Here is a 288358-nt window from a genome sequence, read left to right on the forward strand (position 1 = left end):
AAGACTAAAGCAAATTAGTGCATTCCCTGCAGAAAAGTTCTTCATTTTCATGAAGTGATGTATCAGAGGGTAATACTATATAGTACATTGATATGTATATGCCATGTTCCTGGAAGATAACTATACCATTATATTAACATGATACTCCAAGGTCAAAGATACATGCCAATACATTGCATCTCATGATGTTCAGGTCATATTTCACTACAAAACAATTAAGCCTATTTTAGGACTTTTTTTTTTTTTTTTTGCATTCTAAAAATGATTTCCATGTTATGCCCATTTCCATATTTTCTAACCAGATTCTTATAGTTTCACCTCTACAATACAATGACTTTCTATTTATAAACTAAACAAATGACAAAAAATAGTACAAAAATACATAATGATAAGAATAGGGGAAGGGGGAAAACGTAGTTAATTGTCCTGTTTTCTTTTTTTTGTATGTTGGGTTGAAATATGAGGTTATATGACATCTGACAGGTTGGTAGATTCACAGAGTAATACTGTTTACAAGTGTGTCCGCATGCTGTAAATGTTTCAGAATTACCAAATCATCACAAATCTATCTCAAAAATAAGACATTTCAGTTTATTTATATTAATATATATAGCACATTGCTTTATGGCTGTTGTCTTTTTTATATACTGTATGTGTGTGATCAGACCTACATTTATACACATTGTAGACATAAAGCAGAGCAGGTTATGTCTCTCTGTAACAAATATTATACACACATTCACACACAGGAGAATCGGGCACAGATGGTATAGCAGCAATAACCATTATTAATTACGTTCAAACACTCAAAGCTTATATTGTGTATAGACTGTGGTACAGAGATCGGGTTCTGTTGTGTTCTGTTCTACCAGGATACATGTCGGATAGATACGGTTCTATGCACAAATTTTCTGAACAAAGCGACAGGACTCTGGAGTACTCTTTACATAGAAGAGAATGGAAACACTGAAGTACTGTCGGTACATTCATATTGTATGCATTTTGTGTATTTTTGATCTATATATTTCCACGGTTCTATATTCTTACTGTGATAATTACGTTAACTGTACAGACACAGAGGTAGTTGATATATGTTACTGTTGAGAGAGAGAGAAAAATGCTACGTTTATAGCACAGGATTTCACACAGAACATTTTACAGCGGCAACAGAGTTGAAGGAAAGCCAGTCATCATAGACGAGGAAGCAGGACAACATATTGAACAGTCGACACAGAAAAGACCTTAAAGTCAACATGAACTCAAAATCAACCCTATTCACTTTCATAACACATTACTATTACTGTACATGCAGTTCATTTTAAAGAAAATAATATTTCATCAAAATAGAATGACTCCATCTCTGAAACGACTTATCTTTTTCCGCTTATGTCACCTAGGCAATGTGGGCTACTGGATAATGCTAACCAATAGTCCAATGGCTATTTAAGCAAATAGCCACAACGTTCAGGTTGGGCTCCATTTTGGTTTGGAACATGCACTTTTTACCCTTCAATCAAACTGCATAAAATGAGTGCCGTCCTACATATTTGTTCCACTAAAAATACATCAAATTGGGTTGCAATTGACATTTCATGTTGACTTTAAGAAAGATCAGTAGTTTGGGAATGCTGTTAGCAAGTGATTGATATCCTAGTCTGGAGGGTGAAAGGGTGCTTAATGATCTTAGTAATTTACATTACTGCAGATATAAACCAAACAAATAATCTGAGAAATCACTTTAAGTGTGGTCAGACTCAGCTCAATGCTCTTGAAAATCATAATTCAGTCAAAAATGCTACATATAAGGTGGAAAGAAGTATTTGGGTAAATGACCACCATTAAAAAAGTAAGTGATTTTTTCACCTTCAGCCTCCCCAGCAAACAAAAATATGTTCTGAGAACATTTAGCCCAAAATTCCCATTAAGTTTCTGAATGTTTTCAGAACATTCAGTATTGGTTCTTGGTGAACATTAGAGAAAACAATAGGGGATTTTATTCATTAGTATTATGGGAACATTACTGTTGAATGTTCCCTAAACCATCTGAAAATAGGGAAGCAGTAATGTTTTAAAAATGTTCTAAAATGTTCCAATTTTTTTTCCGTTGAACGATGTATAAATAGAAATTTTCTGCAAACATTATGGGAACATTATTGAAGGCCATTTAACTATGAACAAACATTCTATTAACGTTACTGGAAGAACGTTGCTCATAACTTTGAGAGAACCTTAGAATGGAAGCCAAAGTTCTGAGAACATTCCCTGTTAGCTGGGCCTGACATTGATGCAAACTCACAGTCCTCAACGTCATCGGCTGACAGCTACATCATCTGAGCTGAGCTGTATGATTCTGAAGAAATCAGGCGAAAACACTGAACATTCTTGGATCAGCACAGTCGCAGCAAATTAAATTTTGCAAAGCATAATACAAAATGCATCTCAATATAAAAAATAAATACGTCATTCTCCCAACCCTGTGAGATGATAAAGAAAAACTTAACACAGACAGAATGGGCACTTCCCTTTTTCTGTAGCTTGCCGGGTGCTCTCAAAGCCTCTTTACTCAAATTCCACAAAGTCGAGACTGTGAATTTGTCTACGACGGCCACCCAGCCTGGTTCTATAGGTTGAATTAACAAAGATACACAAAGGAACATTCTTTAAGCATTCTTTAAAACAAAATGGACTACAATAACATTAGTATTCTTTACAAAATGAATAAGATAGATAAAATAAATTCTTCTTTCAGCATCAACACAGAAAAGCTTATATTTACCTGCTTGCATTTGTATGTGTGTGTGTGTGTGTGTGTGTGTGTGTGTGTGTGAGAGAGAGAGAGGGAAGAAGGAATAAAAAAAGAAACAAATGAGGTGAAAAGAATAAAGAGACGAAAAATGAGTGTGATCTGGGGTGTGGGAGAGAGAAGACGTGTGTTTGGTGAGCACCAATGGAATATAGCCAGATTTCTATACTATTGGCATTCCTCTCACTGGCTAGCCAGTGGGAAAAGCTTTCAATTCCCAAAGGAAGGAACCAAACAAAAAGCAAATCAAACAAACACAAAAAGACTCATTGATACAGTCTGTGAAGCCACATTATGGACTTATAGAGGCCAGGAATAAATTAGGATAGACGAGCAGATCCTTATTATTCCCAATTCAGACCACACAGACACCCGTCCATCCGTCTAATCGACCCATCCAACCTTTTAACGCAAGCAGAGGGTCAGAGGACACCTCGGGATGTTCTCAGGATGAGATACTCTGTTTGTGTAGCGAGACACTTGAGTTCTCTCAACATTGAAGGTCTGTCAACATCCATCCCATCAAAAACTCTCCACTTAAGACTTTAAGTAGTTTGGTAGAAAAAAAGACTCCTTCCTTATTCTGTTTTCCCTTTGAAAGTTCTGAGCACACTCATCATCCTTAGTGTTACACTAGCTGTGTGTCCGTGCCTTTGCGGATCCATTGAAGCTGAAGAAAATCCCAGAATTGGTTTTGAATAAAGCTCAATGAGAACTACACGGTTCACCTCTTGAGAATCAAATATTCCAGCGATATAGCGACTGACCCACTGGACTTTAACTAAATGTCCGTCATACAGTGTCAAATAGTTAAAGGAGATCTGAAGTTTGGTTTATAGTGGCAAAAAGCTTCCTAAACTCAACAATAGGATCTGATGATATTCCATACACACAGTACAGAAGTGGATATACAGTGCAACCAGAATGACTATGCATCTAATACTGCTGAAATAGTGTGTGGGACATAGCCAGATGGGCCAGGGGGTGGGTCTGTGGTTTATTCCCAAGCGCAAGTCCTCTTTCTGGGTGAGACCCAAATTTCAGAGTCCATGACAAAAGAATAAGCAAACCTTTGACCTCCTCAAAGCTGTGCAAAGTTTGATCTGTGGATTATATGGGTGGTTTGATTTCACTATTCACTTTGGGTTTCACATCTGAAAGAGAATGAGAAGAGGAAAGTGATTACTTGCATGTTAAAAATAGCAAGCAATACTTTACTTGAAGCTTTTCATAAACAATTGTGATCAGTTTTGATGCATTTAAATACAGTACACTACTATTTATAAGTTTGGGGCTGGTAAGATCTTTAAATGTTTTTGAAAGAAGACTCTTATGCTCATCAAGACTATTGAAAACAGGTGTGCTGCTTAATATTTCTGCGGAAACTTCTGGATGCTTTGATGAATATAAAAGTGCAAAAGAACAGCATTTATTTGAAACAGAAATATTTAGTAAAAATGTCACTTTTGATCAAATTAATACATTCTTGAGGGAAAAAAGTATTAATTTATTTCAAAAAGGGAAAAAAAATCTCACTGACCCTAAATTGTTACGCGACAGTGAACCCATTCAAGGTTATAGTGTTAAAAAGCATTATAACAAATAACAATTCACAATATAAAACCGGAAATTTGTTCTAATCCATTTTTAATGCATTATTATAATTTTAATTCCCAATAAATGGTTTGACATTCTCATTCTAGAAGACATTTTACTATTAAAATAAAAAAAATATATAAAAATATTTTTTGTAGATTTTCCTAGAAGAGAATGACAGGATTATTTTTCCAGGATTATTTAAATCACTATATAGATAAAAAATAATAGCATTTATCTGAAATATAAAGCTTTTGCAACATTATAAATGTCTATACTCTTACTTGATCAATTTAATGCATTCCTGCTGAATAAATGTAAAAATCTTACAGACTCAAAACTTTTGAACAGTAGTACAATGTTAAAAAAGCTTTCTATTTCAGATAAATACAGTTCTTTTGAACTTTCTATTTATCAAAAATCCCCCAATTTTTTTTTTACACACAACTGTTTTCAACATTGATTATAATCATAAATGTTTTTATGCAAAAACCTCAACAAATCCTCATATTAGAATGATTTCTGAAGGATCATGTGACACTGAAGACTGGAGTAATGATGCTCAAAATTCCGCTTTGACATCACAGGAATAAATTACATTTTAAAATATTAGGGATGTAACGGTACATGTATTTGCCCCGTAACGGTTTAGTGCATACAGTCAAATGATGAATAGTCAGTCTCCAGAGATCCACATACCAATATACATATATAGTTTTGATTAATTTTTGTGACGCTCCACAAACTTGACGGAAAGGAAACAGAGACAGTAGAAAAATGAAAGTAATAAACTGTCGTGTGCAAAAAAAAATTACAGCGTAGACTAATCAAACCAATAAGTTTAAAAACAGCTGGTCTGGTCACGCAGCACTGGTCAATCCATCAATTAGAGTAACTAATTTAAGTTAATATTATGAACAAATTCCACTTAATATTTGAACAAATTCCACATCTGGAAAATGTGGACTCACCCCCCAGATGGAACAAACTGTAATTTGCACTACTGTCTGCTCAAAATAAATGAAAAGAAACCTAGCATTGGGGATTTGTTATTTTTTCCTGTTTTGCAGAACTCATATCGAACCGTGTCCCCAAAACCGAGGTACGTAACAAACAGTGAACCGTACAACTTCTGTTTACCATTATACTCCTATATCACTCTCTCTTATCTACGGGTCATGGATGGAGAAACACTTCCTTTTGCAATAAAATCCTAAATGGAGGCCATGCCATTGCGTGTAAGGGTCTATTTTTAGCAGATCGAGTTGCATTTGAATAAGTTGTTTGGCTCTGTATATATGTGTGTGTGTGTGTGTGTGTTTACCGGCAGCTGTGCTCGTTGAGTGTCTTCCCCCTCTTTGTACAGCTCACCTCCCTCAAACTGCACCTGCATTCACAAGAGGGAGGCTGTGATGTCATCCTTCGGGCAGGGCATGGCGGACACACCTCTCTGGCAGGTGGCGGAGGGGCGGAGCTAGGCGGCAGGGTAGGAGGGGGAGGAGGAGGGGGTGTAGTTGGCACAAGAGTCCTGCTGGCATGAAAGGGAAGAAAATAAGCTGTTGGTGGTGGTGAGATATAAAGACCTTCATATGACAAAAATGAGCATTTTGTCATAATTTATTCATTTCCATGTCTTTTCAAACAAAAAATGAATCATGGATCAGAATGATATGGAAGCTTGTTTCCACCAGAGAATAAAACATTTTAAAATATCATTGTGACTTTTTATCTCACAATTATGAGTTTACATCTCGCAATTCCGTACCATAATAGAGAGATATAAAAGCGTAATTGTGAGATATAAAGTCAGAATTGTGAGATATAGTTAGAATCAAGTGATATAAAGTGAGAATTGTGTTATATAAAGTCAGAATTGAGAGATATAAAGTCAGAATTGTGTGATATAAAGTCAGCATTGTGTGATATAAAGTCAGAACTGAGTGATATAAAGTGAGAATTGTGTGATATAAAGTCAGAATTGAGAGATATAAAGTCAGAATTGTGTGATATAAAGTCAGAATTGTGTGATATAAAGTCAGAATTGAGAGATATAAAGTCAGAATTGAGATATAAAGTCAGAATTGAGAGATATAAAGTCAGAGTTGCGAGATACAAAGTCAGAATTGTGAGATATAAAGTCAGAATTGAGTGATATAAAGTCAGAATTGAGAGATATAAAGTCAGAATTGAGATATAAAGTCAGAATTGAGTGATATAAAGTCAGAATTGAGAGATATAAAGTCAGAATTGAGATATAAAGTCAGAATTGAGTGATATAAAGTCAGAGTTGCGAGATACAAAGTCAGAATTGTGTGATATAAAGTCAGAATTGAGAGATATAAAGTCAGAATTGAGAGATATAAAGTCAGAATTGAGTGATATAAAGTCAGAGTTGCGAGATACAAAGTCAGAATTGTGAGATATAAAGTCAGAATTGAGTGATATAAAGTCAGAGTTGCGAGATATAAAGTCAGAATTGTGAGATATAAAGTCAGAATTGAGAGATAAAGTCAGAGTTGCGAGATATAAAGTCAGAATTGTGAGATATAAAGTCAGAATTGAGAGATATAAAGTCAGAGTTGCGAGATATAAAGTCAGAATTGTGAGATATAAAATCAGAATTGTGTGATATAAAGTCAGAATTGTGTGATATAAAGTCAGAATTGTGAGATATAAAGTCAGAATTTTGTGATATAAAGTCAGAATTGGGAGATATAGTCAGAATTGGGAGATATAAAGTCAGAATTGAGAGATATAAAGTCAGAGTTGCGAGATATAAAGTCAGAATTGTGAGATATAAAGTCAGAATTGAGAGATATAAAGTCAGAGTTGCGAGATATAAAGTCAGAATTGTGAGATATAAAATCAGAATTGTGAGATATAAAGTCAGAATTGAGTGATATAAAGTCAGAATTGTGTGATATAAAGTCAGAATTGTGTGATATAAAGTCAGAATTGTGTGATATAAAGTCAGAATTTTGTGATATAAAGTCAGAATTGGGAGATATAGTCAGAATTGGGAGATATAAAGTCAGAATTGAGAGATATAAAGTCAGAATTGTGAGATATAAAGTCAGAATTGAGAGATATAAAGTCAGAATTGTGAGATATAAAGTCAGAATTGAGTGATATAAAGTCAGAATTGTGTGATATAAAGTCAGAAATGGGAGATATAAAGTCAGAGTTGGGAGATATAAAGTCAGAATTGTGAGATATAAAGTCAGAATTGAGAGATATAAAGTCAGAATTGTGAGATATAAAGTCAGAATTGAGAGATATAAAGTCAGAATTGTGTGATATAAAGTCAGAATTGAGAGATATAAAGTCAGAATTGAGAGATATAAAGTCAGAATTGTGAGATATAAAGTCAGAATTGAGAGATATAAAGTCAGAATTGAGAGATATAAAGTCAGAATTGAGAGATATAAAGTCAGAATTGTGAGATATAAAGTCAGAATTGAGAGATATAAAGTCAGAATTGAGAGATATAAAGTCAGAATTGTGAGATATAAAGTCAGAATTGAGAGATATAAAGTCAGAATTGCGAGATATAAAGTCAGAATTCAGAGATATAAAGTCAGAATTGTGAGATATAAAGTCAGAATTGTGTGATATAAAGTCAGAATTGAGAGATATAAAGTCAGAATTGCGAGATATAAAGTCAGAATTGAGAGATATAAAGTCAGAATTGAGAGATATAAAGTCAGAATTGTGTGATATAAAGTCAGAATTGTGAGATATAAAGTCAGAATTGAGAGATATAAACTCAGAATTGTGTGATATAAAGTCAGAATTGTGAGATATAAAGTCAGAATTGTGAGATATAAAGTCAGAATTGTGTGATATAAAGTCAGAATTGAGAGATATAAAGTCAGAATTGAGAGATATAAAGTCAGAATTGTGTGATATAAAGTCAGAATTGAGAAATATAAAGTCTTAATTGTGTGATATAAAGTCAGAATTGTGAGATATAAAGTCAGAATTGAGAGATATAAAGTCAGAATTGAGAAATATAAAGTCAGAATTGTGTGATATAAAGTCAGAATTGTGAGATATAAAGTCAGAATTGAGAGATATAAACTCAGAATTGTGTGATATAAAGTCAGAATTGTGAGATATAAAGTCAGAATTGTGAGATATAAAGTCAGAATTGTGTGATATAAAGTCAGAATTGAGAGATATAAAGTCAGAATTGAGAGATATAAAGTCAGAATTGTGTGATATAAAGTCAGAATTGAGAAATATAAACTCAGAATTGTGTGATATAAAGTCAGAATTGTGAGATATAAAGTCAGAATTGTGAGATATAAAGTCAGAATTGTGTGATATAAAGTCAGAATTGAGAAATATAAAGTCTGAATTGTGTGATATAAAGTCAGAATTGTGAGATATAAAGTCAGAATTGAGAGATATAAACTCAGAATTGTGTGATATAAAGTCAGAATTGTGAGATATAAAGTCAGAATTGAGAGATATAAAGTCAGAATTGAGAGATATAAAGTCAGAATTGTGAGATATAAAGTCAGAATTGAGAGATATAAAGTCAGAATTGAGAGATATAAAGTCAGAATTGTGTGATATAAAGTCAGAATTGAGAAATATAAAGTCAGAATTGTGTGATATAAAGTCAGAATTGTGAGATATAAAGTCAGAATTGAGAGATATAAAGTCAGAATTGTGTGATATAAAGTCAGAATTGTGAGATATAAAGTCAGAATTGTGAGATATAAAGTCAGAATTGTGAGATATAAAGTCAGAATTGTGAGATATAAAGTCAGAATTGAGATATATAAAGTCAGAATTGAGAGATATAAAGTCAGAATTGTGTGATATAAAGTCAGAATTGAGAAATATAAAGTCAGAATTGTGTGATATAAAGTCAGAATTGTGAGATATAAAGTCAGAATTGAGAGATATAAACTCAGAATTGTGTGATATAAAGTCAGAATTGTGAGATATAAAGTCAGAATTGTGAGATATAAAGTCAGAATTGTGTGATATAAAGTCAGAATTGAGAGATATAAAGTCAGAATTGAGAGATATAAAGTCAGAATTGTGAGATATAAAGTCAGAATTGAGAGATATAAAGTCAGAATTGAGAGATATAAAGTCAGAATTGTGAGATATAAAGTCAGAATTGAGAGATATAAAGTCAGAATTGAGAGATATAAAGTCAGAATTGAGAGATATAAAGTCAGAATTGAGAGATATAAAGTCAGAATTGTGAGATATAAAGTCAGAATTGAGAGATATAAAGTCAGAATTGTGAGATATAAAGTCAGAATTGAGAGATATAAAGTCAGAATTGAGAGATATAAAGTCAGAATTGTGAGATATAAAGTCAGAATTGTGAGATATAAAGTCAGAATTGAGAGATATAAAGTCAGAATTGTGAGATATAAAGTCAGAATTGAGAGATATAAAGTCAGAATTGAGAGATATAAAGTCAGAATTGTGTGATATAAAGTCAGAATTGAGAAATATAAACTCAGAATTGTGAGATATAAAGTCAGAATTGTGAGATATAAAGTCAGAATTGTGAGATATAAACTCAGAATTGTGTGATATAAAGTTAGAATTGAGAAATATAAAGTCAGAATTGTGTGATATAAAGTCAGAATTGTGAGATATAAAGTCAGAATTGAGAGATATAAACTCAGAATTGTGTGATATAAAGTCAGAATTGTGAGATATAAAGTCAGAATTGTGAGATATAAAGTCAGAATTGTGAGATATAAAGTCAGAATTGTGTGATATAAAGTCAGAATTGAGAGATATAAAGTCAGAATTGAGAGATATAAAGTCAGAATTGTGTGATATAAAGTCAGAATTGAGAGATATAAAGTCAGAATTGAGAGATATAAAGTCAGAATTGAGAGATATAAAGTCAGAATTGTGAGATATAAAGTCAGAATTGAGAGATATAAAGTCAGAATTGTGAGATATAAAGTTAGAATTGAGAGATATAAAGTCAGAATTGAGAGATATAAAGTCAGAATTGAGAGATATAAAGTCAGAATTGTGAGATATAAAGTCAGAATTGAGAGATATAAAGTCAGAATTGTGAGATATAAAGTCAGAATTGTGAGATATGAAGTCAGAATTGAGAGATATAAAGTCAGAATTGTGAGATATAAAGTCAGAATTGTGAGATATAAAGTCAGAATTGTGAGATATAAAGTCAGAATTGTGAGATATAAAGTCAGAATTGTGAGATATAAAGTCAGAATTGAGAGATATAAAGTCAGAATTGTGAGATATAAAGTCAGAATTGTGAGATATAAAGTCAGAATTGTGAGATATGAAGTCAGAATTGTGAGATATGAAGTCAGAATTGAGAGATATAAAGTCAGAATTGTGAGATATAAAGTCAGAATTGTGAGATATAAAGTCAGAATTGTGAGATATAAAGTCAGAATTGAGAGATATAAAGTCAGAATTGTGAGATATAAAGTCAGAATTGCGAGATATAAAGTCAGAATTGCGAGATATAAACTAAATTTTGACTTTTTTTCACAATTCTGACTTTTTAGTTGAAGAAAACTGTAAAGAGCACAGGGGTCCTAATTATATGAGGAATTTTAAAACAGTAAGAAAAGCCTTGAAGTAATTTGAGTAAAGCAATTCTGATCATACATGTTCTGACAAATCCGGCTCCAAGAGAATTATGTAAAACTGCAACAACTGACAAAGAGCACGTCGGTCCTTGCAATCATTAACTTTGCAAAACCAGACCTAAGCCTGCATCTCCACATTAGACTTGAAATTAAATTCAGTAACAAACACAAAAAGACCCATAATGCATTCTGAGCATGCATCAGCCCTGATCTTCTTTTTGGACGGCAGCACCACAGATACACACTGGATATTGTCTGTGGCCGTCAGTTCTTTGATGTCTCATTTGTGACGTCTCTGATGGGATGGTGGCCTGATGGGCCTGTTTTTCCCTCCCCCCCCTTATAACTAAACCAAAACTGGAAAGAAGTGTATAGCTGAGAGTTAATTAAGGAAGAAAATCAATCTTTGTGTGGAAGTAGTTTGAGAGGCTGATAGAGCATGTGGAGGGGAGGCTGAGGAAAAGGGAGGGGCGTTCTGGCTGGCAAATTAGCCTGATTTCACACTTGCCACTGACTCCATCCATGGAGGAGTGGATGATGGATAGCAGGGAGGTAGAGACGGTCCAAAAGGAGCGCCCTTCACTTGCCCTCACCAAAAACCAATGACGAAGAAACAAAAGTAGAAAAGGAAGGAGAGGAACTGATGAATTCTTTCCCTTCGACCAGAATTAATTAATTGTTGTCTGAGTGGAAGTCAATGTTGCATGAGTAAATGTGCAACACAGCACGTACAAAAAAAGAGGGATTTTAAGGAAAAGATTTTGACCAGAATCTCATCCATGGGATTCATGTGCTTTGTTGATTCGAAACAGGTTTTAATATTTAATAATATTGATGGTACTAAATGAATAAATAAAGGCAAAGCAAAGATTAATTATTAAACATCTTGCTAAACTGATTCTATTAAACATATAACTATAGTAATTTCTACAATGACAAAAGAGTAGCCAAATGTGCCATGTTAGTCTTTAAAGTACCTGAAAATGCCAAGGTAAAAGAATATGGTAATCCTTTAGTAGCAAAGTGTATTCAAACAGCCTGAAAACAAGATTGTACACTGTGCATAACATTATGATGTTTTTTTAAAACTCACCAAATTTTGTTAGATAGAGGCAAATAAACTTATCTCCAGATATATTCTCTGAAAGAACCTAATAAATTTACATTTTCTGTATTTATCTTGTTTTCAGAACATTCAGATAATAAGAAGAAAATACTGATTAAGAAAATGACTTTAGTGTAACAGTACTTTTTTGTAATAAAATATTAACATACAATGGCTTTTTCGCTATGTGTTTCTTTCGTTTCGGTTTCCCCTTTTGACGCTTTTTGCCTCTTCTTGTTGTCTGTGGGGCTTGCCTAAAAAAGACAAAATATAAAATATATTAAATGTAAATATTACATATAAATAGGTATAAAAAATAATACATGACCATGACTCCATTCAGCTAAAGTTTATCGCACAGACTCTACATTCTTTAACATAAGTCAAGTATTAAACTACAATTATTTAATTCAGAGAGTTTTTAAGATGACTTTATCACGACTTAATTCTTGTGATTCTTTGGCCTCAGCCTCTCTGAGGCTCCTTAAGGGCCAGTGGCCTAATTAAGCAATAAAATGAATGTTCTGTTCCGTTTCCCAACAAAGGAGGGTTCTAGGTTTCTGACTCCCTTCCAACAGTCCAAGACGCACGCCAGCTGGACTCAAACACACACCAAAGCAACTGATCGAGTCTTTTAGAAGTCCGAGAAAAAATACACAAATGCAGTGTTTTCCTAAGGTATCTTCATTAACATAAACATATATTTATACTGTGATGAAAAAAATCGTCATTGTAAATGGACTGCATTTATATAGCGCTTTTATCCAAAGCGCTTTACATTTTTGCCTCGCATTCACCCATTCATACACCGACGGCGATGTCAGCCATGTAAGGCTCATCCAGCTCGTCGGGAGCAGCTGGGGTTAGGTGTCTTGCTCAAGGACACCTCGACACTTGGTCAGGTGGAACCGGGGATTGAACCACCAACCTTCTGGTTTGTAGACAACCTACATGAACCACTGAGCCACTGCCGCCCCTTCATTGTATTCTTATTCAAATGATCTATACCATAAATGTAAGTTTAACTAAGTAAATTTCACATTAAATTAACAGGTTGGCTGTTCGCTGGAAATTAAGGGGTGGGGAGGACTACTTGTAAAAAAACAAACAAAAAAAAAACACTACAACACAGGGAAGTGTGAACTTGAGGACCAATGCCAAGTTCACACATTACGTTCCACTTAAATAATTGTTATTTTTATTTACTGTCTGGTCTCACCACAGTTCTAATACCAGTACACTGTAAAACATTATTTCGAAAAAAATTTTACCTGGTTGCCTTAAAATTTTGAGTTCATTGAAATTGAAATTTTGAGTTAAATCAATGAACATTTTTTGAGATTCGACAACCTTTATTAAAAGATTATTAAAAGATTTTGTAAGCATATTGGGTAATTGTGTGGGTTTTATTTCTGATGACGCAGTGAAACATGCCAAATAGTGCTATTTTCATGATTTATCAAATTTTTTATGTGGTTCAGATACAAAAATATTTTGAGTTTCAATTTATTAAACAAATTTCCTTCATTGTATCAACTCATATTTTTAATTCCAATAAACTCAAAATTTGAAGGCAACCAGGTTACTTACTTTTTAAAGTTAAACCAACAAAAAACTTTTTTTTTTTTTACAGTGTAATAGTATTGGTTATAATATAATACTAGTATAATAATAGCATATATTGATGTCAGAATACACACTAAATGAGCCTTTCTTACAAAAAACTGTCAACTAAAACTGTCAAAATAGTGGTGTAAAATGATCATTAATATAGCTCACAATTAAAAGTTGTTTGAACAAACAAACAAAGAAGATTTTATGCAACTGACATGAATGATGTTTCAAATCCTGTGGATAATAATTACTTTTCTAAGCAGTCAGACTTGTGTTTTTCATAAAAGATCCTAGACAGGACAATGAAAGGGATATTTGTAAAAAAGCAGTAGCCTTTTTCTTTACCATCAGGGTCAGAGTAAACTAGTATCAGAGCAGAACAGACTGAACCAAACACGTCTGCCTTTCACACACAATTAACTCAGCAAGCAGCCATCTCCATGGAGTTAATGTGTGTGTGTGTATAGTGGGGCAAAGGGAAGAGAGGGCAAATGCTGTTCACACTGCTGGTGAACTTTACATCTCTCTCCCTCTCTCTCTCTCACACACACACACACACACACACACACACACACACACACACACACACACACACACACACACACACACACACACACACACACACACACTATATAAATATATAATTTACCTGGTTGGCTCTGCATAAAAGTTTGCTTTTAGCCTTTAGGGAAAAGACAGACAGTTAAAACGGAATAACAATGACACTTACAATTAAAAGAAAGATCACATAGCACATGCACACAGATATTTAACAGATATGTAAGTATTATTATTATTATTGCTCATATAATTTTATTTTTAATAAACCTGAAACCCATAAAAAAAGTATTTAACTGTATGTTATATCATCATGTAATTCATCCTGCACTACTGAATGAAAAAGACAGTGTCAAATATATCAACCCTGAGCACAAGTGGTGCTACAAAACTAAACACACATACGCACTTGCAGTGAGAACATCTTGTTTTGTTGTTATGGCTCTGGGTAAGTAAAAAGGCTATTTACAAAAAGTTTCGCAATTCATTAAGTCATACTATTAGTTAATAATTGTGAAGCAAAACATCTGGATAAGCTATTACATTCACTACTGATTGGTGCACTTTGACATGCTACTTGCTACATGTTCAAGTGCTATCTATTAACTGTAGCAACACAAATGTGATGATATTGAAAATCTAACCGACAACATAACACCAAATGGGCTGATTTCTCAACTCATTCTTGACTTAAATGTTGGATTTATTTGTCATGAGATAATGGTTTTAGCATGTCAGAGTGTAAACATTATCAGTAAGATATATGTTTTTTCGCATGATAACGTGAGCATTAGAAGAACGATCAAATCACAGGTAAACAGAGTTAATAATGTTGGCTGGTTGCCTGTGTGGGAGTTTAAGTAACTTAGGGTTGGTCAACAGTGGTGAGATCAGTTTGTACGGGGCAGATCAGTATTACAAAGAGAGGATAGAGAGGCGAGCGCATGTAAATGCTCTTACCGAACGCTCGGCTCCAACCCTGGCCTTAATCCGAACCCCACAACCTCTGAAAGGGCTTTTGAGGAGAACCTCACAATGAGCTGATAAAGAGCTGATGTTGACAGCTCGGCTACGTGCCAGCACAAGAGTGTTTCAGGGGTGAAGACTTTCTGTGACTGGGTTCAGGAAGTACTCCGTGGGGAGATGGGGTCATTCGCCATGTGACAAACAGGGTGGAAGTGCATTTGTGTGTGAGTGTGTGGGGAGGGGATTTGAAAGTCAGATAGGTTTCGGATTGGTGTGTGTGGGTGGGTTTACTTGGCTATTCTTTGGGGATAAAATTCCCACCCATAAATTGGCAAAATGTTACAAAACCTCCCTTTCGAGTGGTTTTCAAAGGTTAAAATGATTTATAATTATAGTAACTCTTAAAACCAATTGTGTTTAAAAACCCAAGAATGAGGTCAGGTAACTCCTTAAAATTTGTTATTTTATCACAAATATATTTATGAGCTTTAAGATTTTTGCTCCAAATACACTACCTTTAAAAGTTTTGGGTCAATGCTATTTTTTTTAAGGAATTAATACTTTTACTCAACAAGGACACAATATATTGATCAGAAGTGACTGCATTTAAAAGATTACAAAAGATTAAAAAAAAAAAAAACCTGATTTCTGATCTTTCTATTTATCAAATTATCCTGAAAAATGTATCACAGTTTCCAAAATATATTTAAATAAAATGCATTCAAATAGTCAATTTTTGATCAGATAAATGCCAAACCCAAACTTTTGAATGGTAGTGTATAGCCTTCCTACTTTCTGGAAGATTATTCAATGTGCGAATGACATTTTACATTTTAAAAACCAAATAATCTGATTTTTAATAATTATCAGAGTTTTGTTGTACATATTAAATACTTTATTATTGCAAAAATTCAAGCTACAAGCACCACAAAATGTATGACTGTGCATCAAGATAAAACGTATGTCAACCATTCAAATTCTAGTGCTCGATATGTCGATATGTGTCGAGGGCTCTTAGGGTTAAGATTAGTCTGTTATAAAATTAGCTTTATATAAAAACAACACAAATCTATGGTATGCTGGCCCTTATTTATATTGCTATGTCAGTCTGTTGGAATATGTATGTGTGAGTATGTATCTCACCTGCACTCACACTGGTTGTGTTCAATGAAAGGCAGTTGCACAATTTCATGCTTCATGTATGAGGTCTTCATGAGCTGTGGAGTTTAACAGAGCAGGAGTCAGTACACACACACACACACGCACACACACACACACACACACACACACACACACACACACACACACACACACACACACACACACACACACACACACACACACACACACACACACACACACACACACACACACACACACACACACACACACACACACACACACACACACACACTCTGTTCTGCATAGTAATGACTCCATCTTTTATCCTTAAATCTCTCTATACAGTACGTGACCAGGATCCAACCTGATCTATTACACTAGAGACTCAATCTTCCCACACTGAATATGCATGACTAACTCATGCTGTGTGTCCTCTGTGTGTGTGTCTTTCTGGCAAAGCTTCGAGGTATTAGATCTTGTGTTATTACAGGGGGTAGTGTGTGGAGTAGTCTCGCGTAGCCAGCCCTTTGGCTTATAACATCAGGTCTGGGCTCTATAGCCACTGCAATTAGCCACAGACTGCACACATCCCTATATATGGGCCAAAAGATGTAACAATATGTAAAGTGACTAATCACAGTATTGTTTTGTTTAACGTCATGTGCAGGGGTGGCCACAATAACAGACCAGCATGCTATTACAGACTATCGATACTTTCATGTTTGCCTGCATATTCAGCAGATCATTTATTATAGATTTGAGAGGACACACAAAATCACATGAGAGTCCAAAGCGTTGTGCAATCTTGGAAAATAATACTTTTGCCAACACATCTCTTTTAAATTCAATATGTGCCTCAAACAAAAAAGGCTTGATGTCTTGAAGTTTCAATGCTGTGAACTTCACGAAATAAATTTTGTCCAGCATTTATTGATCATCTGAAGTATTCATTGCTGCGGCACTGGATCTTTTAAACACAGCATTGTTTCCTGGCAGACCGATAATGATCGCTGCACACTAAGCTTCCAGAAAGCCTGTAGAAGTCAGCCAATCAGATTCAGACTTTTGCCTTCACAAAAGTGTTTCCAGTTTTGTGTGCTATATGCATCAGACGTTTAGCGAGAGGAGTGTGGGCAGACCGTAGGTGTGACGTCTGGCGCTGAGATTGTGTTGAGGTACTTTGCCCCAAATATCTATAATTACTGTTTTATATAAGTGTATGTGTGTGTCTGTAGGTGTGTGCTTAACATGAACAGTTCCATACAGCCATGTTAAGCATGTGAATGTAAGTTAGCAAATGTATGTGTGAAATGTTTCTATGAAGGGAGAAATTAAGAGAATTTTGCATAGTGTTACATTTACCCTATACCATTCAGAAGTGTGGGGTCAGTAATTTTTTTTTCAAACAAATTACTACTTTTTAAAAAAAAAAAGCAGCACAACTGTATTCAACATTGGTACAAATAAGAGATGTTTCTTGAGCAGAATATATATATATATATATATATATATATATATATATATATATATATATAAAAACATTTAAACATTTAAAAAAACTCTTACTGACCCCAAACTTGTAAACAGTAGTGTAGGAACTGATATACAGAGACCCCTCTAAAGTATTCTGACAATTCATCCACATTTAGGAATATGAATGCCAATGCCTTAAAATATCAAAATGACTGACTGACATTATTTTTTTACAGATATACATCTCAAGCACACTTAACAAGCCAAACATTTCACAAAACGAAGCTTGTTGGATAATAAATGTTAAAATTACAGATATACTGTTCAAAAATGATGATCAAATGTCTGTTGAATATGTCCACAGTTGTACCAGTGGTAGGACACCTGTGAGGTGCATGTGTGTGTGTGTACCTCCATTACAAGTGTGTGTGTTTGTGATGGCACACACTCGAGCGCCTCATCGGAGCAGCAGCCTCCGCAACGGTGCAGTGTTACACACGACGGCAGGAAGAGGTGATGCGTCTCCCATGGAAATTCCCGCCAAACTTCCACCAGCGTCTCTCTGGGATGGCATCCGCTTCTCTGATACACATCCAACCACCTCACCACTGAGAGAAAGAGAATAAAGTAAGAAAACACTTCAAACTTAATGGAACAGTCCAGGTTCGGGACAGCATCTATGACATAATGACTCTGTTTACATTAATGCAGTCTTGAAGATTATTATTTAGACAACCTGCTTCATCATTAATTGAAAATGACATTATATGTGTGCATGAATATATTACACATTATATATACACATAAATATTGATGCAAGAACCTAAATTATTGAAGCAATATCCGTTTCTATGTAGACGTGTTATGAACAGAATTCCTGTTGGTTGATGTTTCTCAGTGTAAACAATAGCGTATCCTTGATTACATGTCCAAGGCAAAAGTTGAAATACTGGATACTGTGCACAACGTTTGTAAGTGATTATCTCACACTAGTCTCATGCGTACACATATAAACTTTGTGGCTGTACATTCACTATGTATTTTAAAGGGTTATCTTAATTTGTGTTTCCGAAGATGAACGGAGGTCTTACGGGTTTGGAATGACATGAGGGTGAGGAATTAATGACAGAATTTACATTTTTGGGTGAACTAACCCTTTAACATTTATCCTGGTGAAATGCCCTCAACTTCAAATCAAAATGTATTTATAAAACACAATAAAAACAACAGTAGTTGACCACTGTGCTGTATAAAACCTTGCTAAAAAGATGTAAAAATGTATATAAATATTTTAGACCGCAATGAGGAGGAGAGTATCAAAAACACTGATAACTGATGCATCCTTATACTCTAAGAACAGTTATAAGCCTGGGTAAAAAGATAGGTTTTTAACTTTGATTTAAATTCAGATTCAGAGGAAAGTAATCTGCGGTTAACCAGAAGACTAATATCTAGTTTCCAGCAGACCGTCTTCCGTATTCAACTTATGATAAAAGCATAATGGCATGACGATGACGTCTGATGTAGTGTTAACGTTTTGAACTGTGTGAGGTATTACACTTTCTTTGATTCACTTCAGAAGGCCTCTATTAACCCCCGGAGCTGTGTGGATTACTTTTATAATGGATGGATGAACTTTTTTAGGCTTTACATTTGGGGCTGCCATTCACTGCCATTATAAAGCTTAGAAGATTTTTTTGAAATATAATCTGATATTCGTCTGGTGGGAAAAATTGGATTGATGGTGAGTAACTCATGGGGGAATTTTAATTTTTGGGTGAACTATCCCTTTAACCAGAACATTCCTCTGAACATTATGCACCAATGGGCTGGTATTTTAAAGAAATCAATACACTGATCTGAAGCACCTATAATGTAGCATTACAATATTTTTACTCTCCAAACACTGAATATTTTTACAATTGACCTTTCACTAAAATAAAGATTTGTCCCTTCTTGATGAATACAGTTCAAAAGAACAGCATTTATTCAAAGTATTTTATTTTTTAAATTGTAACGCTACAAAAAAATGATATTTCTGAACCCAAACTTCTGAGCTGTAGTGTAGTTTGCCTTTATGTAATGACACAGTAGCTAGCAAACAGGCATTTTACCATGATCATTGAGGACCAAAATGAACCATTTTATTATATTGCCTCACTAAATCAATAATTCATGCATGCACATGAAAAGAAAGCAAGGCTCAATACCTTCTCCAGATCTGTGGCTCTCTGTTGGCATCCAGTGGTCTGACTAGAGGAAAGGACACAGACGAGGCGTCAGACACAACATACAGCAGGGACAATAACAAAACCGCATATGTGGTGCTATAAAGAACTGTGAGCATACGGCGACATCAATGATTCTTTAAAGCTCTTCTAGTGTGTATTTGTGCCAGAGCAGCATAAAGATGGATGTTAGCACACATTTACACAAACATGCCCCTCATAGAGTGGGGTCCGCGCACTGGAACAAGGTCATCGCTGAGGGAGAGAGCAGACTTTGCACTATAGCGCAAACAACACACACATACATGGCTTCCCTGCACCATGCCTGACTACTTACTGTGTGGGTAGTTTTCTGAGCATGTGTGACAATCGCATTTTAGGTGATCTCACACTGATATAATCCAGTACATTCGGTTATACACTCACAGACTCACAGAGTGTTTATTTGCAACGGTGGCATCAAAGCAATAAATAAAGGTTAAATGTAATTAAAGGGGGGTGAAATGCTGTTTCATGCATACTGAGCTTTTTACACCTTTAAAGACTTGGATTCCCATCCTAAACATAGACAAAGTTTCAAAAACTAATGTTGGACGTTTGATGGAGTATTTCTGTGTTAAAAATACTCTTTCCGGTTTCTCACAAGTTTCGGCGAGTTTTTTTCGAGTATGGGTCTACTTGACGTTAAATAGATCGGAAGGTCCTTGTATGGGCTGTACGGGCTCTTCTCCCGGTAGGGTGCGCGCACGCGTGACTAGAGGGAGAGAGAGGAAATGCACGCTGTAAACAGTCTCTCAGGTGCAGATCCAGTCCTCCGTGAACACTTTTGACGCGCCGCGCTCCACTTTATTCCTATGGGTGACGTCGAGCGACTTCAACGCTTCAGCAGAGCATTCTGGGAAGGCAGCGCTGCATTTGAACCGATTTGAACGCAGAAATGACGGGAAGCTTCAAGGCATCGCTTCAGTCGCGTCGCAAAGTGGATTTCCACGGTCACTGCTGTCACAGGACTTCACCAAATCATACCAAAGAAGTGTGTTTTTGACAGAGCGGTCCCAGCGATAAAGTTCGGTCCTGCTTTGGAAGCAGCCGGTGAGTAAATCAACTTCAAATGTCTCTGCTATTGGCTACCGTCGCATGAGTAAACATCAGTAAACGATACGATCGCGTGCTTTGTCATTCAAATGCGCTAACGGTTACTCCATTGTTGTTCTGTATAACACTAGTCTGACTCTGACGTGCAAAACCGTTTTGCTTGCTACCTCTAAGGTCTAGTCACATACAATAGTCCATAAACCGAATCATGTCCTCATAAACTGCGCGTAAAGACACACAAAGGCCCCTAAATACAGTACATACCACAGAGACGGACGTCCTGCTGTTGCTGTTTCTCCTGTTCAATTTATTTCAGCCTCAGATTTGATTCTGGATCATTATCTGTATTAGCTGAGATAGCCATGGGTTTCTCCACGCTTGAGGACGTCACCGCTTTGTGCACATTCGTCATTCTTTAGCTCCGCCCACACGATACGCCTCCAGGCGCTCGGTTTTTTCCGGAAAGACTCGGTACAGCCCATATTTCTTTTATAAATTTGATAAAACTAAAGACTTTTCGGAGATATGAAGGATGCAATACTACTCTATAGGTACTCAAGATTGACATGAGATTGACTGAAACTTGAGTGACTTGAGTGTTTCACCCCACCCTTTAAACAATATTTATCAGAAGACATCACAGATCATTGCACGGTATGGGGGTTTAGTTACGTATAGGGAGGCGTCTGCAGATTCTGTGTTGTAATATGAAGGTTGAGTCAGTCAATTCCTCATCTACCTCCTGCCTTGGTGCCATTGTGAAATATAGCAGCCAGCTCAGAGCTGGCAAAAGGAACTGGCACACACACACTTTCACACACATATTAACATTCACTTTCTCTCCCTGAAATGCGCACACGCACTAAAAATCTCAATGCTGCCAGGTTTTTTGCAGCAGCAGTTGGCTGGATTTGGCTGCGTCAGCCTTCTCTTTAAAAGCCCTCGAGTTTGAGCACCAATCATCAGCTCAGCTGCCCCGCTCTCCCACAATCCCCCTCCACCTGCGGCCCATGGGTCAGTCTGGCATCTGTGAATGGACTCCAGCATTAAGAAATAAGATTTTCAAACTGAACAGCAGGTATCAGGCACTGCTATATGGCGGAACCAAAAGTCTGAGATCACATGGAAAATCTGGGATTTTTGGGGGGTTTGAAGTGAACTAAATGTTTTAAGATGTTCATGCATTAAAACGAGAGAAAAGTTATGATGTAAAATATTTATAATTTTTTTTACTATTTCTGGGTCAAGTATAACCAAATGTGTGATACTGAACAGGTGAATTCCTTTCTACCAAAAAGTATTTTGCTTCTATTGAAGCAAAAGATGCTCTTTGGAACTTCAAATCATGCAGGAGAACATGATCATCAGGTTTCGTTCAAGTCAGCTCTAGTGCTGTCAGCATGAAACGGAAGATGTGACAGTCTTTTAAAGGATACAGCTTCTTGAACAAGACAAAATGTACACTTCATGGGGAAAAAAATCAGGAAATGAGCAAAAACTGTTGTTTAAAGGTGTCATGAACTGGCTTGTATTTATTTTTTTATACTGTTTTTTTTAGGTCAACTAATGACATTTGTGTGGACATTTTTGTGAGGATAAAACATCATAATGAATATGTAATAGGCTATTTCTACACTGGTTTTGAGGCTCTCTCCAGAACGCTCAGGTTTTGATGGGTGTGCCGCACTGGAGAATTGGGAGTAAACGCCCAAGGCCAGGATTGGATAAGATTTGCATATTTAAGGAGCTTCAACTTCCTTGTCAGTTCACGGGAGGGATTGTTTTGAAAGTGGCAAATGGAATAATTATCTGACAGGGCTCTCAAAATGAAATTATCAATAAAAAAATACAATGATTTATCTCTCATCCACCTACGATTTATTTATTTATTTTATTACTTGGCCTGCCCGAACAGTGAATAGAAGCATGAACCGCACACGCATAAGTGGGTGCACGCTCTTCAAGTCCAAAGAGTAAACATTAACAACGCAGATCACGATATTATTATAGATTATTTCACTATTTAAGATTAACCTGTCTGCGACGTGCTTATACGTTTTGGTCTGGAAAACACATACCGGTAGCCCTGGTACGTTGGGATTTGTGAACTCCCTGGCCCATAACATATCCGATCTGATTTGTTCTGATCCCAAATCGCAATTAACTAACAAATAAGGAATCAATATCTGTAACAATGCAATACTATCCCATATAAAAAGACATGTTTAACTCACATTAGTGTCTTGTACCATTCCTGTCGGATCCAATATAAAAGGCACAGCATTGTGTTTTAATCTCAATATAGCCCTATTCTCATGGGATTAGTATTATCTAGGATCCTCTGGTGATTTGTAATAATTGCAGAGAATGTCTGTGATCTTAATCTCATGCAAATCGGCCATGTCTGTAATTTGTAAAATAAAAATCCCCCCCCCGCAAATTACCTACCATATTTCGCTGAACACCGAGGTCCTGTGATAATAGTAACCCCATGCAAATTGGCATCTCTCTGATTTAGCCAGGATTAGGCGGATCGTATATGTCATTTTTGCAAGGTTTTTGTTTCCTGTGCGCATTTCTATCTTTATCTTTCATGAAGAATGTAGGCAGCACGGATTACTTTCACTTTAGAATGATGCAAATTGCTTGAATGGTGTGTTTAATATCAATAATATACTTAATGAAAAACATAACAACAGAAATGTACAATGACAAGCTCGCTTAAATGGGCGCTTTTACATTTAGCTTTGAAACTAATCTTCCGCCGTATATTTGTCAGCTTCTCATTCGGGATAAATGAAATCTGACTCCTGCTGCTGGTCTGTGCTCAGTTTTTAATTGTAGCGCAAGTTCTCTGACTGAACGAAATTATTTGTATTACTATAAAACTATCAAAACGATAGTGATACATAAGACTATTTATGATTTCATACAGCTATATCTATAAGAAAAAAACATTTACAAGTCTTGACATCATATTCGGGAGATAATTCAGTAAATTCGAATATAATCACAGGCTTTGCTTATCCCGTGCGAATGTGCCACGCAAAATTCAGACATGGGGAGTAATTTCTAAATCATAGAGGTCCCTAGATAATACTATTCCCTTGCGAATAGGGCTTATGTCTGCAAATCCAGGGTCAACCTGTGTCTTGTTAACAAACGATTATCTTGCTATCTTTGGCGTGTTTATTGCTCAGTAACGCGGTCAGTTTAGTTGCACGAGTCGGTGGCCGGGGCTACATAAGAAGGAGTACACATAGAGGCGGCGTTTCACCCTTCTAATACATTCAGTAAAATAAATGCTTTTATAGACACCAGGCCCAGAAAACAAGGCTCTCAAATCAAGGGATTTGAGAGCCTCGTTTTCTGGGCCTGGTGTCTATAAAAGCATTTATTTTACTGACAAGGAAGTTATCAGCGCGGAAACTTACAGGGTAGTCTTATATTAACATGACCTTTTATCCGTCATATTTAAGGCTCAAGGGAAAGTTGATTTCTCAATTCATCACCCCTTTAAAGGTATAGTTCACTTTAAAATTAAAATTCTGTCATCCTTTACTCACCCTCAAGTTGTTTCAAACCTGTGTGAATTTCTTTTTTTTCAGCTGAACACAAGGGAAGATATTTTGAAGAATGTCAGTAATCAATCAGTTAACTGGAACCATTGGCGTCCATAGTATTTTTTTTCCTACTATGGAAGTCAGTGGTTCCAGTTACCTGTTTGGTTACTGACATTCTGCAAAATATCTTCCCATGTGCTGAAGAAAGAAATTCATACAGGTTTGAAGCAACTTGAGGGTGAGTAAAGGATGACAGAATTTTTACATTTTAAAGTGAGCTATCCCTTTAAACCATGTGGGTAAACTCGCAGACAGCTTATTACAGAAAGAAGGGTCACATTGTTCTACTCAATGTCAAAGGCTGCGAGCAGTTCATGAGTAGTTGAAACATGTCTCCCAGGTCATTTGAGTTTAATGAGAGACTCTGACCAGCCCAAAACATGAGCTTGATGCACTTGTTCTCACGACACATCTTGGTTTTCTTTGCAATTTGGGCAGTAGCATTGTCTTGTTAAAAAATTCTCCTGCAATCCAAAGCATTAAATGACTTTTGACAGTGAAGTAGCTAACCAATACCAGCAGTAAACAATGACAGCTCTTCCTCCATGCTCCACTGTGGTAGAGATGCATTTATTATTATATTTCTCAGCAGATTTTTGAAGACAACGCTCTAGAGCAGGGGTTTTCAAAACCATTCCTGGAGCCTCCCAAGCACTGCACATTTTGGATATGTCCCTTATTGGACACACCCAGCTCAGCTCATGGAGTACTAAACTAATCAGCTGATGAGTTAATACACCTGTGTTAAATAAGACACTAATAAGGGAGACATCCAAAATGTGCAGTGCTGGGGAGGCTCCAGGAATGATTTGAAAACCCCTGCTCTAGAGCATCATCATGCAACTCGTGTTTCATTGTGTTTCATCACTCCACACAACTCTACTGAACCATAGTCTTCCAAAAAACGTAATTCTGTCTTTGATGTTTTATACTTCATCAAAGAAAAGATGATGCTGCTGCAAAAGGGATGAGAAGTTATTTTGATTAAAGATTACAAGTGCACTGAAATGCAATAACAACTAATGATGCGCAGCGATAAATAATTTATAATAAATACTGCAACAGTCCATAAAAAATATGGAATTTAAAAAATTCACTTTATTTTAAGGTGTCATTGTTACAGTATAATTAGATATTTAAGTACTAAGTCATAATAATTAACTACATGTAGGCCTACCTATACTATAGGGTTAGGGTTTGGTTGAGGAGGTTCAATCTAATTATGCCTAATTTACTGTTATTACAAAGGTAAGTATATTTAACATATGTAACAAGTAAATTTGTAACAACTGTAAAATAAAATGTAACCAAAAGTAATAGACCATTTAAATTTCACGGTTACTTTAAAGCAAAGGAAGACCAAACAAATACTCTGTATATTGATCAATTTCCTCTAACATTGTTATGCTGATAATATTATTTGAAAGTGGCCTCAGACTTCTGGACTTCAGTGCACGCTCACATTGCCCACCTGGCAACTTCATCATCACTGTGCACGTGACAGGGAGACACCTAAAGGTCACGGGGTTAGAATTTTGAAAATCATGCCATACCTTATCATGCATTTGAGGTGCACTTTCGCCAAGACTGGCAGCATGCAAAGCAAATCAACATTCTGAAGGTTTACATTTCACGGCATCTTCAGCACCATCAAATTAAATATACCGAGCCAAACTGCAGTCTAAAATAAATAAACGAAGTTTCGGCTAAACACAACAGGACAAACGATGAGTGGAGCTGCATCATTATGAAGACTTATGATATGCATCCATAAAGCAGAGCTCTGGTCACACGTACACCGACCACATACCGCTACGCTTGCGAATAACGGAGATTCGCAAATTAAGTGCATTCCGCCATCCTGCTCATATGCTACAACTCGCAACGTTGATAGTGCTAACAATAGGTGCGATATACTGGCCTGATGGCTGTAATGTTGACAAAAGCTTTTCTAAGTGAAGATAAAGATAAGAAAGGAAGTGCGTCACTGTCTATCCTTCGGAGACCCAGCCAAAAATCAAATATAGCCTACATCTATAGGCCTATTAAAATGTTGTTGTTTTTTTAAATACGCAGAAGAAAAATATTTAACACTCATTACGACTATACGAGATAGAATATATTAGAGACTGTGAACTATAAATTGAGAGAAGAGGGAAAAAACTTAGTGAAGGCAATAATACAAATATAGGCTATTATAAACACATTACATTAGCCTATGTATCAATTAAACTATATAATTAAAATATTCTAGCATTATATTATATATTATCAATATCATCATCACATTGAATTAATTAGCCTATCATATAGGCCACACCCCCATGATGTGCTCTTTAACACCCTCAGCTCGCTTTAGCGTGTTTTCAGACAACAATAAACACACACACAAACAGTATATCACGAATACATTGGTGGGTTTTATCTCAGCACAAATCTTTAAAAGCAGCAGCGAATTCCTATCCATCCAAACGTCAATGACCGTCAGGTTATTTCAACATATAAAATGCCCAGAGTGTTGTGCATTAACTCAGCTCTATAAAGTGCATTTTACAAGCAATGGTGCGGAATCTGCCATAATAAAAGATACTTATCAAGTGTGTGATAAAAGAAAGACGGACCAGTAGTTAAATTTATCAATTTCAGTTTAAATGCTCATTAAAATAGTTAAAGAACACTCACTTACAGTGTCTCGTTAAAATAATAAGCACTAAATGATATGTTTTAAATAAAAATAAAAATATCAGTAGCTATAAAAAAAAACCCCATGTTCTTACCGGTGTCTTGGCACATTGCGTGGGGATTCTGGTAAGCGAGACGAACTGAAACATTCCCAGAATAACTCTCAGTTTGATCCCCATTGTTTGAGTTCACCAGGAAAAGTCCGAAGTAGTTGCGTGAATAATATAACAAGAGGTCCAACGTCCAGTCCTTACACTTGTTAATTCTCTATGAATGATTATTCCACTTTCACATCCGAATCCAACATAATCCAAAGAGTGACAATTTACTCAGTAGATTCTCAAAAAACAGGGCAATTGTCATTCCTGTCATGGTTTAACAAGAAAATAAAGGAAAAAATAAATATCTTTTTAAGTTTTAAAGCAAAAAAAAGAGAGAAAAAAAACACGGGCTCATTGAGTAGCATATAAAAGAAGGCTTTTGAGATGCTCAGATGGTCGTATTTATTATAAATAACTATGCTATAATAATCCCAGTGGGTTATATGCTATTTTACAGGAGAGTTTTCCATGCATTCCGCGCATTTCATTTACACCGGCTCCCTCGCAGCAGAATTCCCGGTGGAAGTAGAGTGCGTCCTTATGGTCCAGAGAAATATATTTCCGGTAACAAATAAATATATCCTTGTGAATCGATGTTATGAGCCTCTTGAAGGTCTCTGTGTCTCCCGTCTGGTATTTCAGACCCTTTGCTTTGTGTGGCGCATCCCGTGCTACTGTAGGTCACCAGTGAAATCATGCCCACCAAAACCTATGATGACGCTTTGCTTGTCAGACACAAGATCTTATAATTTAAATGTTCGATATACACACTATCTATACTGCCAACACGCCCAATGCGATCCACATGCGCCTATATGAAATATCAGAGAAATGCACCCTGATATGGTTAAGGTCGATTTTCTCCAGTCTCTTATTTGCCCTTCAGGACTCACACGCTCCGCAACTCTCGGTGCGCGTCACCGTCGCGCTCGTGGAACTTTTTTTTTTCCTTCTCCCCTCTTGACGCGCAGACTTTGCTCGCGCGCAAACCAGCACAGGTGTAATGCTCGCGCATCATGAGGTGGACAATTATTAACCGACTTCCCCTGTCTATTTTTGAGTGCTTGTCTCTTTCTCTCTGTCAGGGTATTTTGGGTTGTCTTTTTAAAGGAGACAAACACTTTTCCCATTTTATTTTTTATTTGTTTATAAACAGACTGATCTGACAGCATGACGGTTAAAAAAAACGGTTATTTTCGGTTCTGGGTGCGGATTGGCTAATATTTAGCTGCGATTATACAGTTAAATGAGAGAGTGTGTGGATATTACCTTAAAAAGCTTTATCGACCTCAACTAAATAGGTCTAACATACTTGATTATGTTACATTTAATAATATTTTTTAACTTATATAAAACGTGAATCAAATTTTAAGGTTACTTGACAAACCTTTTTTTCAGTGTGGAAACGGCTATGACGCGAAACACCTGTTCACCTGGCTACTATATTACTGCGCAGCATCCATAGAGACCGACTGCCAACCAGGGACTATATCTTCCTGCGGAAGGATGGAACTTAAAGGGACAGTTCACCAACAAATTAGGGACACATCCTCATGTCGTCTCAAATCGGTATAATATTAAAGTGAGCTGCTTTCACACAATACAAGTAGATGGGAACGGGCTGTCAAGCACCTCAAATAAACTGAAATCTAAATCTTCTGAATATAACAATAAGTTTGACTTCAACTAAAATATAAAAAAACTGACAGCCATATCATTATCACACATCATATCACCCATTCACTTCAATGTATTAAAAACAGCAAATTGGACATTCTACTATAAATAACTATTTTTTTAGTTCTACAAAAATAGACAATTTACATTTTGGCCAAACTATTCTCACCATTCATGTTTATGTGATGCAATTTTGTGGACAGAATCAATTTTGCACATGCTGTAAATGATTGACAATGCCCATGGCTATATTATCAACATAATTCAACCACGGAAGTCAATACTGTGACTTTATCTTAAGGTGTAAAAATAAAATAATTAAGTTGTTCAGCATTTGAACTTGAACCCACCCCACTTTGCTTGCATGTGAAGACCCTCAACATCACCCACAGGTATGTTTGGGTTATACAGAGCAAAAAAAATAAAAAATTCATGTGGGCTGCAGGAATGCGGGCTGTTCTATATCTCCTGAACTGCTTACAGCATTAGAGCTGACAACCCGCAAAGAGCCCTTTCAGAGTGTAACTATCTAAAGGCCTTCTGGAAAACCCAGAGTGGTCAGGAGAGAAGGTCCAGTCATCACATATCCAAATAAACAAACCGGGCCAAGGTCACAAGATTTCACCATTGATAAAGCTGAACCGTGGGTGATGTTGTTAGCATTTCTGTGAAGTCTCCCCAGACGGTTCCCTGAAAGAGTTTAGTTTTAAAACGTCAAAATGATAGAAGGCGCTCTTGTACAGACAGACCGGCAGAAAAAAACACTGCCGAAACTGTCCCTGACTCATTCCTGAAAGCTGGTATCTCCAAGAAAGATCAGACCTGAGCAGAGAAGAGCACCTGCATATGGGCCCTATGTGATATCAGAAAACCACATCAGACTAAAGTCCTCGGCTGTGGAGTCACAGAACAGCCCAGATCATCAACATCCGCACATGGGTTTGGGAATGTTAGGCTTCTGTCACACGCATCTACTGTAGTGGATTCTAGAATGTCATGAACGTGGCTAATTGGGAACGACGTAGTACACGCTTTTGTTTGCAAAGAGGAGTGAATAAACAATAACCAGTTACGCAAGTACGTGGAATGTTTTAGGCTGTTTATCGTACACATAGAAAAAAAGGGTTGGTCAGACTATTTACTAAATTAATACTTTTATTTATCATGGACAGATTAAATCAAAAGTCAGTAAAAACATTTATAGTGTTACAAAATATTTCAAAATAAATGTGGTTCTTTTGAACTTTCTATTCATAAAAGAAAGAATAAATGTTTCCACAAAAATATTAAGCACAACAAAACAATTTTTAACATTGAATTTATTCTATTATAGGAACAAACACGCACACACACGTTGTGTTTCCATGTTTTATGGGGACTTTCAATAGGCGTAATGGTTTTTATACTGTACAAACCGTATTTTTTCTATCCCCCTACACTGTCCCTGCCCCTAAACCTACCCATCACAGGAAATACATTCTGCATTTTTACTTTCTAAAAAAAACTCCTGTATGATTTATAAGATGTTTTTCCTCATGGGGACCAAAAAATGTCAAGGACAAGGATTTCGGATATTGCCATCTTTGTGGGGACATTTTGTCCCCATAACGTTGGGATTACCAGCCCACACGCACGCACGCACACACACACACTATCTCTCTCTCTGATGGAGTGTGTCCAAACTTGACTGGAAAGTGTGTATAATATATATATATATATATAATATATATATATATATATATATATATATATATATATATATATATATATATATATATATATATATATATATATATATATATATATATATATATATATATATAATTAAATATTAATTATAATAAATATAATTTATATTAAATTCATATTATTTTACAATGTTAAAATGTGTTTAATTTGTGTGTTTTTTTGGGGGGGGGGGTCAGCTTTGGTGAGCTTAAAATACTTTTTTCAAAAATATAAAAAATTCTTAGTGACCTCAAACTTTTGAACAATAGTGTACAAGAACAGTGTTACCGTGTTACAACGCATTAATTCAGATGAAAAACGTACATAATTGAGATCCATGTCTTCATTTTTAATTGTCACTACAAAAAAACAATGACATGAAGGCTTGCATTAGAGTGATTCCACACAAAATCAATATTTGACTTAATAATGAAGGCGCTCTGGTGATTTCAAGTGACTGTCCATTGCAGAATTTACATTAAATGTCAAACGTATCTATTCTTTAAATAAGGCAATGACATGGATATCTATCTAAGAAGACTTCATTGCTGAGCTATGCCTTGTGACAGGTTTGGATCCAGGATAAAGGACTTTAAATATAATCTTGTTGTATAGTTCTTATCTAGTAACTTGTAGGAAATGTATTTGGTATGCAGCCTAGATCCATTACGTGGGAGAAAGAAACGTCTCATTACTTGCCAAAGCGGCATTTACTTCCTGTTCAAGAAAGGATTATCTGATGTTGCATTCAGTAAGGTGGAAAAAAGCCAGCACCAGAAATAAGTCACACTGGACAGCACTGATCTGTCCATCTTTAGAACATTCTTCCATGAGAAACTCTGCCACACATACACAAACACACACCGAGCTTAACAAAGTGCACAATGTACAGTGTTTTGATGAACTACTTTATCAGGAATGCAATGTTTCCATAACACCCTTTCCAGGTGCAGTTACAATGTCGCCTAAAATGCAGGCAATACAGTAAGTATACAGGTGTTTTCAACACCTGATGAGGAGCCGTGGGTCTCCTATAATCAGCCTAATTTGCATTGCACCCTCTGTGACCTTATCTGTCGGAGTTGGGTGAAAGAACAGGCCTGAAAAAAGCCAGGTCGAAATATTACTGCATGCAATTTTTTTTTAAACCTTTTTGGAACACGCAGTGAGCGTCTGAGAACCTTATTCAAGGATCTGACACACTGTGACCCTAGTATTTGACACAAAATACAATTCACACACACCACAACCGGCACTCTCTCCATAACCCTGTGTGACGAGCTTCCTTTAGATCTGTCTTTTCCTTGCTTCACTTTTCTTCTCCGTTACTGCGGATCTTGTATCTCTCCACGAACTCGGCATGTTTCTGTCTCAAGATCTCCTGCTGCTTCTTAAAGCCATTCACTCTAGAGGAAAAAACAGAAAGTAAAAAGATCAAAGATTGTTTTGTTTTTTTCTTAAGAAAAGTGCAAAACTCTGGAATTATGCTAGGACATGGTTTCCCAAATGTGGGTTTGCGATAGAACAGCAGGGGGTTTGTGAGTTCATGAAAAGTTAGTAATTAATTATTTTAAATGCAAAATTATAAAGTAAATTACTAAGCTATATCACATAATCGTAATATAGTTTAGTGCAATTGTCAAATAAAAGACTGATTTAATGAACTACAGTCACTGTGTTCAGTGCACATGTGAGCAGCTCATGATCCAGGGTTTTCAGCGTCTCACAGCTTCTCAGTTCACAGTTGATGCAGCGAACTCCATCTCTGCATGTGCTGAGTTAATTGTACATTTGGGAACGAAAAATAATCTAGGTTTACTGTATCCACACATTTGAATAATCTCCAACATTTTGCAGACATTCAGCAGATCTTTCAGAATTGTATTAGTATTCTACCAAAATAAAAGTTTAAAGATCTGAAATGTTAAAAGCTTGAGAGTTGGAACTTTTGAAAGTAGGGATGTAACGCCACACACAGGGCTTCTGGTATGGTGCACATGTGTACCGAACGGCACGAATGCAGTCTTTAACAGTTAACGGTAGGCTTGTTTTACGCATGGAATATACTCCGATCCGAGTTCCCACACGAACATATCAAGTATTCTGTCCATTTTCTGTCAATCTGTCCACGAAAATTTAAACGATAAATGCCGTTTTGACGCTCTTTAATGTGACGTGACACAGATCACTGTATAGGCACGTTGCGCGCTGAAAGATGAAAAAAAGCTGAATTTTCAACATCATTACAGTGATAATCGTCATTTCACTGATTTGCTGCTTAAGAAACATTCATTGTTATTATTATCATTGCTGAAACAAAGGTTTGGGGCAAGTAATATATTTATACAACAATATAATAATACTTATATTCAACAAGTATGCATTAAATTGATAAAAAAAACAGTAAAGACATTTATTTTATTACAAAAGATATCTATTTTATATAAATGCTGCTTGAACTTTCTATTAGTCAAAAAATCCAGGCAAAAATGTATCACGGTTTCCAAAAATATATTAAGCATGCTAAAATAGTTTTGAACATTGATAAAAATAAGAACCATTATTAATAATTGGGCAGAAAAATCTGCATTTACTATGATTTCTGAGGGATCATGTGATATTGAAGACTGGAGTAATGATGCTGAAAATTCATTAAATAAATGCAACCTTGGTGAGTTTAAGAGACTTCTTTCAAAAACATTTAAAAATATGAATGTTTCCAAACTTGTGAGGTAAACAACAATATGAGTTTATTGTTGTTTTTATTATTTAATATGATTGGGTTCCTAAAACACCAATGTAAATAATGTGGACCGAGACACTATCACAACTAAAAAAAAACTTTAAATTCCAGCAACAAAGTCAAAATAAAACACTTTATAATTTGCTTAATTTTATCTATTTACCTGCCTGTCATATGATCAACTGCTATCAGAGAACTGTGAACATGCAAATGTGCTGTTACATTATTGAAATATTAACATAAAATAAATTTGGGTGCTTCAAGTACACATTTTAATAGTTCGGCTGACAAAAAAGTTCCTTGTGCTAAGGCGTCAGACTGTGTCAGAAGTCAGATTTATGATATTCTGGTCCTTCAATATGGCAGCACCATATAATTTAGCCTTATTCAAATTGGTACAAATTCCACCCCCAAAATTTTGTTCAAATCAGAAACATGATTTACATAAAGTACTCAAATATTCTGCCGCCACATTGCAAGTGGACAGTCCCATTGAACATAGACCACTTAAAATGTGCTTTTGCATTATTGCGGCGACAACAACCTTCATTCCTTTAACCTAATGCATGTGTCGCTTAAAGTACAAATTCATCAAGGCTGTCAAAATTAACATGAGATGAGCCTATAATCATCTTACCATGTCCCACAACATGGTTACATTTTAACAATGTCTCCCCTCAAGGTGTCAAACGCTACAGCTTTTGTTTTTCTGATGCGCCTCCTGAGGCTACATGTGTAACTTCAAAGTGCTCCCCACCTGGCTCTTTCCTTGGATTCATTGTAGATTTCACTAATGACTCTGTCCTTCTCATCCATGAAGTTATTATGGACCTCTTCCAGTTTCCTGCATGACAGACCAGCCCAGAGGTCAAAGGTGAACGGATTTACTGCCAACATATATATTTGGAGGGGTGAACAGACATCCACGAGATGCCCACATAACTTTGGGGTCACATTCAAAAGGGCACATGGGCAATAAAACATTTGATCATTTTTCAAAACATTTCAAGTGCACTTCTGCTACACGTCAAACGAGCAGTGTCTGTTTATAGAAGATACTTAATCTCAGTCGCCTGAATTCAAGGTGTAAAAACAATTCACTGATACTGGAAAGCATAACTAAACATAAGGGATTATGGGAAACCAGTGAGCACACTCTACTGGGGTTTGTCTGGCTCTGGGACAGACGAAATGCCTTTTAAAAAACAACACACCATTATCATTGAACATCATATCATTACTCATCAGAAAAACGAAACACAGACAAAAAGAAAAACATTTTGCACTGCGTTTCAGCAAACAGTTGCAAAACACTCTTATCAGCAGAGCATCATTCAGAAAAATATTAGGATGAACATGTTATATGCATGTTTACTGCAATACCATGTGTGATATGATAAGGTCTCACCTGAATCCAAAGTAATGTGCGGAGAGACTGATTATCATGGTGAGCATGCAGTAGCCCACCAAACGCATGTTCCGTTTCTTTCTCTTTTCCCTCTCCTCAGTCGTGTTCTCCTGAGGCTGGGCCTGCCTGAACTGCTCCCAATAGCGCATGCTCTCTGCAGCCTCTTCACTGAGAAACACACAGACAGAAAACAGGTATGTTAGCCATTGAACCATAATCTTTTGTGACCACATAACACACACACCCAGAAGTATCATAAAAGTCATCATGACAAGTGATCCTATTATACTTCTTAATGAATATTTTTGCTCTTATTGGCCCTCATTTATCAATCTTGCGTAGAAACTGGAGTATATGTTGGCGTTAGATTATGCTTACACTCCTCTCATCGCCTGATTTATGAAGCTGTGCGCATCTCTGCAATCCAGGTGTACGCAATACTTACCCTTGATAAATGCCGCAGCTGAAAACGATCGTCATTAGAATAACACGCCCCTATATATTCAAGTCTCCGCCTCCTCCATGCCCTCATTTTACGCCATGGACAAACAGAAGACGACAAAGAAGCGAAACCTCTCTGACGTGGAGATCGGGCGCGCTCAATCATCTCACTTGTCCACTAGTCAGGGCAGTGATTAGGACATAAGTCAATGGGCTGACTCCCTGATCATTGCCCTGACTACTGAAGTGAGATGATTGAGACACACCCATCGAGCCCATCACCAGGGAAGTGGAAAACCCCCCCGAAATTGTTTTATTTGGGAGTTTAAAGAGTGGGATTAAAGCAAAAACAAAATATGGACCCAAATTACGAGTATTGTTAATAGTGTGGAGGTTGAGAAGCGCACTCCAGCAGTTTAAATAGCTGTTTGGATGATAAATTACCATCACAATGCATTATTTTACAGCACGTTTTGAAACAATTAGCATTTAATTTCGTATCACGGCACATGTATTGGGGTGTACAATAGTGATGATGATGTGATGTGGAGTACCATTCATTCACATTAATAATTACATGACAATTTGTAAGATTCTTCTTATTATTATTATGATTATTATTCTTAATGACGCTTGTTATTTAGAAGAAGAATGTCGTTTTTATTAATTTTATTATTAATTAAAAGAAGAAGGTCATATTTTGTCAGTCTGAATTATTTTAGTCCCAGTGCGTGCGCAGCTGCTGGGCCAGGCGGGCCTGAAACGTCAGATAAAGCGCACAGGCTCGCGACTGGAGGAATACATATGCCTAAAAATCAAACGCTTTGGTAAAGTCACACAAATTAAACATTGACGTTCATGTTGCACAAAAATAAACACTGAATGTTGTTGTTGTGGTTTTTAACAGTGGGTCATATAGCATATCTTGTCAGTGCGTTTTGTGGTGTTTTTCTGCGCATTTTCCCACTAACTCGAACGTGCGTACACCACTTCCTGAGCTGGCGTAGGATTTGAGCGCACCGTACGCCAACGTCCATATTGATAAATCTCAAAGTCACCGTGGGTTTGGGTGTACGCAAGGTGTACGCTGGAAATTGGGTGTACGCACTTTTGATAAATGAGGGCCATTGTGTATTAGACATCAGAGCATGTTTTTCTATAAGGTTTCCTACACATTTTCCAACTCAAATTTTCAAATCTCTCACTAGATTTTTCAGACCATTGGTTTTTTTCATTGGTTTTCTCAAAGTGCTTAAATGATGAGAAGAAACCCAATGACTCTACTTCTCGTTCCAACCAGTTGATTCAACGGTAGCTTTGCAGCCTGTCTGTTGACATTTCTGGCTGGATGAAGGACCATCCCCTTTAACTCAACCTTGCTAAGACAAAACTGCCTGTGGTCTCAGCCAACCCAGCACTTCATCACAGCTTCTCTATACAGCTACGTTTGTCAACCATAACTCCTTCCAGGACAGCCAGGAACAGTGTGATTGATGATCAGTTAGACTTCACAGACCATATTACTACAACAGCCTGGTCCTGCAAATTTCCTTTGTACAACATAAGGAAGATCAAAGCAGGCCACACAACTCCTTGTCCAAGCTCTTGTTCCTTCCAAACTGGATTATTTTAATGCTCTCTTAAAAACAAGAGACTTGGCCTTCCAGCATGTACTATCAAGCCTTTGCAACTGATCCAGAATGCAGGAGCAAGGGTGGTCTTCAACGTGTCGAAGAAAGCCCATGTCACACCTTTCTTCATCAGTTTTCACCACTTTTTATGTTTGTCTTTCTACACAAAAAAAAAAATCACAAATTTGAGCCTCGGAAGTTTCCGAAACTTGGTTGATTTGACACGGAATGACCTTATAGGGCCTGTCCCAAATGGCACCCTAAACCCTCGCGGTCTTCCTCTGAGTCTGCACTTTCATGACGTAATGGCGCTTTGACTGCCGGGTAGAAGTCCTCTGCGTAGCTCGAAAACTTGCGGGCTCAGTTGAAGTGCGCATCAAGGGCGCATAGCAGCTGCAAAGGGGGTGCTCACGAGCACCCTTCTTTAAGCTTAAACCTGCTGTCCGTAAATTTGTTTGTGTTTAAGATTTACAAAAATTATATAATGAGAATGTACAACATGAATCCATTTTCCAAACCATGTTTTTGTCTTACCCTGAATCATTATGGTACACTTATTATAAGTGTTTATATTGGGACTATTTCAGGCCAGACTGGTAGGTACCGATGCGGAGGTGCACGGTCCTTGCGTGATCCGCCATAGACATAAACAGAAAGAAGTAGCTCCGGCTATAATGTTCTTCCGCAAGACGCATGCAGTTCTGTTTATTAACCGCTAGAGCGCAAAAAGTTACGGACTGCAGCTTTAAATGACGAATGGGACACCCTACGGTCTTGTGGACTTAACGGACACACGCACACAATGGCCATTGTAAGTCCACAAGACTGAAAGTGCACATGAAGTGTGCCATTTAGGACAGGGCCATAGTCTTCATGTTGGTATAAACTGCCTACTTTATCATAATTCTGTAAAATCTCTTTGAAGAAAATCAAGTTGGTTGATTAAAGAGCTAACAGTCTCTCAGTGGTTGCTCACCTGTTGCTGGAGCTCGAGGAGCTTCGGAAGGCCGGACCTCCGGTGTACTGGTACCTCAACCTGAGATCATAGTCCCGTCTGGAAACTTCTCTGCTCAGCACCGTGTATGCCTCATTCAGCTGCACAAACTGAGTGTGCAGGCCGGGATTGGATGGGTCACTGTCTGGGTGCAACTGAAGGGAAAAAAAGGATTTAAAGTTCCTTCCGTAATATTAGAAGTGACACTTGACTAATTACTGCATTGCTGTGTGAATACTAATAACTGATCTTGACTTTCACTGTTATTTTCCAACAAAGGCTTTCGCTTGGTGCTGCTAGCAGCGCAGAAATTACATACTTAACATGTAGTGGCAAATAAGAACTTAGAGCAATGATATTATTATTATTTAACACAACATTTAAAACATTACATTATTATAACTTGATACGCAAATTAGACAATCCAAGGAACATGGACTGCACATGCACAATCCTCCATTGAACTAATAAAAACACTGAATAAGACCATCCGATTAATGCATCATATTTAATAAAAAGAATATGGCACAAGTCTCATTTTTTTACCTTTTCACCTTTCTGCTCTCATTTGTTCTGTATGTCACATCGCTCATAAACCTTTTATCTGCCTCTGACTCAACAAAGTGCCCATATCTTTGGCTTGTACCCTCATCTCCTGTCTCTCTCTCTCTCTCTCTCTCTCTCTCTCTCTCTCTCTCTCTCTCACACACACACACACACACACACACACACACACACACACACACACACACACACACACACACACACACACACACACACACACACACACACACACACACACACACACACACACGTACAGTGGTTCCATCTTGCTGTCACTCTGCCTGTAAACAGATGTTTCTCACTCTCTTTCTCAGACACATGCATAATTGTCTTATTCTATCTGTTTGTTTCCTTTGAAACTCTCACCGAAACATATTGAATTATTTTAGTTAGTGAGACTTTGGCAAATTATACACAAAAAAGTCCTAAGGGATAAAATACAAAAATAAATGGCTAAATATTTAAGATTATGATGAACAGTCTCTGCGCCACAATTGAACTTCTCCCTCTAGGGGTGAGGAGGTGAAACAGGCATCCTTTTGCACATCCATACAAAACTGTCAGAATGCATCAGGCTACTTTTTAAACACCAAGGGTAAAATATGTATCAGAGAAGAAATTCTGAGGATCCGTCTCAATGTTAGACAAATTTAAATGCAAATTTCAAAATGCTTGGCAATTTCGAGCATATTATGCATGCATATTGCTAACTCTTCTTCCATTCTCAAAGTCTATAAATGACACAATAAATAAAATAAAATGGTTAAACTGATGTTGAGGCCCATTCACACCAAAAACGATAACTATAGAGATAAATATATGAGCGTCCACACTGGTCGATGATAATGTTTTGGTCATTGTTAAGTCTGTGGCATCCCTAGACTAAAATGCATGTTTGAGCAGTTTTAACTGAAAGTCACTTGCATTGATATATCTTAAAATATTAGCCTAGAAATCTAGACGCACCCTAGCGGCAGCAAATCTAATCTGCCCACGAGTGTCGTCTAGCAACTCTCAATACCCTTCTGAGCTGTAATCGCCAAACTCTTGCCGGGCCAATCACATCGTGTATAGAGTCGGTGGGCGGGGCCATAATGATGATGGCCGAGTTGCATTTAAATGCTACTTAAATGCCCTAATTGAACTAAGACCTAATTCCGGCTTACTCTAAGCCTAGTCTGTGAAACCAGGCCTAGGACTAAAAATGACAGCATAATCACGAGAAATACACCTTTTTGGACTTGTCGAAAAACGCATTCTTAATTTGTTCCAGTGTAGCGTCCTGTTGCACCCCGAGAAGTTCATAGTAATTGGCTGATGACCTATAAACAGAATAAAAGTTAAACAGTTAAAACAAAATTTTCTGCAGTCAAATTTCCCAATCTTATGCTCCTGATGATACTAATAATTTACAAAATAACTCATGTTACACAATATGACAGCCTGATTAGAACAATGCCAACAATGTATTTTTAAATTTTCCGACAAAAATGTGGGTGGTGGCTTGTCGCTATGGTGCTAGGATGTTTTTGGTGGTTGCCAGGATGTTGCTACGGTGATTTAATTGCTGTTAGGTACCAGATAGGCTGTTCCCACTCCCATGTTTCTATAATATTCTGGTCTATAAATATGACAACACCAGCTCTGAAGGGTCCATTTACATTTATGTTCTGGATCAGGACCAGTATTTTATAAAAATAAAATGTAAATTCAAGGACTACGAAATAATTCAAATAAATTTCAAATACATTTTTGATGATTAAGTTTCTTTAAAATTAAAGGCACAATATGTAATTTTTGGCACTAGAGGTCGCTTATTCGAAACAAAGGTGTAGCTTGTTGATGCTGTAAATGAGCGTGGAAAAATGGGAGTTGTTGTCTTCACCTGTTCAGACAACAACCAACTAGTTGCACTAGTCTCTAATAACACATGTCAACTTAACCCAAAAACAATAAAGACATAGTTACTTTTGTGCCTATTTATCTTTGAATTTACAATCTATATAATTTTTATTCTGTCTATGAAAATTATTTTGTGTCATCGCGTTTATGATCAGACATGCAGCTGTATCAGTGTCCTTATTTGCACATAGATTTAATTTGAAGAAGACCCAATTATATGTGCGCATACTAGGGCTGTCAACGAATATTCTAAATTCGAATATATATTCGAATAGTTTTTAAAAAACTAATTTTGAAGGTCAAAATTAATATTCAAATAATAATTTAAAAAAAATAAGAGGAAAAAAACGCTGCGTTAGTAGAGGCGTGGCTGTCTGCTTTGCGAATGGGCGCGCATGTGCACGATAGCGCGCCTGAGGGTTCAGGGACAGGTCACAGGAGTCACTACTAAAAGTTGACGTGTCTTGCATGGAAGATGACAGAAAGTGCAGAGCCCAACTCGACCGCAGCAGAGAAAGCGATTTTAACCCTCCAAAATCTAAAAAGCCATGTCTGGAAGTACTTTGGATTTTGGTCGGTAGGAAGTAAAATTGTTCAGCCGTGAGATAAATTTGTAACTTTATGCAAGCTATGTAAGATACAGTTAGCATACCATGCCTCATTTTATTTAACATTAAACAGAAACACTAAAGTGTAGGCTACTGTACTGACTGAAGAGATATTGCATTAATAAAAGATAAATGCACTGCGTTCACTGGTTTGATTATTTACCGTTTCATTACAAGGAAGAGTTCCACTTTAAAGTTAAACTTAAATAGACAACCTATACAAGCAGTTATGTCTCTTTCTATTAATTTGTCCAGTTATTGACGTAATGCGAGTCATTGACAAAATGAGCAACCAGATGTTCAAATATTCGTGTTTTTTTAGAGGGAATATTCGAACGTCCTTTTTGAGCAATTTTGACAGCCCTAGCGCATACACAGTGCTGGTTCATGTCACGCAACGAAATGGTATGTGTCCTGGTTAAAATAGCTTATTTCTCTGGATTTAAACATTTTTGGAAACGTTTGGGATAATGCAAGTACAAAATATATAACAACATTCTAGTGTTTTTTGGATATTTTAATCTAAAAATCATACATACTGTGCCTTTAAGTTTATTTTTCTTATCTTAATTTTCTTAAATATTATGTCATTTATCTACTCAAGTAAATGTATCCTGAGTAAATATTGTTTAAATATTTGCACCGGAAAACTTTTCTTAGTGACACATGATGCTGTTTTTAAAGCATTGTTTTGAACATTTGAGCAAAACTATTTTGGTTCTGGCAGGTGCATGTATTATTACCACCGATTAAATGAAAACATGTTTCATGCATATTTAACAGATCAGGTTTGATCGTGCGTACCTCTGCGCAGTACAGAGTGAGAATAGCCGCTGAGAACTGTTGCAGCACCACAAACAACTCTGACAGAAACGAAGCTGAGCCATCAACTGCATGATGCTCACAAATAAACTCAATACAGATGAATCTGAAGAACAGGGGAGAGAAATGTTAGCACAGATAAGAAATAAACATTTATAACTAAATCAGATCTTTATCATGGTGATAAAAAATTGTCTTTTTGAATGTTTTGTTTGGTATTTTTCCGTGGTTTCAGCATAATCGATGCATCCTTTGTTTGGTTGCAGTTTCAGCATGTTGAATGTGGCCTGTCTGAGTGAGGCTTTATAATGTTGTCTTTAAGTTTTTGCACGCTCAATGCATGTTGTGTTTGGATGAAACTTTATCAAGATGAACGCATGCTGTGATCGGACAAAACTTTATTGTGTTCAATGCATGTTGTGTTAGCTTGAAGCTTTATCATGCTGAATGCACATTTTGTTTGAGTAAGGTTTTATCATGATGAATGCACGTTTTGTTTGAGAGAAGCTTTACATGTTGAATGCGTGTTGTGTTTTGGTGTGTGACTACATACCGCTCAGCAGGATCCCATTGAAATGCAGGCGGTCAGCAGCTCTGCAGGAGATCCTGAATGGACACAAGATATTACACACACACACGTTTTATACCATATTTTAGGTCTTTCTTTGACATCTAATGTTCTTAAATTTATCTAATTGTACTCACTACACCCTAAACCCTAGAATAGATAGGTCTAGACATTATTAGTCAAGTTGTCACCACAATGTAGATATTTTTCTAGACTTCAGGACCACATACACACACACCAAATCAGTGAAATGCAATGCATGTTTTCATTGCTAAACATCAACACTTACAATCATAACCAATAGAAATATATGACCAATAAATAATAAACCGGGTAGCTGTCGAAATCTAGTGATCTGCCTAACTAGACAGCATTTGTCAGCGCAAAACCATAAGCTTATAAATGCTGTCTAGGTAGTAAGCTCTGTAGGTTTGAGTCACAGCCAATGAAAAGTAACTCTAGCTAACTAGCCGGTAACGTTAGTATGTTGTTAAAAATCTCAATGTGTATTTCTATGCCAAATAGGATACGATAACGTGTGTAATCAATTTCTAAAACCATCTGATGTGTGTTTAGTATCAATTTATCAGTTCGCGTAAGGGAAATGCACTTTCCAAGCATGCTATTAGCTTAGCTGCGATGCTAACAACAACAACAACAAAGTCATGGGAAAAGTGTAGCTTAGTAGACAAACTCTGATCAAACGTGCTTCTAAATCTCGTTAGTCATAAATCAGCGGATTAAACACAAATAATGGCGTCACCTTCATTCATGGACACGCGCAGGTCAGCTGTAATGTTCTGCGCTTTCATAACGACTAAACGGCGCTGTTACATAAAAGGACAAAGTGTTTCATATTAGACACTACAGCAGTGTGCACACTCATGTTTACCTGTTTTCAATAGATTAACGATTCTTTTACATTAATAATAAAACGATATATATATATATATAATACAGAGCCTACATACAACAAAAATTACAAGTCATAAAATTTGTTAATCTGTTCAGTAGTTGCATATTTGTGAATAGTGCAGTAACTCCAGGGATCCTGGATAAAGATTTTAATATAATAGTAAAATATATCTATAATAAAACAGTACATTATTATAAAGAACCACACACACACACACACACACACATATTTTTATTGTAGATTGTCTTATTATAGATATATTGTATTATTATATTACATTTTTATCTAAGATATATATAAATAAATTGAGAAGTAAATAAATATTTCTTATTGGCCATGCTGTTGTCACATTGATAAGAGGGTTGTAGAACTCGTACTGAATTTTGAAGACATGACAAAGTCATACTGGGTTACTAGGGAATAGCCTACTTATAAAACGATTGAAGAATCTAATGGTTAGACTGATCATCAAAAAAGAAAAAGACACTTCACATAAGCAGCATTTAGGCCATTTATTTGCTACACAGTTGATAAAAGTTACATAACTAAGCTTGAAATCTTGGTGAAAATGTAAGTAACCAATTCTGTCATCGGTGTTATGTTGAAAGGCTCTCCACCTTTAAAAAAATGAAGAAGAAATAGGAATGAGAATATCAATAATGGTGATTCCTAACATATAATATGTCCATAAATAATAGCAGGTAAATGCATTATTGACCTCAGAGAAAGAAGGGAAGTGATGATCGAGAATATAGGCAGCTTTGACACGTTGCTCTTCTTCACTGTTATATTGAAACGCTTCCAGCAGAGGAATACCATTTAACCTCGTAAACTCCTCAATCACCTGTTACAAGCAGGAGGACTTCAATTCAATTGGCTTTCAAGATTTTAAGTAAAATAAAAACATACTTAAATGTACATAAAATAAAGTTAACTAAAACAAAATAAAATTCAGCTGGTTGCCCAGATAGTTCTCATTTTCATATAGTTGAACTTGATGTATTAAAATAACTAAAACTAAACTAAAAATTAACATATTAATATATAGACTTCAGCAGCCCACTGGAGTAATATATATATATATATATATATATATATATATATATATATATATATATATATATATATATATATATATATATATATATATATATATATATATACACACACACACAATTTAAGGTACAGAATAGTTTTTAAAAAAAGTAACGGTACAGTATGTAACTTTTTGGAGTTTAAAATTAACATTTAAATTATTAGAGTCAATATATCATCAAACCTTCTGAAATGTAATTTAATTTGGTCATAAATCACTATTGTAAGCCTATTATAATTGCTTATATTGAGCATCAAGGATGATTTTCACTGGAAATTGCATTACATATGCAATAAAAGACAATGCGACAGAGCTCGTAATAAAACAAGAATCAACATTTCAGCTTTTCAGAGATGGCGAGAATTGAAGAGTTTTAAATGTTGTAAAAGTGACGCAGAGATGGTGTTTATCACTCAACAGGTCAGTAATGTATTTTACTGACAGATAAATTACAATGAACACTGTTAGAGATCTAGATATCAAAGCATCATCTATGTGAAGGGTCATATTCATCCACACAATCAAAATGCATGCAGTTTTGTTTAACCGCTAGCGGGCCAAAAGTTACACTGTGTATCTTTAATGAAAACTATAATAGTATCTCAGTGATACTAAAATGACACCGTTTAAGTGAGAAAGGGTTTAAACGATCAAATTCACCTGTGGGCTGCTGGATAGCAGCATGTACAGCACTTCCAGGCTCAGCGTGACAACATCCGGCTCGGCCATCTTGAGTGTGCCACAGAGGGCAGTGAGCAGCCCGGCTTGTGTCAAACGAACACAGTATTCTGTGCCATGATGAGCGATATTACCCAGAACTCTCAATGCCTTGTACAAACATTAATGATTGTGAGAACGTTAGATGCATTTTATAAAAATGTACATGTTTTTGAGAATATGAGCATAGTAGAACTACAGCAGCAGAGATAATATATAGAGCATAGTTAAGGTTTGTATATATGCACTGAAAGAAGTACCTTTTTCTTACCAAGACTCCATTTGTTTGATCAGGACAGTACAATATAGTAGTACCGTGAAATATTATTACTATTTAAATAAACTGATTTCTGTTGTAATTTATTTTAAAATATTATTTATTTCTGTGATGCAAAGCTACATTTCCAACATCATTACTCCAGTCTTCAGTGTCACATGATCCTTCAGAAATCATTCTAATATGATGATTTGGTGCTAAAAAACACTTTTTTATTATTATTAAAGTTAAACACAGATTCATTCATGAAAAGAAAATTAAAAGAACAGCATTATAAACTTTTTTGAACTAACTGTCTTTTTTTGTTGTAATTTAATGTGCATTTGCTGAATAAAATTAATAATTTCTTTCTTTTTTAATTTTAATTTCTTACTTACCCCAAAGTTATATATATATATATATATATTAAGCAGCAAAAGTGGTTTTCAACATTGATAAGAATAAAAAAAAAAAAGATCTCTGATCTTTGAAGGATCTTGTGACATGAAGACTAAAGTAATGGCTGCTGAAAATTCAGCTTTGCATCAGAATACATTTTATTTTAAAATTTATTACAACAGAAAAAAGCTTATTTAAATTGTAGTGATATTTCACAGTATTACTGTATTTTAAATTAATTAAATGCAGCCTTGGTGAGATTAAGAGACTTCTTTTAAAAAACTTAAATATAGTCAGTACACGCACACACACACACACACACACACACACACACACACACACACACACACACACACAAAAAGGTATACGTGTTATAGTAATGTATATATGCATGCCTGTTTCTCACCATTGAGTTAATTCCTTTTGAAAAAGACAGAAATTGGATTAATATGGGAACCATATTAAGGAGCAGCAGGCCAGAGCAGAACCCACTTGAACCAACTGAAAAAATAAATAATAGCAATAAAGCTCAAACTAAAATAATCTTGCGTTTTATTCATTTACTGATTTATTTAGTACTTATTTAGTAGTATTTAGAGTTAACTGGGATGGAAATCATTTTGAGCAAATGCATGCTCATGTCCCGCTCACCGGTGAGGTTGTTGAGCGCCCACAGGCTCTCTCTGGACAGAGCAGGATGAAGGTGAAGGTAAGCCTGACTGAAGAGACACAGCGAGGCGAGGAGACGAGTGTCCTCTGGCATTAAATCACCTCCACTGACCAGCAGGTTACCAAGGCAACGCAGAAGAGGCCAAATGAGCTGCACAGCAAAAACAAAGTCAGGGTCCAGAGAGAAGCAGTATGATTTTTATCAGGAACCACAGGATCATATTGCTGATAAAATGTGCAAGCTGAAGGTCAAATATTATTGTATGAAAGCTCAGTTACGACATTGAAGCAGGATCTATACCACAATTCCATTATGCTTCATTAGATTCGTAAAAAAACTAAGTTAGAAATCATTATAAAAGCATCGATAATTGGATTATATATCAATATAGGCACTGTTCCTGTTCAGTGAACATGGCAATTTAAAATTACTCTCATTCTAAACCACATGTGCAATATGTATGTGATGTGGGTTATTTTGCTGTGATGACTTGCCAACTCCAGTCCACCCTCAAGGTTTCCTTGAGCAACAGCGCCTCCTAGTGTTATCAAAACAGCACAGCATTGCGAGAGGGCACCTAGTGCAATCAGCATCGAGTTATCCAAATTACTGTAGGCAAACCACAACATCATGTCATTTACCAACTGATTTTTTTTACGAGTTTTTGTTACAGAACTGATGTTATCTTGCAGAACTGGCACTATATAGGTTTAGACCAACTCTTCATTACTCTTTCTTTGTTTAGTTAAAAGTCAGTATGAAAGGAGAAAAGGCCATACCTGCTGACTAAATAGTGCAAACACCACATACACTCGATCGCTGGCCCAAAACCAAACTCAGGATCTGGAGTCAATGCTGAGATCACATGAGGGACTATTTCTGAAGCCATGACCGCTCTGAGGTTTAGAAACACACAACAAACACAGAGACATTAGTGGCATGTTGAGATGGATATCCTATTATCTGTCATCAGCATCAACAATTTACAAAACAATTTTTTTAGTTTAGTGGTTGCACATACAAACCCCTGGCAAAAGTTATGGAATCACCACACTTATATTCCTAGATTCCTTGTAATTTTTTTTTACTTTAAAGCAAATAAACAAAATCACAAATGACACAAAACGTGATTACGTGATTTTCTCCAGATCACGTAGAGGAAAGAATTAGTACTTTTTCACTCACCCTCTAGTTTTTATGACAGACTGAATTCTTTGCTGCAAACCCGGAGGCTGCGTTTTAAGGACTGCAGTTCTAGGACCCTAGCAATTATTTTGTTGTTTAATTGAATAGGTTTAATTGATATATTGTCCTAACTAACCCCTAGCCCTAAACCTACCCGTTGGTAAACGTGTTAAAATATTTAATCTAATTTAAACAATTAAGTTTAAAATGGCCTTGCCTTCTATTGTTAAAAAAAGGTAGAAAAGTTTGAAACAGGACCTTACTGTTTGAGTACAGTAGGCTGGATGGAACTGTCAAAAAAAAAAAAAAACTAGAGTCCTAGAAATGCAGTCCTAAAACTGGTATTACAGGCAGATAATATTGTACTAAGGTGTGCAGGCACTCTCTTTTAACTGCTGACTAATTTGCTTTTTTAGACCTACACTGGTATTTGTTTTAGAAATGCAAATTTAAAGATGATTCAACTCTGATTCTGCTTGATCCGGAAAAAACATGCTATTAATAAAAAAGAAAATGCAAACGAATTTGAAATTTCATGGAGCCAGAATGTTAAGCTGTTGACATTTTTTTTGTCATATCTATAATCTGTGAAGTCAAAAGGGCCAGGTGAACATCCTTTGTGTGGTGATCCCATAACTTTTGCCAGGGGTTGTACTTAAAGAGTTAGTTCACCCAAAAAGGAAATTGATGTCATTAATGACTCACCCTAATGTCGTTCCACACCCGTGAGACCTCTGTTCATCATCAGAACACAGTTTAAGATATTTTATATTTAATCCGAGAGCATCTCTAAGTGTATGCACACTATACTGTCCGTGTCCAGAAAGGGAATGAAAACATCATCAAAGTAGTCCATATGTGACATCAGTTAGTTCATTAGAATCTCTTGAAGCATCGAAAAAATATTTTGGTTGAAAAATAACAAAAACTACGACTTTATTCAGCATTGTATTCTCTTCCTTGTTTGTGTTCAAACCTCAAATAAAGTTTCAAACGGTAATGAATCAGTGAATCGATCAATGTCGATCAAACATTCGGATCATCAGTGCCAAATGCCTGGACCAAAATGTATTTTCGATGCTTCAAGAGATTCTAATGAACTAACTGATGTCACATATGGACTACTTTGATGATGTTTTTATTCCCTTTCTGGACACGGACAGTATAGTGTGCCTACACTTAGATATGCCGTTGGACTAAATATTAAAGGTCCCGTTCTTCATGATTCCATCTTTCAAACTTTAGTTAGTGTGTAATGTTGCTGTTAGATCATAAATAATACCTGTAAAATTATAACGCTCAAAGCTCAATGCCAAGCGAGATATTTTATTTAACAAAAGTTCCCTTTCAAAGCCTACAGCGAACGTCCGGTTTGGACTACAGCAGAAAGTGCAGGGATGTAATGACGTCACTAGAACCGTTTGTTGACTAACCCTCCGACCACAAGAACACGCAAAATAGGGGGCGTGGTCTTGTTGCTCTCTCACGTGGAGAAAAACGCGCATTCAGCGCTTGCATCACCCCATTATGGTAAGAGGCGGGACCTTTCCGGGCAAAGTGCGCTAAGCTGCTGTCCAATCACAACACGGGAAGCGCTGGCCCAATCAGAACTCGTTACGTGTTTCTGAAGGAGGGTCTTCATAGAACAAGTAAATCATCAGGCCGTTTTTAGGACAGAGGAAACAGCGCTGTACAGATAAGTCAATTGTGTGAAAAATACTGTGTTTTTTTACACGCGAAACATGAACTCATGTTATATTGCACACTGTAAACATAATCAAAGCTTCGAAAACACGCGAAGAGTGGGACCTTTAAATATCTTAAACTGTGTTCTGAAGATGAACGGAGGTCTTACGGGTGAGGAACGACATTAGGGTGAGTCATTAATGACATCAATTTCATTTTTGGGTGAACTAACCCTTTAATAAAATCCTTATGTAACAAACTATGGTCACTTACGGAATAATTTTTTCAGTTGCGTCTCTCGCTTGTAGCAGCTGAGACAAAGTGAAGCCAACCGCCTCCACCACTGCCAGATTATACCTCTGATTCTATAACAGAGAAAAGTTGACCCGGGCACACAGACACACACACACACACACACATATACCTGGGTCATCACATGTTGCACAGTGAGATTTTTATTTGTTTATTTATTTTATTATAATTTTTTTGCATTATGTGGCAATTTAGCCACATAATTTCCAACAAGAAATTCTGTAATATGAGAAATAAATGTAAATATAATATGGGAAATAAAAATAAAGAAGTTAAATATGAATATTTTTTAATAATGAGAATCACCACTGAAAATAATATATAAATAAATCCACGGACATATTAAAATCACAATGTATGTGTTGCATTATTAGAATTGTTTTAATTTATATATATATATATATATATATATATATATATATATATATATATATATATATATATATATATATATATAAATCAATTAAAAATAATGAGAACAAAGAACCCACAAAAGCAAAGCATTTGGAAATATGAAAATATTCTGGAAAAAAAAATATGATGCAAAAAAATCTTATAAGGATGCACTATTATCAGTATATACTGAGACTTGTGAAAGTCTGGATGATTATAACCAATAACAGGCAAAAAGCGATCGATTGATATTAACCCAAATGAGCTTACGTAAATACAGTTTGCCAGCGCAGAAACTATTCCCTGAGCTAGAAGCTTCTCTCTGACTACAGCGCTGTCAGGACACAGATTTCCCAGAGTGTATAAACAGAGTTCCTAAAGGAAAAGACAAAAGAGACAAAGAGATGAGGAATGATCGACTGCATCCCTCTGACACTGACTTTAACAAAGCAGTAACTCACTGACCGTTAGCTTGGTGCTCTGGCTGGAGAGGAAGGTGAGGAGGTACGGGCCAGCAGGCAGACAGGCCTGACCTACGCTGGGATGAGAAGAGTGAGACAGCTGATGGAGACAGCGTGCTGCTTCCAGCTGACACTGGGCATTATGAGCACTGAGCTGCCCGATCAACATGTGCATGCTGTTCTCTGATCTGAAGAAAAATACAGGCACTGCATTAGTAAGTACAGTATATATGGCTGTATGTCTAAAGTTATGTTATGTACTTATGCTCACCTAAGCTGCATTTATTTGATTAAACACACAGTTAAGACAGTAACATTGTGAAATATTACATTTAACATGATGACTTCCCCTAATGTCGTTCGACACCTGTAAGATGTCCTTTCATCTTTAGTGCCTTTATGGGTCTTGAGAGAGGAAATGACATTGGTGTCAATGAAGGCCTTTCTGAGCCATCAGATTCCAACAAAAATATCTTTGTGTTCTGAAGATGAACGGAGGTCTTACGGGTGTCGAACGACATTAGGGTAAGTAATTATTGACAGTGTTTTCATTTTTGGGTGAACTCTTTATGAGTCTATGATTGGATCATTATTGCAGTGATTATTATGTTTCTAGCATGTTACACATTGTGGCCATTTTCAAGGATGACAATGTCAAGATTCATCTGGTTCAAATTGTGAAAGAATATTTGGGAGGGAGCAAGAAGAAACATTTGTGATATATTATGATATATGGAAATGTTATTTCCATCAAGAGGTGCATCAATTTAGATCCCTGATCTTGGATTGACAATGCAAGAGTCCAGCACAGTGTAAAGTCTCCTCCAGCACTTCCCAAAGATTTCAAATGAATTTAAGTTCAAATATATATATATATATATATATATATATATATATATATATATATATATATATATATATATATATATATATATACACACACACAAAATGTGTGTGTGTGTGTGTGTGTGTGTGTAGGACTGCTAAAATAGCATCAAGTAAGGCCCATGTTGATTTTGAGGTCATACTTAATGAAAGTGAGTTGAGTCTCTGGGTTTCTTAGAGCTTTTCTTAGAGATGCGAGACGAGCTGCTTTCTCCTCACCCCCAGACTGGACTCCACGTATCATCTCTCTGACCTAATGTTACACATACAACACACAAGCTATATGCTTAATATGATATATAAACAATATCGATAGTTTGTTGAGGAAGAGATGCCTTCCTCTTTCATGCATGCAATATATAGTAAAGAAATAAACAAGCATTTCTCTCAAGAGCAGGGGTTCCCAATCTCGGTCCTGAAGGGCCACTGTCCTGCAGAATTTAGCTCCAAACACACCTGAAACAGCTAATCAATGCCCAGGAGCGAGATTGGGGACCCTTGCTCTAGAGACTCGCCTGTTCTGGTGACAGAAGGGTGGAGTCAGACTCCATGGAGTCTTCCTTATCCTCCTCCTCATCCACATTCTGCAGGAGTCTCTTGCTGATGAGCTGTCTGTCTCTACGTGCCTGTCTAAGAGCTATGGATAGATGAAAATGTAAATCATGTATTATGTTGGCTACATTAAAGCATATTTATGTAAAATCAACATACAAAATCGTGTATTAAGAAATGACCCAGAAATAGTAAAGCACGACACACCTTTCTCAAACTCTCTTCTCTTGCGTTTAAACTCCTCCAAATCACTGGCAGATCCACTTGCTTTGTGATGGAGGGTTTTCAATCTCCACATCTTTTTGATTAACTTACTGTTCACGGCATCTAAATGCGAGATCGTCCTGTTAGTTTACTGTTTATAACATACGAACCTGAACTATACTCTCACCACATATTTTATCCATCAGCCTGGCTTGATGTGGATATTTTGTAATGTGAACAGTGAAACTAATATTTCAAAATAAAAGTTAAATCAGAACCGACTAATGATATCTATATAATAATAATAATAATAATAATAATAATAATAATAATGTAACAAAAATACATTGTTTTGATAATTTACAAATATTTAACAGGACGTTATATACTAATCTCACCTGTGATTTATTTTCTGTTAACCATACCATCTCAAAACACATTTAAAATACATAATAACGTTATGTATTTATTATGCCTGTGATTCTCTCACGCCATATAGCTTTTAATTTGAAATGTTCAAATCCCGTCTCATCTTTCGCGTTTCGCTTCGCTTCACACTTCTCTGTAGAAGATTCGCGTAAACGCTCTCAATTCATCTCAATGCCATTAGTAAATAAACTCAGAATACAACCAGCGGTTCATATACAGTTTCTAGGTAAGTGATTATGTAAATGTGAGCTTTCACAATGTAAATAAATTAATCTAGACATAGAAGGTTTTTAGTTGTCAACACAGCATGAAGGCCACATGTTTCTACCGCATGCGTTCATTTAATGAACCGTAAGTTACTGTTGTGTAGTAATTATACGTGGAATGATTTGCTTTTTATATATTATATTTATAATGATCATGAGATGGTGAACACTGGTTTCCAGTTGTAGCAGGGTGTCAGGATCAGGATATAGTTTGTATGCATGTTGTTGCGGAATTGAAGTAACGTTACACAATCTGTTACAGTTAATTGATTTGAAACTTGGCCTTCTGGGTCATTTGTTTTTTTAAAGCATCATTCTTGGCGGCTCCCGTGCGTTTTCTCAAATGCACGCCTCATAACTCTTAAACTATTTTTTTTCTCTCCAGGTGACACGTTTTTCAGAGGTTTACATCCACCATGTCAAAGGCAACCAAACGCAAACACGTAGTCAAAGAAGTCCTGGAGGACTGTGTCACACCCACTGAAGACCAGCATATCATGAGGGTATATTTACAGTAGTTTTTGGTATCTGTACGAATTTGAGAACTCAATATTCTGAGTATACCATAATAGTAATAATTACACTCTTCCTCCGCATCACAGGTCTTGGGAAGTAATGGCAATAACCTCCATGAAGCTGTGACTGGCAGTGGCGAGCGCTTTCTCGTCAGTATGCCTACTAAGTTCCGCAAAAACCTCTGGATCAAACGAGGTTAGTTTGTTCTGCCTTTCCTGGACATGTAACAACTCTGTTCTTAAGTACAGCAAACGTTTTCACAATCTTTCTCTTTCTAGGAGACTTTGTCATTGTTGATCCTATTAAAGAAGGAGAAAAAGTGAAAGGAGAAATAAGCTTCATACTTTACAGGGACCATATTCAGTACCTGAGGAAAACTGGTGTCTGGTAAGGCCATTGTGTTTCTACCATTTGAATTCAAAGTCCGCCTGTAGTCAATAAATTCTCATCTGTGATCACCAAAATTACACAGTGCGAACATAAACACTCCATATCTTAAAATAGCTTGAATGTAATATGCTTTATTAATTATACACGGATGAATAAATATGACTATTATTGACTATTATTAAACAGCTAATAATGTGCTACTAATGTTACACAAACCATGTTCCCGTTCGTCATCTTGAGTCAGACAGCTGCCTTCAAAAAAATCATTATCCTTAGAAACGCTTTGAACATCAGTGGAGAAAGGCATATTAGTTTGTCTGTATTCTTTAGAGAATAGTTAATGAAATGCTAAAACGGTAAAGCCCGCAGACACATTGACGTGATTGGTGTCAAGGTTTGAGACGTCAGAAACCCCAGCGATTTCAAACCGCGTTCTTTGGTTTCAAATCTCAAATCTTGGTTCACTGTTTTAAGAAGAAAACAGCTTATGAATTTGTACATGGGTTATCTTTAAGCATAAAAAACTTGATTTTCACCACAGGTGGTCTTTAATAACTAAATAATAATATTACTGTAATTTAAATATATTAGTTGCACAATGTATAGTTCTTAATTTTATAAATAGCCAAACAAAATGCAACTGGTATATGTTTGTTTATAATGTTTATATTTGCACTAGCATTAGACAACAGTACGGTAATTCCCATTATCATGTGTTCAGATCTGTTCAAGAAAACAAAGCTGAAATGTGTTTAGTAAACCTTGCTTTCACACTTCACACAGGCCAGAAGGATTCCAGGAGGATCACACATCCAGTGAGAGGAACGAGGGAACACCGAAAGAGCGAATGGAAAGAAAAACCGAGGAGGACGACAGCGACTCGGAGGATGATGACAGCGATCTTTTTGTGAACACCAATCGTGCCACTGTTCTCTACAGTGAGAGTGAAGAAGAAACGGATGAAGATGAGGAGGAAAAGGAAGAAGATAAAGGAAGAGCATAAAACAAGCAAACTGCTTACACACTACAGCATGACCAAGGCCAGTTTTCTATGATAATTAAGAACTGGGTTTAAAAAACACAATGCCTGAGACTGATTTTCAGAGCTGAATCATTTCCCTCGAATGGCTTTCAGATGGTGTTTCTGGTTTAGCGGAATGTTTTTCCAATCTAAAAGTCATTTTTGTTTCATTAAAAAGGAAACAAAATTATGTATTATAATACTTGTAAATAAGGTTTTGTAATAAACTTTGTTTTGTATGCTTGTTGTTTTGCTCTCAGTTTTGTCCATTTAAAAATACTTATTTTTTTTAACATTGAAGGAAGTTTTAAAACTATGAAGGTAAGCATGAACTTAATTCATCTTATCTATTTTTTAAAAGGCATGTTATAGATCCTAATGTAAATAAAATTAGTTTGTAAGTGTTCAAAGAGAACTGGGAGGGAAAAAAACTATTCCCTTCATTGCATTGGTAGAGTTAAGAGTTCTGGCATTATTTTTTTAATCTCATAATTTTGGAGAACATCCATTCTCACTTCTTCTTCTGTCTTTTTTGTAAGAAATACCAGGTGGGTTTGTAGCCAGATGAGGATTTATTATGGGGTTATACTGGGAATCCATCATATACTGGATGATATTCCACAGTGCTCCACCGTTTAGCTCGCTCCTCCAGAAGGATTTCACAGGATGGGGAGCCAGATCTCTGGAGAGTTTGATACCACTGGCAATAAAATGTGTCTGCAGCACAGGATGAGCACCAGGTGGACCACGTTCCATGACATAAGTCAGAGCAATCGAGACTTAAGCCCTATTGTGATCCTGCACATCTGGGAACACTGCTCACGTGGTCAATCTAATGATTGTTGTTTGTCTTCTGTAAAAATGTCATATGCTTGGAAAAAAATATTATTTAATTTAATAATAGGAAATTATTCATTTAAATATCCTTTAAAAAAGTATAATACATATTACTGCATTATACTGCAAATTTAACCTATAAAACATTAATTACTGTCGTAATAACACCTCATTTTAAATGTTTACATGTTTTTTTCTTTCTTTCTCTTTTGAGCGGTGATGAAAGCTTATTCGTGTAAATACTTTCCAGCATTTCAGTAATAGTAAAAATGTAGGCTAGATCTTTAAAATGAATCCAAATTACAGGAAACGCAACGATACGGTGCTATTGTCAAAAATGATATAAACAGTTAATTTTGAAATGATCTTTTCTTGTAAACTCATGTGGATTCGGACGGCAATTAAATCACCACACGACCTTATGTGTTCGACAAAAAACGGTAGGTAATTTGGCTGGGGATTTTTACGCGGGAGGTGGGAGAAAAACACTTGCATTCTGGACTCGGACGGCAATAAAATCACAGACTATCCCCTGTAAATGATGAAAATATTTTACGACCCCACGAGAAACAATTACTGTCCGAATAGGGCGTAGATTGGGAGAAGCAGCATGCAGGCGAACAGAAGAACAGAAACCGCCGGCGGTATGGAAATAAAGCCATATACTGAAAAGGAAAATTAAAAGTTAAACATGACATATTTGACTGTTCCATCTTAATCATTAGGCTAATACTATCAACACAGGTTTTATTACAGGAGATTATTCAGACTTGTACCAAAATCATTATTTTTAAAATTCATTTTATCAATAATTGATTTGTAAATTATCAGTTACAGTTGTAGCCTACACATTTTATTGTTCCAACAGCGAAACAAAACTAATATTTAGACTTTAGACTTACCAATTAATTCTGGTTATGTAGGCCTTATGATGAATTTCGCGTCATTCACGCAATAATAGGCTATTCATAAATAATGTAGGCCTATGCGGAAGATAAGGGAAAGGGATATTATATGGAACAAGTGTAAATAATAAAAAATAAAATAAAAAAATAAATAAGGCAAATTCCCCCTTGTATAGTGCACTGCCGTGTGATCACAGGTGTGTGCGTTTGTGAGGCCGCCCACGATAGGCTACTCATTTGAGGTAAAAGATAACAGATAAACAAACCTGGGGCTAGTTGTCACACTTTTCACTAATAGTTGTCAAATTCTATAGACACAAACCTTTATGTCTTGAGAACCTAAAATGGACAACGGCCAACATGAAATTAATTAAAAATAAAAAAGCAAATATTTTGTATATTAAAACTTTATAGTTTAGATTACAACCCCCCCCCCCTTTATTATAACAATTTCCACCCACAGTATCTGTTTTTATTGCAATTAAGAGTTTCTGACAGCTGTTTTTGTATGTCTTAGTTTAATTTACACATGCTTGATGTTGTTTTACAAGTTGCCACCATGAATTGCATGTAGGCCTATTGTTCCACAGGTGAGATGATTTCTGCATTATAAAACAATATCAGCTATATCACTGATTTTGATTAAAATCTAGAATTCAGAATTTATCAGTGTGGCGGTAATATTTTAGTTTCACCAGATCTTCTAGATATGGAATCATGGGTAAAACACTCATCTTGTCTCCAGGAGCCCTCAGTTGTCTTCAGGCTGCTTGCTGATGAATGTGTTCCATACCAAGCATATTTTGACAAACATCACCACAAAAAGAACTAATCCTTGAGTTTTGATCAAACAAGTTGAGCTGGTTGAGTGATGGCCAGTCAGGGTTTCTGGGTCTTAAAAAGCTCTTTACATGTATTTCACCCTTAAGACTTCAGAGCGGAAAGTCTTCAGTAGTGCAAATAAATGTTGCCTGCATTGCAAAAAAGAATATCTCCCTTAATATTTTTATCCTGTTTTTCAAGACATATCTCAACATTTTCTTGAGATGCAAATGTAAAATTATGTCTTGAAAAAATGTAACAAAATTAAGTTAATTTAGTTTATGCTTTAAAAAACAAAACAAATATGTGTCAATGAGTTATGAAAATGTCAACATTTTGTTCCCTTTCGATACGGTTCACTTGCATTGTGTCATTTGCTGACACTTCGGGGTGGGGGTTGGAGGGGACTCCAGTTTCTCCAAAATACTGAAGCTTGACTGAATCGCATCTGTGAAATTGCACAAAGTGGACGGGTCGTCTGCCTTCATAAGTCAGCGCTGAATGCCACTTAATCAGAATCTTTCTCTTTCAAGCATGAAGATCATGGTAAATGGACTGCATTTATATAGCGCTTTTAACAGACCCTATGGCCATCCAAAGTGCTTTACATTTTTGCCTCACATTCACCCATTCATACACTGACGGCGATGTCAGCCATGTAAGGCGCCATCCAGCTCGTCAGGAGCATCTGGGGTTAGGTGTCTTGCTCAAGGACACCTCGACACTTGGTCAGGTGGAACCGGGGATCGAACCACCAACCTTTTCGGTTTGTAGACAATCTACATGAACCACTGAGCCACTGCCGCCCCTGAGCCACTGCCGCCCCTTCATCCTTGCTTGACTCTAAAGAAGAAAAGAATACGAAGAAAGAAGCCTTCTGCTTCCCATGGATGAACCCCAGCAGTGGAGTATGGCACTGCAGTCGAGAATGGCGCTTTTCTGCTGCTGCTATCTGGTGAATAAGACAAGTTGTGGCACACACTTGCATGCAGGGCTTCTTTGCATCCCTTAGATGAGGGCTCTTCGTGGAAGAAGAGCACCGGGAGTCCCCTCGCTGTAGGAAGAGTAAAGCAGAAGGAGATTGAAGACCCACAATCTGGGTCGGTGTGAGCTCACCGAGCCCCCGGTACACATTTGCTCACTGCGTCGCTTGCCTGGGCTGCGCGCATGGTTAAGCCGTGTTCAACAAGATTGACTGTTCTCAATGTGAGGGCATGATACTCCAATGAAAGCGGCTCTGCCCCCCGTGCTCCACCTTTCTCTTCCTCTCAGAAGTCTAAGAGGAAAACAGCGCGGGTTCACGGGGGTTGAGCAGACTGGACTAAGTGAGCTCAAGCCAGACAGGATCACGAGTACTTCACTCTCCCTATCTCAAGGGAATTCCTCAGGGCTCTTCTCTAGCAAAGACCAGTGCCCTCTTCTGATGCGAGCGGTTTGGTCTATTTGGGGGGTTCTGAGTAGGAATTTGCCAAGGACACTATGCCCAATGACAGCTTCTGATGTAGAGGAGTGGTCGAACTCCATGGAGGACTCTGCCACCTGCCGCTCAAGGAGCCAGGTGATATCAAGCCTGTTCTGGACGCCAAACCTTTCTGTGTCCTTACCAAGGCTGCTAAAGAGCTTGGCTGGGAGTGGTTGGCCCCAGAAGAGCCTGCCCACAACTGCATTGACAAGTAATCCCTGCAGCTGGGCCACTCTTGTCCAGAGTCCTCAGGGCCTTTCAAAGTCCTCCGTTCAAGCTGCTACAGTTGGCTGAGCAGCAACCTTTCCGCTTTAGACTGGCCTTTTTCTAGCTTTAACATCAGTCAAATCAGTAGGTGACCTGCAGGCACTTTTGGTGAGTAAATCCTGCCTTGAGTTTGTGCCAAACGACTGCAAGGTCATCCTCAAGCCGGCTATGTACTTAAAGGGCTCTCCACTCCTTTCAGAGCTCAGGTCATCACAAACTCTGCTCTCCCCTTTTCCCATCATTGTGTAACTGGCTATGCTACTCAGAATTTGTCCTCTGTATTTAACCCATCAAAGATAGTGCACACACATTAGGAGTAGTGAGTAATGAACATATACACACACTGCCAGCCATGGACACACACAGCCAGAGAGTGTGCGTTAATTTAGCTGTGGTGCCCAGGGAGCGATTGGGAGTTAGGTACTTTGCTCAAGTCCTTTCCTGCTGGTATTGAGAATCAAACCCACAACCTTTGGGTTCCCAGTTTGACTCTCTAACCATTAGATCATGGCTGCCCATAATGCTTGCTGCTCCTCAGTTGAAAAATTCGGATAAAATGTCATTCAGCACCAACTTCAACCCCAAAACATCAGCAAATGACGCAATGCTCGTTCCTGTGATCTCAGGGAACCGAGGATACACAAGAGACCAAGATGCTTCTAAGTTATGTATTTCTTTTCCTCCAAAATATAGGCAATAACTTTATGCAAGTATCCTCTGTGTATGTGTTCACTGAATTTATCTGGCATATACATTCTATGGCCAATTGTTAAAATGTTACCTTCAGTCCCCTCAAAAATTAAACATTTGGTTGCATCCATGGTGCATCTCCTTAACAAGTTCTGTCAGTGAAGAATGTTGTTAACCTGAAAATAAGTTATTATAAAGACACATATCATTCAGCCAAAAATGTATCTTCCAATGAAATGCAGACTTCATGCAGCAATGTGGAAGAAAATATCTGCCTCTACTTCTGTTTCATCACAACTTAAATATAAACATAAAAATATTACAACAGTTCATACAAAAGACCATGCAATGCATACTATCAGCTTTCAATTGTTGGGTAAAAGTGAATACTTAAAATAAAAATAAAAAACCTGTTGAGAACTGGCTTCTGTCAACTCTACTTGTTTTGACCTCTCAGAGTTGCTTTTTTGCATTTAGAACTGGGCGTTGACGTTTCTGTCCAAAGTTGCCACATCTCAGCTGGACTACGCTTGTGCACCAGGAGGATTTTGTGATTTGCACAGGGTTCCTTACGCTCATTTTTGGGGAAGTCAAAGGTGAGGAAGGCAGGGTGGTGGATAGGATTCACTCCCAGTCTCCGAAGGCACATTCCCAGATAGACGTCATCAATGGGGAACAGATGAACCCTTTGTGACACCTCCAAAAGCCTATGGGCCAGAGAACCAGAGTAAACCACCCCCCCTCCACCCGGGTATGGTGGGTACAGCCCTTTAAAGAAGCTCTGTGGAATGTAATACTTACTTCCATTGGAGCGCAAAGGCTCTGCATTGTTTATCACGTCCCCCACAACAAACGTCTCCATTTCATTTGGATGCCTGGATCCATTTGAGAACCTTTCATTTGCATCCTCGGCCAGCAGATAGTCCAGGAGAGCGGGCGTTGCCACAAAGACATCATCATCACCTTTAAAAATGAAATGGGCATGTGGGCATCGCTTTGAGAACCAGTCCCAGAACAGCACATCCTTCAGGGTGAGGTTAAAAAACGTGTCCATAAATTCCCATTGGATGATGTCACCATATGTATCACTCTCTAATTGCAATTTCTCTTCAGTACGCAAGTCTTTGGACTTCCCCAGAAGAAAGACTCTGCGAACAAGCCTTTGCCGCCCTCCTCGGCTTTTTATCCTTCCCGAACGCCCCCAAGTTCCTCTTATCACTTCTCTGTTTACAAAATCCGCAGTCTGAGTTTTGATGGCCAGGAGCAACATTGGTGCCCGATTCTTTGCTTGTGGTCCACGGTCACAGATATCTAAAGGATTTATGATCAGCGGATAGTCTCGACAGTTCATGGTGGTCACAAAATCCTTCATCTGCGTTGGTAAAGTTAAGAAATCAGGCATCATTTTGTTAATCTCATAATCTGGAGAACATCCATTCTCACTTCTTCTTCTGTCTTTTTTGTAAGAAATACCAGGTGGGTTTGTAGCCAGATGAGGATTTATTATGGGGTTATACTGGGAATCAATCATATACTGGATGATGTTCCACAGTGCTCCACTGTTTAGCTCGCTCCTCCAGAAGGATTTCACAGGATGGGGAGCCAGATCTCTGGAGAGTTTGATACCATTAGCAATAAAATGTGTCTGCAGCACAGGATGAGCACCAGGTGGACCATGTTCCATGACATAAGTCAGAGCAATCGAGACATAGATGTAGATTGAGACCAGCAGCAAGCACGGCGAACAGAACAGGAACAACCGGCGGTATCGACACAGAAATAAAGCCATACACTGAGGAAAGGAAAATTAAAAGTTATGTACTATCAAATTGTTGTTTAATCTCAATCACTCATACTATCAACAGAGGTGTCACTAGTATCATTTACCGATTATTCAGACAAAAAATACACATGGAAACAAGCTTTTGGGGGTTTGAAGAACCAAACTTCAGTTGAGATTCTTTTCTCTTAATATGCCTGAGGGTGAGGAATAAGTCAAATTAACTTTTTAAATTTGATTAAAAAAATTCTGTACCACCCCGTCACCGCCACTGGTTGTAGAAACAATTACTTTAGTAAATATGGTAATTTGGCAGAAACTATGATTATCATGGTAAATCATTGAAAAAAATCCATTATAAATTTAAACTGTAAAAAAATTATGTATATTAAAGTGCATTAAGTAGGATATTTTTTTAAAAATAATAAACTGTAGTTATAAATGCAATTTTATTTTAATGCATCATTCTTATACGTTTATTTTATTAAGATGTATTACATTCATTTTGTTTTAAAAGTAAATTTATGTATAATAAATAAATAAAAATAAACTTTTTTAATTAAAAAACGCGAGTTTTCATGCGATTTTCTCATGTGCTGCTAAAAAAAAGCACTAAAATAGCCTACAGTAGATCGTTTTTTTTTCTCTATTTGTGATTATTTTATGGTTCCAACAACACAAACATAATAAATAACAAAATAAAGCAACAAATACTTAAACTAGCTATATTATTTAATACTACAGAACTTTAGACTTACCACGTTTTTCTGGTTATGTTTTTGATGATGAATTTACACAAAAAACTACTGTAAATAATGTAGGCTATAAGGAAGATAAAATAAATGTATATTATATGGAACAAGTGAAAACGTCTAATAACAAAACAAACTAAGAAATGAAATGAATTCCCCGTGTCTCGTGCACGCGGAGCGCGTCAAGTGATCACAGGTGTGTGCGTTTGTGAGGAAGCCGCGCCCACGATACTCATTTTCGTTTAAAACAAACAAAAAACAGATAAAAAGACCTGGGGCTAGTTGACATACTTTTATCTAATTGTAGTTGTGACCTCAAAACCTTACAGCTGATGTTGTTTGACAAGTATGGCGAGTTGCCACCATGAATTGCATGTAGGCCTATTGTTCCATAGATGAGATGATTTTTGCATAATTCAAAACAATATCAGCTATATCACTGATTTTGATTAAAATCTAGAATTCAGAATTTATCATTGTGGCGGTAATATTTTAGTTTGAGCTCACCTGATCTTCTAGATATGGAATCATGGGTAAAACACTCATCTTCTCTCCAGGAGCCCTCAGTTGTCTTCAGGCTGCTTGCTGATGAATGTGTTCCATACCAAGCAAAACAAGTTGAGCTGGTTGAGTGAGGGTCAGTCAGGGTTTCTGTGGGTCTTAAAAAGCTCTTTACATGTATTTCACCCTTACATAAATTAAGACTTAAATCAGAGCAGAAAGGCTTCAGTAGTGCCAATAAATGTTGCCTGCATTGCAAAAATAAATATATAAAAAATATTGCCAATACAAATATCTAAACATTTGAATCAAGATACATTTACTTTATATTATATCTTGAAAAATGTAACAAAATGAAGTTTAAAAAAACGCGTTTAATTTATGCTTAAAACAAGAATAAGTCAATGAGTTATGAAAACTGCCCTTTAAATTGAGCTGATTTCTCTGAGCCCATGGGCAGATAGTGGTTCTTAAGCATAAACTTGATCTTATCTTCACATAAAACAGGACTTCATATTTTATTGTTTTTTTGTATCTCCAGCAAATACATCTTGATTTAAGAATCTTTAGACATTTGCACTGGAAAACGAGACAAAAGTAGCTACACAGAAGGAACATCCCCTTAGTGTGAATCTGAATGGATTAATAATGCATATCTGTTGGAAGTGGGATTTAAAAAAAAGTTTTCAATACAACACACTGTGTTTCTCCCTTACAAGAACATGTTGACCTTTTCTCCCTTCATCTTATTCCTTATGTTTTCTTTAATTGGACTTAAAAATGTCATTCATTTAATTGAAGTCTTACATGTACCTTGAAACCCCGGTCACAGAACACTGAGTTTCTTTATGTAAAATATTATGTAACTACTTTATATGTTGAAATATAATTTATAATTTTTTTTTTTAAAGATTCACAAAGCTGCTTGAATTAAGAAATATTGTTTACCTGAAAGTGTTAAAAGGGTTGCAAACGGAGTGTCAGCATTTCATTTGTATTTCAGGTAACACTACAGTAAGGTTAAAGTCATTATAGTTAACATTAAATAACTAAATTTATCTTTGTTATTGTTATTTTAACATTTACATACTTTATTAAAATCTTGTTAGAATTAGTAAATGCACTGTGAACGAACAAGAACAGCTTTATTTTTTATTATTACACGGCTCTGTGAAATACTTGATTCTGATTGGTCAATCGCGCATTCCAGCGGTACGTTATTTCCATAGACTGTAAAAAAATTATATTTTATAATTTTATAGGTTATTTCCAGATAACACCCGCTCATACGGGTACTACGAGTTATCTTGACCGGTACTACTTCTATGCTTAACGCTGGCGCCATCTTGTGGCTTAAACAGCCGTGGCCCGTGGGTTACAATGGAAGACTTCAAGGCAGGTTTCCTTTATAACGTTTTTAATATAGATCTTTTTCTTACACAAACGCAGCGATTCGAATCAGGAGGCTCTATTAACCCATCGGAGTCGTGTGGGGCACATTATTTGACGGACAGCTGGATTTTTTATGGACTTCAAACACAACTACAACGACTGCTTGGATTAACGTTAGCCTGGACTTTTTAAAGAAGAATGTCATATACACCTACGATAACTTGAGGGTGAGTAAATCATAGGCTTGGTTTCATTTTTGGGTGAACTAACCCTTTCAGCATTCATTTTCAACATTTAGCAAGGGCAATAGGGCATATGGCAAATCTTCAGCATTTAAAGGCTTAAAGCAGTTTGGAACTGTTTTCCTTCGCGGAAGCTTTGCGTGAGAGCTAATAAAATATTTAATCTCGAGACAATATTTTGTCTCTAATAATTATTTATTTGAGACTAGTAGCCGTGTAATAAGCGGGATAATGGACACCCAGCCGGTTGTTATCGCAGAATAAACCCCGACAGAGTGATCAGGACCCCGACGCGAAGCGGAGTGTACATTATCCCTTACTTAACTAACATTAACAAAGATGAACAAATGTACTCAGGGTTGCCAACTCTCACGCATCTGGCGTGATTCTCACGCTTTCAGGCTCTGTCTCACGCTCTCACTCCGCCCAACTCAATCTCACGCCAAATTGCCAAACCTGCTTTTGATATTAAACAAAGCTATAAGCTTTAATTTTTTTAAATGTGTTTTAATGAAATTCAAACAATAAATAGCGTTTTGGCGCTAATGTGGCATAATGTTAAAGCCAGAGGCGTTGAAAAGCGGAGTTGCATGCTCTCGTCTCCCTGCGGCGCGCGCTGGTCACGTGGCCCATGAGCGCTCAATACTTCTAGCGCCGTGCCAATGCATTTAAATGGCATAAGCGGATACACAACAGTTTCACCATATAGATGTTTGCTGCAAGTTTTGGTAAACAGTACAGCATAGTGTTAGTGTTTATTGATTATTAAGTCAGCCATATTTACAGGATAGTTTTTTTATGGAGAGTGAATAACATTAATGTTATTCTTGTATTTAGCCCTCAGGTATTCCTTACTAATAGGCATAGACTGTAAAAAAATACACTAATAGGTCACACTCATACTCATTAAATGATATTTATTGAATATTTTGAGGAGATCTTTTGGTACTAAATACTATTTGTGCAACAATTATTGTCAATAAATGACCACTTAAAATATTTTTCTTCTAATATTTGTATTTCTTCTAAAATGTATATAACAATTAGTGTAGTAATTAACATTAAAATAGAGAATTCCAATTCAAAGAGGCAAATTAGAGTCATTTTGTGGCTAAAAATATTAATGTTTATTTGTAATGCCATTAGGTGCCTTATGGCTCTTTAATAAATATACATGTATCTAATCTAGTTGCTCAAAAATATATTGCAGTCTTTGCATTCTAATAAATATTTAGATATGATGATCAAACACTAGATTTCTTTAAATGTGAAATTTCAAAACTTAAATAACTTGCATCCTAATCTTTTTAATGAATAATGATACTTATATAAGCAGTCACAAGTGAATATTAAGGAATGGGACATATAATTTGACCCAAGAAATCTTTAAACTAGTGCCAAAACAAACATATTATTATGTACAGTATATATACTAGATATAAACCGATACTGAATCAAGATCAAAAGCATTACCCCCCCCCCCCCCCCCCCCTCCAAAAAAAAATCTCACTCCAACCTGAACTTAAAAGTTGGCAACCCTGTGTACTGCTCGTGGTGAGTTACACAATAACTAAGGAAAACTTATTGTAAAGTGTTACCGTATGTCTCTTCCTCAGAAATATCATCAATAACTTTGTGTATATATCGTCTGTATAGTGCATGTGTTCAATGCTTTGATCTGACTTCCAACGCTTTTGGAAATTATTTTCATTGTTCTTTTTGAGTTGAGGAATTCATAGCACTTTTATCTCTGAAGGTCGAGGAACAAATGACTCCTCATGATATGATCCAGGCCTGCAACCACCACACAGACACCGAAGAGGACGCATCAATACAGGTTTTTCTTTGGCCAATTGTCAAAATTTTACCTTCAGCCCCCTCAAATTGAACATTTGGTTGCATCCTTGGTGTTCCTCTGAAAATATGTTAATATAAAGAAAAGAACCAGACATACATCCCGATGACTTAATTTTTTAAAATGGTAGGAATTAAGATTTATTTTTTTTCCATATGAACAAGTGGTTTGATTTTATTTTATTTTTTTACAAGTACTATTTTTTGAGAAAACTTGCAAAAATTTCTAGCATATTCCAAGTCAAGAATGAACATGAAAAAAGGGGATTTATTGCTGAATGTCAAATGAAAACTACACTTTCACCGTGTGAATACGACTCAGTTGCTGCGGTTACCATGCACCCATCTATCTGAACCACTAGAACATGCAGAGGGAGGAGGGACGCCTTCACAGGCAGAGAGGAAGAACAGAGGAAACAGAGAGAGTAAGACAGGAAGAAAATCAATCCGTGAGACGAGTGGTGCTTTAAACAACAGTGTGCACACAGAATGAATCTTGAGCATGTGTTTGTATGTGTGTGTGTGTGTGTGTGTGTGTGTGTCAGTGTGTGCATTTGCACGTGTGTCTAAAGTGTAAAGTGTGTGGGTGGCGGGTTTGTCTTCTCAAATGTAGTTGTAGGTTGCTGGGCTCTGGAAGGAGGGGTTTACGCTTTATAAACCACCTAGAGTAGCACGTCTAGTAGCCGTACACGCATAGCTTCGACTTGCATACAGCACGGACTTGGAACGACCCCACCGAAAACAAAACAAAGGAAAGCCGGCAAAACATGGAGCGTTCGCAGACAAACACACCTGGTCGTATCGCTCCTCGTAGTCTTCCCAGCATGACGCAGACACGACGGGCAGTAATGGATCTGTTTTATGAGTAATGCAGATTTCAATGAAAAGTCCTGAGACACAGTGCGGCTTAAAGCTGCTGGCATAGGAATGGGAACGTGTGGGAGAGAGATGTAGGTCCGTGTAGGCTAGAATCAGGCTGGATTGGTTCCTCCGCAGGCCAATGACTTCACAAGGAAGGAAGGTTACAGTGCAATGAGCTCGTGTCACCACTAGGGGGTCCGTTTGAACCCATTAGCGCTAACCCGGTGACATAATAGAGCTCCCTTTCGACAAAGCCAACATCCTAAAAAGAGTACAAGCATACGTATATACACACACTCACAACACGCACACGTGCACGCGCTCGAAACGTTAACCTGAAGACGAACACAACGCGAACGCACGAACGGAACGTGTTCTTGCACGAAACTGCGCACACACAAAGACGCGTACGTATACACTGAGGTTCAACGACACTCTCACGCACACGGACAGAAGTGTAAACACATTCATTGGACGTACAGACCACCGTTTTGAAAACCCTGAACACCAGGGCCGATACTGCGACCCGGCGTCATGCCCTGTGAACTCCTGCGTACCTCTGTTTCCATGGAAACAATATGCGACGACCAGTTGAGAGAAAATAAAACGGAACGTAGAAACCAAAGTCGAACGCAGGCGGCGACCGGATGCGCGAACGAGCCCGCATCCGAGGTCGGTTATGTGCGCGTGTGAATCCTACTCATGTAAACAAACACCTTACACAGAAGTGATTTGATATTGCATGGTGTCTGAATAATATCACAGTTCAAATGGGGAGATCCTGAACTAACAAAAACAAACGAACAAAGAAAAAACATGTCTATAAAACCCAAGAGTCTGTTCTTAAGAAAGGCTACAAAAATTCAACTGAACCTCCCTCGTCGGCAAACAGCAAAAGGCACCACAATATTATTCTATTTCTAACTCGTGAAAAAATTGGCACGTAATTCTTCTTCATAATGCTGTAAATCAAAAAAAGGAATTACATATAAATAGTTTTCCCCCTATAAAAAAAGTCTTTGCTGCTAGCTAGTAGACAATTTTTGCTGAAATGAAAATAAATATTTCATTTGTTTAGAATATCTGTCTGTTATATAAAATAAAAAATATTTCTCATAGGTGCAGGTCTATAGCATATCATTTGTTTTTCACGCCCGTCCTTGCTCTCGTTGCTCTTTTTTAAAGGGGTGCATTGTCCGGTCTGGACCGCGACTGCGACAGTTTGTTGGCCTGCACGTTGCCACGGGAGCCAGAGCGTCCCGTGTTGCTGAAAGTCCGCATGTCGTTGGGTCGGTAGATGGTGGCCGGTTCGGTGGCGTTCATGTTCTGCATACTGAGAAACGGCGTGCTTTCGCCGTGCCCGAGGTCACCGACCTCGTCGTCCTCCCACTCGCTGTCTGAGAGGCAGCTTTGAGAGCTGTAGTTCCTGGGGCCCGGCGCCCGCTGCGCCACGTGCCCGTTGAACCGCGACCTCCTGCGCCAACGCCGCCCGCTGCCGCTCCTCTTCTGCTGCTCTCGGGAGGACATGTACTCCTGCGTGGTCTCGTAATCCTCGTCGTCCACGAAGCGGTACGGGCTGGACGGGAGGGAGCCCGTGCTGTCCGCAGCGTAATACGGCCGCCGGGACCGCCGGTAGCGGTGCAGGAGGGGCTGGTCGTCGTCGGGCGAGTAGGCGGCCATCGCGACGGCTGAGGCGGCGGGCGGCAGGGAGAGGGCGTGGCTGGCGTTGGGCGTGGTGATCTGAAAGGTAGGCACCTGCGGGGGCAGTGAGGAGTGAAAGTCCACCGGAGACAGACGCGCCGGCGTGGTCAGAGCTGACACGTACCTGCCAAGAATCAAAAATGCAGTAAAGAAACAGGCATATTGTGAAATATTATTTTAAAATGTAATTTATTCCTGTGATGTAAAGCTGAATATCAGCATAATTTCTCCACTCTTCAGTGTCACATGATCCTTCATTCTAATATGATTTGATGCTCAAGAAACATTATTATTATTATTATTAGTTATCATTATTATTATTATCAGTTCAGAGTTGGGCTGGTTCATATTTTTGAGCAAACCGTGATATATTTTTTCAGAATTCTTTGATACTTAAATGAACAGCATTTATTTTAAATAGAAATCTTTTGTGTCAAAAACGCATTACATTTACTGTCACTTTTGATCAGTTGAATGCATTCCTGTAGCCTAGAAATCTAGACGCACCCTAGCAGCAGCTAATGTCATTTGCAGCCAGTGTCGTCTAGCAACTCTCCATAGACTTGCGAGCTGGAAAAACCAAACTCTCGTCGGTCCAATTATATCCTGTATAGAGTCGGTGGGCGGGCTTAACATAATGATGGCACAGTTGCGCGCTACTTGTAAACACAGAAGCTGGCGAACGGTCTGTCGAATCGGCTTTGGCTGCGATTCTGGAAGACTTGGAGTTAAGCTTTTCTTTGAGAAAAGAACGGCACTAAAATCATTCTTAAAGGTAGTGTATGTAAGATTGTGGCCAAAGCTGGTACTGCAATCACTTTCAAATGACTGTAGAGCGGTGTCTCCCCCTCCCCCTCCCCATTCACATGAGGATGCCAGATAGGCTGCAGGACCAGCAGGAACGTTTGTAGCTGCAGCTGTGGTAACTAGAGCAGACCTGGCAACCCGGATGCCGAAACATTACTGACTTTGTGAGTGGTAGATAGGTGGAGGGCGGAGCTTCAGGCCCAAAAAAAACATGTCAACATCAACATCAGTTGAGGGCTGCAACAACAACATTTAAATGACAATATCCTGGCCGGACTACTGTTGTCAGTGATATAAGTATTTGAAATGGACATGATTTCTTAATGTTTAGTGGCATATCAGGGCCTTTTTATGAATACACTTCTTACATACAGTTCCTTTAAGAAGGGAAGATGTGTTCGGAGTTTTGCCGACCAGATACGGTAAAACTTTAATCTATCAACTAGCTCCACTTCACGTTGCTCTGGTTGGTGTAGCGCTATCCTATCGCGTGCAGAGGGAGTTTGAAAGACAACCGTTTATCCCGCCCCTCAGATTGAGCCCTGTTAATGGTGAGTTTCCAGACCAAACATCTTGATGTGGGTCTGGCTTGTCAGGCTAGCGATCCTGCTGAATAAATGTGATGGATAGTTCTTTCAAAAATGAAAATTTACTCACCCTCAAGTTGTTCTAAACCTGCATGAAGTTCTTTCTTCTGTTAAACACACAAGAAGATATTTTGAAGAATGTTGCCAAAATTCTTCAAAATATCTTTTTTGTCTTTTATAAAGAAATTAATAACAGTTTGGAACAACTTGAGGTTGAGTAAATTATGACAGAAATTTCCTTTTTGGGTGAACGATCCCTTTAAATCTTTAAAAGAAATCTTACTGACCCTCACACTTTTGAATAGTGTACATCTACCACAATTTATAGAAAGATGAATCACCTAGTTAGAAATGCAGCATCAAATAGTAACAGATTTTTTAACAAAAAATCCCTAAAACACATCTAATAAATACATGAACTAGGGATGCACCGAATATTCGGCAACCGAAATTATTCGGCCGAAAATAGCCAAAAAAAGCACTTTCGGCATTCGGCCGAATAAGTAAAAAGGCCGAATAATTTTGGCCGAACAATGACGTTTTTAATGACGCGATCAAAAAGTAACCCACGTAGAGTGAGAGCTGCGTGCTTTATGCAGCAAACATGTCAGCAGTGTGGAAGCACTGTTTAGTGCTGAAATTTAGTGCTCATGTCATCGATGAGAAGAGGAACCGACTTTCATGTGAGAAAGCAGAGAAGCTACTTTTCATAAAGAAGAACCTGCCACTTTTCCTGAAGAAGTAGGCTAAGTAGGCTTATGTCTAAGACAGTTATTTATTTGTTGTGGGTTCATCCACATTTTTTGCACTATTCAATGCACATTAGTTGTTGTAGACATACAGAGTTACATTCTTTCAGCAGTCAGTTATAGGCCTAACATAAGCTATTCAAGAAGGGGGGCTTCTAAGATGGCCAAATAAAAATATATTTTTTTATTTTACTAATTATTTATTTTAAGTTATGTTGTGCTTAGTTTGTATAATATCTGCTGGAATGTTAAAAAAAATTCAGTGTTAAATAAATATTTTGAAATTGTATTTTTGTTATTTGATTTATTTCTCTGAAAAGCAACACAAAATAGTAAAAAGCAAATTTTTACTATTTAATTATTGTAATGGTAAAAAAAAATTGCCAAATAAATGGAAAAAATGCGAAACACCGCGTTCGGTATTCGGCCTTCGGTCTTCGGCCAAGCATTTCATTATTATTCGGTTTCGGCTTCGGCCAAGAATTTCATTTCGGTGCATCCCTAACATGAACCATCCAACCAAAACAATTCATTAAAATGAATCTGACTTTAGAGAGAAAAGACTTGATCAAAAAAATAAAAAAATAAAAAACAGAATCATAGTTGGTTGCGTTGCTACAAATAAGGAACTTGACAAAGTTAGCTACAAACCGTTAAGATAGCCTACTGCCACTGAAAATGATCTGAGATCTGCTGATCTTGAGCTATGGTTCAACACCAAATATCAAATTACCGATAAAATAAAACTTGCACACTTCCTTGTGTGATTTAACCCATAGGACACTCAGCATACTTTTATTTGACTACAAATATGCTCTCTGGTATAAGTCTTATCTGGCATTATTTCCTCTTTTGCTCACCTGTCACTGTGAGGCGAGTCCCGCAGGGAGTCATAAGAGTCTCCGTACTGTAGGGGGCACTGTGTAGCATCAGGATAACCACAGTATGCTGCACGCCGGGCACGAGCCTCCATACACGCCGGGCTGCTGCATTTACTGGTGCCAACAGAGGAGGAGAGCGCCCCCGACTGGCAGTCAGAGTGTATGCTGTCTGTCCGCTCCATACTCCATGTGCGCTCCTCGTGCCTGAGTGGAAGCAAAAAGGGTACAAAATATGTGAGAGAAGTATATGTAAGGGATACAACTCTGTTTTCAACATTGATAATAATAATAAATGCTTCTTGAGGAGCAAATCAGCATATTAGAATGATTTCTGAAGGATCATGTGACACTAAAGCCTGGAGTAATGATAGTACTGAAAATTCAGCTTTGTGTCAAAGGAATAAATGTCATTATAAAATATATTACAGTTATTTTAAACTGTAATACTATTTCACAATATTACAGCTTTTACTGTGTTTTTGATCAAATAAATCCAGCCTTGGTGAGCAGAAGAGACTTCTTCCAAAGGAAAAAAAAATTATAATTTTTTTTTATTTATATATATATATATATATATATATATATATATATATATATATATATATATATATATATATAAAAAAAAAACGATTCCAAACTTGACCACAAGTTTGCATGTCTATTAATTTACATATTTTAATGAATGAATTAATAAGAAAAATAAAATATAAATGTACGTAAACGGTTTTGTTAGTTGGGCTGGTAAATCAACAAATAAATAGACAGAGACTATAGAGAATATATGTCAAGGGTTAATATATGGATATATTGACAGAGGAATGAAAGTAGGTACCGGTGACTGGAAGCGTGAGAAGCTGTAGAGGTGTGGTGAGATCGTGACGACATTCGGCTGCCCGAGAAATTGCCTGATGTCTCTGTTCCGTGTCGTACTACTCGTTCAGTTGCTGGGACATTCTTAGATATATACTGCAACAAAAAGAGTATCATGAGATGTGTTGCTCATTGTTGCTTTCACACCAAATTTGAAGAATGCTTGCATCATCAAGCACCACAGGTTGGCAGGACTGCAGTCACATGAACAGAAGCCTTTTCAAATAACCTGGATTTTAATAGCTTTAAATCAAATCAAACAAACCCAAATATATGGTCTGCGTCAAAAGCTTATAGATTAAAAGCAACATTACACAAAAGCAGTCTTCATCAGAACATTAGTTAACTTGTGTGCATCAGCACGCCTAATAAATCCTCAAAATATACAAATAAATATATCAGAGATGCAGACAAACTCACATCCACCATGGGGATTTCCTCAGGGCCAGGACCAGGGTGGTTGGGGCCGTTGGCCAGCATGCGGTTCGGATGCTCCGCACACATGTTCTGGTGCAGGTGGTTGTGCATCTTCTTCCTTTGTTTCCTGAAGAAAGATGCAATCTGATCTGTGATCTATAACACTACAGACTCTGATATTTAAAACAGGAAAAGACCAAGTTTAGATGTACTAACCGACTGATCATTGTAGTGAAACATACAAAAGCTACTCTGATTTTTAGGGATAGACAAATGACCATGACTGGATTTGTTTTACTAATTGGAAAAATATTATCATTTAGTTTGCATCCAGTACCAATTATAAAATTATTGAAAACAATATTTTGTAATATATTTAATTCAATGAATTATCTGAAAATATGCATTGCCATATGATCATATCATTTAACTTTATTTCGGTTTGAATTTTTTTTTTTTTTGTCGATGATTTATTTGATTAAATGTATACAATTACGTATTTTATAAAAAAACTATAATTTATTTATTTATAATGATCAGTATATATATATATATATATATATATATATATATATATATATATATATATATATATATATATATATATATATATATATATATATATATATATATATATATATATATATATATATACTACCGTTCAAAAGTTTGGGGTCAATACGATTTTTTAATTACTTTTAATTTAGTTTTAGTTATGCTCACTAATGCTGAATTTATTTTATCAAAAATACATTTAAAATTCTATTTTAACATTTTTAAATGTTAAAATGTTTCTAATTTTCAGCATCATTACTTCAGTGTCATGTGATCCTTCAGAAATCATTTTATTTTCTGCTCAAGAAATATTTCTTATTATCATCAATGCTGAAAAGAGTTGTGCTGCTTAATATTGTTGTGGATACTGTGACACATTATAATTGTCACTTTTGATCAATTTAATGCACCCTTTGTGAATAAAAGTAGTATTCATTTCTTTCAAGAAACAAAGAAAAAAAACTACTATACCCCAATATACACAATGACTGTGTGATTTTTGCTTCTTTTACCCAAGGGTGTGCTTTTTAATTTAATGTGTGAATGTGCACAGCTCTTTCTGGCGATCAGTAAAGTTCCCGGGGCTTACTTGGTTTTGCAGTATGCCACCACGCACACGATGCCAACCACCAGCAGTGCCACACAGATGCCCGTTATCGTCAGCACGCGTTTTTGGTACAGCTCCTCAGCCTCTGAATAAACGAGAGCCATGGACAAGCACACGCATATGCACAGACGCAGACACAGAGACAAACACACATGTACACGATGGCCATTGAACACAAAGACACACATACATACAAAACACACAACCGCTGCATCAGTGGCAGCCTTTAAACCATGTCAAACTAACCCATTCAACACTTGCTACATTTTTTACAGTAAACATTCCTATTTTTCATTTCTAAGCAGTCTCGTTTACTTAAAGGGATAGTTCACCCAAAACATTTGAATTCTGTCATCTTTTACTCACCATCATGTCATTGCAAACCTGAATTATTTTCTTTCTTCTGTGGAACAAAAAAGGAGATGTTTAAAAGAGCAAAGTCCAAGCTGTAATGCTGCCTTCGCGTGTGGCGGAGCTAGGGCGTGGCCAGGGGTGGCCGCGGCACAACCCCTGCAGTGGTATTTAAACACAGAACCGTCTCTTTAGTGAAGTTTTATTAACTCATTTCGGGAGGAGCACATACAGATAATTAAACCAATTAAACAACGGAGCCGTCAGCTAATCAAACCTAATTAACAAGGGGAGCATGTCAGATAACGTAACCTATTTAAACAAGTGGAGCACGTCAGATAATTAAACCTAATTAAACACAAGTGGAGCATGGTAAGCTCATCAATCTAATCAACGATAAGAGGTGTACATATACAACAGATTTACCTTCTCTCATTGACCATTTTTATTTTGGCATCCTTCCACCACCCCATCTCCTCACTTTAATTTAATAAACTCTCATCAGATGTCAACACAATCCATAAAACAATCCGAGCCCTCCCCTGGACAGCACGCCAAATACGCATTATCTTTACTCTGTTTAATTTGATGTAAGTGTGAACTCGTGAAATACCACAAAAAAACGTGATACTTGTTAGTACGCGCACTCCAACATCGCCTCAGCGACAGGCGCAAGTCAAACGAGTGCGGAAAAGGTGCTGAATTTGCTTCAGCAGGACAACAGTGAATACTAAATACTTCTCAACTGGTGGGTTGCAAGACTGCTTTTAGTGAGTCACATACATTGTGTGGTCAAAGAAACATAATAATAAACATACTTCTCAGTTTTTTCGATGCCATAGTTATTTTGAAAGACGTGTGTGAAAACTCGTGACACTTCTGTTATATTCCGAGAGAAGCGCGTTGTCCTGATTCAGTATCTGCAGTCAGCTGTGATGTTATCAGTCTATATGTCAGTAAAACTTAGAAAAACAAAATTTCCTGTCCTCCGTTTCCGCAGTTATACTGTGCTCACGGCGCGCGCACTCTTGAATATCACACGAAAATGTGGCGCGCTCAGCCGCTGTATATCACGTCAAATAAAGCACAAAAGAAACTACGACGAACATGCAAAATCGTATTTCTGTAATCTATTAAAGCATGAAATAATAAAACAAAATGTGTTTAAAGTTGCATCAAAACTGTGCAAAAATATTATGTCATGTAAAATAAATATAAGGTACAAGTTGATATGTATGATATGATTTTTTTAATGCACAAATAAATGTGAGCACTGTGCATTTATACTGAAAGACAGGTGCTAATTTTGCTTTAACTTGTAAAGTATACAAACAACAATGGATGATATTTAAATGCATAAAATAAAATGTTGACTTCTGGCCTTATTATATAATTTAAATACATTCATATTGTTGCATATAGGGATTCAATAGAGAATCATTTTTTTTTCACTGAGTTTAATTTTTGACAGAACTGTTGCAATTGTTTATTTTGACAACTAATAGAAAGTTAAACTTTCAGTCTTTACTTTTGGTTGCGAGGTTTAGAAATTGAACTGTTGAATAGAAATTGAATAGAACTCAGAACTGTTGAAGAGTTAATTTATTATATAAAAAATTCAATGAAGATTGAATAATTTAGGCTATGTAGTTATCTGCATGTCTCATCCATGAAAGATGCAACAATGGGGAACAAGAAGCTATTGGGTTTTTGAGAACCAGAACAGAGCTGACTGAACAAGTTCAACTTTAGCTATAATCTAAGCCCCTTGTCTGGAGGTGGGGAATAACACAAATAAATTGTCAAATTTACTCAGTATTCCATCCTCTAATTCACGATTTATACTATCTCAATTACAATTAAGTACAAATTAACTGTATTCATTTGTGTTGTATGCACTAAAACAGTCCAGTATGTAATAGTCAAACTAATTTTTATGTTGAAATAACAAAGATTTCTGTGCCACCCTGCTGGCCCCTACCCGACCACCCCTATATATAAAAAAAAAAAAACAGTCTCCTCCGCCACTGCTGCTATCATCATAATATGAGTTTTCTTAAAAATGGGACATGAACGGCCTCTCAAATCACATTACCACAGCTGTGACTGCTAATATTTATTCATTTTTTTCGATTTGTATTTGTCTTGTTAGTGCATATTTACATATTTGAAGAGTATTTTATGTTTTACACACAAAAACATAAAAAGCCTGAACAGAATTCCAGTGAATGTTTATATAGTTGTCAATGAATAGGACGCTAAATATTAATTTCGCTCTCATTAGAACTTCCCAATAAATAGGCATGAATAAACATTCTCCATGATTCTTGTTCTTTCTGAAAACAGAGCAGTTGAATGCGACAAGATCAGAATCACTTAAAAACTTCAGAAATGGGAAGTAGGACATTTCTGATATAATGAAAGTGAACGAAGACTTGGTCTGTCGAGCAAGTTTTCAGTGAATAACAACATCTGAAGCAATCATATGGCTTAGGAATGCTTGGAAAATAGTGTAGAAAACATATGAACTATTTGACTTTATGACTTTTTTTGTCATTTTTGGAGCTTGTCAGCCCCAGTTCCCATTCACTTCCATTGTGTGGAACAAAGCAGCTTGGAAATTCTGATAAACATCTCCTTTTGCATTTCATGGAAGAAAGAAAGTCATACAGTGTGACAAGGGCCTTGTAAATAATGTTTTTTTTTTTTTTGGGTAAACAATCCTTTAAATCTAAAAAAAGAGGCGAGGTGCATAAGATGTCATTCTAAAAACATTTCAGATGGCTGATATCAGGTGCTCGGCAGCATGGGAAGGGCACAGCTGTGGTGCTTTCTCTGTCTGCCAGGGTTTCACATAAAGCGCATTATGCTGAAACAGTGGGAGAACTTTTGGCTACCTTCAGGACTCAAACCATCCTGTGAAACACTGGAAACTCGAGTTTTTGGCTAGAAGTGTTTATAAAATGAAATCTCTGCCCCTCTGAAAAAAGCACATGACATGCATTATTCTATATTTAATCCTGTGACGTCTGAGCTTTTATATCTTGCATAAAGCATGCCTGTAAAATAGAGTTAAAACACACAAACAGCTTTTTCTGTAAGAGCTCTTCAGAGAGGGTTGTTCATAAAACCAGTCAAATTCAAAAATGAATGCAGATTCCTGATCTTATTGTGAATGATTTATCAGTGCACAATGTTTTACTCGGACTTATCACATTAAAAGTTACAACCCACACTCCCAAGGTGTCAAAAACTGAAGTATGGTCAAAATGAACCCTTAGGCATCCTCACAGTATCAACGATCAGGGAACTCCGTTCATTTAATTTAAGTTTGCCTTATTTGCCAGATCAAGATGCATTTAATTCTTTCCATCTGCATATTATAAATATTTATACTTTTATATTTTGTAGCAACTAACCCGAATCCTACCCGAAACCTATCAACTTCTCAACAATATAAAAGTACAGTCACAGGTATTTATTGGTAAAACACACAATTTTTTTACAAATAACTCATGTTGCGTTTCATATATCTTTATGTGAAGAACAGAGTGGATCTTAATGTTTTAATCGCTGAAAATAATCCCGCTCCATTAACACATTCAGTCATATCTCAATTCAAAGATGCACAGACTCTTTAGCATGAGGCAATCGGTCACGAGACACACGGCAGGCCAATGCTATTTCACAATCAAAGCTGATAACGCTTCTTCGGGCGGCAGTTTTTAAATGTCAGCATAGGATGTATGGAGATGGTGATCTCTTTTGAGTCTGTTCTTCAAGCAATCATTTGGCTGAACACTTGGAATATTTGTTCTTTTTTAATAAATTATATCCTGCACTCTCAGGAAAAAAAGGTACAAAAGATGTCACTGCGGTATCTTTTCAAAAGGTACACCGTTGTACCTAAAGAGTGCAAATTAGTCCCTCAAAGGTACATATTGGTTCTAGAAGTGTACATATTAGTACCTAGATGGTACATCTTTTGGAAGGGGATCATCCCAGCGACAGCTTTTGTCCCTTTTTTGTGTGTTTTATAATACACAAATGGGTAGATTTAGGGGTGAGGTTGGGTTACATGTTCAAAACTGCCTAAATAGTGTAAATAAATTTAATAAAATCATGCTGGCTGATTAAACTGAGAATCACAACCCAACATTTCATGACAAAATGTCATCGTGACGGTAACATTCCCATGTATGATGCCAAAGGTTTCTCATTGAAATCAATGGAGTTCCCTTCAGCGGCTTAATTGTGACATGGAAGACACTTGACCAGTTTGTGACGCCTTGGGAGTGAGAATGGGTTGAAAATAAATAATATCACATTGCAAATACATTTCAACCAAAAGTAAACCATTTCATGTTGACTTTAAAACTGATTGGAGAGTGAAAATCACTTTTTCATTTTTTTTTTAAACCAACTTTAACCAAATAATTGTTTTGATAAAATGAGCAGGTTTTATGAAGACCATCTATACAGATGCCTTGAACACATTTTTATATCTGGGTCTTATTTTTTAAAAGAGAATTTTCGAAACATCCTCTGGGGTGCTGAACGTGGGCAGCAACAGAGGAAGCATACAGAACATGAAGGGAGGGAACGAAAAAACGGACGGGAGGAAGGAGAGAAGAGAATTGAGGGCCAAACAGTAGAGGGATGAGTGTGTAATAAAAGAGAAACGCAGGGGGGAGAGGGGGGGGCGGTTGAGTCAGACACTGATATCGCATTGCATGCTTGTTACAGGAAACAGAGATCAGAGTACACGGGGGGGGGAGAGAGAGAGAGAGAGAGAGAGAGAGAGAGAGAGAGAGAGAGAGAGAGAGAGAGAGAGATGTACCCAGACCAACGGCTAATGTACTCTAGTGGTGCAGACAAGGAGACAGAGAAGAGATGGGCAACACTCATTTTACCCCTCACTCCAATCCCTGATTCGTAATTTGTATGCAAATGAAAATTGAAACTACGCTTTTTTAAAATCAGGTTCTTAATCAGTATATTTGTGTTGTTTTCCAGGGAAAAAAGCTTCATAAATCATAAATATAAGTTAAAAGCAAAATAAAAACAGTCAAGAACAGTATGATATTATAAAATATCAATTTTAAAATGTTATTTATTCCTGTGATGTAAAGCTGAATTTTCAGCATCATTACCTCCTGTGTCACATGATCCCTCAGAAATTAAGAATAATATGTTTATGTAAACTGTGATAGACTCCTTTTTAAAAGTTTGGGGTTGGTAATTCATTTTTTTAAAGCATTATAAAATGTGACGGTAAGGGCATGCATTTGGTTTCATGTAATCTATAAGCATAATCAAGGATTTACATGTTCTGCATGCTTGTTAAAAGATTCATCAAAGAATCTAAAGATGTTTTTTAATTTTTTTATAATGGTTTCCACAAAAAATATTATTCAGCAACGTTTTCAACATTGATAATAAGAACCATTTTAATAATTAAACACCAAATCTGCATATTATAAATGATTTCTGAAGGAAAATCAGCTTTCATATTGCCATTAAAGGAATAAATTACATTTTAAAATATATTCAAATAGAACAAAAAATATTGCAAATATTGAAAAAGAGAATTCATTAATTAACAGAAAATCTAGGTATTTTTGTTTTATTATAAGGTTATTTTTCTTAGCCCATTGGCATTCTAAAAGATTGAAATTGAGGTTTAAATAAGAAAAAATCTTTAGTCATATAAAATATCTTTATGTTTGGATATGTTAACTGGGAAACAAGTCAAAACACTGGTTAGGAAATGAGTGAAGAGTTACAAATTATTCTAGACGTCTTTTTTCTTTAACAAGTGTGTGTATTTAAGAATTTATTACAGAAATAAGCCACAGGAGGCTGTGGTAAAATCACTGTAATGCGATTATAGTGTGTTAATAAAAGACACGATTGATCGATCAAGTGCTACATTTCTTATAATAATAATAATGATAATCAAGGTTTCCAAGAAATGTTACAATATGGCATGTCACCAAAGAATTTAACTGATATAGGTTCACATAATCGGAAATATGTGTTTTATGCTATTAATATAGATGTACCTGCCTGACGTGTTTCATATTCCTAAAATGAGTGTTGCTTTGTCAGAAACTGAAAAAAGTAAATCAGAAGCTGGGAATGTTTTTGCTTGTTCAAATATAGGACAGAGAAAATAGAACGAGACGAGTTCTTATGTGAATATGCTTAAACTATGTCATGAACCTAATCTAAAGAATCAAACAAATAATAACTTCATACCCATGATTTCAATTCCAAGATGCTCTGCCAATGCAGAAAGTTGACAATGTAAAAAAAAAAAGAAAAAGAAAAAACAAGAAAACAGGTTTCAGGTAAAAATGTCCACTTGGTCAGATAGAGGCGGTTCACTACAATGCGATCAGTGGTGTTGTTTGGTTGGTTTGTTTTTGAGACACTGAAGTGAGTGACTTTACGTTCCAGTAACAGACAGACAATGCAGACACACACTGGCCAACTCCATATTCCCCATAACATGGAAACAAAATGAACAAAAACACCAGTCAACAAACAACAACACACCTTTCTGCTTCATCACATGTAAGCAAGCGTACAAATGCATGCAGACACATAGACAGCCACACTTACTGCCATATTTACTAGACCTCATTTCTGGTTTAAGGTTAAGAAAAAAACAAAAAACAAACAAACAAACAAACAAACAAAACCATTAAACAGAAAAGCACAACGTACAAAAAGACTCACAGGAAGTACAGATGAATGTAGACACAACTAATGTCATTTCTAATGATTTATATGCAAAATGACAAACAGATGGCTTTGGTTTAGTCACAATATTACATTTTTCATGTACGTTTTTCAACTTCCACTGCAAATGTTTTAACACACCTACGGCATGCATGATACTGGCAATGACAATACTCCTCTAGCAATCTACCACTGTTTGGAAAGCAGCGGTTCTACAGGTCAAAGGTTAGAGGTCATGCATCATGCCTCAGGCTCAGAAGATTCAATATTTTCTTAACAACCAAAATTTTATATGAATGTTCCAGGTTCAAAGCAAGTTAAGATTTACCAACAGCATCTGTGGAAATACAATACAATTTTTTGCAGTGATGCCATAAAAGAGCCAACTGAAGAACTTTCATCAACGGTTCCTGATAAAACTTTCTTTCTTTAGGCCCCGATATACGCATAGCAAAGTTCTTTTTCATTCTTCATTTGGGAGTAAAACAACGTTTGAAATATGCTGAGAGCAGCATTTAGATGAATATGTAAATATGTGCTGCACGCTTTCCTCTCAATAACAAAATAAAAAAAATTGAGAAAACAAACAGCATTTTTTAATAAAGCATCTTGATCATACCAACGCGGATATGTTTGCACGAGCGCTGCAATTCGACACTCTAGTAAAGTCACGTTACGTTTATTTATATAGCACTTTATACAATAGTTCGCTAAAAATCAAGCAGCTTTACCATATTAAAAACAGTATCTTAACTTAATTTTCTTCAATAGAGCAGCTCTCCAGTGTGTTCATGTTTTCACCTGTCTGACCTCAAAGGACTCAGCATAAGAAATTAACTGGAAAAGATTTCCGAGTGAAAGAAGGGTGGAGCGCACACCTACCTATACTTAATCATCACGGACCAATGGTAGTACAAGGGTGTTTACCAAATGGAGTGAACTTTTAAAAGTTTCAAACTCCCAAAATGAACTCCAAACGAAGTTTGTTTTGGCCTAATTTTGTTCAAAATGGCTTCACGTCAGTTCATTCTCTGATTTCCCTTGAAGTATATCAGGGCCTTTAGATCATTTAAAATTTTGAGAGAAACTTTTTCTATTATAAAGAACCTTTTGTAGAATGCAAAGGTTCCAATGATGTTAAAGGTTCTTAGAAGAATCAGTGACAGGAGGGCTTAGCCTTCCCCTAGTCTCACGTAGCCAGAGCTTCAGGCTGACCGCAGAAGGTCTGGACTCTGTCGCAGCTTTCATTGGTCAAGGACCGCACAAGAGGACGTTTGACTGACATGTAACTCAACCAATCACAGTTTGTTTTGTCATGTTTAGGGGCATGAATATGTAATGTTGATGTCTCTGCAATAACAGGCCGTCGTGCATCTATAAATTATTAATTCAAGAAAAGTTTATTGCAACAATGGAGCCATGAACTTCACATACTTTTGAAAATCCAGCATTTAGTTGATCCTGTAAGTCACAGTTAACACGACGGCATTTGTCATCACGGCATCCGTTTCCAGGCAGACTGTTAAAGAACGCAACACACTCGTCTCTTGGACATCCCGTAGAATTCAACCAAACAGATGATGACTTTGAAACTCCTGAAATGTTTCTAGATAAGTGTGCTATATGCATTAGACGTTCAGCCAACGGTCTGTGGGTGTGACGTCTGAGGCTGAGACTAGCCTTCACCTGGCTTTGGAGTCAAGCGTGTAATTTTCTCACTCAAACCACTGCCTGCTGCTTCTCCTGATTGCTTTTAGAGGGAAAAGCTGCCAATAACTGCTGGTCTAGGATCAGTTTTCTCCATAATGATAGCATATTGGCAAAGCAGATTTGCCAAAGGCTTCAGTGCATATCTGTTTGCGCTCTGAAGAGCGTCAAAGGTTGTATTTAGAATGTGTTTGCAATCAAGCCAATCACAGACATATCTGTTGATTTCTTGAATGCAATGGCCAATCAGAGGTAAGTTAGAATCCACTTACCCATCAAAAGCCGGAGTTTTGCACGGTTACAATTAATCTCATTATAATAAAATGTAGACATTATGTAAATAAGAGATTCGTTGTTGACAGCTTCATTGATATAACAGAACTATTGGAGCTTTTAGTGATTATAAAGAGCGCACTTTCTATCTAGGCGATATAATACAGCCTGTATTCAGAATTCAGAGTATTAAAATAAAACATTTGTTTTTCATGCTTGACCAGCGGCAATATTGCAATATTTCGGGAGGGACATCCACATAGGCTAAATGCGGGATTCTCTCTTGAAATAACCATATGGACTAGACAAAAATATGATATGTCGCGAAAGAGTCCAGACCTTCTGTGGTCAGTCTGAAATAGGTGTGCATTAAGGCTATCAGTGATTTGATTTTGGAAATCCTGGTCCAAACGCAGATTTTACTGCATGGTCACATACAGTATGCATGCTCTTCTGTTAAAATGAACAGTGGTTTGTGAGTGTAGCCACTTTAATAACAAATAATTCATAGGGAGCGTGGGATGTGTAGGTTGTTGCGATATTTAATGGAAATCTATGTATTTTTAAAGGGGAAGTGCATGTCATAGCCCTTACCTTCATAGGCAGAGGGTGAACCGATGGTCAATGGAAATAAAGAACCTTTATTGTTATGTGTAAAAACGAACAAAAGTTATTAGAGTAATGCACTTGAAAGAAGTAATTCTTCCATACCAAAATGAGTTATAGATAACACAAATATGATGTCCAATGTAATCTGTTTAGTGGATTTTACTGCTGCTGTCAGTATTTGTCTTGATTGTTCTGCTGATAAAATAATAAAAATACATCATACCAAAAAATGCAACCTATTGAATGGACTGTACATTAGCTTTAATCCAGTGTTGAAAATTTTGAACACAAAATTGGGATATATAAAATAAATATTAAAATAATAAAGCAGCATTTTCACCCCATGTGTTCAAGAGAACAGAATCGTGACTTCCTTAAAATTGGCGCAAAATATCTGTAATAAAAATGGAAGTTGCTGCAATGGGGGAAGACACACGGCTCTTTTTTCGTACATCATAAGTGACTTTCGTCTCAGAGCGTGCGGACGAAATGCAATAAACGCTGTCGTGTTATCTTGCGTTCGGATTTGTGGTGTCTGGAAACATTCCAGAATGATCAAGCCAACATTTGATACGCGGTGCAATGCCATTGGTCTGCTGGTTAGTCCTGTTATTCAATCACATCCACTGTTGAGCCAAAGTCTGCGTGTTTTTCATAAAAGTTTTATTTTATTTTATTTTGTAAATGCGTTTCCATTGCGTTTATGTGCATGTCTGTATATGCTCTCAACATCACAAACTGCCTTGTAACCAATCACGTCAACGTGTGGGTGGGCTTTAGCATATTATTAACTATTCTGCGACGCAGGGGAGTCTCAAGAGAAGCCTGGTATATTTTTATATCGATATGAAAAATCGGGTACATTTAGCAGTATAGCAGGTGAATTATGTATACCGGTATGATGTATATTACAATGTTGTGATGAACTACATGTTGTTCTCCACTGACGTTCTATGATGTTCAAAACGTTTCTAAGGAGCCTGACTGATACTGAAGACAGGCTGAGATGGCAAACGCGAACATGCTTTTGTGTAATAGCAACACATTATTAACAGTTTGATGACATAGTCAAGCCAAAGGCTAATCATATTAATTACCGTTATGTGTCCGACGTTGTAAAGAGCGATACAATTACTGTTTACTACAGTAAAGTTTACTAAGTGAATCTTTGAGTTGGTGCCAGTGGGTGGAGGCGGGGCTAATTTGCATATTCATTAAAGGGAGGGTGAAATGCTGTTTCATGCATCCTGAGCTTTTTACACTGTTAAAGACTTGGATTCCCATCCTAAACATAGACAAAGTTTCAAAAACTAATGTTGGACGTTTGATAGAGTATTTCTGTGTCAAAAATACTCCTTCTGGTTTCTCACAAGTTTCGGAGAGTTTTTTTCGAGTATGGCTCGGCTTGACGTTAATAGAGGCGGAAGGTCCTTGTATGGGCCGTACGGGCTCTTCTCCCGGTAGGGTGCGCGCGCGTGACTAGAGCGAGAGAGGAAATGCACGCCCATAAACACTTTCTCAGGTGCAGATCCAGTCGTCGTTATAGTCCGCGCCGTGCTCCACTTTATTCCTATGAGTGAAATCAAGCGACTTCAACGCTTCAGCACAGCATCCCGGGAAGGCAGCGCTGCATTTGAACCGATTTGAACGCAGAAATGACGGGAAGCTTCACAACATCGCTTCAGTCGCGTCGCAAAGTGGATCTTCACACTCCAAGAAGTGTGTTTTTGACGGAGCGGTCCAAACGATAAAGGTTCGGTCCTGCTTTGGAAGCAGCCGGTGAGTAAAACTGCTTCAAATGTCTATTCTGTTGGCTATCGTCGCGTGAGTAAACATCAGTAAACGACACGATCGCGTGCTTCGTCATTCAAATGCGCTAACGGACTCCATTGTTGTTCTATGTATAGCGTTACACTAGTCTGACGTGCAAAACCGTTTTGCTTGCTACTGCTAAAGTTTAGTCGCATACAATAGTCCATAAACCGAATCATGTCCTCATAAACTGCGAGTAAACACACACAAATGTTGACATGCCACTAAATACAGTAGATACCACAGAGACGGACGTCCTGCTGTTGCTGTTTCTCCTGTTCAATTTATTTCAGCCTCCAAATGATTGTGGATCATATCTGTATTAGCTGAGATTGATAGCCATGGGTTTCTCCACGCTTGAGGACGTCACCGCTTTGCGCGCTCGTCATTCTTTAGCTCCGCCCACACGATACGCCTCCAGGTGCTCTGATTTTTCCGGAAAGACTCAGTACAGCCCATATTTCTTTTATAAATATAATAAAACTAAAGACTTTTCAGAGATATGAAGGATGCAATACTACTCTATAGGTACTCAAGATTGACATGAGATTGACTGAAACTGAGTGTTTCACCCCCCCTTTAATCCACGTATACTAAATGAAGCAAGGGTGTAGAGTTCAAGCTATTTTAAGACAGAAATTTAAAAAAAAAAATCACAGGAAACATGTTTAAATATGTAAATATTTTGATAAGTTTTAAGATATTAAATTATAAGCACAAGTCTTGCTTACATTGACACAGTATTTTAACATTCATTGTGGTACAGTTTTCCATTTTAAGTGCATTACTGTCAATACAGTTTTTCAAATCATTTTCTGTGGATACAGATGTTGTCAAAGAGCTTAACTTGTGTAGAACCAGAACAATCATTTAAATGATAACAATGAGTGCTTGTCAAAAATGTCATGAATTTGTTTGATGGACTAATTCTCAATTGCTTCTTAAATATAATTTTACTCTATGAGAACCTACTCTATATATGTTAACATGCTTTATTGTTTCACTTGCATTATAATTATCCTATTTTCTTTATCCTTGGGGGAAAACTGTCTTTAATAATATATCAATGCATACTAAATCCATTCACATCCATGAATTTCTACTTCATAAACCAATAAAAGCTTAAAATGGGCAAAAAGAGGCAGACATGAACATGCATCATAGCCAACATGCAGCTTCAGAGCAGACAGACAGACAAACAGACAGAAGAAGAAATGGACATACTGTAGAAACCGGCCATAACGGAGGTTTGACAGCGTTCACCGGTATAGTCATTTGGACACCTGATGAAGGGAAACAAACCCGCAGAGGGAGAAGGAAGGAACGAGAGGGAGGGGGTAGAGGAGAAAGAGACATGAGGAGGAAGAGGAGAAAGAGAGAGAAAGACGAGAGCAGAGAAACATGCAGTTAGAACAACAGAGAACAACCCCTGAGAGCTGTTCCACCTGATGATGTCATCGCTGTGATGTCATTGGAAGAGTTTGAACCTGAGGAAAGAGGGCTCACGTCATTTCAAGCCATTTTTAGGATGGCTCAAAAAATTATATGTGGGTTGGGAAGCCCGATTCATTTTTGTGAACTAATTCATTCAGATGGTTCAGTTGGGTGGCAATTCCTCAAGGGGGCGCTTACCACCCTCAAAAACAAAATCCTCCACTGGGCCACAATCAAATATTAGGGAGTTATAGTTTTATTGGGAAAATATATACACACAAAAATATGCTTTAATGTTTAAATCTATGAATTTGGAAATCTTTAGAAAATATTGAAATAAGTTCATAGTTTCTAGCAAGCAGCTTTGAGTCTAAACGAATGGACAAGCTCAGACAAGATGGACATCCATTACAGTGTAATGGAAAACAATCATTGCAACAAGACAAACACTTCAACAATATTACCATAGGCCTACTATTAAAGGGGACCTATTATGGCCTTTTTATCAATGTATTAATTGCTTTTTACAGAGCCCTTAAAGGGGCTTGGTGAAGGAAAAACATATGAGAGTTATAAAAATGATAATGTAAATGTTTTGCATTCGCTCGAGAGTTCTTTATGAGTGAATGCAAAGTTTCTTGGTGTAAAAAAACCTTTTCCATAACCATGTCCCTTTAGAGTCTCCGTAGGATTTCATGCTTGAATGTTAAAAAAACATCATGACTTCACATATTCTCCATTGTTGCAGCCCCTCTCTTCCCAGTTTGTCAGTAGCGCTTAGTTTATTTCCTGTCTCTAGGAAGCCCCTCCTTTTGAAAAGCGCAATGTGGTCTGATTGGTTGTCTGGCACAGTATGCTGTGATTGGTCAATCGCTTCGAGTTGAGTTTTTGCGTACTGATACAGGGAATAACCTTGGAAAATAACTTTATGCTTTGTAACTTTACAGACCTTTTTCCATGCTCAAACAGGAACATTACACACTAAAGAAATACTTCAATGTAAAAAAATACTTTAATACTGAAGTCCTCTGGGTTCATGTTACAGTAGTCAATAACTCAGGCGCAAGATTGCTCCATCTGCATTAGCGCATCTGCGATGTGAATTATGTAAGACATGAAAGAAGCACTAGCCTCAAATACCCGGACTATAGTCATTATACAGCGTTAATAATGTGTTTATAGGTTCTGAATTCTCAATTATATGATATTCACATATATATGAATAACATTATGTGATATGCACATTCATATTTCTATTTCTCATACTTAACAGGTGTGTATGACTTAGCGGGCAAACAGAAATGTGAAGTCGGACACCTTATTCTTATTGCACGGTATTCACAGAAGTGGATCAGATGTAAGATTTGTCAAATACACAGATGTTGCATACAATTTTATGTAACAGTAATACTTCTCATTCAATACTTTATGTACTGTCTACGTTTAAAGTCCAACACACCTTCTGATGTAGCCATTTCTCCACTGTCATGTAACCTGTAACAATAACCTTAGCAACCCTGACCTGACCAACTTACATTTAAAAAAAATGACCAGTAGTTTAAATGTCATTGCAAAAAAAAAAAAAAATTGGCTCAGAAAAGTGACAATAGTTTAGGGAAAGAACATAATTTATGTACATATATCACTTGACTTGTGATCTAATGCAATAAAATTAATGCAATTTTAAGCATGCCGTAGGTGTCCAAATACTCTTTGGGGCAACTGTAGATCAAACATAATCAAACCTAATCTCAAGCTTTACCTTCTCATAAAATGCCAATCAGTTTCACTTCCGTGATAGTAAGACCTCATGTTAATGAGGAGAATGTCCTAAGACAAACAGGAGCAAAATAAGGTCCCTAAAAGCTTCATAATGGTGCCAAAAGCTTCGTCTAGTCACAAGTTTTCATTATTTATATACTGAGGCTATTTTAGAGTTCAGTTGTACAGGGGAATTCACCATTCAGCCTATCTGTAGAATTTACTGCAGAGGTCAATGGTACAGGCTGCATTTCATCTGCCTCAGGAGCTACAGTAACACACACACACACACACACACACACACACACACACACACACACACACACACGCTCACTGAGATGACACGTTAAGGTATTGTATCTGAAAAACGGCTGGGAGGTATACATATATACAGGTATATATATATATATATATATATATATATATATATATATATATATATATATATATATATATATATATATATAATAAAAAAATATATTATATATAGTAGAAATGTGGCAAACGGTAGATATTTTGCTAAACCTTTTATACTGTGGTATATATATTTGTGAAAAATGTATTAATGATAACATTCATTGTTTAAGACCTTTTTTCGTGTGGGTTAAAACGTTAAAACACTTTTTAATTAACCTTATTGTAATTCTGCCCAAATTCAGTATTCATAAATGCTAGTTTACTAATAAAAAACCCAACTTTATGTTTTTTTATGGAGTAAAGCCAGGTTGTATTATTAGACACTCTTTAAATTAAAAAAAAGATTTTAAATATTTGAGAGCTGTATAAATCATTTTAATTATATATTTATTTAAATGTATTTTGCACTTTGAGTTTATTTAGCTTTTATTGGTTATATATAAATTTTCAATGGTTTAATGTTTACATTTGATCAAACATTTGATATGTAAATATATTTAAAATATTGCACTTAATTAAATTATAGAAAATTTAAATTAGAATATATATACAGTGGGTACGGAAAGTATTCAGACCCCCTTAAATTGTTCTCTCTTGGTTATATTGCAGCCATTTGCTAAAAACATTTAAGTTCATTTTTTTCTCATTAATGTACACAGAGCACCCCATATTGACAGAAAAACACAGAATTGTTGACATTTTTTTCAGATTTATTAAAAAAGAAAAACTGAAATATCACACGATCCTAAGCATTCAGACCCTTTGCTTTGACACTCATATATTTAACTCAGGTGCTGTCCATTTCTTCTGATCATCCTTCAGATTGTTCTACACCTTCATTTGAGTCCAGCCGTGTTTGATTATACTGATTGGACTTGATTAGGAAAGCCACACACCTGTCTATATAAGACCTTACAGCTCACAGTGCATGTCAGAGCACATGAGAATCATGAGGTCAAAGGAACTGAGAGAGGTAAAGAAGAACCCAAAGATCATTGTGGCTGAGCTCCAGAGATGCAGTCGGGAGATGGGAGAAAGTTGTAGAAAGTCAGCCATCACTGCAGCCCTCCACCAGTCGAGGATTTATGGCAGAATGGCCCGACAGAAGCCTCTCCTCAGTGCACTACACATGAAAGCCAGCATGGAGTACACCTGAAGGACTCCAAGATGGTGAGAAATAAGATTCTCTGGTCTGGTGAGACCAAGATGGAACTTTTTGGCCTTATTTCTAAGCGGTATGTGTGGAGAAAACCAGGCACTGCTCGTCACCTGTCCAATACAGTCCCAACAGTGAAGCATGGTGGTGGCAGCATCATGCTGTGGGGGTGTTTTTCAGCTGCAGGGACAGGATGACTAGTTGCAATCGAGGGAAAGATGAATGTGGCCAAGTACAGGGATATCCTGGACGAAAGCCTTCTCAAGAGTGCTCAAGATCTCAAACTGGGCCGAAGGTTCACCTTCCAACAAGACAATGACCCTAAACACACAGCTAAAATAACGAAGGAGTGGCTTCACAACAACTCTGTGACTGTTCTTGAATGGCCCAGCCAGAGCCGTGACTGAAACCCAATTGAGCATCTCTGGAGACCTGAAAACGGCTGTCCACCAATGTTTATCATCCCACCTGACAGAAGTGGAGAGGATCTGCAAGGATGAATGGCAGAGGATCCCCAAATCCAGGTGTGAAAAACGTGATGCATCTTTCCCAAAAAGACTCATGGCTGTATTAGATCAAAAGGGTGCTTCTACTAAACAGACCAAAGGGTCTTAATACTTAATACCTAATCCTAAAAGGCCATGTGAAATTTCAGTTTTTCTTCTTTAATAAATCTGCAAAATATAGTGTATAGACTTTTCTGTCTATCTATCTATATATCTATCTATATCTATATCTATATATATATGTGTGATTGGTGCAATATACATATTTTTTTGTGATTGGTGCAAGAGAATATATATATATATATATATATATATATATATATATATATATATATATATATATATATATATATTTATTTATTTATTTATTTATTCTCTTGCACCAATCACATAAAAAGGAGACAATAATCAATGAGATGAAGTACGATTCATTTGTTAATTATTTAATTAACTGAATCTCCACCAAAAATAACTAATGTCATACTGTTACCAAGATATAAAATGTCTTATACCGTGGTAAAATATTTTGGTCATACCTCCCACTTGTTCTGTGAAGTAAAGCTTTAAGCGCTGTTGAAGACAAACTTTCAGGCAGTGAATCACTGTGTCAAGAAAGCCAAGAGCAACACACACTATTTCCAAATCAGTCTGCACTTCCCTGAGGGCCATTAACCCTTCAGATGCTCTGTTCTGTAAATTAAAGAGATCGACTTGACGAGTCACAGTTAAAGGATGACATCTCCCTAAAGGGCTTGAGCTTTAAACAGCTTTAATGGCTTTGTTTCTCTTCCTTTAAAAAATTGCCGCACACACCGTAAATCTGAGCTTCCCTGTCGGATATGGCTGATAAGAATGGAGCATTGTGTCCATGCTATCACAGGGGAGCAGTAACTCAGCATACTATTGATAACGCGGCAGTATACATCGACAGACCTGACAGACGACACGGCAAACCTTTTCCCCTTTCTCCAGACCCTCAGATACACTGTCATTTCTTTGGCTCTCTCTAGACCAGCAGTATTCAATAAATGTTACAAGAGTTTAGAAATTTCCTTCCCAGCAAAGGTCAAAACAGTTAAAACTTACACTGTTTCACGATCATATACATTGCAGCATTGTGTGTCATGTAGAAAGGAATAAAAAGCCTTTTAAATTCCTGAATTTGAACTAAGTTTTCAATTTAAAAAGGAAGTAAAATGGAATGAAATTCAAATAGATTCATATAACTGCTCTTAATGTACTTCTTAAAGGGTTAGTTCTGCTAAAAATTAAAATGATTACATAATTTACTCACCCTCAAGCCATGTATACTGTTTTACTTTTTTTTCTTTCCACCAAACACAATCATCTGAGTTATAATAAATAATATCCTGGCTCTTCCCAGCTTTGTAAGGGCATTGAATAGTGTCTGAGTTTTTGAAGAACCAAAAAGCGCATCCATGTAACTTGTGAACGGCCGTTGATGAAAGCCAGTGATTGTAATTTATAAAATTTTAAATATGGAAATTTGCAAAAGTAACTATTACAAAAATGCATCATTTCAGAAGGCATTCATTAACCCACTGGAGTTGTTTATGATGGATGGGTGCTTTTTGGAAATTATTCAATGCCACTACAAAGCTGGGAAGAGCCAGGAGTCATACACCTGGGATGGCTTGATGGTAAATAATGGGATTATTGTACAGATTTAAACACATCTTATCAGTACAAATGACCCATAATCATATTATCATACACACAACATCAGGGTTGCAAAGTTTCCAGAAATGTACTGGAACTATTCAGCACCTTTGCAACCCTACACAACATACAGGGTATTTCCAGAAGTTGGTTGTTGAATTTCTCGGATTTAGTGTTGCTAGTGATAAGTAAAACCATTTAAAATCTTAGTTTTCTGTATTGGAAATGAAGCTAAAATAAAATATTTTATAATAAAATCTTACAAAACTTAGATAAAAACTAGGAATGCCTTGGTAACTAACTAAAATTAGTTTAAATGTAAGCGCCAAAAGTACTAAATTGAATTAAAAACAAGTTAGCTATATAGAAATAAATAAATAAAAAACTAATAAAAGTGTCAAAGGCACTAACAAAATGACCTAAACTTAAACTTAAATAAAAAAAAGAAAGAAAGAAAAAAGATCATTCTAAATATTAATAAATAATATATAAATAATACTAAAATAACTGCTCTGCTGTCAGGAAAAAAATATTATTGTGGAATAACAGCTCTGGAAAAAATTAAGAGACCACTTAACATTGATTTCTCAATGTTACGTCGTCTCTTCATTTTTTCCAGAGCTGTATGTATAGGTCGGGGCCATTATGAACTGCTATTCATTTTTGTTGCATTAATTTTTAATAGTTTTTAATCTAGATTCAAATGTTAATTTGACAGCCAATGAGTTTCAATGAACACTGTGTGTAGTCAAATATAAGCCCATAAACTGACCAATGAAAAGCTTAGGGATTGTCAAAGTGAGATCAGATTAAATGAATGTGTGATGAATGTGTGTAACTTACTTGCAGGATAGCTGATTTATACCATGTATGAAATAACAGTCTCCACCGTTAACACAGTAGGTCTTCTCAGTTTCATTGCACTTCCTGGCGTGACTTGAGCCCGGAGACAATGTGGTGGTTACTATAGAAACATACGGACACACACATAGAAAGCCAGAGATGAGAATCATACATTAGTTAACATTGTGAAAAATGTCTCAATGTTTTGAATGAAATATGTGCAAACTTCACAGTATTACTGTGGGCTGGCGACTTCTTTCAATAAATAGCATGTGAAACAGAATGCAGAAGTATGCAATGACACTTTAACTGTCCTATGCTCCGTTGTTGTCACATTACCTTAATAAGTGGCATCTTTAATTAAACTTTCTGTTGAAATATCTTTTCATGTGGCAGTTTGATCAAACAGTGTGTCTAGAAGGATACACAAATCTTTTGCTTTAGTTTATTTCGCTTTCGGTAAGACTTTTGTTTATCTTTGGAACACAAATTGAGATCTTTTTGATTAAGACTTGATTGCTTTATATTGTGAACAGATTTAATTTAGGTTCTTTTTTATATTTAAACATTTGCAGAAGCTCAAACGTGCTGCGTAACACGAGAATGAACCTCATTGGTTCTTGATGAAGCTCAAACGTGCTGCGTAACACAAGAATGAACCTCATTGGATCTTGATGAAGCTCAAACGTGCTGCGTAACACAAGAATGAACCTCATTGGTTCCTGATGAAGCTCAAACGTGCTGCGTAACGAGAATGAACCTCATTGGTTCCTGATGAAGCTCAAACGTGCTGCGTAATACAAGAATGAACCTCATTGGTTCCTGATGAAGCTCAAATGTGCTGCGTAACACAAGAATGAACCTCATTGGTTCCTGATGAAGCTCAAATGTGCTGCGTAACACAAGAATGAACCTCATTGGTTCCTGATGAAGCTCAAACGTGCTGCGTAACACAAGAATGAACCTCATTGGTTCCTGATGAAGCTCAAACGTGCTGCGTAACACAAGAATGAACCTCATTGGTTCCTGATGAAGCTCAAACGTGCTGTGTAACGAGAATGAACCTCATTGGTTCTTGATGAAGCTCAAACGTGCTGCGTAACACAAGAATGAACCTCATTGGTTCTTGCACATCAAGTGAAAATGCATGAGCTTCCTTTTACCTCAACTGATGTCTGAGTTGATACATTTTGTATGTGAATAAAAGCCTACATTCAATCTGTTCATCATATAAAGCAATCAATTAATGAACTTTTTCCAGTGTTAAAGTGTTAGTTGCATTGCTGTCAATCGAGGGACTGAAAGCTTTCCGATTTCATCAAAAATATATTTTTTGTAATCCAAAGAGGACCGAAAGTCTAACACTGTATTTACACCGGACTTGAGCGATGCGACAAAAGACAATATAACCCATTATAATCAGTGATGATGTTGTCTACACTGGATGCGGTGCGATGCGACATAACGAATCTCGACAGTAAACAGATGCCTTGTCCTATTTATGACGTGCTGACATAAAGGACAAATGCTTTGCGACGGTCGCTTTATCGCATAGAGTGATAGCTTCTAGCTTCAATGGTTGCGGTGCTGTGTGACACATCAATGGCTGTGTCCGGTGTACACAAGGTGTTACAGGTTTGTAACGACACAAGAGTGATGACAGAATTTTCATTTTTGGGCGAACTCACCCTTTAAACGAACAGTTCACCCAATCTTTATAATTCTTACTCTGTTAATCCCCCTCATGACATCCCAAACACATTCTTTCTTCCATGGAAACTGAAGCTTTCAAGCTTAAATAAAGACACTAAAGCAAGCATCGTGAGGGAGAATAAAAAGTGACTTTTTGGGTGAACTCTTGGATTAACATCAGGGTATCACAATTATACCTTTCTGTATCTGCCTACAACACGGCTAAATATTTCTCCAACATGGCAACAGAACTGAAACTGCAGACACACACACACTGTTCCACAAAACACTGTATCATTCTGTATATAAACTAGAGTGAGACACACGCTGCCAAATACACATGGCAGATGGGAGGATGTTCTCGCAGGCATCGCTGGCTTGCAGCCACGAAGAGGTTTAGATTTTCTGCAGTGTGTCAGAGTCACGCAGAATCAAACTGCATGCTGCAAACAGCAGCACATCACATCTGGATCTCTGCAGCCAGAGACACGGGGAATCCGTGATTCAAATGGCTGCCCCGACAAAGAGCCAGACGGAGATAGTCAGAGGGAAATAGTCAAGAGTGACAGATATAAAGAGATATATATATATATATTTTGTTTTTTTGCAAAATTATTAAAACAAAATTAAATTAAAATGAAAACTACAAAATAATAGCAAATAAAAAATATTAATAAAATGTATATATAGTAACAATATACAGCTCACTTTTTTTCTTCCTTTTTTCTCCTAATTTTTTCCAGAGCTGTAGTTATACAACAATATACAGCAAAAAATATATATAAAAATAAATATTTTATATATGCAATAAATAGTTTAAGCTGAAACGCATGTCCTCATTATGTTGCATGTTATAGTTATTTTCTTTTTTTAGTACAATTTGGTGTAAGAATGTGTCAAATTACAATAAAAACTTAAAGAAATCACAGTTGATTAAGACTGAATTAACCAATTAATGCTTAGTTCATACTGCACAGTTTATACTGCATACTGCCTATTACAGTTTTTCTCGATTGCTTAAACACTATAACCAGGCTTTTGAACTAAAATTTCAAAACCATAACGCCATTTATCAAAAAGCACACCCATTTCACTAAACTATAAACACTATTCCCTATTTTGACCCATGAGTCAGATTTGTTGAACTGTCACTGCAAAACTCTACACACAAATCCCTTAATTTCTCATTGCCTAGACCATGTGGTCATTTAGAAAGCACTAGCATTCAATATAGTTCACTCAAGTCAGCATAGTTTCAGCTCAATTAGCACACAATTACCCAGGTGAAAACACTAAGAGTCAAAATTTAACACACATCAATCAGAACTTTCAAGTTACATAAAAGTGCCAGAGTCAGTTCATTTGAGCTTTGGAACAATGGATCCACAAAGAAATGAAGGAAGAGGTCCAGGAGGGCGAGGAAGAGGACGTGGGTGGTGAAGGAGGAGGAAGAGGACATGGTGAAGGAGGAGGGAGAGGAAGAGGATGTGGTGAAGGAGGAGGAGGAGGAGGAGGAGGAGGAGGAGGAGGAGGAGGAGGAGGAGGAGGAGGAGGAGGAGGAGGAGTAGTAGTAGTAGTAGTAGTAGTAGTAGTAGTAGTAGTAGTAGTAGTAGTAGTAGTCTCGGATGAAATTAGAGCTAGTTTAGTTGATCATACAAGTGCCAATCATATGCATATTCCACATTTTATCATAAGTGTGGGGACATGCACTGGTCTTGGTCTTGACTCGGTCTCGGCCTGTCTTGGTCTTGGTCTTGACTCGGTCTCAGCCCTTCAAAGTCTTGGTCTTGTCTTGGTCTCGGTTTAGGTGGTCTTGACTACAGTGTATGATCGAGAACCTTATATGCTTGTTCACCTCGTCCAGGCCATGTGTCAGTAGATGCGTGCCAGGGGTGGATCAGGCATGCAAGAGGATTTTACCCCCGCTGCCAGGCTAGGGCTATTATAGCCTGTGATGTGGATGAGATTCTCTGGCCTGACCCAGACCAAAGACGGGAGGCTGAGGCGGAATACAATATTTTATTTTATTTTTTTTATTTTTTTTTGTACTGTGTAGTATGAATGAATGAATAAAAGCCAATGTATCCATTGGTTGTGTCTTTTGTTCATCATGTGAAAAGGTTTGTGAGGAGGGGAACCACAAGTAACATAACTTACCAGTTTTGGAAATGTTGTTTTGAATTTATTGCACCAGTGTGTTAGACTATGTTGTAGTGTGTGTGATTTTGAGGGCTTGTGTGTCTTGTCTGAGGGCAAAGTTTGGTTTTTCAGCAAGAGTGAATGGTTTTGATCTTAGAGCTTCATTTTGACCTGAAAATAGGTTGTTTGGGAAACTGGGTGAGACGTTATGGATTTGTGTTTATAGTTTTGAGAATATGAGGCATAGTTTCAAGAAATGTGTTTAAGCAATCGAGAAAAACTGTAAAAGTAGTATATAGAGCACAATGAATTATGCGAACATTTTGGTAACACTTTATTTTACAGTGCCCTTGTTACCTGTTACACAGTTACTACAGTAATAAATTAGCCTGGATGCCAGCCGAACTTAGCCCCGCCCACAACATTTTTAGGTCGGGCAGTTCGGTCTGGCCTTGCTCCATAGACGAGTAATTATCCCCGAACAGAAACTGTTCAGACCAATGAAATCATCAGGGCGGGCTTTAGACGATGACGGACAGATGATCAACAGTAACGTAATCATGCACGTCATCAAAGGGGTTTGGATTATATTTGTTCAAATATACGTTGGGCCATGCTTTTCTCATACGTTCAATACGGAAGGCGGCCTAAAAGGGAAGTTAGATATTTTACTCTATAATGATAGATTTTTTTAATTATTTAAATATGGATTTTTCTTACAAAACCACTTCACTTTAAAAACTCCAGGGACCTCGTCACTGCCATTATAAAGCTTGGAAGTGTCAGGATATTAATTTAACTCTGATTGTGTATATCAGAAATAAAAAAAAGTCATATACACCAAGGCTTGATTTTAAAATGAACTAATCCTTTAACCCATGTAGTTACCTTATATTACCAGTCCTTTCTTGGGCAACTACACTGTAAGTACACATACTGTAAAATGAAAAACGTAAGCCCAAACCATAATCCTAACCTTATAGTAAGTACTAGGGATGCAACAATACAGTTAGTCCACGGTTCCATACATGCCTTGGTTTTTAACCACGGTTTTTCGGTTCGGTTTGTTTTTTTAGTATTCTATTCTTAGGGGACAGGAACAGAAAAGGCTTAAGGAGAAAATAATTTATTGCAATACTCTTTCTTTATTTTACTTAAAAGACCTGAAAACCTTTACTTAAACTTAAAACTTTACCTAAAAACCCTTGTACATATTCCCAGTGTATTGTATAATATAAAATAAATATATATAAAGATTTACAGTGGCAGCTCAGAGATGTACAGTAGCATTTAAGTATGAATTTGAATGAATAAATGTAGGCTAAAATTAAAACTACATATCCTTCAATATACAAGATTGATTAAAAGCTACTGTATTACAGGTGTTTTTTTAAATTAAAATCAATTTAGAGGTGAACTGTCCCTTTAAGGACAGCTTGTTCACTAGGTTGCGCTGCTGTCATTTGAAGACCTGCTCGCATCTCATAGACGACGCACGTAATTGTACTTTCACTTTAGACATAACCGACTGCGTTTATATGTTAACCTTGTGTGTATTTGACAGTATTAGTGCAGTAAGACTGTCCAGTAATCATGTGTGTTTGACGGACGTTTAGTGTGTGCACTCAATGCAAAACAGTGCATAGCACGCATGATGACTGGATATTTGCTCATATCAGAGCGTAGACTCACCGGCACACTCAAACAGAGCCGAATTAAACTGAGAGGAATATTTAAAATGGAGAGAAATGGAAATAATTAATTAAATGCAAAATCAAACAAACCACAATTTACCAGCGCGAATGGAACCGTGAATGCCGTACCGAATGGTTCAATATTATATTGAGTATTGTGGCATCCCTAGTAAGTACACATTTAAGTACTGAATAATATGAATTCTCTGTATGTAATTACACAGTAATAAAGGCACTTTAAAATAAAGTGTAACCAACATTTCAAGCTACATTGTTGTCACATGACCTAATTATATTGCATGTTTAATTGAAAGCTGTTCTGTTATGGGAGGAAAAACATTTTCACTAGGACTTGAGTAAAAGTGTCCTAAGTTTGGCAGTTTGATCATGGAAGAGATGTTAAACACTGCTGATGAAAATGCACATTGCATTTTGGCAGAGGTTTTTAAACTGACATCATGTGCTTTGTGCACTTTTATAAGCGGATGTTGACAGACTGTCATGACCACAACTCCTTCCCTCACGAGTCACGATCAAGACCGCAGCCTGCAATGCTCGTGTCTGTGGAGAATGGACCAACTCTGATGAAATCCATGGCAACCGACCAAAACAATGTTATTGTTACAGGAAAGTCTTTGAATAATTATGGAAATAGGAATCACACATTCCGAACACATTTGCTGATATGCTATGCTATGTAAGTATTTACGGTCACTTTTCCCTGATGACAATAAATAATTTCACACCCATAAAAATTCCTCTTCAAACAGCTCTGCATCGCCCGTTTGAGGACCTAGGCATTGTGGGATGCAGTATTGAACACAGTGTGCTCTGATGAATACTGCACATTGTGGCAAATATGAAAGGTTAGGTTCTGACCAGATAACATATTCCTAATTTGTTATAATTTTCTTGTTTAAATTTCAAAAGTACCAGTATTAAAAAAAAAAGATAATGCTGACCAAAGATTTTAAAAATGCCTTTACATTTAAGGAAAGAAACCCCATTATTTTGCTTGTGCGTTAATTCATTAGCCTAGAAATCTAGACCTACCCTAGCGGCAGCAAATCTAATCTGCCGCGAGTGTCGTCTAGCAACTCTGAATACACTTCTGAGCTGTAAAAACCAAACTCAGGCCAATCACATCGTGTATAGAGTCGGTAGGCAGGGCTTAACATAATGACGGCCGAGTTGCGTTTGCGTGCTTCTAGTAAACACAGAAACTGGCGAACGGCGGCGGTCTTTCGAATCAGCTTTGACCGCGACTCTGGAAGACTTGGAGTTCAGCTTTTCTCTGAGAAAAGAACAAAGAACGGCACTGAAGTCATTCTTAAAAAGGGAAGATGTGTTCTGAGTTTTGCTGACCGGATACGGAGAATGTTTAATCTATTAACAAGCTCCGCTTCACCTTCGTTGCTCTGGTTGGTGTAGCGCTATCCTATCGCGTGCAGAGGGAGTTTGAAAGGCAACCGTTTATCCCGCCCCTCGGATTGAGCCCTGTCTATGGTGAGTTTCCAGACCAAACATCTTGATGTGGGTCTGGCTTTTCAGGCAAAGGGGACCTAGCAAAACATGATTATTTCTGATCAGCTAGCGACATGGACATCAACCACATGGAGAATGAGAATACTTTTCACATACTGTCTACTTTCTTTGCATAAAAGTTAAATCTAAAAACGTATTAGAAAGGACTGTTAAACCGATCGTGAACTAGTGAAAACAGAGAATGTGAGCGCTGTGTGCTCTGGCGTTCTCAACGCACTCAAAATAAAGGTTTGCCGCACCGTCAAAACAACAAGCGTATCTTACCTCATTATATAAGTTTCTAGAAGTGTGAAAGCCACTATTATTGTACTATAGTCAGGGATAAGATTTTTTTTTTTGTGTAGATATCAGTATCAGTTGATATCAGATAATAATAGATATAGATATCAGTTTAGCCATTCGAGCTTTGAGCTGAACAGAATAACAACTATATCCCATGGACTTATTTCATATTGTACAACACTCTATAGATTGAAAAGCAAGAGCAAGATCTGTTTGTTTGCTCTAAACTTAAAGGACCTTAATCTCCTGATAAAGTAAATATGTTGTTGTACCTAACAGGAAACATAATCTATGTGCACTCCATGATATAGGAGAGTCCAAACTCCACATATTTATAAGACGACACTTGTTCAGTCAGTATATTATGTATAGCCACTTGTGTTTGATGTATATACTTTGGAAGACCAAATAATTTCCTTTGTCTTCTTTTAATTTATAACAAGTGAATTCCTCTCACAACACTCCAGTAAAATATCTGTACAACACTGATGCATACTGGAATCATCTTCAATGCCCAATAAAAATAAGATCACAGTATCAATCGAGAACTTTAATACATGTTTACACTGTCAGACACAATTGTGTGTGTGAAGGGCAAAAGGGAAAGGTGAGCTCACACAACCCACTTTGGAAACTTTCGGTTTCCACTTTTCAGTGACGGATCCAGCACATAGGCAGTAGCTAAAGGCTGCAAAGAATCATAAATAGGCCTATGTAGAAAACACCATGACAGAAAATCTGAAAAACCTGTGTTTGTAGTCAACATTTCAAACTGGATGATCGTGAGCACAGTGTTTTAGGCCAAACTGTCGTCTGTCAGTTATGCCTCCTGAAGCAAAATGCTGTCATGTACAAGTAAGAAAGCAGTTGCCATAGTGTTCTATGTTTACCATAATTCTGTTTAAAGAGTAGACAAAAAGCCTTACAATAACTGTTCAGTTAATAACCCTCTGTTGATCTGACTGTCCGTGGGTGGGGATACAAAAAAGCAGAAGTATAATTCTGTAGTTTTCACAAAAGCCCTGAGGCTGTCAAAAGATGTTTTTTTGCATCATCCGGCGGACTTTTGCTGAATTTCTGAATTCCTTAGTTCAGGTGACAAGGAGAAAGAGTAAGCATTGTTCATTTACATATACTACTGACATTGTAACAATTTCAAAGCAGGTTGAAAATTCGCAAAGATACACTTTAATATGAGATTCACACACAGTACCTGCTTTTATTGCACTTCCACCTGGGCACAGTGCCTGTGTGTGAATGTGTGTGTGTAAGCAAGCAGAGGGTGTTCTTGTGTATTAGTCCCACAGCCGTAGTGTTTCTTTCCTCCTGTGTACTAATTAGTAATGTCAAAGTAAGCCAACAAAATGTTCTAGTGCCAAAAAGTCACTCCAGTCACGCATCTGATCTGATGTGCACAGTTTTAACTTCACATCACAGTAAATCTGGCAACTCACAGCTTATGCAGAGAGTTAGGCAAATGCACCTGATAGGATATGATCCTACTTAACAAATTTTGAGTTGTCCTCTATCATATTTGATGTTACAACTAGTTTCATATAGTTTCTCAATGGTAAACATGTTTGTTTGGTCATTCGTGTGCACATAACTCAAAATAATGATCTCAAAATCTTTCTTCCTTGTGAGTTTGTCAGTGATAATAATGTCAAAATATAATACAGAAAAACAGAGAAAGAATCTTCTCAAGCATTTCTATTTTTAGGGGCTACTAGTCTCGCATCACCAGATTTACGACAGAAGGTCTGGACTTCTTTGCAGCTTTCATTGGTCAAGGACCGCCCAAAAGGACTTTGACTGACATGTAACTCAACCAATCACAGTTTGTTTTGTTCCACATCATGTTTAGGGGCGTGAAAGTGTAAAGTCGATAACAGACCCGGTGCATCTAATACATTTTTCATTCAATAATGTTGCGCACGTTTACTGCAACAATGGAGCTGTGAACTTCACATACTTTTGAAAATCCAGTGTTAGGTTGATCCTGTAAGAGTTTTTTGTCACAGTTGTAAACACAACAGCGTTTTTCTTCAACGAGGGAGTTTGGCATCACAGCGTTTGTTGTTGTCGCTCTTCTTTTACTTTTAATAGCGGTATGGAATATGGAGCATGAGAGATATTAGTGACAACCAACTAACTAGCTAGATGGGGGGCGGGGAGTATATTCTTTACAATTTTACTTTAAATCCGATTTATTAAACCTATAGCTTTCAAATAATTTACAACTGCATGATAGACTTTATGCTAAAGCATTCTTTAGTATTGTCTCAAGTGTCACACTTTAAACACTCAGTTTCAGTCAATCTCATGTCAATCTTGAGTACCTATAGAGTAGTATTGCATCCTTCATATCACCGAAAAGTCTTTAGTTTTATTATATTTATAAAAGAAATATGGGCTGGAGTGACTGGAGGCGTATCGTGTGGGCGGAGCTAAAGAATGACGAGCGCGCACAAAGCGGTGACGTCCTCAAGCACGAAGAAGAAAACGTTACTCTAATAAACCATGGCTATCAATCAGATTCAACTAATACAGATATGATCCAGAATCAAATCCGGAGAATGAAATAAATTGAACAGGAGAAACAGCAGCAGCAGGACGTCCGTCTCTGTGGTATGTACTGTATTTAGTGACCTGTCAACATTTGTGTGTGTTTACTCGCAGTTTATGAGGACATGATTCGGTTTATGGACTATTGTAAGTGACTAAACCTTCACCGTAGCAAGCAAAACGCTTGCTCTGCGGACGCGTTGAAGTCGCTTGACGTCACCCATAGGAATAAAGTGGAACGCGGCGCATCAGAAGTGTTGCAGGGACGAGTGGATCTGCAGCTGAGAGCAGTGTTTATGGGCGCTTTGCATTTTCTCTCTCGCTTTGTTCACACGTGCGTTTACCCTTCCGGGAGAAGAGCCCGTACGGCCCATACAAGGACCTTCCGCTCTATCGACGTCAAGCGGACCCATACTCCATACCCATACAAAAAAACTCCCCGAAACTTGTGAGAAACCGGAAAGAGTATTTTTGACACAGAAATACTCCATCAAACATCCAACTTAGTTTTTGAAACTTTGTCTATGTTTAGGATGGGAATCCAAGTCTTTAACAGTGTAAAAAGCTCAGTATGCATGAAACAGCATTTCACCCCCCCTTTAAATAACTTAATTCTTCTATTAATCGAATTTGTTCTCTTTCATATGCTACACAATTTAATAGCACATGCTCCACAGTCTTTGGTAAACCACATTAATAGCAATAGCCTGATTCATGTTTTTTAAAATAAACAATGAACGATTTAGAGCTGTGTGGCCAATACGGAGTCTAGATATTATAGTGTCTGAGTCTGAGCAAATGACTGTTCTTACTTCCCCATCAGAATGGCTATTATTTCTGGTAATAAATGGTTACTTGTTCTTTTAGCAATTCTAATTTAAAAATGAGGATCATGGCATCTGTTTGAATGTAGAATGAGTGATGTAGAATTCCTGTAGAATCAGATATTATCAGATGACGACTTTGAAGTGTTTCCAGAAAAGTGTCACATATACATCAGACATTCAACCAACGGTTAATGGGCATCATGTCTGAGGCTGAGACTAGGGCTACTGTGACGAAATAAAAAGCCAAGAAAGCACATTACGCTGCCTCTTAGAATCATGGTTAATGTAGTTTTATTACATAAGCCGGCCTGTTTATAAACCAGCAAGTTTTGTCACTATTCTTCATCAACAGCATGCAAACTAACAGTACGCAAACTATTCAGCAAATATTCAATACAATCAAAACTTCTTATTATCAGTTATGATGATCAGTTATTTTGCTTTTGCTCTGGATCCTGAGAGTGTTACACAGGCTTCACATAATAAAGAAAATGTAAACAAAATGAAAAGGAAACATTATATTTATCTCAAAAATCACAGTGATCTGATCAAACAGATCGAATCATCAGCCAATCAGGACGGGGCTACACGTTTCAAATCCTTCAAAACGAAGAGGAGGAGGCAAATAATAATACATTGCATCGATGCAATGATTGAAAAGGTAAAAAAAGAGATATTTAGGTCCGAATTGATTCTTTGCAGACAATGAATGGGTGTGCAATTTCTGGATGCAAAAGCAAACATTCATCTATATATGCATTCTACTCTTCAATTGTCTCACAAAAGCACCAAGCTACGTGCAGCGATTTCCATGATGTTGTGACGTCGAACTTGTGAATGCAGATACGATGGCTAGATTGCAATTACATTACACTGAGATTCGAGTCACAATGGGTCCTCGGCTACCTCTGTACCAGGACATACTGAGAGGATAGCGTTCCTATCACAAACACGTTTACACTTGTCTTTTCAATGTGTATTTGGACAACATCCAGATACAGGTTGTATGTTAATGCCAAGTGTAAACCAGCCCTAATACAATACATGGATGTAATTATGTGAAGTAACTGATGTGAGGTATATAGCAGACAGACAACACTTCAGTGAGACCACATTGAGTGATCTAGTACTGGACAGCCCACCACCTGAGCTCTGCCATTTCATAATGCGCTAATTAACTCCTCAACATGCACACACAAACAGCAGGAGAGAGAGAGAGAGAGAGAGAGAGAGAGAGAGAGAGAGAGAGAGAGAGAGAGAGAGAGAGAGAGAGAGAGAGAGAGAGAGAGAGAGAGAGAGAGAGAGAGAGAGAGAGAGAGAGAGAGAGAGGCATAAAGTGAGAAGGAGATACTGTATGTCTCAGAGCACAATAGCCCGTGTCTCTAAAGGTCACACATCACTCCAGCAGGAAATGGAGGGGAGCAGAACGATATCGCCTCTAACATTCAACCTTACATCTGTCTCAAGCATATGTTCTCTTCTCTGCAGTGACAGCATGTGTACTATTGTGCCGATATGTTACTAGCCTGAAACTGTTTCTTGTAAGACACACAAAGCGGTCAGTCCCCCCTTTGTGCCTCAATCAATTCAGAGGACGATGTTTGGAGATACATTGTATAATATTGAAGTTCCGATCTACCCATTCCAAGCATTGAGGAATACACTATAGGGCAAGATTTACTATACAGGGCAAACTAGCGTGAGACAGCAATCCTATAAAAACACTGATGGGAATTGAAAGTTCTTGAGGTGTAACTGACACTGAGCAAATTAAAGAACACAGACTCATCCAGTTAATTTCCATATGACCAACTCAGTCTAGAGCAGTGTAAATTAGCGTAGGGTAGCAAACAAGCAAAGTCTATGATAATCAGGTGTGGGTAATCTACTAACAACACAGGCGCAGCAAATTAAAAATGACATAACTTGGCAAATGATATGTTTAGATAACGTCTTCTTCTGACATTCTAAATAAGGGCTATTCAAATCTTACCCTGGAGGGCCAATGCGGTGCAGAGTTTAGCTCCAACCCTGATCAAACACACCCACCTGTGATTTTCTAATGATCTTGAAGAGATTGATTAGCAAGTTCAGGTGTGTTTGATTAAGGTTGGAGCTAAACTCTGCACCGCATTGGCCCTCCAGGGTAAGATTTGAATAGCCCTGTTCTAAATAAATGAACCCGAGTGGAGAAATGTTCTCCATTCTATCAGCACTGTCTGTTCTCTGTGGTGCCTCCTCCCAGCGAATATCACATCCATGCCAACCACATTGTTTTTTTTTTTTTACATTATATAATATAGCATGGATCCCATTGAACTAACTAGCACAAACCTTAGCAAAATATTGCTTGATTCATTTAAATACTCAACCTCACATAAATTTTGCTTTTGAAAGGGAAACTCCTACAAATGCATATGTAATAAGGTCAGCCTCGAAAATATCTGTGTCCACGTCTTTTCATTGCTAATTTTTCACTGCGTGTCCTGACAATAGTTTTTTAAGGTCAATCAAAGGTTTGCTCTTGCACACGCTGTTAGTAAATCTGGCCCTTAAATGTTCATATTTAAAGCAGCACTTGGTAACTTTTGCTCTCGGGGTCCCCCTACAGTTGGGAAAAAAATAATGTCCTCAACTACTGTCGTAAGCTCTGTCATCCTACAACAGGGGATGTCATCGCGCGTGCATTTGTTGACATGACAACCCTGATAGCCCTGAACTAGTAATGCGCGGGTGCGGGGCGGGTTGTAAAAATATATACAGTGGTACGGTGCGGGCCAAATAACTTCATAAAAGCGGCGCCGCGGGTTGGTGCAGCACTAATAAACCCTGAACACTGCAGGAGGAGTTCACATGCAGGTGTTCTTCTGGCGTCGCGTGTGAAATCTCTTCATCCCAGCTACATAGGATGAAGGACATGGACATGACTATATTATCCGACGAACAAAGTTGGGCTTGCACGTCCGAATTTAAGGAAGTGTGGGTGTTGGTGGAAGTGACGTATATGCCGTAAAGCAGTCGCATTTTGTAGTTCTTTTTTTTCTCGGGTTACTACCCCAAACCCGAAGTTTAAAAGTACAATTAAAAACGATACAGACCCCATCAAGCTATGGCAGACGTGTCATTCAACCTATTGTAAGTCGATGTATCATCACAAGAGTCTTGAAAATATATTATGAAGGTTGAAAAGTTACCTGGTGCTGCTTTAAATCCACTACTTTAATCTATTTGACAGATCCTCAATCACAAATGGCAATCGATTAAGACAACAACAACAACAACAACAAAAAAAAAAAAAAAATATATATATATATATATATATATATATATATATATATATATATATTATATTATATTCATTGAATTGAACATGCACAGTGAAGCATTACAACAGGAGAAATAGATTTGTACATTTTCTGAAGAGGTATAAGTGGCACTTGCCTGCTCCAACCATGAGCCATTAAGAACTGAATTCAGAATGTTTTATCAGTTCCTGAATTTGAATTGAGGCAGCAAACAGGATGCAGAATTGCAATGTAAATTTAAATGTGATAAAGTACAACTAAAATAAATTCACATTTAAATCAGTTACATTTTTTAAAAAGTCAGACAGACCAATGATTGATTGATAGATAGATAGATAGATAGATAGATAGATAGATAGATAGATAGATAGATAGATAGATAGATAGATAGATAGATAGATAGATAGATAGATAGATAGATAGATAGATAGATAGATAGATAGATAGATAGATAGATAGATAGATAGATAGATAGATAGATAGATAGATAGATAGATAGATAGATAGATAGATAGATAGATAGATAGATAGATAGTTTTCTGCAGTATTTGACTGTGTTTGTTTGTGTACCATAATAACAGCATATGTCTTTCTCCACAGGGGGGAGATGGTGAGTTTATCCAATCATGACTGAAAGACAATAATGTTGATCAGGTGCTGCACTGGCAGTGCATCTGTTCTCCACTTTAAATAGATCCAGGGAGAGGCTTTTAAAGACTGCACATATTTCCCTCTGTCCCGTAGTCCATCCTGGTGCGGCAGGATATTAGCTCCATTAGCCTTGGCTCTGAGCCGATGGATGGATGCGGACAGGCAGGGGAACATGATTCACGCCCCAGCAAGTGGGGTCGTGGGGAAGGCCGTAAGTCACACGGGGGGCCTGTACGGGGCTGCTGATCCACTCTACTCAACCAAGCGCCGATCAATGACATCGAACCACTTACAGGCACTACCCATTCAGATGGCATTCACAGACATGTCCACCACGAGAGCGATCACATGCACGCAGAAACACACACATGCACACGCCGCAGAACAGCATGCGGCGGGAGGTGGGTGGGGGGAGCAGAACGGATGGAGAGACAGGCTAATGAAGAGCGGAGTGAATGGAAGTGGAGGAATGGGGGATTTGAAGGAGACAGATTATCGGGAAGGAGAGCTACAGACGGAAAAGAGAGAGAAAACCATGGGTTAAAAAAGAGGGTTCGGACTACAAAGTATTGCTGAAAGAAAGTGCTATGCAGTGAGTATATTGTTCAGTTGCATATGCACATTTTTTGTATGCATATAAAATACACAAATTTAGATTTACATGTATTCATTTTATATATATATATATATATATATATATATATATATATATATATATATATATATATATATATATATATATATATATATATATATATATATATATGTATATATACACACTCACATATAACATATATAGATCAAGTATAACACTATGACCAACCGGTGATATGAATAACTGATTATTTCTTCATCACGGAACCTGTTAGTGGGTCGGATTTATTATATTATTTCCTTCAATTTGATGTGTTAGAAGCAGGGGAAATTGGTAAGGATTTGAGGGGTCTATCAAAAGTGGTCCAAGGAAGAAACTGTGGTGAACCGTAACAGGGTCTGGCCAGCCAAGGCTCAATGATGCACGTGGAGAGCGAAGGCTGGCCTGTGTGGTCCGATCAAACAGATGAGCTCAAATTGCTCAAGAAGTTAAAGCTGGCTCTGATAGAAAGGTGTCAGAATACACAGTGCATCAATTTGTTGCGTATGGGGCTGCATAGCAGACTGGTCAGGGTGCCCATGCTGACCCCTGTCCACCGTCGAAAGCTTCATCAGTGAGCTTCAGAACTGGACCACGGTGCGAATGGAAGAAGGTGGCCTGTCTGATGAATTGATGAATCTTCTTTTACATCACGTGGATGGCTCGATGATTGTACGTTGCTTAACTGGGGAACACATGGCACCAGGATGCACCATTAATTGTTGCGCACAGCATACTTTTTTCACAAATAATAAAAAAAAAAACCGTAGACAGAATACAGTACATACAGTGCAGTATGCAGTAAGCAGCATGCTCGTATGCTCGAGGATGACAGCCGCCTGAGCAGGGGTGGAGAAAGAGCAGTGTGCGCAGGAGTGTGTTTTATGTCTGTGTTTGCATCAGACCTTATTAAGTTAAAGGCAGCAGTACCGAGCTCTGGAAGGTGGACTCGTTTCTCAGTTATCTCAACATTAACACTGAATCCAGAATTATCAATTTAATATGACCTGTGTCCATGTGCCTTTGTGAGATGTGCTCCTTCATATAGATATGTGTAAAAAGCATGACAAGGAATATGCAATGCATTTTATTTCCTTTTTTTTTTTAGTTCAATAAAAGATTCACTGCAGAATAATGTAGTATGGCACATTTTATCCATCAAGACCAGTTAGGGGACAGTCATGGCCTGAAGGTTAGAGTCCAACTGGTAACATGAAGGTTGCAGGCTCGAACACAACAGTCCACTGCTCCAAGTGTGTGTGTCCATGGTTTGCAGTGTGTGTTCACTACTCACTGCTACTAATTTCATTTTCACTTAGATTGGATGTAGTGAATGTTAGGGTGTGATATTTTTTGTTTATCTGACTCTTAGACAGAATTTCTAGTAGGCCTATATGAACTGATATACACACAGAATTACAGTATTTCAAAATAGCTGTCTTGGCGGGTATTCCACACAAATATTATCTGTTATGTTTTATGTAAATGTTTAGTTAACTGTTAGGGAAGAGGCTTTGTAATTAATTAATCGCATTTTAATTGCATATAAATATTTGACCTGAGAACAATGAGAAGTAATTTTTCACATGTATTTTTAGTATACCATTGAATAATGACTGAATACATAAGCTTAATCAACAAAATATTGTTTATTTATTTCAGTCCAACAGACCAGCGCAATGTTTGCCATTAAGTTTAGCAAAAGCATATTTGTGATATTTGAGGCTCGATGTGCTGCGGTGATACGCTAACTCCTTGTTGTATAGCTTGCACATAACCCTGCTCTTGACGACGCTTCCATTCTTTCGTTTTTTAAAACAAAATTTCCCATCCACGGGGCCAAGCAAAGCAGTCTCATCAGCTTCTTCGTTCATGTTCACTCATGCCCTGCATCTCAATCAGCTCCCTAGTTCACTAGTCAGGGCACTGATCAGGACATAAGTCAATGGGCTGACTCCCTGATCAGTGCCCTGACTACTGAACTAGGGAGCTGATTGAGACGCACCCATGGTTTGTTGTTGTCGTGACTCCGGCGCGCGATATTTTTTTTCCCAGGATGGTAGGGGAAGGTACCGCCTTTTTCGTCTATGATTGGCTAGAAGGGCTCTCCTCTGATTGGTTATACATCTCTTGGCAGGCTGTAAGCTAGTCTTTTTTGATCGTCTTTAAAGGGGGGGTGAAACACTTAGTTTCAGTCAATCTCATGTCAATCTTGAGTACCTATAGAGTAGTATTGCATCCTTCATATCTCCGAAAAGTCTTTAGTTTTATTATATTTATAAAAGAAATATGGGCTGTACTGAGTCTTTCCGGAAAAAACCGAGCGGCTGGAGGCGTATCGTGTGGGCGGAGCTAAAGAATGACAAGCGCGCAAAGCGGTGACGTCCTCAAGCGTGGAGAAACCCATGGCTATCTCCGCTAATACAGATAATGATCCAGAATCAAATCTGAGGGAGAAATAAATTGAACAGGAGAAACGGCAACAGCAGGACGTCCGTCTCTGTGGTATGTAAGTTACTGTATTTAGTGGCCTCTCCACATTTCTGTGTCTTTACTCGCAGTGTATGAGGACATGATTCGGTTTATGGACTATTGTATGCGACTAGACCTTAGAAGTAGCAAGCAAAACGGTTTTGCACGTCAGAATACTGTAACGTTATACAGAACAACAATGGAGTAACCGTTAGCGCATTTGAATGACGAAGCACGCGATCGTGTCGTTTACTGATGTTTACTTGTCCGTAGCCAAAAGCAGAGACATTTGAAGCAGTTTAACTCACCGGCTGCTTCCAAAGCAGGACCGAACCTTTATTGCTGGGACTGCTCCCCATAGGAATCACCCATAGGAATAAAGAGAAGCGCGGCGCCACATAAGTGTTCACGGACGACTGGATCTGCATCTGAGAGACTGTTTACGGCGTGCTCTAGTCACGAGCGCGCGCACCCTACCGGGAGAAGAGCCCGTACGGCCCATACAAGGACCTTCCGTTCTATTAACGTCAAGTCGACCCATACTCGAAAAAAACTCGCCGAAACTTGTGAGCAACCGGAAGGAGTATTTTTGACACAGAAATACTCCATCAAACGTCCAACATTAGTTTTTGAAACTTTGTCTATGGTTAGGATGGGAATCCAAGTCTTTAACAGTGTAAAAAGCTCAGTATGCATGAAACAGCATTTCACCGCCCCTTTAAAACAGAAGTAAACGAAGTCAATCACATAGCCTACACACACACGTTTGTTTTTGTGACATAACCGTATTTTCTATCCCCTAACACTGCCCCTGTCCCTAACCCTACCCATCACAGGAAACATTCTGCATTTTTACTTTCTCAACAAAAAAAAAAATCATCCTATATATGATTTATAAGCATTTAGAAAGTGGGGACATGGCCAATGTCCTCATATTTCATCCTCTCCTTGTAAAACCTGTTATACCCATGTCGTACACATTTGTGTCCTCATATGTCACACAAAACATGCCCACACACACACACACACACACACACACACACACACACACACACACACACACACACACACACACACACACACACACACACACACACACACACAATTACTATGTTTAACATGCACTAAATTGTCTATTACTAGCAAGTTTATGCAATGTTAGGTTCACAATAAATAAAATCTGTCATATTTGTATCATACTGTGTCTCTTCTATGAAATTGGTCTCTTCTATAAAATTGCCAATGAAATTGTGGACTTGAAATATAAATCTGAAGACACGGATATGTGCTTTTCTTAGTATGTTGGATTGACTTTGATCGTTTCTGTTGTAAAGACGATCAAAACAGACTAGCTGACAGCCTACCATGAACGTGAGATATATAACCAATCCAAGGAGAGCCCTTCTAGCCAATCATAGACGAAAAAGGCGGAACCTTCCCCTACCATCCTGGGAAAAAAAGAATCACCTCCGGACATAGACGGTAAAAGAAATGGACCGAGCGATCCCATTGACGTCAACGGCGAAAGAATGAAGTCAACCTAGGGGCACTCACTTCCTGATGGCTGAGCGAACTGCGCATGCTCAGACTGAGCTTGACGACGTAGATGTGACGTGAGCAACCTGTCTGACAGCTGTGGGTCTTCTAGTAGATGTGGAAAGAGAAAGCTGAATCACGTTGTTTAAATATTTTCTCCCGTTGCTTTTGGCTCTCTATGGGCTTCTCCCCATTCTTCCCCCTTGACTTTATCAGACTTTATGTCTCCACGTCCCCCCGACTGTCTCATAGACAGTAAAAGATTGCCTGCGAGCTTCTCCTCAGGTCTATACGGTAATTTCTTAACTGTGCGACAGGGTCGCGTTGGTTATGACGCAATCGTTAGCCTATTTTTTACAAAAACAGCTTCTGCTGGGCGATAGTGTAAGATACAAGGTAATGGAGCCGTTTATACATTGTCGTGTTTCTTTAGAAATAAACAATGGACCGATGGAGTCTTTAAACGTCTCAGATGTAAAGTTATTCACTGTCAAAGTGACTCAAAAATGAATGGCAGTCAATGGGATGCTAACTGCAGGTGATGGCTTGGTTAGCAATGGCAGGGGTGGGACCCTAGGGGTGGAACGCTTTCCGAGCGCTAGATTACCCCCTTGCCTCCGGAGCGCTAGTTGGTGTTCCAGTATAATTGGTCCGTCGAAACTCATTCATTGAAAAACGTTCCGCGGTGCAAAAATAAGTGTGGTTAAATTGAATTATTTATTTTTTTGCGTAATTAATTAACGCGTTAAAGTCCCGGCCCTAATATATATATATATATATATATATATATATATATATATGGACTGCATTTATATATGGACTGCATTTATATAGCGCTTTTATCCAAAGCGCTTTACATTTTGCCTCACATTAACCCATTCATCCACCGACGGCGATGTCAGCCATGTAAGGCGCCATCAAGCTCGTCGGGAGCAGCTGGGGTTAGGTGTCTTGCTCATGGACACTTCGACACTTGGTCAGGTGGAACCGGGGACTGAACCACCTACCTTCTGGTTTGTAGACAACCTACATGAACCACTGAGCCACTGCCGCCCCTGCGGCTTATATATATATATATATAAGCTTAGCTATCGGTTTCATTAAATGTTAATTTAACAATTGTGGTATTATGGGGGAAAAGATTATATATATATATAAATATATTTTATATATATTTTTTTTCTATAGATATTTGGTTTTCACTTGGATTTTAAGGTATGGTTGCTATAGGTGATTTTGTTTTGAAACCTTTAGAAAACTTTAACTTGATTTTTCTTAAAACAGGTAAAGCTAAGTTTTTTTTTTGTGTCTGATTCCAACAAATCCTTTGCAAATTTGCTTATTGCAACTCATTTTACCAATACAGGTCACACATGCTACTGCTGCATGAATAGACATACAAAAATCCTGTAGCAGATCTAGGCAGGTGGAGTTGGGTGAGGTGGAGGGTTTCAGAGGAACTCTGATGGCACACTGCAGGACTAGCTTACAGCAAACAATGAACCAGACTGTTAAAATGTTGAGCAAGCAATCTCATTTCATCATGCAGGAATGATGTGATTGCAGATTGGATGTGAAGAACCTTCAGCAATGCCCTCAGAGTTTCACGACTAAACTAGATATAAATGTCTTTACTGTAACGTTAACATTCAAAATTTTCCTTACACAATATTTGTACACATTTGGAATAACATGAGGGGGAGTACACAACAGTATTTTTATCTTTAGTTGCAATGTTACTTTAAGAGCACAAACAGGGTCAATTATGGTTAGTGCTGTGTGTGTGTGTGTGTATTGTGCGTTAAGTATACTTGGCTCTTGTATCTGACAGGCTCTTGGCATTGGAGCTGAAGAATTCAGAGGCCAGAGTCCAGCTGGGTCTCACGTCACACACAAACATATACACAAAGATGTAAACACACACTCCTCCCAAATGACCCGTCTTCAAGGACGTTCTGCTTTAGCCTGCGCAGTTGTTGTCCTGTTTTAAGACACACACCTTTACTCTATTCTCTCAAATACTGCATAGATACTACCCCGGTGACCCTCCATATGGCCACTAGAGCATCTCTCCCTCTCTTTCTCTTTGTCTCTCAGGTGTCTGCGCTGTTATATATAGCTGAAATCTGTGCACTTATAGACTGAAATGCTTGCTGTTCCTGGAGTGCAGAATCTGCCAAAATGACACAGTTTATCTTCATTAAGCACAGAGTTATCTGCAGCAATCCACTGTACACACACACACACGCGGTGACAAAACATTTCCTCACTTATAAACTCTCTAATACACATGCATACAGAACATGTAAACACACTTTCTCTTTATCTCTCCCACACACATTCTGAAAGGACCTTTTTACCTTTCACAGTGACTTAACTACATAATAGATCTCAGATTATTAAATATGCCAATTATCTCTCCGAACACAGGAACACACATACACACACACACACACACACACACACACACATACACAGCGATTTAAATATGCAGACCCAGATATCCTCCCATTTTATTAATTAAACTATTTATTATTCATTGGATCATTGGGGGAAAAAACCCCAATAAAGAGCTTGCATTCATTCAGTTAATTCAGGGATTCCCACACGTTTTTGCAAGTCAAGCATCCTTATAATGTTCTTAAAGTACCTCCGAAATGTTTAGTTCATATTTCAATAATTTAACAATATATTTGCATGTTCATTCTTCTCTAATGTCGGTCACATGACATGTTTTCTTCAGATTTTTTTTTTTTAATTATTTAAATTTTAAAATTTTACGATTACATTTTTTTTTAGCATTAGCTCATTGCAAACATAAAGAGTTAGTTTATTACATTATTAATACTATTAATTTGTTAATTTCCTTCAAATGATCATGTGAATCTTTGATTCATTCAGGTAATTTGTTCATTCACTCTTTTATCTACTCAATCATATATACATGAATTAAATTAATCATATTAATTCAGAATTGATTTATTCTAGGGTTACACAATTTTGGGGGAAATATAATTGTGATTTTTTTTTTGTGAAATTGGACAATCAATAGTGATTATATATCGATATGACTATAAATTAATAATAATACAATTGTTTTATTTTGATAAAAATCTAATTTACTCTACAAGTTCTTTCACTCAACTCACTCATTCATTAAATTATTCTACAATTGCATTCATTCTCTTGGTCATCTGGCCATTCTTTGTGTCCATGAGACTCTGCTGACACATCAGATAATGGAAGTGTTTGGTGGAGAGCTGGAGGACAAAGTTGAGAGAGAGAGAAAGACCCTATATCTCAAACCACTCAACCATTACTGGCCTTAAGATGGGCTGAATGGAGCTTGCATTAGTCACACACACACACACACACACACACACACACACACACACACACACACACACACACACACACACACACACACACACACACACACACACATCAAACGCCTCCAGCTGATGTGATATACTCCAGAGACTGAAGCAGGTGGGGAGATCAGTAAGTAAAACAGCAGATGAGAGAGATGTGTTATCCACAAAAACACCAAAACTCACAAAACAGACCAGGGGCAAGTTGCATAAAATGCTTAGACTAGTCTTACAGTTTAGTCATCTAATTTTTTTCTTTAAACTGGCCATCTGAATCCAAAGAGTAAGAGTGATTAGCCCTAACTAACTGCTCAGATTAACTGGACAGACTAGTTCTGAAGACAAAGTCTTAACTTTAGCGGCTATATTTATGCAACTAGTCCCTGAACGCTGCCGCAAATCATGCGGCTGTGTGCTATCCTATGACATAATGGACGATAAAACAGGCAAAACAATCCTATAGACGTACACTGAAGGACTTGAGCCATATCATAGAAGGGTTTTGACTTGGGCCACTAAACGAGAAACTAAACAACCACCCTAGTAACCACCTAGCAACCCCCCTAGCTACCAACCACAATACCTTAGCAACCACCTTGCAGTACTCACAAACTCCAGCATCATGACAGTGTAGAGTCTGTGGTCTCTTTCACATCAGGATCAAAGATGAGTCAATTTCTGATGTTTAGGGTAGATAGCTTTTAGCCGCATATAAATTAGGGGCCTGATGCCAACGACAAGTGACATCTTCGACAGGTTTGTGGCCGAATTGAAATAAGACAGGCCGCCTCTTTGGAGAACTTTGAAAACACAATCAGATTACCTGGTCACATGACTTGAACCCTGTTCCCCCCCCTCACATTCTCCCAGACAGAGAGACTCCGAAGACTCTTCCAATACACACAGAACCACAAAAACACACACACTTTCCTTATGAAGCTTTAATTAAGACTATTCTAGACTGTATACGATATACCTTTGTGTGTATGCATGCTCCTTAGGTCATACCAACCTAATCATGATGTATAAACAATGTAAGTTCATTTTAAATGCTTGTATTCCCGTGTAAGAATGTATCTCTGCTTTAATATCTCCCAGCCATAACGTGTTTGATATCTAAATATTGCTATTTCTTTTGCCTTAATCAACGATGCACAAAATGGGATTATGAAATGTATCATTAATATGTTTAGCAAATTTGGGAGTAAAACTGTACAAAATCGACACCCTTTACGACACCTCATAAACATGCAAAGCAGGTCGTAAACCGAGACAAAGAGAATTTTTCCCGCTCAGAATTCACCCTCTGGATTGGGTAAACTAACCCAGAAGGGGTGGGGATTAATTGTCTTAAAAGACAAGTGGAAACATTTCTTTGCGCTCTTCTTCCTTTCTTCGCTTTTGCATCGCATCAAACGCCGCAGGGCAATCTGCCATCTGCTTTCCAGCCCCCGAGGGCATTCTTCAGAGAGAAGAATTCAGCACACTTCAAGAGACCCGCCGCTCCAAACCGACCTCGGAAAGAACCGCTGGACACGCAGGACATTTGAACTCGGAACACATGCACACACGCGAGAAGCCAAAACTAAAGCAAGTATTCTTATTTCTAAAATCCAAACTGCTGTTAAGAGGGTCGTGTTATTTTCCCGTTGGGACAAGTTAACTCCGTGAGATCTCTGTGTGATGAACTGAAGTGAAGCTGCCTCTCTCTGTCTCTCTCTCTCTCTCTCTCTCTCTCTAATTTTAGTCTATTCATTATTTTCGTTTATGTACCATATTCTTTCGTTTACTATCTATATTTCTACTCTCTTGATGCATATTTAGTGTGTACTTTCTGTGTGAATTGTAGTGTTATTTTTAGTCTGTGTTTATTAAACTTTCAAAAGACATTTAATGAGTTGAGTCTGTTGTTCTCCCACATACACGAAGTCAATGAAACTTACGATCTAACGTTACCTAACTGCTTATGCTACTATTCTAGTAAAGTAACTTGTACGACCATTTGAAATATTGATTTTGTCCTAATCAGTAAAGTTAATGTTTCTTATGCGCTCGTAAAGCAGTAATCCCTTATTAAGAATTGATTTGAAAGTCTATAACTAATTTGCAGGACAAACTTAGTAGGATAATTTCAAGCAATTCCTTAAAGGGTTACTTGTATTTAATTAAACATTTTTCCCTATCGGAAAATGTTAATACGTAATGAACGACTAGCAAATTATATTCATAAATTCATGAATATTGAATATTGAATCCCTTTTGAGTTAATTATTCCCAGAGACATTAAACTCACATAGTCGCATTTTTGTTACAACAGTAAAATCATGAACACTGCGGATGGAAATTGTAAAGAATTGTATTGATCTTGTTTCTATTCTGATTCCTACACTGTACATTTTTTGTGTTGGTTTAACTTACAAATGTAAGTAACCTGGTTGCCTTAAAAGTTTGAGTTTATTGAAATTTTTAATTTGAGTTGATACAATTAAGGAAATTAGTTGAATAAATAGAAACTCAAAATACTATTGAATTTGAACCACATTAAAAATTAAATAAATCATGAAAATAGCACAACTTGCCATGTTTTACTGCGTCTAGTGTTGTCAAAAATATTGATATTTCGATATGTATCGATACTGGAATATCTGAAACGATACGATTCTCAGTTTTTACAGTATCGATACCAGCTGCGCTCTCCTCTCCGACCGAAAGCGAGTTGACACACACCGGCATATTCTCACTCAGCCCGGTTAACCTCTGAGCACGGCGAACGCGTGTTCTGCTGGACTTTTTCCTCATGACAGTGTGTTAGTGTTAGTGTGTGATCGGTCTGAATTTCGCGCGGGATTGCACATGAATTAATTCTACTAATCCCCGCAGATTTCGTGCTCACATCTGAAGCGCACACACATAGCCTACCGTAATAAAGCCGCCTCTGACATGATACAAGTGCAAACATTTATTGGTCAATTACACTCAAAGAATTATCAGTGCACATCTGGAAGAGTATTAACGTAAACACAGTCGCAAACAGTTCAGGAAGAACGAGTAACAGGAACAGTGTTTAGGATCCATGCGTCCGTTAGTCTTAAAGGGGAGTCATTTGTTATTTAAACTACAAAAAGACAAACGATCACACTGCCCTTGACTGATCAACTTGTGTAACTTTAATAGTTTCGTCTGTACGCTATTTAATTTTTTACAAAGAACATTATCCAATGTTGTTTTAAATGTAATTACTATGCACTTTTTTTATTCAGTTTCTTATCTGAATGTTAGACCTACCTGAAAAAATAAAGCAGTCTATTTAATTTGCATCTTCTATTCTATTGCATTTATTTGTGCTATTGTTTGTAATCTGTTTATTTGTTCTTATTTTATTACTGTTTACTCGTCTTTTTAAATTCAATTTACCATTCGAAATCAAGCTTTCTTGTGCTGTGTGTAAGCTATTGCAACACAATTACCCCATTTTAAAAGATACATTGAGATAACAAAAATTTGTGAGAATTTTAATAGTAATTGATCAATAATTGCTCAAATCAAAACGATGCCCAACCCTAAGGAACATGCTGGCCACATGAATTTTTAGTACAAAATAACAATGAATAATAACAAGTTCTGTTGTCATATTAAACATCTTATCTTTTTTATCTTTTTTTTCTTTCTTTTTTTACTGTGGTATCGATTTAGTATCGATATATCGATATTTTAGTCTGGTATCGTATCGAAGTCATAATTTTGGTATTGTGACAACACTAACTGCGTCATCCGAATAAAACACAATATGCTTACAAAATCTTTTAATAATATTTGAATAAAGGTTGTCGATTCTCAAAAATGTTCATTGTATTAACTCAAATGTTTAATTTAAATAAACTAAAAATTTGAAGGCAACCAGGTAACTTATTTTTGAAATAATTTTTCACAGTGGTATCATAAAATTTTCGCCCTCATCGGTTTGTTTTCAAGATTATTTTAGATTAAAGACCGACCATCTGAGGGCACCTCAAGCTCCTAAGGACTTAAAACATTTTTTTTTGGGAGAGCTTATGTCTTTTAGCTATTAAATCTATTAGTATTTTGCCATTTTTAAATGATCTTAACTGTAGCAATTTGATATTTGTTCCAAATGTAAAGTGCAATACAAATAACATTTGTTTTATTATTATAATTAAAGAGTAGATCAAATTAATCTGAAATAAATCAGATAAAATCGTATCTTTCATATCTGATCAGTGCGAAAGAGATCGACAAGAACAGCTATAAGTGCAACATAAAGACAGGCCCAGTGTGCTCTCACTGCGCGTTCTATATCAGAGTACAGACATCTTACAAAGCACATCTGCTGAAACAATACAGCGCACACAGAAGAATCTGTCCCATGATGAGCAGAAGCACTGGTCTCCTGTGACTCTCCGCCGTTTGCGATGAGAGGGAACTAAGAGGGAAATAATGGAGCTCTTACTGCTTTGGACGCTGACGTAGCTGGTGGCGTTCTCTCTCCCCAGCGAGTTCTCCGCCAAACAGGTGTAGTTCCCAGAATCCTCCAGTCTCACTCTGCTGATGTGAAGCTTTGAGTTTTTCCTGCACATAAGCAGCCAAGACACAAAAAAGAGAGAAATGGCAAAACGTGAGGGTAAGGGAAGACAGGAATCTACAAAAACAGTTAGATGAGGTTGGAGAGAAAATGGCAAAAAGGAGGTAAAGAAAAAAAAAGCTAAAGCTAAAATACAAACTGAGTTCATCAAAAGCAAGTTTGTATATATATATGTGGTTACTGATTACTATTTATCCCAGAAGGGCATGATGCTGGCTCACACCATGTTGTTGGTCCTAGAACAATATTTTTTTCAGTCAGTCAGATCGGAAAGTCAGAATTTCCAACGCTCTTTTTGGAAAAATGCAATGAAAAGGCTCTTTGGAAACTGGTTTAGAAATCCCAGCAATTTTGCCAAAATGACATCACGTGCACACGCCAGCACAAAACATAAGTTAAAACTATAGTAATCAAAGTTGCAACATCCGATGAAATAAAACCTGTTTAGACAGCAAAAGTCTGCTGAGAACAGTGTGTAAAATATGGCAAGACAATGTTTCTGTTAATAATCCCACATCTTAGAATTAACATCATTTGTGTCATTATGCATAATCTTAGCATTGGACAACACAATGTCTTTGCATATTCAAAAGTTTGGGGTCACTAAGTTTTAGTTTTTTGTTTTCAAGTAAATAGTTAAATTGATAGAATATAAGACATTTATAATTTCACTCATTTTTATATAAACTCTTAAAAATCAAGTTTCCAGAAGGTTGTTTGTTTCATAGCAATGCCATTAAAGAACCATTTTTGGTTCCACAAAAGAACCTTTCATGGAACAATTCTTAAAAGATGCATTTTTATCTTAGTGTGAGGAGCTTTTTAATAATCTGAAGATTTTTTTTTTCACCAAAAAATATTTTGTGCAATGGAAAGGTGGAAAGATCTTTGTGGAACTATAGATACGAGGTATTCATAAAAGAATCCTGAAAAAAGTAAGCAGCAAAAACTGTTTTCAACACTGATAATATATATATATATATATATATATTTTTTTTTTCCTTTAGTACCAAATCAGCATATTAGAATAATTTCTGAATCAACATTTCACAACATAAAAATTCAGCTTTGACATCACAAGAATAATTTACATTTAAGTATTCACTAAAATAGAAAAGTTATTTTAAATTGTAATATTTCCCACTAATACTGTTTTACTGTATATTTTTAATTAAATAAATGCAGCCTTGGTGAGCAAAGAGACTTTTCTCAAAAACATGAAACAATTTTAGCAACCCCAAACTTCTATTGTTATGGCCTCTATCGTTCCATTAACGTCCTTGAAACCTTTCCACAGCTCAGAATTTTCCATAGGTTCTTTATATTATTAAAATGTTTAATGTAAGGTTCTTTGGGAACCAAAAATGTTTTTATATGGTATCGCTATGAAACCTTTTGGAACCATGTAGTGTACATTCATATTAATTAATTCAGCAGATGTTTAACCCAAAGTGACTTTTAATTGAGGAACATCACAACTAAGCAATAAAGTCTTTATGGTTAGAGAAACAGAAGAATGTCCCACATCTGAATTTGGCTGCAAAATTCAGGCTATGATAGGCTTAGGCCTGATTGTTTGATAGGAATTTGGTTCCAGGACCAACAAAGGATGTCGTTATAGGAATCTGTCCTGCTTGGCTTCATCACATTGTGCGTGGGGTCTCTAGCGGTGTCAATGTGATACTTGTATTGTCTCTCGGCCCTTCTCCTCAGGTCAGCATGTGGACAGCTCATTAGAGGAGTGAAGCTCTTGAAGGATCACATTCTGGAGCAGAACGCAGAGAATATGGCTGCTGCGTGTATCATCTTCTGTCCTTATTTTACCTCCATCATTATTAAACCATCCCTGTTCACGCTGTCAGCTCTTTCACTCACAGTTCATTGGCGTAAGTGTGCGTACCGATGCAAGCGCGCGTCTTCAGGACTGTGGATCTGCAGTTTCAGCACACACACATTTGCAAAATTACACAAGGGGCCAGTGAACAGGCAATCCTGTTAGAGTGATCTGCTTTCCGTGGAAACGTGCACCTCAGCACTTTCTCTCAGAGAACAGAAGAGGACCGACATGTTATGGAATGCCCTGAATTCTCCCGTATGTTTCCCGCCCTGCGGACCGGCCCCAGCACATTGAACGGCTACATACGGAGTGAAGCTGACATGGACTGAATATACAGCTACTTGTACATTATTGATTTGTGTTACAAATGGCTAAATGACATTGATGCAATGTTACGGCAACATGCACAGCTCAGCAACATTTTATTCAGTCCCTTATCCAATTTTACAAAACGCCGCTTTCCCATATGTTAAGGCATTTGCATGATTATGCAATTCTCAATGAAGACGAAGTTTATCTAGACCCCAAGCGCATATAAACTTAGTCATATGCTTTTGTATTCCAATTTCCACCTACAGACGCTTCTGAAGGAAATATTGCGTGTTTGGGCCCACACACTCCCCCCTCAGAAACAAAGCCATCCCACGGTCCCATCGCGAGAGAAAAGCATTAAGGGGAAGTTACCCACATTTAACGGAGAAGAATCTGTCAGTCATTCTGACCCAAATTTTTTAATTCTGCCATCATTTACTCATGCCAACATCATGTAATTTCAAGCCTGTATGACTTTCTATTCAACATAAACCTAATATTACATTCTTCCCCTGCACAAAATGGTGTGAGCAGATGAGTAAACTAAACTTTGGGGTCAGTCATTTTTTTCTTTTTTGCTCTCCATTACCATAGACGGTACCAATACACCCCGCTCTGTTTGTTGTACTAGGATGACTACAGCGCTCGCCAATGTCAAAACGATGGCCAATCACATCAAAGAAGGCGTGGCTTTCAGTTGACTAAAGACCAGTGCGAATTCCAACACAACGCATTCGATTATACAGTGTAATATTTAAAGGTAGGGTAGGAATGATCTAAAACACTTTTGTCCAAATTTTTATAAACTTTCTTTATATGTCAATACATAATTAAAATGTAAGTACTCTGAAAAAGAGAGTATAAAAATCAAGTGAATCTAGACTTTTTAATCTGCAACAAACACAGCTCATTATTTTCGTTTGGGACGAAACAAATGATTGGCTTGGGCGACTGTCACTCTCTCTCGCTACCATGGCAACCATCGCTTTCGCCACAGGTTCTGCCCACACATTCCCGCCATAGACCGTAAAAAATATGGATGACTCGACATCATCCGTTTCCGCTTGCCATATTTGAAGCTTTCAGGTGGCCTTGCACGGCGCGGACATCTTGGGACCGAGTCTGCGCAGTAGCGATTTCGGGACCGGAGTTGCGCAGTAGAGCGCAGGAAGTAGAGCAGGAAGTACAGTCGCGATATCAAAAGCCCGCCCACACTCTCGCAGACGCAGAACAATTAATTATGTTGGTGTGAAATAAACAGTTATGGAAATGTAGAAATTAAAGCTAAAGCTCTAATCTGCTCCCAAAAATTTCGAAAAAAGTCCGTTAGTGCCTCAGTGACAACTTCACTCAGAGAAGCCGTCGACCTCAGCTGTCAATCATGACGTCACCCCCCCGTTTTAATAGCATCAAATAACTAACTCAAACTAAACTTATTTTTAAAACGAACACCTGAAATGAAATCATCTTGATGAAAACTGCCTTCAGTGACATAAACTAACTTTGGGGGAAAATTTTTGAAGTGTAATTTTATTATTTAGTTTGCCTCGCGTCCATTAGAAAACACAGAGGGGCGGCTATACTGGGACCGGTCACCGGGGGGGCGATCGAGGCGCGAAAGCTTCAGTAAATGAGAGGGAGACTGCAGGCTTGATGCCCGCACCCCTAGGAAGAGCAAAAGCATTCAAAATGCAAGGTGCCGGGTTTTGCAGTCAGCGAAGGCAAACGATGCAAAAAAAAGGAAGACAGTAGGCCTACATGTAAAGGCAATGCACAAAAAGTCTTTGGATAAACAAAGAAATCAAACACGAGTAAATATGGGTGTGGCTTTCCAACGATGTCGAGAACTGAGGGACCTAAAGGGGCTGAAAAATAACTCATTGTTGGCTGTATTTCTGCTGGACAGGTAATCTTTCATTTTGATTATACACTTTTTCGGTTTATGTTTTCATGAAGCATGTATCAAGAGCACATGAAGCTGCCTAATATAGCATAACATTACGTAGCATAAAGTTACAATATTATACACTTAGCCATTAGTAGAGATGATAAATACTCAATATGCTTAGCTCAAGTTGATCGCTGTTGTGTTGAATTGCGCAAAATTTAACTTTAGATAACAAAATGCATGTGTAAAAGCCAGTACACCGCATCCAGGAACTTTTCTTTAGAACTAAGTTAGCTTTAGCTGCTGCTAATCAACAATGCTTTCATCATGGAAACTCTTACATGCAAAACACAGTATATGTTATGAATCTTACACGAAATTCATCTTCATCACAGTATAACTGATGTTATTGAAAAAACATGATGCTACCCGTTTTCTTTGCCTTATAAATATAACTAGCTCGTTACTAAGTCAAACAAAAATATATTTTAAACTTTACCATTCTAGCTTGATAATGAGTACTAAAAGACATCTTATTTGTTTAAATTCATACTGATAAAGTTCGATTTTTTTATTACATGTGATTCTGACATGATGTCACTACATGCACACTGCTCGTCTGAGGTAAATAATGCGTCTTCCAGCTTAGCGGTCGGTGAGGCCCGTTCATGTATTTTGGGGGCGTGGCTTTGGAAAGAGCCCAGAAGGGAGAAGGGCGAGTGAATGGAAATAATGAGCTGTCTTTAAAACAGTCCTGAGAGGTCTACAGACACTCAATTTTTATACTTTCTTTTTTAGAGTACTTAAATTTTAATTATGTATTGATATATAAAGAACGTTTAAACAAATTTGGAAAAAAACATTTTTTAACCAATTCTTACCTACCCTACCTTTAAGAAAGCATAATAAGATGTGAGCAGCTAAACATTTAATATTTTTTTACAATAGACATACCACCAGTTATATACAGTATATACAACTTGCTTTTTTAACAGAATTTCACCCTTTTAATTGAAAATGCTATCATTTATATGATCCATGTCAAACTAAATGTGAATAGACAAGAAACATTTAGCCTTTTTGGCAGATTAGACATACAAATAAGGGTGAATGTGTGCATGTTTTGAAATAAAATATCTGCAAATTATATTTTGCTTAAATGGATTACTTCACATCTAGGCTACAATTAGACCAAGACCCCCCACGGCCTTGTCAAGAAAGGATACAGTTATTAAAGAATCACAGTTTTCACAAAAATATTAAGAAACACTGTGTTTCATAACTGTTTTCATCACTGATAATAAAAGATGTTCCTTGAGCAGTAAACCAGCATATTAGAATGATTTCTGAAGGATCATGTGACACTGAAAACTGGAGTAATTATGCTGAAAAAGCTTTGCACCACAGGAATAAATTACATTTTTAAATATATTACAAAACAGTTGTTTTAAAATGCAATAATATTTTATAGAATATGTCAGTCATGTTGCTTTCTGTGACAACGCACATCTAAAGCATAATAAAACTATTCTGTCATTTATACTTTCTCATCAACTAAACTTTTTGGTCAAAACCGATTATTAATGAAATGGCACGATGAAGTCTGACAACATTTAAAGGACATTTTCTTCAAAAAACAAAAAAACGATGACTAAAACAAAAGAAAACTAAATACGAACCAAACATCATTGGCCTGAGTGGATTTAAAGGCACAGTAAGCGATTTAAAAAAAAGTTGTTGAAAGTGGATCTGAGCAAGGAGCACAACACACTTATAGCCAATCAGCAGTAGGGGGCATGTCCACACATGAAAGGGGAGGAGAGAGAGTGAGCAAGAGGGAGATTTAAAGAAAGACTATCAAAAGAGAAATGGCTGAGTAGGAAGACCAGACGTTTAGTTTTTCCCGGGACAGTCCTGTGTTTCAGCTCTACTTTTAATTTCCTGACTTTTATGAAAAAAATCATGTTTTGTCCTGTTTTTTCCTCAGAATTTCTTTATGGCTGAGTGATCATATAGTAAGTAAGTAGGGGTCTTCTGTCAAGCGAAAAGAGCCTATCAAAAGTAGCCAAGCTCATCATACAACAAAATCATCATCCAATCAGAATTCGTTATTGATTAACTTGCAGTTAGTGAAGGCGGCTGTGGGATATTAGAGAGCGCAGTGGAGATCAAGTCAGACGTGAAGATGTCAAAAAAGTGTGTGTGTACCAAGCGAAAACCTCCCGCGGTCTCTCTTGAAGCCTACACGGAATTGACTTAAACGGCAATTCATCGACTGGTCGCTAGGGACAGGCTCCAAAAGAGAGTCAAATCTGTATTTCCTAACTGTATTTTCAGAATCTGTATTTCCAGACCTGTTTCTCTCCTACCATTCATAGTGAAAACACTTGAACGAGTTGTTAGACTATAAGCTGGATCACATATAGATGGCACTTACACATCATCGAGCTTTAACTTTTTAGCAAAACTGCCTTGAATTGTCCTTCATTCAAGCAATGCACCTGCACTGCTTACAAGTCATTGTTGTCGCTATAGTTGCTTGAACGCGGAGAAAATTCCGGACAGTGTGCAACTGTCTGAGGGCAGAAACTATGCTAATGCGAACAGTCTGTCAGTGCTGTGGGTGGAAGTGTGCAGATTAAGGGGCGGTGATATTATAATAGATCTCCTTCCTACATCAGAAGGGGAGAGAAATCTGAGCGGCTCGTTTTTCCACATGCATTCAGAAAAAGGCTTACCAACACAAAGTTTTGGTAAGCCTTCGGTAAGCCACCATTTTCCACATTTTCTGGTTTGGTAGACACACCAGGGACATGATTATAGCACTTAAACAGGGATAAAGTCAGATTGTCATGATATGTCCCCTTTAAGCCTTAACGTTCTGCATAATTAAGGGCGTGGCCACTTGAGTGACAGGTGGATTGCTATTATGGTTGCGCTAGGTGGGCGTGGTTTCATCGCGCCTTTTCGCCCATTTTCAGTTATCCGGGAGTGACGCGTAGTGAGGCGCTGCCCAGATGGCAACAGCCCACTTTAGGCTTCAAAAATGCTCTTCAGAAACCTACGGGTGACGTGAAGGCATTACGCCAAAATGTATTTAAAATCTATGGTGTGTAGCTTACTTTTAGCAAGGATCATCAAAAAGAGTTTATCAAGTTATAAAGCACAGCAAGTTGCCAAAACTAACTCAGTGTGGTATTGCACTGAATGACAGAAGTCAAAATCCAAGCATTCAGTCTTAAAGGGGCAGCAGCCTAAAATACCTGTCTGTGTCATTATTGTTAATCAAGCTAAAAGTTGTGTGGTGGACTCCGTCCCATATTCCACGATGAGAAATCTGGTCACCCTATGGCTGTGAGACATTACAAAAGAGAAAAGCTCTGGAATATCACTGAAGAAAGAAGGCTTATCAAGCAAGACCGAAGCAGAAAGGCCTAGAAACTGACACAGAGGTTGAGTTGCTTATGCTCCATACATGACAAACATTGATTGTGTGCACAATTTAACCTATTCGTTTTTTACTGCATGTCATGCGCGGGCTCCGTAGATTTCAAAATATCAACAGCGTTCAACAATGCTTCTCAGAAATCGCTCACTGCACCTTTAATAACCAACTGCAATGTGTCGACAATATGCGAAAGTGCAAAAGAGAGGGAATACATTTCTGTCTGTTTCTAACCAAAAGCTATTATATGGTTTTGAGAGATTTGGATTACAGCGCAAGTTATTTGGACTTAATTAGAGTTCGGCAGCATTTTGTCACTATGCTTTTACTGTATGAAAAAAAGGGCAGTGTGAATATTCTTCATAATTTCATAAAGAAACAAAATCATACAGGTTTGGAACAACATGAGAGCGAGTAAATGATGAAAGAGTTTTCATTTTCTGTGAACTGCTCCTTTAACAAGACGTCTGCATCTCTCTCCCTTCTGAGTCTATTTACAAACTGGGACAATCTTCTGCTCGAGTTGATGGGAGATGTATTTTTAATACCTCTGATGCCAAGAATAGTTCTGCCAAAGTATGAGTAGTGTGTTTGCTTGTGCATCTGTGCGTGTTTGATGAGTCTTACTTGTTGGATTTGATTTTGACGTCTTTCCTCTTGCGGAGCTGGCTGCCATCTTTGTACCAGTTGAAGGAGGGGCTCGGGTTGCCCACCGCTTCACACTTGAGTGTCAACTTTTTACCTTCCAGGAGCCACTGAGAATCCATGGGCTTCACCTTTGGAGATGATGCTATAGACGACAAAAAAAAAAGACAGAGAGAGCGAGTGAGCGGAAAAGAAAAGCAGGTTTGCCCACAGGACAAAAAAGCACACTGCTTTCGCTTTGATTCATGCTACTTTAAATATATCTAATATCATGAAAAAAAATATATGTATGAATTTCAGTAAGCTTCCTGAGCTTTCAAGGAGCAAATTTCAAGAGGACAAGAGGAAAGAAGAGGGACAGATTAGAAGGGAGGTAGTTTTTGTCAGAAGAAGGAAGAAAGAGGGAAAGAAGAAGGCATGATGGCTAAAAATGCAGGGAAACATGTTGAGAGACAGACGCATATGGGAGGATGAAGAGAAGCAAACAGAAGAGTGGGAAGGAGGAAAGTGAGAAACGAAAGAGTGTGTGAGAGTGTGAGATTAATGGGGCTCATCTTCCTGCAGTTTACCTCGGTAAAGTAATCCATCTAGCAATGAGAAACAAGCCCAATATAGTGAACCATGAGCAGTAATAAAAATACAGTTTATTTAGTGCAGCAAAAACCGATCACAGTTTACACACACACACACTAATGCGACTACAGAGGGGTTGTTTTATTCACATACATTTTTTCTTTTTTCTCTAAAATTGTTTTCTGAAGGTTTACTTTAATTGTAATTCTGATTATTCTCAAAAGCGATTCTTATCTCATTTCTAACAATATTTTACTGTGGTGCTTTTTTATTAATTTAAACCAGCTTAAAGAAAGCTAAATAAATACTTTTATTGAGTAGAAATATATACAATTTTAATAATATAAATATTTATTATTTTTAATTTAAATTGTGTATATAGTTTAGAATATATTATTCATAATGTAACAATATATTCTATATAATATTATAATATATATAATTGTGTTTTACATATGTAAAGATGTACAATATATGTAATATATAACATTAAATATAATATATTTAGCAAATATAACATTTGCTAAATCATATATATATATATATAATTCTACTTATATATGCAACATGAGAATTATTGCTGAGAACACAAAAAGAAAGAAAGAAAATAAACAAATGGGGAAAATGCTGGATCCATTATGGCAATGCATAATTTATTATGATGCAATGAATGGTCCTAATATTAGGTTTCAATTTTTTATGTAAAATATGTTTTATTTATTTCCTTTGATTTTCAGGTGAAATAAAATATTGTAAATTGAATCCTCATGAAATAAAGGACATCGCGCACAGTTTTGGATGGAAAACAACATAGAATAGCCGACTGTTCACTGTTTTACTGAGTGGGGCTCCATCTGTGGTTTTCTCCTTCGCTCTCTTTCTTCAGAGCAATACTTCATTCTGTCACATCCAGTGAAATCACACCTTCTTGTCTCCAGATGCTTCTGACACACACGCTCACACACACACACACGCTCACACACACACACACACACACACACACACACACACACACACACACACACGCACACACACTCATACAGGCACACACACCTTTAATACACTTCTTGAAACACACATATACAATTAATGCACATGTGCAGAAGTACACACAAGCAAGCTTTGACTTTTTATCACATGCCTGGACGTTGTTATTCCACTCACGTGGACTCGGGAGTGCAAGAGGAAACCTTTACATCCAAGAGAGACTCACGTCTGATTGCTCTGTTAACAGAAACCCCATACTCCTGCTCACAGACAGCACAGTGAAAAACCTCATTCTGAGTCCATCCAATCAGCTTCACTCATCAATAACAGCCAATCTGCTGCCTCAGCAACTAATAAGACACTTTTCCCTGAATCTACCACTACTTCTGTGCATATTAGGGGTGTAAGAGTACACAGAAGTCACGGTTCAGTATGTACCTCGGTTCTGGGGTCATGGTTCGATACAAAAACAAAAAAAGCATCAAATCCCCAATGCAAATGCTTTCATTTATTTTGAACAGACAGTAGCGCAAAAATTACAGTTTGTTCTACCTAGCGACATTTAGTCCCCCCTGAGGTAGTCTGTACAAAACCGCCTCCTTTAGAGCACTGAGCACTAAAAATATAAAACTAAGGAACTGTTGAATTATCACCAGTGCGGTGACTGTATTCGTCATCTGACTGTATGCTCAAAACAGAGACGTCCATACAATAAATTACTAAATACTACAAAAAAATTGCTCTGTGGTAATACCAAAACATTCCAATAAGCCAATAAGTAGACTGCACGACATGTTTTAAAATTAAGAAATACACAATGTATTTCATCAATGCACAGTAAAAAAATACAGCTCCACGTTGTTGTAATAGCAAATGCACTCTCACCAATCTGTTCACCCATGGGGCGTTCTGGTCTGAAAACTTTGTGTTCAGGCGTATTGTCAGTGCAAATGAACAGACAACTGAAAACAACTGCATCATTGATCAATAAAAAAAAACAACAAAGTTGGGGGGGGGGGGGGGGGGGGGGGGACTGCACAACGTGGGACGCGCAGCAGCACACAAATCAGCCAAATATAAAAAAATAAAAGGATTCTTCTCTGGAGAAGCGTTCAGGCTTCCTGCCTTGTAAATACCGAATCTGCCATTGTGCAAGAACAACTGGCCTTTAAAGGGAATGGGAGATGAGACTCTGATTGGTTTATTGCACGTTACACCCAAAACACACCCATGACTCATTAGAGGGTTAGTTCACCCAAAAATGAAAATTATTTCATTAATTACTCACCCTCATGTCGTTGGACACCTGTAAGACCTTGGTTCATCTTCGGAACACAAATGAAGATATTATTGTATAATATATAGATATTAAAATTATTGTACAGCCACTGTAGTGAGAGTGAATTTTTAACGAAGTCTTTAGTGCCTTTATGGGTCTTGTGAGTGGGTCAGTGGAAATGTACTGAATGCCAATGGAGGCCTTTTTGAAGCCTTTCTCAGCCATCAGCTTTCAACAAATATATCTCCATTTGTTTTCGAAGATGAACGAAGGTCTTACAGGTGTCCAACGACATGAGGGTGTGTAATGAAATAATTAATGAAATAATTTTCATTTTTGGGTGAACTAACCCTTTAAGAGACTATGTACAACCCTTTTGGACCATAATCCCGGCACACAGATCCTTTTTTCCATCGTTAAAAGCAAAAGTGGATTCGGACACAGCCTAAGTGCAAATGCGCCCCTCAAAAAACATGTTGACTTTGTTAGACAGCCTGAGGAAAGGATATGGTTATTTTCACTTTTTTTTTATTTGGGATTTTGCTACTTTTGGCAGGAAAAGACCCCAACCTCAAACTTACCAGAGCACGCGCACTACCCATCAATCCCAGTCTCCGACAGACACTGTAAATCAGGAGTTCCTTTTGTCACTAAACTCTCAGCAACCCAGAGTGGAAGTATTGGGGACAAATATCCAATAGAAGAAAGAATAAGAGGCGTTTCATGTTCATCATAGAGTTGATTCCTGCTTGATCAGTAAATCCAAGTATAAACACAAAGGCACAATTGCACACACTGATAAGCTCACAGCGACAGCTCACATGAAAGATTGTCTTTTCCTCTCTCGGCCCTTCTACTCGCTTTGATAGTCCTGGAAGTCTTTTATTAGAAATAGTATTTCCGTCCCTCGTTCCGCTCTCTCTTCCTTCTTCCACTGAAATAAGGCCTATGAGATGAAACTGACTGTCTGTCTACTATAAGATCAGAGCAGTTTCTGCAAATATTAAGGGAAAAGAGCTGTCTCTCCCTTTCAAAACTTTTAACTTCTTATCAAGCATGTGAACAAATAATCAAGACTGGGGGATCCAGACGTTAAAGTTTTTGAAAACACACTGATTTAATAAAGGGTTTTGTTTCTTTCTTTTTTTAAGAAGTCTCATGCTCAATATTTATTCAATCAAAAACATTAATAGTATGAAATACTCACTTTGATAGTCCTAGAAATCTTTTATTAGAAATAGTATTTGACCAATAAATTCATTCCACCCAGTCTGGAAATTTTTTTATCATATTCTTGCTTTGATGCATCTCAACTTTTAATTCAGTTCTTCAAAATCAAACTTTGGCTAAATGGAACTCGAAGTCACAGCAAACCAATGCATTTTTAATACAGGAACAAAAACATATAAGCTACATTTAAAGAAATAATGGCTTTAGAAAATGCCTAGCACAAGCTAATGTAAGAGTCTCTAACATCAGAGAGACATCAGTGTGTGTGTGTGTGTGTGTGTGTGTGTGTGTGTGTGTGTGTGTGTGTGTGTGTGTGTGTGTGTGTGTGTGTGTGTGTGTGTGTAAAGCTGCACAAGGTTGCAGTTGTGCATGAATGCTTTTGCTCAAATCAGCATTTTCTGATGGAGTTTTATCACCAGCCACCCCTCTCTCCTTCAAGGTTCAAATGTACATCTGTCCAGCGGAGCACACACACACACACACACACACACACACACACACACACACACGCACACACACGTTATAATGCAGAAAACTGTGAAAATAAGCTGAATGAAGCCCAGACACTCATATGACATGGCACAGAAAAAAAATTAACACTCATTAACACTTGCTTGCAGGAGCATCTGTCATATTACACAAAGCCTTCACACTCACTTTCTATTCATCAAACATGTATCACGGTTTCCACAGAAACATTAATCAGCACAACTGTTTTCAACGTTGATGATAATCAGAAATATTTCTTGTTTCTTACAAATCATCATATTAGAATGATTTTGAAGGATCATGTGACACTGAAGACCGAAGTAATGCTGAAGGAATAAATTACACTTTAAAATAAATTCAAATAGAAAACAGTTATTTGAAATTACATAAATATTTGTCAATATTACTGTTGTTGCTCTATTTTTGCAGCCTTAGAGACAGAGAATCACAAGAATGGACAATAACCAATTCATTCTAACGGGAAAAAAAAGTTGGTGCCTTAAATTTAAGTACAATCAACTTGGATGTTTACGTCATTTCAGTTGAAATTATTGACTTAAAAGAATTGTTGAATTTTGTATACATTGTTCCAAATATAAGATGTTTTTTTTTTATATTAGAAATGCATCTGAAAAAAAACAAAGGGTTATCTTATATTCAGGGTCTAGACTTTTACATGTCAATAATACACCCGCAACAATAAGTGGCACGCCAAACGAGAAAGAAATACGTGCAGTGTCAGAGAAGATTGCTACCACTTATAAGTGCACTATAAGTTTCCGTCCACTGGAGGGTGCCTATTCTAAACAAAGGCGTAGTTTGATGACGCCACATGTGAGTGCAGTATCTTGGGACATGTGGTCTTCACCTCACAGCCGGTGGAAAATACGACTCAGGGAGAAATCATGTTCATGCAAGCGGTTATTAACGTTACTGTAATGTAAAGCAGAGCAGGACCGAGTGTTGTGGAGCTGAGCACGGCCGCTGGAGTGATTGTAAAACAAACACACGGCTCACGAGCACCGGAACTTTTATTATGACGGGACAGGACACTGTCGCCGGGCGCCTGCACTTCTGCTTTTTTACGGGCATGATTATAAGGTAAAGCAGCTCTGCTTATCATATTAGAAACATTTAGGTGTGTTTAAAAAGATGTTATGACGTTACTCTGTGCGTTCGCTCGGCGCTGCTGTGATATGTTCACACTGCTGAGAGAAAAGCGCTTCTGCAGAATAAAACCGTGGGTAACGCAGATGACGCGATTGACAGGCGACTCGCTCAAATGCTATGCTGAAACGTCCCAGTCCTTAGTTAAAAAAGCAATTTTCTCACAATTTATAAATAGTTGGAAACATTTGGGATATTGTAAGTACTCAACTGAACAAAATATATAACACTGGCCTAGTGGTTTTTGGATATTTTACTGCAAAAATACTACATAGTGCACCTATAAAAACGCTAACAGTCAAACAAAAGCTTACCGTCTAAGAGCCGCATGACTCATGCATGCCTCGCTGACAGGGACTGAACTTCCCCCCTATGAGATTTTAAAATGTGAGATGGTGCTGTATCCAGAATTCAGCTAACCAAAGATTTAACATCTACTGTTAATGACATTTTGGTAGACTAAATGGTTTTCGCTATGAGATGGACAGCCTCATTATATAATTCAGATGGGCTACATGTTATTGCTATGGTATGCCATAAAGTTAGTATTTTTTTAATCTGATTGCTCGCACATTTTACAGGTTTATTTACCATACTTTCAATACAAAAATGTAAATATGAAAAATGCAATATTACAATTATTTTCCAACAAAAGTATTTTCTTTATAAAATACTTGATCTTCAAAAAGCATTTTCTAAAAAGGTACATTTTGGGGAAAGGGGGAGGGTGAGGGGCTTTTATGTTCGGAACGTAACAATAAAAAAAGCTGAAAATTGCTTAACTTATTTTGATGAGTTAAAGTAATATAAAAACATATGTTGTCATAACTTATTGATCATTTCATTTTTTTAAAGGTCACTGGTAACCATCACACAACTGCATCTCTCTTCCAGATGACTCTCAGCTGGAAAGATATCAGAAAAGACACTTCAGATTTTTATTAAAAACAAACCCATGGAGGCGAAGCAGCAACCGTTAAACTTGTCCAGCAGTGGAGGAGAAATCTGAATCTGCAATATGAAACAAAATGTGATATAAAACACAGCACTATCCACTGGGACGCTCGATAGAAAGCCAACAGTTACAGAAAAATAAATCCTTTGTCAAAGGGAGAAATAAACTTTTAAAGAAACAAAGTCAAATACTGTTTACGGCTTAGAAATGTGGCAAAAAAGATAATTATAAAATAGTTTTGAGCCTAATCTGTTTTGAGTGGATGAGCCAAATCCGATGTTGCAATATGAAACTCAACGTGATAAGAAAAAAAAAGCCCTGCCTGCTGGGACGCACAACCCTCGCCACAATCTGAAGAAAGATCTTAATGTCTGCATGAACAATTGAGCTTTCCAGATGAGAAGAAATGTAACACACCCTGTATGAAAAACAATAAATGAGATCTCTCTTATAGCTCTACTGTTTCTCAGAGACAGCAATGAGATTCCCGATCCTCTGATTTTCTCCTCACAGCAGACATTAGACACTTCTCTCATCTAGAGGTCCAGAAGAAATCTAGAGAAGCTTTTAAAATTAGCTTTAAATTTATTTGCCAAAAGATAGCTAAGTCAGAGACCTCAATATGAGCTCAAACATGTCTTAGCGCACTCTTCCTTTTTACAGCTCTACTCTTACTTTATGACATTTTCATTGGTCAAATATTACTGAATAATGACGATGACCAGGGAAACACTGTATATAATTATTGTTTTTTTTTCTTCAATGACCATCTTACTGAACAATATCCCATAAATATCAAAGATCATCTCATTTGCACCTTTTTAACCTACGGTAGTTTAGTGAAAATGTCAAAGACAAAGTTGATCCATTTCACTGCCGTTCAAAAGTTTGGGGTCAGTAAGATTTTATACTATTAATCAAGCATTAAATTACTCAAAAGTGACCGTAAAGACATTTATAAATGTTACAAAAGAATTTGATATAAATGCTGTTTTTTAAAAACGTTCTATTCATTAAAGAATCTTTCAGAAATGTTTCTTGAGCATCAAATCATCATATAATGATTTCTGGACACTGAAGAATGGAGTAATGATGCTGAAAATATAGCTTTGCACCACAGGGATAAATTACATTTTAAAATATATTCAAACTGAAAACAGTTGTTTAAAATTGTAATATTTTGTTTTACAATATTATTGTTTTTCCTGTATTTTTGATCAAATAAATGTGGCCTTGTTGAGCACCAAAGACTCGTATCAAGACAACACTTTTAAATGGTATAGTTTAAATAAAACAGAGCTCTATTAATGCAATAAAACATCTATATAACTTTTCCCTGCATGGGAACAAATCTATCTTACTGAGCAAAACGGCAGAATGTCTGAGCGAACGCAGAGCTTGGGATAGAAAGTTTCCACAATTCTCTGGAAACAAGCGCAAATCGGCTTGCAGTTTTCAGTGCAGCTTTATGCCAGAGCTCAAATATCAAAAGCCTTTACTCTTTCTTTCACACAAACACACAGCCTCGTTCTCCACAGCTTGATGACAGTACTTGCACACTACAAAAAAGTATTTTTCTCAATCAGTAATTTCCAGTAAAAATATCGGAACATCCTTAAGACAAAATAAATGAGAAGAAAACCTGCAGAAGATTTTCAGAGAATCAATCTTGAATTAAGTTACTTATCATTTTTAAGCATAAATCTAATGAAATATATGCCTAAAATATGCAAACAACAATTTAGCTTTAAATATTAGATTACGTCGCATTTTTACTGTAAAACAAAACGGCACAACTGCTTAAAACTGATTGTTTTGCAGTGCACACAACATCTCACCCCTCTTTTTCCCCTCCTGTGGTCCATCTTTCCTTCTCCTGTCACTCTTTCTCTTTTGCTGCTCTTTCTCTCTCATCCTCCCGCAGTTACGGTAGCTGATCTCCCTCATGCTGAGACAGGATTATGAAGAGTAAGCTATGAAGACAGGACGTGTGTGTGTGTGTGTGTGTGTGTGTTTCAACACTATAACTGTGTAGGACAGTCCCACCCCTCATCACACTCAGCAGGGATACACCTACTGATGGGTGGGGAGTGTTGGGAGATTGTTGGAAAGAAGAGAAACAAGTTACGAGCTCGCAAGAGAGGGCCGAGTACAGAGAGACAAACAGAGAAAGAGCGAGAAACAAAAGAGCCAAGCTGGGGAGAAAGCGTATGATAAGTAGACAAGGGAACATGGATGAGAAGAGATAATTAGAGGCTCCATTAAGTATTTCTGTGCCTCGTGGGAGAGGAGGAGACAAAACCGGCCTGAGATGAATCTGGATCAAAGTCTAAACAAAACAACATATACAATACAACGTGAATAGAGGGGTATAGATCACCGGTTTGAGGACTAAGCTGGTAAGCATACAGGTTTGCTGGCTTGAGTCCCTTAACTGTATGCTGGTTAATAACCGTAAAGGAAAAGTTCACCCAAAAATGAACATGATTTACCCATGTTGTATGACATTCATATATCATGTGATGTTCTTGTGAACTTTCTATTCATCAAAGAATCCTGAGAAAATGTCACGGTTTCCATAAAAATATGAAGCAGCAATACTGTTTATAACACTGTTTATAATCATAAATGTTTTTCTTGAGAAGCAAATCATCATATTAGAATAATTTCTGAAGGATCGTGTGACACTGAAGACTGGAGGAATGATGCTCAAAATTCAGCTTTGACATCAAAGGAATAAATTACATTTTTATATAGTAAAATAGAAAAACGTTGTTTGACAGTATAATAATATTTAAAATTTCAATGTTTTCAAAAAACAATATTAAATGCAGCCTTGGAGGGCATATACTTTGTTCAAAAACTTCTTACAAATCTCAACATTTTGAACAGTAGTGTAACTGTAAAGTGCTCTTTAATAAATCAAAATTTACAATGGATTTATGTACATGATCTCACTTTAAAAGGACAATTTCAAACTTTAAAGACATTTTGCTGAACAATTCATGTTGTCACACTTCTTCTTTTAAACTCTCTGCTGCATTTAACCATTAGACTTCCATTACTGCATTACTGTAAAATTAATTTTCCTGTTTTTACAAACTGAGTAATTCTCAGTTTATGGAAACAAAGAAAAGGGGATTATTATTGACAGACATAGAGCTTAATTTGTATTTAACCTGAAACTTTCTTTTATTTTGGGGTTCATCTAGACTAGTTAATGACAAAAAATAACCAGATTTGACTAACTATGGGTAAGTTTACCTTGTGTTTTTCAGGTACAGACGACAGAGTTGTCAAAATGATGTCACTTTAATAATAATAATAATAATAATTTGTTACATTTATATAGCGCTCGTCTAAGGCCCTCAAAGCGCTTTCCATATAGAAGGGGGAATCTCCTCAACCACCACCAATGTGTGGTTCAACTTTGTAAAGAAACACTATACACACCTATAGACTGAACCTGTAATACACATACGCTTTCACAAAAGTTGATGTAGTTTGCATAGACGATAACAGTATCATTTTCAGACACCTGCAGTTCAACCTTAATGTTATGAAGTGACAAGAATATTTCTGTGCACAAAAAAATAAAAAAACGACTTTGATCAACAATTTCATCTCTTCCATGTCAGTCAAGTGCTTTCGGGTTTTAAATCAGACCGGCGCCTCATTATTGGCCAGCTCCTGTGTCAGCATCGCACGCAGGCATAGTACGCCGGCGTTCTGATGTAGAAATGTTTTAAACGCTCTCGGATTTGATCAAAAATATCATTTGTGTTCTGTTTAGAACGACATGAGGGTGAGTAATGAATGACAGATTTTTCATTTTTGGGTGGACAAAATCCTCACATGGTTTAAAGTTAGTTTATCTGGCAGTACGTCAGATCCTAACAGAGATGCGGTCAGGTAGGGCGGGGAGGCAGGACAGGCAGGTGAGCGGTGCTGCGTGTGTAGAGGTCACCCATGTACATCTGTTAAAAAAGTGCCCTATCCTCGGTAACCCTTAAACGACCTTGCAGAGACACATCTGTGATCTCATCTCCACTGCAGTCCTCATTACGACCCTGAGTATCTGCAACTAAGCTATCAATTTCCATTAGTGTCTCATTGCCTAGCTCTTGCTCTTTCTTCCACAAAAGATGCAAACTATTGGGGTGGGAGTAGCTGACTAGCTGTACAAGAAGGTTGACTGGTGAGTCTATATAGCTTTAGTGAGGGTTTGAGTGTGCTGACAGAATACAAATAGCATGTTGGAACCCTTTCTGAGAAGACGCATCTCTAAATTCATTCCCTTCAAAGTGGCTCACCTCTAAATTCATCCACCTTTTCAACCACCTTTTTCTTACACAATTTTGTAAATAAAATCCAAGAAATGTAATGTCAGATTATATAAAATTAAACATGTTGGAAACCAACTGTCTTTTATTTCTTAGCTATTGAAAAAGATCTTCACCGTGAGTATATCGGGACCTTGAATCCCGTTCAGTCTCTTGTGCGTTACATGTTCACGAGTGCGAGCACAAGCAATACGTTTCTGACTGCAATTCACTTAACTACCACCAGTGTCAGTTATAACAAGAGTTTCTGAATTCTATAGCCCCTTTAATATGAGCGTATTTTGTCTGTACAGGTATTTTTCACTTGTTTTTAAGCTTGGTTACCCTAAACTCAAGATACACTCTCTTAAAACAAGTCTTACAGGGTTAGTTTACCTAAAAATGAAAAAAGATCCCACACAATAATTTTTTTTGTTGGTTTAAAGGTGCCCTAAAAATTGAATTAACCTTTCCATAGTGAAATAATAAGAGTTCAGTACATGGACATCTCATACTGTGAGTCTCAAACACCATTGCCTCCTACTTCATATGTAAATCTTGTGCATGAAAAACACCACAGAAAAATAAGTGATTCTCAGCATAACGCCAACGTGATGTAATCGCTGGGGATCATTTATATGTACATGATCATTTGCATCTGTCCAAACATGTTCATTGTCAGGTGGAATTGACAGAGCCGAATCATCGGGACTGCCGGTAAACAAAGACACTTGAGGATAGCAAAAACGGATCTCATGACACACGTCATGTTCAGGCTGTGCAGAGGACGTGAGGACTTTTCATATGTCAACAGTCATGGTTGAGGTTTATTATAATCGGATACCACAATAATTTAATTCAAAATCGTTCGTTTGTTCGGCCCATTTCAAGCAAGCTTCGCTCAGCGTTTTAAACTGAAGAAAGTGGCAATTACAACTGTATTCCTGCAAGCAGTAAGTAATGATTTATCCACTTATTGACTAACGTTAGCTGTTTAAACAATTTCTGATTACATTGAAAGTTTCTTAGAGAGACCGCATTGTCTAGATGACGCAAGATGCTAGTACAGTAACAATAGGAAACACCAAGTACCATACAAAACTAAATAGTGTGTCTAATGTCAAAGGTTAATATAATTTTGTATTACAAAATACGTAGATACGTTGCTTACAGATCGTTCACGCGATCCTTCTAGCAAACGTCACCTTTTCCACCATATAAGTTAAAACTACTGTCATTTGACAAGGCTATTCATTTTGTAAAAATATAAGTTATATATTTATATTTTTGAGAAGTGAAGTAGGCCTAAGATGTTTTTGCATGCTTGTATTTCACAGTCACTGCGTAACCTACATTGTGACTAACGTTATATAAACATGCAATATTGTTATTGAAAAAAGACACTTTGAGACTGAATGACACTTTAAGCAGAACATCTCAAATGGAGATTGCTGAAATGCAGCTTACTTGCTTATTGGTGTTTTCAGATCATCCGCGCGCACGAGTTGCCAGATTGTACATGCTTAGGTAAAACACTGGATAATATATGTTATTTTCACAGAAAAGCTCTGATTGGGGCATTTAAATTACTGAAATCGGGCAACCAAACGAACGCGAGCTCTTTCTCACGTGCGGATGATCTGAAAACACCAATAAACAAGTAAGCTGCATTTTATCAATCTCCATTTGAGATGTTCTGCTTAAAGTCTGATTTAGTCGGTCTGTGTTCTCTCAGGACGGTCAGGACTCATGAGCCGTTTCGCTGAACTGCTGTGAGCTGCTGAAATAAGCCAATCAGAGCAGAGCTCAACATTAATATTCATGACTCTTCCAAATAAGGCAAAAACAGAGCATTACATCCTAGGGACAATTTATAGGGTTGTAAATTGACCTGTAAAACTGTATCTGGACAATTTTTGCCCTTAAATAAGCCATATGCCCTCTATGTAGATATCAGAGAACAATTTAACTCATTCCAGGGCACCTTTAACTTAAGAAAGTAAGTAACCTGGTTGCCTTAAAATTTTGAGTTTATTGAAATTAAAAATTTGAGTTAATACAATGAAGGAAATTGGTTTAATAAATAGAAACTCTAAATACTATTTGAATCTGAACCACATAAAAAAATTGATAAATCATGAAAGTTTCACTGCGTCATCACAAATAAAACACACAATTAACAAATATGCTTACAAAATCTTTTAGTAACATTTGAATAAAGGTTGTCGATTCTCAAAAAATTTCATTGTATTAACTAAAAAAAATGTATTTCAATGAACTAAAAAATGTAAGGCAACCAGGTAACTTTTCTATATATATATTTTTTTTACAGTGCATAAATTACCACCCTCAAGTCAGGAATATAACTTTCTTCTTTCCCCCAAACACAATCAGAATTATATTAAAACAATATCCTGGCTCTTCCAATATTTATAAAGGGTGTGATTGAAGCCCAAAAAAGTGCATCTATCCATCATAAAAGTAATCCATACAGCCCAGGGGGGGTAATAAAGGCCTTCTGAAGCAAACTCATGCATTTGTGTAAAATATACATATTTATGAATGTATAAACTCTTCCTCACTTTTCTGCCAGAACTCAACTTGTGTACGGCCGTTACTGGAAGCCAGTGATTATAGTTTATAAAGTTATAAATATGGATATTTTTCTTACAAAAATGCATCATTTTCTTTTATGATGATCCATCAATGCACTTTTTTGGGCATCAAAATCTTAAGGCACCATTCACTCCCATTATAAAGCTCGGAAGAGCCAGGGTATGTTAATATAACTCTGACTGTATGCGTCTGAAAGAAGAAAGTCATATACACCAGATGGCTTGAGGGTGAATAAATCATGGGCTAATTTTTGTCGAACTATCCCTTTAAAATCTTATGTATATGTAAGTAAATTTATTTTAAGGATATTTTTAGATATTTTAATAAAAACATGTCAGATGTAAAACATACTAAACTATTCGTGAGAAAAAATTAAATTAAGAGATTTCTTTGTAAACAAACTAACTAATGATTTAATAATAACTAAAAATAGCTAACTATATAATTTTATAATACAAATTTTTGGATGTCTTTGACACCTCATACAGTAAGTTTTGAGTTGTTAAGCCAATCTGTCAAGTATAGATCACCATTTAAAAATGAGATCTCTACGTAGGACAGGACAGAATTCATTTGATGTATTAAAACAAGCTACAGTTTTTGGTTAATTTTAAATAGATTGTTTATTTAACATACAAACGGAAGTGCCATCTTTGCACATCACCAGTACTGCTATACCTGATACACATCAAAACCATTGCAGTGAAAACCAGCAATACATTATGCATCTTTCTTCAAGAAATTCTGGGAGATTCAAGAAACACAGTGATCATCAACTGAGATCGGTGTTTCTACATCTGATATAGTGAGTTGTTAAAATTTTCACTCTTCTATAACCGGAAGACTTTCTGTCTCCTGAGATCCTCTTTCTCTCTCCCTCCTTCAATCTAGAAAGAAAAGACCCGGGCCATACTGACACTAATACATTGGATGAAGTGAAACTCACCCGAGTGTGCATGCAAGCGTGTGCGCACACACACACAAACACACACACACACACAATTGACGCACACACTCATTTTCACAGAGGAAACAGAAAAAAAAGGATGAACAGTGAGCTTGATAAGAGTAACATGAAAGCTTGTCTGAGACACGCCTGAAAGAACAGCAGTAAAGAGCTAATATCTGAGAGGTGTGTGTGTGTGTGTGTGTGTAGGGTCAAGTCTACAGCACAGCCTTTCTGTCAACTGCATTTATGAAAGTATGACAGCAGCTACAGCGAGAAAATAAAGAGAAACAGAATTTAGTATTTTCCAAAAACAATGTGTGCTTGTATGGTCTGGTTAAACATAAACCTCCAAGTTTCTATGGCATCTATTGTGAAATATTATAGAAATTTAAATCTTTTGGCCCCACTTGATATTAGGTGGCCTTAACTACTATGTACTTACATGAAAAATAAATACAATGTACTTACTGTGTTTAAATTGTATTGCAAAGCACTTTTGCTGATATTGAGGTGGGATACGGGTAGAGTTAGGGACAAGTGTGTGTTGATATGGGTCAGTTTAAGGGCAGGGTTAGGTGTAAGGGAAGTTCCAACTGTGTAATTGCAAATGTAAATATAGAAATTAATTACAGACGTAATTACATGCAGGTATTTTTAAAATGTAAGTACAATGTAAAAACCTGTATGTACACAATAAGTGCACTGTATCAAATTATTCATTAAAATGTTAGTACAGTAGATAAGGACACCTAATATAAAGTGGGTCCAATCTTTTCTATTGAAATATATTTTAAAATGTAATTTATTCCTGAGATGCAAAGTTTTTTATCAATGTTGAAAACATTAGCATTTTTTCTTTTTCTGTAAAAAGAAATAACTGACATAGAAAGAGTAAAGTTCACCAACCAAGTCTTAAAGGCATAGTTCACCCAAAAATGGAACATAAATGTGGAAAACAAAATAAATGACTTGTTTTTTGTACATACAGTGAAAGTCAATGGGGTCTGATGTTTCTCTTCTCATTAAAGGTCATACAAGTTTGGAAAAACATGAGGGTGACTAAATTATAATTATTAATATTTGTTATTTTGGGGTGAGCTGTCTCTTTAAATGTGCCTTAAAATACACAAACATGTATCTGTTTTTTAAAGACATAGCCCAGACCAGTGTTGAGGGTAACTCATTACAAGTAACTTGAGTTACGTAATCAGATTACTTTTTCAAGTAACTAGTAAAGTAATGCATTACTTAAAATTACCAACACAATATCTGAGTTACTTTTTTAAATAAATAACACAAGTTACTTTGTTTTCCCATTTATTGACTGACAGCTCTCCTGTCCCCATGTTGAGATAAATCGTAAGTGTGGAGTCGTTGTGTGTAAACATGATGGTTATTGTAGTTCTAACGTGCATTTACTAATCTCATTTGCACAAAAAACAAAACAATGAATAAAATCTGTGAAATGCAAAATCAGAATACTATGCAAACCTCCAATAATTAAATATGTTTAATAAATCAAATATTTGTATGTATTCAATCTCACTTTATTAACCAATGTCTTGCTGCTGACCTTTAATGATTGAGTTAAACCCTACGCAAAAAAGACTTTAGATTTTGTGTTTTTATTATAGAAGTAAGTGTAACCTGAGGATTATCTACTTTTGGTTTGAGAGGGTCTTTACATTTGCTCAAAAATATATATTTTTTTTGTTATATAAAAAAACAAGCCCAGCCCAGGTGAAAAAAGTAACGCAAAATTAATGTAACGCATTACTTTTCTTAAAAAGTAACTAAGTAATGCAATTAGTTACTTTTTAAGGGAGTAACGCAATATTAAAACGCATTACTTTTCAAAGTAACTTTCCCCAACACTGGCCCAGACTTATATTGTTTTATTTGTATCATTTATATTAATAAATAAAGATTTACATAATCATTTTTAATCAAGTACTAATGACTTGGCCAAACCTTACACAGCAATATAATTGGAGATGTTTTTTTGTCAGAATTAGTTCACTTCTCAAACTATGTCCCAACAGAAATGCTCCCCAAAACCTGTATATCATCATGACTGGAAAATGGTCTTAGTGGTTCATTTGCAGTCCTTTACACACACATAAGCTCGACATATGGCCATACGTGACTTGGGTGCAGTGTGTGCCAGCTCTCTGTGACACTGTGTGTGTGTGTGTGTGTGTGTGTGTAAGAGAGACAGACTGTCAGACAGAGAACAGACCAGAATGAATGTGCACAATGATACTGACAGCCAAAAGAGGGCATATCTCTCTCTCCCTCACTTTTTCCATCTGCTTGTGTCAAAGGGAATCTGTAGAATCTGTTTCTCCAAAAAACATTTTTTAATTAGATTTTAAATCTTGCAACAAAGAGTTAAACTGTAATGAAGGTTGCATTTATTCAGCTAAGCGTGCACAATTAAAACCCTTTCCACTGATCATTGCTTGGCATGCCTTTACGTTTCAGATGACATGGTTAAGATGTCCATGAATCTCAGACAGACTCTGATTCACACCAGCATAGAGCTCACTTTAAAACCAAAGGTAATGTTAAATGCATACACAATACATGTCCTAAGACAGATTGGACAGGACAGCAAAGGAAGCCCACAGAGAAATAGAAACAGACAGCATTAAGACTCGAGAAACCACAAGCTGCTATTATGTGTCAGAGAGAGAGAGAGAGAGAGAGAGAGAGAGAGAGAGAGAGAGAGAGAGAGAGAGAGAGAGAGAGAGAGAGAGAGAGAGAGAGAGAGAGAGAGAGAGAGAGAGAGAGAGAGAGACGTTGGCTTAAGTTGGCTTAAGGAAATTCTACCAAATAGAGAGACCACAATGGAAAAATAAATTATTTCCCATGCTCACAAATAATATCATAAGTGTAAAAAATAAGAAATTGGCTATTTATCACGTTTTAAATGGTCTGGTTTCATCACCCACAATATATACTAACACAAGTTACTTCGCCCCTTTTATTTATGTTGAGAGAAATCGTGAGCACGAACAGAGGAGTGTGATAAGTGTATACATGATGGATACTGTAGTTCTAGACTAAATGTGAACATGCATTTGCTTATCTCTCTGCCATTAAAACATGTTTTTTGTGGGGGGTTTTATCGCTGAAGAGTGATTTTTGTTATTTAACAAGCAAGCCCAGCCCAGTTGAGAAAAAGTAACGCAAAAGTAACATACTGTGATAGGTTGCCACCTGTGCAGTAAGTCTATTCGTATTATATTATAACAAAGTGGAAGCAATTTGGAACAACCCCAGCTCTGCCATGAAGTGGTAGGCCATGTTAAATCACAGAGCGGGGTCAGTGTATGCTAAGGTGCACAGTGCGCAGAAGTCGCCAACTTTCTGCAGAGTCAAAAACTACAGACCTCCAAACTTTGTGTGGTCTTCAGATCAGCTCAAGAACAGGGTGTAGTGAGCTCCATTGAATGGGTTTCCAGGCTGAGCAGCTGCATATCCAAGCCTTACATCACAAAGTGCAATGCAAACCGTGGGATACAGTGGTGTAAAGCACGCCGCAACTGGACTCTGGAGCAGTGGAGACGTGTTCTCTGGAGGGACAAATCACGCTTCTCTGTCTAACAATATGACAGACGAGTCTGGGTTTGGCAGTTGCCAGGAGAACAGTATACTTGCCTGACTGCAATGTGCCAAAGTTTGGTGTGGGGTTGTTTTTCAGGGGTTGGGCTTGTCCCCTTAGTTCCAGTGAAAGGAACTCTTAATTCTTGCTTAATGCTTAATTTCATGCTCCCAAATTTGTGGTAACAGTTTGGGAATGGCATTATCCTGTTCTAACATGACTGCGCACCGGCGATGAGTGTCTTGTGTGGAGGAACTTGACTGGCCTACACAGAGTCCTGACCTCAACCCGCTAGATCACCTTTGGGATGAATTAGAGTGGAGACTGCGAGCCAGCCCTTCTCGTCCAACACCAGTGCCTGACCTCACAAATGCGCTTCTAGAAGAATGGTCAAAAATTCCCATTAACACATTCCTTAACGTTGTGGAAAGCGTTCCCAGAAGAGTTGAAGCTGTTATAGCTGCAAAGGGTGGGCCAACTCCATATTAAACCCTACAGATTAAAAATTAGATGTCATTAAAGTTCATGTGCATGTAAAGACAGACGTTTCAAAACTTTTGCCAATTTAGGGTTATATATAGTTCTGTGCAAAAGTCTTACGCTGGAGACGTTGCCACGATTCTTCTGGATTTAGTCAGTCTCAGATTTTCTGTTCCTTAATGTAATCACAGAAAGACTTGATGATGTGAGATCAGACCTCCGTGTGTAGTATACTGGCTGTTGTCAGACTCCTTGTATATAAAAATCTCACTGAATTATTACAATTAATGGCAAAAGGAATGTTTGGAAATGTAAACGGATATTTCCTACTGACACTATAGCTAAAGATATTAATAACAGCTTAAAAGCATTTTGTTGTTGTTGTTGCTGAAAATAATGTATCTAAGACTTTTGCAAAATACTACACACACACACACACACACACACACACACACACACACACACACACACACACACACACACACACACACACACACACACACACACACACACACACACACACACACACACACACACACACACACACACACACACACACACCTTTGTGAAACTGCATGCAGTCTGGTCTAAATACTGAGTCATGACAGGGATGTTTTAAAAAATTTGGGCCATTATCACTTATAAGTTTAATCATCACACTCGAGTGTAACTTTAAGTTGAGAGCATTGCATTGTAGGATACAATATTCCACACAGTGCATTCTGATTGTGCTGTATACTGTGCATGTTTTGGCTAATTGAGTATGTCACACTGTGCGCAGTGTACATGATGTTGCAAACTGTAAAAACAGAATAAGTAGTATGGCAGTGTGCCAGAACATGCCCATTGACTGTAGAGTCTTGAAATGACTCTTAACCGCTGATCTTTCCGCCTACAGTGTTTGAGAGAGCCCTACACATGTGCCCTCTCACTGTCAGGTGGGAACTGAAAGCATATCAAGCCTGTACATTTATATGGTGATTTGGAAATTCACATTCATGTCAACAGAAGAAAAAAAGTACCCTATCCAACTATAGATTTTAATAAGAGAGTTATGCTTGCATAGCCTTGCCACTATGATGCTGGCATTCAGGGTGGTTGCCAGGGATGTGATATGCAGTTGCTAGGGTGTTCTGGGTGGTTGCTAGAGCGTTACTAGAGCGTTGCTAGGCGGTCCAAGTCAAAACAACCCACTAAAGTTTCTAAGTGTAAGTGTGTGTTTTTTTCCCAATTGTTTTATTATGCACAAAATAAAATAATAGGTGAAATGTTGCCATTTTTTTTTACTCATTTAATGCAGATTACAACAAAAAGCCTGTTAATGTAAGCATTTGTTTAACTACTGAACAAAACAACCAACCACAAATTGCTCTAGAATGGCTTCACTGGAACACTAATATTTTGCCATTTAAAAGGACCTAAACTAAAGTAAGATAGCTGGAAAAATAATTATTTTTGGCAACCTCTGGGACATGCAGGCACATATGAAAATAAACCACTCCACGTGAGAGCCGCAGCGCCATGGCAGGGTTTATTTTCCAGAGCTGCGCTGCCTGTCACAGTCCATCCCTCACATGGGGAATGCTGGAAAGTAGGAATATAATATTTTGAATATTAAATTGGGGCATGGTGCATCATTATATATGAGTGAATTGGTTATGCAATGCCTATGACTTTGCCAACTTATGTTGTTCCTGAAACAATATTTATGTCAAAGTACTTCAGTAACAATATCCCCAACCATTACATTAATCATTAAATCAAATACAATCAGAGAGAAATTATAGGTTGATAAGATTACTAAATCTTCTGAGACATTATTAAAGTTCCATGACATCCCTAAACATAACCCCCAAATCTGATTGGCTGATACTCCTATTCAGTTAAATGGGAAGCAATCAACTTGCACGGTTTTGACATGTCATTTAAGGGCTGTTTGGCTGAAAAAGCTGATACTAGAGCTGCATGATAAATTGATATTTATTGGAGGAAAAAATTATCATAAATAATAAACTTTCACATATTTAGCCAACAACTAGACAATCACTTACATGTTGCTATACGGTCTGCATATTCTGCATGAGCGGAGCAGTTTTGTGTACCACACACATTCAAACACGCGTAATGCTCTTGGTGCTTTCAACGTCTGCTGTCTCAATATATGAGGACATGAACACATCAACCCCAGAGCCGCTCTGAAAGTCAATTCACCAGCATTTCCCCATTTCATTTGACAAAACTATTACCACAAAGAAACCCCAGTCTTCAATCGAAAAGTCTTCACAATAAGCCGCCAAAATAAAAGTATGGTTTAACTTGAAATATGGGTAACTATTATAATAGCTTATAATAACTGCACGCTGCTATGAAGCATTAGTTCAGAATTTATCATTTATAAACCATTAATAGACATTAGTAAGTATAAAAACAGCTGTAAATGATTTGTTCTTGATTTATAAGCTATAATGTGTTTAATAAATGTATTTTCAAACTTTATTAATGATCAATTTATCATTTCAAAATTATGAAATACATTATTTACAAACAAGCTATTTAGGAGTTGTCAGTGGTTCATTAGATCATTCACGGGACTGGACACCAGTTATTTTGCCAAGAGATCTCATTTATTTCATATTTTTATCAGCCATAGGAGAGAGAGACAGTGAACCAAACAAGGTCTTCATGCCAGCTTCTCCATCCTTCTCTGATCCTCTGGACAAAGAGGTTGTGTTTTATGCACCCAGAAGAACTGAGGACTACAGAGCGATAATATAGCTGCATTTTTAGTTTCCTGTATGTATGCAGATAAAGTTGGATATAATATATAGCCAACTTTAGAGCTGTGTAATAATACAGTTTAAATCCAGAAGATGCTGCAGGTTGTGTATGTGATGTGTGATTTCATAGTAGGATGTTGCTTGATCTCAAGAGCCCTACTGGAACTGAACACACACCACCAGCCAATCAGATCGTCCGATCTCCTTTCATCAAGGGTTGCGCTCTCAAGGTCAGCTGACTTGCTCTTTCTCACTCACTCACGCTCACACTTACTCTCTCATACATATACACACTCACACACTCCATCATTCACACACTTCACACCCCTCACCAACCCCCACCCCTGCTTCTTGCCCTCCAGAAGTGAACGGATCTCTCACGTCTGCTTTAACAAGTGCTGTTATTCAGCATGAGCTATTTGTAGTAAAGCACTCTAATCAAACGCCATAACACCGACCTGCCTGACCAAACACACACACACACACACAATCATATATAAATATCATCGTCATAGTGTGTGTTTACACACAGTGCAAGACACATTCAGTCTGTTTGTTATTATTATTATGAGACTGCGATTTCCATTTATGTGTAAGACAGAAACACCTCTATCTGTGCGTATGATCAGTGTGATATCTGCAGCGCAGCTGTCACCATGGTAACCATTCTTGAAGAGAGAGAGGGGGGGGGAGAGAGGGAGAGATATAGACAGAATAATTACACCATTAAACAATTAAAGAAGCAGCTAAAACGTTCTCCAGTGGATGCTGGTTCTGCAGCTCCATCCGTCCCACAGTTAAAAGAAACAATGAGTGAAAGGGTGACCTTTGACACAAACATCGCTCCGCTGAGTGGCTTTCTGCTCACTCCGTGTCTCCTGTCACCTCTCCAGGGTGGAGGAAATAAGAGTTCACCACTCAATATCACTGGCAGCACACAATTTCACTCAAAAGCCCTTGTGGCTGCGAATTTAAACACACATGCACAGCTATACACACACCCGATTCATTACTGCTACAGAATTCATCACTGTATACTTGTACTTTCACTTTCTATTTCCAGTATCAAAATGATCAAGATGGTCAATCAAATCAAAGCCTTACTGTCCAGTTCTTGCTGTCACGACGCAGCGAGGGTTTTTGGAAAGATGCAAGTAGATGGAAGCATTAGACAACTAAAGACTTGCCAACAACATAATTTCTTACCTAAAATAACAAAAACTAGAACAATCTTTTAATTGATGGCTTCAAGGACTTGTGACAATGTATAGCAGAGTTCTTATATCAAAAGTAGAGGGGTCTCAGTGTGTTTATCCCTCTTTATCTTCATTTGTTGGTGACAAAATTAGTGACGATGTTAACAAAATGTTGTTGAATTTTATCTAAAAGAACTTTCTGAGGGTAACATGGAAATTTGGGATTTAAAAGAATTAGTTCATTTAGAATTGGCTGGTTAAAAAAAAAAAGTCTTTGTAGTAATGACTCGATTTGGTACTATATCCCCAATGCCATATTTCGAAGATTAGACGACTTCCAAAAATCCAATTTCACCCCTTTTAAATGAAAGATGTGTCTCTCTAAATTTCACCAACAAGCTTTACTTGCTTGGAAATTGTGTTATATACACAACTTTTATCCCCACAAAGAAGTTGTTTGAATAATCTGAATATTTTAATCCGAGGCAAATCGTGTTTTATGGAAAAGTGGTATGATAGATGAGGTATTGCTTTTGTTTTGGATTTATTTAAAAAATGTTGGCTCTACACTGGAGAAAGAAGGGCAAAATGTTTTTTTGACAAGTGGCAAGACGCAAAGGCCAAGTATGATAACCCACACTTGAAATTTGTCCTCTGCTTTTTAACTCATCCAAATAGTGCACACATATTTACGAGTAATGAGTAGTGATCCCACACACACTGCAAGCCGTGGACACACACCCGGAGCAGTGGGCAGCCATTCACTCTGGCGGCCGCCCGGGGAGCTTTGCTGAAGGGCACCTCAGTCATTTCCTCTCTGTATTGAGAATCAAACCCGCAACCTTGAGGTTCCTAGTCAGACTCTCTACTGTTAGGTCATGACTGCTCCAAGAGGTATACGGTCAAAGAAATTGGGGAATAAAATCTGCTTAATATTTTTTTTTTTTTGTGGAAACTGCAATACATTTTATCCTATGATTACTTTATGAATAGAAAGTTCAAGAGAACAGCATTTATTTGAAATACTAATCCGTTTGTAAAATTATAAATGTCATTACTGTCACTTTTGATCAATTTAATGTATCCTTGCTGAATAAAAGTAAAAAAAAAAACCTTACTGAAGAAAGAAAGAAAGAACGAACCCACATGAATGTAATATTTTTTTTTTTTTTACAGTAGTAAGAGTACATGTAGTAACTGTGGTGTTTTGGTGGAAACTATGGGACCTATTTTTGTAAGCTACTGTAAGCTGAGGTACAGCGTGTGCTTTACACTTGGGATCTATACTCCATAACATATGGAGTCCCAATGGAGCCCGCAGAGGAAAACCAGCTGCTAATTAAAACAAAAAAAGAAAGAAAAAGTTGACACAGCAGGTCTATCTGAGCCAAATGAGAAGAGCTTACACTAGCATCACCTCCACTACATAAGCACCTCATCACAGCACATTAACACTACCTGAGTTTAAGATTGGCAAACACACTCACCCAAACTATGTTCTGCATCTTCTGAATCACTAAGGCCTGTAACATACTCAATGCAAACATGATTACGAATGCAAACTATGCATTTTGAAATGTGTCCATGTGCAATTGAGAGCAAGTTAGCAAGTATAACTGTTTTATAGGTATTTGAATAACAACACATTTGGAGCAGGTCTGTGCAACAAAAGTAGTCCAGAAATAGCCCAATGTAATTTTCTCCACCGGGCAGCCGTATTCTCCACTGAATTTATATGTTTGGGGGGTGTTGGAGTGCCAAAATCATACATACAGGGGTGGAAATAAACAAAACAATTTTTTACCTCAGGCAACAACTTAAAAGTAGCCCAATTCCATGGGAAAACCGCGGACTTGGCAACACTCAACGGCACCGATAACTCTATCGCCCCCTTGACTAGGGAGGTCTGTTACCACAACAACAATCAGACCTCTAACTAATGGCAAAAGATCTGGTAAACAATGCAGTTTATTACAGTCAGTCAACAACCGCCCACAAGAGGAGACCAACATGCCCAGCGGCAAACCTGTTTTTAACAGTACATTATATAAATTCCAGTATATTTCAAAAATCATGTTGATAAATAGATTTCCAATGCATTATTTTCAACATGTTCTCTGTGTGAAGTGTCACTTGCACACCAAAAATATACTTTCAATGTCACTTCTGTGATGCCACGGCACTTATGTTTGCATGTGAACAGTGCAACCAGCTAAGGATATGCAAAACGATCTATTTTTAGGTCAGTGGATTGCCTGATTAACTAGTTAAATAATTGACTGTGAAAAGGGGAAGCCCTGTATAGGAGTATGGAGTCTCTGAGGAACAAAATCGGGCGTTTCTTAATTTGTGAGTGTTTTCAAACTGATGTGTGTTTATAAATCATGCAATGAAAATGATCCCCTTCACCAAACCCCACCCCTAAACCCTACCCTCACTGTGACGAGGGCAAGGCAGTTAATGCAGTGGAAAAACGTCTCTCTGTTTTTGGCCACACCCACTGATCTGGTAACTACTATTACTATCCTGCAGAGACCGAGCCTGCAACACGAGTCCTAAAAACTGAAGCCGAAGCGTCTCGATCGCCCCCCCCAGGTGACTGGAAGCAGTATCGGTCATAAAGCCCACCCTCTCCATGTATTCTCATTGGGACATAGACAAAGTAAACAATCAAATTACACTTCAAATACATTTTTTCCAAAGGTGGTTTCTGTAATTTAAGGCCAATTTTTATCATGTTGATTTTGTTCGTTCTTTAAATAAGTTTAGTTTTAGTCAGTTATTTGATTCTATAAAGTTTCAGTGATAGTCACTTAGGAACTAACGGACATTTTTCAGGAGCTTTAACTTTAATCTCTACATTTCCATAACTGTTTATTTTACAAAAAGTGTGGGCAGGAACTTGATATCGCGGCTCAACTTCGCGCTCATATTTAAACACTAGCGCCTTCACTTACATCAATGGAAGAATGTGAAGGCACGTCACATCTTTTTTTACAGTCAGTCTATGGCAGAGACCTATACTTGTATAATTAGGCTGGTTTGTGATCACCTGACCCTGATCTGTTTCATTTCTATTGGAGAATTTACAAAAGAAGGGGTAAATATATCATAGCCCTAACAAATCCAATTTATTTTATTCCAAAATGCATTTGATTTTTCCTAAATGACATTTTTGTTCATGTTTAATTTGTCTGGATTCCATTTTAATACCGTTTTGATAAAAGCATGTCTAATAAACTTTTTAACAATGTAATACATTATTTAATTTTTTTAATGATAAAGTCCCCTATGAAATGTTTTATTTTAGCAGAAATTATGTGTATTTTAATTTTCTGGATTTATGATTTAATACAAATGTATTATCAAAAACGCTGGTAATCAAATGAAGTCATAAAACATTTAAGTATTTTATTAAATAAATAAATAAATAATCTTGTAATCTAAAATGTAATCAAATACTGATAGAAATATGTAAGAAATGTTTTAATATTCCTTTAAAAAAATAAAGATTTCATTATTTTATTATTACTTTGAGAAGTGCATTCTACTGTGCAATAGTAACAGATTTTCTTCAAATCAAAGTAATATTAATAAATATTAAATAGGCTTTCTATTTTTACAGAGATGTAGTAAAGACGTTCAAGTATCTGTGTGTATCAGTCTTATCACATGAAATGGCCAGTGTTGCCAAGTCCTTGGTTTTCCTTTGGAATTGGCCTAGGTTGCTCCTTTATTTTTTATCCTATCCGTGTTTTCTGCATCACAAAAATAATAGGCCCCTAATATATGTGGTATAGGATGCGCAGTATGATGAAAACAGAACACAGGAATCATAAAGTGCTTTTTTTTACCTTACTGTAAAAAATAAAAACAAATAGAGAAATGCTTGTGGTGGAACCATCTGAAAAAATGAGGGTTTTGCAGTGTTAACTAACAAATAAAGCACAGCAAGCTCGTTAAAGCACGAGTGCTAAAAATATCAAAGCTAAAAATATATAAGAACAAATCTAGACCTCACTAATTGACTAGCTGAACATCGTGACCCATCCCTAGTTAATATGGCCGGCACAAAAAATACACGTCGCAGATGCAGCGTGTGTGAAACAGGCCCTAGTGTGATTGTCTTAGAAATGAGCTCGGCTGAGTCGACCTGCTTACCCAAGTCAATGTGTTTCTATCAGTTCATTTCAATTAGACATTCCTGACACATCTCTCAGAGCGGAGGATAGCGTGAATGAGGACTGAGCAAGAGAGAGAGAGAGAGAGAGAGAGATGGGCACAGTAAGTGATGAATAGTTGATGAGATGCTCGCAGGCAGAGCAGAAAGGGGAAAGCTATTCTCTTTTACTCTCCCTCCCTCTCTCTTTTTCTCATGTGCAGCCCCCCTCCCCCTTCAGTGCATCTGCTTTTCTCTTCCTACCACTCTCATTTGCTTACCTTCGCCCATCCCCTGTTCCACTCGGTTTTCCGCAATAGCATCTCTCCCGCGCTCCCTTTCTCTCTTTCTGTAATAACTCCCCTCCTGCTTTCCTACAGATTTGTGTTATCAGGAGCATGCTGGCTATATAAAAAACACATATATATCTATATATTACTTTTATTTTCATTTCATGTGCATTCAGGCTGAATTCATGACAGATTTATCTGATTTCAGTCTCTCTGTGTGAACACTGGGCAGATGGAGAGAAAGAAAGATTCTTCTGCACGTTCAATGGAGTCTAAAAGTCTAAGACCTTCTTGCACAGCATCATTAAAGCAAAAGAGCGATGTACAAAATACTAAGAAAATTCATATACTTCATATACTATATATTTTTTGTAAATGTGATTTTTTTAAAGATATATTATAAGTCTCAGGTGTCCCCAGAGTGTGTCTGTGAAGTTTTAGCTCAAAATATATTTTATTATACCCTGTTGTAAATTCCCATTATTGAGAGGAATGAGAAACATGCTGTTTTCGTGCATGTATCTTTAAAAAAATATATATTATTATCAGTGATGTCAGTAATGCGTTAGTTTAATCTGACTACTTTTTTCCAGTAACGAGTAATCTAACACGTTACTATTTTCAAACCAGTGATCAGATTAAAGTAATTTATCCAAGTCACAGTGAGTAACTATTTTAGTCATTTTCTTTCCTTTTTGCTTTCTTCTTGCGTCTCGGGGAGAGTATTTTTTCAGGAAATATATATTTTATTTAATTTTAAAATATCAGGAGATACATTGTTGACGTTACTGTTTAAAATGCACTTCCAATAAAGTGAGTGTTGGCAAAAAAGGTTGTAATTTGTATGTTGCTGGTGGTTGTTGTCGGCAACTGCTGAATGTAACTAATAAAGTAACTTGTAATCTTACTTATTTACTTTTAAAATCAAGTAATCTGTAAAGTAACAGTTACTTTTTAAAGGAGAATTCAGTAATCAGATTACTTTTTCAAAGTAACTTTGGCTACACTGTTTATTATGCAAACAGACAAGTGCAATACCGGTATTTACAAAATGAACTGCATTTATATAGCGGTTTTAACAGACCCAATGGCCATCCAAATTGCTTTACATTTTGCCTCACATTCACCCATTAATACACCGATGGCGATGTCAGCCATGTAAGGCCCCATCCAGCTCATCGGGAGCAGCTGGGGTTAGGTGTCTTGCTCAAGGACACCTCGACACTTGGCCAGGTGGAACTGGGGATCGAAACACCAACCTTTCGGTTTGTAGACAATCTACATGAACCACTGAGCCCCGACAAAGACCAACGAAACATAAAAGCCAGTACGATTTGTGTGTGTGGTGTGTGTAACTAAGTGTAACTGGTGTGGGAGTGGAAATATATGAATAAAGGAGCATTTAGGGAAGTACAACAGACATAATAAAAAAATACATATGTATACAAATTTTTTTGTATATGCATATTTTTAAATGCAAATGAGCTGCTGTTTCCCACCACATTATCCAGAAGAGGGCGGAGTCTGTACAGCTCATGCCTCCAAAAACTAAAACATCTGTTTGGATCTCACTTCGGGCACGCTCACATTACATTGCAGTTCTTCACCATTATAAAAGTCTGTTATATGCATAGACAGTAAAAGAAATGGACCGAGCGTTCCCATTGACGTCAACGGCGAAAGAATGAAGTCAACCTAGGGGCACTCACTTCCTGATGGCTGAGTGAACTGCGCATGCTCAGACTGAGCTTGACGACGTCGATGTGACGTGAGCCTCCTGTCTGACAGCTGTGAGTCTTCTAGTAGATGTGGAAAGCGAAAGCTGAATCACGTTGTTTAAATATTTTCTCCCGTTGCTTTTGGCTCACTATGGGCTTCTCCCCATTCTTCCCCCTTGACTTTATCAGACTATTCTCCAGGACATGTCTCCACGTCCCCCCGACTGTCTCATAGACAGTAAAAGATTGCCTGTGAGCGTCTCCTCAGGTCTATACGGTAATTTCTCAACTGTGCGACAGGGTCGCGTTGGTTATGACGCAATCGTTAGCCTATTTTTACAAAAACAGCTTCTGCGGGGCGATAGTGTAAGATACAAGGTAATGGAGCCTTTTATGCATTGTCGTGTTTCTTTATAAATAAACAATGGACAAATGGAGTCTTTAAACGTCTCAGATGTAAAGTTATTCACTGTCAAAGTGACTCAAAAATGAATGGGAGTCAATGGGATGCTAACAGCAGGTGATGGCTTGGTTAGCAATGGCAGCCCCTAGGGGTGGAACGCTTTCCGAGCGCTAGATTACCCCCTTGGTTATATGCATGTGTTTTAAACAAGCGGAAACCTCCCGCGATCTCTCTTGAAGCCAATATGGAAGTAATGTAAGCTGCAATTCATCGACTGGCCACTAGAGGCAGGCTCCAGAAGGGAGCAGAATCTCATTGAGCCCCATGTTAAAATTCCCAACATCACAGCAGAAAAAAAACATGTTTACATCCTGGTACAAATTGTGGTTTTGGCCTATACGGCTAATTTTGACCTTCATGACAACTGTGAGGGGGTGAATTTTTTTTATAACTCATTCGTTTACATTAGATAAAGCCTTACATTTCTGCATAATTAAGGGTGTGGATACTTTGAGTGACAGGTGGATAGCCATTTATCCGCCGTCCATAGTCATTGTGTCACCTAAGCTCTGCCTACATCCCGCCTTTTTACCCATTTTCTGTTATCCGGGAGTGACACGTGATGACTCGCTCGCAAGATGCCATCGCCAGGCTCGCCCCTACTTTAAGCTTTAGAACGGCTTATCGGAATCCTATGGGTGACGTCACGGACACTACATCCATATTTTTTTTACAGTCTATGGTTTTAAAGCCATATCAGTCTAAACATCTGATATATGGTTTTCTGAGCACACACACACACACACACACACCCCCCTAATAATCCCCTAACTCTTGCCAGGCCAATCACATCGTGTATAGAGTCGGTGGGCGGGGCCATAATGTTTGCGTGCTTCTAGTAAACACAGAAACTGGCGAACGGCGGTCTTTCGAATCAGCTTTGACCGTGACTTTGGAAGACTTGGAGTTAAGCTTTTCTCGGAGAAAAGATCAAAGAACGCCACTGAAGTCGTTCTTAAAAAGGGAAGATGTGTTCAGAGTTTTGCTGACCGGATACGGCGAATGTTTAATCTGTCAACGAGCTCCGCTTCACCTTCGTTGCTCTGGTTGGTGTAGCGCTATCCTATCGCGTGCAGTAGGAGTTTGAAAGACAACCGTTTATCCCGCCCCTCGGATTGAGCCCTGTCTATGGTTAGTTTCCAGACCAAACATCTTGATGTGGGTCTGGCTTGTCAGGCTAGCTGTTATATGCTCTGGCAAGGAGATAAACATGGCGGACTGTGTACAGCTCACTCAGGGTGGGGTCTATGCTAATAGGGCACATAGAAACGGCTAACAGCTTATTCTAAAACACTGCTTATGATATATGGGTACATAAAAAAGGAGTGGGTGGATTTTAATATGGCTGTTTACACATACTGCCGACACACAGGTTCAAACAACATGTAAAAGTGAATTTGGCAAAGTGCTGTATGAACTTTTTTTTGTATTGTACTAAAGCATAAAAATTCCAGATTATCGCAAAGATTTAGGAAACATGTTATCTTCTTTCTCCGAACAACAAGGCTACAGCTAGTTATTCTACTTTGAAATGTGCGTTCTGTGTCAGAATGTCTTTTTTTGTTTTGGCCTGTGTGGTCCCGCCCACTGCCAATTTACCCAATAGTATTTCGGCACCCTGAGTGGAAAACAAGCGAACTGGGTCAGAGATTGCAGATCCTACATGAAAGCCTCGGCAACAAACAAAAAAGTTATATGACCAGAGAAATATTAAAACGCGATTGATTCAACTCATTAGCTTACAGTGAAACACCGCGCCTACATGGGATACACTGCGTCGTGTAAGAAACTGTTTAAACTGGATGACCACTGCAAATCCATTTGTTCTTTCTATGAGAAGGTACATCATAAATAGAATGAGGATAAAAATAATACATTTACTGGCGGGAAGTTTCGCACTGCACTGCATCCAGTGTAGACAACATCAGTAATTATAATGGGTTATAAAGTTTGTTGTGTCACCTTTAAAGAGCCCCAATTATGGATTTTTGAAAATGAACGTTCATGTATTGTGTAACAGTTCTTTGCAGTCCTGCAAAGTTTTAAATCAGAAAGTGCAGAGTATATAAAGTTATTGTCTCTCAAAAGTAAGAGTCACCTTTGAGTCAGTTAAAAGAATTGTTTTTCAAACGAGTCACAAGCAGTTTTGTTGTGACCTCACAACGAAACATTAGCATATTGCCACACAGAGACCAGAGAAAACTTGAACACAGCAGCGGATACTGGATAGCATCATGTCGAGAAGACGCTGTGCTCTACAATGTGTTGATTGTGTTTCATATTGTGTAAGTATCTGGCTAACCGGCTAGCTCACGTTATCACCATCTTACAGAAATACTACTGTAAATCAGCTCTGGGATGTAATATTACCTAAAACTGTGTATTAATGCAGACTGTCGGTAATTCTTACTACTTTGAGGAAAGAGAAAGGATGGAGCAAGATTAGTTTTCTCACATAAGCACTGCCGTATTTTAGACACACACACACACACACACACACACACACACACACACACACACACACACACACACACACACACACACTGGTTGATAAGACATACATTTGCTAATGCTGATGTGAGGAATTACAGTTGAAGCATCTCATAGTGAACCTCAAACTGAATAGCATCACTGAGAAACTAGTGAAAAATTAGTTCTTCCAGTGTTTCATCCTCGATTCAAACTCGCTCTGGGATTTATGGAAAGTCGACATCATGGTTGTGGCCTTTACAGTGTGTACAATCGCTGAGCTTTAGGAAGCCTCCTGAACGGAGCTGAAGATCAGTTATGGTAATGGGCGTTTGTTTCCGCAATACGTGGTGTACGTGGTAGACCAATCACAACAGACTGGACCAATCAGAGCTGAGTAGGCTCGTGGAAAGGCGGGATTTAAAGAGATTTATTAATCCATCTAATCATAATGAAACAAAATTATTAAACTTTAAAATAGCATAATAAGGCCACTTTAAAAATGTTTCCTTGTAAATTGTATTATCAACACTAAAAGTAGCATTCTGTCATCAAAGCAAAAGAGTGATGTACAAAATATGGATAAAATAATTTTTCTGTCATGACAACTCCCTTTGGCATGGGAATGGTTATGATATGTTTGGTCTTTGTGAAATAGATTGGATATGCTGCTGCTTCAGAGCAGTACGAGACATGCTCCTGCCAACACATACACAACACACTGTGAGCAAGCAAGACATGCTGCTGCTGTACAATAGAGCGTACATCAATAACCTGTAGCAGAGGTGGAGCTGGGGAAGGCGGAGGGTTTCTGAAAGTGTGCTGCAACTGCGACAGCAAATGCTGACCAAGTTTTTGAAGACTGAGCAGCAAGCTCATTGGCTACTGATACAGCAGGAACCAATCAGCTGCGCCCTATAAAGAATGATGTGATTGCAAGCAGACTGAGTCAAGGACCTATCAGTCTGCACCAGCTAGAGTTTCATGACAATTTGTATTAATTTGTCTCTCAAATTCTCATGTTGATAATATAATTTGATATTTTAAGTGAGAAATATGCTAAATAAAAGCATATTTATGGACCTCACCACGTGACCCGCACACAAAGTTTAACGTCATGCAGATATAATATCATTCCTCCATCCATTACGAAAAAAAAAGAATTGCCGTCACTGATTGCGTAGCTGCAAGTTAGTGCACGTGTACCAAACTGAAGCCACTAGACTACCGAGGAGGTTTGTGAGTGTGCATCTAGGGACTGAAGATAAACTAAGTGCTGTTCAATTATTCAGTGACTGGGTAAACTTCAACTGTCCTTCTGCAGCTTAAAGGACATTCACTGTCTTTATAAGCTCCTTATGAAGCTCTATACCTTCAATACAGCTTTATACACTATATAGTCATCAGATAAAAAAGCACCAGAATCCTCTATATGGGCTGGTGTCCCCCGGTGGGGGATTTGCCTGCATTACCATAATCTGACCAGGAGGTGGGGCTGTTTCTGTCACGCTGCCTCTGATGTTCTGCATGTCTTTATGGCTTCAGGGCTTGTGTGGGAATGTTTAAGAGACTGCAGCGAGGTAAAAGCAATAATGCTGAGAGTATAAACGAGCTGCTGTTTGCGATGTAATTTTGAAACAATGCACAATCAATACGTTCATTAATTTTTCCCATTTCGTATCGAAGTGCCTTTGATACAGGCTGCGTTTTATCTGACATGAACAGGCCAAATCAACTGCTCTCGGCTTTCTGTTCTCTGTGTGTTTGAAAAAGCACATGGCGAAGTTACTGTGAAATATAAATCAGAGGCAAATGAGAGAAAAAGGAACACGGTCAGCTAAAACTCTGCACTCTAGACTGCAGCCTGCATAATTCATACAAGCTCCAGATCTCTTGCTCGCTCTTTCTCTCATCGGCACTGACACACAGAGACACACACTCTTTCTCAGCCCTGCTCCTCTCTTGCAAGCACATTCAAACTACCACAGACTGTGCCTCTCTCACGTTCTGCTGCAGAGTTCAAGGTATGGCCACTCTCATCAGTCACATTCAGTTCAGTCACATTGGACTCGATGTTCACTCAAACCCTGTCTGTCTGTCTCTGTAGTTAGAGCTGGATCGTGTTTCTGCGCGCACCGGTCTCTATGGATCAAGGCTGCTCTCATTTTATTTCTAACAAACAGCAAACAGTCTCTGACATTGATTGTTTTCCTAGATGTGTTCATTAAAACACCCCTATTATGCTATTTCAAAGGTCTTTCATTTTGTTTTGGAGTCTGCTACATTAGGTTAACATGCACCCAAGGTCAAAAAACTCTTTAATTTAGCCATAATATATTGCAGCATGATCTCTTTTCTCACAGCATCTGGAACGGTTCGATCAAGGATTCAGTCTATATAAACCCCTCGTTTCTGAGAGCTTCCTCGGCTCTGATTGGTCAGATACAGTGCAAGTCCAAAAACCAAAAGCCCTGGGTTTCAGCTACACATAGTAATATGAACAGTAACGATGGCGTTTATTTGACTGTATCTATTGGAGTTTTCTCAAAGCTTTTGAAAGCAGAAAAACTGTTTTCCCAACATGTCACAAACCAAACTCTTCCAGGTCTCAGCTACAACTAGTGTTTGAGGTCTGGTAAACTAAGTAGAAGTTGTTCTTGGGCAGCCAATGAAGACCAAATAGGCAGGTATTAAGCAAATTCGTTACAAAGCAATGTAGGTTTGAGCAGGAAGCAAGACTGGAATTACTGACGACTCATTTTGAGGCAGTTCAGAATCAGTTCTTTGGGGAGATAACTCCATTTATCATGCACTTTGATCTTTGCAGAGCTTTTACATTCACAAACAGCTATATTACACATGAAAGGTAATATCTGAAAAAGCATAATAGCAGAAACAGTCCGTCTGATTCCTAAGTGGGTAAAACTCAAAGCTCTAAAAATCATCTGACCTACCTCACATAAAGCGTTTCCCTAATACTTCCTTTATCCAAACTTTTCAGAGTAAATAAAGCAATTTTCCATTCATTCCCAAGTCAACTCATTCATAACGTCACAGTGATACGTAAAGTATGGTATTTTAGTAGGGTACCAGCTTGGGTATTATTTTCTCAGCAAATAATTAACATTTATATATACCTGTTATAATTCTAAAAATAAACATGATCTATACAAAATGTAAAAAAATTAACAGTGACAAAAGTTATTATTTAACCAAATGTTATATTTATATCTAACTGATTTGTAATATTTACTGCTATTCCCAAAACCTGTTTATATTAGGGCTGTTTCGAATGCCATTTTTTGAGCTTCGAAGCTTAGGTGGCAATCAATATCGAATATTCGAAGCTTCGGTGGGTGGGGCTAAATATATAATAATAGTGTCGGTTTGCATTTTTATCATCTTTCACGACTTCACGTTTCACTCTTCGGCATCGTAAATGTGTTGCGGCAGACCCAGTGGAGTGCAGTGTTGCATTTGGTGCAATATGATCAGGTGGCACACATTCTTTAAATATTAATAAACATTTAATAATCTTTTAAATAGAACAGTTTCCGGTACGCATTACACGGGCAGGTTTATGCTCCGAAAACGGACAGTGCACAAGTGATACAAAACACAAAGTCTGTTGAGAGCAAGAACTTTAATAAGGTATTAATAACGAACCTTTCTTTAAAACAAATGAATCCCAAAACAGAAATTAAATTAGTAACACACAGTGATTTCAATGAACTGTAATAAATAAAGAACACGGTAGCATGCTTATAAACAGTTGAATAAGAATAAATGAATTGTTTTTAAAATGACACAAAATGTAATATCTATTACAATTAGTTTTATTCTATATAAGGGATTTATTTTGTCTTATTCTGACTTTTTGTTAATTTAAATCTTTAAAATGCGCGATGCTTTTATTGAAAGCATGTTGCGGTGTTTTTTTTAATTTAGAGAATGAGTCCGCGACGAAAGTCACGTGTTAAAAAAAAACAAAACGAATATTCGAATCTCAAAACTGAAAACTGAAAATCGAATGCCACCTCACCGAACGAATATTCGAATATTCGATTATTCTAGTACAGCCCTAGTTTATATTAGAATATTTAAGCGGTTTATTCTTTCATGTTTGCATATATATATATATATAAATATATATATATAAATATATATATATAGAAATATATATATTTCTACATTTGTAATTTTGATTGTACCCAATGTTAGGAAAGTTGCTCTTTAAAAAAAGTATTTAATGAATTACTAGTTACTTTCTCTAAAAAGTATTGCATTACTCATTACTCTCTTAAGCCCATATCAACCTCAACCAGTTGAACAAGGATAGACATAAAACATCGCTTTTCATTCTTTTTTTAATAACATAAAAGTGCATAAATTATTGATCATGAACTAACCAAAAGGTTTTATTAAAAACATTTTATCATCAGATGTTAAATCCACTATTGTTTTATTTTCAGTCGTTCTATAAGTCTATATTTAATGCAATTACATCATATGTAACTGTAGTTTAATCCTGTACTCTACTTTTTGTAATTTAATTAGAGTAAATAATTACTTGGTAATGCACTACACCGAACACTGATTGTACCACACAAACTCCAATCAAGCCAATGCAGCTGTAACGGACTGCTCGAAGACGGAAGGGTTGGAGAGCCAAATACAGTATTTATTTAAGGGTTATCCAAAATCATAGTCCATAAAACAGGCAAAAGGTCATACACATGCAAGCAGCACAAACAGGCAAACGGGGTAAGCCACAGAACAGGCCAGTAATCCAAGACTAAGAGAGATGAAACCAGGGCAACGCTCAGAAACGCTTACACAAAGCAAGACTTCGCAATGAATGAAAGAGCCAAAGTTTAGGCAGAGGTAATGAGACACAGGTGTAAACAGTGAGCGCTAATGAGTCCGGGCAAAGGATTATGGGTAATGTAGTCTATGATAGAGTGACAGTCCGGAGTGGAGTGTCCTCTGGTGGTAATCAGGGGCACTCTCACTGGTGAATCGTGACAGCAGCACAATGTGCTTTTACGTAAATTATCATGTCAACAGTGTCCACGTAACACTGCTATTACATCTATATATTAATGTTTATCCACAGATATATCAAATGCATTATAATGCGCAAGCACTATCAATATACACTAAGAGATTATTGCCGGTTTCCTAAAACTCTCACAGGACTCTCTGGAAAGAGCTGGAAGAAACAGAAATTCCTTGTAATATAATTTTAGGATAACATTATTACTAATTTAATAATATGTCATTTGACTAAAAGAAAAGACGCACAAGAGAGTGAGAACACTTAAGATTCTGTCTCTGGACGATCGAATTATTCCAACAAAAATTCATTATTTGTGCATATATGTCAACTGGAGTGGAAATCACAATTAAAAAATTAAAAGGCAGGTCTAATATCTGTCAAATGGGTGCCAGGCAAAACGTTTCATTTCAACCACACCTACCCTGAAGGTCGCTTGAAAACCATAACATCTGATTTAAAAGTCAAATTACAAGCAATCTCCAGAAATAAATCCCATCTCTTCACTAAAATGCCACTATTATTTCAAAGTCACACTCTGTTCTTAAAGCACACAGAGCCGAAACTCCTTTCTAATTCATAAAATGTAAATAAAATACAATGAAAGCATCATTAAATCAAGTGCATGTCATAAGCTATAAAACATTCACCAATATGTCAGATTATAATAGGGAAGAAGTGTAAAGTCCCTGCTTATCTACATCTGAATGGGAATCCCTTTCTGTAGGGGCCTTGCCGCTGCCACCTGATCCCGCAACCAACCACATCAGCAGATTTCCAGCTTCCCATCACGTGGTTTCATGCTCCATGCCAACCAAACGCTGATATCTTGCCATCCACATTATTTTACACACAGCTTCTCATCATACTTAAACTTACAACATCTCTGAGAAGGTTAGAAGCCTGCATGAATCACGGCACATCATGCTGCATTATGAGGAATCACGTGTTTCAGAGGAACATGGGAGAGCCTGAAGATTCATGTACATTGCTTCATATTGATTGAACTCCATAGCCTAAGAGTATAGAATAATTGGTAATTTAATGCATGTCAATCTGATGGTTGTGGCAAACCGCTTTAACATTTATTTTTTTAAACTATTATGGATTTTTATGTTTCTAGTATATTATTTTAAGCCATTTCAAAAGTGACTGGTCGCCCTATCACGAGTAATATGTGTGATTACGACTAACCAGACAATACATTTAACTGACTATTGGGAAATTAAGAATATGTTAATGAATAGGTAACTATAGGTTTGGGGGTAATATATGATTAGAATACACACTATTTGGAAGTGAACACTTCCTATCTAAACCACAGATCCTCATAGAAAACAATAGTAAAATAGATTTGCATGAAACAAACACAAACCTATAATTGAATAGATCACTTCTATCTAGCATCTACTAATGAAACTCAAAAAGGTATTAGTCACTTCTAGTAGGCTAATTAGTTCTCGTTGGTTTAAGTGAATATGCAGCTTGCCACAGATGTGGTCAATGCCCCTCTCTCTCTCTCGTGTGCTTGTGTGTGTGTGTACTGGTGGTGTACACCTAAATGTTTTTAACGGTGATTAGAACAATACTGCAGAGACGCCCAAACACAAGCGACCCATCTTCCCGTTCTCCTCTAGAGCAAAACGCATGATTGTGAATGTGATGCTCTCCAAAGACGAGCCGTTATCTGTTAACAATGAGGAGCCCGTGCATCTACCACCAGTCACAGTCACAGTGAATAAACTTACCGCAGTCTTCACACAATACGCTCTCCACATCTTTCTTGAGGGTCTTCTCGGTGCTGTCCAGAGGAGCAAACGACGCTTTGAATACTAAAGGCTCCTCCGTAGGGTCCATGAAAAAGATATATCTGTGGTGCTTCTCCACCGCCACGCACGGAGCCTCGGAGCCGAATTCCCCGACGGTGACGAGCTGCTCGCGCTCCAGCCCTCCGCTGTTCACCGGCCACACGTCCAGCACCTTGACATTCACACTGTAGGGCTCCACGGAGACGTTCTCGGGCAGCGAGCTCACCTCGCCTTCGATCACCACGGCCGATCGGTAAGCCTGGTCCTGCAGCGAATCCAAACTCGGGGCGTAGCAGGCGAAGGAGACCCCGATGACGAGCATGGAGAAATGCACCGGATCAAGCCTCCTCATGCCGTCTGCTGTGGCTCAGGGGCGGCTGGCGGCGCTGCTGCAGTGCTCTCGGGGCAGAAGGTGCTGGGGGACTGAGTGCGAATGGGCTTGCGCAAGTGTCCATGCCATCTGCGTGTGCTGCTTTCCCCATGCACTTGGTGACGGGGAAACACCAGCCGCTGAGGAACCGTGATCAGCCCCGGTCACTGCTGGGCTGCTGCATTCTCCTTCAGCGCACAATTCCCAAACTCAATAAGCATGCATGCATAAATGACGCTCCTTTGCAGCAAGACGCTCCTCTCGCACACACTCCCTCTTTCTCTCTCTCACGCGCGCGCTCTCTCTCACTCTCTGTCTATCTATCTATCTATCTAGCTATCTATCTATGTATCTATCCAGCCAATGTCATCGTCGAGACGCCTCGCTCGTGCACACAAAAGCGGGGATGTGACCGACAAGGGTCCAGAAATGCGCTCCGCCGAGCAAAACGACGCGCAGCTGTTCGGCTGGGCGATGCAACAAGCGCGCGCGCCCTCCGCCTTTACGTGAGCAGCAGATCTCAGCCGTCTGCTGAAAGTTCTGGCGCAAATGCACTAATGACACGGGAGCGAGCCGGCCGGCCAGCCGTGGAAAGAAATCCCTCGAAAGCAGCCTGCCGGCGTCGCGTCGTTGCGCGGGGTAAAATGGCTGAGAATTGTGTTTATACGCCGCGCGACATCAACTAATAGAGATACGGCAGACCGCTGACGCGATGACTAACGCTGCGAAAAGCAGCTGGAAATGCAATCGATGCCTGGTGAAAAGTGCGTTCGCCGTGATTTTCTACTCAAGAACAATCCACATTCAGGTCACATTCACCATTTTGCCCCAAAAAGCGATCCGCCACGCGCCAAGAAGACAGATACACAGCAAACCACCGACCATCCTATCAGCCATATTTACCCCGGCAACAGGTCCTGCGGGTATTTGCCCTGTACCGAGGGCTCTATAATGAGAGGAGGGGACCGGTCATTGCGCCGTCGTGACAAGTCAAACTAAATGAACGGAATGATTCGCAACAGTCTGGAGGATTGTTTTGGGCACTGTTTTAACTTGAACATTAGGGTTACATCATGCGTAAATGCGTCGCGAGAGAACGACTGTGCCATAGCTGTCCTGTCCTGAGGCTGCTGTAGGGCGACATCTGCAGTCACAACGCGAGTGTGTAATGCAATAGAGAAACGCGCTGCGAACACCTGCCTCGCTCCAGACGCACGTCGATATTCTCTCAAATTCGCTTTACTGGGTCAATGACAAATAAGAATGTTCGAGATGATAAAAATGTACTTTAAATAAAACACATCCTTGTATTCATTTTGGACTTCTTTTTGGTTACACTTCATTTTAAGATGTCTTTGTTACAGTTTAATTATATATTTAAGTACTAAGTAGCTAATAATCAACTTCGTTTAATATAGGGTTAGGGTTTGGTTGAGGGTATGTTGCATGTAATTATGAATAATGTAGTACTGTTATTAGCCTACATGTAACCTATGTAACAATAACACTGTAAAATAAAGTGTTCCTTTTTTGCATATAGGGCATATACCGTTTACTCAGAGAATATAATACAAATAAATTAATAAAATAAATGAACTTTTTTAAAGGCACTTTTATTATTAATATTTGATCCAAAAATTGTAATATAGAAATAGTACAATAAGGTCAATTCATTTTGCTTTAAAATATTATTAATATTAAAAGAAACTATTATTACGTGACAATAAAACCAAATCAATGCTATTCATAAAATCAAAGTGGAATAAACGATTTTAAAATATATGCCATCGAGATGAATACAAATATAACATTTATAAAAACTCGGCACATGTGTTTTCAGCCTAGAATTTTTGTCACTGTTATTCCTTTCCTCACACAATTGTCTAAAGTAAATGAAAGATACATTTCTTCTCAGTTTGAAGATATACATTATCTTAATTTCCTCTTAGGCGTCCTCGAAGCATTTCATGAGCAACAACCTTAAAATTAATTCACTCATTCATAATAATCAAACCGGAAAAGTCACGTGTTCACAAGCCCGCTGTGGGCGCGGTGCGGTCGCTGTCCGTGGTGCTGATCCGCGAACAGATGTGCCAATAATTCCATATCATTCATTACTATTACTTAGTGCTGTCCTTTCGCCTGTGATTATGTAATCTTCCAACCAACTGTAGTTTAAACGGTCAACGGTATTATAATTAAGTATGCATACTTATATAGCCTATAATTATGTAACAATATTTGCAAAAGAATGCTTGATGGTATCGAACAGCAATAAAACACCAACATGATGATTATTATTTATTAGCCTATTCTTTCGAGTCCCTCTGTCTTTATATCTCTCACACATACACTAAACAAATGCACACGAATCACGACTCACGAGAATATGAGATATAATCTACATCTGATTATAAACAGAGAGAAAAAAAAATCCAACAACTTCAAAATGACTTAATGAAGAGGTGTACTGGTCTGTGCGTAATCTTAACGCTGATATAACTGTTACTAACACACTCCTGATCTGAAGAATCTCACGGACTGCAGAAATAGAGCCCCTGTAGTAGAGGGAGACTTCAACATGTGCTAAAATATGCCAATGGTACGGAGTCAATGGAGAAGTTGATACATCGCCTACACCGAACAAACATCCTGACACAAAATAAACTGACAGCCTGACATGAGTCTGCAACAATAGAATCTGCTACAAAAAGAAAAGTTTTATAAAAGAAGAGCCAGTTGTATTCATATATTAATGTATCCACAAATGTTTACTAAAACATCTACAAGACATTTAAAAACGCCAGGGCTAATATGTGATTGTCAGACAACCGTTTAGTTTCTTGTTCATATGGGCTACTCTAAAACTCTTCTGTGTTGTAATACTTGGCTATACGATCATAACTTCATTCATTAACCATCTTCGAATATTTATTTTTATTTGTAGGCTACGTGTTTTGTTGCTTGCCTGATCGAAGTTGACCGTGACGAAGAGGTTGTCGTCTCCACTTTCAGGAAAGCGTCTCTGGCAGCAGATCTCGCGAGAGTTCGGCGGTCGCTCAGCAGCAGTCCGTTTGCAGCAGCAGGGTTGAGGGAGACGAGAGAGAAGGTACGCGGGGAGGCTGCATCATGGCGGACAGAGACAGTGGAAGTGAGCAGGGTGGATTCGCCACAGGCCCCGGTGCCGGCCCGATGCACCCGGGCGCCGCATCGCGTCTCCAGCACGACACGGAGGAGCTCGCCTCGAAGCGGGTGGACATTCAGAACAAGCGCTTCTATCTGGACGTGAAGCAGAACGCCAAAGGCCGCTTTCTGAAAATTGCAGAGGTCGGGGCCGGCGGAAACAAGAGCCGCCTGACTCTTTCCATGTCTGTCGCCGTGGAGTTCCGCGACTACCTGGGAGACTTCATCGAGCACTATGCCCAGCTGGGCCCCAGCAACCCCGAGATTGTGCAGGACGAGCCCAGGAGGGCGCTTAAGAGCGAGTTCCTGGTGCGGGAGAATCGAAAGTACTACATGGATCTGAAGGAGAACCAGAGGGGGCGGTTTCTCCGGATCCGACAGACCGTCAATCGCGGGCCCGGACTGGGAACCTCGCAAGGCCAGACTATCGCTCTTCCGGCCCAGGGACTCATCGAGTTCCGCGACGCGCTGGCCAAACTCATCGACGACTTCGGCGTGGACGAGGACCCCGCGGAGCTGCCCGAGTGCACGTCGTTGACAGTTGACAACAAGCGCTTCTTCTTCGACGTGGGATCCAACAAGTATGGAGTCTTCATGCGGGTGAGCGAGGTGAAGCCCACCTACCGCAACTCCATCACCGTGCCCTGCAAAGTGTGGTCCAAATTCGGCGCGACCTTCGGCAAGTACGCGGACGAGATGAAGAAGATCCAGGAGCGAAGCCGAGAGCGGAGGGCGCGCGAGATGCTACCGGAGGGCCTGCACGAGGACGACGGGGACGAGGACTAATGCATAGCATAGATACATGTGCACAGATCGATTGACATGATAATCAGACGTTACTGTAATATTGGGATCGCTCTACACACACAACCCTCACAGACTCGAACAGTTGCATCTCTTCACTCATCGCCGGAAGTTACCCACTTATCCACCATTTAACAGTAAGACGCTGCTATCGTCAACATGTATGAACCGTGTCCAGGATGGTGCAGGAGTGTGTGTATATCCCGCTTTACCCACGTGTGTGACACATCCAAGCTCTTATGCACTGCGAAATCCTCTTGTTTTCCAGTACAAATATGTCGTTTTAAGAAAAACCCATTAGTGTGCACAATTTCATTCACATCGCGAAGAATGTCAACACTGGAAACAAAAGAACACCTAGTCAATGGTAAAATTACACTTTATTTAAAATAATTTGGCCTGTGTGATAGTTGACACGTGAGTGGGGTCAGTTGTAACACGATTCTTCTGAACTGACACCTGTCAATCATGTTGCCAACCGCATCTGCGTCTGTTTCATGTGTAAAACATGATGACGCAATGTTTTTTGTGTGCGCAGATTTTACAACGTACCGAGTGATGTGAAACTGCTGCTGATATTCAGCATGCACACTGGGGTTTAGACGAGAGCGCGCAAAGTGAGTGACCTGACTGTAGCTTGTTGCTTTATTAGAGCAACTGACTCCACTCGTCTTGTACAGTTTTGCTTGTCAAGTACATTCGTTTTAAGGATTCTCCGTGTATTTTACTGGAAAACAAGATTGAAAGTACTTTATTTCTCCTTTTTTTTTTTTTGCAGTGTAACTATTTCCAATGGTGCAAATTGACAAAGAGGAAGAGATATATGAATTATTAGAACTTACTTTTGACTTCCAGCACAAAAGCTATTATCCAGGAACCATCTGAACCAAAGGTTCAACATGCAAACGAACATCAGAAGTGAAGGTACAATGATAAGGGAGTGCTGTGTGTATTTCTACACGCACTCTGTCAGAAATTTCAATTGACATAAAATGGATGTCACCTCTTCTGGTTCGACTTAAAGGTGCACTCAGTCATTTTTCCACCCTTTAAAAATGTTTTACGCTGATTGCATCATGGGGGCCCCCATAATGAGATCACATGACCAGCCAAATTATCTACATAAACTTAATCTTATGTCGCTTTTCATTTACAGAGTAAATTTATCCTGCCTAATTCATGCCTAAAATAAACCCAAATATGAATGAGTGCACCTTTAAATGCATATAAGGAAATCTAGGTGTTGTTTGCTCATTTGCCTTTTAACTCTATACATGAAGCAAATGAGATTGTTTGTTTGCACGCGTCATGCAATGTGTACTTCGGTAGCCGCACAGCGAAGGCATTGCTAAAACGACCGGTTGACGTTTGTTCCTGTTAAATACGAACCGTGTTGCACCATGCCCACTGACATTTGGGCAGACGGTTTCATTGAAGTGCTAACTTAGATATACAAACTATGATTTTGTGAATCAGATGTACTTAGATCCTTATGAAATTGCCCACGTTTTCTGTGGGAATTTTTCTTTGTTTTGTTTTTTGGGATGGGGTGGGAGGGGGGGGTACTCAAAAAAGGAGTTGTCCACTAGTGTGAGTTGCGTTATACCTGCGCGGAGCATCCTCTACAACGTCAAAAAACAACTCTGGTGCCTTATATTCTCCACACGTTTACATGCTTTACGTGTCCGATCGTTTTCTTTCTGATCGCTGTTTGTCTTTCTTTGTCGTTCGGGGTCACAACGGCGTTGTTGCTGTACCACTCGTGGTGCTTCTTCGTTGACTTCGACAAGCCAATCAAAGAAAGCCGCACGGGGCTCTCGGCCCTCCACGCTGACGGGAAAAGAACAATGTCATAATCAAACAGCGCTGACGTAAACATGGACGTGCTACGTTTACGTCGTATCGTAATTACTTTTTAATGGCAACGCTCAATGCCAAAATCGATCCATGTACGGTAGTAATTCCGACACGATGTGAATGCAGCAGTAGTCACCTAAAGGCGGTGGAGGTCTGCTCCTTGTGCTCCGTATAAAAAAATGAAATTAATGAAAAAATATAACAGGTAAAAAAAATAAAAAAAGCTGCGTGTAAAAAAACAACAACAAAAAGATAGTGTAATACGGTTGTACAAATGTTTCTCGCTACAGCCCAGCGTTATGCTAATGTAGGCCTATATTAGTAGACTTACGGCCGAGGCAGTAGCCTGTATGATTTTTTTGTATGGTGCTAATATCCCCGTTCGTGGGATTTTTTTCTGCCGGTCTTACTTATCAGTTGCTGAATTCGTTTTGTTGTCAACCTCGTCACATCGCACCTTGAGATTTTACTTTTCTCACTAAAGTTACTGTGCTATCACTTCAGTATCGTGTGCAATATATTGTAGGCTGCGTGCCAATGGCGGTGTTGTGCAAAATTCAGTCCCCCTGCAGGTTCAGGTCCCCCTTTGGACCCCCAAAGCGAAACTATTGACTAAGAGTGCGTCTCAATCAGCTCCCTAGTTCATTAGTCAGGGCACTGATTAGGGAGCCGGACATTTAAAGCGCCGTCTCAATCGCAGAATCCTTCCAGCACACTGACACGTTCGCTCCCTAAAAAGTCCCACAATGCACCATAAATCCCAGGGTGCATCGATGCTCACTATGTCCCCTTAACGGAAGCTCTGAAGTGCGAAACTTAAATCTCATGAACCAACTCATAATAAAATAATCATTTCTATTTTTTAAAACATAGTGTGTCGTTATCATTGTTATGTGTGATAATTCAGGATAAACGTACATTGCAAGACAGATAATGGAACACAGACTAGCTAAAATGTATTTTGATTTACATCTGAAATGTTGCACGTATATGTAACGAGCAAAGTGTTTATCATAATGTACTTTAAATAACATCAAAAGTCATGTCAGAACGATATCAGCTCTGCTGTTCATAAATTCCAGGAGGGATGTTGTACAATGAGTCGGAAATAGTCATCGGTGTCCCAATGTGTAGTGAGCCAGCGTCCTTTACTGTCCTTACCAGTGCCCACATTTGTGTACATGATACTGATTCACAAACTAGGGAGCTAGGGAACTGATTGAGACGCACCCTAAAATACATTATAATGGGTACTCTTTTCAATGCCTGATTAGAAATCCTTCAAATCACTTGTTTTTCATTTATATGTTTAAGTAACTATATAAATAGATCAATTAATGTCTTTTACATTTTCACACATTCATATTATGTAACCGAAGCTATAAATGGTCAAGTTAAACATTTGTTTTCTTCTAATCCAATTGATTAGAATGTGAACATAACTTCCATTAACGCTAGTAATGATAATGTGATGTGTTTGAACAGGCATTACAGATAGCTACCTCTTGGGGTCCGAGGCGGATAGTTATTTTGTGAGGTGATTGAATCTTGCGTGACATCGTCATTCTGTGTGTGTGGATACTCGTCCCCTGCAATGACGACAAAAAAACAAAAAAATGTACGCATGAGGCTTGCTCTAACTGAAACATCTCTCTGCGTATTCAAAGTTGAGGGTTTATTATAGTAACCTAACCGGTCACCACAGACGGGGACCGTCTGAAAGCACCTACGCATAGGGAGGCAAATCTGCTCTCCGCTAATCAGGCGCGACCCCTTCTGTGTGACCTCAAAATATTGATGTAGTTACTTAAAAAGCTTCTCTGTGGTTTGGAGTAGTTTAGTACTCAGTTTCTACTATGTGTTTTTTTATTTTATTTTAGCCAACGTTAAATGCACAATGCTTCAGTCAGAGATATTCATAACTATTTATTTGATCAAATATCTGAAGAATGTTTTTCAGGAGAAAGACCCTTTTCCATCAAACCCTCTCAACATAAGCCAGCTCACTAGTATTGCTGAGACACGTGGTGAAAAGCCTGTTGTTGTCAGACCTATACATCACCAATACTCGGATATGTGGGGTTTTGTAAAAACAAGACCTCTGTATCTAGTAAAGCCACCAGCCTACGAGACAGTTTGGGGGTTTCCAGCCACAGACTCCCACGCTAAAGGCCCGTTTTGTGCTAAGCACATGAGGAGGAAGTCTATAGGGGATCAAGGCTGACATTATTCCTGTGGAGCGTTTGCTCTCTTGTTTACCACTGCACAATATTAAAGCATACGTAGGCACTTTGTCTCGCTCGATATGCCCTCGCATCTCTTCAAGGCTAAATCCGAAACGGCATGCTTCTCTTAAGTCTGTTTGTACACCGTTATATTTCTTTTCCTCTGAGACCGGTAAGCAAATCTTTTTTCCTATCACTGCCCGGATCCGATTACGAAAACTGTTCGATGCGTGCCACAGTACGAAATCTAAAGAAATCGAAACTGGAAGTAACATCGAAGGGTGTTTTCTAGAGCAAAAGATGTAAATCTGCAAAAACAAGCTTTTGCTCTCAGACGATGCCCTCGAGCGAATGAGCACATGCTTTAAGTCCAACGCGAAGGTGCTATTGGGTACTAAATGGATCAGTCCTGTCCAGGTGGCAGCGTTCAGCCAAGAATTTCTTGTAACGTCTGTCTAATAGTGTTCGATCTCTCCACCAGCAAAGACCAGTATTGGTTTGATGCACAACAGGCTGTGGGGACGAAAAATCAGATGGTACTCTTACTCTATTTTAGTCTATTCTCCATTTAGTGGTGCCGATTCTAATGTCACCTGACCTTAATGAGTGGAATGTGTATTTGTGAACTAACGGAGCTGCTAAGACAGCGTAAAGCCCTCACTTATCTGCATTTTCCAATATACGAAGAGCAAATCGCAACCTTTTGACTTGATCTGCGTGTTAATCTAGGGAAGTGTGTGTGTGTGTATGTGTATGCGTGCGATTATACGGTTCCCCTTCCATCTTAAACCACGGCCAGTCACGAACTTGGGTTAGTTCTCATACTTCACGGTCCTTCGGTCTCACGAGCTCAAGGCTTCGACCTGCTTAGCATGTAACTGTGAGCGTTTTGCGTATTAAGCAGACTGTCTGGGAGGGGTCCTGCATCGAGGGTCAATGCACAAGGAGGGTATTCACATATCCCACCAACCATTTCCTTTTTATTCCCTATCAAATGTGTTGTACTTAAAAATATATATATGACCTGTGATGTGTGTGTATATATGGTTTGTTACATATGATGCGCCTCTTTATTAAAAAAAATATAGCATATATATAAATATATATATATATATATAAATATGCATATGATTCCTATATATGTATTCCTATACGCACAGGAAATGTATATAGGAAAAAGCATATTGCTGTTTTTTCCTTTGTATTTTATACTTACAGAAAGCATTGAATCAAATGGATAAAATACTTGCACTTTAAATATATAAAGAAAATAAAAAATCAGCATATTATTTTTGATAGGTGACCTCACATTCAAAGATTCTATAATTACTTTCCAGGCTTTGTGACAATTGCTGTTTGGCAGAAATCTATGAAGTTCTTCTACATATTGAAGTCTATTTTGTCTGTGTTACAGAAGGTTTACTAAAGTAAATTGCATGATGACTAAGTAGTGCACCAACTGTTATTTTCTTTAGTTGGTTAAAATGTCTAATGAAAAAAATACTGTGATGATTATTCTCATGTGTGTACCCATGTTAAACTTGTCATACATTCAAAGGTATTCTGTTCTGCCTTTCCTATAACATGAATATGGTGCTTAAATTGGCTTAGAAATTCACCGTGTTCTAATCTTCATCATTGCCACAACCTTCCTCCTCCTCCTCCTCTGCATCCTCTGTTTGTTCCCTTTGCTGTTTGCGTGTTCTCACGATTTTATTCAGATTTATGTTTCTTGGTAACAAGTGTATTTTGTACAGGTACGTATGTTGTTCTTGAGTTGGAAAGCCTTTGTGTCTGAAAATGACTAATTGCAATAAATCATCCATTCCTCCCTGGCAGCGATTGGTTTTTGTGTCGTTGAATTCTAATATCCAGATCAGCTCAGTTCCAGTGGCATTTTAGAGGAATAAATTACCCCAAATTTATGCCAATTCTGTCATCGTCCATTGTTGGGACACTACTGGTTTTTAAAATATCTTTAATTGTGATCCACAGAACATAAAAAGCCCAAGAAAAATTGTTATTTTAAATTGCTTTGAAGGCACAGTATGTAAGATATTAGATGAAAATATATACTTGAACAATATTTTATTGACCTGTGTACTACTTAAATTATACCAAAAGTTTCCAAGAATGTTTCAATCCAAATCAGCTATTTTAACCAGTTTTACAGAGCGTGTCCGTGCGCCGCATGCCACTGACGTCATATCCGCGCTACCCTTGATTTTACTTCTGTTGAAACCATGAAAAAACCAAAGACGCTTTATATATTATGGTTTTATTACACAGACAAGCAACTAATTGGATACATTTATTAACAGAAAACTAATCATTGATATATAGCTCAACATGGTTATCTTATTGTTTGAATCAGTTGTTTTCTAGATTTATTGCGAGTAAGTTACCATGTTTTACCACGTCTCTGAGACAACAATATTTAGTCAGGTGGCTAACAGCAAAATCTGAGAGTTTTATCCTTTGTACATTTTAAAATAAATTGCATGTAATTTAGCATCGATCATTTAGTCATCTAGCTTTTATTAATATGATATTCTAATATCGATCTAGATTACTGCAAAGTACAACAGGTCTCTCATACAGCGACAGAGCGAATGCCCAGAGTAACGTTACAACAACTTATTCAGTATGATTGTTTTAACTGTGTAAAACAGCACTGTGTACCCCACATACACAATGAAAAGAGCATAAGCGGCGACTGCAGTAGAGCATAATAAAAGCTCAGAGGCCGGTGTTTCGTTGGTATTGCTCTCGACCTATCCTATGTAATACCGTAACGTTAATAAAACTTTAATACATTCGCTCATTCATGAACATGATTTCTGCCCGAGTTCGTTGGATTCCTTTCCATCGGCTGTGGAGGTGAAGACAATAACTGCCATGATTCATTTCATGCTCATTCATGCCTCATCAAGCTACGCCTTTGTTTTCAATAAGTGACCTCAAGTGGTGGAAATTACATATTTATGCACCCCTAATTGAACAGGAAATTCAGACAGGAAGTACATTTTTTTCTATTTCTTATTTGTATCACAACCGAGAACGTTGAAAAGATATTGCTAGTGGGGTCAATTTAGCATTAGATTGAGTTTAGCATCCACTTAAGTATCTAGCTTCCAGATGACCTTGACTTCATAGGATCTTTAAGAACTGTCCAACAAACATTAAATACCATTAAACTATCAAAGCCATTAATGTCAACATCCTTATTGGGGGTTAAAGGCTATTGCAGAGAATGTACTTGGAATATGATTTTTAAACTGACAAAATATAAAAATCCATCAGCTAAAAAAGGTTTGTCAAGTCTGGGCTACACCCTGCTATTTCTGAAATTGTGTTCTTCGAGATGATCTTCACATATAAACAAAATGTGAATTTTTTAGTCTGAAAAGCTAGTTTGGCTATGAAAACCCCCCCACTATATTTCTAACAACTCAATCCTTTTAAAAATCTATTTTGAAAGTTAAAAGTTTGAGTTGGAATAGTTTGCAAGAGAGTACTGTAAACACAATGACTGTAAAAGCAGCTAGTGTATTGAGATGTGCTCCAGAAGACTATATAATTATGCACTCAACCGTATGTATACATTTTATATGGTTAATTTGTCATTCAACATTGGAGTCTTAAAAGTTTAGTTCAACCAAAAATGAACATTCTGTCATATACTTACCCTCAAGTCATTCAACACCCTTAAGGCCTTTGTTCATCTTCGGAACAAATGAAGATATTTTTGTTGAAATCCGATGGCTCAGAAAAGCCTCCGACACCAATGTCATTTACTCTCTCAAGACCCATAAAAGGCACTAAAGACGTCGTTACAAAGTCCATCTCACTCCAATGGTTCTACAATAATTTTAGGAAGCGACATGAATAGTTTTTTTGTGTGCGAAAAAAGAAACTAAATAACGACTTAGTGACGGGACGATTTCAAAACACCGCCTCGAAGCATTTTGAATCAGCTTATCATTATGATTTGGATCACGTGTCAAACCGTCGAAATGCTGAAATCACGTGACGTTGGCGATCCGAACCGCTGATTCGATACGCTGATTCTATACACTGGTTCATAACGGTTTGTTTGAAATCGAATTATCGAAACTTTACTAAGCAGTGTTTTGCCATTACTATCTATCTATCTATCTATCTATCTATCTATCTATCTATCTATCTATCTATCTATCTATCTATCTATCTATCTATCTATCTATCTATCTATAAAACCACACTTTTGGAATTTTTAATGTAAACACAATATTTATAAGTTAGCCTACTATAAAACGCCATAGAATAGTGCTCAAGTACACAAAATACACAAATTGGGCCGCACGTATATTTCATATTTTCTGATTGGTGTGAGGACATTCAGTGTCCCCGAAAACCACTGTAAGTTAGTCCTCTTGTTAGCAACTGCCTTTTCAAGACATGCAAAAGCTTAAAATAAATCTTGAATGGGCTATCACTGATGTATTTTATGTGGTAGAATAAAATGTAAAAATATGTGTAAACCACAGAGCTTATTTGAGGCAAAACCAAAATCCCATTCAAAAACCCCAATGACTTTGAACAATGGTACTGGAGGTGCAAAAATGTGAACTCGTTTCTGAATTTTAGGACTCCTTCAGCACTCTAGTTTTACTGACATTTTGAACCTAAAAAGTAAACATGAAATCAAAATTAACCCTATTTACTTTTTTGAGTGACTTTTAGCTTGCTCTAAAACTATTTTTGGTCCCACTTTATATTAGGGGGCCTTAACTACTATGTACTTACATCAAAAAATAAATACAATGTATGTGTTCATATTGTATTGAAAAACACTTTTGCTGATATTGAGGTGGGATACGCAGTAAAATTAGGGGCAGGTGTGGTGTATAGGTAAGTGTAAGGGTAAAATTAGGGATAGGTGTTGTGGTATGGGTGAGTTTAAGTGTAAAGTTAGGGACAGGTGTTATGGTGTGGGTGAGTTTAAGTGTAAAGTTAGGGACAGGTGTTATGGTGTGGGTGAGTTTAAGGGTAAAGTTAGGGACAGGTGTTATGGTGTGGGTGAGTTTAAGGGTAAAGTTAGGGACAGGTGTTATGGTGTGGGTGAGTTTAAGTGTAAAGTTAGGGACAGGTGTTATGGTGTGGGTGAGTTTAAGGGTAAAGTTAGGGACAGGTGTTATGGTGTGGGTGAGTTTAAGGGTAAAGTTAGGGACAGGTGTTATGGTGTGGGTGAGTTTAAGTGTAAAGTTAGGGACAGGTGTTATGGTGTGGGTGAGTTTAAGGGTAAAGTTAGGGACAGGTGTTATGGTGTGGGTGAGTTTAAGTGTAAAGTTAGGGACAGGTGTTATGGTGTGGGTGAGTTTAAGTGTAAAGTTAGGGACAGGTGTTGTGGTATGGGTACGTTTAAGGCTATTTAGGGGCAGGTGTGATGTATGGGTAAGTGTAAGGGTAAAGTTAGGGGCAGGTGTGGTGGTGTGGGTAAGTTTAAGTATAATTATAAATGTAACTACAGAAATTAATTACAAATGTAATTACATGCAGGTATTTTTTTTTATGTAAGTCCAATGTAAAAACATTTATGCACACAATAAGTGCATTGTATCAAATGATTAATTTAAATGTTAGTAGTTAAGGCAACCTAATATAAAGTGGGTCCCAATTTTCCTATTCAACCAACATCACCAACCGAGATGTTTCATGTTGATTTTAAGAGTTAGGAAATTCTATTATACATTACTATCAATCCATATACTTGACTTGATAGTAATGTGTAATAGAATTTCCCAAGAAAATCTATGATTGTGGATTAGAATAAAGACATTAGGTATGAGATGAAAGATATACTAGTGCTGTTTTATAAGAAATGAGTAATGAACCACTTAGCAAATGAGCTCCTACTACCTGTGTGGCAGAAATAAGGAGTCATTAAATCAGATGAAACACACAGATTCCTTCCACGCAGGCGGAGATGGTGAAATAATCATCACAATCTTTTATTACAACAGCGTCTGAGTTCTACCCTAAACGGGAAAATCATGTTAGCACAACAGCCAAAGCGAAAAGTAGGCTATAGAGGTCCTTTTAAGAAAGCCATTACTAAGAATGTATAAAATCGCAGCTCTTACGTCATTCCAACATCCATAAAGCATAAAAGAGCCAAAAGCTCATTCTCTCACTTTCAATGTCCTCATGCTTTACAACAGGACTATAAAAATCTACTTGCAATTACTCAAAAGTTTGTACCGTTGCGTTTCAGAGTCCTATTTGACGGCTCAAGAACAACAATCTTCTTCAAAAGTGACACTTTTCCAGGATTGAGACGTTTGGGTTGGCAATAGCGATTCGGATGAAGAGGTCGGGAGGTTAGTGGTGTGTTGTTTGCAGTCCTGCTGCTCAATATTCAGTCCAGGTTTAATTTTCTGCAGGCACATAGAGACACATAGCGGCTTTGTGGTCCATTCAATGGAGAAAATGAGGGTGTCACTTCCAGTCCAAAATATTTGTCCTCTTCTTCACTGTTTTGCATACTCAGACTCAACTTTCCTCGCTTGTGCGCATACAATTACCCTGTCCCGTGTTAAGACACTGCATTTTCCAACATCCGTTATATCCATGGATCCATTATCAATCACCAGCTCCTTAATTAAAAGAGCTAAAAAAACAATGGTGTAGGTTAAAATAATCAAGGGTCAAATGTATTCATCTTCACAAGCATCTTCCCGTAGTCCACTGTATTGGCTCCAAAAGGAGAAAATAAATTTACAATTCATAAATATAACTAATAAATAATTACAAGGGGGTAGTTGTATAACACTAGACAGCCCACATGAATCTTTACATGCACCCCAGCGTGCGGCAAAGCCCTTAAACTGGCTTCTTCATGAGGCCGATACTGTGAACATCTCACAAGTACATTAAATGCTACATCTAAACCAGACCTGTCAATGAGGAAGCCATTACCACACACAGCCTCGGGATAGACACACTGTGATGTCATAAAGAATCTCGAACACTGCTAAGTGATGTCATGAATAATTTAAAGGTGAAGCGTGTCATTTCGAAATTGTAACAACTTTTCAAACAAATGGTCAGAACACTCCCTGTCTGCTATTGGTCAGACAATCTGACAATCTAGTCCCAAATTGATGCTATTGGTTTAATTATTATTGTCATGTCAGGCTGGTCAAACGTATTGGGGGAATCTGAGATTTTAACATTGGAAAAAAAGGACACACTTCACATTTAAATTCCCAAACCATCACATTGCTCCTCTGTGATGTCATAGGTCTTTTTTGTCTTCACAACATGGCTCTTAAAAGGACAGTTCACCCAAAAATGAAACTGCCTCACCTTCATTTCATTCCAAATGTGTATGACATTCTTTCTTCTGCAAAACACAAAAGAAGATATTTTGTTCAGTTTTTTTTATTTTTTTAAATGAAAATAAATAGGGTCTGATGTTGTTGAAAGAACTTCCATGTTCTTTCAAATATCTTTTTACTACAGAAGAAAGAAAAGCATACAGGTTTGGAACAATGTAAGTGTAAGTCAATGTCATAATTACATTTTCAGGTGAACTGTCCCTCTAAAGAAATCTAAATGGATCTCTCATTGTTATGTCATAGTAAAGCTCTAAATGACATCACAATGTAGCTGCATGTGACGGTGCATCTCCCATAACTCGTTTGTGATGCCACAGTTCACTTTCTCTAACATTATATGCAGTGTTGTCATTTCTTCCCACTTATACAGTCTTGGTCTCCTCATTTTTCGTATTTGGCACATAATAATGTTCATAGCATTATTAACAATGTTTATCGTTATAGTAATAATACTAATAATACATATAATGGTCATAATAAATTTACTGTACATTGAAATAATAAGGATATTATAATGCTACGTTTGTGTCTCTCTCAGTTCACGAATGTCTTGCGTATCCGAACCCACTGCAGTCGGGGTCAGACTTGAGTCTGTCGCATGAGTTCAGTGGTCAAAGAAGGCTCTTCAGCTATTGTGCTCTGGGGCGTGTTTATGACCGGCCCGTCCGTTGACCCCCTGACCTTGGCTGATTGATGGGCTGGACTGAGTTTTGCGCAGATAACCTTCTTTCCCCTCCCCGCTGAACATACTGGCTTCAATTTTATCCAAGTCGTCACTTCCCACGCGGAACTTGGCCTGCAGGAGGCTGATGTACGTCTCATAGCGACATTTCTGCAGACACAGAAAAAAATTAAGATTAAATCAGTTTTGCTAGCAAAACAAATATGCATAGCTAGGAGTAGTAATAGGAGGAGTAATAGTTCCCTGGTATATACAAAATATATGACTTAGATCAGATCAGATTATGAGACCCAATATAGTTTTTTTAAACTAAGGTGAACAAAAATGACCATGAAATAAAAAGAATAATAATAATAATATGTATATTTTTTATATATACATACAGTGAGGAAAATATGTATTTGAACACCCTGCCATTTTGCAAGTTCTCCCACTTAGAAATCATGGAGGGGTCTGAAATTGTCATCGTAGGTACATGTCCACTGTGAGAGACATAATCTAAAAATAAAAAATCCAGAAATCACAATGTATGAATTTTTTTACTATTTATTTGTATGATACAGCTGCAAATAAGTATTTGAACACCTGAGAAAATCAATGTTAATATTTGGTATAGTAGCCTTTGTTTGCAATTACAGAGGTCAAACGTTTCCTGTAGTTTTTCAACAGGTTTGCACACACTGCAGGAGGGACTTTGGCCCACTCCTCCACACAGATCTTCTCTAGATCAGTCGCGGAGAAACACAGAGTTTGAGCTCCAGAAAAACAGAGAAACCAGAACCTTGATACGCTTCTTACAGAGCCACTCCTTGGTTATCGTGGCTGTGTGCTTCGGGTCATTGTCATGTTGGAAGACTCAGCCTCGACCCATCTTCAATGCTCTAACTGAGGGAAGGAGGTTGTTCCCCAAAATCTCGCAATACATGGCCCCGGTCATCTAATACAGTGCAGTCGCCCTGTCCCATGTGCAGTAAAACACCCCCAAAGCTTGATGCTACCACCCCCATGCTTCACAGTAGGGATGGTGTTCTTGGGATGGTGCTCATCATTCTTCTTCCTCCAAACACGTTTAGTGGAATTATGGCCAACAAGTTATATTTTGGTCTCATCTGACCACATGACTTTTTTCCCATGACTCCTCTGGATCATCCAAATGGTCATTAGCAAACTTAAGACGGGCCTGGACATGTGCTGGTTTAAGCAGGGGAACCTTCCGTGCCATGCAGGATTTCAAACCATGACGCCTTAGTGTATTACTAACTGTAACCTTGGAAACAGTGGTCAGGCCATTGACCAGCTCCTCCCGTGTAGTTCTGGGCTGATTGCTCACCTTTCTTAGGATCATTGAGACCCCACGAGGTGAGATCTTGCATGGAGCCCCAGTCCGAGGGAGATTGACAGTCATGTTTAGCTTCTTCCATTTTCTAATGATTGCTCCAACAGTGGACCTTTTTTCACCAAGCTGCTTGGCAATTTCCCCTTAGCCCTTTCCAGCCTTGTGGAGGTGTACAATTTTGTCTCTAGTGTCTTTGGACAGCTCTTTGGTCTTGGCCATGTTAGTAGTTGGACTCTTACTGATTGTATGGGGTGGACAGGTGTCTTTATGCAGCTAACGACCTCAAACAGGTGCATCTAATTTAGGATAATAAATGGAGCGGAGGTGGACATTTTAAAGGGAGACTAACAGGTCTTTGAGGGTCAGAATTCTAGCTGATAGACAGGTGTTCAAATACTTATTTGCAGCTGTATCATACAAATAAATAGTTAAAAAATAATAATACATTGTGATTTCTGGATTTTTTTAGATTATGTCTCTCACAGTGGACATCAGACCACTCCATGATTTCTAAGCCGGAGAATTTACAAAATAGCAGGGTGTTCAAACACTTATTTTCCTCACTGTATATATATATATATATATATATATATATATATATATATAAATTTTAATATTTGTACAGTAATGGTAACAAGTGATGTCCATCATTACCAAATATTACTAAAATAGATTAAAGATTTTGTAAGCATATTGCGTACTTCTGCTTGGAGTCAATTGTTTTATTTGTGATAAAGCAATGAAACATACCATAATAATTTTTGGTCAGGCTGTCATAAAAACAAATTATGTACACATGCAAAAACAAGACAGAACGAACAAAATATTAATAACTGATTATGTTGTAGCCAGTGTCTACTTTTACCTGTGAGCTTTTTTGTTTTCTATACATTTTTTGCAAAGTAAAATAAAACCTGTAGCTGTAGTTTGCCTTTTTTGACAAATAATTTTAATAGATTTTCAGACAAATACTGTAACAACGTTTAGTGTTTACCACATAAAAATATAGCATAATTTCCTCATATTTTGATGGTTTAATCATACTTGTAGGGTCATTAAAAATAAATATCTTCTCTGGCCTATAGAGAAGTATATAGAAATATACTATTGTATATTTATTAATGATGATTTATTATGTTATAGTTTTTTTTTAGTTTCTAAATACCAATCATTAAATGCACAAAACTTTTCAGCATAAACCATGTTTATCCTCATTTCAACTGTTATTTCTTGTAGCATTTATTGTCAGCCTTTGAATACAACAAATATACAGGCCTATTTATTTTGCTATTATAACATACACAATTATATGGTTAGTTTAATTGTATTATTTGCAATTTTGCATTGATTTCCGCTGTTGACCATGACTATGATCAGAACAGACTATTATATGATCATAAACCACCAGTTGGGAACCACTGATAAAGATGTTTTACAGATGCTATTTTGTAACCTATAAATTTGAATCAATAAAAACATTAATTTGATAACTAAAAACAAAGGTTACAAAGTGTGCATTCTAACAAATTTGACAGCAATCTGTTCTTCTCCATTACCCCTTTGCAATAGCTAGCTAAAGCATTAGTGTAATAGCTAAAGTGCATTTGCATTAGCTCTGAGACAGATAACTTTGTATTGGTCTGACCTCATAGGTTAAATAGTGCTCTTTGATTCGATACTCTTCTGATTCTTTGCTCTTGGGCGTCAGATCTGACGGGCTTCGCTTGTGTTCCTCCAACTCCAGAGAGATCTGCTTCAGTTTGTTCTCATGGGACTTCAATTGCTCCTCCTGAAATCATAACCATTGTCATGTATATACTGTACACTACCTATTTAAAAAAAAAATAATAATAATAATAATCCATAATTTTCTGGGTACGCAAAGAAGCGCTTTACAAATAGAGAGGAAAATCTCCTCAACCACCACCAATGTGCAGCATCCACCTAGATGATGCGACGATAGCCATATTGCGCCAGAATGCCCACCACACACCAGCTTATTGGTGGAGAGGAGACAATCAGTGTGTATCTTGAATGATGAAGCCAATCAGTATATAGGGATGTTTAGGAGGCCATGATGGACAAAGGCCAATGGGCAAATTTACACCCCTACTCTTTTTATGAAGGACATCCTGGGATTTTTAATGACCACATAGAGTCAGGACCTCGTTTAATGTCTCATCCAAAGGACGGTGCTTGTTACAATAAAGTGTCCCCATCACTATACTGGGATGTAATGACCCACACAGACCAAAGGGTGAGCTCCCCCTGCTGGCCTCACTAACACCTCTTCCAGCAGCAACCCAGTTTTCCCAGGAGGTCTCCAATCCAGGTACTGACCAGGCTCAGCCCTGCTTAGCTTCAGTGGCTACAGGGTAATATGGTTGCTTTTAAATAGTACATAAAACAATAGGCCACTGCACTGATATGCATTTTATTAGTATTACACTAGTATACTATTTAAGTCTCATAAGACTTTACATAATTGATTTATTTATATATTATATTATCAAATTAAAATTATATATTTAATATATACTATTAATAACTGGTATATTTGTATTTATCAATATACACAAATACACATGACTAAAATATTATAATATTATGTGTATATAAAAAATATCAGATTTCATGACTTACATTAATGAATTCAGTAATAAAATATTTATAAATTACTGACCATAGTATACTTATTGCTATACATATATTCTAATAATACTAAAACTAATATTTTAAATATTTTCCATTATATATAAAGGTCCTTCTCAAAAAAATAGCATATTGGGATAAAGTTCATTATTTTCCATAATGCAATGATAAAAATTAAACTTTCATATATTTTAGACTCATTCAAAAAATTAGCATATCATGAAAAGGTTCTCTAAACGAGCTATTAACCTAATCATCTGAATTAACTAATTAACTCTAAACACCTGCAAAAGATTCCTGAGGCTTTTAAAAACTCCCAGCCTGGTTCATTACTCCAAACCGCAATCATGGGTAAGACTGCCGACCTGACTGCTGTCCAGAAGGCCATCATTGACACCCTCAAGCGAGAGGGTAAGACACAGAAAGAAATTTCTGAACGAATAGGCTGTTCCCAGAGTGCTGTATCAAGGCACCTCAGTGGGAGGTCTGTGGGAAGGAAAAAGTGTGGCAAAAAACGCTGCACAACGAGAAGAGGTGACCGGACCCTGAGGAAGATTGTGGAGAAGGACCGATTCCAGACCTTGGGGGACCTGCGGAAGCAGTGGACTGAGTCTGGAGTAGAAACATCCAGAGCCACCGTGCACAGGCGTGTGCAGGAAATGGGCTACAAGTGCCCATATTATATAAGATATATAAGATATTGTGAAGAGAAAGTTGAGAGACGCAAGACCCAACACTCTGGATGAGCTTACGGCCGCTATCGAAGCATCCTGGGCCTCCATAACACCTCAGCAGTGCCACAGGCTGATCGCCTCCATGCCACGCCGCATTGAAGCAGTCATTTCTGCAAAAGGATTCCCGATCAAGTATTGAGTGCATAAATGAACATAATTATTTGAAGGTTGACTTTATTTTGATAAAAACACTTTTCTTTTATTGGTCGGATGAAATATGCTAATTTTTTGAGATTTTGGGTTTTCATGAGCTGTATGCCAAAATCATCAGTATTAAAACAATAAAAGACCTGAAATATTTCAGTTGGTGTGCAATGAATCTAAAATATATGAAAGTTTAATTTTTATCATTACATTATGGAAAATAATTAACTTTATCACAATATGCTAATTTTTGAGAAGGACCTATATATATGTGTGTGTTTGTGTGTGTGTGTGTGTGTGTGTGTGTGTGTATATATAGCATTTTTAATACAATTATATTACAAATAAAACAATAATATAATATATTTATTAATACAAACATAGAAAATAGTATAATTATAAAACTATTGAATATTTTGCAAATATATTGCATTTTTGTATACTCAATTTTGTATAAAAATGTGTTGGAATCAATGAACAAAACTGCTACAGGTACATTTGTCAAATTGGAATTGAAAAGTCAATTTGATCCCAATGCATAATGGGATACAGTATTTAAGCAATATGTTAACACTAATGTTAAATATATAGTTATAAATAAATAAATAATTATTGATAATCAAATTACAAAATGATTCCACTACACAATAAAGTGAATTAGTCTGTAGGCTGTTTATAGTTGTATTTGTGCACCTGGTTGAGTCTAGTGGTGGATGAAGGCAGCAGCGGTCTGCAGAATTTCTTCATTGAGCCGATGGCGGCGGGAAAAGCAGGAGCCGAGAAAAGAGCTGCGACCAGATTAATCCTGAAAATCCATGACATCATCTCCTCTTCACTCCTACACACATGCATTTAAAGGGAAAGTCAAACAAGTAAAATTAAATAAAGAAAAAAAAAGCTATTTGACAAATACCCATCCGAGAACAATGACAGCGGACTGTTAACTAACCAACTGCAGTAAAAGCAATAACAAGAGCGGTTAAGGAAGCGTGATGCTTACGGGGCCTGCAAGAGGAAGACCCTCCAGTCTGAGGTCTTGAGTTTGAGGACGTTCTGTCTCTTGCTGTAGTCACAGGCCCTAGTAGCAAGAGCATGGTGAACCCGTACTGCGTTCTTCAAGTCCACCTCTGACAGGTCTTTATCAGGCTTATACTCATCCTGGCCATACGGAGGAGACAGAGTACAGAATGAGTGGAAGCAAAAATGAAAATAAATGAGAGAGAGAGACCATACGGAGGAGCCTTTTAATGCATTTAATGTGCAAAGGCAGTTCCAAAAGAAAGAAGCCTAATAGATAATTACACTCCATTTTGGCCAAATTGTATATTGCATGTATTCATCACGCCGAAAGCAATTCCATTATGCATTGCAGCATCTGCCATGAAAGCAAAAAAACTAAAACACATGCAAGGCGGTCGATAAAGTGAGCAAAATGTAAATGACAAAAATACATTTATTACATTCAATACTGAAAAGTACTAATAAAATCCTATATCTGCGTGTACTGTCTATTGTGCCTGCTTAATAGAGTATCACAGTGTTATCTTAACTGCATGCTAATGTCAAACTCCATTGAAATCAATTGGAAGTAGAGTTTCTTGTGAGGAGTCCAATTTGTGTAGAATTGCTGCTTCTGTTTATATTCCCTTAAAACATAACTAACAGGGTTTATATGAATACTCACCAAGACCAGCATTTTGACATTATTTTGTTTGTATTTGACTGTTTAAGCACAATCAGTCACAAAAAAAGAACTACATTTTTTACTGCGAGTCAGATTTATCTCTGGGTGTGGACACAAAATCTGCAGGAGTGAGTAAAATAATGCTCAATACGCACAATCTCACAACGAAATTCAAGCCCAGTAACACCAACAATATTCATCCAGTGCAAATGAAGTGAGTGAGGGGAGGCGGGTTTGCGTGTCAACTCGTTGTCGGAGAGATGAGAGAGCGAGCATGCGCAGCTTGTATTGTGTATCTATTCTGTGCAAAATGAGTACTGGAAGCATGTCAAATATTTGAGTATCGATATGTATCTAAAATTTTATATTTTTGAAAACACTATATTGCATTTAGTTTATTATTTCAGAAGCCTTTTTCAAAGACTACAATTGAAACATTTATAAATTCTATATAAAATAAAACCCACCAATGTGGCTAGTAGAAGAAATATAGTATGACTATGTTGCAGTGTGTAGGAGGTAGATTTAAATTACTTTCTGCAGGTAGAGAATCATTCCCTTCAGCACAGCATAAAACTTCTTCCAGCCTCTGCGTCCTCTTGGGGCTGCAGAGAGACAGAATAAAAGAGAAAATGAGTGTGAGAGAGACTGAATAAAGACACTCTTCACTAATGAGCTCTGCTGTTGTTTGCTGCAACACAAGTCGAAGAAAGAAAATCTGTAAACCAACGTCACTGCTCACAAATGAACTCCACCTCTCTGTAAGATACAACTTAAGTGTTTTAATTAAAGCAGCTGCATTATTAAACAGGAGGAAATCTTGGCGGGTCCCAAATAATGCTGATTTGTTGCCTTTCTTGACTTTAGCTCTGTTCCAAAACTAAGTGCTCTGCTTTGCTGCTCACTGCCTACATAGGCAGAGACCTACTAAGGCAACATGCAAACCATCATAAGCGACCTATTTGGAGTGTTCTTTATAGGAAACGCCTCCACGCTCTACACAAACAATGCTCAGCACAGGAGATTTGGCTTGTTTTCAATAGAATAGGTATGAAATATTGTATACATTTATAAAATATTTAACTTATAAACACACGCATATATTGTCGCTGTTGGGCGGAAACCTCATATCTCTATCACATTTTCAATATTTATTTTTCATAAATCATTACTATTGGTCTCCCTTTACATCTGTATGTGGGTTTAGCAAATATTTAACCAATGAAAAGTATTAAAAAGAGCTCGTAACCAAACCTCATAACTCATAACATTGGATCCTCAAATTACAGAAGGAGTCTCATAACTCCACCCCCCCTCTATTATGACTGAAGTGCCACACGCCATCTCTGCTTTTTTGCAATGCAAAGTGAAATAAAGAACTGGTTCTTTGAATAAGTACAGCATTTACAGAATAAGTACTTTATAATCGGTATGTTGCTAAAAGCATAGTCCTCTTACTGCCTCAGATGTCGCTGTTCAAATCACGCATTGCTGGGTAGATTACTTACAAAATTGTTATCGGTTACTGATTAGAAATGACATGACAAAAATTGTAGTTAGTAATGTATAAGGTAATATAATCTGACTACTTTTGTATTACTTTTAATTAATTTTGAACTATCACATTGATTCTAATATAATAATCATGTACCATATTGATATACAAATACAAGGAGAAAGAAAATATATTCCATTCTTTGTTATCATCAACATGATCTGTATTAAATATTACATTACATCAGGGTTTTCCCTGACAGTGGTTTGAGAGTTTAATGAAAAGCTATAAATCATAAAATATTTAAATTAAAATATATAATTTAACTAAAAACTAAATAACCCACAAAAATAAAAAATATTAGTTTGCCTGCCTGTTATGTGACCATTAACAAACATCAGAGCAAATATAATATAATATAATATAATATAATATAATATAATATAATATAATATAATATAATATAATATAATATAATATAAATAATACTAAAATAACCCTGAGATTGTCTTGTCTATTAGGAGATCTGGCAGAAACACACTTACTGCGTTTGCCGTCCATTTCTGCATGGCTTTTGCGTGTCAGAACCCCGTGTTTGTACGTCGTAGCATTGAGTAAAAGTGGAATAGCGATGAAAGGGTTACTGCCGTCCGTTACCCTGACAACACGCTTCCCCCCCGCCTCACACTGCTCCTCCACCAGCTCTGACAGACTCTTCCTCAACTCCTCTTCCTCGCTGCAGAAACAGAGAGCCATTAATGCATGTGTGCAGGTATTGAGCACATACGCACAGATTCGCCCCAGAAGTCACATGATAATGTTAGCGCTCTTGACTCCTGGGGATGATATTGGATACTCACATCGCCCACTCCAGCTTCTCGTTCTTTATTGAGTTATAGAGCACCTAAACCAGGACAGAGACATATGAGACTGTTAATACCGTACATCTGAAATACACAAATACAGTCAGCTGGGCTTATGGGACAGAGCTTATGAAAGAATATGCTCTTGAATCCAATTTAAACACAGATGCATCTTTGTTGCGTTCCTAAATGCAATTACATCATGCATATTATGCAGATACTGTGTTTAGAGTGTGCTTTAATGAAATCAGTCAGGTTTGGTGAGAAATCACACTTTATCAGTGGATATGCATGTGCTTCTTCTGAAGGTATTTCTCTTTTTCTTCCCGCTGCTTCTCCACAATCAATAAAACAATAGAAAATCCCAAAAAGTTACCTTGAGCAATTCTTTGGGAAAATCTTTGCTGTCGTTCAGGCCGTCCAGATTGCTAATGAACTGCTGGCAAGACATCTTCTTCCCAATGTTCTGCGACACAATAACAATATAGTGTTACAACAATAATAGCATGCTAATTATGAGCCAATAATGGCACATGCCGATTATTAACAAAATATAATTGACGAAAACAATTGACCCTTTGCTAAGCTTCGCCAACAACAGATTGATTTGATATTATTCTTCTAAGTTGTGAAGGAATGAACTGTGACATTGCAAAGCATTTTTGTCTGCCATTTGTCTTTAAATTAAATTGCTAAATTATGCAGTGACACAATTAAGAACTGCAGAGACTGTGAATTGAAATTGAGAAAAATGCTTGAGGGCTGTTAAACACACATCATGCATTTCTCAAGATTTATTTAAAGATTAAAAAAATACTGCTTATATCCTCTCTGGGTACCTTGTGGATCACTATTATAAATACTCTGACCAACATTTTACCATATTTTTGTATAATTCCTGTAAAATTGTTTAAACTTCAAACACAAAGATCCTCCTTAGACTTATAAGAAAAGAGGTAAAAACTTGTTGAAGAAATGAGAGACATCAATTGGCAATAGTTCACCCAAAAATGAAAATGATGTAATTAATTACTCACCCTCATGTCGGGTTAGGTAAGACTTTTCGTTCATCGTTGCAACACAAAATGAAGATATTTTTGATTAAATCTCAGAGCTTTCTGTCCATTTAAAGTCTACGCTACTACACACTTCCAACGCTTCAAAAAGTTCATAAAGAGATCGTAAAACAAATCCATATGAATTGAGCGGTTTAGTCCAAATTTTCTTAAGAGACACGGTTGCTTTATATGATGAACAGATTGAATTTAGGCTTTTATCCACATTGATCAGCGAACACAAACAGAAGCACAACTTAACCTGCTTGATGCAAAGGAAACCTCATTGATTCTTGATGAAGCTCAATTCTTGATTGGTTATTGTGTTACGCAGAATGTGCTGCGTAACACAAGAATGAACCTCATTGGTTCTTGATGAAACTCAAACGTGCTGCGTAACACAAGAATGAACCTCATTGGTTCTTGATGAAACTCAAACGTGCTGCGTAACACAAGAATGAACCTCATTGGCTCTTGATGAAGTTCAAACGTGCTGCGTAACACAAGAATGAACCTCATTGGCTCTTGATGAAGTTCAAACGTGCTGCGTAACACGAAAAGGAACCTCATTGGTTCTTGATGAAACTCAAACGTGCTGCGTAACACAAGAATGAACCTCATTGGTTCTTGATGAAACTCAAACGTGCTGCGTAACACAAGAATGAACCTCATTGGTTCTTGATGAAACTCAAACGTGCTGCGTAACACAAGAATGAACCTCATTGGTTCTTCATGAAACTCAAACGTGCTGCGTAACACGAAAATGAACCTCATTGGTTCTTGATGAAACTCAAACGTGCTGCGTAACACAAGAATAAACCTCATTGGTTCCTGATGAAACTCAAACGTGCTGCGTAACACAAGAATGAACCTCATTGGTTCTTGATGAAGTTCAAACGTGCTGCGTAACACAAGAATGAACCTCATTGGTTCTTGATAAAACTCAAACGTGCTGCGTAACACGAAAATGAACCTCATTGGTTCTTGATGAAACTCAAACGTGCTGCGTAACACAAGAATAAACCTCATTGGTTCTTGATGAAACTCAAACGTGCTGCGTAACACAAGAATGAACCTCATTGGTTCTTGATGAAACTCAAACGTGCTGCGTAACACAAGAATGAACCTCATTGGTTCTTGATGAAACTCAAACGTGCTGCGTAACACAAGAATGAACCTCATTGGCTCTTGATGAAGTTCAAACGTGCTGCGTAACACAAGAATGAACCTCATTGGTTCTTGATGAAACTCAAACGTGCTGCGTAACACAAGAATAAACCTCATTGGTTCCTGATGAAACTCAAACGTGCTGCGTAACACGAAAATGAACCTCATTGGTTCTTGATGAAACTCAAACGTGCTGCGTAACACAAGAATAAACCTCATTGGTTCCTGATGAAACTCAAACGTGCTGCGTAACACAAGAATGAACCTCATTGGTTCTTGATGAAGTTCAAACGTGCTGCATAACACAAGAATGAACCTCATTGGTTCCTGATGAAACTCAAACGTGCTGCGTAACACAAGAATGAACCTCATTGGTTCTTGATGAAGCTCAAACGTGCTGCGTAACACAAGAATGAACCTCATTGGTTCTTGATGAAGTTCAAACGTGCTGCATAACACAAGAATGAACCTCATTGGTTCCTGATGAAGCTCAAACGTGCTGCGCAACACAAGAATGAACCTCATTGGTTCTTGGTGAAGCTCAAACGTGGTGAGTAAATAATGACAGTATATAATTTTTTGGGTGAACTATCCCTTTAATATAGCATTTAGTATAGTACTTTGGCAGAATGGGGAAAAAAATTAACTATACTGAACCACAATAGTAATTTCTAGGCAAATGCAGTTCACAAAGCTGTCAGCAGATGGCAGTATCAAACCAGCTCCACACTGATGACCCACTCTAGACATCACAACCAACGCACAGTAATATCTGACTGACTCCCTCCTACCACAGAGATCTACTTTAGATGAGTAATATTCCACGAATGATGGATGAAAACATTCTGAAAACACATTAAAGCCAAAGCCATTAGAGGAGAAGACAAAAACAAAGAATAAAAGAGGAGGAGAGAGAAGCACTTACCACCTGCCGCAGAGCAAGTTAGATAAAGTGAAAGAGAGACAGAAGAAGAAATGGAGAGACAGAGAAAGACATGTTTAGGTCAAAGTCATTGAGAACTGCAATATTACTGAGAGAAACAGCAACACAAGGCTTGTTAATGAAAATGACACTATGAAGCACACATGGTTAGAAAGAGATTTTTGGTTTAGTTGCTGATAACATTATTCATTTTTGTATTTTAAAGGGCTTTATCTTCAAACATTATATTTTTTCTTCTTACAACACATACTGGATAATTCATTGAGTGTCTGATTGGTAAACTGTGGCATTCTGCAGTCAAATACAGTATCTCTGTGATGACTTCTTGCTAAGTAATTACCAGCCATATGCTTAACATCTTGTTCCTGATCACTTTGTTTGAGTGAATATAGAAATATGAGACAGAACTGAAGATGGTCTTTTTCCAGATCAATGTAATGTGTTTCTGCAATTAGATTGAAGTTCAATCGCTAGCAGATCTTCCCATTGAAGCTTCCCTCATTTTACTGCACAATCCACAATCAAACCTCTGTCCATTATTTCCTCTTCCTGTACATGCATTTATTATTAACCACACCATCTTGTGGATTAATGAGTCTAATAAACATGTTATTGTCAGACATGCTTGGACTCAACAATCTAGAAAAGAGCCCACAGGTTTGAGTGTTGCTGAATACTTACATGTCCATGCAGGTCTGTGTTAAGAAGCATAAGTGCACAGGTCAGTGTGTGAGCACCATCTATTAAAAAAAGAGGAAAAGAGTTACACTGACTTACACATTTAACTAACATTAAACGAATGCTCCATATAAAGTGCTGCGGGTTGACATCAGAACTCAGAAGTCTATTTCGCCGCTGGTTCCTTCCCCTATGGTGTTTTATAATGTTTTTTTGTTTTTGTTTTTTTTATTAAAATATAACTTGAATTGTTTGAAAACGCACATTTTGAAGCAGTTATGTTCATTTTTAAAACACCTACCGGTAAGTTTTTTAATAAGTAACTAGATAAGAACTTTTTTTAAACAAAACACAAAAAATCAAAGTATTGTCAAATTATGGTTATCACTTTACTTTATTCATAAATTGAAAAAGGTCATTCTAATCTCGAAGGAGCCAGAGGAGAATTAGACTTCCGGGTTCTGGCATCACACCTGCACTACTCTATAAGTGACTTATGAGATTTCACTTCAGATGCCGTCGTAGAAGGCAGCTTACTAGGTTTTGGAACAGTTTGTATGTGTAACTTCACTGATGTGTGTTACAATGTAGCATAAAAGTTTGCTGAAAAACATTTGAATAAATAATTGTGCACAGTCATGGTAAAATTCGAACTACCAGAAAATGCTAAATCTACAAAAACCCTCAATGCTTATGGAAGACTTGCCCTCTGAGTTGAGATCTTCCGGGTTACAGTGGCAAAAGCGTTTGGAGAAGTGCACCAGCACGCGTTCTCTCTCCTGCGTCTCTCCCATCAGAGGAAACGCCTTCAAGAAGTTTCTGCAACCAGAGTGAATGAAAGTGTAGATATACTAGTACTGCCCAATACTATACCCTGAATTTCTATTCTCTGCTGTATTTATTTGCTTAGGCTAATGTATGTTATTGTAATACAAAATGTACTAGCATTGTGTTAGAAAGTGCAATCTGTCATTCAAGAATCCAACAATAAATTTAAGTTTGCATAACTACATTAGAAGCATCGGTAACACTTTAATATAGGGAACACATTCACAATTAGCTATGACTTTTGCCTGAATAAACTCCTCATTTACTGCTTATTAATAGTTAGTAAGGTAGTTTTTGTAGTGTTTACGTTTAGGTATTGGGTAGGATTAAGGGATGTAGAATAAGGTTGTGCAGAACAAGGCTTTATATGTGCTTTTTAAATAATAATAAACAGCCAATATCCTTGTAATATGCATGATATTAAGCAACTGGTTAATAGCTAGTTAACTACCTAACCCTAAAAAAATGTTACTCAAGCATTTGGGTTCATGTAAGGGTTGCAGCATTTGGGGAATTCTTTTTTAAAACCAAAAATCATTAAACTAATATATATTAATTATTACTATTATTATTATTATTATTATTATTATTTAATTATGCAGAACATCTGTAACATTACCATACTAATAATTATGGCTGTCTTGATTTCTTCATTTTTAAATGTTAAACCATCAATCTTTTATTTTGGTGGAAAACCGCAGGAAGCCCTTAAAGCTTCTAATTTGTGTTGACAACAGCACTTCTTACAAGTTTTGGAAGCTGGTTGGTACATGTTACATTCCCAAATGCGCTTTATAAGTGACCCAAATTAGTTTCATGCAGCTCTAGTTTATATACTTGTATAGAGTATGAATTCGGGCCTGAAATAGAGATCCCACTGTCTGCGATAATTATCCTTCTATCACGACTGAAATATTTTTTAGCACATTGTGTAACTGCACTTTGTTCTTCCTATTCTTGCAGTGCAGGTATTTTAGTGATGGCCTGCCTAATTTTTTCCAGTTTCAGGAGTATTTGTGGAACCGAGACATGATAAACATATGACATGCATGAGTATTAATCTAAAATAAACTACTTCCCCTTATTGCAGCTTAACTACAGTAATAATAGGAGGAAACACTGAAGCCACTACATGTGTGCAGTGTTTTTAAAAACTTCATATAAAACATCATCATCAATTTTAAAATCGTTTCCTAATCAGGCATAACATAAAAAAAACAATCTTTTGCTATAGTTTGATTTATATTTTTGCATAGACCCGCCCCACTAAAATCTTATTGGTACAAATTCCCACTCATTTTAGCTATATATTAAACACCTAATATGTTCAGTCTGGCTACGTGTTGTGTTGCTACATTTGGCATTTTGCTTTCAGTAAGGAATGGAAAAGTATTTGCAAAAAGTGACTCACCTCAACGCTCTGTCTAATGACAACCCCGTGAAGTCAAAGAAGCTCAGGTACTCTGATGCCACCAACTGGCTGAATTCATTACTGCAGGAAAAACAGTAATAGAGGGATTGTGGGAATGATGAAGGAAAAGTGTTTCATTCCACTCTCTTTCCCATACAATCGCTCATTCATACACAAACACTCACTTCTTGCCCAGGTGTCGAGCCACGTCACAGCGTTTGAAGCCCTCCAGATAGAACAGCCGTTTGGCCAGTCGTTTGGCAGCATCTGTGTCGACGCGGCAGCCGTTAGCGAGAGTATCCGTGCTGCCCCTCTCCAGCATGTCCACGCTGCCCAACTCAGAGTCTGAGTCGCACAGCACATCTGTGAGGTTGGCATCACTGTGGAAACAAACATGGAAAAGAAAAAACATCAATGCCTAGATGGAAAATCCAGCCAAATGAATCAACAATTCATTTTGTGATTTCAGAAGTTTCAAGAACTGTGTTCCTCAAAAAAAAAAAAAGTTATTGATGGAAAAAATTAAATATGATTTTAGTTTACACTGATGAGCCAAAACATTACGATCAGTCACCGGTAAAGCTAGTATTGTGATGATCACCTAACAAGGCCACATTTAAGGTCTGGGTAGATTGAATTGCGCAAACAATCAATTTTTGTAATTAACGTGTTGGATGCAGGAGAAATGGACAGGAATAAGGTCAGCAGTGAGAATTTACCAACAGAGAGAAAAAACACAATCCAATCCAGCGACAGGGTGTTGGGCGCCCAAGGCTCATGGATGCACGAGGACAACAAAGGCTATCCCATCTGCTCTGAGCCAACAGAAGGTCTACTGTGGCACAAGTTACACAAACTTTTAATGATGGTTATGGGACGAATGTGTCACAACACAGTCTCTCCTGTGTATGTGGCTGCGTAGACACAGACCAATCAGAGTGCCCCTGATGACCCCTGTCCACTGCTGAAAGCGCCTACAAAGGGCATGCAAGCGTTAAAACAGGACCTTACTTAACAGGAGCAGTGGAAGAAGGTTGCCTAGTCCAATGTGTCCCGTTGTCTTTTACATCACAAGTGCGGCATTTTCCTGTGGAAGTGATGGCACCAGGATGCACGACTAAGGGATGACAACAAGCCAGTGGAGGGAGTATGATGCTCAGGGCAATGTTTCAATGGTGTTTCCTGGTGGAAGTGCCTCTTTTATGATAATGCACCCTGCCATATTGAACACATTGTTTAGCTGTAGTTTGAGGAGCATGATGATCTCAATCCAATTGAGCATCTTTAGGATGTGTGAATCAACATGTTTGATCCACTCCGGCTCCACCTTAAAACCTACAGGATTTGAAGGCTCTGCTGCAAACGTTTGGTGGCAGATACCACAGGACTAACTTGTAGAGTCCATGCCTCTCTGGGGCAGTACTCTTTTTGGCTCATCTGTGTATATATTAGGTCCTTAGCGGGTCCAAGATGCTTTAATTGGTTAATTGGCCAGCATACTAGCTGTTTAGACCCAAGTAACATGCCCATCTTGATTGAGCTGATGAGATAGTAGGCCAAATTGGTTTTGATCTGCTTTTTACCCATCAAATTTGTAACACTATTGTTTCCTCTAAATCCTAAAAGAGATGAACAGACCATATCTAATCCTAAAATACAAAAAACATCATACATGTGTACATTAGTTTTCAAAATTAGGCTATTGAGATAAGCACCCAATCCAAGCCCATTACAATCCTCCTGCAATTCATGCCACTGAATTAGCATTTAGCTCACACGTCGCAAAGAGCACAATCTTTTTTTCCAGCCGAGAAACAGCACATCCAATTCACCTAATTAAAATCTTGATGTGTACAATTTCTGCAATAGAGGCAAATAGCTCATTAGGATATTCTTTAAATTAAGATGTAATTTGGGATGAGGAGTTTTCGCATCAGCTGCTGTGCCCTAGAGATGACAGAACCTGAATGAGTCAGGCAGCCCATTACTGAAGTGACAGACGCCAAGCTTTTCATATGATTTATTTATGAACTTCTGTCTGGTTATGGTACAGAGCTCAATGTGCATAAGCTAATGGTCCTTATAGTGTTTCATTGTAATCATAAATAAAGTGTTGTGCAAGACTGTGCGTTTTCATTGTGTTGCTTGAATAAAAACTTTAATTTAAGGTTTTGGGTTCACCTGACCCTGATCGGATGTTTCTTAGGGGACGCTTATATAAGATGCATTTTTCTGGTTAAAAATAACTAGACTCTGCGCAGCATAATGGAACAGAAATCATCTTGAGACTAAAAAGCTGGGTTATTTATAACGTGACACTTTGACTTAAAAAACATAAAGCTTGTGGAAGGACGCTTAAAAAATAGAGATGCAACACAGGGTAAAACACTTTAATTTTTTTTTTTTTTTTTAAATAGCCAAACTTTTATTCAGAAAGGACACATTAAATGGATCAAAAGTGTCAGTAAAGGCATTTATAATGTTAAAAAAGATTTCTATTTCAAATAAAGGCTGATTTCTTTGTTGAAAACTGAATTCTAGTGAGATATAGTGAGAAAATTGAGTTCTCATGTGACACTGAAGACGCGAGTAATGATGCTAAAAAAATTTCATTTTAATGTTAAAAAAGAAAACAGATACTTTTTCCATGTTAATAATATTTCACAATATTACAGTTTTTACTGTTTTCGATCAAATAAATGCATGCTTGGTGAGCCTCAAACTTTTGAACGATGAACATGCTTCTTAAAAGCCTAATTTAATGTAAAAGACAAAGTCACTCTTGTGTACATTAAAATGATTGTGTCATCACTGAGAGCAGACATGAAGAGAAGCATGCTGCAAATACAGATGGCATATGCTTACTGGTCACAGGTTTACTCTACGCGTGTCCGCTGCCTCCTGAATAAATTATGGCTGTCATTTTCATTGTGGACGAGTCAAATATTTTTCGCATAATTTGATTAGCACAATTGCATTAGCTCCAAACTCGATAAGGAATGTTAACGTGTTGGTTGCCATGGAGACAGCAGAACCTGGTGTTCCGGGAGAGAGAAAGAGGGTGTAATTTGTGTCCCTTCCGAGCAGATGGCCCCTTCATCAGCATTACCCACAATGCCCTAGAAAAGCCCCAACAAATCTCACACAGCACAGAGCGAGCAGAGACAAGCAGGCAATTGGAATTACAAAAAAATGTAACTCTGGGTGCAAAAAAGTAACAGGCACACTATGTGATGAGCAGAAGTTTAGGGTGATAAATGATTACTGATTTCATTCGGAGACCACAAAAACATTTCGGTATGGCCCAATTAACCAGGTCTGGAATCTGCTGAATTACTAGTCATTTGAAATGGCTAATCAAAACAGATCAGAAATCAGAAAGAGCTTTATTGCCAAGTATGTTTTGGTGGCATAAGCTTCTAGTACACAGAGGCAGTATGTACAGGTGTGGTATATTCAGAAGAGTAGAGTAGAATTTTCAGGGAACAGCATAAAAAGAAGTAGGCTATTGTCAAATAAATATAAGTGGTATTGCACATATTCATTGCACAGTGGGGAGAATATTTAACTGTTCATGAGGTAGATTGCCTGGGGGAAGAAACTTTTCTTGTGTCTGCTGTAGCGCCGGCAGGATGGCAACAGTTCAAATAAGTTCAAAGATGGCTTGGATGTGAGGGATCCTTTTCACTCTGAAACTTATACGCAGAATTTGTCTGATGCATGATTTAACCCATCCAAGTTAGAGCACACACATTAGGAGTAGCAAGTAGTGAGTAGTGAACACACACTGCAAACACTGGACACAGCCATTCACTGTGGCAGTTAGGTGCCTTGCTCAAAGTATTAAGAATCGAACCTGCAACTTTTAGGTTACCATACAACTGGATGTACTCTTGGAGGGTGGGCAGGGGAGCACCAGTATCTGAGCCAAACCAGACCGTTACGGAAGTGCAGAGGACAGACTCAATGGGTGCGACAATCCAAAACTGACAATCCAAGTAAACCGTGTTTACATGACTTTATTAATAAACCGGGATATTTCCTGTCAAAAATAATGTCTATATATCTGACTCAGTTTTTCAAACGTTGCGTCAGTTGTGATGTTAAATAAAGCGTGCACCGTGTCAGCGGGAGATTTATGGCTCATATTATCCCTCATGCAGTTAAAGATGCAGCGGTTTCACTGAACCTCTTCTACTTCTGCAGCATGAGATGAGAACACATCTTTACAATTTACTGGGTCTTAAAAGAGTCTGCGTTTGTGATCTATGTCCTTATTTCATGCAAAACGCTCGCTCTGTCTGGAGCTTGCTCGCTGTAAGTTTGCGTTTTTTTCACACAGTACACTTCAATAATCCGACAGAAAGCAGGTTAATGCGTTTACATGCAGCGGGAAATCAGGGTAAGAGCCAAAAAACGACCTGTTCCGACTGGTTTATTGCTTACACCGTTGATGACCATACTCAGATAAAAGAAAACGGGTTACTGCGTTTACATGACCATGTTCATTGTCGGCTTATTAGGCATAATCGGCTTCAGAACGTGCATGTAAACGCAACCAATGATTGCAGAGTAGAACTGCATGAGCAGCCCATGTGGCAGGTTAAACTACTACAGTACACCCCCTACAAAAGTTTGGGATCATAAATGAATACTTTAATTCAGCAAGGAAACTTGCTCATTACTTAGACAGTAATCAACAGCAAATATCTGAACCACAATTTGTTAGAATAAATTAGTAATTATCAGCTATAGCAAATCATACTAGTAAATAAAAAAATAATTAGTAGTAAGTTTTAAAGAATACATTTTAATGAAGAGTCTTAAAAATATCGAATAAGAAATGGATTGGCATACACTCTTAAAAAGAATAAGGTTCTTTATTTTATAGAACCTTTAAAATACATGTAACATTTTCATTGCACAAAAAATTATTCACACTAAGAAAAGAAACGTTAATTTACTGTTGACTGAAAGGTTCTTTAAGGAACAAAAAATGGTTCTTCTACGGCATCAATGCAAAAATTTTACTAGTGTACACACGTGGCCAGGTATCTCATTAATTATTGATGACATGATTGACTGATCTGATCACATGATTGGTTGAATTTGTGTTGTTAAATGTATCCATCAGTAAAATATGAAGACATTACACAAAGGTATGAGGAAAGATCATCTGAGTTCAGTAGTCTCCTTCCCTCTTCCTGTGAGTCAAAACACTCACTGAATCATCACAAATATGACTCACACCTACTGTATGTGAGCACAGGCGTCTGCACAGAGACAGGTGTGAATTAGATCGCTTGGTTCAGCACTCCTGACATACACTTTCAGTAATCAGGTGTCAAAACAGCCGGCCGTTTGTATTTTAGTCCCGTGTACATAATGACTGAACAAACCCCATCGAAAAGCAATATCCATCTGCCATATCGGACTGCTGTGATCAATAATAATGATAGATTGCACAGATATAGAATTATTGATTTTTAAAAGAACTTAAATAGGACATTCCCAATGGTGTATAAGATTACAGGAGCCGATGAGCTATCATAGCTGACATGAAAATAGATGTTTAATAGACATTTAAGTAAATAATTGACTTCAATTTATTTAAAAAGAAATACTTGGTAATGATTGGAAAATGGTAATGATTAATTACCACTGAAAATATCAAAGTACCACAATATTTCATCCGATTTCATCAGTGTATTCTGTAAGGTTTTTCAATTCCTAGACAATACAAAGAACTTCATAAGAGATTTGGCTAGTTAAAAATAAATCACAGCCTGATGCCCTGCTAACACCAGCTCTAGACATTATAAGTGACTATCGCGGGGCTTAATGGGGCATCACTGATATACAGTGATCCTACAAGAACCCAGCAGACGTGTCTCTGTATGGACCTGTGCTGCTGCTGAGCCAGGCAGGAGATTAAACATGAGACTGCTTGTCTATGACTCACATGTCAGCGTCTCTCTCTCTACCCGCTCTGATGCTGTCGGAGAGGGTGTGTTGGACGAACAGAGCGAGGTGTGAAGGAGTTGCTGCCTCCTTGTCAGTTAGCCAAAAACACAAATTCCCCTTTGTATGTGTGTGTGCATTCTCTGACTGGAATGCATCAAACCGGCAGAAATGCATTACGCATCAGAAAGTGCAATGAAAATATTTTGGTTACAATGGGATTTAGGTTAACACTCTCTCACACTATAAGGAGCCCCAGGCTATGTATTTATCGAAAACTATTCAATGATGGAAGAGATGAAAGTTTAATATCTAACTTTGGGGGAGATCAGGGCTAGTTGTCACAAAGGGAATGCTTTTTTAATTAGTGGTTTTGTATGTTTACATCAAATATGTAGCTCAAAACTGCTTTAAATTACAATACTGTGTGTACATTATTTCCTCTAAACTAAAGGGCCAATATCATCATACATTTGTTTTTTTTTACATACCGTAAGTTGTACAAATGTATCATAAAACCACACTGGCAGGTTCTTCAGACCAATGTCAACTATCTAATGAAGGCAGTTAAACCAAAAGATCTTTGTACAACATGTCGTCCCATAAATCTCAGGTTAGGGCAGGTCATCGCATTTTTATTCTGGCAAGTTGTTACGGGTTTTCCAGGTTGAAATTTTATACAAATTATTAATTATAATATTTAGTGGCCAAAACAACACTGATGTAGGCCTATTTGTATGGTCAAATCCTTCTATTTTTTGAAATTGTTTAAACCATTGTTGTTGAAAAGTCTCTAATATAAGCTAATGGCAGGTCCCCCACAAGTGGGGCATGTTGTCACAAAAAGTCAATATGTTACATTAAATTTATCTTTTTTGAAAATGGAAAAAATACTTTTGGGGGGAGAAAAACTTACTGGAGTGAACATGTGTGACAACTAGCCCCGGTCAGAGAAAAACAAACATCAGATGTGTCCACAAAAGACCAAAGGGCGAGATGTCCCAAACCAGAAAACTGTATAAAGTCCAAACATAGTCCTTATTTACGCTATATAGATTACATAATTCAAGAAAACCCCAGGAGTTTTAACTTTTACCGTCAATAAATAAACACAATTTATCAGACCGAGAAGAATACTACAACTTCTACTTAATGACAAGAGTAGGCTACATGTATAAGTCTGTTGTAGGTCTTTTAAAGTGAATTACGCTATGTAGAAGGAACAGACGCTAGAGGTTAACTTACAGAAGTCCCAGAAGAAAGTCGAAATGCACCTCATATTCATCTTTCCACATCTTTCACTGGAGATCAGGCATCAGTCCCGCGCGGAGCGAGAAAAATCCCTTCAACTCCATTCGCCTTCAGGCGCTTTGCGCATTGAGTAATCAGGTTTTCCCTAAATGGAATATTTTTCGACGCAGCTGCTGCTAAAAGAGGCGTTCTGGCGACGTGTGTCACCGCATGCCGTTTATGTTAATCGACAAATAAAGGTTTTAACGCGACTAATTCAAAGCGAAATCTGCGCGCGCGTTTGGCTCCGGCGTAAACGGCTTCCCAGTGCGGAGTTCCTCAAAGTCGGACACAAGGGAAGGGGGCGGAGAGAGTCGCTCTGGATGGATTGGATTACTCAATGAGTCCTGCCCGAGCAACATTTCCATATTTCCGATGTTGAAGTAGCTGATCTGGACCGGAGCCCGAGAGCACAAGGCCGTTAGTCTGGACTGCCTCGCGCCAGCGCGTCTGTTACCACAGTTCTGCCTCTCTTCATCCCTCACGCTCACTGGTGGCAAACATTAATTCATCAAAACACAACAAATAGCAACATAAACGAATATAATAATATGTAAAGTCTATTGGAGCTCAACTATTCCAACCCAATCTAATACATTTCAGTTTCCTGGTAATAAATATCTAGTAAAGTATCATATAAGAAACATTACAACAACAGCCATTTCATTATTATTCAGAACAATATTATTTTTTATTTTGACTGGTTTATAATGATAAATTAATAATGACTACTAAACTTTAAGAAACTTTAAAACAGTTTTGAGGATTAAATTTTAAAACGGTTTGGCATGCTGAGAGATCCCTGTTAGTTTACTTGGAAACTAAATTATAAATGACCTCCAGAGACTAACTTCAGCACATGAAAAATATAGATTATTCCAAGCCAGACACATATTTAAGCACGGAGACTTTGAGCTCACAACAAACTAGGTCATGTGATGCAGTCCCAGCATGTGCTACAACATTTCCATTCAGCAGTGATTCTGGAGACTGGCAGAATGGATACAGATAACGTCCAACACACACAGACCATCACTTTATGACAAAATGCTCCTCCATCCGTAACCCTTTATCTTTTCAAATTTGCAGTAATCTTTTCCAGATCAGGATGTGAGGCCAAGCGCTGTGATGTATGAGACAGTATAAGTGCCTTGTTAGTGTGTGTGTGTCTGTAGTCTGCTATCTGTGGCATTGGCATGCTTCAGTAACCTGCAGTCACAACATGTTTGTCCCCTCATCAACAAACATCAGATCATTCAGCTGAATGACCATCGTAATTTGTTACAATGATCATCACAGCTGACGCCAGCCCACCATCAAAACTCTCTCTCTCTCTCTCTCTCTCTCTCTCTCTCTCTCTCTCTCTCTCTCTCTCTCTCTCTCTCTCTCTCTCTCTCTCTCTCTCTCTCTCTCTCTCTCTCTCTCTCTCTCCCTCCCTCCCTCTCCCTCTCTCTCTCTCTCTCTCTCTCTCTCTCTCTCTCTCTCTCTCTTATCAAAAGTGGTCCAAGGAAGGAACAGTGGTGAACCGGCACCCGGGCCATGGGCGGCCAAGGCTCAATGATGCATGTGTAGAGCGAAGGCTGGCTCATGTGGTCTGATCAAACAGACAAGCTACTGGAGCTGGCCAGTCAGGGTGCCCATGCTGACCCCTGTCCAGAACGGGATCAAAGAGCAATAAAAGAAGCCTGGACTGATGAATCACATTTTCTTTTACATCCCATGGATGGCCAGGTATGCATGTACATTGCTTAACTGGGGAACACATGGCACCAGGATGCACTATGGGAAGAAGGCAAGCCGGCGGAGTGTGATGCTTTGGGCAATGTTCTGCTGGGAAACCTTGGGTCCTGCCATCCATGTGGATGCTACTTTGACATCCTTTGGTATTCCCTTGTGGTTGTGGCCTCTTTCAGCAGTATAATGTGCCCTGCCACAAAGCAAAAACGGTTCAGGAATGGTTTGAGGAGCACAACAACGAGTTTGAGGGGTTGACTTGGCCTCCAAATTCCCCAGATCTCAATCCAATCGAGCATCTATGGGATATGCTAAACAAATAAGTCCGAACAAGTTCACTGTAAGGTGACCCGCGGGCGGCGTAGATAGAAATGGCTCATTCTAAGGTAATTCAAACATAAGGGTACATTGTGTAAGGTCTTTATTCTCAAATGAAAACATATTACATTACATTTTAGTCAATAGATCCTCATAATTATTACACACTACACCTTTAAGTTTTACTAATTTAGTTTTGTGCTTTTGCTATTTTTATTATTTAATAAAAAAAATAATTTAATAAAATATTTAATTTGAATACTTCAACAATCCTATTTTTAGATAGTTGTCAAGACAAAAACATCTAATTTCTATATAAGTTTTCTTAATCTAAAATTTGTTTGATTTTAGCTTTATTTCAATTACTGAAAATGATTTTAGTTTTACTTAGCAATAACAATGCAGACTATTTAGATTATATAGGATTTATTATTTCTTCCCGTCATAAGGTATTATGGCTGCCAACTTGAAAATGAACAATAAATATTCATGACATGCACATGGCTTTTTCATTTCATAGCCTAACAACATAATGGCATCTGAAACAGTTATGATTACGGTTCCTCTGACTTTGATGGGAAGAGACTGGACCTATAGCTCACTTGAATACCCCTGATCTAAACTACAATTTCATTTTAGCATTCATAATCATTTCTAGGGCACTTAAAAGCTCCAAAATGCCAAAACCACCATAAACTTATCATAAAACTCATTCATATGACTTGTGCAAGAACCTTCTAAAGTCAAAAAATCTTGGTGTAAGAAAAATACTGAAATATAAGTTATCCACTGAAAATCCGGACATCTGCTCTAGTACATTTATGGTGCCCTTGTGTCTTTTTTGAAGCTTGACAACCTCAGTGCTATTTTTTTTCTTCATAATAATTAATAGAAGTCATGATATTCTTTTAAAAAAAGAAAAACACCTTTTGTGCTGCACAGAAGAAAGTAAGTAATCTATGGAAGTCATATGGAACAACATAAGGTGATAAATAATGACATTTATATATTAGGTAGAACTATTCTTTTAAACCTTTCTTCTCCATTCTTGCAGTCACTTTAAGCTGCTGAGCAACTCACAGCAGTACTGAAGTGTCAGACAGAGACACGATGGAGCTAATAATAGATTGGGTTTAAACTCGGTAAAGACAGACTTCTCTGTGATACAGACCTGCAAGGATTTAACAGCACGGCGCAGTGCGAATGACAAAGACCCATCGTGATTTATTCCGACACATATGTGTGGACACACACACACACACACACACACACACACACACACACACACACACACACACACACACACACACACACACACACACACACACACACACACACACACACACACACACACACACACACATGTTGGTCTATGTGGTTTACAGGGACTCTCCATAGGCGTAATGGTTTTTATACTGTACAAACCGTATTTTCTATCCCCTTACACTGCCCCTGCCCCTAAACCTACCCATCACAGGAAACATTCTGCATTTTTACTTTCTCAAAAAAACATCATTTAGTATGTTTTTAAGGCCATTTGAATTATGAGGACATTTGATATGTCCTCATAAACCACATTTATAGTGTAATACCAGTGTAATACCCATGTAGTTATACAAATTTGTGTCCTCATAAACCACATAAACAGGCTCACACACACACACACACACACACACACTATAGTAATAACATTTTCTCTCTCCCCCATCATCCTTTGCTGATGTTTCCACAGCGACAAGAGATTATTCTCTCTCCGAATGAGCTTCACTCCTGCACATCTAATAGCTCAGCAGAGTCTCACAGTCAGCTCACTTTCATCTCAGCTCATCTGCACTCTGGGATTTGCTAGCAGGACCACACATGGTGCGTTATCCTGCTGGAAGTAACCATCAGAAGATGAGTACACAGGTCAAACAGGGACATGTTTAGCAACAATACACAGGTAGACTGTGGTGTTTAAACAATGCTTGAAAGTACTAAGAGGCCCAAAGTGTGCCAAGAAAATATCCTCCACACCATTAAAACAGCACCACCAGGATGGATCCATGCAATGCAGGATTAATCCATGCTGTTTACGCACAATTCTGAACCTAACATCTGAATGTCACTGATAATCGTTCCATCATGGCACCTGTTATTGGAAGGGATATATTAGGCAGCAAGTGAACATTTTGTCTTCAAAGTTGATGTGTTAGAATTTAGAAGTATGAAAAATGCGTAAGGATTTGAGTAAGTTTGACAAGGGCCAAATTGTGATGACTAGACGACTGGGTCTAATCATCTCCTAAACTGCAGCTCTTGTGGGGTGTTCCCGGATTGCAGTGGTCAGTGTCAAAAGTGGTCCAAGGAAGAAACAGTGATGAACCGACAGGGTCATGGGTGGTCAAGGCTCATTGATGCACGTGTGGAGCAAAAGGCTAGCCTATGTGGTCCGATCAAACAGACGAGCTACTGGAGCTCAGCTTGCTCAAGAATTTAATGCTGGTTCTGATAGAAAGGTGTCAGAATGCACAGTGCATTGCAGTTTTGTTGCGAATGGGGCTGCAAAGCCACAGACTGGTCAGGGTGCTCATGCTGACCTCTGTCCACCGGTGAAAGCTCCATCAGTGTGCACGTGAGCATCAGAACTGGACCACGGAGCAATAAAAAAAGGTGGCCTGGTCTGAGAAATCACGCTTTCCTTTACATCACGTGGATGGTCGGGTGCATCGCTTAGCACTATAGGAAGAAGGCAAGCCAGCGGAGGCAGTGTGATGCTTTGGGCAATGTTCTGCTGGGAAACCTTGAGTCCTGCCATCCATGTGGATGTTACTTTGACACGTACCACCTACCTAAGCATTGTTGCAGACCATGTACACCCTTTCATAGAAACAGTATTCCCTGGTGGTTGTGGCCTCTTTCAGCAGGAGAATGCGCCCTGCCACAAAGCAAAAATGGTTTGAGGAGCACAACAACGAGTTTTGGTGTTGACTTGGCCTCCAAATTCCTCAGATCTTAATCCCATCAAGCATCTGTGGGATTTGCTAAACAAAAAAGTCTAATCATTGAGGCCCCACCTTGCAACTTACAGGACTTAAAGGATCTGCTGCTAATATCTTGGTGCTAAATACCACAGCACACCTTCAGGGGTCTAGTGGAGTCTCGACGGGTCAGGGCTGTTTTGCCAGCAAAAGGGGGACCAAAACAATATTAAGAAGGTGGTCATAATGTTAAGCCTGATATATATATACCCTTTTCAGAAAGGGTATAACAGTCATAGAGTACAATAGTAGTTATCAAGGGACGTGATGGTCAATACCTGCAAGAGTAATTGAGTAAATAATATTGATTACACAAAAGCAGAATACCTATGAAAACATAAAGAGCTGTGCTTTTGGAGAAAAACAAAGGATTAACAACAGTAATCCTTCCTCTTTGTTGTATGAAAGTATGCAAGAGTGTGTGTGTGTTTGTGCAATGTTTATCTCTTCCAGTGTGTAGATGTCAGGGGGAGAGATATTTGTGTGTGTGTGTGTGTGTGTGTGTGTGTGTGTGTGTGTGTGTGTGTGTGTGTGTGTGTGTGTGTGTGTGTGTGTGTATGCAGCTCTCCTGCATCCTGTAGGGATAATAATCAGCTAGACAGCGCTCACCCTCTGCTCCTACACACACAACCAGGATGGAGCGGAACCAGACAGGAAGTTTGTTTGTGTGTGTGTGTGTGTGTGTGTGTGTGTGTGTGTGTGTGTGTGTGTGTGTGTGTGTGTGATGGGGGTGCATATGAGTGTCGGTTTGTGGGTATGTGTTTGTCAGCGAAAGATAAAGAAGGAGATTATAAGTGTCTGATAAAGAAATAATAAATGAGCTTTAGAAAAGCGTGGGGGTGGTGAAGGAGGCAAGGTCGGGGCTCGATTGTTTCTGTGCCTACTGTATGTCACCAAATGGATGAAAAAACACAAAATAAAGGATTTGTTTATGAACACTTTGGGATTCACTTGCATTCCCTCTTCAGTGCTCTCTAAGCATTATCCTAGTTTTAGGGGCAAATGGGGTTTTTCATTAAACACTAATCTAATATGAATGCAGTTTAACAAAGTTTCAAGGGTTTTAGTCAATGATGAGTTTTAATCATCTGTGTAACTACAATTTTACAATTAGAAGGACTGAACAAAATAATTTAAGAATTAAAAAACTAGCTAATCTGAATATTGAGGTGGACGTGTGCCCTTCAGTGTCTATGTTGTCTCTGGCCACGGTAGGCTCTTTTAGCCAGAACTCCAGACTGACGGCAGAAGGCAACCAGTCACAGTTCATTTTGTTCCGCATCATGTTTAGGCATGTGAACATGTAAAGTGGCTGTCTCTATGACAACAGACCTGCGTGCATCTAATAAATTATTAATTTAAGAACATTTAAGGCAAAAAGTTCAGAGTTTAAAAAATCCAGTGTTTAGTTTATCCTGGTAAGCGCTCATTGTCACAGTTGTAAACACAATGGCTTTCCTCTTCCATGAGGGGGTTGGCATCACAACGGCTGTTAAAGAAACATAAAATTTAGAAAATTCAACCAATCAGATGATGAATTTGAATTCATCCATTTTGTGTGCTTTAAGCATCAGACAACCAGCCAGCGGTCAGTGGGCATGACGTCTGAGGCTGAGACTATGGTCACAGTAGTGAGGCCTTTAAATACTAGCACACACTTAAAAGTGCAATTTTTTGCCCAATAAAATGCTCCCTCCCTTTAAATAACAATGGCAAGTAGTAAGTCAACTCAAGCTTAAGGCTATTGGCTGTTTAAAAAAGAACCCCTTCTTTATGTCTAACACCAACTTACTGTTTCAAAATATCACACATTTCATCCATGATTGATTAAGTTTGTTTGAATAGCATTTCTGCATCCTTTTTCCTTTTTGCTATCTCGATTCAAATAACGTGCACAAATCATCAAAAACGGGCTACGTTTTAAGTAACTCCCTAGCTAGCATGATGCTTGTGAGGCTCTGTGAATTTGCTAATTGACAGCATATGTTCTTTTCCTTCTGTTAGCGGTTGTAGACACTGCGTAGCACTCATTCGCTGTGATGAGTTTATCAACCACACTTAACCACTATGCAACTCCAAAGAACTGCTAATGAAGAACACATGGGGCTAGTGTAGCGTTACCAGCCTTTGGTAGACCACAGGGTAATAAAGTTAGCCGCTAATGCTAAGAGAGTAAGTTAAGAGAGCTTTAATGAATAGAGTGCAATATGGAGGTCAACTGAACACGAAAGCTACATCAAATGTAGCTTTGACCCTGTCAGTGAACGAAAAACCAACTGCATTGACACAGAAAGCGGCACTTGGATAAAGCACAGTGTGACTGAAAACTAGAGCAAGGCTCCCGTCGTGAAAGAGGAAAGCCAAAGGCGATGATGTCATTCCCTAAAAACAATGCCTCATTCAGGCTGACTGGGGGGCAGGAAGCTGCTAGTCATTTAAAACTGGGGAGGAAGAAAACGACAACATCTGCTGCTGCGTCCAGTCCAGATGGATGCAGAGAGAGAGAGGGAGAGAGAGAGAGACGGCAGCTATATTAAACAATCCTTCATTCGCTCCCAGAGGTGGAAATCTTTCCTCTTGGATACTGGCTCAGATCCTTGAAATATAAAGAAGTTTCCAGTCGGCTAGGTCTTCGTGTGATACTCCCTTCAAAACAGACATGATAGGCTCCCCTTCTAAATTGCCCAATGGAAAAATGTGCCTATGCCTAACTTTTCTGCAAAATTATATTAAAGTGCTGCTTGCATGTTTCACCACACTTTCAAAAGTCTAATCAGAAACAAATGAATCTGGTGTCAACTGTCAATACTTTATTATGTTGGTTGTTGTACGTATCGCTACAGTTTGGAAATTAAATATATGGTGAGTGGCGCCAAAAATGTATGCTCTGTTGCGTTCGAAAATAACATATGGCTTAATAATAACAAATAGTGTTAACATAAGAAAACTTGACTAAAATTGCATTTGCTGAAGTGACTAAAATGACTTTAAACTTAACTAAAATGGCTTAACCTGTTTTGGTGAGTTAAAGCAATGTAAAAACATATGTCTTAACTTATTGATCATATCATTTTTTTAGAGTGTATGCCATTTTAGCTTGCTTCTATAAATCCTGGAGATCTTTTTATCATAAACTGCATTTCATGTGACTTGTTTCCAAGATCTTTATATGCAACCAAGCAAGTTTACTACATCAGAAAAGCCAAACACATGGAACTGGTTATGTGATGCAAATGTCAAAATGTATTAGTTTGACAAATCAAGCACTAAGGGCCAGATTTTCTAAACAGGGCAAATTATGAGAGCACAATTCCTAAAAAAAAGCACAGATGGGAGTGGACAGTTCTGTGCGTGATCTACTGACGACACGCAAATTAAAGAACACAGCCGAATGATTTCCATAAAGACCAATGCAATCTACCAAATTTGCGTCTGGTTTAAGACATTTTTTAGGAGGTAAATTATGGTGCAAATACGAGTAAACTGACTAGCACAAACCTTAGTAAATCCCCTTGCACGATTCATTTATGATACTCTCCTTCCATAAATTTTGTGTCTGAAAGGAAAACTCCTACAAATGCATATGCAATGAGGCCAGCTAGTAGTCACTGTGCGAGTAAACCTCACACCTCTGATCTCAAGAGACACTCTAGCAACTGACACTAGAGGTTGCAGCCTTTAGCCTATGACTCTCATACCGGCAGACCCGGGTTCAAGTCCCGCTTGGAGCGGGCAGTTCAAACAGGAGGGGTTACACAATAAGGTCAGCCGCAAAAATTACTGTGCACACCATTTCAGCACTAAAGTGTGTCTTTAGTAAATCCTGACAGTTGTTTTTTAAAACCAAAGTCATTTTGTGTTTGAGCTGTTAGTAAATCTGTAGAGTTTTTTTTATTGAGCCCAGGTTGCTAATTTACAGCTCTGGAAAAAAATGTAAAGACTTAAGAGATCTCTTAATTTCTTATTTTTTTTTTCAGAGCAGTATATGCAGTTCTGAAGGTACATATGCCTCATCAGAGTATCAATTAGCAAACAGTCATTGACTCAATTCCAGATGAGCCATTGTCTGTGTTGGGAAAATCAGCATGAAACTTGTTGCTCACTAGTTTGAGACCAGGTTATTAGCTAGTTCTGCATGCCATCTACTGGACAGGCCAAGCAGGAGATTTAGTTGCATCCTTACCTGACAGAGTTTGGCATCGTTCCTCCACTCTCTCCATTCCCAGGCAGCTCAATGTGGAATCCATTAGGGATGCTCCGTTGTGCCGGCTGGCTCAAGACATTTTCCGACCTGCTTCCTGGTATAGTGGTCCGTAGTGGACTTGCAGAGCTGGCTTCATCCCTTGCTGTCTCTGTCCCCAGCTCTACCTCGCCCTCAAACCCTTCCTGCACGGTCTCCAGCTCCAGTTCTGGAGTTTCAGGGCCCACTAGGGCCCTCTGCTGGATGAGAGGGGTGAGCGGTGCCTCGAAGCTGACGCAGCTGTCCGTCTCGTCGGTGAGCGACAGCACGTCCAGAGAATCCAAACTGCTGTAGCAAGTCCCGCCTCTCAGAAGCTCAGACTCGACGATGCGCTCGAAAGTGGAGCTGAAACCGTCCTGGCTCTCTTTCGTCCTGTCGTACTCTTCCTCTCCGTCGTCCTCTTCCTCGTCCACAGCCGTGGTCTTGGCGACCTGCTCAACAATGCTCTCAAACGTAGAGCTGAAACTGTCCTGGTTTCGAGTCTCCTTTTCCTCCTTTTCTTCTTCGTCCTCTACCTCAGCATCCGCTTCCTCTACGGAGAGCTCAAATGTGGAGCTGAAGGCATCTAGGTTCCCCTGTGCTGAAGACTCTTCCGGCATCCCCTCTTCGTCCTCCTGCCCTTCACTGTCATCTTCGGTCCCGTTCTCAAACCTGCAGTGACAAAGGCAGTGGTTAATGTATTCACAAACCTAGAAGTAAAAATGAAATCACACAAACACACCTGGCTACAGAGGTCTGGGTTTAGGCTGTATACAAAGGCTCTTAGAATGGCTGGCATGTGCGTTGCATGTTGCTATCTTTATTCGGGCTGCCGCCACAGTTCTTCATCACGACTGCAGCGGAGGAGTCCCAGCAGAGGGGAAATTCATTCAGGACAGCTCCCCTGCCACGTTTGGTGCTGAAATATCTCCCCATCCTCATTGTAACATGCGTGTCACATCATTTGTGAAGCCTGACACTGAAAAACTGCACAGCTAAACTCTGTAATACATGTGTTTAATGTTCAAAACCTTTTGTACGAAATGACAAGCCTGGCATTGTAAAATTGGTTGTAAAAGGATGGATGTTTTGTCTTTCATGGGGTTTTAATGATATGTTTACCATTACACTCTTCATCTGTCTTTTCAAGTATATCTGTAATAAGTAAACAGTAATATTGTGAACTATTTCTGAAAATATAACTATTTCTATTTGAATATATTTAAAATGTTATTTATGCATCATTACCCTTGTCTTCAGTGTCACATGATCCTTCAGAAAAAAAAATCTAATATGCTGATTTGATGCTTAAGAACCTTTTAATTATCAATGTTGAAACCAGTTCTGCTGCTTAATATTTTTTTGTGGAAACCATGATCCATATTTTTCAGGATTCTCTGTTGAATAGAAAGTTCAAAAGAATATACTGTTTTATACTAAAATCTTTTATAAAAATGCAAGTGTTTACAGTCACTTTTGATCAATTGAATGCTTCCTTGCTGAATAAAATCTCGAATGGTAGTACATGCGTCACCTCTGTCTTTCGGAGCACGTGCCAAACTCAGCACAATTTCAGTAGGACTAAAGTGACATTAATTATTGCTTCAGTCTGACTGAAATCAAACATTTTAAAATTTAATAGTGCATGTAAAAGCACTTGTTATTGTACTAACCTCAGAGAGCACGGAGGTTTGTTCGAGTCCTTTTCTGGGGTCTGATTTGGCAGCGACTGTGTGTCTTCACCTTCACGGGTGTCCTCGTTACCATTTTCTGTTACAGAATCCAAGCAGCTGCCCTCAATCTCACCGTTTCTACCTTCCTCTTCTAATGTCACCTTCTCATCCTCCTTTGCTCTGGACTGTGCGTTTCTGTCATTCTCTGTATCTCCATCTTTTGCTTCACCTCGATGCTCCTCCTCTGTCTTTGTTCCATTACAGGGCTTCAAGTGTTTAGCATTAGAGCCGTCGGCATCCTCGACTCCCTCAGGTGCTAGGGGTGTATCTGGAGGTGGGGTGCTTGTGCGGAGGGGGTCATCCTGCCCCTCCTGACTCATGGTGGCCTCCTCAATCACAATGTCCTGGCAGCCTGGGGTCACAAGGTCAGGGTCAGGAACAAGGGAGGGGGGCAAAGTTCACACCTATTACAGAAGAAGATAAGACAGAGCAATGAGATGTCAGATAAAGATGAGCCCTGGATAATAGAGGAGTGAGAGAAAATACTGTCCATTTATAATCAACTCTCATTAGTATGGAAACAACAACTACATATATTAATACCCACAGTGTCAAAGAATTTTTATGAAATTTTCATAAAATGTTTAATGGGAGTTTCATGCAATTATCAACTTTTCAGCTGTTTCTTCTAATGATCAAAAGTTTGAAACAATTAAGATTCTTTGAATGTTTTTGAAAGAATTCTCTAATGGCTGCATTTATATGATAAAAATTAAATATAAAAAAACAAAATGTGAAAACTGCAATAATTATAATTTATTTATGTGATGTAAAGCTGAATTTGCTGCTTAAGAGTAATTTCTTATTATTAGCAATATTAAAAAAGGACGCCTGGAATGTATCAAAAGTGACAGTAAATATATTTTTTGTTACATGTTATAATGGTACATATGCTGTCAAATAAATGCTGCTCATAAACTTTTCATCAAAATAAAAAATGATAAACCATAAAAAGTAACACCATTTCAACAAAACTATTAAACAGCTTAACCTGTTTTTAACATAGATAATAACCATATATAATAACAGAACACCAAAATAATTCAGCATTATAATTTCATAATTTCACCATGTTACTGCTTTTACTGTTTTTTTTTTTTGTTTGGTTGGTTTTGATCAAATAAATGCAGCCTTGGTAAAACCAAACTTTTGATAGCACATTTCGATATCTTGACGAATCTGAGAACAATGTAGAGATCTCTGAAACTATAGAAGAAACTACCAGGGGCTTTTGGAGGAAAATCTGAGAGGCAATTGACTTAAGCAAAAGCCTAATTTTGCTCTCTATTTAATCTCAAAGCTGACAAGAAGAAACAACTGAGATTTGAAAGAGATTTCATTTGTGATTTTTCAAACGTGTCAGGTCAAACGAGACCACAGCTCTCTGCACATTACAGATGATATTAAGCCGAGCGAAGCAGTCAGGTGGCAGCATCTTAAAAGTTTAAACAGCGATTCAGACTCCATTATCTGCTGTCATCTTTGTGTTTTATCTGCCCCGCATAAGTGCAGACCATTGAGAACGCATTATCTTTAACTCAGCAAATCTAGAGTCAATGATGTTTCACATGCTAGAGGCTCACACATTACAATACAACACACAGACCTGAAGGATCAAACTTTCATCTACTGAGGGTGAATTTAAGGGTCAGCCTGAGTCTAATTTTAAAATCTGCTCTGATTTATAGCAGCTGCTCTGAGGAATCTTCCCTAAACCTGGTGGGCGGCAGCAGCGCTGGACAGGACAGATGTTTAGTGGCACAATACGGCAGCATTGGCAGGTTGACGTCAGCATTCACCAACATATTTCACTTCTGTAATGTAACATATTTCCGAGCACAACAGGATATTCATCAGACAAATGGACAAAACTTGACTTCATCCATTAGATGTTAATTGCATTGTGAAAAGAGGGCATTACGTAACAGAATATCTTCAGCCAAACATTAACCAATAGACCGAACTAGAGATGGGAAGATCGGATCATTTTACTTACTTGGATCTTTGAATCTCGTTTTGTTAATTTGAGCAGAGTTCAATTAAAATATTATTACATTTACATTTACATTTAATCATTTAGCAGACGCTTTTATCCAAAGCGACTTACAAAAAAGGGGAGAGTAATAGAAGCAACGGAACAGACAAGGCCAAAAACCTGTAAGAGCTGTAAGAAATCTCAATTAATTAGCACAATACACAATTTTTTTTTTTTTTGTTTTTTTTTTTTAAAAGACAGACATCTACAACAAAAACTCACGTCCGCACAGTGCCGAACACTGGATTTTGATAGCTAAGATAGCTACAACCCATTAGGACTAAGGCTGTTGCCCCAGCTGTTGTCGTTAATGCAGATTCAGTGGCCCAATGGGTTGGTTTTGTATTCTAGCTAAACGCGCAGCAATAGCCATCTACAACAAAAACTCACGTACGCAATATACAGAACACTGGATTCTGATAGTTATGATTACTATGTAACATACCCGCCTGAAGGCGCAAATCCGGATGAGAGACGTAGATATGATCCCGGAGTGTACGCTTTTGGTCGTTGCTGTGGTGATCAGTAAGTGCTATTCTGTATTGGTCAAGTGCAAATGGAAAAGATGTGTCTTAAGATGTTTTTTAAGAATGGCTACAGACTCGGCAGCACGAATTGAGATCGGCAGGTCATTCCACCAGGTAGGAACGGTCCAGGAAAATGTCCGTGAGAGCGATTTCATGCCTCTTTGGGATGGAACCACGAGGCGCCGCTCGTTCGCAGAACGCAAGCTTCTGGAGGGTGTGTAAGTCTGAACAAGTGAATTTAGGTATATTGGTGCCGAGACAGAGGTTGTTTTGTAGGCGATAACTAGTGCCTTGAATTTGATGCGAGCAGCCATTGGCAACCAGTGCAGTTTGATGAAGAGAGGCGTAACATGCGCTCTCTTCGGCTCATTAAAGACCACTCTCGCCGCTGCATTCTGGATCAGCTGCAAGGGTTTGATAGTGCATGCTGGAAGCCCAGCCATTATTATATTACAATTATATTACCAAAATATTGAGAGATGAAAGAAGTGCTCTGGGAAGCTGTGTGAACTATATGTACATGCCATTTTAAGCGAGGTTGTTTATTCAAAACAAAGTCATGGATTGATGATGCCTTGATTTCGCGGAATCATGGGAGTTGTTGTCTTCACTCTACAGCCGGTGGAAAAGAATCCAATGGGAATCGGGCAGAAATCATATTCATGGATGGGTGAATGTATTAAAGATTTATTAACATTACTGTAGTATGAAGAGGGTGGGGCTGAAAGCCTTTGGAGCGGAACGAGTCCGCTGGAGCGATTGCTAATGAGAGACAAGCTCGAGAGCAGTGGAGCTTTATTACGCCACAGACGAGCGCTTCCACTTCCGCTTCTTCCGGTCATAAATATGTGAGTAATGTGTAACACTGCGCTGTTTTATCATATTAGATACATTTGAGTGTGTTGAAAGTTATGCTATAATGCTATTCTGTGCATTCACTCAGCAGCTACTATGAGGCAATTCAGTAAGCTAGATCCATTGTAAACTATGGTACTCGTGGTAAATCATGAAAATGACATTTTAAACAATAAGACTTACCATGTTGAGCTATATAACAATTATTAGAATTTTGCCGATGAATGTATCCAAACAGCTGCTCACCTGTCTAATAAAACATATAAAATATTAAAGTGTCTTTGGTGTTTCCATGGTTTCAACAAAATAAAACTGGAAATCGAGGGTTAAGCGGATATGATGTAATTGATAGACGATCCACAAACATGGTCCATGTCCTGGTTAAAATTGCGTATTTCTCTAGATTTAAACATGCTTGGATGGAAACATTTGGGATAATGTAAGTACACAACAAGTCAACAAAATATATAACATTGTTGGATATTTTAAACCAAATCGTACATATTGTGCCTTTCATTTTTGTGAATATATTTACATTTATTTGTGAAACTAATAATGAAACAATAATGCTGAAACAACAGAGAATAACAAGAATTATATTTTTGTAACTTTAAGTAAACCATCTGTAATCTGGTGCTCTTTTTAGGGCAATCAGTCTACAAGTAGTTGACTACACTACTGTTCAAAAAGGTTGTGATATATATATATATATATGTATATATATGTATATATATATATATATATATATATATATATATATATATATATATATATATGAATAATATTCATAATATTCTTGCTTAATAGGATTGCAAATTTTTGTACAGTAATCTGTAGTTAATAATACACATAATTCTGCATATCAAGTCCATTAAAGGGTGACTTTTAAATTCATATTCAAAGCATTTGCTATGGGTCTCTTCATTAAACTCAGTAAACAGGACAGATGCTTAGTGACACATCATGACACATTTAATACTCATTTACCAGATGAAGCCAACTGGACAGACATGCAAACACAGGCTAGAATATAAACAGCACATGTGTACAGAAAATCCCTCTCTTTGGCAGACGAACAGTCTAACAATCAGTTAAATGTGAAGCTCAACCACTTTCTTCTGTAGCTCTGACTCAGGCGGTGCCGTTTAAAGCTTTCTAATGCCGAACATCCGATCGAAACAAACCACAGTAAAACCCTAGTTTCCATTACACTAAAGCTACCCCAAACTGCCATTACATTACTTTAGAGTCAGTGCTGTTTAACAGAATACACACCAATTCAAATTAATTGTAGCAGTTACACATTATTTTGACTGAATTAGGTCAACAGTGTAAATTTGTGTGTATAGATTTCGATATCATTTTAACCTTTACCTCATTAACTTGCCAAAAAGGTCTATGCTCCCCTAAAAGCTTGAGACATGGACATTTTAAAAATACACACTGTCTGACACCACACACAACATTTTGTGTGACATTTAGCAAAAGACACTCTCAAAAAGTTACCTTTGACCTCGGCTCCTCATTCAAACACACTTGGTTAATGTTTGACATTCTGCATGGGAGCTCGGTACCCAAAGTCCATCCCAGCTGCAGATGATCTTTTCACATCAAGACTCACATGCATGTGTCCATCACACACACGCACACACACAGAGACAGACAGGGTAAGATACCCTGTTGTCACTCAAACTATTCCTGAGAGCCTCTGCGATCTGTAACTGCCAGATTCCTACAGCAGCAGCACACGCCCACTATGACAAATCACTCACTGGGGGTTTATGAGTGTGACGTATGTGCATGTGTCAATATTTGCCTATCAGTAGAAATAAAAATAACTATATATTTTTTGCTGACTAAATTAAATGATTTGTACATACCCAACACTAAAGAAACATCATCAATTAAAATAGAAAAATAACAGATATCTGAATAAAGACTGAATCAAGTTATGTCAAAAGTAATCTAAAGGTAATCAAAAAGTAGTCATTATATTACATTAAATGTGTAATGTAATTGATTACGTAACTAACTGTAATTTGGAATTAGTAACTGACCACAATTTGTAAGTAATCCACCCAGCGCTGTATAGTTCTTACTATCTTAGGTCCTGTAAATACTATTTTGGTAAATGAATAGGATATTTATATTAATTACCCGCCTTTCTCTATTTTAAATATACACATACACACGCAAACATTTTTCTTTCTTTGCCAATTTTTATTTTTAGCAATGCATTTTTGTATTTGCTAGAGATTTTCATTCAACTTTGTTTTCTTGAAAAATGAATTTCATTAAAATATTTTTTTTAATTTATAAACCCTATTGGGTAGAAATTCTATTGGAAAACAATAGAATAAAATTATACTAATTTAACACAATTACTAAAAAAAACAACAATCACTAGTGTTTGTGCTATTTTGACGAAATATCGTAGTGCATACTTTTAAATATACATATCACTGAAAAACAAACATTTGGATGCATTAAGATTAATGAATAAAAATGTGTCTTTTCAAACGCAGAATTGACCTAAAAGGTCAATTAACCATTCTGTTAACCGACCCAAAATGTGCACCCATATTTTCCCGGGCCAGCAGGCCGGTCTTGTTGGCATTAACAATAATGGATATCCTCAAGTGGAAAAAAAAAAAATCATAAATAAAGTAAATAATGACTTTTAGGGGGTAGTGTTAAGGCTTTGGGCATCATTATATCTTTATGAGGCCCCACTGTATAATATGTGGCCTTAACTACTATGTACTTACATCAAAAAATAAGTACAATGTACTAACTGTGTTCAAATTGTATTGCAAAGCACTTTTGCTAATACTGATGTGGGATACGGGTAGAGTTAGGGTCAGGTGTGGTGGTGTGGATCAGTTTAACGGTAGGGTTAGGGGTAAGGGAAGTGCCTTATTACAATATAGTGTAATAAAACAAACGGTCATTACAAATGTAACTACAGAAATAATTACAGATGTAATTACATGCAGGTATTTTTAAAATATAAGTACAATGTAAAAATATGTATGTACACAATAAGTGGATTGTATCAAATTATTAATTACAATGTTAATACATAGTAGTTAGGGCCACCTAATATAAAGTGGGTCCCTATATGAAAACAACAGAAGTCTTCAGTGTGTCTCACAGTGTACACGTGTGTGTGTGTATGTGTGTGTGTGTGTGTGTGTGTGTGTGTGTGTGTGTGTGTGTGTGTGTGTGTGTGTGTGTGTGTGTGTGCACTTGACTGACTGACTGAGAGACTTCCAGTACTGTCAGCAGAACAGTAGGGTCTTCAGGGCGATCAATTCTGTTTAATTACTTTCACTGGATCAGTCTGTCACCTTCACTCTTTACATTACACACACACCGGCACTCATGTGGCTATACTGGCCTTTTAACAAACACACAGTCACTGATAAACTCAAAGAAGCGCCTTATCTTCAAATCAACACACAATCCTCTATTCAATCACCGCCACCCAAAAAAAACCTTCAACGCGGTTTCAGAGATCTGCCTCCACCTTTTGGCTGTCCTGTGATATTTTGAGGTGAAATGTTCTTGTTTTATGTTTGTTGGTACCTTCTGACAGCTGCGGTTTAATCTCAAATATTTACTGATTGGATTAAAATAAGGCACGATTTCCTCAGATATCGTGGGTTGGACACACAGTAGAGGCCTGATAAGACATGCCAGGAGGCAGAGGAGAACATGGAGCTGCACTCACCACTGGAAAAAAATGAAACTGCTATTTCTCCCTGTTCTGACCCTTTAAAAAAAATGACATTCATTGGTGTAATATCATGTATTTGTATTCATTTATGACATATAGTTTATATAGGTCCATTTAATACTATTTTGGTTAATTAATATGGTTATCTATATTGATTTCCTGCCTTTACCCAGCTATTTAAATGTAAATGCTTAAGAGTCTATGACTGGCTCATTATTGCAGTGATTATTATGTTTCTAGCATGTTTTATCCGTTAGCCAATAGTGTGTAGCTTGTGTGTCAAACATAAATGTGCACCTGAGTCCAGACCTTAGATTCATTGAACATCTTTGGGATGTGCTGGAGGAGACTTTACAGAGTGCTGGACTCTTGCATTGTCAATACATGATCTTGACCAAAAATGTATGCACACCTTGATGGAAATAAATGCTGTGATGCCTAGAATATGGCCATGATGTTTCTTTCTACATGGTTGTTTAAGAAATGAAAGCTACACACTGCATCAATTAGGGTTGGAAGAACTGTTGCCAAACATATAACATGCTAGAAACATAATAATCACTGCAATAATGACTCTTAAGCATCTGCCCATTTAAATACAAACAGCGACTTTTCATTTGACGGCAATCTATATACATGCACTGTAAAAAAAATAAAAAAAAGTAGTTTTTTGTTGGTTTAACTTAAAAAGGTAAGTAACCTGGTCGCCTTAAAATTTGAGTTGATACAATGAAGGAAATGTGTTTAATAAATAGAAACTCAAAATATTATTGTATCTGAACCACATAAAATATTGATAAATCATTAAACTAGCACTATTTGGCATGTCTCACTGCGTCATCAGAAATAAAACACACACAATTACCCAATATGCTTACAAAATCTTTTAATAATATTTTAATAAAGGTTGTCGAATCTCAAAAAAATTTCATTGTATTAACTCAAAATTTTAATTTCAATGAACTCAAAATTTTAAGGCAACCAGCTAACTTTTTTCTAAATATTTTTTTACAGTATATATCTGATTCTAGAAAAATGTGATTCAGTGATAAAAACGCACACACAAAAAGTCTAGTGAAACAATAAGGTTTAAATGAAACCATGCAGCCCATCCAATCTACCTGTCTAGGACTATTAACACAAAAGAGAGGCAAACACACACTTCCTCTTGTTCCTCATCTCAATGCAGTCTGGATACCGGACGTCTGCGTGACCCACTAACCCTCTTCAGACGCGAGATGACACCGCCGCACGCGCACACAAAGACTGACCATTACAAATGATCAGCACGCGGTATTTAACTCTCTCGGGAGGTGCAGTGCGCTAAATATATCGATGCTGTCTACCTTACCCACATACAGTCAGCCGGCTGCGTAATGCTCTCTTTCCATGCGTAACGGGTTATGGGACATCAAAATAGAGGCTTCAAGTGTAGACTGGACCCCCCTTTCCTGACACGTCAGGGGTCCTGTGAAGGAGACCGCCAAGTAAACGAGTATGAACAACTGAGCCGTGCGTAAATGTGATTTAAATCACCTCGTTCTGTCACTTCCACTGCTGTCAAGGTCAGACGTCCTATTGTATCATGTCACCATATCACTTATAACGTCTTCACTTAAATCATCCCAGGGATATAAATCTCATTAAACGCATCCGCTCACACGCACACACCTTTTTAACAGGTAGAGAGCGAGAACAAGTGATCGTTTAGGGCGTCTTGTGTCTCGTCTGGCACTGGGATGTCTGGCTGTCTGACGCCTATATTCCCAGTGACGAGTGCATTATGATAGTTGGTGTAACAATAGATTACTAAGCATTGCAATTGCATTGCATCGTCTGACATAAAACTGCGTGCATTTCAGATGCATCATCATTTGCAACCATACAGTGTGCATAAAGCTGCGTTTTACAAATGCCTTGGACAGACACTCTGCACCTGTTCAAAGCGCCACAACTCATGGTTTTGCCTTAAATACAGGCTGTCTAAACACATACAGTGGGTCCTTGTGTTTAAGGCATCGTGGAGTAAAACACACACACATAGCCTACACAGAGAGCCTGAATCGCAGCCATATTATCCCCAGCCTCCCAGTGCAGTAACCATGACAACAGGATGGCTGGGAGACACTGCGCTCTCTCAAAAGGCTTCGGCTGGTGCTTTCTTCCTTCCAAAATAGACCCCAGAAGCTTTTCAAGAGCACCTCGTCCTCCATATAAAACAGAAGGGGTCTCTCTCTCTTTCGCAAACACCCAGGCCATGCATATAACCTGAGAACACACTGCATTTTCATGCATACTATAGAGAAAATAACTGCCGGCACAGCAAATGCACGCAACTTAACGTGTAAGGTTTAAATGTGCATCAAAGAGCAACCGCATTGACATGAGCATAAAATGCGAGAGAGTTTGTGATGCACGCGATAACCCAATAATGAACCCTATTTGGATATATGCGAATAAATATACTCACCGACAACAAATGCAATACAAATCCGTGCTGCAAAAGAAGCAATGTTGGCAGCACGCGCAACGTCTTGTCTGCCTATATCATCCGCGCGGATCGATTTGCTGTTTTTAAGGAGGAAGCCCTGCAGAAGGCTTATCAGAACCGAGTCTGACACCTGCCGTTTCCTCTCGCCACCGCGTTGACAGCGCACAGAGACCAACAGACCGACCGGCTGCGCGTGAGAGCTCGGTTGTGTGTGAGTGAGCGCGCGAGATGCGGCGGCTGTCTCGTGCCCCCGCGACGCGCTGGACGAGCAGCAGTTCAGACTGTTGCTCACAGTCTTTCCACATCAATAATACATTACAAAGCACAATTCACGCGCACTGGGGGGTTAACAGAATATTCAGACTCATTCGTCTTATATAAGCCATCCTGTCAATTCCAAATCAATATGACATGAAAACGGGAGATATTAGCATATCATAAGGTTGGTTTTCACTTCTCTAAAATTAAGGGCACGAGCAGTTGATCTGAAGTGTTTTCACTCTCCCTTGGGAGATATTAAAATGCTTCAATTAAAATGTATTATAAATCTGGAATGTTATTATTATCGTAATGTTTGAGAAATCATTTTAAATTCTGAGAAAAACGTATAATTTTTGTTTTGCCTTAGTACCGTATATCCAGTTGAATAGCACATACCATTAAATTATTAGGTAAAAAATTTAATTTTAAAAAGCATCTGGCATTAAATCATAAAGTTCTTGTCTGTTGTACTAACACTTTTCTCAATACAATAATTAATATTAAAATATTTTAACAAAAAGTATAGTTCGTTTAAAACCCTCAATTATCCCCTAAATACCTAAATGTTTTGACATCTATATAATTCAAGGAGTTCAGGACAATTCTGAAGAAAAAGAAAAAAACTACAGCTTAAAAAGGAAAAAAAATATGTAGAAAAAAATATAAATGGTAACTAGTCATGTTCTGCCAGTACCTTTACCCTAATAGAAAACACAATACAATTTAAAATATGGGGAAAATCTGATTTTTTTTTTCATATTAATATTATACATTTCTTTGTTTAATAAAAGTTTGTTTATATAAAATGTACATTTGCATTCATGCAATTTAAAAAGTCACAGCATTAATTAATTGATTAATTTAAAGCACTAAGCAGCATTGTATGGATGGCAAAATGTGTTAATAAACCACTGGAATACCTACGTTAGCCTACCTTAATAAAGAAGAATGTTAACTATAAAATAAGGATAAAGATATAGTTCTAAAAATCCTTCTCAATATTAAAGAATAGCTGAGTTCACACCACAGATAGAACGACAGATAGATAGAACGGCACAGAAAAAGTTGGACTCACTATCAGAACGATTGTATCCAGCTGATGAACGATATAAACATTGACAGCCAATCACAATCCAGCCTGCTGTAATGAGCTCGAGCGTTAAAAGCAGCAGGAAAACGCACAGATGTGGATGCTGATATTCTAGTTATCATTCTTGGTGTGAGCGCACTTAAGAAAGACTTTTCCACAAAATATGTGAGCCATTTGTAAATTATCGCAAACATCATGATTTTGTTCTGCTGTTATTTCACAGTACTTATATCCATCATGAGAGCTAATTTGTTGAAAGGGCCGTACATTCTGAGCGCAGTGTTCTTTTTTTCTTTTTTTGGGGGGGGGGGGGGGATACTTGTAATTTATTTTCTCAATGAATGGATGTTGTTATTCAATTAGAATTTGTGAAAATTCACAACTTCTGGTCAAAATATACACTCACCTAAAGGATTATTAGGTGCATTATCCTGCTGGAAGTAGCCATCAGAGGATGGATACATGGTGGTCATAAAGGGATGGACATGGTCAGAAACAATGCTCAGGTAGGTCGTGGCATTTAAACGATACCCAACTGGCACTAAGGGGCCTAAAGTGTGCCAAGAAAACATCCCCCACACCATTACACCACCACCACCAGCCTGCACAGTGGTAACAAGGCATGACGGATTTATGTTCTCATTTGTTTACGCTAAATTCTGACTCTACCACCTGAACGTCTCAACAGAAATCGAGACTCATCAGACCAGGCAACATTTTTCCAGTCTTCAACTGTCCAATTTTGGTGAGCTTGTGCAAATTGTAGCCTCTTTTTCCTATTTGTAGTGGAGATGAGTGGTACCCGGTGGAGTCTTCTGCTGTTGTAGCCCATCCGCCTCAAGGTTGTGCGTGTTGTGGCTTCATAAATGCTTTGCTGCATACCTCAGTTGTAACAAATCGTTATTTCAGTCAAAGTTGCTCTTCTATCAGCTTGAATCAGTCGGCCCATTCTCCTCTGACCTCTAGCATCAACAAGGCATTTCACAGGACTGCCGCATACTGGATGTTTTTAGCCTTTTCACACCATTCTTTGTAAACTCTAGTAACGGTTGTGCGTGAAAATCCCAGTAAGTGAGCAGATTGTGAAATAATCAGACCGGCCCGTCTGGCACCAACAACCATGCCACGCTCAAAATTGCTTAAATAACCTTTCTTTCCCATTCTGACATTCAGTTTGGAGTTCAGAAGATTGTCTTGACCAGGACCACACCCCTAAATGCATTGAAGCAACTGCCATGTGATTGGTTGATTAGATAATTGCATTAATAATAAATTGAACAGGTGTTCCTAATAATCCTTTAGGTGAGTGTACCTTCCTTATATAGCTAGTTGGTTATTGCAATATTTGCCATGGTTTCATTATGTTCACTAGTTTACGCAACATCTTTTACAAATATATGAGGATATTGGAATATTCATAAAATGTTTTGAATAAGTAAGTATGTATTTGGACTTTACTAATTGACTCACACTCTTTACAGTTAGTGAGATACAGTCCTTAAGGAGTGACATTACAGTCATATTTGACATTTGTATAATGTTGTGCTTTCACTTCTCCAAAAATCAAAATCATTTGCATATAATGGTGTTTTAAAACCCCCAATTGCAATGGCTAAGAGGGGGCAACACTGATGGTCGCCATTTGAAAAGAGTATTAATTAATGGATCTATACATTGGATTCTTTGACCTTTAATGGACTTAATTAAGCAATACAGTATGGAAGCCATGCGATACTGTGAAAAAGTGATGGTTAAAGGGTGTTAGATAATTATCTTATATTTTCTTATGATAACAAGAAGCCTGTATATACAATGAGCATGAATATGTGACAATGGCTATATTTACCCCTATATAGGACACAAATAGGAACTATTTGAGAGAATTTTTGCATTTTTAAAACTCAAAATCTGGTGACTGGGAGCTGGGAGCTGTCAGACTTTGATAATGCCATATGTGAGGTTTTCTAAATGGGCGGGTCTCTCGTTTGTGTTTAATTTGCATTTTGCACCAGAGCATAAAAATGAGCCGGTGAACACCCACACTGTCATCCTGATGTTCATCCAAGGAGAAACTGGAAAGGAAACCGGTATTAGAGAGAAAGAGAAAAAAAGAAAAACATACCATTCACCTGTGCTAATGACACTTCAGGGACGTGAGGGTGGGTTTATGGGCTCTGCTTGTGTAGTTGAGCGAGAGAAAATGAAAATTGTGGCCCAGGATCAGGAAGACCACAACAGCAGACCCCCAGACACTGTCAATCTTAATCACTTATTCATTAGACCTCCACCCTCTTCCTCCTCCATCCTTCAATCCCATGGGATCCGGTGGAGCCAGGTTGGGGGTGGGTGGGACATCCCGGCTCGACAGCAAGAGGATTCCTGATGGAGTGTCTGTGTTGGGAATGTCGCAGTAAATGGGGGGATGAGGGGAGACACAAACGGAGGTGATTTTTTGGGGTGGGTGAGAATGGAAGAAAGGTGTTATAGCGCTTAAACAGATGGAAATTATTGTACAGTGGTTGGATGGGTGGATAGATAGACAGACTGAGGATAAATGTACTCTTAAAAATAAAGGTTTCAAAACAAGTTCTCTCACACTGATGCCATAGAAGAACCATTTTTGGTTCCCCAAAGAACCTTAGAGTGATCAGTTCTTAAAAGAACCATGTTTTCTTAAAGGACAACTCCGGTGAGAAATGAACCTAGGGGTAATTAACAGATGGTGGTTACCGAGTAGATCGTTCTCTGGGATGCGTTTTCATGAAAATCGAATGTAAAGAGTTTTATCTCTAAAAACAGATTAGCTTATAGCGCTTGTCTATGGGGCACAGGGTAGACACAGGGTGGTAAAATTAAATCGCTAGTTAATACCACTAACAAGGCTCAAAATAGCCTCACACTAACACGGTAGCATAATGAGGGTCCGTACATGCAAACCGAAGCATTGAGAACTTTGTAAGAGTACAAACAGTTTAATAAGAAGATACTTTATAAACAGAGTGCATTACGCGTTCATGGACAGGCACCATCTTGGAAAACAGTCTCGACTCATTGATCCACGAGCGCTGTTCTAATGCATGTCGCTGTTTGCATGTAAGGACCCTCATTATGCTACTGTGTTAGTGTGAGGCTATTTTGAGCCTTGTTAGTGGTATTAACTAGCGATTTAATTTCACTACCCTGTGCCCCATAGACTAGTGTTATAAGCTAATCTGTGTTTAGAGATAAAACTCTTTACATTCGATTTCCATGAAAACACATCCCAGAGAACGATCTACTCTGTAACCATCTGTTAATTACCCCTAGGTTCATTTCTCACCAGAGTTGTCCTTTAAGAACATTTATCTTAAATTTTCAACAAAATTTAAAGAAGCTTTTTTCCATTATTAAGAACTTTTTTTGCAATGGAAAGGTCTCAAGGATGTCCAAGAAATTTACAAAAATAGCTTATAGCTATAAAACAGCTTTGCATTAAGCCTGGACTGAATTTTATTCTCCTCCAGCAAAACGCTGAAATTTCATACACGGTTTCATTCAGATAAAAATGGAGGCACGCGTCATACGCTAAAATTGCATTCATTCGTTTGTAAGGAAAAGAAAAAAACTATAATCAAGAATTGAATTAATTAAAAATTTGTGTCATTTTGCACTATAAACTATTTTTTATTGTGTTCCAATAATTAAAAAATTGAATGCGGCAAAAGTTTCCAATAAAGTCTAATTTAGTTAACGCACTAGCTAAAAACAACTATAAATTAGCCATTTTTAGAGTGTTTCTTAATCTTTGCTTCTAAAAACTCTATTATTCATTGTTCATGTTAGTTCACAGTGCATTAACTACAACACATACAACTTTTGATTTTAAAAATGTATTAGAACTTTACATTCTACATATATTTATATTATTAATAAATAATAAATGCGGTAGAAGGACAATTCATTGTTAATTCATGCTAACTAATACAAATGTTAGCAAATGAAGCCTTACTGTAAAGTGTTACCATAAATAAATCCTTTTCATTTTTTGATGAACTATTCTATTCAAGAAAATGAAAATATGATGGCAGGGAGGAAGGTACGGATGGGAGGGTGAGTTCACTGATGGATGTATGATGAATGGAGAGCATGATGGAAAGAAATGATTGATGGATGGATGGACAGAGGGAGAAAATAGTGTGAGACAGAGATGGGAGACGTGGGAAGAGGAGGGAGAGACTGGCCTCGGGGATACTTAGCAAGCGGAGACAGTAAGAGCCAGGGGACATAGACTGGATCTGATTGGTCATTTGTGGGTCTTCAGTCCAGGGATGAGAATGAAAGAGACGCAGCCGGTTTTCCCAGAGGCCTCTACTGAACCCTGGTCCGCTGTTCCCAATGGGCTGTTTTCTCACCACACAATACACACTGGCTGGAGGCCAGCAGGTCTGTCCAAACAGAAACACGCACAGACAGAAAGAGCCTGCGAGATAGCGGGGTGAATGTAAAGATGTCTGGGAGTGAACTGGTTAGTGTAGATTGGGGAAGGGGGGAGGAACTCTAGTGCAGTCACAAGGCATTGTGGGTAAACTCCATGGGGACGGCCAGGTGAGGAAGGTGATTAAAAGAAGCTGAGTCAGCGGGGAAGAGGGGTACAATATGGATAAAATGATGAATGCAGTTACAATATGTGGCACTATGACATTAGAATGCATAGAGAGGGTGTTAAAAATCACCGTTTACTCACCCTCATGATGTTCTGTATGACATTCTTCTGTGGAACATAAGAGGAGTATTAATAAGAGAAGAGAAAAATAATATTGTTCAAAAAAATATTCAATTTTATTTACTCCTGTGATGCATCATTACTCCAGTCTTCAGTGTTATAGATGATCCTTCAGAAATCATTCTAAAATGCTAATTTGCTGAATTAAAACATTTATTATTATAATATAACTGCAGCTTAATATTTTTTGTACATTTTACTCAGGATTCCGACAAATAGAAAGTTCAAAAGAACAGCATTTATTTGAAATGGAATTCTTGTGTAACATTATATATGTAAAATTAAAAAAAAACATTGTGTGCTTTAACCAGTATCTGTCACGCTACAAAAAAAGAAGAGCAATGAAAGAATGAATACAATCATGTCTTCTGAAGTCATATATCTTTTCTGTGAGGAACTGTCTGATATTGAAGTTAAGTCCAGAAATTCCACTCTGCTGAGGCTGTAATATCTTTTGTGCATATTAAAACGTTAGAGCATATTCAAAATGTCACTGTTTCTAGAGCGAAAGCATGTCCAATTTAAGTGAATAATGGCTTAAATCTGACAAGATTTAAAAGGTGTTGCTCAATGAAATCATTTCAATAAGAACTGGTGTAATGAAAAATAGGGTTTGTTATGGGAATTCTGCTTCAGGTTCAAGTTTGGTAAACTTTGAGTCACAAATTCGCAGGGCAGTGACGACTACATGGGTGGAGATTTATAACTTAGTAACAAAGTAAAACTGCAGGTATGACCTCACTTTGTATGTAGGCCAACCGGCAGTTAGCAATACACTGGTTCCCTCAATAAAAACCCAATAGGATTTTCCCATACGCTTTAGGATAATTGCAAAAAACAAGCTCTGTAAAAAAACAAAAGTTTATGATACTTACACATTTTGTCCATCAAGATAATTATCGCAGATGAACACAACTTTTATTAATTTTGAAGCCTAAATCCAGTCGCCAAAAAAAGCTAGGCTATAAACGAACTACACTGAACTTCCGACAAACTCCTTCAGTTTTATCTAAATACATTTCCCCAGAGCGTTTGAGTTAGAATAGTTTATAAGAGCACAATTATGAGCATAATGAAACTGTAAAAGCGGACTGAGTTTACCTTTTTCAGCACGATGGTTTATGTTTATTCTCTGTAGTCACATTTAGCCACTTGTTAGCAACAGCTAAACAGAATTGTGAGTGATGTTATACTGATATATTTTATGTGGTAGAATTTGAAATTTGACAGTGTATTGAGCCTGCGTCCACCACAGACCTTATTTCAGCAATTAAAAAAAAACATCCCATTCAAGAAACCCATTTCTGGATGAGGGAACCGGATGTGCTACGATGCTAATTAACGTTTTGGCCAACAAAATGATGTCACACCTGCACCACTGTATGGATGAGGAAATCATTCATAAAAAGGCTGGACAGCAGTTATTTAGGTTGGATCATTTACTAACTGGCAGAATAGCTTTGGATGTTTATTTTGTCATCATTATGCCTGTATCATTCATCATACTTTGGTCACATGCAATCCTGTGTTTCGCCTGTAAAATTTCTGAGAGGAATGTGGCCACACATTTAGAGGAGGATATGGGAGATGTTGAGATGCTGAAGGTGAATGGTTGCTGGGGTGCGCTGGCATTTTGGCTGGTTTACGGAGGGAAGGTTTTGGTTCAGCTGTGCAGTATCAGCCCAGTGAACAGGAACCAGTCATCCCTTGACATTTGAAAAGCCTGACAAGACCATAATATCCGCAGTACTGCTAAGAATATGTGCATGTGTGTGTGCGCACATCTGAGCTTTATGCAAGATCTCCAGCTGCACAATCTATTAAAGACTCGGGGCATTTTCAGATCTGTAGATGGTTTGCTTTGTTCCCAAACAGGGACTTAATTTGTTACAATGTTGCATTCACATGGTTTGCTTTCACAAGGCAACATTTCAAAGCGTACCAAAATGTGTTTATGTAAGTCACATGCTTAAAACTGTTCTCTTATTGGTCAGAGTTCACGTCTACGTCATCCATCAAGATCAATGAATGAGTTGATTGTAGGTTTATTCATGTGAAGCTGCCGTGACACATGCAAACACTAATGTAATAATGTAGTATTCCTGCTTTGACTGATCTTTTATATATATTTAATTATATTTATAAATGATACATACAGCTCTGGAAAAAAATTAAGAGACCACTCAATGTTCAGAAATCAATGTTAAGTGGTCTCTTAATTTTTTCCAGAGCTGTATAATTTTAATGCAGTTTAATGTGGGAATCAAGGCTTTTGTCGGGATAGCATTATTGCAACATAATATAGCATAACACATTTCCTGTAATGAATTATGATACCACCTGGTTCATTGGGTCAGTTTGCTTTCTCAAACGAAATGAAACCAGAGTTTGTTTTCAATCATCTCGCTCAGGTGATCTTGGAGCGATTGCTATGTTGCAGATCCGAACACGATAAACGAAGCGAACTAAGGTAGAAAGGTAGAGTAAGGTAGAAATGCCACAATCAAGCTACATTAGACTGGGTAAAGCCAGCCTGATCGGCCATCGATTTGATTTCGCCCTGCAACTCAGTCTAGAAACCTGTACATTCATTTCTACTGCTTCTGTTACACGTTTGTGGGAACCAATCACAGACTGGCTTATGCACCTGGCCCGCTATTGGCGGGTTTAACACGATCATGGATAGAGAAGCGATGGGTCGATACCCGTTGATCACGTCTCTTGTGGTCTGATTGGTTGAAGGACTATCCAATTGCGTACAGAGTCATTTGAATTACGCTCGTTGATCATGCCTCTTGTTCAGTAAAAATACAGAGCAGACTCCCCAGACCAATGTTCAATCTTAAATTGAGCTTGGTCTGGTGATAGCCAGACGAAATCTACATTACATTAACAGAAGAAATCATGAGTGGTCCTTACCTGTGCAAAAGTCACAGCAACAACGCTGTTTTATCATCTGCTTCGAAAAGTAACAGTCAAATCAAGTCACTTTTATTTATATAGCATTTTATAGCTTAAAGGGTTAGTTCACCCAAAAATGAAAATTCATTAATTACCATTCATTAATCACCCTCATGTCGTTCCAAACCAGCAAGACCTTTGTTCATCTTCTGAACAAAAATGAAGATATTTGTTATGAAATCAGAAAGCTTTCTGACCTCGAATCTGACCTCAATGTTATTACCACTGTCAAGGCCCAGAAAGTTAAAGACATGTGAATGAATACAGTGGTTCAACCTTAATGTTATGAAGCAACGCTTTTTTGTGCGCAAACAAAATGGCACAAATAATGACTTTATTCAAATATTTCTTCCATCTCAGTCTCCTACGCTGTTAAAGTAGTAAACAAGTGCAGTGCTTCCGGGTTCTAGGTCTGTACGGCAGCTCACTATTGGCCGACGCTGTTCACGTGAGCGCAACAACCCATGTGTGTGATGCTGTCGCAGGAGCTGGCCAATCAGAGGCAATACTGAACCGGTGTTCTGACATAGAACCCAGAGGTTTACTACATGAACAGTGTAGGAGACTAACATGGAAGAGAAGAAACTGTTGAAATTTTTGCTTCATAACATTGAACCATTGTAGTCACATGGTTTATTTTAACAATGTTTTACTACCTTTCTAGGCCTTGAAAATGGTATTAATGTTGCTATATACTATAACGAAGGTCTTAGAGGTTTGGAATGACATGAGGGTGAGTAAATAATGACATTTTTGTGGGAAATAATCCTTTAAACGTACAGCTTAAATGTCAGGCTGTAACTCAATTGATACGACATTTTATACACTACATGTTGTTTCAAAACAGCTTCACAGTAATAAACTGGAAAGTAACAATCAATTATGCAAACCTTATCAAATATGAGGCAAATTCTGCAATAGTGTCAATATTTATCTCAAGTCAGTTCAGTGTTAAATGTTAATTCAATTCATTATTATGTAAAATAATCAATTATTAAATGAGCTCAATTCAACTTTAATAAGGTAAATTCAGTTCAAGATTTTTTCTCACAAATATCAAATGACATTTGACCCCAAACTAAGCAAGCCAAAGAAAGATGACAGAAATGGAGAAAAAGGAGGGGAAAAACATGAAGCCAGCTCTCCTCTGGCCTAAATGAACAAAAACAGTGTGCATAGCCTGCATGATCCCCGCTATGCCACAGGTCAGATTTGTTGATGACACCCAACAAGCCACATGATTTGAGTTATCATTTATTTGAAAACCCTTAAAACACTTACAGAATGAGCAATAGTTAATAGTGCCTTTGCAAGCACAATTAAGTATGACAAATCTTTTCAATCTTCCCTTTCGTCTTAGAAGTATTTAGGGCAGTTTATTTCATTAAACACTCTTAATGAGTTTTGGATGAGAAATTTAGCATTTGATGGGTTTAAACACCTCTTTGATCTGCTGCAAATTACTGCCAGGACGTCTGATGACAGAAATGTCATACTTAAAGGCCACCGTGTTTAGCCATAATAAAGCGAACCGACCAAACAAAGGGCCAGAGCGTTTATCACGCCACCACTGCTGCAATCTCTACACTTCCATTAGGCAAATACAATACCATCTGATCACTCACTCCTCTGCTTTGTTCCATGTGATTTCCTTGTGTGTAAGAGTGTGTTCAGGACTGCACAAACACCTTTGTGCATGTGTGCATCACACTGACTGCTGACAGTGCTGAAACAGAAGAAAGATACAGCATCTACTGTACCTTCATGGCTTTGTGTCTGTGTAGTTGTCTGCTTCTGTTCCATGAGTTGAGCCCACCGTTACCGCCCTTTATTTGCACATACCGCCTGCATTGTGTCTGTGACTCAGATACCTGTAAAATGCAGAAATCTTAAACTGCTGCTATAATGATCAATAGAAAATATACAGCACCATTTAAAAGTGAGTTTTTCTCTTTAAATAATTTACTAATTTGATTCAGCAAGGATGCAATACATTGATCAAAAGTGACAGTTAAGACATTTAAAATGTCTTAATGAGATGTCTTAAAAAGAGCTTGGTAAAAGTGTTTTCAACATTATAGCCGTAAATGTTTCCTAAACACTAAATCCGCATATTAGAATGATTTCTGAAGGATCACTAAAGACTAGTGTTTTCCATCACAGGAATAAATAAATTACATTTTAAAACATATTAAAACAGAAATGTAATAACATTTCACAATATTACTGTTTAAACTGTATTTTTGATTAAATACATACAGCCTTAGTGAGCAGAAGAAACTTTTCAAAAATCTTAACATAATACGTAGTAACACCGCAATGGTAACTAACACAAGCATGCACAGACTTTTATGAATACGGTGCATTCTATAATGATCCTAATTTACATAGAAAAGTGTGTTTGGCTTAATTAAAAGAACAAATGGCTTAATTTAAATACCAAAGCACCTATATTTTAGCCCATTAAATAATTAAGCTATATTGCGTTTAGGTCGTTTGCAGTAAAATATGTGCAAAATCGGTGCAACTGTTCAAGATCTCTGCCGCAGACATGCTTACACGTGTACATGTGAGAGAGAAAACAAAAGAGAAAGTGCATGCTAGCACGTTTGTTTGCACATTGTGACATTTACAGAGTATTGCAACATGCTGTCACAAAACACAGAGCGCATAAAGATGTCAGACTCCACCTGTCATGTGGCAAATTGACAAGAACAACAAAATACCCGACGGGGAGCAGAAATAAAAATAATGTTCATGCTACTCCCGGTGCCGACCAGACGGCGGGACGCAATTATGGCTGTCCAATAACGAGCTAGTCAGCACGGGTTAGCATCAAGAGGAACAAGAAGCAAATCTGACATGCAGACTTATCTATGTAATTACCACACACTCCTGGTGTGTGTGTGTGTGTGTGTGTGTGTGTGTGTGTGTGTGTGTGTGTGTGTGTGTGTGTGTGTGTGTGTGTGTGTGTGTGTGTGTGTGTGCATGTGTGTTGTGTGTGTGTGTGTGTGTGTGTGTGAGAGAGAGAGAAAGATGGTTGAGGGTTTATTTGGTTATTAACACATCCATTATCACTCACACATAAATAAAAACACTCATTACTGACTGGGTTGAAATTATATTATAGTGCTCAGCACAGGTTATGAGATAATGCAATTAGCAGCTCTAAGGAAATCACTCAAGTCATATCTAGACAGCTGTGAGTGTACTCTTTTGACTTGAGTAACGGGATTATGCAAAATTCAGAATTCAATAAATGGCTGCATTTAAATTCATGAGTTGGGTTTGAATTGTAATGGAACTGGTCACACCACACTGGTTGAATTAGAATTAGAAATGTAATTAATTGAACAGCAATGCAATGAAAACACAGCTGGTTAATGCTGGTTCTGATAGAAAGGTGTCAGAATGCATAGTATATGGAAGTAAAACTGTGCCACTGGATTTTGAATTCTAATTTTTAGCACTGAATTTTTTTACATCGAATTTTTAACACTGAATTTTATTTTGCATCTAAATCAGACTTTGAATTTTAAAAGCCATCGAATTTCTAGCTCTGTTTTTTTTTTGACTATGACATTTTTTCAATGTTTTAAAAAAATTCAGTGTAAAAAGAAATTCAACGTCTCAAAAAATTCAGTGTAAAAAAATTCAACGTCTCAAAAGATTCAGTGTAAAATAATTCAACGTCTCAAAAAATTCAGTGTAAAATAATTCAACGTCTCAAAAAATTCAGTGTAAAAATATTCAGAGTCAACATCCGGGTAACCAAGGAGAAGCAATCGATCCCTGTATCAAATCATCCAACATCCAGCCAATCATTTACGCTCCATTGGTCATGAGTAAACTCACTGAAGCGCCATCGTGTGTGTTCTGAGCCATGCTGCTGAGCTCTGGAGCTCACCTGAAGTGAACTTCCCCGCCAGTGCCGTTTCTAGTCATAGGCAAACTAGGCGGTCGCCTAGGGCGCCAACAGTTGGGGGGCGTCAATGAGCCCCCGCCCCAACAAGATTTTTTAGTTATTTCATATATATTTTATTATTAATATTTCGTACTTTTTCTATTTCAAGGCATTATGATTAGTTGCGATTATTGGAGTGAAGTCGCCATGGTGATAGTGGAGCTGCTGTAATGAAATGAGATCATGTAGAGGGCGGCAGGGAACGTCGTCATCCGTGGCGTTGTAACGCTTGTGTCCGAGTGAAAAATGCGGATAGCTCACTTAATGTAACTGTAGTGGATGCAAACACGGAGGCGATTAACATCAAACAGATCGCACTTTATTCCCCGCTGAACTCTCATCACAAACTCCCTTTCCATCCACAGCATTACTTAATAAAACAAAATAACTGTTAGCAACAGAAAACAGAAAATAATCCCCACACATGGGAGCTCAAGACTCAGTGCGCACATTCACAAAATGCAGACTTCGTTTGCAGGGAGCGCTCGCAACTCTTAAAGGAGCCACACTATATTTCTACTCGTTACAGCGTGCTTTAGTTTCATCATCATGAAAAGGTCAAAGCCATCAGGGGCTCAGTATCGTAAAAAGAAAGCGAAATATACAGGTATAGCCTACTTATTGGTTACTTGTTCTCTACTAAGCTGGTCCCTCTATCATAATGGTGAGCAAAACATTACACTGAATATTAGTACTGGACGGACCACACGCCATGCTCATTTCAGGTGCAGAACATTATAGCAGTTAATTTGAATTATTTTTTTTTTACATCAGAGATAGCTGTTTAGTGTAAATTGATTAAGTAGGCTAATACTGTCATAACCATGGGCGTCACTAGGCCCTTTTTTATGAACTTATGCATCAGCCCCCCCTAAAAAAAATATGTGATTAACCTTTAAAACATGAAACTGGCGCAAGGCTTCGGCTACTGCTTCGTCCCGTCTTTTAGTCTTTGATTCACTGTGTTCTTCAATCCGCAGCGGCGCCGAGTGACATGGTTTTCAAGCTATTGTTATCTAATTTTTTGGCCTTCAGAACATCTTAAAATACACATATGTAGATCATAGAAATCAAATTTTTCTCGGGGGAGCATGCCCCCGAACCCCCCAACATCTGTGATCTCAGAGATAATAAACCTAGCTACATTATTCGATTAATGCATGTACAATATGCCCATGAAATAAGGAAGTCATATTTACTTAATAAGTTGAAGTAAAAAAAAAAAAAAGGGGGGGGGGTGCAACATATTGTAACAACCGGATATAATGGAGGCAGAGAACACTACACCAGGAGGGCAGTTTACAATCAATTGCTTTATTATTAGTTAAAACACAACACTTTATAAAACACGTTACCCCCCTTGTTATGGGTGCCGTCATAAGGGACGGGATCACGTCAGCAGGGAAGTCACTCGGGGGTTCCCCTTGTCGATTGCATCACAGTAGGCTTAAATTATTCTCTCCGGTTCAGCATCCTCCACAGTCCGGGTGCGGGTCAGATCACATAGCAGGTAATTATGTGCCTTTAAAGAGCTCTCCTATCCAGCGCTTGAACCCCTAACTCTCTAACACATTTGCCCCCCACTAACTGACTATCTTCACCGCCGGAGACACTATTTGTCCCGAGCGGCCGTCTAGCGTTCCCCACAAATGAGAGCTCCTCGCACACGCAAATCACACCGTCCCTCTCGAGCGTCCCGCACCCATTCCATAAATAATCAGGGTTCACCCGCATCACCTGTGCACATTAATTACGAGTAGCTCATAAGTTAACCATAGCCACTCCCACAACCTACTACAATATGAATCTCGCCCAAGCGGCAACCTCCCGCGATCTCTCTTGAAGCCAATACGGAAGTAATGTAAACTGTAATTCCTTAACTGGCCACTAGGGACAGGCTCCAGAAGGGAGCAGAATCTCTTTGAGCCCCATGTTAAAATTCTCAACTTTAAAGCAGAAAAAAACATGTTTACAGCCTGGTACAAATTGTGGTTTTGGCTTATAAGGCTAATTTTGATCTTCATGACAACTCTGAGGGGGGTGAATTTTTTTATAACTCATTCGTTTACGTTATATAAAGCCTTAAGGTTCTGCATAATTAAGGGCGTGGTTACAAGTGGATAGCCATTTATCTGCCGTCTGTAGTTATTGCGTCACCTCAGCTCCGCGCACATCCCGCCTTTTTGCCCATTTTCTGTTATCCGGGAGTGACACGCGATGACTCGCTCAGAAGATGGCAACGCCCAGCTCGCCCCTACTTTAAGCTTCAGAACGGCTTATCGGAATCCTATGGGTGACGTCACGGACACTACGTCCATATTTTTTTACAGTCTATGATCTCGCCTAGGGTAGAAACGGCCCTGTTCCCCGCCTTCCTGTTTCAGCGTCACATGACCAATGGAGCGTAAATGATTGGCTGGATGTTGGATGATTTGATACAGGGATCGATTGCTTCTCCTTGGTTACCCGGATGTTGACTCTGAATATTTTTACACTGAATTTTTTGAGACGTTGAATTATTTTACACTGAATTTTTTGAGACGTTGAATTATTTTACACTGAATCTTTTGAGACGTTGAATTTTTTTACACTGAATTTTTTGAGACGTTGAATTTCTTTTTACACTGAATTTTTTTAAAACATTGAAAAAATGTCATAGTCAAAAAAAAAACAGAGCTAGAAATTCGATGGCTTTTAAAATTCAAAGTCTGATTTAGATGCAAAATAAAATTCAGTGTTAAAAATTCGATGTAAAAAAATTCAGTGCTAAAAATTAGAATTCAACATCCAGTGGCACAGTTTTACTTCCATACTAGTACATCACAGTTTGTTGCGTATGGGGCAGCAGAGCCACAGACCATTCAGCCTGGGGAACACATGGCACCAGGATCCACTATGGGACGAAGGCAAGCCGGCAGAGGCAGTGTGATGCTTTGGGCAATGTTCTGCTGGGAAACCTTAAGTCCTGCCATTTATGTGGATGTTACTTTAACATGTACCACCTACCTAAGCATTGTTGAAGACCATGTACATCCCTTGGTATTCCCTGGTGGTTGTAGCCTCTTTCAGCAGTATAATGTGCCCTGCCACAAAGCAAAAATGGGTCAGAAATGGTTTGAGGAGCACAACAACGAGTTTTGGTGTTGACTTGGCCTCCAAATTCCCCAGATCTCAATCCACTCGAGCATCTGTGGGATGTGCTAAACAAATAAGTCCGATCCATGGAGGCCCCACCTTGCAATTTACAGGACTTAAAGGATCTGCTGCTACATCTAGGTGCCAGATACCACAGCACAGCTTTAGGGGTCAATGCAATGTAGAATCCATGCCTCAACAGGTCAGGGCTGTTTTGGCAGCAAAAGGGGGACCAGCACAATATTAGGAGGTCATAATGTTATGCCTGATCGGTGTTGAATAATTAGCCAGGATATCTAAGATAATCATAATGACAATCCCATTATGTTGAAACCAAGCTCTACAGACTAGCACCAAAATCACATCATTCACAAATTTCTACACATCCCTGCTAGCGTGTTCAGTGAATATTTTAGTTTACTGATTAAACAGCTCCTAATGAGCGTGTGCAGAATTCAGCAGACGATCCTCTAAAATCAGAGCAGAAAATATGAAAAGGTCTGCAGATTCCTTCGGGGCCTGCTTATCACTCAGAAAGGAAACTGTTAGAGGACACAGACCGAAACAAAGCAGACATGAACTCTGGTTCCAGGGAAACTGCAGACTAATACAAACATACACAGAAAGAAACAGAGGGCGGGAGGGGGAGCAGACAGAAAGAAAGACAGAGGGAGAGATTAACTGGTGAATCGTGACCTTGCCAGCTGGTGGTTGAAGGAGCTACTCACACACACTCACACACACTCGCACATGTCCGGATATAGCTCTCTGGAGTGCACGGGCTGTCAGTTTGGCACTGTGATGCAGTGGAGGAGGGGCCATGGGGTGTAGAGTTCATATCAATCCCTTAACATCCCCTCCAACACAAACCTCCACAAGCTTACCCAAAATCCCACAGGCTGGGTGTACCGCCGTCCACAACTGGGCTGGCATGGACAGGCCTAAATCACATCTGATCTCTGACCTCCGTACGGTCAGTCCAACAGCAGATCTCACACTCCATCAACAAATCTGCTTCAAACATTTGCTTGGTCTTTATCCAGAAAGCCATGATGCTCACTGTAAAAATGTTTTCATCATTACAGCAACAACAACATCTGCTTTTATCTATTTAATCTGTCGCAATAATTTGTTATTTGCATTCAGTTTTATGAGGTTGAACTTGTGCTTCAACTTGATTTAAAGTGGCCAGATAATGTGCACTGTTACACAATTACAGTGTTAGGTAAGTTACTCTAAAAAACGAATGATTGTCAAGTTAATAATTACATCTTCAACAGTTTAATTTCATACAGTACTAATTACTCTCTCTAAAAATGATCAAATGACTTATTACTAAACGTATTACTTTCTAAATCCCAACAAGTTGAACAATACAGGGATAGACGTGAAACGGCTCCTTTAATTCTTTCAAATTAATAACATAAAATGGCATAAATTATTTTTAAACTGACCAATTTAAAGGGAGGTTTTTATTAAAAACATATATTTTATCATTAGACATTACATTTTGATGTTAAATCCGCTATTGTTTTATACAGAATTGTTCTATAGTCTATACATTATTTAATGCAATTACCTCAAAAGTAAGAGAAATTTTACTTTACCTTTATAAGGGAAAAACAATTAAATTACAGTAACTTTTAATTACTTATTAACGCATTACACCCAACACTGGTTGCAACTTTGACATCACTTTGATTTTACTTTAAACTTTATGGCAGTAATTGAATATAAACTAAAGATAATGTATTTTGTTTAATGTTATATATTTTTTAATTATTAACAAATATTTATTTATAACAAATATTTATATATTTTAACATAGTATTATAATTAATAATAAATATTTTGTATTAATTATTATTTAATTATCCTACTTTAAATTAACTTAATTACAAAGATAAAATATGGTGGATAATTACTTTAGCTCAAGCTACTAGATAGAGTATGGTGCAAACGAACACCAAGGATTTAGGTTCAATTCCCAGGTGAATGCATGAACTGATAAAATGTATACTGTGTAAATGTCTTCAGCAGTCCAGTTAAAGGAAAAGTTCACCCTAAAATAAAAATGTCATCATTTACTCACCCTCAAGTTGTTCCAAACATATGTGCATTTCTTTCTTCTGCTGAACACAAAAGAAGAGATTTTAAAGAGTGTCAGGCACCGAACAGTTGATGGACCCCATTGACTTCTATAATATTTTTTCCCCTACTATGGAAGTCACTGGGGTCCATCAACTGTTTAGTTCCCCATATTCTTCAAAATATCTTCTTTCGTGGTCAGGAGAAAAAATAAATTCATACAGGTTTGTAACAACTTAAGTGTGAGTAAATGATGACAGAATTTTTATTTTTGGGTGAGCTATAACTTCAATGGAGTAGTTCACTTCTAAATGAAAATATGATATTTTACTCACCCCCATCTCATCCAAGATGTCCATGTTTTTGTCTTCAGTTGAAAAGAAATTACATTTACTGAGGAAAGCATTCCAGAATTTTTCTCCACATCATAGACTTCAATGGCAGCCAAAATGGTGAAGGTCCAAATGCAGTTTCAAAGTGCTTCGAAGGGCTTCAAAGGCTCTGCACGAAATGATCCGTCATAAAAATAAAATTAAAAAAAACATTAAAAATGAATAACCTTTTTAACCTAAATTGCTTGTCTTGCGCTGCTCTGTGGATTGCGTAATCGCATTACGCAATCCACAGAGCAGTGGAAATGTGTGTGTGTGTGTGTGTGTGTGTGTGTGTGTGTATGTATATATATATATATATATATATATATATATATATATATATATATATATATATATATATATATATATATATATGTATATATATATATATATATATATATATATATATAAATAATGAAACCAAGCCTATGATTTACTCACCCTCAAGTTATCATAAGTGTATATGACATTCTTCTTTCAGACAAATACAATAGGGAGTTATACTTAAAAAGTCCAGGCTAACGTTAATCCAAGCAGTCGTTGTAGTTGTGTTTGAAGTCCATAAAAAATGCAGCTGTCCGTCAAATAACGTGCCCCACACGACTCCGATGGGTTAATAGAGTCTTCTGATTCGAATCGATGCGTTTGTGTAAGAAAAATATCTAACTTTTATTAAAAACGTTATAAAGGAAACCTGCCCTGAAGTCTTCCATTGTAACCCACGGCTGTTTAAGCCACAAGATGGCGCCAGCGTTAAAGGGGGGGTGAAACACTCAGTTTCAGTCAATCTCATGTCAATCTTGAGTACCTATAGAGTAGTATTGCATCCTTCATATCTCCGAAAAGTCTTTAGTTTTATCATATTTATAAAAGAAATATAGGCCGTACCGAGTCTTTCCGGAAAAAAACCGAGCGTCTGGAGGCGTATCGTGTGGGCGGAGCTAAAGAATGACAAGCGCGCAAAGCGGTGACGTCCTCAAGCGTGGAGAAACCGGAGAAACCCATCTATCTCAGCTAATACAGATAATGATCCACAATTAAATCTGAGGGAGAAATAAATTGAACAGGAGAAACGGCAACATCAGGACGTCCGTCTCTGTGGTATGTAAGTTACTGTATTTAATGGCCTCTCCACATTTCTGTGTGTTTACTCGCAGTGTATGAGGACATGATTCGGTTTATGGACTATTGTATGCGACTAGACCTTAGAAGTAGCAAGCAAAACGGTTTTGCACGTCAGACTAGTGTAACGTTATACAGAGAACAACAATGGAGTAACCGTTAGCGCATTTGAATGACGAAGCACGCGATCCTGTCATTTACTGATGTTTACTCATGCGTCCATAGCCAAAAGCAGAGACATTTGAAGCAGTTTAAGTTAACTCACCGGCTGCTTCCAAAGCAGGACCGAAGCTTTATCGCTGGGACCGCTCCGTCAAAAACACACTTCTTTGGTATGATTTGGTAAAGTCCCGACAGTAGTGGCGTGTAAATCCATTTTGAGACGCAACTGAAACGGTGTTGTGAAGCTTCCCGTCATTTCTGCGTTCAAATAGGTTCAAATGCAGCGCTGCCTTCCCGGAGAAGTCGCTCGACGTCACCCATAGGAATAAAGTGGAGCGCGGCGCCACATAAGTGTTCACGGACGACTGGATCTGCATCTGAGAGACTATTTACAGCGTGCTCTAGTCACGCGCCCGCGCACCCTACCGGGAGAAGAGCCCGTACGGCCCATACGAGGACCTTCCGCTCTTATTAACGTCAAGTAGACCCATACTCGAAAAAAACTCACCGAAACTTGTGAGAAACCGGAAGGAGTATTTTTGACACAGAAATACTCCATCAAACGTCCAACATTAGTTTTTGAAACTTTGTCTATGTTTAGGATGGGAATCCAAGTCTTTAACAGTGTAAAAAGCTCAGTATGCATGAAACAGCATTTCACCCCCCCCTTTAAGCATAGAAGTAGTACCGGTCAAGATAACTCGTAGTACCATATGAGCGGGTGTTATCTTTTATGCGCGATTGACCAATCAGAATCAAGTATTTCACAGAGCTATATATATATATATATATATATATATATATATATATATATATATATATATATATATATATATTTTTTATTTTTTTTTTTTTTTTTATTTTTACAATGTATTTTTTTAGAGATTATTTCGCTATAATACCCTATTCCTCGTCTGGGATCCTGCAGAGCCTCTGAAGCCATTCGAAGTGCTTTGAAACTACATCGATTTGAACCTCAACATTTTGGTTGCCATTGTGTGGAGAAAATACCTGGAATGTCTTCCTCAAAAAACTAAATTTCTTTTCGACTGAAGAAAGAAAGACCTTAGATGAGATGGGGGTGAGTAAATTATCAGATCATTTTCATTTTGAAGTGAGCTAATCCTTTAACGACCTAGCAGGAGCTTAACAGGAAGTGACTGTCACTGTAAATACCATAAGGTAAATACACACAGATAACTTCAAATAATTGTTCCTTCTTACGTGGGACACAAAGGGGTTGACTGAAAAGCTTGAAGTATTGTTCAGCTTTATTTACAAGCTCTGCAATAACCCATCAGACAACACTTTATTCATAACCAAAATTCTCTTCAGAAAATCAATGCAGAAGAAATAAGATCGTTTTTAGCACCTTCCAGAGCAAAACATCCAGGTGAAAAAAAATCACTCTCAAGCCAAGAGCGATGTTTCTGATAAGAGACAAATGTTTAGTTCCCATCAACAAAACAGAGGCTCCAGTTTGGAGTGGCAATCACAAAAATAACTGGAAATATTCTGTTAATAGTCAAGTTTATCTAAGCACTCTCCAAGTACACGGATATTTTATTTTTCAAAATGACTTTTATTTTTGCTGTCAATCTAATCTAAAGTAATAATGCACAGTTAAAAAGAAAATAGCACATGCCTGCTTCCAACTAAAACTAAAATCTCACGCACCACAAGGGGGCGCTGTTCATTAGTGAATTACACTATGGCCAGGCATATACTGGTGAAACTGTAACTGTATATTGCTCCAACTATAAATTATTGATAGTGTGGGAATACTATTGCAACTAATCATAAATTGCCCTACATTTCGCATTTACATTTCTAAACACTAATTAGTCAGCTAACACTTTTACCAATTATTCATTATTTCAGAGAATACCCCCATGATTAATCTGAGAAAATATGCTTTTCAGCAACGATGAAGGTCTGTTATAGGGTTCAAACCTACTACAATCTTTTAGCTGCCAGCCCAGATGTTTAACCCCCAAATCTGAATTCAAACAGACCAACATATTTATCCCTCTCCACTGATATGAACCCTGATAAGGATTTGACCCAGAAACCATACCACATTCTGACATGCTAGTGTTTTTACTACAGGTCAGGCCAGTTCTGAATCTGAGCCAGAGAAAGGCAGTATGAAAAAAATGTCCCTGATAGAGTGGGAAAATACCAGGCAACCTCTATGAAACTGAAACAATCTGAGTTTGGGTGCCACACCCCAGAACTAATATGACTTTAATGAGGCAAGCAGACCAGATTTTCTGAACATCTCCTATTCCTCTGATCCCTGAGCAGCCGTTTCACAGCAATATCACCCGCTGTCTCATGATACAGGCTCTGTGCGAACTGCTGCTGTACAGATATTACTGCTGAACCAGCATCAGGGTAATTCCACATGAATCTAGAGTCAAACAGGCACATCACTGTTGTACTGAAACAAACAGCAGCCGATCATTATGCAGTCAAATGTTTTAATAATGCGTAGGTGAATGTCACAAAAACATGCTCAGGTCACATTTTACCCTGAAATAAAAGAGAAAAATAAGAAGAGAAACAAATGTGATCATAACATTTTTGCTTCACAACATAATTAAGCACATTCTCAAGACCTTAATGGATCTGGATTTTTTTTGTGTGAAAATAATTACCACAGTAATTTGCAGTAATTATTCTCAATGGTGATTCTCATTAGATTTGCATTACCGTATAGCAAACTGCAGTTAAAAAAGAGGGAAAAAAGCTGCAATTCAATGGTTTTTTTATCTACATCAGCATAAATTAAAGGCCATGCAACAAATCAATTTAGAATTACAAGACAGGGCATTTTTTTGGATTATGATATAAACTGACCAGGCATAACATTATGACCACCTTGCTAATATTGTGTTGGTTCCCCTTCGGCTGCCAAAACAGCCCTGACCTGTCGAGGCATGGACTCCACTAGACCCCTGAAGGTGTGCTGTGGTATCTGGCACCAAGATGTTAGCAGCAGATCCTGTAAGTTGCGAGGTAGGGCCTCCATGGATCAGAATTGTTTGGTAAGCACATGAGATCTGGGGAATTTGGAGGACAAGTCAACACCAAAACTCGTTGTTGTGCTCCTCAAACCATTTTTGCTTTGTGGGAGGGCGCATTCTCCTGCTGAAAGAAGCCACAGTCACCAGGGAATACCGTTTCCATGAAAGGGTGTACATGGTCTGCAACAATGCTTAGGTAGGTGTTACGTGTCAAAGTAACATTCACATGGATGGCAGGACTCAAGGTTTCCCAGCAGAACATTGCCCAAAGCATCACACACACTCCGATGATTTGCCTTCTTCCCATAGTGCATACTGGTGCCATGTGGCCCCAGGTAAGCGACGCACGCGCCCGGCCATCCACGTGATGTAGAAGAAAAAGTGATTCATCAGAACCGGGCCACCTTCTTCCATTGCTCTGTGGTCCAGTTCTGATGCTCACGTGCCCACTGTTGGTGCTTTCGGCAGTGGACAGGGGTCAGCATGAGCACCCTGACTGATCTGTGGCTATGCCGCCCCATACACAACAAACTGTGATGTACTGTGTATTCTGACACCTTTCTTTCAGAACCAACACAAACTTCTTGAGCAATTTGAGTTACAGAAGATCATCTGTTTGATCAGACCACACAGGCCAGCCTTCTGTCACCACGTGCATCAATGAGCCTTGTCCGTCCATGACCCTGTCACCGGTTCTCCACTGTTCCTTCCTTAGAGTACTTTTGATAGATACTGACCACTGCAGACTGGGAACACCCCACAAGAGCTGCAATTTTGGAGATGCTCTGGACCAGTAGTCCGTAGTCAAACTTACTCAAGCCTCAAATCCAAAAAAAGAACAAAATGTTCACCTGCTGTCTAATATAGCCCACCCACTATCAGGTGCCATGATGAAGAGATAATCAGTGACATTCACTTCACCTGTCAGTGATCATAATGTTATGCCTGATCAGTGTATGCCTCTAAATAGTTACATTTGAAAAATAAGACCTTGGGGTTTTGAGAGATTCATCCACATACAGTGCATCCAGAAAATAATTCATAGGTCTTCCCTTTTTTTTTTACAATTTGTTATGTTACAACTTTATTCCAAAATTGATTAAATTCATTAGTTTCCTTGAAATTCAACAAACAATAAACAAAACATTTTTTTTAGCTCAGGTCCAATGGTTTCCCCAGCAATATAAAGAGACATCCTTGATCAGATTGGGATGAAGGTTTCAATCTTTAAACAGGACAACGACCGTAAGCACACAGCCAAGATAACAAAGGAGCGTCTACGGAACAACACAACTCTGCGAATGGCCTTGGGTAGCCCAGCCAGAGCCCAGACTTGAACCCGATTGAACATCTCAAAAAGGCTATAATTGGTGTGAAAAGTGAAAAATGCTTCAACTAAGTATTGAGCAAAGGCTGTGAATACTTATGTACATGGGATTTTTTCCCCTTTTTTATTTTAAATACATTTGAAAAGATTTCCAACAAACTTCTGTGAAGTTTCCATTATGAGGTATTGTTTGTAGAATTTTGAGGAAATTATGAATTTAATCCATTTTGGAATAAGGCTGTAACATAACAAAATGTGGGAAAAGTGACACGCGGTGAATACTTTCCGAATGCACTGTACATATCCATGACACAAAACCAAAAGAGTTTCAGGGCCACTATTTGGCCAAAAGTTAAATACATTTACATTTATGAAAATACACAAGCAAGATGCTGATAGCGACATTTGACATTAACACTATACTGTGTGTTCAAATGACTAACTAAGACATGATTTCATTCATGGGTGAATGAGTTTGAACAAAGATGTATTGGAATTTTTTTTGGGCAGATATGCTGATATAAGGTCTTCAAACTTATTTTGAAGGCGATAAAAACAGCTCAAAACCACAGGAGCAGCAACAGATACTATGAAAATCTTTTGTGTTCAAACATTCCCATTCTGTGGGATTGCTTTGAAAGTCAAAAATGTTTGTGTGTGTGTGTGTGTGTGTGTGTGTGTGTGTGTGTGTGTGTGTGTGTATTTACATATAGTGTGCACCTTGTTGTGCATACTCACATGGAGTCATGCAGTCCATTTCAAAAAGAGTGGCAAAAGTCACATGACCACAGCACATGAGGCAGGGAAGAGTAAACAAGTCAGTACACAACTACACACACACACACAACTTCCTGTTTTTCAGCATGCACACACCCTATGATTCATGACTCAAGACATTTATAAGGAAAATTTTCAGGAAATTTATAAAGCATGCTTGTGAGAAAACAAACACCATATGACTTCTAACTTAATGTTTAGATATCCTTGAAAATAGAAAATAAACAATCCTTAAAAAAAGAACTGTTAAAGGGAAAGTTCACCCAAAAATGGAAGTTCTGTTGTCATTAACTCGCTAAACTTTCAAAATAAAATAAAAATTTGAAAAAAGATGAGAACCAAGCAACATGGGACTCCATTGACTTCCATTGTGATAAAAAACTAAACGAAACACAGATCAATTCTCAAAGTATATCTTCTGGTGTTTTCCACAGAAAAAAGGAAGTCATACAGGTTTGGAACATAATAGTAAATTGTTGGGTGAGCTATCCCTTTACCAGATAACTCCCTTCATAGTGGGTGTGTAACATGTTTAACTCATGACTGTGTTAAAGAAATCAGAGATGGGCCTTTCAAATTTAATCTTAAGCTTGTTGTAAAACGAAAAGATTCATTTCCTTGTTCATTCACGAAAAGATTGATAACCTTGCCCTGCTAGGTCTGATGGGAAATTACCCGCCTAAACTTGCCATGATGTAGTCTGTTTACACTAGAGGTCAAGGGACAAAATGTAGTATCGCACAATCTGAAAACACAACAAGCCTACAGCCTTTATGTCACATCTTTACCCCTGTGTTCTGCCCAGCACTCACTCACAGCTCAACCCCTGTCACTTTCACAGATCTATTCAGTCAGCGCTCTATAGAGACGCTATAGCTAGTCATTTGGGTTTTGTGATGTGTGAACGTCATTGTTTTCTGACTCATTTATTGCAGCATGCATCTCTATTGTCTTTGTCACAGAAAACACCACAATACATTTCACACATATGTGAAAAACATGTATACCTTTTCCTTATATTTAGAGACCCTATAAATGTGTAGTGTAACCATTAAGTGAAAATGCGAATATGCTAAAAGAATCTCAGGTGTGTCTCTAGATGTTCAGATAAGATCTCAGCAGTGCCTCAAACTGCACCGCTCACTACAATCCGTGTTCAGAACAAGTGCTACTGAAACGCGTCATGGGGAAAAAAACTTTCCTCTTTTTTTTTCTCTCTTCGTCATACCGTCAAAATATACCTGATTGCGTACTGTGTTGAAGTTTGATGATGTCACACACAAAAGCATGTGGAATTAATAACAAACACTGACCTGTCACAGAGACACAAAAACATATTTGACTGTTCTGTAAATACTCATTTACGTCTACTGATGCTCACAATGACAGAGACACACAGCAAGAGCCAAAACCTTTACCAAGTTTCATACCATTCCGATGAAGTAAAAAATTCTCACAAAAAAAGTCATGATTAGCAAGACGTTTTTTTCTGTGAACAAATCAGCCAATTAATAAAAATGCTAAAATATGCGATTTAAACAGATTCATGGGTGTCTTGTAAATAAATGATATATATATATATATATATATATAAATGCTTCTTTGTTCCTATTCTTTATAGCAATATGTGATATATATATCTCACATATTGCTATAAAGAATAGGAACAAAGAAGCAAATTACAAAAAATAGGACAAATCCAATATAAAGTTTTCCAGAGGTTTATTTAACATGTAGCTAGAAATAGAATAGAAATGGTATAATCAAAAGTAAAAAATAAAATACTGCATAGTCTTTACTAGATTAATTTAACATAATTGTATTCTTATTAAAGCTACACAAGTTATTCAGTCAAGAGCAAGCAAGTTATTTTCTCATGTTTTATTTGACAGACAGGTCAAATTAGGTGTATAAGGCTGCTGTCACTTTAAGAGTGAATGCACGGATCCATTATACTGACACCCATCCGTTTTACACCCAACTGTTTATCTTCATTTGAGACATAACCTACTGTTTACATGAATATGGGTATTTTTACATAATTACATGTGTATTTGCATTTCAAGTGCAATAACGTGAATGTGAAAGAGAACTGAATTTGCGATGGCATGCCAGGACATGGCTTTCTGAGGGTTTTTTGACAGTTTATTGAGCTCTGTTGTCTAATTCATGTATGTTAATGTTGTGCTACACGTATATATTTACACACTGGGATATATACATAATATAGCAAAATCTATAATGATAGACGTTTTATACCATCAGCATGATATATACTGTCATACTGCCCAGCCCTATTAATATTATTAATACATAGTAATAATATAATCTAAAACTAAATCGATTCAGTGCTTATTTTAAGTAAATAAATGACAAGTTGCCTTTAACAGCCTTTTTTCTCGTTTTCTCAGAAGTTAGACAGCCAAGCCATTTTTGTCTTAAAGTCCCATAAAAAAATGCTAAATGACTGAGACATTAAAAACATGTTAGAAAATTATTCTAATGACGTTTTGTATGAAATTTAGAAAATGAAATATAGTCAAACCAACAATTATTCAGATCTTTTGATCCGACCATGTTTTGCTGAAGTGTTTTTTCTTTAATTGCTAATGTGACCTACACCACAGACTGAAGAAAATGAAGCATTACTTGGTATTATCTGATTGTGTACTTAAATCTAACAGCTGACATAAGTTATCTGACATTATTAAGATGAATTTGATCTGACACAGTTAACTTTGAGTTTGTCATATTTTATTACCATTTACTAAACTATAGCAAATAAACTGTGATAATGTGAAAACATTTTGGTGCCTGAAAATCTTTTTGTTTGACTGTACACGCTAAAAAATTCTGAGTAAAAAACAACCCAATGTTGGGTCAAATATGGAGTAACCCAGCAGTTGGGTTGTTTTAACCCAGCAATTGGGTTGTCTTAAGCAAATATTTAACCCAACCGCAGGATTAAAACAACCCAATCGCTGGGTTAGTCCATATTAAAACCGAAATTGGGTTAAAACAACCCAGCATTTTTTAGAGTGTATATATTTTCCAAAACATTTACTCTAAAACTGAAAAAAATCTAAGCCAATTATCTAAACAAGCCGTCCTCCATATTTTAATTGTCATTTCAAAATATTAGCTTTTATAAGAAATTTGTTTGTATGCAGTTCCAAACATTTCCAATAGATGAAATTTGTTATACGTTAATTTCCGCTGCGATAATCTTTGACCGTAACCCATACAAGTGTGACTATTTTAGGACCATTTATCCTTTTAAAAATCAGGTCCATGATTTTTTAGGGTTGTTTTTTGTTTTCAAACAGCAAGAGCCAAAAACTTTTTACCAAGTTTCATACCATTCTGATGAAGTAAAAAAACAAAAGTAAACTTTTTCGGTCAGCACCAGATGTTAATAAGTAATATGAACAAATCTGAATTAACAATGTGTATTTATGCATTACCATAAAGATTGTTTTATAGTTCATACTGCAATGTTTAACTAATGTTAACCAACTAAACCATACTGTAAATTGTTACCATTTTTTGTATCAACATCAGTCTAACCTGGTGATTTGGCAATTCAAATGTAGCTGTTTTTGTTATGCCAATGAAGCAGATTGAAACAGATAGAGGGAGGAGACAAGAAAGGAGAGGTGGAGGAAGTCTAAGAGAGGGAGGGAAAAAGAATGCAATGATGTCACACTAGTGCACTGAAATACAAAAGCAGCGAGAGAAAGAAACACACACACACACATACACAAGCTGCTGCCTGTTTCACTAACACAACTCCACTGCACACTTCTCCAGCTCTGAATGTGAGTATGAGTACACTTTTCTCTTTTTCTCAGCAGACTTCATCAGCGCTTAGCTGTCTCTTTGTCCTCGTCTTTACAGCTTTTTCATTCTTTCTTTCTCTCGATCTCTCTGTCTTATCTCTCTCTATCCCTCTCTCTCACTCTTATCATGTGCCGAAGAACAGATGAGTTACAGAGCTCCTGGTCTGTCTAACGGTTGCTTTCTCTCTTGCTTTGTTTCTTTTAGTTGCTCTTTTGCCATTTTCCAGAGTCTTTTGTGCTGTGAGTCTTTGTGTAAATGTCTCAGTCTCTGTCTATTGTCCATCCTTAACATGCCTAAATTCAAAGTCTTCTCTGATGCATCATCACAGTTAACATGTTATTTCAGCTGCATTCCAACCTTTCTTGCTCTGATTGTTGGTTTTGCTTGAGTAAACTCAAAGTTGCTGTGCTTGCTCCATATCACTCTAATTAAAAAGCACAGATGTTTATTAATTTATTGCTGCTTTGTTTGTTCTGAATGGCTTTGTTAGTTGTTTGGTGTGGAAACATGTCTGACCTGGTGCATGATTGGTTTTGAATACAGAAAGGCTCTTTGTTTGAGAAAGTGGATTAATTTCTGGCAGAGAGAAATAAAGAAAAGAGAGAGCGTTTTAAGGACTGAAATGCTGCATAATCTGTGTAAACAGCAACAGAGGTGGAGCTACTGAATGAGAAACAACTAAATAAAGTCAATGACAGAGAGAAATATAGATGTTCATTTTGCTAAAGTCAACAGAGAGAGGAAAAACACACACAGGGCTCTGGAATAAAACAGATTGCTATTGAACAGCAGTCTGGATCACAAACCCTAAAACATTCAAACTTACAGCTGTTTAGAGGAAAAGTTGTCTAAACTATCTCCTTTTACAATCTCCCCCCACAGAGAAGAAAATCGCGAGAATCACTTGTAATATGTGAATCATTTCTTCTAGACAACAGTGATTAATAAAGAGTGTAGTAATCTCTATGACCACTAGAGATTCAGATACGATCTCAGCAGATCTCAAACTGGTTCAGAAGACTCTCCATACGGGTTCAACTCAAATATTGAAATGTATCATCAGAACTAAAACAAATTCAAGTCATACCCTCAATATGTACCTGTCCTTGGTTGATTCACAATTCAATTAATGTCACAGACATCAAAATGACAAATGTCAAAATTACCCGGTCAAACATGTTTTTACTCATACATATGATGAACTTTACATGACATCAATACCAACCATTTTTTTCTCACGGTTACTTCATTTGACCTTAAAAAAGAAGTAAAAATAGGTTATATTACTTTGTTTTAACAAATGAGAAAAGACTGGTGTCAGTAGTACTGACATTATCACCGAGCACAGGCGCCGCTCTTCTGCATAATGGAAACCTCAAAACCTCAAAAACAGAAACTCATCTAAATGTCCCACAAAACTGAACATTAAACATTAACATAAACTACATCTTTCCCTTTACTGAAAAAAACATAGAAGAACACTTTAATCCCTACATTTACTCTCCTATGCATTCCCTTGTAAAGCATGCTGGGAACTATCCATTGCCCAGTTATATCAACAAAAATGATTAATGTAGTTTTAACACACTGTAAAAAAAATTTGGTTGTTTTTTGTTGGTTGAACTTAAAAAAGTAAGTAACCTGGTTGCCTTAAAATTTTGAGTTTATTGAAATTAAAAATTTGAGTTGATACAATGAAGGAAATTTGTTTAATAAATAGAAACTCAAAATATTATTGTATCTGAACCACATAAAAAAATTGATAAATCATGAAAATAGCACTATTTGGCATGTTTCACTGCGTCATCAGAAATAAAACACACACAATTACCCAATATGCTTATAAAATCTTTTAATAATATTTTAATAAAGGTTGTCGAATCTCAAAAAATGTTCATTGTATTAACTCAAAATTTCAATTTCAATGAACTCAAAATTTTAAGGCAATCAGGTAACTTTTTTTCTAAATAATTTTTTACAGTGCACAAATGAGTTGTGTTAACTTCAGTTTTTAACATATTACACTGTAAATTAGGCTCATGAGTTGTTATTACAATTTTTTAAATCTTTCAAATCAAATTCAGGTTCAGATAACAACATTTTGAGTTTCTATTTATCAAACCAATCTCCTTCATTGTATTAACTTGAATTTTTAATTTCAATTAACTCAAAATTAAGACAACCAGGTAACTTACTTTTTTAAGTTAAACCAACAATCTTTTTTTACAGTGTAGGTTGACTAAAAACAATTAAATTAAGTTGTGAGCATGTGTTACAAAATCGTGTTACTTTAGCTCATTTTAATTTATTAAGCTAAACAAGAGGCAAAAAACAAGCATTTTTTGAGTGTAGAAGATTTCGAGAAAAATCCTCTTTGTTGCTTAATAACTGAGATATTAAGAGATCTAATTTGGGATTTTTCTTTCCTGTGCATGGGTCAATGTGAATTTATCAAAGATCTTCCAAGAAAAAACTTCTCAAAACAAGTTAGCAACCTCTGAGAGCTTCATTAAGCCTCCAATATGAAAGAGAAGTAAAATACTCGCTGCTCTCTTCAGAAAAAGGAAATTAGAGTGGGGAGCATAAATGTTTTATGAATTAAATCAGGATGAATTCATGCAGAGAAATTAAGGAGTCGCCTTAATATCTCTTCAGAGGGGTTAAGAGGGGCTGAACAAAATTGGCAACAGATGCTGATGTCTTTCTTTACATCCTCCCATTTCTCTCCCTCTCTTTCAGACTGGAATCACATGGCCAGAGTGTGGGACAGGAACGAACTCGGCAGCAGGATCTAAAATGCCAATCTCTGGAAGATAGAGGGAGCTTTTGTTTGAGGAAAGGGCAATAAGAATTCCAAAAAAGGAGCTGGACTCTTCAGAGTGATTTTGTAAACCAGCACACTTATTCAACAACCTACAACACACATACAGAACCAACATGCTGCAGCAAATCCTAGCTGACATGTACATCGACCCTGATGTACTAGAGGCCCTGAATGACGAACAGAAGAAGATCCTGTTCTTCAAAATGAGAGAGGAACAAGTCAGGCGCTGGAAGGAGCGGGACGAGAAGGAGGGCAAGGAGGAGATAAAAAAAGAAAAGCTCCGGCAAAAGAAAGGTATGAACTCACACCCTTTCTAAAATTACTGCCACATCTGTCATTGTGTGAGGAGACAAAAACTATTTTCAGAACAGCCAAATATGCTTTTGTGTGTCTCTGTTAATAACACGTTCTTCTGTGGGACATCACAATTGGACCTCACAGACCCAGTCGGGGATATGCGCATGAGGCGACAATTTTTCTTTTGTCCTAATGCCGTGTTTTGTACTCCTTGGTTTGATTCTTGGTTGTTAAATCCAGGAAATTGGTGGATGAAACATTGATTGAAATTTATATAAAATGCACTACACAAAAAAACATTTTACGAAACAAAACTTAATGAAGTGTTAAAACTCATGCCTGACCCACTCCGTGTCAACCAACATACTGCCATTCAATCCCTGCTTCTGACTTATGCTGTATCTATCTTACTCAATACTGTTCACTTTCATAATCAACATAGATTCAATTAAACCAAAGTTTAAACGAAAAATAGTATAATATTTAAACATAAATGTTACACTAAATACGTTTTCTTTAATGGCAACAACATTTTTAATTTATATTTGAACTGAACTCCATGAAGCTTTTGAAGTGATTCTAGTGAATACGGCTACATTCACACACCCTGAATATAGTTCAGTTCTGTTAGGAGAGAGAAATACACTGGTCTTCACACACACTTCAGGTATTAAACATGTCTGACCTGGTGCGTGATTGGTTTTGAATACAGAGAGACTCTTTGTTTGAGAAATGGTAGTGAAGTAGGATTAATTTCTGGCAGAGAGAAATAAAGAAAGGAGAGAGAGTTTAAAGGACTGAAAAGCTGTATAATATGTGTAAACAGCAACAGAGGTGGAGCTACTAAATGAGAAACAACTAAATAAAGTGACTGACAGAGAGAAATATAGATGTTCATTTTGCTAAAGTCAACAGAGAGAGGAAAAACACACACAGGGCTCTGGAATAAAACAGATTGCTATTGAACAGCAGTCTGGATCACAAACCCTAAAACATTCAAACTTACAGCTGCAGAGGAACATTTGCCCAAACTATCTCCTTTAGCCCCCACAGGGAAGAAAATCACAATGACAATTGCTGCAATATAAGAATTGTTTCACCAAGACAGTGGTGAGATTAATAGTGTCGTAGTCTCAAGTGACTTTACCAGCTTCAGATAAGATCTCGGCAATGTCTCAAACTGCTCAATTCAATAGAAATGCGTCATCGCATTATGCTAAATTTAGCCTTTATGATTCAGTCGAACATGTTTTTTTTGTTTTGTTTTTTTTGACACATAAAAATTATGACTTTTAAATTACTCTTCAATAGTCAATGCCAAGAGGGTTAATTCATTTGACATTCAAAAAACATACAGGTGACAGGTCACAGTGCTTGTTAATAATTACACATTCAATTGTTCACAGACCTAGTCTGGTATATATTGAGCGTATAAGGCAACAATTTTTCTTTTTGTTATTATGACGTTTTAATAGTTGAATTGAGCCCTATGGAGAAGCTTTTGGTTGTTTAAGTTTTCAATATTTTATATAATAGTCCTCATACAATTACCTTTATATTTTTGGGTTAGGGTTTGTGATCAAATATATTCTATTAAAGGACGCATGATCTTACCCTGTCAAATAGCTCAAACAAAGCAAACACTTAAAATGTTATTAATATTCTGTAACTATATGACTTAAATTTATATATTATATATTTTGAGAGTGAAATTCAGTTAACATGCTGCATAAACAGAATCATAGACACCAAATTTATTTTAAAAAAAAAGAATGCTATAAAATGTAAATAAAGATAAAAAATTATTTTAGTAATTTTGTCCTTGCTTTAGCAATATCACATCATGAAAAACAACACTGAGTTTGGTGATGTAGTCGCCTAATAAAGAACTTACCTTAAATAGAAATAGATGCTGAACAAAAAATTTGTGATTTTACTTTACTCATACTTTTTTAAGATTATTTGATGAATAGAAAGTTCAAAAGAGCAGCATTTATTTTAAATAAAAAATATTTTGCAACATTAGAAATGTCTTTAGAAATTATTACTTTCTTTCACAAACAAAATCGTACTGACCCCGAAAGTGCAGCCATGTTATTTAAAGCCTGATTTTGCTGTGTGAACTTAGCCGATCAGAAAATTAATCACTTTTTAAAAATTATATCTACTTACTCTTTTACACAGTACAGCAAACTATACAAAATCAGCACGTTATAAGGAATTCAAAATGAATATTTTATTACACTCTCACTGGTGTAACAGGACAATCAATACCTATGCAAAATGATATAATGTCATTTCAAGGTGAGCACATATTCTTAAGACCAAAGGAAATGAAGTAACCTAGAGTCACATAACATGACCACAGAGACATCCTGCAGCTGCAGGGGCGAAACCAGAGCCAAATTCCAGCTTTTCAACACTGGCCTTGCACCACAACACAATACTCACATGCAAACCACTTTAGGGTAGATTACTGTTTATCTCCATAGCATCAGCATTCAAGTAGTTGAGCCTTTTTTAGATCTAACCCCTGTAATGCTGAGGGGCCCGGTCGTTGTAAATTCGTCTAAACATTTGAGGGCGTTCTAACACTTCAATGCCTGAGGATGTGTTTTACAAGAGATTTGGGCATGGAATGTTTTCGGGAAACAGAAGACATGCAATAACAAAGCAACCTAGAATAGAAAGAGAAAGAGAGAGAGAGAGAGAGAGAGAGAGAGAGAGAGAGAGAGAGAGAGAGAGAGAGAGAGAGAGAGAGAGAGAGACAGAGAGAGAGAGAGAGAGAGAGAGAGAGGCAGGCCAATAATATGGTTTGCAAATGACAGTATGAGGAAAAAACGCGCCAAGAGTTTGCATAACATGGCAAAAATATACATGGAATTTCAAAACTTCGGATGCCTGTAACTTCTGTGAGAACTTGAAGGTCTCAGGCTGGGAAAAAACAAACATTCACAATCATGTGTTGAGGACGATGGAATCCAACCCAACAGGACTGGACGGTTAAGGGAGCATTTGCTTGGGGCCGGTAATGTCCTCATAAGCGCTTCTATCAATAGCTCTGGTTTTCTCTGCCGGCTGTCAAGTCACATGGGCTACGTTTGACAAGGCCTTTGTGATGTGTGTTTTCTGCACAAAAGCGAGGCACTGTGTCATGCAGTAACTCTCATTAATTTACTTCAGTGTGACATGAACACAGTCAAATCTCTTTCTGTACTCTTTTGATTTTCGCTCCGTGGACGCAACTGACAGGGTTCACAGTTCATGTCAATGGTAGCATTGTGAAACGCAGCTGTGTTGCTCTTTCTCTCGCTCAGCACTTTGTGGCTGGTTTCAGTCATCTCAGCTGATACTGTGTGTCAGCTCTGCGTCAGGAGTAGTCGAGATAAACTGTTGTTGGAGTTTCCGTTGGCAGTTCTTTCTGTACACATGCAGAGAAAGAAAACTACAAGCTATTTGCTGGAACTTTGTACCTGAGACTTGTTTGCTGCCCACAGACAAATCACCAGATCTCTTATATATGCCCATTATTCCCTCTAAAACGATTTCGAGGTGTGGACTAGACTTAAGCCTATGAATTACTTCACACCTAATACACGTCAATGAATATTAGTAACAGGATATGATGTCCCACTCCAGGACCGGTAAATAATAGAACATACACAATCAACTCTAGCGATACTTTAAACCATTTCCTCCCTGTTTGATTTTCATCCATAAAGTCCATCTGTGAAATAGATCATCAATTGGTTGAATGTCTTTCTGTAGTGCAAGTTCAGAGTTCATAAACCTTAACTTTTGTATGAGCATACGCTTGCATTTACGCTCGCGCATGTATTATTGGAAGGGAAAGGAAAATAAAATCTGTGACAGTCCCTTTAGTGTAATTTTCTTTCAGTAGTCTCACATTTGTTTCAGTAATGATGTCGAACTGTGCTCTCATTTATCAAGACACCAAAGTATGCAATCAAATCTGAGCTGTATGCACATTTTCAAGGCCCTTCACTGTCCAAAACTACATTGCAAGACCTACCCTTTCCAGCAGTCAGTGATTCACTGGACAAGGTTTTTCCCCCCATTATTTTTATTCACAAAATAACTACCTGATAAAATATTTTAGAGCTTGGCGTAAGTAGAAAAATGTATATTTATAAAATGTATAAAAGAGATCAAGGAGTTATGGATCTTGTTATTTTGCAAAACTGTTCCCGATCTTGAAATCAAATTATATAATCAGGCATCCTATAGGTTTCCAAGACTCTGGAAATCCTGGCTCTTCAAAGAGGATTTATAATAAAAAAACATCTTGATTTTTTATTATTTTTTATTTTAACTTAATTGAATGCATGTTTTGTCTTATTTTGAATGATTTCATGCCACCCTAAGGCCCCAGGAGTTTGCTGAGGCCCCTATCAACAATAATCTCATTTGTGCCTATAGTTTAAATGGACAATTTACAAAAGATTTCAAAATTTCTCACCCTCTTGTTGTTCTAAACCTGTATGACTGACTTTCTTCTGTAGAATACAAAAGAAGATTGAGACATTAACTTCTATTGTCATACAGGTTTTTTAATTGGGATGGCTTGAGGGTGAGTGGATGATGACACTTTTTTATTTTTTGAGTGAACTGACAAAGAGACAAAGTAAATAAAGAGCAACTTCCAAGCTAAACTTCTTCTCTTTGATGATATAAACTCAAATGTTTTAAGTTTTATTACATAAAAAAGCTCAACTATTGATGGGTAATGTTCCTTAGGTGTATAGCTCTAATTTCTCTGGCCACATTAAACCCTGGGGCAGCTCATGTGGAGTCAAAATGCTTTAAGAAAACATATTTATCATGCTGTTACATAACCTTACAAATAAAAATCATGTTTGAGCGACCTAGGCAACAAGCAATACTCAAACAAACAGATCTAACCATTAGTATGACAAAACACCTCCTAAAGATGTGTGCCAGGTCTCTATTTAACTTGCATAGTTTCAGCTGCACATACTGAACATTTCTGAAATTTCTAACAGAAACCTTCATTAAAATATTCATCCCTGCATGGATGTGAAGCCACCTGATCTGCCTCGCTCTTAAACGTAACGTGGCGCTAACCTGGAGAACTGGTTCTTTATGTAACCCTTTCTGAAGGAGCTGAAGGGTTTTAGGACAAAACAAACCGTCCCCTGCTGGAACAAACCGTTTCACGATTGGAAATTCTTTTCATTTTTCTCTCTAATTCCCACAGTGGTATTTGTGGTATTACAATGTACTTTTAGATTATGTAGTTAGGTGATCCGCACAAGGATCCTCTTTGTGTGCCTACAGTATTACGTAAGCACCACATTTCAGTTGATCACACTTCATTTCATGCCTTTAAACATTTTGTGTAATCTGAGAAGGTTAAATCACACTGAAATAATGATGAGGGTGACTGGCAAAGAGTCACAGCTTTTGTGGGTGGGTGCAAGTGTCTGTAAGATGATAATACAATCCTGACGAACACTGGCATTGACATCTACAGACTGAATGACATTAACATTTCTAAACCAGAGTGGATGAACTACTCTACTACAGTATACAGGATCGATTTCACTCGACGTCACACCGCCCTCTGTCTGTGAAAAGGACACGCTACAGAGTGTGATCATGGAGGGATCAGGGTTTGTAGAAAGCCATTCTGTTAAGACTTCCCCCCAAAAAAACGCTGATGATTCCAAACCTTGACATTTTGGCTTGAAAAAATATAATTAACATTAAAATTACAAGCTATTAAACCTCAAAAATACCCATTATGTGTGTTCAAAAAGCCATATAGGGACTAAATGTGAACTGTTGTGCATATTTTAGTCTTTCTAACTTAATTTAAAGCTCATTTATTTATTGATTCTAAGATATTGATTTTTCTTGACATGCATCATTTTGTCCTCAGGCCCTTGTAAAAGTGTAAGCTGGCGGCTAGGCAGTGACGGTGACGTGCATGTGTGTGTTATCGGAGATTCAGATGAGCTCAAATCTCCAAAATTCATCCTGTCCGAGCTGAGGAACAAGACAGCAGACAACCCTAGCAATATCAACAGGTGCAAACGTCTATAATACACTATAGAGGGCGATTATGGTGATTGTATATTATGGACACATAATATTGAATTGACTTTAAACGGTTTTAGCATGTAAGAGTAAAAATATTTATAAAGATACAAAAAAAGTATATTTTAAATAAAACCTATTCTTTTGAACGTTCTATTCGTTAAAGAATCCTGGGGAAAAAACAAATTACAGTTTCTACAAAAATATAAAGCAGTGCTTCATATTATGTACTGTAGTTTTATTTTAATGGTCATTCAAATATCTTATAGCTGACTACCACAATAGACTAATCAGAGGCAAGTATTCCAGAGAGCTACAAACCTCAATAATATCAGCAGGTAGATATACATAATGTATAGAGTCATTGGGTTTCTTCTCTCAATTTTAAATAATAGGCCAACAACAACAAAAATTATATAAGGAGAAATGTCTTTACTTTCATGTTCAACAGGTTGTTTTTTTTTTACTGATGTTTCAAGCAGTTTATTTAATTAAAATAAAAAATAAGTTAAAATAAAACAAATTAATAAAACTATATCCAAAACAATGATCCCATGATGGGAATGCCTAAAAGGATGAAGCGTCTGACAGAAAAAGTTGTGTATAGGTTTTACCTCAAATACAAATATTATTGCAGTTAATAGCAATCCAAATATTCAAAACAAAGAGATAAATGTGTTTTTCTTTGTTCACAGAGCAAAATCAGAATCTGTGAAAAGCAGCTTGACCAAACCCAACAGAGCACAACAAATCAGCACAGAACCAGGGATCCAGCTACTGCTCAAGGTGTGTGTTTATGCGTGTGTGTGTGTGTGTGTGTGTGTGTGTGTGTGTGTGTGTGTGTGTGTGTGTGTGTGTGTGTGTGTGTGTGTGTGAGTAACTCTTAACTGGTTTTGCTTCAGGACCATATTCCATGTTATATTGGACATAAAATGACAACCCAAACACAGTTCAAAAACTGTTTATCGAACGAAAATGACTGAAAGGGAAACATTATTGGTCCAACAAAATTTAAAATGATTAATGATGTACAACATAGGCTGAATAGTAAAACTGATCATTTAAAAACATTATTTTTTTACTGTATTTGTTACATTTTCTTTTATTTCGTGTATTTTTGAGTATCAGGCAATGTCACACAACCTGTCCGTGTTGGCATCTAATTTGACTTCAACTCATACATTTGCATGACTGTATTAGCTGTAAATTCCATTACACACTTTTAAATTGATAGTTCACACAATTATGAAAATTCTGTCATTAATTACTCATGGTCGTGACGTTACAAACCTTTAAGACTTCTGTTCATCTTCAGAACACAAATTATGATCTTTTTGATGATGAAATCTAAGAGATTTCTTTCCATCTTTGCTCAGCTACACAAATGACACGAAGTGCCTAAAAGTGCATAAAGAGATTGCAACAATAATCCACATAAATTGAGCGGTTTAGTCCAGATTTTCTTAAGAGACTTGATCGCTTTATATGATGAACAGATTTAATTTAGGCTTTTATTCACATTCACATTATTTCACATAAGCAAATTTGCCAGAACAAACCCCTCAATGAAGCTCAAATGTGCTGCGTAACACGAAAATGAATCTCATCGGTTCTTGAGGAAGCTTAAACTTGCTGCGTAACATGACAAGAACCTCATTGGTTCTCACACATCAAGTGAACATGTTTGAGTTTTTCACAACTTATGCATGAGTTTATGATGGATTAAAAAGCTCAATTCATATGGATATTTTTTAAGATTTCTAGTTTCAGAGAAGTGTCAGAGAAGTGTCAGTTGCGCAACTGTCAATGGAGGGACAGAAAACTCTCAGATTTCATCAAAAAGATCTTCATTTGTGTTCCGAAGATCGAAAACGAAAGTCTTACGGGTTTGGGTCAACATGAGGATGAATTATTAATGACAGAATTTTCCTTTTTGTGTGAACTATCCCTTTAAGGACCCTCCAAAAAGTGGTTTCACAATTGTGGGTCACATCGAGGCACCAGATTAGAAGCACAAGGTTAGAGGATAGAGAGCATAATTAGCTTGAAACAATAGACATTATTGGAAAGTCCCTAACTATGATAGAACGTGTATGTGAGTGTGCAAGATCGGTATGCGTTGAACTAAGCGAGCATTAATGTGATTTGACACATGAATGTGCATTTATGTGAAAAGATGCACGTGTGTGTGCGCGCGCATGTTTTCATGAAATATCAGGACACAAATTTGTAAAATAACATGGGTATGACACAGGTATTACAAGGAGAGGGTCAAGCATTTTGAAATACTTTTCAAAATGCTTAAATCATACGGAATGAATTTTTGTGAGAAAGTAAAAATGCAGAAATGTTTCCTGTGGTGGGTAGGTTTAGGGGCAGGGGCAGTGTAGAGGGATAGAAAATACAGTATAAACAATTACGCCTATGGAATCTCCCTGTGTTTGTGTGTGTTTGTGTGTGTGTGATATTAATAATAAGAGCAGCAATAATAACAAGAGGATGGGTGTGTGTAGTTGGACTGGCCTAGCTCCCCTGAGCAGATGGTTTAGAGCCTGGGCAGAGAATTAAACGGTATCAGATGGCATCAGTACAACAGTGCCAGAGGGAACGCACACACAACACTCCTTCTCCTCTTTGTGTCTCTGAATTTGTCAACTCCGGCTTTATAAGTGTCTACAAATGAGTTTCATTCAATCTGCCCCAGAAACCAGAGGAGCTCAGCGAATCTACAACAGTCTCAGATGAGTCCAAGCAGGACAGCGGTTCTGATCAGTCAGCTGACGAAAGCAGGGCCCAAACAGATGACTCAGACTCAGGCAGCGCGGAGGAGGACACGGGCCTTTACAGACCACATATGAGCAACAGAGAGACATCAGTAGCAGACAGACTGAGAGAGATTCAACTGCACCGAGCAATGAAAGAGCAGCTGTCGATCAGCAACAAGACACACCAACTGGGCACACCCACACCAGACAAAGGTGAGAGCATAGACAAATCTGAATGAATCCAAAGTATTATTTCAACAATAAACTGCAAAAACGCCACAGTGACACAACAAGCCAAACTGAAAAAACAGCCCAACATTATCAACATTTACCTGCATCTAATATAATATAAATTTCAAAGGAGATGTATATTGATTTTTGATTCCCAAGAGGTCAAACTTAACTTCATGAGCTCTTTTATCATTTTATTTTTTCTATAAAGTTCTAAAAAAAAAGTAGTTTTTGTTGTTTAATTCATTTTAAACAAGGTTTATGGCCCTCTAAAATACATTTTGAAACGCTTAATTTGTGTAATTTTAACCTTCAAGCAATGAGCAATGAATAAACTAATATACAATGTTTTATTTTAAATGAATAACACACACATACATATTTAATTAAATATATTATAGAAAGTTAACAGATAATATAACAGATAGTAATATATCATAGAATAACAAAATAAACAGATAATGAATGAACTCCTGGGGATTTAACGATCAAGTTTACATTTAAAAAGGGACATTCATTGTTGTTGTTGTAAATGGACAGCGCCATCTAGTGGACTTCTAGTTTCATTAGCACAACTAACATAAAGCACGTACGGCCTGCGTGCGCCACCTGCAGGACACAACAGTCACTGCAACACTTTCCTTTGTTTACCAGCTGTGGCTAATATTCAAAAACGGTGAACTTTGCGGTGGTGTTTGCGTACTAAAATGCTTTCCCTTCAGACCAACACAAATAAAGACCTACACCAAACTTCTGTAGAAACAAACAAACAAAAAAACAAGTTTACAGGATTCAAGCATATGAACGTACCTGACTTTGGGAGGTCAGGTGTTGTTTGTGTCGTCACCTCAAATAATACTGCACACATAGAAGTTGATTTGTTTTATGTGGATGCATGATGAATTGACTGTGGGTCATGTGTGGGTTTGTGTGTGTTTGTGACTCAGTCTGTGCGTGCGCTGGAGCGGGAATTTGCGCTGATCCCACGTTTCCATGGCGACAGCAAACGCAGTCAGGGGTCACGGCTGCAGGGAACGGCCAGAGAAACATCAACAGGAACTGCGGCTCAACTCATGAGCGAGAAAAAGAGAGAGACGTGACAAAACTAGATTGCTCCCATTATAATCAACACAGCTGCCTAGTTAGAAACAGAGCCGTTGGTAAGAATGGTCTAGTTTTTGCACGTGGTCTCTCTTGCGTCACTATCTCGACAAGTTACCGACGTCATATATATTTCTCTTTAAGCAACAAGGCGCCCGAGAGTCATTCTTTTAAGGTTTACGTGGGACACACACACACATTATATATATATATATATATATATATATATATATATATATATATATATATATATATATATATATATATATATATATATATATACATTTTTCTTTTTTTGTTTGATGTGTGAACTTCTCGTTTAACACTGCACACCCATAATGTAGCCTATAAATATACAAAAAATTAAGTAGGCCTATATACTTCCTGGTTAAATAAACATTATTAGCCTACAGAAAAAAGAGACCAAATACAATTCTATTTTGTATTTTACAAGTGCTGTCAAATCGATTAATCGTGAAAGGTTGCGTCACGTGAATACAACGGGGGAAAAAACTGCAAGTAGAGGGTATAGTAAAGACCCCCATGTCTGTGTGGAAGAAAAAAGTGCTGGCAGAGAGTTGGTCTCACAGGAAAAGCGCGAAGGGGGTGGAACTCCAGGCTTAGACCCCTCAGGGAGAATCTAAAAATACAGTTCTCCCTGGCCTCTCCCCTGAGTCTCACTCTCCACAGCATCTGTCTCTGAAGTTAGCCACGGTCCCCACGAGCGTCCTCCCCCATCTCTCTGTGTCTCTGCCTCCTTCTACCTCAATCACCCCTTCACCTATTCCCTGACCACCTGTCTCACCCCGTTTAACACATTCAAATTGAGTCATCACTCCCGTAGCCTTTACCCTCTACCTCACTCTCATGTTATTTGTACTCTCTTCGTCCTTTACTTTCTTCCTCTCACTTTTTCTCTTTTGCCTGCTGTCGTTCTCCTTGCTTCTCCCTCTCATGACCTCTAGACCTGCCTTGAGTGGGTGGAAAGGAGGATCGAGAGAGAGACAGGGAAAGAGAGAGAGACAGCTGTGGTTGTATTATAATCCCCGGCGGGCTTGTGTCAGGGGTCTAACAGCTTTTTAAAGGCAGCAGTGATTTACAGACAGTCAAAGTCTCGTAATCATGAATTTCTGCTTGATTATTTCCTTAGTCTTGACCTCTTGCGATGGCTTTGTGGCTCAGAACCAAAACCCAGGAATCATAGGCACGCTCCGGGATAGACACACAAACACATTTCTCACTATGACTTTTGCCTCAATAAACTCCTTATTATTTCTTATTAATAGTTATAGGTAGTTGTTAAGTTTAGGTATTGGGTAGGATTAAGGGATGTAGAATATATTCATGCAGAATAAGGCTTTAATATGTGCTTTTTTAAGTACTAATAAACCACCAATATCCCAGTAATGTGTATATCAATAAATAACTAATAATGAGAATTTGACCCTAAAGTGTAACACTTTAGTTTAGGGTCCAATTCTCACTATTAAATATATGTATGATGTTATATGATGTATATTTAGATTTGTATTATAAAAACAATCTAATTTACCCAAATTAATCTAATCTGCAGTGTATTTTTACACTTAGTAGGCCTTTAGTATTAACGTGTTAGCTTAGCAACATGCTAACATTGTAATGCTGTCTATGTGGACAGTAGCAACTAGCAAGCTCACTATAGGTTTTTCAACAGAATATGTTTTTTTTCCATGTCTAATGATACAATCTTTCTTCTCTCTCTCCCCCCTTCTGTAAAGGAGTAATGGAAGAAAAGGATAGCAACCTGACGTATGGCAGTCGTGTGGCTCAGCTCAGGAAGAACTTCAACACCACAAGTGCACCATGTGTCAAACCACCAATCCCCTGCAAGCCAGCTCACCTACTGACCTCTCCCTCTGTCAGATAAACACAGTACCGCCACTCTGCACACCTGAAAAACATTCTTGTGTAGGCCTATACAAAAACCAGCGAAATGGACTAAAAAACTGAAAGGACTTGCACATACCTGAGCGTATGAGCAGATCAGGTGTGGATGCAGCTGGAGACAGACGCACAGAAATCAAGCGCTCTTTATGACCCAGCACACACCAGCACTCTTCAGTTTTCACATTGTTTACAGGGGAACGTGGTCTCAAAAGGATTACGATTTGTTCCACTGCCTTTACATGATATTGTTTATTTTATGTTTTTTTATATAAAATGTTTCCCTAAGTGGAGAAAAACCAAAGTTAATGGCTCATCTTTTTTTCTGGCTGTAAATAACGGTGTCATATTGTATAAAATAAAACGGTTTTAACTGGTTTTGAGAACTGAATGCTAATTTAACCAGGAATGCTGTTCCAGGGGCAACATACGTCCTCCCCGATAGATAGATAGATAGATAGATAGATAGATAGATAGATAGATAGATAGATAGATAGATAGATAGATAGATAGATAGATAGATAGATAGATAGATAGATAGATAGATAGATAGATAGATAGATAGATAGATAGATAGATAGATAGATAGATAGATAGATAGATAGATAGATAATCATTTTTAGTTTACCCTAATTATAATTTTATATTAAACACGTTGAATACAACACCAGTTTAAAGCAAAAAGATAATCGACAGTCAATCAACCATCAAAATGTATCTTCATATTATTGCCACATGTTTGGTAACTCTGCAGCATCTGGTTCATGATGGAGACAGTCAATCATTCCAGAATGTGAAACAGCAGCTGGGATAGTTATCATCTGCGCGTCTGACCGGTTGAGACAGACGGCAGCGCAGGGCCGTCATGCTGACCCTCTCCTCTCAAATGAGCTCATGCAGCAGAGATACTGACCTCCCCCTTATCTCCTTCCATTCCTCGCTTCCTCTGAAGGATCAGGGCATGAAAAAGACCAACATGGAGGTGCATGGAAATAGAGGGAGCACAGAAGGATGGAGGGATAGTATAGAGGATCTGTAGAAGATGGGTCATTCAATCTCATAATTGAACTGGTTTACAGGTGTTTTTTCTTCAAGATGACTTTAAAGGAACACCAGTACTGAACGAATCCTTCTGTTGGAGCTGTAGCCTCATGATTTACAGTGTTCTACAGGCAATGTGAGTCTGACTCACATCTATTAATAAAATAAAGTGTCAAAAAATATATATATTTTACTTTCTCATCTTCCAATTTAACACAATCATTACATATAGCCTATATAATTAAAACGTACAATACAAAAGACTAAATATATATATAAATAATTCCTTTATAAGGAACTTTCTATTCATTAAAGAATGCTGGATTTTTTTATCAGTTATAAAAAAAATAATAGTCACAAAAACAATAAGCAGCACAACTGTTTTCAACATTGATTATATTAAAATGTGACCCTGAAGACTGGAGTAATGATGCTGAAAAGCAGCTTTGCATCTCAGGAATATTTTATAATTGAAAATGTATTAATACAGAAAATAGTATTTTAAATTGTAATAATATTTCAAAATATTACTGAATTTTTGTAGGCCTATATATTCTGAAATACCTTTGCTTTTTGTTCAAAATAACCCCTATCAGTGTTGGGGGGGGGGGTAACTCACAAGTAACTTCAGTTAAGTAATCAGATTACTTTTTCAAGTGATTTACTGATACACTCATTCACCATTCCCAATATTACTCCACTAATAAAGACCACTTGAAGGAGTGAATGAAAATGAGTGAGTGAATGAAAATGAGTGAGTGAATTGGAACACTGAGTGTGCCAGAAGGGTTGCCGCTTTTGCATAGTTTAAGTTTGCAGTTTAAAAATCACATGAAACTTAGCAAACTGGCAACTCCAGTGGGAAGATGAAAATATTGAAAAGATCTCATGGAAATTAGCATGTATAAACCTCAATTAAACAATTTAAAAATCAATTAAAAGGGGATTAATATATATTTTTAATTTGTATATTACGCTCTAGCCATATTGCATTCTCTAGCCACTGTGGTACATTGTGTACATTGTGGGATTGGTACAATAATGAGTGCACTCGATAACACTATTTTTCCGCGAATCACTTGGTGTCCCTTCAAATAGTGCCCTATTTAAGGGTATAGTGGCTGTGTCCCAATTCAGAGACTGCATCCTTCAAAGTTCACATGTTGGAACAAGCGTTGTTAAATGGGACGGTCTAGCCGGAGGATAATTCTTGTTGCCTAGCAGCTGTGACAGCTGCCATTGATGAGCGTTTGTACTGGACTTATATAGAAAAGGAAAGTTATATAAACAGGGCTCACGTCCTGTCTAAATATGTTTACCATGGTCCGTTTATGTATATAATATAGAGTATAAACTATATGCACTGATTAGGCATAACATTAAGAAGTAAATAACACTGATTATCTCTTCATCACGACATAAGTGGGTGGGATATATTAGGCAGCAAGTGAACATTTTGTCCTCAAAGATTGTGTTAGAAGCAGGAAAAATGGGCAAGCGTAAGGATTTGAGCGAGTTTGACACGGGCCAAATTGTGATGGTTAGACTACTGGTCCAGAGCATCTCCAAAACTGCAGCTCTTGTGGGGTGTTCCCCGTCTGCAGTGGTCAGTGTCTATCAAAAGGGCTCGCGACAGGGTCGTGGGCGACCAAGGCCCATTGATGCACGCGGGGAGCGAAGGCTGGTTCTAGGGTCCGATCAAACAGACGAGCTACTGGAGCTCAAATTGCTCAAGAAGTTAATGTTGGTTAAGATAGAAAGGTGTCAGAATACACAGTACATCGCAGTTTGTTGTGTATGGAGCTACATAGCCCACAAGTCTGAAATGTCCACTTTTCATGATTCAAACAATTCCTAATGAGCAAAATCACTTTTGATTTGAATACTCTTGCGCAGTAAAACGAGTTGTTATTAAATTAATGTTATTTTGTGGGTTGCGTGACTAACTTCCTTTAATTTTAGCCTGAACAAACATCACACAAAAACAATGGACAGGTAAAAGGTCTATCGAATTATATTAAATAGTGCCGAAGCTCTGAAATTATCTGATGCAATGATGAACAATCAGATTTTTTTCATCTGAGCTGGATGTGTTTTCAAAACTCGTCTAATGATGGCTACCTACCGTAGAAATACCTCTGATGTGCGGATGGCGAGAGAACAGATTAATATTTCATAAACAGTATCATTGCTGTTCGAGAGGCGCTGCAGAGTTTGGGAAGCTGCTCTGTAACTCCAGTCGATACTTTATGTCTGTCGTCTCTGTAGTGACCAAACCGGTCTAGAATTTTTACATGAGAGGAGAATTGAAATTCCCCCCTCTCTCTCTCTCCCTGCTTCCCTCTATCTCGCTCTCTCTTCTGCTTCTACAAAGACCACGACTGTTTTGCCGTTACACTCAGATGCTCTGAAGAAGCTTCCTGGAGGAAGAGGAAGGTGGGGGGTTTCTCTGAGCGCGAGGAGGACAGGGGTACTCAGGCATCGTAAACCTTTTAAACACACATGCGCGCACACACACACACACACACACACACACACACACACACACACACACACACAATTCCCTGCTGCAGTGGGATTCTCTGAAGGGAGATAAAAAAGACTCTGTTGTGCACGGGAAGAGAGAGAAGCCCATCACCACCTCCACCACTGTCACCCAGAGAGAAGGGAGAGAGGGAGAGAAAATAAAGAGAGAGAGAGAGAGAGAGAGAGAGAGAGAGAGAGAGAGAGAGAGAGAGAGAGAGAGAGAGAGAGAGAGAGAGAGAGAGAGAGAGAGAGAGAGAGAGAGAGAGATGCGGCGGTGTAGGCTGAACCTCGGCTCCAGTGACCCCTGGCGAGAGAGAGCACTGTGTGTGTATCGCTGCAACATGTGACAGGGCTACACACACACACACACACACACACACACACACACACACACACACACACACACACACACACACACACACACACACACCAAGGGCGTAGGTTTGGTCTCAGCTTTGGTGGGGACATCCCACCAGGTTTGCCCAGATTATATAGTCTATTATTTATTACTGCGTATGGAATTGCACCATAGTTTAGGAATGAATACGATTATTAATTTATGAGGCTTTTCAGCCCAAACCAGTACCATAATAATAATAATAAAAAACAAAATACTCTTTAATTGTCAAGTTCATTAATAATTTTCAAAACTGATTTGGAAAAAAAAACAACATGCACACAAAATAACTTATTTTCAATATAAAAAATGATTGTGGACTGGATTTTTTATTTTATTTTATTGAGCATTATCACATTATTGAGCATGTCAAAGATTAGTAACAACTTTAGATTTGATGCATTGTTAGTTTTTGTACAGGATCAGTTTTTGTTTCTCCCTCATTTACTGTTTGTGGCTGTTTTTGCCCCATTGACTTCCATTATAGCCACATTTTTTTATTTTAAAGCCATTATGTATATAATCATGCACAATCACTTTTTATATTGAAAATAAGTTATTTTGTGTGTACGTTTTTTTTTTCAAAATCAGATTTGAATCAGTTTTTGAAAATCATTTATGAACTTGGCATTTAAAGAGTGATAGTATTGATAAGAGTGACAATTAAACATTGACAACAGCTCAACAATAAACATGGAATCAAGTAGGCCTATGCAAGCTTGCAACAGAACACATTTTATATTATTTTACATTTGATTATTTTATTTATTTCTAAAGAACTCTTTAATAGCCTATATTGGTGCACATTAAAGGGATGGCTCACCCAAGAATAAAAATTCTGTCATCATTTACTCGCCCTCATGATGTTCCAAACCTGTATGAGTTTCTTTCTTCTGCTGAACACAAAAGAAGATATTTTGAAGAAAGTTTGTAACCAGGCTGCTTTGGGGGCACCATTTACTTCCATGGTAGGAATTCAACATAACAAAGAAATGTATACAGGTTTAAAAAGGAAATTGACAGATTTTTACTTTTTGGGTGCACTGTCTCTTTAAGCAGTCATTCTGAACCAGTAACCACTTTACTGACAAAAATGTTCTGAAATTGAAAAATTTAATTACATTTTCTATATTAATTTACTATTATGACTATATTATTATGCAATTATTTGTCCCATTTTTATCAATTTTTTTTTAAATGTCAAACTTTATATGACAGGATTATTTATTATTAATATAGTATATAGCTAAATGATGAATTAATAACATTAATTAGGCTATACCGGTCTAATGTCTAGAAAAATAAGTCTGCCAAGGTTTGATAATGTATGGAATATTATATTAATATATTATCCATTAAAAAAACAATAGGCCTACCTAGAAGCACGGATGTGTCCGTCATCGCTGCTGCTTTCAGTCAGACAGTCTGAGACACTGAAATGCATCTCTGCAAAGGTTGCAGTTTGTCTTAGGTTCATCGTAAGTTACTGGTCAGACCCACTGATACCTTTTTTTTCTATTCAGCCGAATCAGCCCTATATCTGGAAATCCTCTTGCGTTTAAACGGTGGACGCGAGATTGACATGTTTTTAAAAAAGCGCGCAAATTTACAGCGCATGTTCTCTAGACTCCGTCGCTATGGCAGCAAAGCTGCTCAAACGCAAACTTGTGCATCGCGTCCCGGGACGGACGGCGGGACGCGTCATTTTGCTTGTAAATACGGAACGATAAGGAATCGATCCATATAGCAGCACAAAGGAGTTTGCTAAAATATTGGTGGGGACAATTTTGCCATCTTAAAATATTGATTGGGACTAGTACCTAGCGTCCCCCCCTAAACCTACGCCCATGACACACACACACACACACACACACACACACACACACACACACACACAGCCTCACCCCCTCAGGCAGGGCCGGCGCGTGCCTATAGGCGAACTAGGCAGCCGCCTAGGGCGGCGGCTCAGCCAGGGCGGCAAGAGAGAGAATTAAAAAAAATATGTATTTGTTAGTTTTACATTAGGTAGGTTACAATTATGGCACTTATATCAACAACATTTTTTCCCACTCCATTAGTATAAATTTAAAAATAAAAATTTCCGCCCGGCCGCGCCCCCACCTCACTTAGAGCGGCATCGATTAGTATATGCGTGCAAAATACGCTCGACTGTGCCATCCGTTCCGTGGAAGAGCGCTTTTCGCTGCTTCGAGACCATGGGCGCGTATTTGGGTTTTTATATGACATCACATCTCTCAAAGAAAAGGAGAATAGCCTACAATAGTTCTTCAGGATTGCTTAAGACTGGAAAAGGCCCTGACTCATGGAGACTCACGGGATGTTGATAGGCATAAATAGTTTGAAGAGCTGACTGCTTTGGGTAGACGCCTGGTTGCTGGATCTAAACCACTGGATGCGCTTAAATTCATCTGTGAAAAAGGGATGGAATACATTTTTCTGAGCCCGATCTCACGAAAATGCATAGCCTATAAATAGTTTGCAATCTCGTGGAATGTATACGCCAAAATGAGTTTTGGCATGCATATGGTAGGCTACGTGGTTTTTCGCGTGCATATGATACGCACTTTATGGCGTATTATATGAACCGGATTATTAGGGTTATGGCGTATTATACATACGCATAAAGTGCGTATCATATGCACGCAAAAAAGATTTTACACTCTTAGTATTTATACGCATGACCATAAGATTGTGTTGATTTTTCCCAATGTTTTTATAGCATTGAGAGTGCTTCTCACTCTCCCCGTCACTGTGAGCTCAGTTTCTCAAAGCTTAAACTGATTAAAAATTATCTCCGACGTACAATGACACAAGACAGACTCAATGGACTAGCAACAATTGCAATTGAGCACGAACTAGCTGAAAAAGTTAAACTCGAGGACGCAATCAAAGCCCTTTGCCGCTGCGAAAGCCCGACGAGCACGCTTCTGAAATGTAGGCTATTATGTGAATGTGTGTTTGTGTGTATCAGTCAAGAAAAAAATCGAAACCTCCAATGAGATAAATATATGTTTGCATATTGCATATGTTTAGAGATGTTCTGCTGGTGGAAACAACAGGAGACCATAATAGCTAACGCGACTGTCAAGATATGGCTCGCACAGTGTTCAGAGCATAAGTTCAGAGTCCGCGTCAGCAGCAGCAGCGCGCGTTTCTTGTAAGCGTGGCGTTTATGTTGCGTGTCATCCGTGGGGCGTCTGCTGATATTAATGTACAGGGAAGCCCTATACTTCATGTTAAATATAAATATATTGGCTATTGATACAGCAAAGACAACGCCGGCAGTATAGCCGGCCCATACCATATCCATGGTATTGACTGCAAAAGGCTACAGAATATTTCGTTTTGTATTGGTTTAATATTTCAAAATCGATAATTATATTGTTTTTTATTATTACAATTCGGCCTATATCTGCATTTATGTACAGACTTTCAAACATGAAAATGTCATTTTTATTAATATGTATTCGTGTCAAAATGGCATATACACATCTTTTCCTATTATATTTCGCCTGGAAACGCTTCCAACACGCTCGCGTGTCGCGTGAAAATAGGCGTATCTTCTATTTGAAGCATGCACGCGTTTTCCGCGCGGCTCGGACCGACGTAGGCAGTATGCAAGCTCTAACCGTTTAACATGGGAGCCGAAATAAAAACGGACACGCCACGCAGCCGAGATGCTCACGACACGCTTGCAGTGTGTCCCCGGCGTTATGGCCTTTTCACAACTGGTTCCTTCATTCGTTATTTATAACAGGTATTTATCTGATTGCGAAATGACTAAATTATTGTGCGCTTAGGTCGCGCTCTCTCTTATGTGGTCTTTGAATTTGAAATGAGCTGCTGAATAAATGCATCTAATCTTATGCTTTCGTTGCTGTAAACTCCGTTAAATGAGCATATACAACGGGAATTGAAGATCGGATTTATATTCATTTTGCGTAGGTGTAAGGTAGGCTATAAGACAACCTGCATGTTCTTTTTTTATTTTTATTTGTTTAGCTCCGTTTGCGAGAGCCGCGAGCAGAATCAGCCTGCCTCAGCTCGTCAAAATGCCTTTTACTGTGGTGGTAATAGTAGGCGAAATTAACTAACATTGTGATGCTTGAAGTGTTTTATATCTATGGATTTTATTATAGGCAAGACAAGCCAAGAGTTGATTTGAGAGACTAAATCGATTAAATATGCGGTTAACTCACTGTCGGCCGCTGGCCGCTTGGTCACTTAAAAAAAATAAAACTTTAATTTAACAAACAAAAAAATGCTCTAAACATTTTTCTAAATTAACTTAATAAAGAAACGAAACGAAATATATCTACTTTGACATTAAATACAAAACAGAACTATTTTAATGGCTGCAACAATGTCAAAAAAAAAAAAAAAAAAAAAAAAAAAACCCGGCCTCCAGTCTCGGGCCGAGAATTTTAATAAGCCTAGACTTGAGGCCCGTGCAGGGCTCTAGTTTTATTCTGTACACTGTCTATTATAAAACAGAAATGATATGCAGCTGTAGCACTGTGTACTTTTTTCACGTTGCAGAATGAAAAATAAAATCTGAAAACATGCCTGCACGTTTTTATTTTAGTGTCATTTCATAGATAAAGAACATATTAATTCGTATGTACATGCATCTTAAGGATACCTAATTGTGAGTGTGAGGTGGGGGGCGGCACGATCGTGCTCTGCCTAGAGCGGCATTTGAGCTAGCGCCGGCCCTGCCCTCAGGCAAGAGCGAAACGGTCTGCAGCGAAAGCGCCAGTGTGTGTGTGTGACCGAATCCGTTCGGGGAAAACAATCCCTTCTGTGTGTGCGCGCGCTTCTCTATACGTGGGGCTTCGTGTGCGTGTCCGTGCGTGCGTGTCTTGCAGTGAACGGTCTACTGCGTTTTTCCCTCCATGATTAATCAGAGCGAGGGCAGGAGGCCGAGGGCCGAAGGGACTGCGACAGCTCCAACGCTCTTAACCCTTTACTGCCCACACACGCATACTGGAGATCCACACTAAACACAACCTGTAATATCACGAACAATGGAACCATTGCCAATAATTAGCTGGGACTTTTATGGTTATAGCACAAACACCATCAGAGATGAGGCTAATAGAGCGCAATGGCATTTTAGCACTAGGGATTTAAAAAATAAAACCAATCCCAAGATAACAGTGAACATTTTCAGAATGTTAGCTAACGTTGTGGCAAGTTTTTTCTCAAAGTTATGAAAAAACATTCTAAATAATATATAATGTACGTTCAAAGTTACCCGGTCTTTAACAATTTTCTCAAAACGTCAGAACCAAAATGTTATTAATGTATCTTTCATGGAACATTTTTGTCTGAAACGTTTTATTTGGACATTTTTCTAATGTAACTGCTTGTTTAAGAATGTTCAGAGATCATTTTAAAGTAACATTCGCATAATGTCTACTTCTACAAACATTTGTGAAAGAATGGGTCGTTCTCAGGAGCTCAGTGAATTCAAGCGTGGTACCTTAGGTTGCCACCAGGGCAATAAGTACATTTGTAAAATTTCCTCACAACTAAATATTCTATGGTCAACTGTTAGTGGTATTATAACAAAGTGGAAGCAATTGGGAACAACAGCAACTCAGCCATGAGGTAGGACAACTTTGTGGGAACAATTTGGGGACGGCCCTGTCCTGTTCTAACATGACTGCGCACCAGTGCACACAGCAAGGTCCATAAAGGCATGGATGTGGTGTGGAGGAACTTGACTGGCCTGCACAGAGTCCTGACCTCAACCCGATAGATCACCTTTGGGAAGAATTAAAGCGGAGACTGCGAGCCAGCCCTTCTCGTCCAACATCAGTGCCTGACCTCACAGATGCGCTTCTAGAAGATTAGTTTAAAAAAAATCTCATTAACACACTCCTAAACCGTGTGGAAAGCCTTCCCAGAAGAGTTGAAGCTGTTATAGCTGCAAAGGGTGGGCCAACTCCATATTAAACCCTACAGATTAGTCATTAAAGTTTATGTGCATGTAAAGACAGATATGCCAAGACCCTTGGCAATATATAGTTGGGTCTCTGAACCATGAATTAAATAATCAGTTGTGAATTTTAAAGCAAAACATTACAAACTTTGATTTGAAGAAAACTATAATATAAAATCTGCTCGTCAAACTAATACACTCATAGACATTGAAATTATAAAGGGCATTCAAAATTCAAAATAGTATTATTGTGTAAACTTTAATCAATGTACCCTACCGTTCAAAAGCTTGTGGTCTAAGATATTTAAATGTTTTTGCAAGAAGTCTCTTCTGCTCACCAAGGCTGTGTTTATTTGATCAAGAATAAAGTAAAAATTTTAAAAATTGCAATAACAACAACAAAAAAAATATTTTTATATATATGTTTTTTATTTTATTTTATTTATTTAGATGATAAAGCTAAATTTTCAGCATCATTACTCCAGTCTTCAGTGTCATTGAACTGTGCTGCTTAATATTTCTGTGGAAACCAAGATGTATTTTTTATTTTATTAGAAAGTTCAAAAGAATATAATTTATTTGAAATAGAAATCCTTTGTAAAACTATAAACGTATGTCCCATTTAATCAATTTAATGTATATTTGATGAATAATAGTGTTATGTAGTGTAATAATAGAAAAAAATATTTTAAAAAACACTACAAAAAAACAACAACATTTAAACACACATCTGGTCTCTGAGTGGAAACCTGCACCTGACAACACCATCCATCAGCATAACACAAACCCAGAAATCCCCCACAGAGACGAGAAAGATCTTTCAAACACACACATCACATGTCTGTCATGCTGAAAACCAATCACAAGACCACAAAGGCACGTGATGAAATTCACATGTTGAAATGACAGGATGCAGGGCTGTCAATCAGACATAATCCCACCTCTTTGATATGACTACGCATACAAAATGTGAGTTTTGTTGCTTTTACTCTAGAGTTTTACGAGCCTGGATGCCAGCCGAACTTAGCCCCGCCCATACATTTTTTAGGTCGGGCAGTTCGGTCTGGCCTTGCTCCATAGAGGAGTAATTATCGCCGAACAGAAACTGTTCAGACCAATGAAATCATCAGGGTGGGCTTTAGACGATGACGGACAGATGATCAACAGTAACGTAATCATGCACCTCATCAAAGGGGCTTGGAGTATATTTGTTCGAATCCTAAACGGAGAGCTTGCTTGTATATGCATTCACCTTCACAATTTCTCTCAAAATTAATGATTATCATGTTGGGTAAGTACTCGGTGTATCATTCAATTCTTTTATTTTTTTACAACACTGGCAAAGATCGTGTATTCCAGCCTGATTTCAGCGCACGTGCAGACAGGGTTGCCAAGTTTTTACAACAAAATCCGCCAACGACTAGCCCTAAACAATAGCTTCTCGGGGGGTTCTCCAGGGAAAAATAGCGTTTGGGGGGTAAAATGTGTGTTATTTTGGCAAGGCTGCCTGCTAAAATTCACACTCATGGTTCTATATATGACATAATAGTCGCTTCAACCCGCGAACATAGAAAACAACCCGCGGAAAAAAAAAACGTGGACTTGGCAACACAGTGCAGTTGAACTATGTTGACATTTGTCAATGCGTTGCTTCGTTGCTCTGATTGGTTGTAGGTCTATCCAATTGATGTCTTTCCTGGTTCGGTTGAAACACACCCCATAATCACAGCCCAATGGAGCAGTTTCAGACTCGCCGGAAGTAGTATGCCATCCGGGTACTTTTCGCATACTGTTTTTCGAATTCTATGAATTCGGACATACTACTCTGCTCACGTACTGTTTTTCACATACTATATAGTATGGAAGTACGCGATTTCGGACGCAGCCATATTCTGACTAGAATTAAGTATGACCACGTCAGGCTAGAGTTTTACATGTCATATTCTAGTTTGCTAAACAAAATTATGCTTAAGCAGATAATACCATTCAAAAGATTGGAGTTTGTAGATTTTTTAGACGTAATTAATACATTTATGCAGCAATGATACATTAAATTGATGAAAAGTGACATTTATAGTGTTACAAAAGTTTTCTATTACAACTAAATGGCCTTTTTATTTATCAAAGAATCCTGAATTTTTTTTAAATTATATATATATATATATATATATATATATATATATATATATATATATATATATATATATATATATATATATATATATATATATATATATATATACACATACACACGCATATATCATCACACATATATCAACTTTCAAATCTATTTTTGGCTATATTTTCTAGCATTGTAACACATTTTTAAAAAGCATTTTAAAAACGATTTAGGTAAGGCTCTGTTAATGCAGCACATATCAAGTGAATCTTGCTTTCAAAATATATAATCTATAAATTCTGTTACTTCACTTATATAAAGCGATTGCCACTCTATTGAACACCTGAGCTGCGTGTGAACATCAGTGTATTTCTCTCTCCTAACAGAACTGCTGTGTGAATGTAACCGTATTCACTATCACTCTTCAAAAGCTTCTCCATATAGGGCTCAATTCAAGTATTGAAAGAAACACATCCTCAGAACCAAAAGAAAAATGTTCACCTCATACGCTCCTTGTATACCCGGCTGTCTGTAAAGTCCAGTTAAGATAAGATGTCATACACAACAGAATGTGTAATTAATAACAAACACTGTGACCTGTCAGAGAGAGAGAAAAAAGCATTTTCAGCTGTTCTGTAAATATATTTTGGTTACCTGCTGATGCCCACAAAATGACAATATCCAATTTTTTGTCTAATTAAGGACAAGCCATTCAGTACATCCAGAACCAGCTTCCTGTTTTAGATAGGAAATACAGTAACCAGGAAGGAAACTGTGCTAATCATGGAGTCTATAAAAGTGGATCATGTGACTGCAGACCATGTTTGTGCATGTGTTTTTGCAGGAAGTTAATTAGAAAAAAAAAGTATGTTACCGCTTTCACACAACAGAGTATGCGTTAAAATGCTCCTCCCATCTTGTTCAACAACAACTTCTGTTGACACACACACACACACACACACACACACACACACACACACACACACACACACACACACACACACACACACACACACACACACACACACACACACACACACACACACACACACACACACACACACACACACACACACACACGTCTGATCTTTCTGGGGACTCACCATAGACGTAATGGTTTTTATGCTGTCCAAACCATATTTTCTATCCCCCTACACTGCCCCTGCCCCTAAACCAACCCATCACAGGAAACTTGCTGCATTTGTACATTTTCAAAATAACTCATTATGTATGTTTTATAAGCTTTTTTTACCCATAGGGACCTCAATTTAGGGCCCCACAGTGACACGAGTCCCCATGTGTCTGTGTGCATTCAGGTTGAAGTCCCCACCAGGCTAGAAAAACATGTACACACACACACACACACACACACACACACACACACACACACACACACACACACACACACACACACACACACACACACAGAGGAATATTAAATCATGGTCTCACAATAACAAGATGTTTCACTTTTCACAAAATTCAGTCAAAAAGGATTTAATTTTGAATTAAATTAAATATATAAATAAATACTTTAAAGGTGATAATATTATCTTTTTAAATATGAACTTGATGGATGAAAACCAAAATCTGCCATCGGAACTAAAATATTATTAAATATAAATTAAATAAGAGGAATTTTGAGTAACATTCAAAGGCATTGCCATTTGAAATGACAAAAACATTTGTTTTTGTATATAACAAGGAATGTTATTTCACTATTTAAGATAGCCCGTCGGCAGGCCGGGCTTACGTTTTGGTAGACCGTCTGGAAAACACATAGCCCCGGGACATTGAGCTTTGCAAGTCCTGGCCTATACATGTCAGAGTCTGATCTCGAATGAAAATGAAGGATTCTTCAATGTCATGTCAGGTACGAGTTGGTGGGCAGGGCTAGAGAATCAGGTGTTGAGGATCTGTTGAGGTGGTGTTTCTCTGCACTCTGAAGTCACAGCCTGGCTTATTCTGAGATCGATCGTTTGCTGAGCATGGTGTCAATAAAAGCTTTGACTAACAAGACATTTTTCAGCTCTGAAACTTAAATATTCTAATATTACATGACCATATCAAAAACTCTGGGGAAATTGGATTTCTCAAATCATGACCCTTTATTATTGTTTGACAACATTTGATGGATGCCAATGATTCATTAAGTTACTTTTCTGCCAACTTCCTGAGCCAGTCAATTGCCGGAGTCGATTTGTTGGAATTTTGACAACTACACATGACCTCTAAACACAAAAATGCTGTCAAATCTACAAAAGTCAAAGTGCCTATTTTCTTTCTTTTCACACATACACACACAAGCCATCACGAGTCATTCCGTAGAGATGAGAACCTCCTTTGCCATAAACTACATAAAACACAACGACTGCCTCTGCACACACGCAATATGCGGCCTTGTCAATAACCACTCTTTGTTTCTCATTACATCGCAGTTGTTTTGATCGGAAAATCCTGTCATGAGGGGAAGGATGTCCACTTTAGAGAGACCGAGAGAGAGAGAGAGAGAGAGAGAGAGAGAGAGAGAGAGAGAGAGAGAGAGAGAGAGAGAGAGAGAGAGAGAGACAACACTGGGAAGATGCTGAGGAAATGAAATAGAAGAGATACCTACAGATAAAGAGAGAGAGAGAAGGGGGAGAGAGGGAAGGAACTGTACCACCAGCAGGCCCCTACAGATCTGCCAAACCGCTAGAAGAAAAACCCTGTTTTATTTATAGTGCGGCGTATCCATGGAAACCCGAGAGGTCACTGCAAGCTAGACCTGTATTTCACCCTTGCTCAGGGGAGTAGGATTTCACGGAGAGGCGCTTAGATGTGTGTGCGTGTGCATTTGTGTGTGTGTGTGTGCGTAAGTGTGTGTTTGCGCACAACGCGGAACCGTGACTGATGGTGGTCACGCAGTCCCTAGAGCAGGCAGCCAGGCCCGGTGCATGCTGGGATGTGTGCACAGGAGTCAAGAGAAGCACAGGCAGAAATTGCGTCTTTCTCGGTGCCGTACATCAGAGCAGTTTTTGTTCGTCCAAACACGTTTTTGCTCTGTGGGAGAGTGCTGGAGTATCAAATCTCACTGCATTAGTCAGGGTTGAGCACAAGGTTTCATGTGATACATGCAAAATTTCAACATGAACCGTTTAATTGCCTTGCAAGTATTTTGATCCTTAGCTAATTTTCATTTTACAGAATCACAAATTGTATGATTTAGCTCTCTGTGATCTAACTATTTATAACAATCACTCATAGTTAGAGTTAGAGATTTGAACACACCATTAATGCTACGCTTTATATTTCTGTGCATAAAACAGCCTACTTGATGAATGATGCATCATCAAAAGTGAGCTGTTACTTTTCAAAGTGTTAAAAAATATATATTTCTTTTTTTGCCTTGTGTATGATAAAATGCTCATATTGCAGGATCCATGCAGGGTCAGTTTCTGTATAGGCACATGCCTTAAAGTCATGGCTACAAAAAAACAACAACTATTGAACATTAACAGATATTACCCAGCGAGTAGTGTACAGTTCATTTAACACACTTGGACCCAATAGCAGGTTGTCTCATAACACTATTGAAACGAATTTGAAAAGAATACAGTTTTATTTGTTTTTGTAGTCTTCCTGTATTTAAAATGCACTATAAACCCTAATACTTAAAATAAATAATTGGCTCGAGAAGTTCAATCAAATGAACTTTTATTATGAGTATATAGAACTTTATTTATTTGTGAGTTCACAAAACTTACACATTTTAAGTAATCTGAATTGTTTCATTTTTTTTGAGTTTTATGAACTTGTTTCTTTTAACTTAGGCAAACTTAAATTTAACTGAAACTTGGCTGGGATTTCCATTTCTATTTGGTTACCATCATGGTGTCTAGTGAGGCATAAGCTGAAAGTTAGTCACAAATTATCTCTGTGCGTTCCCTCTGCGGCTACTATAAGACACTTGTTCACACTGCAGTGAGCTAGATTGATATTAGGCATGGTAAAACATTTTTTTATTTTATTTTAAACAATAAGAATAACTGTTGAGCTTGAGCTATTTAACAATTATTTGTTTTATGTAGATAATTGCATCCAAATAGTTGTGCACCTGTCTTATGAAACACATAATATATTAAAGGGCCTTCTGCACTGTAAAAAATTAGTTATGACAACATATGTTTTAACATTGTTTTAACTCATCAAAATAAGTTAAGAAATGTTAAACTTGTTTTTATTAGTTATACAAGATGTAAATAATTTTTTAAGTCAGTTTAACATAATTTAAGTTGAAATAACTTAAACATCCAAGTCGATTGTACTGCAAAAGTTCAAAATTTACCTTTTTTTTTACAATGTGTGTTTCCATGGTTTAAAAAAAATCAAGGGAAACGCAGGTATGATGTTATTGATAGGTGACGCACAGACACAGTCCATGTCCTGATTAAAATAGCTTATTTCTCTGGATTTAAATATTCTTGGAAACGTTTGGGATAATGTGAGTACACAAGTCAACAAAATATATAACATTGTTCTAGTGGTTTTTGGATATTCTAATCCAAACATCTTAAAGTCAACTAAAATGCATGAGTCCAACATAAAAATCTGCCAGTTCTGCTTACTTAAACTTTGAATTTCTTAACTTAAATTTTTTTATGTAATTGATTTCCTCACATTTTTTAGTTTTGCCCGCTTATTCGGGTTTACTGTGTTTATTACAGGGTAAAGGTATTTTATGTCTTTAAAGCAAAATGGCAACAATAAGGCAAAAAATAATGCAAAAATCACAGCAAAAACATAGCATATTTTGGGCATAACATTTGATCAAATTAGAATATAAAACACATAAAACGGGGGGGGGGGGGGGGGGAAGCCTGCAAAAGCCTGATCATACTCATTATATTTCAA

General features: G+C 37.7%; 9 protein-coding genes and 1 long non-coding RNA gene across 22 annotated transcripts; 3 read left to right on the forward strand and 7 right to left on the reverse strand.

The window, feature by feature from the left end:
- Window positions 1-570: 570 nt before the first annotated feature.
- Window positions 571-28642, reverse strand: vegfba (vascular endothelial growth factor Ba). 5 transcript variants are annotated; one of them, XM_067457029.1, is made up of 8 exons: window positions 27578-28642; window positions 20065-20107; window positions 18266-18462; window positions 16403-16476; window positions 14385-14417; window positions 12292-12375; window positions 5724-5927; window positions 571-3957 (listed from the first exon to the last, which is right to left on the reverse strand). In XM_067457029.1, exons 1-8 carry the CDS (start codon window positions 27659-27661, stop codon window positions 3936-3938), a joined length of 741 nt encoding a protein of 246 aa, XP_067313130.1. In that variant the 5' UTR covers window positions 27662-28642; the 3' UTR covers window positions 571-3935. The 5 variants fall into 5 exon arrangements, with proteins under 5 accessions (XP_067313130.1, XP_067313129.1, XP_067313131.1 ...); XM_067457028.1 differs by having other exon boundaries at window positions 5724-5930; window positions 27578-28640; XM_067457030.1 differs by lacking the exon at window positions 27578-28642 and adding an exon at window positions 26611-26761 and having other exon boundaries at window positions 5724-5930.
- Window positions 28643-31181: 2539 nt separating this feature from the next.
- On the reverse strand, window positions 31182-43502 carry dnajc4 (DnaJ (Hsp40) homolog, subfamily C, member 4). The gene is made up of 8 exons (XM_067457035.1): window positions 43433-43502; window positions 42655-42707; window positions 42084-42207; window positions 40001-40091; window positions 38188-38360; window positions 35140-35307; window positions 34489-34575; window positions 31182-32394 (listed from the first exon to the last, which is right to left on the reverse strand). Exons 3-8 carry the CDS (start codon window positions 42173-42175, stop codon window positions 32298-32300), a joined length of 708 nt encoding a protein of 235 aa, XP_067313136.1. The 5' UTR covers window positions 42176-42207; window positions 42655-42707; window positions 43433-43502; the 3' UTR covers window positions 31182-32297.
- A 581-nt stretch (window positions 43503-44083) lies between these two features.
- On the reverse strand, window positions 44084-52634 carry tmco6 (transmembrane and coiled-coil domains 6). Its single transcript, XM_067457034.1, has 13 exons — window positions 52405-52634; window positions 52161-52282; window positions 51789-51898; window positions 50765-50948; window positions 50570-50674; window positions 49868-49959; window positions 47503-47619; window positions 47218-47332; window positions 46705-46873; window positions 46460-46554; window positions 45342-45509; window positions 44304-44429; window positions 44084-44202 (listed from the first exon to the last, which is right to left on the reverse strand). The coding sequence occupies exons 1-13, from the start codon at window positions 52493-52495 to the stop codon at window positions 44182-44184; spliced, it is 1515 nt and encodes a 504-aa protein (XP_067313135.1). The 5' UTR covers window positions 52496-52634; the 3' UTR covers window positions 44084-44181.
- A 296-nt stretch (window positions 52635-52930) lies between these two features.
- eif1ad (eukaryotic translation initiation factor 1A domain containing) lies at window positions 52931-55264 on the forward strand. The gene is made up of 5 exons (XM_067456469.1): window positions 52931-53056; window positions 53482-53599; window positions 53699-53807; window positions 53891-53999; window positions 54786-55264. Exons 2-5 carry the CDS (start codon window positions 53513-53515, stop codon window positions 55003-55005), a joined length of 525 nt encoding a protein of 174 aa, XP_067312570.1. The 5' UTR covers window positions 52931-53056; window positions 53482-53512; the 3' UTR covers window positions 55006-55264.
- A 5178-nt stretch (window positions 55265-60442) lies between these two features.
- si:dkey-160o24.3 (N-acetyllactosaminide beta-1,3-N-acetylglucosaminyltransferase 2) lies at window positions 60443-61795 on the reverse strand. The gene has a single exon (XM_067456347.1). The coding sequence runs from the start codon at window positions 61793-61795 to the stop codon at window positions 60443-60445; it is 1353 nt and encodes a 450-aa protein (XP_067312448.1).
- A 4980-nt stretch (window positions 61796-66775) lies between these two features.
- On the reverse strand, window positions 66776-171324 carry nrg2b (neuregulin 2b). 4 transcript variants are annotated; one of them, XM_067457040.1, is made up of 11 exons: window positions 171227-171324; window positions 129281-129443; window positions 121040-121158; window positions 93859-93979; window positions 87286-87344; window positions 81175-81198; window positions 74545-74647; window positions 73404-73527; window positions 72946-73079; window positions 72093-72317; window positions 66776-69213 (listed from the first exon to the last, which is right to left on the reverse strand). In XM_067457040.1, the coding sequence occupies exons 2-11, from the start codon at window positions 129418-129420 to the stop codon at window positions 68568-68570; spliced, it is 1695 nt and encodes a 564-aa protein (XP_067313141.1). In that variant the 5' UTR covers window positions 129421-129443; window positions 171227-171324; the 3' UTR covers window positions 66776-68567. The 4 variants fall into 4 exon arrangements, with proteins under 4 accessions (XP_067313141.1, XP_067313138.1, XP_067313140.1 ...); XM_067457037.1 differs by lacking the exon at window positions 171227-171324 and adding an exon at window positions 167829-169460; XM_067457039.1 differs by lacking the exon at window positions 171227-171324 and adding an exon at window positions 137817-137945.
- On the forward strand, window positions 171270-178165 carry purab (purine-rich element binding protein Ab). Its single transcript, XM_067457041.1, has one exon. It carries the CDS (start codon window positions 171388-171390, stop codon window positions 172225-172227), a length of 840 nt encoding a protein of 279 aa, XP_067313142.1. The 5' UTR covers window positions 171270-171387; the 3' UTR covers window positions 172228-178165.
- Window positions 178166-182296: 4131 nt separating this feature from the next.
- Window positions 182297-227587, reverse strand: psd2 (pleckstrin and Sec7 domain containing 2). 5 transcript variants are annotated; one of them, XM_067457044.1, is made up of 15 exons: window positions 227283-227587; window positions 217597-218060; window positions 215888-216595; window positions 199567-199761; window positions 199382-199462; window positions 197849-197961; window positions 197146-197204; window positions 193676-193765; window positions 193297-193340; window positions 192982-193172; window positions 191476-191546; window positions 190258-190415; window positions 189951-190095; window positions 187373-187516; window positions 182297-184541 (listed from the first exon to the last, which is right to left on the reverse strand). In XM_067457044.1, exons 2-15 carry the CDS (start codon window positions 217974-217976, stop codon window positions 184335-184337), a joined length of 2586 nt encoding a protein of 861 aa, XP_067313145.1. In that variant the 5' UTR covers window positions 217977-218060; window positions 227283-227587; the 3' UTR covers window positions 182297-184334. The 5 variants fall into 5 exon arrangements, with proteins under 5 accessions (XP_067313145.1, XP_067313144.1, XP_067313143.1 ...); XM_067457043.1 differs by lacking the exon at window positions 227283-227587 and adding an exon at window positions 226349-226432 and having other exon boundaries at window positions 193676-193766; window positions 197144-197204; XM_067457042.1 differs by lacking the exon at window positions 227283-227587 and adding an exon at window positions 222580-222721 and having other exon boundaries at window positions 193676-193766; window positions 197144-197204.
- A 5081-nt stretch (window positions 227588-232668) lies between these two features.
- Window positions 232669-243612, reverse strand: LOC137092675 (uncharacterized). Its single transcript, XR_010908323.1, has 4 exons — window positions 243348-243612; window positions 238138-238248; window positions 233378-233404; window positions 232669-233261 (listed from the first exon to the last, which is right to left on the reverse strand). It is a non-coding gene; the product is annotated as an uncharacterized lncRNA (long non-coding RNA).
- A 12462-nt stretch (window positions 243613-256074) lies between these two features.
- On the forward strand, window positions 256075-271706 carry zgc:92242 (uncharacterized protein LOC436899 homolog). Of its 2 annotated transcripts, XM_067457048.1 has the most exons (7): window positions 256158-256173; window positions 256338-256434; window positions 258935-259313; window positions 265240-265387; window positions 266093-266183; window positions 268102-268375; window positions 271252-271706. In XM_067457048.1, the coding sequence occupies exons 3-7, from the start codon at window positions 259133-259135 to the stop codon at window positions 271398-271400; spliced, it is 843 nt and encodes a 280-aa protein (XP_067313149.1). In that variant the 5' UTR covers window positions 256158-256173; window positions 256338-256434; window positions 258935-259132; the 3' UTR covers window positions 271401-271706. The 2 variants fall into 2 exon arrangements, with proteins under 2 accessions (XP_067313148.1, XP_067313149.1); XM_067457047.1 differs by lacking the exon at window positions 256338-256434 and having other exon boundaries at window positions 256075-256173.
- The last annotated feature ends 16652 nt before the right edge of the window (window positions 271707-288358 follow it).

The sequence above is a fragment of the Pseudorasbora parva genome, chromosome 11 (assembly GCF_024679245.1).
Source record: "Pseudorasbora parva isolate DD20220531a chromosome 11, ASM2467924v1, whole genome shotgun sequence".
In the NCBI taxonomy this organism is placed as follows: Eukaryota; Metazoa; Chordata; class Actinopteri; order Cypriniformes; family Gobionidae; genus Pseudorasbora; species Pseudorasbora parva.

Coding starts and splice junctions, on each gene's coding strand:
- vegfba (XM_067457028.1), bottom strand. CDS start 27,661: ATGGGGATCAAACTGAGAGTTATTCTGGGAATGTTTCAGTTCGTCTCG. Junction 16,477..18,265: donor CACACACACTTGTAATGGAG/GTACACACACAC, acceptor TAAACTCCACAG/CTCATGAAGACCTCATACAT. Junction 12,376..14,384: donor TTTTATGCAGAGCCAACCAG/GTAAATTATATA, acceptor TGTCTTTTTTAG/GCAAGCCCCACAGACAACAA.
- dnajc4 (XM_067457035.1), bottom strand. CDS start 42,175: ATGCAGTTGATGGCTCAGCTTCGTTTCTGTCAGAGTTGTTTGTGGTGC. Junction 38,361..40,000: donor TTTTCGACAAGTCCAAAAAG/GTGTATTTCTCG, acceptor TTTTCCCTTCAG/TTGCACCCAGACAGTGACCC. Junction 32,395..34,488: donor GAATCCAAGGAAAGAGCCAG/GTGGGGAGCACT, acceptor TTTTTCCTCTAG/AGTGAATGGCTTTAAGAAGC.
- tmco6 (XM_067457034.1), bottom strand. CDS start 52,495: ATGTGGAGATTGAAAACCCTCCATCACAAAGCAAGTGGATCTGCCAGT. Junction 51,899..52,160: donor CCCTTCTGTCACCAGAACAG/GCGAGTCTCTAG, acceptor GTGTAACATTAG/GTCAGAGAGATGATACGTGG. Junction 50,675..50,764: donor GCCAGAGCACCAAGCTAACG/GTCAGTGAGTTA, acceptor CTTTTCCTTTAG/GAACTCTGTTTATACACTCT.
- eif1ad (XM_067456469.1), top strand. CDS start 53,513: ATGTCAAAGGCAACCAAACGCAAACACGTAGTCAAAGAAGTCCTGGAG. Junction 53,600..53,698: donor AAGACCAGCATATCATGAGG/GTATATTTACAG, acceptor TCCGCATCACAG/GTCTTGGGAAGTAATGGCAA. Junction 54,000..54,785: donor CTGAGGAAAACTGGTGTCTG/GTAAGGCCATTG, acceptor CACTTCACACAG/GCCAGAAGGATTCCAGGAGG.
- si:dkey-160o24.3 (XM_067456347.1), bottom strand. CDS start 61,795: ATGGCTTTATTTCTGTGTCGATACCGCCGGTTGTTCCTGTTCTGTTCG.
- nrg2b (XM_067457037.1), bottom strand. CDS start 168,240: ATGAGGAGGCTTGATCCGGTGCATTTCTCCATGCTCGTCATCGGGGTC. Junction 74,648..81,174: donor TCTTGGAATTGAAATCATGG/GTATGAAGTTAT, acceptor TCGTTTATTCAG/AGGCTGAGGAGCTGTACCAA. Junction 73,528..74,544: donor GTGGCATACTGCAAAACCAA/GTAAGCCCCGGG, acceptor ATCTTTCTTCAG/GAAACAAAGGAAGAAGATGC.
- purab (XM_067457041.1), top strand. CDS start 171,388: ATGGCGGACAGAGACAGTGGAAGTGAGCAGGGTGGATTCGCCACAGGC.
- psd2 (XM_067457043.1), bottom strand. CDS start 217,976: ATGAGTCAGGAGGGGCAGGATGACCCCCTCCGCACAAGCACCCCACCT. Junction 199,463..199,566: donor GCTCGACACCTGGGCAAGAA/GTGAGTGTTTGT, acceptor TTTTTCCTGCAG/TAATGAATTCAGCCAGTTGG. Junction 193,173..193,296: donor GAGAAGCTGGAGTGGGCGAT/GTGAGTATCCAA, acceptor CTGTTTCTGCAG/CGAGGAAGAGGAGTTGAGGA.
- zgc:92242 (XM_067457047.1), top strand. CDS start 259,133: ATGCTGCAGCAAATCCTAGCTGACATGTACATCGACCCTGATGTACTA. Junction 266,184..268,101: donor GGATCCAGCTACTGCTCAAG/GTGTGTGTTTAT, acceptor AATCTGCCCCAG/AAACCAGAGGAGCTCAGCGA. Junction 268,376..271,251: donor CACACCCACACCAGACAAAG/GTGAGAGCATAG, acceptor CCTTCTGTAAAG/GAGTAATGGAAGAAAAGGAT.